This window comes from Schistocerca serialis, chromosome 6 (genome assembly GCF_023864345.2).
Source record: "Schistocerca serialis cubense isolate TAMUIC-IGC-003099 chromosome 6, iqSchSeri2.2, whole genome shotgun sequence".
NCBI classification, from domain to species: domain Eukaryota; kingdom Metazoa; phylum Arthropoda; class Insecta; order Orthoptera; family Acrididae; genus Schistocerca; species Schistocerca serialis.
The window spans coordinates 293,736,069-294,018,096 of record NC_064643.1 but is presented as its reverse complement, the minus strand read 5'-3'; the positions used below and the strand labels follow the sequence as shown (position 1 = coordinate 294,018,096).

General features: G+C 41.1%; 1 protein-coding gene across 3 annotated transcripts; it reads right to left on the bottom strand.

Annotated features, from left to right (window-relative positions):
* Nucleotides 1–57,843: 57,843 nt before the first annotated feature.
* LOC126483889 (uncharacterized) lies at nucleotides 57,844–190,825 on the bottom strand. 3 transcript variants are annotated; one of them, XM_050107147.1, is made up of 7 exons: nucleotides 190,664–190,824; nucleotides 181,505–181,671; nucleotides 145,874–146,077; nucleotides 102,055–102,931; nucleotides 101,763–101,981; nucleotides 89,486–89,600; nucleotides 57,844–58,361 (listed from the first exon to the last, which is right to left on the bottom strand). In XM_050107147.1, the coding sequence occupies exons 2-7, from the start codon at nucleotides 181,614–181,616 to the stop codon at nucleotides 58,239–58,241; spliced, it is 1,650 nt and encodes a 549-aa protein (XP_049963104.1). In that variant the 5' UTR covers nucleotides 181,617–181,671; nucleotides 190,664–190,824; the 3' UTR covers nucleotides 57,844–58,238. The 3 variants fall into 3 exon arrangements, with proteins under 3 accessions (XP_049963104.1, XP_049963105.1, XP_049963106.1); XM_050107148.1 differs by lacking the exon at nucleotides 190,664–190,824 and adding an exon at nucleotides 189,753–190,579; XM_050107149.1 differs by lacking the exon at nucleotides 145,874–146,077 and having other exon boundaries at nucleotides 190,664–190,825.
* Between the last annotated feature and the right edge of the window lie 91,203 nt (nucleotides 190,826–282,028).

Genomic DNA, 282,028 nt, shown 5'->3' with positions numbered 1-282,028 from the left:
CATCATTCTGTTAGAGAAATGTTAGACTGAACGCAATTCATAGTGGAACAAATCCTAACTGAGCAAATACTCGCTGATGTGTTAACTAAGTCACTTGCAAGAACAAGACATCATCAAATGATTAAGATGTGGACTGATAGTATGATTTTTTGGACATTGATTCTAGTGGGAGTGTTGGTAATGAGAATCCATGCCTCTGCTCTTATATGTGCTCTTTGCTGTTAATTTTCCATGTCTACTATTTATTCTTAATAATATGTTTGGTCTGTATGTTGTGTGCGCTTTTTTGTACAATAAATCACTTCTTGTGTGATTCTTGAAAATGTGGTCAATTTAATTACCTGCTTTAGTTAATGTCAAAGGAGACACAAGAGTTAGAAATGCTTTACCTGCACTTGTAGCCATTCCCACTAGTGTTAACATATAGTGTATACAAAAAGCATCTGCTCCAAAAGTATGGTTAAACTGACAAACTTTGTTGGTATGTGCACAGGATTGTTTGACACATCTGTGGCTAGAGAAGAGCAGATTTGGCAAACATGTGTGCTGTTTAACAAGGGCTTTAACCAATTATTAAACGTTTGATTGTTAATCTGAAGAAAGTTGTTGCAGTCATCAGGTTCCGAGAATGTTTATTGATTATATGGAATCATAGTGACTAGCAGTACAGTGTTCTAAATAACTTTCATTTTATTCTTTTAGCAACACAATGACATGGTCACTAGTTTGTGAACAGTTTTGATATACATTGAGAGTATAAAGCACAATAAATTTGAACCAGGCGAGCAGAGAAGGTAGAACCAAATGGGATGGCTAGGAGCAAAGACTGGCGACCTAGGTGGTGGATTATTAGATCTGAGACCACCCTGGTCACCCTATTTGGTGGGCAAGCTTTTGTCCACATATATGGCTGCATGGCCAAATGTCCAGTTGGAGGGCAATGTGGAGCCAAGTGAATCAGTTGGGGGCAGTTTAAAGGCACATTTGCAGGATGGACGTGAATATATCGCAAAAATGTAGATATATGTTCACAATATAAATAAAAAATTACTTAAGATATTAATTAGTATAAGCAGTTGTATCGATTGTGGCGTGCAACCGCTGAAACATTAGAATAATTACGCAGTTCAGTTGGCTTGCTGAGAAGATGGGACCTTTTCTGTTCTGGAAGCCATCCTGATCGGACCCATTTCTGCGATCCCTACAGACAATTATTTGTGACCGCCATTATTCTATGAGATGCAACCTACTAGGTGTACCCATAGTTTCACACAGTAACAGAATTGATGGAAGTGTCTATGTAATTTAATTTAGTATAATATTTTGTGAATGCAGTGATATTATTTAATCTCGTCTTTCATTTTTATGTTGCAAGCTATTGCGTTGCATGCGGCTGCTTTTAAATAAAATGATCATCTAAGTGCGCACTTCAGCAATTATTTTTACAGATTTCATAGCTGATTATACGAGCATATATAAATCAGAATGCCTCACGCGATAGTGCCTTAAAATTTATTTTAGAAAAAATGCTTCTTGGTATGGAAGGTAAACTAATAATTTTTGTACAATTTTGCCTTGTTCTTCCAAGCAACCGCCACCTCAGTGCCGAGATTATTATTACATCTGGCAGTGAAGTGAATTATTGTTGACATTGTTAACTTAAAACAGGAACAAAATAATGAGAACTGTAACTGTCTTTAAAAAAAAATTTTACAGCTATCTGATGTGGGTGTTCATAAATGAAAATATACCATTCCGAAGAAAATACTTGGAACTGTCAATTCAAATCCTTCTTCGTCTGGAATCTGTAGCAATAATTCTCATACTATACCGCCTTGTTCCTTGTGAAAACCGTTACCTCAGTGTCAAAAATCTTAATATAAATTTTATGTCTGGAAATGAGGAGATTAGAAAGGTCCTATTCTGAGTGTACTCAAGAGTTCCTACGGCTGACACTTCGATCTCACTTGAAACAGGACTGTTTGGCACAATGTACATCAGGCTTGGCGTTAAATAAATTAGCTTTTAGCTGTCTGATTATGAGTAGTCATTCACAGAAAGTGGACTGTTTCAAAGCATATACCGAGAACTGACAGTCAACTCAACGCATTAACGATATGAGGGTAAGTACAGGTCTTTAATCGATAAACAGACGTATAAGACTCCCCAAACGGCGGACTGCTACCCCCACTGGCTTCAACTGACACCTGTATTTTAATCAGGGATGTAAAAGCAGAAGGGAAGTGGAATAACATCACAAACTTAAAACCGATGTACACCATCTAAACTAGCACAAAACATTAAGGCCCCCATAAATGATCAAACATGTCTGACAAAATCGCTACAATCCAGTCACAGATTTGCCAAGCAAGCCCGTACACGTTCAAACAATATTTGTCAGTTTATCCTCACTTTGATGCAGGCTCTATTCATGTTCGTGTGTATTTTGAGCATATTGAGTACGGCCAGAAATGCATACAAAGCAGACCTGGGATTGACTTTGGCACTGTGTTTATGGAAGAAGAAGAAAATGAGACTGCAGTCATTGGGATGGCTTAAAATGACAGATTCACCCACGAAAATACGCTAAAGGACCTACTACTTCATGAACCAGATGATTATATCAACTTTCTTTCAATTGACAATGAAACTTTTTAAAACTTATAAAGTCCCTCCTAAAAGAGCCAACTTTCCTGGCAATTTCGCTCTTGTCTAGGCATGATAGGTCAAACAAGCCCATACACGTTCTAAGAAAGCTTGTAATTTTAACCTTACTTTTAAAGTAGATACTTTTCATGTATGCTATGTTTTGGCACTAGTGGGAATGGCTACAAATGCAGATAAAGCATTCCTAACATTGCCTTTGGCACTGTGTTTAAAGAAGAAAAAAACCAAGATGGTGGACTAGGAAATGATTTAAAATGAGAAATATGCGACTGCACACTGTTAATGGAAACGTTTCACTCAGGTGAAACATTTAATAATTTGTTTAGCATTACCTCAGCCTCACACTGAAAAAGAAGACACAAGTATGCGAAAATTTATTCTCTTCTACTTGGACCTCTAATGACAGGTCATTAAACTATCACAGCATGGGAATGTATAGCGAATATCGTCTGTGGAAGAAACGGAGAACATCGATTTCTTTTATCTCATTCCACTCCACCTGTTAGTCACTGTATGCCTAAAATACTGAAATTGTTCATAACCTCTTCATGCGTAATAGGTGTTGTTGTTGTGGTCTTTAGTCCAGAGACTGGTTTGATGCAGCTCTCCATGCTACTCTATCCTGTACAAGCTTCTTCATCTCCCAGTACCTACAGCTACCTACATCCATCTGAATCTGTTTAGTGTATTCATCTCTTGGTCGCCCTCTACCATTTTTACCCTCCACACTGCCATCCAATACTAAATTGGCGATCCCTTGATGCCTCAGAACATGTCCTACAAACCGATCCCTTCTTCTGGTCAAGTTGTGCCACAAACTTCTCTACTCCACAGTTCTATTCAATACTTCCTAATTAGTTATGTGATCTACCCATCTAATCTTCGGCATTCTTCTGTAGCACCACATTTCAAAAGCTTCTATTCTCTTCTTGTCCAAACCATTTATCGTCCACGTTTCACTTTCATACATGGCTACACTCCATACAAATACTTTCAGAAATGACTTGACTTCCTCACACGGATTTCTACGGAATCCAAACTAACCTTCCACAACGTCACCTTCTACCAGTTCTTCCATTTGTCTGTAAAGAATTCGCGTTAGTTGCAGCAGTGACTTATTAAACTGATAGTTCAGTAATTTTCACATCTGTCAACACCTGCTTTCTTTGGGATTGGAATTATTATATTCTTCTTGAAGTCTAAGAGTATTTCGCCTGACTCATACATCTTGCTCACCAGATGGTAGAGTTTTATGAGGGCTGGCTCTTCCAAGGCTATCAGTAGTACTAATGGAATGTTGTCTACTCCTGGGGCCGTGTTTCGACTCAGGTCCTTCAGTGCTCTGTCAAACTCTTCACGCAGTATCGTATCTCCCATTTCATCTTCATCTACATCCTCTTCCATTTCCATAATATTGTCCTCAAGTGCATCGCCCTTGTATAGACCCTCTATATACTCCTTCCACCTTTCTGCTTTCCCTTCTTTGCTTAGAACTGGGTTTCCATCTGAGCTCTTGATATTCATGCAAGTGGTTCTCTTTCTCCAAAGGTCACTTTAATTTTCCTTTAGGCAGTATCTATCTTACCCCTAGTGATATGCGCCTCTACATCCTTACATTTGCCGTCTAGCCATCCCTGCTTAGCTATTTTGCACTTCCTGTCAATCTCATTTTTGAGACATTTGTATTCCTTTTTGCCTGCTTCCTTTACTGCGTTTTTGTATTTTCTCCTTTCATCAATTAATTTAAGTATCTCGTCTGTTACCCAAGGATTTCTATTAGTCCTCGTCTTTTTACCTACTTGATCCTCTGCTGCCTTCACTATTTCATCTCTAAAAGCTACCGATTCTTCTTCTACTGTATTTCTTCCCCCCACTCTTGTCAATCGTTCCCTAATGCTCTCCCTGAAACTCTCTCCAACCTCTGGTTCTGTCAGTTTATTCAGGTCCCATCTTTTCAAATTCCCACCTTTTTGGAGTTTATTTAGTTTTAATCTACAGTTCATAACCAATAGATTGCGGTCAAAGTCCACATCTGCCCCTGGAAATGCCTTACAATTTAAAACCTGGTTCATAAATCTCTGTCTGACCCTTGTATAACCTGTTTGAAACCTGTCAGTATCTCCATGCTTCTTCCATGTATACAACCTTCTTTTATGATTCTTGAACCAAGTGTTAGCTATGATTAAGTTATGCTCTGTGCAAAATTCTACCAGGCGGCTTCCTCTTTCATTTCTTAGCCCCAATCCATATTCACCTACTACGTTTCCTTGTCTTACTTTTCCTACTAGCGGATTCCAGTCACCCATGACTATTAAATTTTCGTCTCCCTTCACTATCTCAATAATTTCTTTTATCTCATCATACATTTTATCGATATCATCGTCATCTGCAGAGCTAGTTGGCATATAAACTTGTACTACAGTGGTAGGCGTGGGCTTCCTATATATCTTGGCTACAATAATGCGTTCACTGTGCTATTTGCAGTAGCTTACCCACATTCCTATTTCTTTTATTCATTATTAAACCTACTCCTACATTACCCCTATTTGATTTTGTACTTATAGCCCGGTATTCACCTGACCAGAAATCTTGATCCTCTTGCCACCGAACTTAACTAATTCCAACTATTTCTAACTTTAACCTACCCATTTCCCTTTTTAAATTTTCTAACATACCTGCCCGATTAAAGGATCTGACATTCCACACTCCGACCTGTAGAATGCCAGTTTTGTTTCTCCTGATAACAACGTCCTCCTGAGTAGTCCCCGCCTGGAGATCCGAATGGGGGACTATTTTACCTCCAGAATATTTTACCCAAATGGACGCCATCATCATTTAACCATACAGTAAAGCTGCATGCCCTCGGGAAAAATTATGGCCGTAGTTTCCCCTTGCTTTCAGCCGTTCGCAGTACCAGCACAGCAAGGCCGTTTTGGTTAGTGTTACAAGGCCAGATCAGTCAATCATCCAGACTGTTGCCCTAGCAACTACTGAAAAGGCTGCTGCACCTCTTCAGGAACTACACGTTTGTCTGGCTTCTCAACACATACCCCTCTGTTGTGGTTGCACCTACGGTATGGCTATCTGTATCGCTGAGGCATGCAAGCTTCCCCACCAACTGTAAGCTCCATGATTCATGGGGGAAGATGCGTAATATATAGCAGGGAAAGATGTGGTACGTCCAACATTTTGGTAACTGCCAGTGCTATTTCGTCTCTATACTTGCTCGTAGTTATCATAGTAGCGGAAACTCACGATATATTGACAGAAATCGTAATAAAACAATTTTTCACCAGACATATACGGCGGAGCGTCAACATAAACAACGTCCGCCATCTTGGCAAACTTTCTGGCAATCAAAATTTCTCTCAAATACATATACACGACTTGCGTTTGACAAACACGTCAAATTGGACCGTACACGATCAAATATTTGGCAAGCACAGTTAAGTTTGACAAAATGTTTGATCGTGTTACGGGAACCTTTAGGTCCACCGCATTCATATCCTCATAGTTTACTGCTGTGACACTTCCCTGTGACGTCACTTAACTGTGTCGTATTACTAGAGTAAATACCCATTCACGAACAGAAAGTGTCTGGAATTGCCTTCATGTAAGCTCTACAATTTTTAGTATTTAAAACAATTGTTGCGCGCACAAGACAGAAATAATGAACAAGAATCAGTCGTAAACAGTAGTCTCCTAATGTTTCGGGCTACTTAAAATGTTGGAAGGCCCCACCCACTCTGGCTTCAAAAACAGCATGTAGCGTTAAGTCTGTAGTGCACCTCTTTTCTTTTTTTTACCTCCATGATTCTAACCTCCTTTTTTTCACAGTGACGTTGATTAAAGAACTGTATCGTCGCCTGCTAACATCGGAAATCAATCGATTTTCGCAGTGCTCACTAATGATATAAATGTGGATTTTCTACCTTTGTGTCTTACTAACCTTTATTGTTTTGCTCAGTTTTTGTACACATCGCAAATGTTCCATGAGGACATGGATATTTTTTCCATTGAGTATTCTGCCATAAGCGAAGTCAGGTACCTGAAAGCGAAAAACGATTTGGTTTGGAGATGAAAAAAGTAACAGTCTTACACCAAAACACAAGCTTGCAAACGATTATAAATTTTCTTAAGCGTAAATAATTTAGTCAAATTTGTCTATTCACAAAGGACTGCGTTTTCACTCAAGTAGACAGAGAAAAAGATCATAAGTAAAAATACTATTGAGCAGTTTGTCACCTACCAAAACAGAAACTACCTGAAGTCAGATTTCCAATTTTGTGAATTAGATAGTATGACTGCAGCAAATTTGCACTTCTTTGTGTGTGTGTGTGTGTGTCTACAAACATCAGAAAATAAAACTAATGTTGGTACAGAGCCCATTACAGGAGATTATAAGGTGTCAGTGCTTGCCATGAGATACGATGGAAACAAGGGAAGGTGTGTTAGCTATTTGTGTTACAGACAATAAGAGAGCAGTAAGCAGACGACGTATTTTGAAGTACAGTTGCCAATCGTAGTGACATGTCCCTATATGTAAGGGGTTTTGGCTCTTTTTTTGCAAAACATAGGGGCGTAGGAACGGATTTCCGATCCCTCTGTAAAACTTAGGGACTTTTTGTCGAAGAAAGAAAAATTATAAAATAAAAAATTAGAAAGAAAAAGTTGCCAAACTGTACGAATTTCAAACATTTGAAACATCTGTCACCACTGCGTTTGGATTGGCCTGTGAATCTATGGATGAAACGAGGTGCAGAAAGAAAGTACACTCCTGGAAATTGAAATAAGAACACCGTGAATTCATTGTCCCAGGAAGGGGAAACTTTATTAACACATTCCTGGGGTCAGATACATCACATGATCACACTGACAGAACCACAGGCACATAGACACAGGCAACAGAGCATGCACAATGTCGGCACTAGTACAGTGTATATCCACCTTTCGCAGCAATGCAGGCTGCTATTCTCCCATGGAGACGATCGTAGAGATACTGGATGTAGTCCTGTGGAACGGCTTGCCATGCCATTTCCACCTGGCGCCTCAGTTGGACCAGCGTTCGTGCTGGACGTGCAGACCGCGTGAGACGACGCTTCATCCAGTCCCAAACATGCTCAATGGGGGACAGATCCGGAGATCTTGCTGGCCAGGGTAGTTGACTTACACCTTCTAGAGCACGTTGGGTGGCACGGGATACATGCGGACGTGCATTGTCCTGTTGGAACAGCAAGTTCCCTTGCCGGTCTAGGAATGGTAGAACGATGGGTTCGATGACGGTTTGGATGTACCGTGCACTATTCAGTGTCCCCTCGACGATCACCAGTAGTGTACGGCCAGTGTAGGAGATCGCTCCCCACACCATGATGCCGGGTGTTGGCCCTGTGTGCCTCGGTCGTATGCAGTCCTGATTGTGGCGCTCACCTGCACGGCGCCAAACACGCATACGACAATCATTGGCACCAAGGCAGAAGCGACTCTCATCGCTGAAGACGACACGTCTCCATTCGTCCCTCCATTCACGCCTGTCGCGACACCACTGGAGGCGGGCTGCACGATGTTGGGGCGTGAGCGGAAGACGGCCTAACGGTGTGCGGGACCGTAGCCCAGCTTCATGGAGACGGTTGCGAATGGTCCTCGCCGATACCCCAGGAGCAACAGTGTCCCTAATTTGCTGGGAAGTGGCGGTGCGGTCCCCTACGGCACTGCGTAGGATCCTACAGTCTTGGCGTGCATCCGTGCGTCGCTGCGGTCCGGTCCCAGGTCAACGGGCACGTGCACCTTCCGCCGACCACTGGCGACAACATCGATGTACTGTGGAGACCTCACGCCCCACGTGTTGAGCAATTCGGCGGTACGTCCACCTGGCCTCCCGCATACCCACTATACGCCCTCGCTCAAAGTCCGTCAACTGCACATACGGTTCACGTCCACGCTGTCGCGGCATGCTACCAGTGTTAAAGATTGCGATGGAGCTCCGTATGCCACGGCAAACTGGCTGACACTGACGGCGGCGGTGCACAAATGCTGCGCAGCTAGCGCCATTCGACGGCCAACACCGCGATTCCTGGTGTGTCCGCTGTGCTGTGCGTGTGATCATTGCTTGTACAGCCCTCTCGCAGTGTCCGGAGCAAGTATGGTGGGTCTGACACATCGGTGTCAATGTGTTCTTTTTTCCATTTCCAGGAGTGTATTTTATTTGGGAATGCACAGAACAAGACGATCATTTTCAAATGCAGTACTTACTTGTAACAAACATTGTAAATTAAACTAAAATAGTAGCAATACAACGCAATGATTAGAACAAAAATTGCCACTATTGAGTCAACCCTAATACCAGGAAGCATCTTGAATAAAAGAAAATCAACACACAGTGTTCCAAATGGGGCTGACATGCAACGACAGAAACTAGGGGCCAATCAGGCAACTGTTAGCGCTTCTACTGTAATCTCTGCACCTTTGTTACTTCCTCAGTTATATTCTTAACTTCCGTTGCAGCTATTGTGTTTCTGTCTTTGTTGTGTGTTCACATGTAGAAAATAAAGGATAAACAGCTTGAGGAGATCAGTTCAGGCACTAGAGTCCCAACAAAAGCTTCTAAAGTCTTTTTTATGTGTAGCAGTAGTATTAGTATTTTTCTATTATGGTTTCAGCACAGCAAAAGAAAAATGAGTTAAAAAACAGTGACAGGCAAAGTCGAAAACACAAATTTAGGGAACTATGGCAAGAAAAAGAAAGTTTAAAGGGTATTTAACTGCAAATCCCAAACACAGTTATCATTCTCGTTGCAAAGCGTGTGATATTAGTTTGTGTGCTGGAAGAAGCAAACTTCTGAAACAAGCAAACCACAATTCCCACAAAAGTTAAGTGTCACAATTTAATAAACAGTGTTTTCACTGCAGATGGATGAACCTACTGCAAGCACTTGGATGTTAGTAGGGTCACTGGAGCAGTTTGTTATTCTGAGATTTATTCCACCTGACTACCATTATGACTACACCAATCTAGGAGCGTCAGTCTGGAACCGTGTGATCGCTACGGTCGCAAGTTCGAATCCTGCCTCGGACATGGATGTGTGTGGTGTCCTTAGGTTAGTTAGGTTTAAGTAGTTCTAAGTTCTAGGGGACTGATGACCACAGATTTTTAGTCCCATAGTTTTCAGAGCCATTTGAACCATTTGACTATACCGAATGCTGTAACATGATGTAACATGAGTTGCATACTATTATTAAAGTATTGGTGCCAGTAGATAGTCACATGAGAGCCTTGGTGCCACATGGATTGTATTAAGTAGGGCATGCAGAGGGCCAACGTCCACCTAACGTTTGTTACGTGCCATAAGCACCGCAGACCACGACCTTTACATTTATCAAAGATGTTTGGTTTCCAAAAATACTCCTCCTCTCGATGCTACTCACTGTAACCAATCTTGGAAAGCAACAAATGAAAATGTAAAAACACGGACCTGCCATGATAATTAAAATATAATTGAGAAGAACAGTGCCCTCCGATAAAGCACATGTTATAACTGCAAGGGATTGCTATTACAGTATTGTAATTAATCTGGGAGTACCCAAATGTCAGAGTATCAGGCTAACATCTACCCTTATATGCCTTATGACGACACATCTCTCATTTATGTTTGTAAATTATGTTCACAATTAATCAAGCTCTATCCATCGGAATAATGCAATATACATTAGCTCCTTCTAGAACGATCTGTTTTCTCCTTATGTACATAGAATTTAGATACCAGTTTCACTCAGAGTTAAACAATTAATTTTGCACTGCCACATCGGACTTCTAATGATGCAACTACAACAAACAACGTCTGAACATTATCACATTACACAATGAATTTAGATTCATTTAACTGCCCTTGACTCTATGAGAATCTTGCGTACAATAAAATCTTGAAGGCTTTCGGAAATTCACACCAGCGCCGAGCCATGACGATGAGATCGCATTTTGATCGCGATATGCGGTTCTACCGTTGTTCTAAAGTTCATCACTATCCCAATTAGACTTCATATCACACAAATAAAATCACTGCCTCGTGTACACTTTTACTGGCATATTAAATTGTGAAACAAACTGTTCCAGCTCAACTGCAATTCTAGACTCTTGGAGCAGTTTCTGGAAAGCCATTTGTACTGTAAAAGTACTTACTCACCGAATAAAGTTAGCATTTCAAGGAGTGGTCAGATATGGGTCTGTCCATCATGAATGACCCAGAGCGACTCTCCAGAGCGAAAGCGCCAACGTCAAAACTAGTGCTCCCTTCTACTTTATTCGTAACTCCACGTTGGTACTCGTATTATAAACTAATGAAAGAAACTGGCATGTAAGAGAGGAGATTGTTTCCTTAAGTGCTGTCCTCAATTACTTGCTTTAGATTACATTTAAAATATATTTTTTCTTAATCTGAAGGGTTAAGAACAAGGAGGACTATTTTCTCTCGACAAAAATATCTCACAATACCGCCATCAAAGTTCCACAGGCGGTTCCCCTCACCATTCACAATCCTGCGCGCTTTCTGATACCGGAACGGTATTACTATGCTGAAATTGTTCTAGGAGGTACTAGAAACCTATCACTTTCTCTCGTAACTGGCACTCCCATCTACAGCTGGCCTTATCAGCCAGTGCGGCTTTCCGCTCGAGATGACTCAGAGCTTCTATACTGATCGTTCGACCTATGCTTGCCCTGTACCTTCTGCGTACTCTCATTTAAATTTACTTTGATTAATAACGAAATTTATATTAAATCACGTCGTCTTATGGGTGGCATGAATTACTTTGGTTTACATTTGGGTGAAGCTCTTATGTTATTATTATTATTATTAAAAATGCTATTTAAGCCTTTAAATAAAATTGCAAAATGGAATGGGTATATTTATACAGTACTACGTAGTGTACTTACTACGTTACACACGTCTTAAGCTCAAAGAGGACACTAAATCTGCTGAAAGAAGATTGGCGACAGTATTTTCTGGGCGTTCATTATCCATGTCAACAATGGGTCATAAATGTGAGCCAATAAAATACATTTCAATCGATTCTAAAATTACCCAAAATAGGAAAATCCATAGAAGAAAATACACAATTAGTTATTTTACAATATGTTGTGGCTAAAGTAGAGTCTGATAAATTGAATGATATTCTGCGAACTCATAAGTTTTCATTATTTTCAGACGATGATACTAACATTTACAGTAAAAAATTATTGTGTATAGTTGTTAGATACACTGACGGAAACAAAAATCGTAACATCAAGTAGGAGTTCGCGACATAAACGAAAGTTGACAGGTGTGGTTCTAAATCTGAACGATGATGTCCAATCAAATTTCGCGCCAGTCGCATAAGATTGGCGCTTGTAGCGCCAGTTTGAGGATGCAAACTAGGTTTGCTTTGCTTTAAACACAAGCTGTAACGGCCATGAGCGTTAGTTGGCTTTGAGATTGGACTTGGAGAGTTGATGTTAGTCAAAAATGTCTTTAAGGCGACGAAGACGCCATTATTAACAACTCACTGAGTTTGAATGAGGTCGTGTAATAGGACTACGAGAAGCTGGATATTCCTTTTGCGATATTGCGGAAATACTTGGCAGGAATGTAGCCGCTGTAAATGATTTCTGGCAGCGATTGTCACGAGAATGTACAGTCGCAGGAGGACTGGGCTTGAGACAGCCCAATGGAACTACCAAGAGGGAGAAACATCTGTTCAGCATGGGTCTCTGATGTGTCGAACTACATCTGCTGCAGCAATCTGAGCAGTAGTTGGCACCATAGTGGCACAATGAACTGTTATAAGTCGACTACTTCGAAGACAGCTCTGAGCCAGATGCCATTTAGTGTGCATTTCACTGACCCCAAAACATCACCATTTGCTACTTCAGTGGTGTCAAGTGGGAGCTCATTGGACATACAGTGGATGTCTGCTGTGTTTTCTGATGAAATCTGGTCCTGCCTCAGTGCTAGTGACGGCCATGTGTTGGTTACGAGGAGACTGATTGTGGGCCTGCAACCCACCTGTCTGAGTGCTAGATACACTGGACCAACACCTGGAGTTATGGACTGGGATGCGATTCCATAAGAAAACAGCAGCACTCCCATGTTTATCTAATGCATCCTGACTACAAATTTGTAAGTCAATCTCGTGATTCGACTTATTTCTGCTATTCATGAACAGTATTCCAAGGGTGTTTTCCGTCTGTATAACACTCACTCACATATCGCTGTTGTACCCAATATGCTCTACAGAGTGTCGACACGTTGTCCTGGTCTCCTTGATCACCAGATCTCTCACCAATGAGCATACATGAGATGTCATAAATAACAACTCCAGTGCCATCCACATACAGCATTAACTGTCTCTGTTTTTACCGATCAAGTGCAACAGGCATTGAACTTCATTCCCCAAACTGACATTGGGCACCTTCTGACGGTTACACTGCTTATTTATGTACCAACATTCTACATTTGCAGTGGTTTATCTCACGCTTGCATTAATCTGTGATCTTACAATGTTAATCACGTAAATATGTTACCTAGACAAGTGTATTCCCGAAATTTCATTACCTTACATTAATTATTTTTTGATACTGCGATTTTTTCTGTCAGTGTATTTATCTAGACAGAAAGTGTACCCTGTACTACTACACAGTTGTTGGAAATCATGAGTTTAGATGTCTTACATTGCACCACACGAACTCTCTGTGATGCAGCCACCACATGCTTCAGTGAGAAAAATATTCCAGTTAAAAATATTATTCCCATAGTGGCAGATGACACATGGGTGATGGTAGGGAAAAATTGCTCATTGATGACAAAATTGAAACCTGAGACAGATAACTCGTTTTCTGTTATTAAATGTACAAGTCATTCTTTGCACGTAGCTACCAGTAAAGCTGCAACAAAGCTGTCAAGAAATGTAGAAGATTTAATAACATATATAGCATACTACATTAGCCACAGCAGAAAAAAGATAACCAATGCTCTCCTGATTCAAGAACTTATTAACTAAGAGAAACATAAAATTTTAAGAACTTCTGAAACAAGGTGGCTAGCATCACAGCAGTGTATAGCGAGGACCAGAGCAGTAACACTTCTGCAACACCTATTTCCTGCTGCCAGGTTAAATGACAGAGTGATGATGGCAGAAATGACAAATCGTGAGATGAACAACGTTTACACAAAAGCTTATCTCGAATTTATGAAATATGTTCTTGGTTTTTTAACATTGCAAATGCTCTTTTTAAAGTAAGCAGAATTTAAAAGGGCAGCTACACCCACAAAGCCAGAGATTAGTCAGAACACTTAGTCAAAAATTTATGAAGTCTGTCTCCTTTAAACGAAAGGGTAAATGAAATTGTTTTAATGCTCAAACTTTACTTCCTTTAGACCAAATCTACCTTTGAATGTGATTGTGAATGATTGCTAAATACATCCAACGAATCGAAAACAACATTCATAATTTCAGTCTATGGTGCCTCCAATTTTACCAGACTGATGTAATCGAAGTGTTATATAGACTACCAGCAGCAGAGCCACTATCCCTCGAGATTCAGTTTGCTGTGCCAGGTGTTGCTCTTAGCTATGAAAAGAGAATAGATATACCAAATCTGCAAATCCATTCAGAAAAGTATCGGCATTTGTTACCAAATACTGTCTCATTACAGAATGGATGGAGATTATTACCTTGCTATTTTGATGAAAAAGGAAAGGAGATCTTACAAAACCAATTGATTTAAGTCTTTCAGAGTAAACTGTCGTCAATCAAAATTTTTGGAAGACAAACTGTTTTTGCAAATATTTCTACACTTGCAAAGATTGTGTTAACACTTCCGAATTCAAACACAGAGACAGCTTTTTCTATGTTGTGTGACACTAAAAAAAAAAAAAAAACCGAATAAATTGGGATGGGGGCTTCACTTCTTAAGTCACTGCTAACAATTAAATTTGCTATAAAATCTCATAACAAGGATTGCAGAATCTACCAAATAACGATAAGCATCTCACTCTGCATGACCAACAAATGTATGATTTTCGGTAATCTTCAGCAAATGCTGACATCAACAGACGTTTTCAGTAAAAATGAGATGATTATACATACAAGGGTCGCTCCAAAAGAAATGCACACTATTTTTGAAAAAACACAGTTTTCACTCTGCATGTGTGAAACTTTTACAGTGTGTAGATACATCCCTCCCATTTGTTTTCAAATTTAGTTCAACCTGTTCCTGTGAGCGGCGCAGTCACAGCACGTCTTCAAGATGGCTGCTACACTTGACTTTCGTCAGAAGCAACGTGCTGTCGTAGAATTCCTGTGCTGTGAAAACGAGACAGTGGGAAACATCCACAAGACGTTGAAAAAGGTGTATGGAGTTGCTGCTGTCGATCGCAGTACAGTCAGTTGGTGAGCAAGCGGGTTATGTGATGAAAGCGGGCACGGCAATATTGAGGATTGTCCTCGCAGCGGCAGGCCTCATACTGCACACTCCTCCAGACAATCTGCAGAGAGTTAACGAATTGGTGACTGCTGACAGACGCATCACAGTGAACTAATTGTCATGCTATTTTGGGATAGGGGAAGGAAGTGTTTGCAGAATACTGAAAGTGTTGGCATTAAAAAAGGTTTGTGCCAGGTGGGTTCCCAGGATGTTGAGAGTGGCTCACAAAGAAACAAGAAAAACGATATGCAGCGAAATTTTGGAACAGTACAAGAATGGTGGAGATGAATTTCTTGGAAGAATTGTGACAGGTGATGAAACATGGCTCCATCATTTTTCACCAGAGACGAAGAGGCAATCAGTGGAGTGGCATCATGCAAATTCACCCAAGAAAAAAATTCAAAGCCACACCTTATGCTGGAAAAGTTATGGCTACGGTGTTTTTCGATTCCGAAGGACTCTTGCTGTGTGGACATCATGCCAAGTGGAACCACCATAAATTCTGATGCATATCTGACGACACTAAAGAAACTCCAAGCTTGACTGAGTCGTGTTCGGCCACCTCGGCAAAAGCAGGAAATTTTTCTGTTGCATGACAATGCACAGCCACATGCCAGTCAAAAAACCACAGATACGATCACAAAACTCGGATGGACAACACTGAAACACTTGCCTTACAGTCCTGACCTGGCTCCATGTGACTATCATCTCTCTGGGAAACTGAAAGACACTCTTCGTGGAACAAGGTTTGAAGATGATGACTCCCTTGTGCATGCTACTAAACTGTGGCTCCAACAGGTTGGTCCAGAATTTTACCATGTGGATATACAGGCGCTGGTTCCAAGATGGCGTAAGGCAGTTGAGAGGGATGGAAATTACGTTGCTAAAGGATGTATCTACACACTGTAAAACTTTCAAACATGTAGAATAAAAGATGGATTTAAAAAAAAAAAATAGCATGCATTTCTTTTGGAGTGACCCTCGTATTTCCCTCTACAGTAATTTTGTTAAGTTACTGTACTGCATGACTGTGTTTATTGAGCATTCATCATGTTCATGAAAACTTTACTCGCTCATCAGTCAGGTAGATGTAACTATTCTTTTCTGTTATAAATCAGATAAGCATAAAAATGAAATTATACACTCAATGATGTCCTATGAAGTAGTTATTAGTTTGTGTTGTAAATTCCCTTTATTAACAGCCGTTGCTTCCTGGTACTGATCACAACTCGCTGACAATATTCAGAAAGGTTTAGTGTTACTAACAACTGCTGCTAACCAATGGTATCTAAAACGGCATGGTGCAGTACACAATGTCTTCTTTCCATTCAACTTCACGCATGTGTCAACATTTCAGAAGCGCAACAACGCATGTGCAGGTGAGCATGCGTAATTCCCTGGAAATGTGGAAATGGAGGCCATGCATGAGGTGCATTGCTGCCTGTCTTTGCTGGGAATCTTTGCGCTTTTTAGCAGACGACAGGCAGCTGGGGCCCATATGTATTTGATTGTGTAGTACGTTGAGTTTAGATACTGTAAAGCGATATGTGTGTAGTAATGTCTGTTGACTCTAAAGTAAGCACACTTAAGTTTAGTGATGATTACAGACAAAGAAAAAAGTTGTGTAGAATGCCTGCTTCTGAAGACTGTTAGAATAAAAATTCGAGATGTGTTGCCCTGAGCATCATCTATTAGATAAAAAGTCTCTGATCATATCTCTGTAAAGAATAAGATACGATAACTTTCGAAACAGGAAAAAGGAATAAGCAAAAAGTTTATGAGAAGGGTATATGGAAACTGGCCTTGCGTCTGCAATTGCACATGAGGAAAGGCACATCTTGTGGACATACCTTTAAGTTGTTAAGTGCTTAGTGTTTCACCACGAGCTATACATGAGTGAAGTGCTTAAGAGGTACAAAACGACTCTAAACCAGGACTGCGAAAAAATAAAATAGTGCTATGGCGACATGAAAGCCCAACTAAGGAGCCTGACATCTGAAGAAAAGAAGTGATGGGGTGTGTGTAGCTCTTGAAGAAGTACACTGATGATGCAAGGAAACATGAAACTGAATAATATAACTTTCGTTCTAGTGCATTCTGCCGTCTATGAACTTCCCAAATTTGTCGAGTCCAAGTACATTACTCTTCATATCACAGTGATGACTGGGTGTTGTGTGCTGCCCTTAGGTTAGTTAGGTTTAAGTAGTTCTAAGTTCTAGGGGACTGATGACCATAGATGTTAAGTCCCATAGTGCTCAGAGCCATTTGAACCATTTTTCTTCATATCACATTTCATAATTAAATACAATTGACACACTGAAAGTAAATTAACCTTCACACAACGACTAAGAATCTCCCATAAGAATTTCTCAGTTTTAAGAAGAATCATTTTATTTCTTATTTATTCACGTTCTGTTGACTCAGTATAAACGAGAATTGCATGGATATGGAACGAGTCATAATGATTCGAAAGAAAAGTACTTATAGATGATAATACATACAAATTTTAATATTGTATAGGAGCAACATACGCTGATGATTGCAAGCTTAGGCATCTCCTGCAGTGAAAAGAGATATAAAACAATCAAATAATAAATTACCATTCTTCGACATTACAAGCCTCAAATGTGTTAGAATTGAAAGTAGGAATAAATAATTCAAACGAGAATGTAAGTTGCGAGTTCCTACCTAACAAAATTTTATTGCCAACCTTATCGCTGCAGTTTCGCAAGAAGAAAATCTAAAATCTCATTGTGACCTCCTTTTGAAATATGCAGATAAAACGTTGTCATTACTTTATATTGCTCGTGTGTCTGTTGGTTACACAGTAGACCTCTTCCACAATTAGGCAGTTACACAGTAGACCTCTTCCACAATTAGGCAATGTCTGGACACGAGAACAGGCATGCCTACATGTGTTCTTTCTACTAATTCTTGTGTAAGCCCTTATGTTCGCGTGCGTCGGCGACTGCGTACGAGGAAGGCGCATCATGAGGACATTTTACGTTTTAAAGTGTGTACTGTTTCACCACGAGCTGTACGTTAGTAAAATGAGTAAGATGTGCAATGGGACTCGAAACCAGTAGTGTGAAAAAATAAAATAATCTACAAAAAGCAGCTGTTGCGTTCTTTTTACCTCACGTAATGAGACTAATAGGATACCAAAATGTGCACAAGCGTCCCTGTAACGTGCATTTATGAAACATTGATACTTCTGTGCATGATTTCAGTCACAGCAAGTATTGGCAAGACTCACGATCTGCGTAAGTTATTAGAACTGTGGAACATCTTCATAATCTTGGCAGTGGTACTGGTTTCAGTGTTTATCGTGCACCAGTTTTGTTTTACGATTATATAAAAAATAAAGTCAATATTCAGACGCAAATTTTTATTTCTTCGAATACGCGTTTCGGCGTTTCACAATGTAATACTCTGAAGATTGGGACTTTGTGAAATACTGACAGCAGCCGTTTGAAGCACAGAAATTTTCGTCTGGCAGCTAACTTTCGTTACTTCTATGGTGCACAACATCTATTCCTCGCCACACCCCTATCCGCATCCCTGCACTTGCATAGTATCCAGTGGCAGACAGCCTTAGATAAAGGAAACAGACAATAAAATTTAAAAATATAAAAATAAAAACCAAAAATGACTCTTTTCTTTTCAGACACTCAAGTGGAGTATAACTGGAAACAGTACGTCATTTCCAAAACAAAGACTCCATATCATCGTGAATATTTTGTTTCAAAACAGTGAGCGTTCACCCTACAAAATTGTAAATAAAGGGCAATGTTACTACTCAACAAGCGATTAGCCTTTTTTTCGTCACTCGGTGACTTTTTGCGTCCTTAGGGACTTCCTAGATGAATGTAGAAACTTTCCACAAGTTGTGTAGGGACATGATTAAAAATGAGTTGACAACACTGTTTTGAAAGAAAGGGTGAAACATTTCTGTATATGATGATTATGAATTTAACTGCCCTTGTTAGAGTCGCAGCCATTTAAATTGCGTCAGTGTCTGCAAACCAAGGCGAGCGTCGCAACCCATGGTACATTCGAAAAAGCAGTGAAATATTGCTCTGCTGGTTTGCTATACAATTTACTTGCGCGAGCACACTAAACAAGTGGATCAGTGTTTTTTGATAAAATGATGGGTGGAGGTAGGCGGATCAATATATTTTAATTACACCATGGGACCGAGTGACGTGCCGCAGTGGTCAGCACACTGGACTTGCATTCGGGAGGACGACGGTTCAAACCCGTGTCCGGCCATCCTGATTTTGGTTTCCTGTGATTGCCCTAAATCGCTTCAGGTAATTGCTGGGATGGTTCCAGCGAAAGGGAATGGCCACATTTCTTCCCCATAGTTCACTAATCCGATGGGACTGATGACCTCACTGTTTGGTCCCCTCCCCCAAACCAACCAACCATCATCATAGGATAAGGTAAGGGGATCAATGTTTATTAATACAAGCGTCATTCAATAAGCAATGCCCCACATTTTTTTCTCACATCATATTTATCATTAAGAGTCAGTATTTGGTGACAATATACATCAACATGTAATGTCCATATCCTGTTTTTCTACATAGTCTCCATCATGATCTATGCCTGTATGCCAGCATTGTGGAAGAGAATGTATTCCCTGCTGGCAAAAGCTCTTGTCCTGTAGGCGCAGCCATGATTTCACTGCCTGACTGACACTCTCGTCATCTCCAAAGTGTGTTCCCCATATAGAATCTTTAAGCGGCCAAAAGAGATAGAAGTCCGAGGGTACCAGGTATCGACTGTAGGGTGGATGAGGCAATGATGTCCAACCCAATTTGGCGATTTGTTCTCAGATTCACAGACATGTGTGGGCGTGCATTAGCGCATGGAGACAGATTTCTGCTGAATTCTTGTCTGACCAAACACTTCGTAAACGGTTCTTGAGTTTATTCAGAGTCTTCAAGTATACCTCTGAATTGATTGTTAACCCTCTTGGCATCACATCTACGAGAATAGCGCCGTTACGATCCCAGAAGACTGTCACCATGACTCCAGCAGAGGGGGTTGTCTTGAATTTCTTCTTTTGTGATGAATGAGGATGATGCAAATCCATGGACTGTCTTTTTGTTTCTGGCGCAAAGTGGGGCACCCAGCTTTTGTCCCCCACAACGACCTGTGAGGGAAAGGCCTCTCCATCAGTCTCAAAACGCTCCAACAATTCAGATGAAATGGCCTTTCTTTGAATCTTGTGGTCTGCCGTGAGCATTCGTGGAACCCATGGTTGGCACCTCTTTGAATACCCGAGAGTCTCGAGCATTGCAGCCGCACTCCCAATGCTGACTGACAACTGCAGAGCCAATTGTCGAGTTGAAATGCGCCGGTCGGCAGGAATAATGTCATTTGCACGATTCAGCATGATCGTAATGTTTAGGCTTTCATGGCCGGCGTCTTCAATAATGGGATTCAGGACGTCTGGAGGAGTGGCTGTGGCAGGACGTTCCGAGTGTGGCTGATCATGGAACTCTGTTTCTGCATTTCCTCAGGCTGTAACTTTCTTTAACCATCCGATAACTGTACTCCTTTCAACTGCAGCATCGCCATGCACTACACACAAACGTTTATGGATGTTCACCAAGGTTTATTTTTCTGCACACAAGAATTCAATAACAGCACGTTGTTTGTAACGTAAGTCGTATGTAGACGCTATTTTGACGCTGTAGTACGACTCTGCCATCTGTACTACGACTCTGCCATCTGCCAGAACGGTTCGAAACATCACTGGCGCACAGAAAAACATCAAATGTGAAGCACTAACAATGACGTTTGTCCATGTATATTAATGGCATTAAAAAAATTTGTGGGGCATTACTTATTGAACGACCCTCGCATATCGAACGTGAGACTCTATCAGTAACAAACATTTATCACCTACCTCCTTCCTCTGTATACTCAAAGTGGCGGCTTTTGTTGCAGTTCCAGAAGATTCCATCCACTCAAACCTTGGACACTCTATGAGCCATTTCATCAGCACATTTGATACATTTTCGTGTCTTTGCAAATAATCCATGAGACAGTACTGGACTTAAATGAAGAATTTTTACACCATCCAAAGATATAACATACTAAGCAGAGTGGAGTGTGTCTTTTTAATAACCTTGGAAGTGTGTGGCCACCTGTGGGCACGCACCACCGGGTGTCAACGCCTTCTGTGTCCACCTGCAGCCTCTTAGCATTCAATGTGTTAATGAAACTTCCTGGAAGATCAAAACTGTGTGCCAGACTGAGATTCGAACTTTGCTTTTCATGAGCAAGTACTCTACCGACTGAGCTACCTAAGCATAGCTGAGTCAGTGGACCACTAGCCCACATAAGTCAGAAATCCCGAGTTCGAGCCTCGGTCCATCACACAGCTTTCATCTACCAAAAAGTTTCACATCAGTGCACATTCAGCTACAGAATGAAATTTCCATTCTGGAAACATGATAAAAACTAATAATGAAAGATTAAAAAGTACCAGCTACTGTATAATCAATGAATGTCTACAACAAAATACAGTTGCAGTGCATGTCTTTTTGGTTGGTCTGTCATGCATCTTAAATGCATCTTTATAGAAACGAAGCATATTCATTGTTCCAATTTCCAGTACAAAAATTTTAAGAACTTTCTCAATGTTTTCGATCTTATAAGCGATTTTATCATCAGTGCAAGATTAACTTTTTTTAGACGAAACTATGGTTCAAAAGAAATATATATATGGTGTTTAATTGATTTTCATCAAAAAAGAAGTAACTGAAAGAGTCGATGTTCATCGCAAAAAGTGCTTTGAAAGTGGATGTAAAGTCTGGAACAAGAGATCGTAACCACTGTTTTGTTCCAACCGAAAAAATAAAGACTTCAGATTAACAATCCTTTGTGACCATTGTTGACCAATTTCATCAAGCAATATAAAAATATGTTGATATAACTGAAATGCGGTCTAGTCATTGTGTTGTTTGTTTACGTGGATTGTCGATTGGAAAAATCAATGCAGTCGAAAATGAAGCCAAAGATACACTAACCAGTTTCTATTTCATGCATCCTCAAGGGACTGGTAGATCCTCCTCCTAATTTGCTCAGAGATATGTTTGCTGGATTAGGGGATAGCAGATAATTACAATAGTTTCAGCTCCAAGTTCAACAATAATAATATAATTTTATAGGATATCAACAACAAATTTTGGCTGTTGAAATGAATAAGTAAGAATCATGGCTTGGGAAGCAAAAGGAAACTAACTTTTGCCTTGTAAATTAATCAAATATTCACATTCTTGCATGAGAACCTGCAGTAAAGAGACTCATCCATGGCTGATCTTGCTTGGCTATTAGATCTGGCCCCCTTATGATGGCGTTATCATTCATTTGGCTGCGCCACAATGGACTAACTCAAGTTTTAATATGATTAATTTCTTTATAAATGTAAGCCAAATTTTTCCAGCTTAATTGAAATGACATCAAAATGAAAATATGTGTTTATGATAAACTCAGATGCATTTTCTTCAGTGTTGCTAACATTTATGAAACCAGATGAGCCAATTTTAAGATAAATGGCCTCAAAAATATACAAAATTTGCTTACTCTTGAATGTTTGGTAAGTTCAGATAACATAGTGAATGCAGTTGTAGGAGAATTCATAATACACTAATTTTCTGACAGGCAGGCAGGTGCATGGAGATATATGATCATGTTCTCAGTGTCCTTTATCCACTACCTATCCCTTTTTTTAAATTACTGAGAAAATTTGGCGTGATAAAATTTTTCATCTTTTTTGTAAAGATATCTGCATAAAACGTTGCTTGAGAATTGGTCAGTCATCAGACTACTACGTTGCAGTAAAGTATAGCGTAACAAATACTGTTTAAATACATAAAGCTTTCTAATTATAAATATCCCACTTCGAATCAAAAAAGAAAGCAGGAAAAAGAAAAGATCTAGAAGACAGAAAACGGCAGTATGAGAACGTGAGGATATGCCTTTGTCAAATAGTGAGTATTGTAAGAAAAACTTATTTTAAGTAACGCATTCATGCACTCAACAAATATTTTGGTGCAAAAATGTCATATCATAAAAGGGATGCAATATTCTAGATATATAATGTGGCCAAGCTGAAAAGTGGGCAGCTATGAGGCAGATTGAAGCTTAGATTTAAGCAAAGTGAATGCTCAGTTACAAGCTGGGGAACAGAAAAAAAGGGCACATTTTTACACAAAAGCCCAGGCAATGGCTGAGCAACAGTGGATGCGCCCAGTAAAAACATATGCTAGTATGCAACTTTACCTAGAAACACTTGCAGTTCATTAACAGAGGTCAGCTGTGGCAAAGCCGCAATTATATCAACCTGATGCCACAATGGTTTAAATCTTGTGTGAGAAACCTCAAACCCTGGCTGAAAAAATTGAGATTTGACACGATTGCATTTGAGACCTGCAGACTGCAAAACAGAAAACATCGATGAGAGATTCACTAGGTGGTCTTCAGTGAAAGAACCCAAGACAATGATATTGTCGAGGTAATTGATGCAGCCAGACGCAGAGGCTGTCAGCTGCTCTAAAAAATGATGAAAAATTGCGGGCGTACTAGGATGCCAAAACGCAAATACAGACTGAAAGGAGTATTGACAATGAGAAGACGCCTAGTGGCCTCACCCAAGGGAAGTTGGAGATAAGCTTCCGACAAATTAATCTTGGAAAAGCAGTCTCTGAATGATAATCTTGCGAGCAACTCGTCAGGGTTGGGCAAAGGTATGTTTCTATCATGGACTGTGAATTAATCATAACACTGAAGTCGCCGCAGAGTAGAAGCTTACCCATCGGTTTGTTAATGATGACCAGTGGTACACTAGGGTAAACTAGAAGAAATAGGCCGAATGACATCGAGCGACGTCACATGGCCTATGACAGAGTCGTGCAACACAACAGGCATCTACCCCATAAAAAAAAAGAGTGCAGGCGGGCTCTTCCATAGTAATGTGGATCTGAAAACCGGTAGCACCTACAGTTGCTGATACAGAACTTGATCTCACACTAAATTCACCTTATCGGCATGGGAGAAACCGAAAGCTTTTAACGCATCTAACCCGAACTGGTCTGCAGTATGAGAATGATCCCAAACAAGGAAGGGGAGAGGGTGAACAACAGAAGTGGAGAACTGACCTAGGATCGGGATCTGACGTTTACTGTAGCTAACCAACATCCATGAAACCTGTGTGAGGGAAGGGGAGCCAAAGTCCACGTACATTTGTGTGTTTACTAAAGTTACAACAGCTCCTGCGACCACTCAGATTTTTAGCGGTTTATTAAACACGCGCAAGTCATTAAACAAATTGTTTGGGGAGACAGTTTATGTCTATCAGTACTACTGCGCTACTGTGCCCGACACATCTGCCGAGGAATTACTGAGGCAATATGGCCGTTTTTTCGACACTTGTAAACATCCCATTGCTTAAGGCATGGAGGGAAACACTTGTGTTGGATGGAGCAGTACGGGCAAGATGGAAGGGGATACGTGGCCGCTGTTGTGATGCAGCCTGTTGCTGCTTTGGCTGTAACAGACGCTGTCCCATGCAACACTGAGTCAAAGGCTTTACTGCTGTAACAGCTTCCCTGTCAGGCTGGACACCTGTAGCATGCCTAACAGGGGCTGACTGAGCAACTTCCGATACCGCAGCAGTCTGATGGCTTTTGGCTCGTGACACTTCAAAGGACTGTGCTATATTGCACACATCCGTAAGTGTTGGATTCTCTCACTGAACTGCTTTTTCGCAGACTTTCTTATCTGGGGTCAGACGAATAAAAACATCACACACTATGTGATCAGCATAGGATTAATGATGGGTGTTAGTGACAAATTTACAACAGCTCAACCCATGTAATTCAGCAGCCCAGGCTTTGTAAGATTGCTTTAAGTGTTTTTGACAATGATAAAATTCTACATGCATTGCAACTACATGCGTTCTGCCCCAGTAGTAGGTTGAGAGAAGCTTGGACATTTCATGACACAATAAGCTGGCCGATTCTTGTAATGGCGCAAGCTAGCACAACAACTGATACATGTGCAGCGGAAGGCAGGAAAGAAAGAAAGTCCTACACAGGTTTGCATCACCTACGCGAAAAACCTGTAAATCTTGGCATAGCCATGTCTTGTTGGAGTCCCAGTCTCCACCCATTTCATCATATGCCAGAAAGAGTGATGGTCGCACAGACAGAAGAGTAGCCTGTCACAAACATTCAAATGTCACTTGATTGAGAGAATGGTGAGAGCCTGCTGTTGTTTCATGAGAGCTTCCTGGTGGGCAACGATTCATTGGAGTATTTCTTCCATTGAAATGTTTGTCAGGTGACTTGGCACTGACACTAACACTCGGAAAAAACGTTACCCTTACTCATCGCCCAGTTTGTTATAGCAAGAACAATTATGATTTATGGAACATAGCACTTTATAGACCTGATTGAAGATACAATGAAGTACAGGTTGTACATAGCACTGAACATATTTATGTATTTATTTGTCCATGTAAATCTCTTTTTAAGTACATATATTGTACACAGGATATTGGACAGACAATCTTTGTAGCTACTGGATTTTCAAATGTCAAACATACATTTTATAAATTTTTATGACAAATTGGATCTATACAGTTAATAATTACAAAATTTTGAAATACTGTATATTTATAACTTATTTCTACAATTAAAGATACAAATAACATTTTTTCTTACATAACATACTGTGAGACTGAATAGTAGCAGTTTTTCAGAAGATAGGATGTCACGGACTTTTTAAAGATTTGTAGTTCAGTAAGAGATTTTATATGTCTTGGTAATCTGTTGTAAAGTTTTGTTCCTGCATGATAAACATCTTTTTGGCATAATGTGGTGTTACAAAGATTAACATGTATGTCACTGTCTGACCTGGTACTGTAATTATGGACACTTTTGTTTTGAGGAAAAGGGTTTTCTTTTCTCAGTATGCTTTTTTTGACGTGTGTGACTACTTCCAGTATATAAATGCAGGGAAGGGGTAGGATCTTTTTAGATCTTTAAAGAAAGGTTTGCATGATTTTCTGCTGCTCACTTGTTTCATTATTCTTATAATTGCCTTTTGTTTCCTGAAAACTGTTATGGCCTGATGTACATTTCCCCAGAAAATGATACCGCACTTCAGTATTGAATGTACATGAGCAAAGTATACAGCCCTAACTGTTTCTGCAATAGTACTGTTGCAGAGAATTCTTACCACATACATCATTTTCGCTAATTTTGAATTTAGGGCTGTGATATGAGTGTTCAATTTAAGTTATTGAGTGGACAACAGTAAGACACGTTACAGAGTAGGCCGAGCTTTCGTTTGCATCACTTACATAATACTGTTTCTTTGGTGACTCACCACAGTGCGCCAGAAGGCTGACTGTGATGCACCACCCTGAAATAACTGATATTAAAATTGGCCCTGTGGCTCCAGATTTCAGGATAGGGGCATACTCGTTTAATAGCTGAATAGTTTTATTGCTTTTGTTTAGCTATCACATGGTACAAATTGGAAAATAGTTAATAATTTGATGGACAATAGTGTAGTTTATAACAGTACTAGCTAATGACTAATCATTTTGAGATGACTGGACAATGGGAGAAACCGCAGCATTTTTAACACTGAAATAGATCTAGTAATTCAGTTCTCAAAATAGCGCTCAAAACATGATGTTTCATAATGCATACAATAATATTGCAGGAAATACAATTAAATGTAGTAAGGTTCATAAGATTAGATATACTTTAATGTGTTGAAGCCATGAATTCCATGCTGTTTAATCCACTTTTCAAAACAAATTATGACAAGGGATTCTGTATGAGTTGAAGGCTCTTAATGCAATTAAAAAATTCATTAAGAATGTAGTGCTTAACCTGCATTGTGTTATAGACACGATGTGCACTGTGGTTGCTGCAAATTGTCTGATTGGCAAACAACATTTAGCTTGCTTGTAAAGCCGATTTTCATTGTTGCAGTTACTATCACTAAATACTCATTGCACTATCATCACACATTGTTTTACTTTTGAAATTAATTGCAAAGTCACAATGTCAATTCTAAACAGTATAAGCTGTGGCATCATACCTGTGGTCTTCAATCTACTGCATTAATCTCTGCTCAAAGATGGTCTCAGAAATAAAGGTAAATAAGAAACTCAGAATTTGTGTAGACATTGTATGTCGCTACTTGCCGTAGCATCCAGTGATATAGGAACCACTGCAAATTTGGTATGGTTTAGCACACCATAGAATATGAACATTGTATTGAATTACTTCATCTGTATGAGAACACACACCATGAATTAAACTTTTGGAACAACATTATTATTCAGTAATATGTACAACATGCAAACCAAAGAAAACATTTGTGTACAATTTTAAGAAATACTAGCACAAATAATACCGCATCTAATGCCGGTTTATTAGCGTCCGTTACTGGCACAATCACACATGAAAAGAATACTTTACTATTATAGTGAGCTTTGCCATGCACCTTACTGGAGACTGCTACACTCTTTCCAAGCTGTGATGCTATTTGGGTCCACATATATTACTTGCTGTAATAGCAAGTAGTTGATCCTCCTGCATCAGAAGCTTACAAAAGTGCCATGTGTTATGCAAGATGTGCAACAGCACAGAAATCATACCATTGGTTGAATATGACCCAACATTAGTTATAATCTAGACACAGCTTTCCTGGGTTGTAAACCATTGCCAGTAGCAATGATAAACACGTTGCCTAAGGCATAGCACTTTTAGCTCACAAAAGTTCACTTGTTAGCAACATGGACTTGGAGAGCCTTGTCACTACTGTTTCTCTGATAAAAGTCGCATTACTGTCTGATACTATACACCAGAATTCTGCATGCCAAGTCTTGATTTCTCTCATTGACGGGTGTTCCCTGTACAATACAACATCTTTACTTGAAGCCAACTGATGCTATTTTCACATATTCAAATATTATTGCAAGTAGCTGTTTATACACAATTAACATAAGAAATAATTTATTAGTTTCAATATTTAGCCACTACTGGGCATCGCCCAGTAAGCATTTTGCCGCCAGATGGTGGTAGCTTACTATAGTGTGACGCATGTTTGACACAGGTGGATGTCAGGAGCATACACTTCTCTCCTCCTTGTGTCCACAGCTCGGAACAAGTTTCCATTACTCAGAATTTTGCTTTCTCTTTCTTGTGATAATTACTCTAACATGACATTGTCATATTACATGACAGAGATGGCCTCTATAAGCGAGCCTGTGAACTGTATGGACGCGCACTCTCTGAAATTGCGCATGTGATGCGTGAAGGTACATCACATATGCTATGTGATCTAAAGTATCCGGACACCTGGCTGAAAATGACTTACAAGTTCATGGCGCCCTCCACAGGTAATGGGTAATTTAATATGGTGTTAACCACCCTTAGCCTTGATGACAGCATCCACTCCCGCAGGCATACGTTCAATCACGTGCTGGAAGGTTTCTTGGGGAATGGCACCCCATTCTTCACAGGGTGCTGCACTGAGGAGAGGTATCAATGTCAGTCGGTGAAGCCAGGCAAGAAGTAGCATTCCAAAACATCCCAAAGGTGTTCTGTAGGATTCCAGTCAGGACTCTGTGCAGGCCAGTCCATCACAGGAATGTTATTATCATGTAACCATTCTACCATAGGCCGTGTATTATGAACAGGTGCTCGATTGTGATGAAAGATGAAATTGCCATCCCCGAATTGCTCTTCAACAGTGAGAAGAAAAAGGTGCTTCAAACATCAACGTAGGCCAGTGCTGTGATAGCGCCACACAAAACAACAAGGGGTACAAACCCCCGTCCATGAAAAACACGACCACACCATAACACGACCGCCTCCGAATTTTACTGTTGGCACTCCACACGCTGGAAGATGACGTTCACTGGGCATTCACCACACCCAAAACCTGCCATCGAGTCGCCACATTGTGTACCGTGATTCGTCAATCTATACAACGTTTTTCCACTGTACAATCGTCCAATGTTTACGCTCCTTACACAAACGACGCGTCGTTTGGCGTTTACTGGCTTGATGTGTGGCTTGCCGGCCGCAGTGACCGAGCGGTTCTAGGCGCTTCAGTCCGAAACCGCGCGACTGTTACAGCCTCGGGCATGATTGTGTGTGATATCCTTAGATTAGTTAGGTTTAAGTAGTTCTAAGTTCTAGGGGACTGATGACTTCAGATGTTAAGTCCCATAGTGCTCAGAGCCATTTTTGAACCACAAGTGACACCCAGCACACGACCATGTTCGAAATCCATAAGCTCCACAGAGCGCTCCATTCTGCTCTCTCACAATGTCTAATGACTACTGAGGTCGCTGATATGGAATACCTGGCAATAGGTGGCAGCACAATGCACCTTATATGAAAAACGTGTTTTTGGAGGTGTCCGGATACTTTTTATCACATAGTGTACATTCTCCCAGCACTCATTCCGGATTTAAGCATGTGGGATGCAGACAAAAAAGAAAAATTAAACAGGAAGAAGAGCACCACTAGCTGCAAAAGCTCCGTTCTCACTGTTTTCAACATACTGATCATCAAACTACTTCTGCTCATAGAGTGGTCAATAGACAAGCATCCTACAAGCAATTAATGTAGCAGCCATAGTTATAAGTAGACCACGGGTTTTTAGGTCGTAAAAAAGTGCGTTTTAGGCACCTAAAATAGGCTCCTTCAGTAATTCATTTAGGCTATATAAAACCTAAAATAGGCTCTAATATAAATGATGCAGAGAAAATAAAAATAAATTAAAATACACAGTGTTGACAGTATGAACATCTTATTAGTCATTAAAACAAGGAGAATGAATATTTACACAGTTACAGAGCACAGCAATCTACAACATTAATGTTGAACATAACTCCAAATATTTTTGAGTTCTTGCAAGATAAAGATCTCTGTAAAAAAATGTGGCAATGGTTTAATTAATTCATTCGTAGTTTCACATATTCTGACCTTAGTTGGCTTCACAATAAATAACCAAAATCTTTTCTAGGTTTTCTGGTGAAAAGCTGTGGCGCTTGTCAGTCAGAATCAATTTATGCACTGAAAAAGAACGTTCTTCATCAACAGACGTGACAGGCGCGTACTTCATTTTCGACACATGTTGGACAGGAATGCTGCAGTCAGGAGTGCTGGATTTTCCATTAAGTATGTCGGCAGCTGCACACATCTCGTTCAGGCCAGTGTTCTTCTGCAAAACCGTTTGCATTTTTGCCCGTACTTTTTCCCCTACTTCACCTGGCGCTTCATTAATTTTCATTTTGACTTCTTCAAGCAAAGAAATATTATCGTAGATAGGTCTCCCTGAGCCTTCTAATTGTGAAATTATTCCTGCCGTAAAAGTGTAGTGGGCCCTAATGTAAGATAAGTCCCGTTTTAAAGAAGAATCTTTCAGTAACTCCAGTGCTGCAGTTACGGATGCAGTATCCTCCGATATATTTTCAACCACCTTCTGGACAGCTGAGAGATGCGTTCTATAGTATTATGCTGCTATCAGCCACGTGCCCCAGCAGGTGACAACAAGCTCTGGCGGCTTCCAGTTGCTGACCTTCTATTTTGTAGCTAAATGATAAAGGTTCTTTCTTTCTATGTATTCGCAGCACATTAAACTTGTCTACATTGAGATTCAATTGCCATTCCCTGCACCAAGCGCCAATTTGTTGCAGATCCTCCTGTATTTCAGTACAATTTTCCATTGTTACAACCTCTCGATATACTACAGTATCATCCGCAAAAAGCCTCAGTGAACTTCCAATGTTATCCACAAGATCATTTATATATATATTGTGAATAGCAACGGTCTTACGACACTTCCCTGCGGCACACCTGAAATCACTCTTACTTCGGAAGACTTCTCTCCATTGAGAATGACATGCTGCATTCTGTTATCTAGGAACTCTTCAGTCCAATGACACAATTGGTCTGATAGTCCATCTGCTCTTACTATGTTCTTTAAATGACTGTGGAGAACTGTATCAAATACCTCGCAGAAGTCAAGAACCACGGCATCTATCTGGGAACCCGTGTCTATGGCCCTCTGAGTCTCGTGGACGAATAGCGCGAGCTGGGTTTCACATGATCGTCTTTTTTGAAAATCCTGCAGATTCCTACAGAGTAGATTTCTAGTCTCCAGGAAAGTCATATCACATGTCCTAATATTGCACTGGACCTTCTTTTGCCCGGCGTAGTGCAGTAACTCGATGTGGCATGGACTCGACAAGTCTTAGGAAGGCCCTGCAGAAATATTGTACCACGTTGCCTCTTATCTGTCCATAATTGTGAAAGTGCTGCTGGTGCAGCATATTGTGCATGAAATGACATTTCAATTGTGTCCCATAACTATGCACCGGGATTCATGTCGGGTTACCTGGATGACCAAATCATTCACTTGAATATTCTTCAAACCAATTGCAGACAATTGTGGCCCAGTGACACGATGCATTGGCATCTGTAAAAATTCCATCATTGTTTGGGAATATGAAGTCCACAAATGGCTGCAAATATTCTCCAAGTAGATGAACATAACCATTTCCAGCCAATGATCAGTACAGTTAGACTAGAGGTATGCAGTCCTACAGCATCAACTGCACACCGACCAGCACTGTGCAGTGAAAAGGCGTACGAGCAGAGCAAGCACCAAGCACGGGCTGCCTACGTCATCGTAACTGCGCATGCGCAGTACAGCCTGTTGTCTGGCGTTTTCTGGTAACGAACCTTCAATCGCATCGCATTCGCTCGTTGCTGATAACAATAGAGTAGAAGGAACAAATTGTGTAATATGTGGTGTGTCCCCATTTTGCAAATTTTTAGAAAATAATCCCAGAAATGCTCCCTTCCCAACCTCTACCAGAAAGTATTCAGAAGATGATATCAGCGTTCTAAATGTACCGATCTTTCGCCTGGCCTTTGAGATATGGTCGCAATAACTACTGGTCTTTTTATATTTGATCTAGCATATATCGACACTTTTCATGCATATTTTAAGGTTTTTATGATGCATCTAATGCGGTCTCTTGTTACAACGGATAAACTTTATAGCCTCTCATGTCAAGAATTTTTGAAATTTATCCACATGAATAACAGAGAATACTTCGCTGTTTCATGTGATTTGTTTTGTTTTTATTTTGGTTTATTATTCACCATAATGTGAAAAATAGTCTCTTACCATACCAAGTCGCATTTCATTCTTCACTGTATGTCAAGTGTCAAAACAATTCTGCCGGAAGTATTGCAGTGCTATTTCTCTATTGGATCCACAACTGATGTTTAAGCACTAAGTTTTGCAACTGAAATAAATCACTAAAAGATAAGATTATTCCAAAATATCTTTCCTCTCATTTTGGGAATAAATATAAGTTAGAAGAGGAGGGTGGTGACGAGGCAATTAATGAGATTTTAGGCTTGTTGTTGCTGTTGTGGGCTTCAGCCCGTAAAGCAGTTTGATGCTGTTCTCCATGCTGCTCTATCTGGTACAAGCCTCTTCATCTCCTAGTAACGATTGCAACCCTGATTTGAACCTGCTTACTGTACTCCTTCTTGTTCGCCCACTGCAATTTCTACACCCCACACTTCCCCCCGATGATGAATTGATGATAACTTATGGCCTCAGAATGTGCCCTATCAACTGATCCCTTCTTTAATTCAATTCAGCACCACCTTATAATTTGTGTGATCTACCCATCAAATCTTAAGCATTTTTCTGTAAAACTACATTTCAAGAGCATTTATTCTGTTCTTGCCTGAACTGCACATAGTCCATGTTTTACTTCTGTACAAGTCTACACTCCAGACAAGTGCCTTCAGAAAAGACTTCCTGACACTTAAATCTATATCTGATGTTAACAAATTTCTCTCCAGAAATGCTTGTCTTGCCATTGCCACTTTATATCATCTCTACCTCAACCATCATACGTTATTTTACTGCTCGAATAGCATAACTCATCTATTATTTTTAATGTCTCATTTCCTAATCAAATTCCTTAACATCACCTGGCTTTCGGATGAAACAACAAGTTTAGTGTTACCAGTAACTGTTTATTTATCTCTACAATTCATTTCAAAGGTTTAAGCCTCCATCATCATGTGAACCTAACATTTGTTAGTATGACATATGTGTGTGTTGTGTTATGATTTTGGGGGAATATGTGGCACGTCTGCCTCCAGCGGTCACAGGTCCGTTTCACTGTAGTAACACATCACATGCAAACTGTCTTATTTTGTAAACAGGGATGGCGTCTGGAAACTGTTATGTGGAAAGAACATATAGCAAAAGAGTATCATTATAATTGTGTTGCCAACAGTGGTAAAATTATAAAGAACAATTTCGGTTGGGATTCAGAGACAGGGATGAAAGGCTAAAGATGGGGTGAGAGGAAGAGAGAGAGCTGGGCTGTTTTTGTATGCGAAAATAGGCTTGGTTACATGAGTGGGCAGATTAACTTTAAATGCCAGCATTTTAGGTTAGGCTTTACCACGACTGTTATTGATATCAAATGAAAAAACAAGTTTACTGTTACCAGTCACTGTTCATTTATCTTCATGACACATTTCAAAGTTTAAACCTCCATTTTAGCTACATTTGATAGTACAGCACGTGTGTGTTGATTTATGATTTCGATTTATGGGAAACATGTGGCACTGTCTTCTTGGTTTAATTTGACTACATCCCATTACACTTGCTTTACTTTTGCTACTGTTTATCTTAAATCGTCCTCCCAAGGAACTCTATGTTACATCCATGTTAGTTTTACAGGTGCCAAACATTGCATCCTATGAGGCTGAGATCCACTGGAAGAAAGTATTCGCAATTCAAGCAAAGAAGCTAAACAGTTTGCTTAACCTCAACAACATGAAAAGTTATTCTGAGTGATTGGAGGCATGTTGTCACTTACTTTGAGCATGATAATCACAAGAAGGAAGGTGTTTCACTGAGTACCAACTTTGGGGGGGGGGGGGGGGCAGGATAAGAGGGCACTTTACAACATTGTGTCAAAAAGTGTGTAAATGAAGTATGAAAGTCTATCAGATACCACTGAAATTTGCAGTTCATTATCGATGATTGAAAATACATATTTTTGATCACATAACACAAATTTTCAGAATAATGCCTCTGCATAATAGCCCAGTTCAGTGGGATATATGTTGTCTTGTTTTTCGAATACGTGTCTTCCACAACAAACTCTTACATTCTTAACTATATTTAGATGTGCATATTGTAATGGACTTTATTTAGATGTGCGTATTGTAATGATACATCAATGGCTCATTTTCGTTATGTTTTGTGTTGTTCGATACACTGAAATAAATGTTATTACTTGATGTACGGACATTCTTCAGAGATCATAAAAATTTTGGTTGTTCTTATACCAAAGTAGGCAGCAGTTGCAAAATATGAACAGTACCAAACTTTAAGCCTAACATCACATGCATAAAAAATTCTCTGAGTGAAGATCAGTTTGGTTTCAGAAGGGGATTGGGAACAAGAGAATGGATTCTGGCACTCAGATTCCTTATCGTACAGCAATTACACAAAAATAAACCAACTTATATTGCCTGTGTAGGCCTGGAAAAGGCATTTAATAATGTTATCTGGAAAGAGACGTTCAGAGTGCTGTGGAAAAGTGGAATGAACTACAAAGACATCCTTGTGATACTCAGTTTCTATAAGAATGAGGTGGCAGTGATTAGGAACTGTCACTAGGAAAAAGAAGCAAATATTAGAAAAGGGGTGAGACAAGGGTGTGCTCTCACCCCTCTTATATTCAACACTTACATCCAGGAAGCTATAGACCAAGTTCGAGAAACTACTGAGGTGGGGATCAAAATTAGTGGGCAGAAGATAGACACACTACATTATGCAGATGATATTGCTGTAGTCATGGTGACAAAAGAAGATCCAGAGGAAGTCCTCAGAACAATGGAAAGGGTGCTATGTATCAGTATGGAATGAGAATAAACACGAAAAAGACTAAAGTGACGGTATGCAATACAGAAGCAGAATATGATCCCCTGAGAATGAGAATTGGAACAGAGGTACTGGAGGTGATAGAGGAATTTACCTACATGAGAAGCAAAATCATAAGGGATGGTAGAAACTGGAAAGAAATTGTGAGCAGAATACAACAGGCCAAAATTGCATTTAATATGAGGAGGAACTTATTCACCAGCAAGAACATCAGACTGAAAATAAGGAAACATATCATGAAAGCTATTGTTTGGAGTGTGGCCCTATACGGATGTGAAACTTGGACAATGGGAAGAAGAGAGAGAAGGTTAGAGGCCATGGATATGTGGTACTATAGAAGGATGATGGAGATCAACTGGAGAGACAAAGTAACAAATGAAGAGGTGCTTAGAAAAGTACAGGAAACCAGATCTCTGTGGAGGAACATCCAAACAAGAAGAGACAAACTTGTAGGGCACATCCTAAGACACATCATTGAAGCAATAGCAGAAGGAGCTATTGAGGGAAGGAAGCAGTGGGGGTGACCAAGGATATCATACATGCAACAGATCATGAATGATGTTGGATGTAATACATATGTGGAAATCAAGAGGACAGCAGACAGAAACGAGGAATGGCGCTCTGCTGAAACCTCAGGGTTGAACACTAAAAGAGAGAGAGAACAGTAACATTTTATTTTGCTACAAATATAAGACATGTAATAAGAAATTGTTTCAAAATAAGAATCAAACCACTAAAAGTTGTGTTAAAGATATTTTGCTTTAATTTTGGGGAATATTTTTGAAATTATCAAAATTATGTTTATGTATGTAATTTTTGTATTATAAATGAAGTAGAATTTGTAATGAAACTTATACAAAATATTAATGAAATTTAACTTTTACCTATGGATCTAAAGATAAATTTGGTCTAACTTTGTAGTGGGTTGAGAGTTACTTGTTGTAGTCAAGAAGCAACTGCCTCTGTGTTGTTGGACCTGCACATGCTGATGCCCAGGCCAGTCTTCAAGAAGCTACTACAGCCCAACAAACACTAATACTGCCTGACAAACACTGAGGTGACAAAAGTCATGGGATATGTCTACATCTATACTCCACAAGCCACCTGACGGTGTGTGGCGGTGGATACCTTGAGTACCTCTATCGGTTCTCCCTTCTATTCCAGTCTCGTACTGTTCGTGGAAAGAAAGATTGTTGGTATGCCTCTGTATGGGCTCTAATCTCTCTATCCTCTGTATGGGCTCTTCGCGAGATATACGTAGGAGGGAGCAATGTACTGCTTGACTCCTCGGTGAAGGTATGTTATCGAAACTTAAAGAAAAGCCCGTACCGAGCTACTGAGTGTCTCCCTTGCAGAGTCTTCCACTGGAGTTTATCTATCATCTCCATAACGCTTTTGCGATTACTAAATGATCCTGTAACGAAACGCGCTGCTCTCCGTTGGATCTTCTCTCTCTCTTCTACCAACCCTATCTGGTACGGATCCCACACCGGTGAGCAGTATTCAAGCAGTGGGCGAACAAGTGTACTGTACCCTATTTCCTTTGTTTTTGGACTGCACTTCCTTAGGATTCTTCCAATGAATCGCAGTCTGGCATCTGCTTTACCAACGATTAACTTTATATGATCATTCCATTTTAAATCACTCCTAATGCGTACTCCCAGATAATTTATGGAATTAACTGCTTCCAGTTGCTGACCTGCTATTTTGTAGCTAAATGATAAAGGCTCTTTCTTTCTGTGTATTCGCAGCACATTAAACTTGTCTACATTGAGATTCAATTGCCATTCCCTGCACCATGCGCCAATTTGTTGCAGATCCTCCTGTATTTCAGTACAATTTTCCATTGTTACAACCTCTCGATATACTACAGTATCATCCGCAAAAAGCCTCAGTGAACTTCCAATGTTATCCACAAGATCATTTATATATATATTGTGAATAGCAACAGTCTTACGACACTTCCCTGCGGCACACCTGAAATCACTCTTACTTCGGAAGACTTCTCTCCATTGAGAATGACATGCTGCGTTCTGTTATCTAGGAACTCTTCAGTCCAATGACACAATTGGTCTGATAGTCCATCTGCTCTTACTATGTTCTTTAAATGACTGTGGGGAACTGTATCAAATACCTTGCAGAAGTCAAGAACCACGGCATCTATCTGGGAACCTGTGTCTATGGCCCTCTGAGTCTCGTGGACGAATAGCGCGAGCTGGGTTTCACATGATCGTCTTTTTTGAAAATCCTGCAGATTCCTACAGAGTAGATTTCTAGTCTCCAGGAAAGTCATATCACATGTCCTAATATTGCACTGGACCTTCTTTTGCCCGGCGTAGTGCAGTAACTCGATGTGGCATGGACTCGACAAGTCTTAGGAAGGCCCTGCAGAAATATTGTACCACGTTGCCTCTTATCTGTCCATAATTGTGAAAGTGCTGCTGGTGCAGCATATTGTGCATGAAATGACATTTCAATTGTGTCCCATAACTATGCACCGGGATTCATGTCGGGTTACCTGGATGACCAAATCATTCACTTGCATATTCTTCAAACCAATTGCAGACAATTGTGGCCCAGTGACACGATGCATTGGCATCTGTAAAAATTCCATCATTGTTTGGGAATATGAAGTCCACAAATGGCTGCAAATATTCTCCAAGTAGATGAACATAACCATTTCCAGCCAATGATCAGTACAGTTAGACTAGAGGTATGCAGTCCTACAGCATCAACTGCACACCGACCAGCACTGTGCAGTGAAATGGCATCAAGAAGGCACTGACCCATGCGCCAGTGGAAAGAACGGGCAGTGCCACACCTTCAGGGAGACAGAGTTCAGTGCCCCCTGTCAATGCTGACTTATCCACTGCTGGTTGGCTCCAGTTTGGTCACAGACATCAAGAGCATTAGTACCGAGTAATAGGAAGACAATACTTAGCCTGCATTCTGCGAGTGGTCATAGAGAGTAATGCAGTTGCATGTAGGAGGCACAGGAATCCACTTTATAACAAGAAGTTAAGTTATGTTTCTTTCCTTTTTAAAAATAGTTCTTTTAAGTGTATTGTACAAATGTTTTTGGATTCCTGCCACCGGCCATCACAACTTCTCGCCTCCTTTGTGTCGATGCTGACTCCCATAGCAGCCGACGCAAGAGGACACAGTCCATTCCAAGTAAACACAGCCCACAGTGTAGTACTGTTGCAAAACAGACATTGCTCAGGGGACAGTCATCGTTGGAGACTCAAATGTTTGCAGCCAAGTGCAGCAGCTGTCTACCAGCAGTCAGTCACTACTGTAACAGGTGCCGTCCAACCCTGAGTGGCGTCAGACCCATGCCCTCTGTGTGACTGCACCATTAGGTGTGAGACTCGACTGCATGTAGAGGCACAGTCTGCAGTACAGTGACGTACATTACTATTGAGTGTTTACCTCACCTCAGAGACATCAACTCACGGCTAGGACATTTAGCTTTGTGGAACTTTATCTTCAGTCAGGTGTAACAGAACTGTTGTACAGAGACTTACAATTGTGCATGTTCGCACACCGTCAGTTGCAAAAGGACTTTGTATTGCACCACAGGCACATCTTCATTGTATAAGTTGAGTATTCACACTGCAACCAGTTTACAGTGATGTTTGTTTATTCATTCAATGCTTGATTTATGCTTAAGTTCATGTGTATTTTCCTCAACAGAACTGTATTTTGTATGCATGTCTACCGCTTGGTCACATATCATTTGGCATGCTAAGCAGCATAACACACACCATTATGGAGTCACCAGCAGCTTGCAGAGTGCCTAGATGGCAACTTAGGTCCACGGTTTTGTGGGGTCTGCGTCACACTCAGCTCTTATCCATTGAAATCAGGACTCATTCCAACCGATACGGCCATGAGCCCAGTAGAGGTACTGCAGGTGTTGTCTTGCTGTTAGCAAAGGCACTCGTATCAGTCATCTTCTTTCATAGCCCACTAATGCCACATTTCACAGCACTGTCCTAATCTATACATTCTTCTTATGTCCCATATTGATTTCTGCTGTTATGTCAGGCAGTGTTGCTTGTCATTTAGGACTGACAATTCTATGCAGACCCCACTGCTCTCACTCACTAAGTGAAGGCCATTGGCCACTGTCAGTGGTGAGTGGTAATCCCTGAAATTTGATATTATCAGCACACTCTTGAAATTAAATCTTGGAATAGTGAACTTCCTAATGATTTCTGAAATGGAATGTCCCTTGTGTCTAGCTCCAACTGCCGTTCCAACTTCAAAATCTGTTAATTCCTGTTGTGTGGCCATTATCACATCCAACACTTTTTCACATCGATCATGCAAGTGCAAATGACAGCTCTGCCAATGCCAATGCAATGCCCCTTTGTACCTTGTGGACATGATACTACTGCCATCTTGTATGTACATATTGCTATTCAATGACTTTTGTCACTTCATTGTACAGCGTGATAACAGTAATGTGACAGATTTCAGAAGAGGACAGTGGGGAGCAGAGGGAGCAAGCCCGGCCTCACATAGCAAATGCAGGGTTAGGAGCTGTGTGAGAGGGGGGAGGGGACAAGGCATACCGAGCCCCTGCAGTGCCAGCACCATAAGCTGTGCTTCATACCTCTGCAAAAGCAGAAATCATGCAATGAAGAAAAGAATCTCTTAAATGCTTTTTGTAAATAAAACTGAAATTTTCATACGTATTGTAATGTTTAATAAAGATCCTAACTGCAGTAATTATGTGCACTTGTTGCAAGGAAAGGGAACAGTACTAAAAACAGTGAAGTGCAACAAAATGACAGCAGACAGCAATGGCTACCTCGCACGGTACCGTGGACAGCTATGTTGGTTGCAGCCAAAAATGAATGGTTACCCGGAAAAGCCACGTTGAGTTTTACCGACTTCTGCCAATTCAATACTACGGAATGATCTGCCAACTAAAATTTGACACATTGTACTGCCAGTTTTGAGAGCAGCCCTGGATATTGCATCTGTTAATTATAATGGTGCAGTGGGCAGTTGGCTTCTGCAGTGCCATTTACAGTGTGTTTCCTAGGATGGTTGGTTGTGGATTGTGGTTCTCTGCTGAAAAATACAACAATTTTGTCATGTATTTAAGTAGCTTGCTGAAAAATATGTATATTCTTTGAACTCAATATGTTAGAGTCAATGGGATTATTACATTGTTCTTTGTCCTCTCTATTCACTACTACTTCTTCTGTCTCTATAAATGGAGGATCGCCATTTTGTACCTCTAATAAATAATAGCAGTACTAGTAATAGTAGTATAAGTGTTAACATTGGGTTAAATGAGTTCTCTTATTGAACATGTGTCTTAACCATCACTAATTATCTGTATAGATTTATTTTATGTTTGGGCAGCTTAAGTCCACTGAGAAGCAAAAATTTGGTGATGCGACAATTATGTGCACTCAACATGCTCTCACATGCATATCTGCACCCTCTCCTTCAGAACCTACAGCCATTATTTTATACATGAGGTCCACTTATTCTTGCAGTACTCTGCGGTATATTTTGTCACATTGTACTGCATATTAACATGGTTCACCATCGCTGAACTTCTTGCTCTCCTTCAGTGATATCTGCACAATTTCAATTGTGATTTATCCCACTTACAAACAGTTAGCATTCTATAGGCACCTGATGTATATTTCTGAGGATTACCCTCAGACATGTCACACAGAATTCATGTGGAATTTGAAAAGGCGCTGAATGAGGCAGTAGAAGCTGCAGCAGCATTGGCTGAGATAGACGTTCTCAACAAGTCATGGGAGAATAAGATGGTATTTAATACAGATATTAAATGTTTCAGATGTGGCCATTGGGATCATATGAAGAGAAATTGGAGAAAATAGCGGTATTGGGCTTGTAAACATTTTAGACATTATGGATGATCTGAAACAACAGATATCTGCAGAAGTGTGGACAATGGTCACCTGGTGGTCCTTGTACTCTACCATTAAAGGTGGAGGGGTGTGTGTGGATACTGTACACTGTTTCCACTAAGGGTTAGCACAGGTCATCTGTTTGAAATCAGTGACAGATTTTTTTCTGACTGCTTAATTGAAAGGAAAGTTGTGCAATTCCTTGTTAGATACTGCATATCAGGTATCTGTGGCAAGTAAGGGTATACTTGATAAAGTAAAATTAAATCTACCATGCTGGCCATTAAGTGGTGTTGCTGGGGGTCATGTAGATTCACTTAGTTCAATGGTAACAAGTTTCTGTGTGTGTGTGTGTGTGTGTGTGTGTGTGTGTGTGTGTGGAGGGGGGTGGGGGAGCGATGGGGGAGGGGGTGACTTTTGGGTTAAAGTAGAAGTTCTCCCCATGGTCTGCAGTGGTTATGATGTCATACTCCGTTTATATTTCCTAGTTGCACATCATATCAAAACCAACTTGGAACAGCATATAATTGAACTGGATAGAGCACCATATCATCTTGGTTTTACAGTTGAAAATCCATTACTGTAACAACGAACACCCACAACGTCAGGAACGCCCCCCTAAACTGTGTACAAGGTCTCTTACAGTCAACACACAGGATATCATGCTGGAAGGTATTGGAAAGTTAAACTGGATTGATGTAGAACTGATCTGCTATCTGCTACTGACCGCTGTATGTGTTGACCCTTTGTCGTGAATGAAGAATAACAAAGTACAATGTTCTGCATGGCTTGGTTTATCCTATGGAAGGAAAATGAAAGAGAGTTGTGCTGGTCAGTATTGATAATTTTAGAATTGAAGATCACAAGGTACTATGACAGCTCAGAAGTAGTAGGTGAGGACAAATTGCACAAGGAATTCGCATCACATTATGAGGTGTGGCAAATAAAGAGACCTGACTCATGCTTTAACTCTTTATTGAAAAAACTTACACAACTGAAATGTTGTTCACTTCAACATAAGCAGTGCTGCAAGTCTTTTTCCGTTATGTCGCTGAGGAGACTCCTCGCTTTTTCCTTCACTGCATCCATGGACTTGAACCTGCTTCCTTTGACCACAGACTTTAGTTTTGGGAAGAGAAAGAAGCTACATGGTGCTAGGCCAGGTGAATACGGTGGATGTTCCATCACTGGAATGTTGTTTTTCATCAAAAACCTCTTCACAGACATCGTGTTACGGGCCGGCATGTTGTCCTGACGAAGAATCAATGAGCGATTCTTCCACAGATATGCTCTTTGTCACACACATACACGGAGGGTCTTCCAAACAGTTACATAGCAAGCTTGATTGACAGTCTGACCTTCAGGCACCCAATCAATGTAGATAACCCCTCGGATATCAAAGGAAACGTCATCAGTGCCTTGAATTGTGATTTACTTACACAAACTTTCTTCTTCCTAGGGGATTGAGGGCTCTTCCAATGCATAGGTTGTCGCTTAGTCTCTGGATCATATCAGAGTATCCATGTTTCATTACACGTAATTACTTTTCTGAGGTAATTAGGGTCATTTTCAATGTTTCAACAGTGTCAGCACAGCAGTCCACTTGATGTTGCTTTTGCTCATTTGTGAGGATTCTTGGCACTACTTTAGCACAAAACTGTCATGCCCAGATCATCATGCAAAACTTGCCTAATGGTCCCCTTATTTATGCAGACAAGTCCTGAAATTGCTTGAATGCTTAGGCAGCAGCCTTCTCAAACAATTCTTCTGAATACCCCCACATTCTCTTCAGTTTTAAAAGTGGATTTTGAATTGTCTTCAAAGTCTTCCTTACTGGCCTTGAACCTCTTAACTCACTCGAAAACTTTCGTATGAGATAGACGCTGATTACCATAAACTTATTTCAAGAAATCATAAGTTTCTGTGGCAGATTTTCAAAGTTTTGTGAGTAATTTGATTTTAACATATTGTTCCACTTTAATGTGCAGCATAATTCTGATGGAGCTCAGACAAACAACCTGTTTCTAAGCAGGCTCACTGCCTGACTGACCACCACAGCAGCGTGAAATTTTGTATGTTTGTCAGGGAGAGTGCCAAGGTTATCCCCTACTCTTCTCCGTTATCAACGAAGGTGGAAATGCACACAACAACGAGTCCAGTTTCTTTATTGTCACACCACGTACACAACACTGGGACAGTCTGTCAGTTTGAACGCAATGACGAAGAAAGTTACACATCCAGATCGTTGAGACAACGAAGACATGGAGAGACTTTTAGATGAGTACATAAGGTTATTGGACCCTCCTGGACCATTCCCTGCCATGCCATTAATTCAACATTGTATTCAAATTGAGAAGGAAGTGACTGCCTGTAAGAAACTGTGCAGAGTCCTGACAGCATTTTCAGCTTGTCATGGAAGAATTTATAACCAGCAGTTTTAAGATGGTGAAATGTGCCTAGGCTGAATGGAGCAGTTAACCTTGGTATCTGTCATTGAAATAAACTGTGGTTTAACTGATTTGATTTTGTTGCTCCTCCATTAAAGATGTTGTCTCTGGTCCATTTCCTTGAGTGTCATGCAATTTTTAATGTGCTGACTGTGAAATTATCTACATGAAACAAAGAATTTAACTTCAATGCATGTATTACAATATTTAAGCATCATTTAATACAGTCTTGACACCAAAAAATCTTTAACAACACCGACTGGCAGACTGATCTGTGGATGCCATCACTGATGCCTGTAGGAAGTTACAATAATGGAAATCAGATGCATGCATTTTTATTTCAGTAATTTTACAAATTACAATTAGGGTTTTACATTTTTAGAATAGCTCACTAGTGAATCCAGATATATTATTGTATGAACTTTCATGTGTGATAATAATGTAACAAAAATTCATTTGCTAACTAGTGCAAATATGAGATTTGATTTATCCAAACAGTGCTTTACATAAAAATGTTAAGGGGAGGTTTACTATCTTTTGGTTCAAAAAATCGATTTTTTTAAATTGCATTTTTGGATCCATAAAAGTGTTCTGAATCCACCCCTGAAACAGTTTTTCCGAATACGGAACGGAAATGTTTGTTATTTGCGGTTGAACCAAAAAAATGCACCGGCCTGAAACCAGCCCTTTTCACGCACCAGTTTTTTTCTTTCAGAGGTCGAGTTATTGTACCTGTGCTTGGGAGGAAACATACAAAATTCAAATGAAAGATTGAACGTGTGTATTTGGAAGTTAGCCCCCAAGCATTTGCATTCTGGTGAGAAGACTGTGGAGACTGAGACTTTCCTGGCAGTGAGTAGCTTCAACGAAGGGTATTCAGCAATTCTGAAGACCATGACAACAATGTACTTCACCCTGGGACTATATTCGACGCAGTTCGCCAAGCATTTGGACGACCACAAGATTCAAGTGGCCGAAAACAGCTTGTCACCGGCCGTACGAGAGGCTCTGGAGCAGCGCAGGATGGCCCAGATCAAGCAGAACGCCCTCTGTGAGGAAGAGGAAGGACTAGTTTATGGACCCGGAATAGCATATGAACGTAAGTTGCATAATATTGCATTTATATGTAGTCAAAACTTCAAAACGCCTTTTTCTTGAAATGACTTTTTTTTATCGCGCGGTATGGTAACTTCAAATCTACTGAACCGATGGGCATGATTCTTTGTTTCCGACGAAGCTAATTAAATTGTCTAGGAGTTGTACCACTTTTATTCCCATCCATCAACTATAAATATTTTTACTTGGCCGACGAAATTGAAAAATCAATGAAAAAAACCTAGTTTTTCTTCAAATGGCCGCCATTTTGTTTCCTATGGTCCAAATAACATAAGCGAGGTACAACTCCTAAAGAATCTTATATACTTTGCTAACGTCAACTCAATTTTGATTTCAGACGAGCCAGCTGACTTATGACGTACCGCGCATGGAGGTCTACATCGAAATTTTGTTTCGTTCTGATGGCACTTCTGCCTTTGCTATTCGACATTTCCGGTCGAAAAAATTCCAGTTTGTAGAGGAAATATCAATAAACATTTTGACCAAATTTGACATTGATATCTAGAACACATATCAAGAAAAAAATTCTCAAAGAACATGCTTTTTTCGGGCAAAGATGGTAAACTGGAGTCCCCTTAATTACATCAATATTATGTACAAGTAATTGTGCCTAGCATGGCTTTGCTGTGATTTGATCATGCACTGACAAAAAAAGGATTGCAACACCAAGGAGGAGTTAAGCGACACAAACAGAAGTTGGTAGATGTGTTTCTACATCCGAAAGATGATGTTTATTCAGATTTCATACCAGTTGCATGAGTGCTGTTAGTAGTGCCACTATGAGGATGCAAATCAGGTTTTCTTCAACATGCTATAACGGCCATGGACGTTAGTTACCTTCGATATCGGACGTGGTGAGTTGATGTTAGTCAAGAATGTCTTTAACGTGACAAAGGCATCATTATCAACACCTCATTGGGTTTGAACAAGGTCACGTAACAGGGCTATGAGAAGCTGGGTGTTCCTTCTGTGATACTGCTAAAGACTTGGCAGAAGTGTAGCAACTGCACATGATTGCTGGCACAAGAATGTATTGTTGTGAGAAGACTGGGCTCCATGTGACTACATGGCACTACCGAGAGGGAAGACCTCTGTGTTCAGCGTATGGCTCTGCCACATTGTGTTGCATTGCAGGAGCGATTTGAGCAGAGGTTAATACCACAGTGGCATAACAAACCATTACAAATTGATACTTCAAGGACAGTTCTGAGCTGGATGCCCTGTTGCTTGCATTCCACTGACCCGAAACCACCACCATTTCTAACTTCAGTCGTGTCAAGTGAGAACTGATTGAAGAGCATTGTGGAGGTCTATTGTGTTTTCTGATGGAAGTTGGTTCTGCCTCAGTGCCAGTGATGGCCATATGTTGGTTAGAAGGAGGCCACTTGAAGGCCTGCAACTAAGCTGTCTGTGTGCTAGATATACTTGTCCTGCACCTGGAGTTATGGTCTGGTGTGTGACTTTGTATGACAGCAGGAGCACTCTTATGGTTATCCCAGGCACCCTGACTGCAAATTTGTATGTAAGTATGGTAATTGTGCTGCCATTTATGAACAGCACTCCAGGGGGTGTTTTCCAAAAGGATAACACTTGCCCACGTACCGCTGTTGTACCCATCATGATCTACACACTGTTGACACGTTGCTTTGGCCTGCCCAATCACCAAATCTGTCCCCAGTCAAGTACATATGGGACATCTGCAGACAACAACTCCAGCATCATCCACAAACAATATAAACCTTTCTGTTTTTGCCGACCAAGTGCAACATGCATAGAATTCCATTACACAAACTGACATCTGGAACACTTACAACACAATGTAAGCTTTGCATGCTTGTATTCAATATTCTGGCAGTTACAATGGTTATTGTGTACCAGCATTTCTCATTTTCAATCGCTTATCTCATGCTTACATTACATGTGTCACTTAAATATGTAATCTAACTAATGTATTCCCGAAACTTCATTACTATACATTGATTATTTTTTGGTGCTGCAATTTTCTGCCAGCAATGCATATATTATTTGATATACAGCAGAACCGTCTAACAAAAGAATCATCTTCAAAGAAGGTTAGGTATCCAGGTAGTAAAAGAATTAGCATATTTCATCAAAATATAAGAGGTATTAGAAATAAAGTTAGTGCACTACTTATAGATGTTGACTCTGACATTATTGGTGTATTGCAGCACCACTTAAATAATTCAGAGAATTCCTTTACCAGGATAAATATTAGCCGGCTGTTTTTTCAACGAGTTCTTTGTACTGAGTACAGGAGTGGCCTTATATGTAAAAAACAGTATTCCATTTGAGTCTGTAGACGTATCACGGCACTGCACTGAACTGGTATTGAGTGCTGTGCAGGGGCAGCTGAATTTAGTGAAACTAAACTTCTAATTGTTGATATTTACAGGTCCCCTAACCCTGACTTTAGACCATTTCTGCTCAAGCTAGAGATGGTTCTTGGTTCACTTTATAGGATGTAACAAAAATTAGTTACACATGGTGACTTCAGTATTAATTTTGTAAGTGATTGTGCAAGAAAAAGGATGTTGGAAGATCTCCTAAATTCACATGATCTGATGCAGACTGCATTTTATACGACCAGGTTGCATGGGAACAGCAGCATAGCCATAGACAATATTTTTATTCACTCTTAATTACTAGATTGGCATTCTGTTAGTAAAAGGGTGAATGGCCTTTCAGACCATGATGCACAAATTTTAACACTAAAAGGTTTTTGTACTCAAACAAATGTTATATATAATTACAAACTATGTAGAAAAGCCAATCCAACAGCAATAGAGAGTTTTTTAAACTTAGTTAAGGAACAAGAGTGGCAGGATGTTTATAGATCCGATAACATAGAAGACAAATATAATGTTTTTCTTAAAACATTTCTCATCCTCTTTGAAAGTTGCTTTCCATTAGAATGTTCTAAACAGGGTACTAGCAATAAAAGGCAGCCTGGGTGGCTGACTAATGGGATAAGGATATCATGTAGAACAAAGAGGGAATTATATCAAAATGTCAGAAGTAGTCACAACCAAGCTACAGTAACCCATTACAAACAGTATTGTAATGTACTTAAAATGTTATTACGAAGGCAAAAATAGAATAGCTAATTCACAGGATAAAATTAAAACCTTTATCATCAGTCGTGAAGGAAGTATCTGGTCAGCGGCATAAGATCAACAATATAAAGTAAGTTCGTAGTAAAAATGTTTATGATGCTGACAAGTCAGATATATGTACAGTATTTAACAATTGTTGTCTGAGCATTGCTGGTGAGTTAAATAAAACCTTAGTTTTTGCAGAGAATCGTATAACTCTTGGAAAATGCCTTTCCAAGACTGATGTCTGAAATACTCCTCTGTTGTGATATTGACAACGGGGAGATTGGGTCAGTGCTTAGATCACTGAATACTAAGGACTCTCATGGATATGCTGAAGTACCCAGTAGAATATTAAAGTACTGTGCTGCATGTTAGCCCTGTACTTAGCCACATTCGTAATGTTTTCCTTTAGGAATGGTCAGCTTCCTGATACCCCTGTTCATTAGTCTGGGTATTCTGACACTGGCCTCTCAATATGTATATTGTTTAATGTCGTTACTTGTTAACAATATCAGCTTATTCCCATGAATTACCAGCTTGCACTCAGTTAATACTAAGCAGAAATCCAGTCTGCATTTAGATTGCATTTCCTTGACTATTGTGCAGAAAGGTGTGCAGTATACTGCTGCATCCATTTTCGATAATCTACCACAAGAATTCAAAAACCTTAGCAGTAATCCACACACTTTCAAGTCTATACTGAAGAGTTTCCTCATTCTGCCGAAGACTTTCATGAAAAATTAAGCTGATTCTAGTGTTATATTGTTGATTGGGCTTACATAAAATTATGACTTGTCTTTTTTGGGTTCATAAACATTTTATTTTATCTGTTATTAATTTTATGTTGTAATTTCTTATAGTGACATGTTCCTAACCTTGGAGATTTGCTCCTCAATTTGGACTTACGAAACTAGATATGTAAAAAAATGAAAAATAAAATAAAAATAAATAAAATAAAAAAAACTCCAACTATCTGGATGACTTGGGACCAGGCCCAAATCTGGATTATAAAATATTTGGATATTAGGACAAATCAGGAAAATAGGTCATTTCCTTTTTTCTACCAAAAAAAGGCAAAATTTGGGTATACTTACCACTGCAATATTATTTCAGTGACTAGAAATTGTTTAGATTTGGTACAGTACTGTACTTATGTACAATGCCAGTTGTTGAACAGAACGGTCAGTCAGTTGTTTTTGTGCAGCCAAGTCTCTCATACACTTGACAGTGATTCACTGCATATGGTCACACTCAGTTTGCTGCTCCATCCATGTTAGTACAGTGTTAAGACACGTAAATGCCTCACTAGCTGATGGTCCCATATCTCGTTCAATGACAGTGTCATCCTCCTGGCCATCTGTTTCTTCTCCCATACTTTTAATGATTTCAGCATCACAGAGAATTTGGAATCAAGGGTTCACAGAATCACAAGCAAGTCACTCAGCTATATCCTCTGCACTGCAGTCAGAATGTCCAAGAATTTTCAAAAGGATCTTTCTCATGCTCTCAAAGGATATTTTGTCTCTACCACATTTCTTTCTTCCTCTTCCTTTCCACACTACTACTTTTCATCATAATCTTGTTGTACCTCATCTTTGGTTGAAATGCTTTTCAATTTATTTCAAGCTCTTTTTAATGTGATTGTCTTGTCCAGATTCCATGCTTCCGCCATCATGTAAGAGCAGTCTTTTAAATTCAATTTTTGGTGATAAGCTGCAATGGCATCTTCATTTTCATCTTCTATCAAAAACTTCCTCAACTATTGTCTTCTATAAAGTCACTTCATAGTTTCAATAACTGATTGGTCCATTGGATGCAGTGAACTCATTATGTTTGGCAGCAGTATTAGTATTTAGAAACATCAAGAAGGCTTTCTGTGGGCTGGGCAAGTGCGTTGTCCAGAATTAACATTACCTTACTGCCTTCTTTTCCTTTGACCTTTTGGTGTTTTTTTTTTTCTTTTTCTCTCTTCAGGTATGAAAATCAATTCATACCATTCACAAAATAAAGTAGCAGTCATCCATGCCATTGGTTGATTCTTGTACAAGATGGGAGGTTTCTTAAATTTTTTTTAAGGCCAGGAATTTGTGCAAAGGTTTTGGAAAAGAGGACCAGGTTATTTTAATTGGTGGTGAAGGGAACAGCCAGGCTAAGAACAGTAATTACAGTATTAGGATGACCTGGATGAAATAGGAGTTGCAGCTACATGCGCAGGTGTGAGTTTTGTGGGGTGCAGTGCCAACTGCTACAATTGCGAGAGGGGACTTTACCAGACATGGCCTTCACCTGAATATGAGAGGGAAACATAGGTTTGCTGAGCTTCTTGCAGATAATATACGCGGGGAGGGGGACCATCAAACACTAAGATACCTGTGGCTAAAGAGAAACAGAGGTCCTGAAGTAAAGATTAAATGTCCTTCGCAAATTGCTATGATGGATAAAAAGAAAAACGCAGTCGACAGCCTGCACATCGTTCACTAAAACAGCCAATATTTCAGATGGCAAACATAAATGAGAACATAAGTGGTTAAAAAAAAGGGCATTCCATCAGGAAATAGCAAACTGTCAGAGATTGAGGGCAATGAGCACATTGGGGTGGGGGAACACCACTTAACAAATGGCGATGGTTAAAAAGACAGTGTCCAATATGCAACCTAGCTAAAATGAAGTCCTTGTGGCGAGAGGACCAAGAGGAGGTCGTCTAAGCCAATGGGAGACGCTTAATTCCCTGGAGCTTGTTTCCATTAAGGGAGGATCAGTTGTGATGGCAAACTGAGACCATCTGCTGACAGACAGCAACACAGAGATCATCGGAGGGAGTGGAAGAACCGAGGGCGAGGACTGCTGCCTTGGCAGCAGCGTCAGCAGCCCAGTTTCCTGTTAGACTGACATGACCAGGAATCCGCATAAACATCACAGTGGTTCCATCAAGAGTGAGCAAGTGACAGCTTTCCTGTAGCCACTGCACTAAGGGATGGACAGTATACAATCCACTGAGGTTTTGAAGGGCACTGAGCAAGTCGGAGTAGATGACGCAATTGAAAATCCTGTGTCGCCAGACGTACTGCGCATCCTGATACAGGGCAAAGAGCTCGACTGTAAATATTGAGCAGCATTCAGGAAGCTGATACAGAAAAACTTTGGTGCTAATGATGAAGGCACACCCGACACCATGGTCAGTCCAAGAACCATCAGTGTGCACAAAGGTGCTATTGTGAAAGTTCCATGCAAAGGTCGTGAAACTTACAGCGATAGAAGAAGGCTGGAGTGGTGTCTTTAGGAAATAAATGAAGACCAAGGTGAACTTAGGCCCCTGCATAAAGCCAAGGTGTGAAGGTTTCACACCCATCAGGAAATTGGCAGATAGAGTGAAGTTGAGCTGCTGGAGCAAGAGCTGAAAGCAAAAGCCAGGAGGTAACAGAGAAAAGGGACGTGCCCTATTCCACGCATGGCAGACAAACGGCATGCTTATCTGCTGAGGAGAAAGTCACAGTGGTATGACAGCAGTAGTTCAGCTGCTTCGGCATACAGACTTTCAACTGGGCTAGTGTAAAAGGCGCCAGTGGCCAAATGGATGCCATGATGGTGGATTGTATTGAGACAGTGTATTGGATGTGCAGATGCATAAATGAAACATCCATAGCCTAGTTTCGAATGGAGAAGGGACCCGTAAAAACGGAGGAAGGTGATCCAGTCTGCTCCGCAGGAAGTACTGCTGAGGACACGTAGGACATTGAAGGACCGCGTACAGCAGGTGGCCAGATAGTATGTCCAAGAAAGTTCCCTACTGAGCATGAGCTACAGGAATTTCATGACATTGTCAACGAATGGAATAGCAACAGGTCCAAGATGTAAAGATGGTGGAAGAATTTGTTGCGCTGCCAGAAATTCATACAAACAGTTTGGTCAGTGGAAGAATGACAGCCATTATCGATGCTACATGACTAAAGACAATCGAGACATCGCTGAAGATGCCACTTAAGGAGACAAGTCTATGGAGAACTGCAATAGATGGCAAAATTGTCAATGAAGATGGAGCTGGAGATGCCTGGCAGGAGACAGGCTTAATAGGGTTAATGGTGATAGGAAAGAGGATGATGCTCAGGTTAGTACCCTGAGGCACACCATTTTCCTGTATAAAGGTGAAACAAGGTAGAACCCACACATACCTTAAAGACTCGGTCCTGAAGAAAATGGGGCATGCGACCATGGAAGCCCCACGTGTAGAGAGTACGGAGGATACCAGTTGTCCAGCAGGAGTCACAGGCTTTCTCCAAGTCAGAAAAAATGGCCACAGTCTGGTATTTCCGCAGAAAACCATTCATGACATGGGTTGACAAAGGGATGAGATGGTGAATCACAGAACGGCACACTCAAAATTCACACTGAGCAGTGGTTGATAAACTGGGAGACTGGAACCACCATACCAGCCGAGCATGAATCATATGTTTTATCACCTTGCAACCACAGCTGGTGAGAGAAATGGGGCGACAATTTGAAGGAAGCTGATTGTCCTTCCCAGGCTTAGTTATGGGTATGACAGTGGGTTCACACCAGCATCTGGAAAATGTGCCTTCTGCCCAGATGTGATTTGCGTATGGAGGACCAAAAGCTGCAACATCTGAACGTGAACATTGTCTGACCCTGGGGTGGTGGATCAGGATGAAGTGAGAGCATCACTTACCTCACTGATAGTAAAGGCAGCATTGTAGCACTCATGATTCTGAGAAGAGAAGGGTATCACCTGAGTCTCAGTCACTCATTTCCCATGGAGGAAGGCAGGGTGATAGAGGGTGGAGTTCGAAATGTCTGCAAAATAGCGGCCCAAGGAGTTGGAGATGCAGCAGTGTCCACTATGAAATTATCTGTTACTGTTGGGCCGGAAACTGGGGAATGGACCTCGGCACCAGAGAGCAATTGGAGGTTGGCCTACACGACAGAAGATGGTGTGGAACTGTTAAAAGAACTAGTAAAGGAAATCCAGTTAGCTTTTCTGCTATCCTGAAGAATGTGACAACACTGTGCATGCAACTGTCTGTACGAATGCAGTTGGGCATTGTATAATGATGGTTAAAAATGCGGAGAGCACATCTCTGTGCACAAATTGTGTTGCGGCACGCCTCAGTCCATCACAGCACCGGGACATGCCGCGGCTAAGAGGAAGTGCGAGGAACGGAATGTTCTGCGGTGGATAACATTTGTAAGATATTCTACACGGTCATCACAAACAGGGAACTCTCATTCTTCAAAGGTCGCCAGGGAGGAGTAAAGCTGCCAGTTGGCCTTAGAAAGCCACTATTTGGGTGTGCACGTAGGTGGGGTGGGAGTCAGCGATTGGATAGTACGCGTAAAGGTCACTCGAGTACATGTCAGAGGGAACAGACCACTTAAGACGATGGGCAAGCTGGGCGGTGCAGAAGGAAATGTTCAAATGGGTATAAGTGTTTGAGAGTCTGAAAGAAATGTGGGTGCTTCCGTGTTAAGGCAGATGAGGTTAAGGTGATTGGGAAGGTCAGCCAAGAGGGCACGAAGCTGGGTAGTCATGGAGATCGGTTGACTATGATCATCATCCTGCATGACTCCCATGATAGATGGGATGCCGTCCTCAGGGGAAAGGTCAAAACGAAACGGGAAGAAACACGAGAGCTCAAAGTGGTCGTGAGGATGCAATTTTGTTTGCTGGAGACAGAGAACAAGCAGCCGAAGTCCACTTTGTGGGATCGAAGGCTGCGAACGTTCCATTAGAGGAGAGTCATAATGAGGAAAGGGGAAGATGGAAAAAATGAGGTGGTGTCACCATGGCGGCAGCCAAGTGCCAGCCTTCGAAGACTCACTGCTATACGGCACAGAGGTTGGAGGATCCTACTCCACTAGATGTACAGAGGTGTCGGTATTCTGCCTTTGTCCACATGTGGAGCCCAGGGCAGAAAAACGGTTGGTGGTGCACACCGGCAACAAGGAGGTTGGCCGAGCGAGAGTATTAAGTGGCGACACCATCGAAGAGGATCTCCAAGTCGCTAAAGGAGAAGACCGTTTAACTCTGACTTCTTGGAGCCTGTCTGGTTGGCACAGGAAGACCTAGATGTTTGTTGGCTGGAGGGTCGTAGCAAGTCTTTATGGGAGTATTCTTTCTGCCCTTCAAGCCCACCAGTTGTGTAGCAGGTGACTTCACCCTGTGAGGCAAAAGTTTGGTGGCTTGTGGCACAGCTGGAGGAGGAGATGGGATACTACCATGACACTGGGCAATTTCACAACCGCAGTGCTGAATTTGAGGTTTCATGTCTGCATGGAAATGTCCTTCATGGAGCGAGATGTAGCAAGAACAGTACTGAAAGTGCCAGATGGTAGAACACAGGGTTTGCAACTAGCCAAAAAAATGGCTCTGAGCACTATGGGACTTAACTTCTGAGGTCATCAGTCCCCTGACTAGCCAAAAGCTTGCAAGTAACCAGGTAAGGCAGTTTTTCCTTTACCTGGATCTCCTGGACAGCCTGCACATTGAGATATTTGGGACAGTCTCAGGAGGACGCGAGTGGTGTCACCACTGTAGTTGATACAGCGGGAAGGAGGCGGCAGGCACTTGTCCTTACGAGCATCCCTACCACAGGTTACACAGTTGACCGGGTGTCGACAGGACATTCGAGTGTGGTTGAAACGATGACACTGGTAGCATCGCATCAGATTCAGAATGAATGGTCAGACTGTGATAACTTCATAGCCTGCTTTGATCTTTGACTCAAGTGCCACTCTATCAAAAGTGAGAAAAAGAGTGCATGTGGGCACTAACGATGCAACTACCTTTTTCATCACTTTATGGACTGCAAAAACACCCTGATCAGAGAGATACCTTTGGATTTATGCCTCGGTCAGACCATCGAGTAGCCGAGTGTAAATAAAACCATGGGAATAACTCAGCATTCAATGGGCCTTCATATGAACACAGGATAGCCATGGAGGAGTGAAGTGGCAAGCAGTTGTTGTGCTTGGGAATTTGAAGTAGTCTCCAAAAGCAAAGTGCCATTTCATAAAAGAGGGCAGGGTTTCACATGGCCAGCAACTGCATTAACACCTTTCTGAATGATAAAAGAATTTACCGTAGCAAAGGACTGGCTTATTAAACTGATTATTTGGTAATTTTCACATCTGTCAACACCTGCTTTCTTTGGGATTGGAATTATTATATTCTTCTTGAAGTCTGAGGGTATTTCGCCTGTCTCATACATCTTGCTCACCAGATGGTAGAGTTTTGTCAGGACTGGCTCTCCCAATGCCATCAGTAGTTCTAATGGAATGTTGTCTACTCCCGGGGCCTTGTTTCGACTTAGGTCTTACAGTGCTCTGTCTAACTCTTCACGCAGTATCATATCTCCCATTTCATCTTCATCTACATTCTCTCCTATTTCCATGATATTGTCCCCAAGTACATCGCCCTTGTATAGACCCTCCATATACTCCTTCCACCTTTCTGCTTTCCCTTCTTTGCTTAGAACTGGGTTTCCATCTGAGCTCTTGATATTCATACAAGTGGTTCTCTTTTCTCCAAAGGTCTCTCTAATTTTCCTTAATTTTTTCTATCTTACCCCTAGTGAGATAAGCCTCTACATCCTTACATTTGTCTTCTAGCCATCCCTGCTTAGTCATTATGCACTTCCTGTCGATCTCATTTTTGAGATGTTTGTATTCCGTTTTGCCTGCTTCATTTACTGCATTTTTATATTTTCTCCTTTCATCAATTAAATTCAATATTTCTTCTGTTACCCAAGGATTTCTAGTAGCCCTCTTCTTTTTACCCACTTGATCCTCTGCTGCCTTCACTACTTCATCCCTCAAAGCCACCCATTCTTCTTCTACTGTATTTCTTTCCCCCATTCTTGTCAATTGTTCCCTTATGCTCTCTCTGAAACTCTGTACAACCTCCGGTTTAGTCAGTTCATCCAGGTCCACCTCCTTAAATTCCTACTTTTTTGCAGTTTCTTCAGTTTTAGTCTACAGTTCATAACCAATATATTGTGGTCAGAGTCCACATCTGCCCCTGGAAATGTCCTACAATTTAAAACCTGGTTCCTAAATCTCTGTCTTACCATTATATAATCTGTCTGAAACCTGTCAGTATCTCCAGGCTTCTTCCATGTATACAGCCTTCTTTTATGATTCTTGAACCAAGTGTTAGCTATGATTAAGTTGTGGTCTGTGCAAAATTCTACCAGGCGGCTTCCTCTTTCATATCTTAGCCTCAGTCCATATTCACCTACTATTTTCCCTTCTCTCCCTTTTCCTACTACCGAATTCCAGTCACCCATGATTATTAAATTTTCGTCTCCCTTCACTATCTCAATAATTTCTTTGATTTCATCATACATTTCTTCAATTTCTTCATCATCTGCAGAGCTAGTTGGCATATAAACTTGTGCTACTGTAGTAGGCATGGGCTTCTTGTCTATCTTGGCCACAATAATGCATTGACTATGCTGTTCATAGTAGTTTACCCACACTCCTATTTTTTTATTCATTATTGAACCTGCTCCTGCATTACCCCTATTTGATTTTGTATTCATAATCCTGTATTCGACTGACCAAAAGTCTTGTTCCTCCTGCCACTGAAATTCACTAATTCCCACTATATCTAACTTTAACCCATCCATTTCCCTTTTTAAATTTTCTAACCTACCTGCCCGGTTAAGGGATCTGACATTCCACGCTCCGATCCGCAGAACGCCAGTTTTCTTTCTCCTGATGACTATATATTCAACACTAATATTGGCTGCTATCAGTTACCTTACATGCTACATTCTTCTCTCCTTCACTCCATTTGTAGCAGTGTTAGGGCTGTTTTACCACAAGAGTATTTACTGATAGATATACTATCTCACATTAATACTGTTTGGCTGAAAATTCTTCTGGCTTTCCAGACTTATGTTTGCAGGATACAACATTACAGCCTCACAAATATGAGCGTTTGGGAGGAAGGGGGAATGTACCTCCCAGCTTAACTGTACTACTGTACTACACACTGAATCACAGTAAAGTTTTGTCTCAACAGCTATCCATGCAATTGGTACATGTTCACTCTGAAACTGAAAGGAAGGAGGATTAAAATTTATTGTGAATTTATGACGAAGTTATTGTAGAAAAAGGACAGTATCAGCTGGGACATGGGAAGAAAATCAGCTGCATGCTTTGAGCAGAACTATATTGTCATTTACCTCCAGTAATTTATGGAAATCTTAGAAAACCTACACGTCAATGGCTGGACAGACAGTTGAACCCCACTCCTCCAAAATGTCTTACCCAGTGAAGTGCTTGTGGCTGATTGTTTTTGTAGAGTTGTGTACTGTACTCACAATCCAAGCGGTTAGTATAACAGTCCATTCTCTTTGACATCATCTCACAGTTGTGCCAAATGATGGTCACAGAAATATGTCCAGAGAAAACTGTAACAGAGAGCTGTCAATGCTAATCAGCACCAAGCTTGGAAACTAAGGGTTTATCAAACTTGCACTCACCTCCAACTGACTGGATTTCATTAAGCACTCCTAATTTAACATGACCTGTAGGACCTGTATGTGGAAGTCACAAGCATTACCTCATTCTCCCCTCACAGTTTTTGACAGTATTAGTACCAATTTTATGTATTATACACATGTGTGAATGTCAGAGGCTGAGAAAGTGTGCCTTCAATTTTAATGAGGACTTACACCCAGTTTCTCAACCTTTTCCATTGCATGCAAATGTCGCATAAATGTGGAGTGATCACAGTTCGTCACTTTTGCCAGTTGTCAAGTACACTGACATGGATCATTGCTGATTCTTCATCAAACCCCGAAGGTCTTCAAAAGTATGGATAGTCATTAATGTCAAAACAGTCCTCTTTTTTTTTTTTTTTTTTTTTTAAAAAAAAAAGTAAACCATTTTCTTGCTGTGTTCTATCTAGTGCATGGTAAAAATGTTTCTGGCTGCCTCCGTTGCTGTCACCTCTCCACTGAACTCAAACAGAAGAATATGTCTGAACTGTTCCAATTTCTTCACTTGGCACTCCATTTTCTAGCATCCTCAGGTTTTAAATAATTAATTTTAGGTATTTTCAGCAAATTTCTTCAAAATACTTTAATAAAACCACTGATAATGGTTCTAGTAGACACCACAAATGGACAATCAGTTCCTATTTCTGTTAGGGTTCACATTACAAAAATACTGGATGCAACAAAGTGGGAGAAATTTATCCACAATTTACTGAGTTTTTAATTAGTAGTTTTAAATTATATATTTTTGCTACTGTCCATTTTTTTATTACATTATAGTCAATCGCCATCTACAAATTAAATCAAATACACAACATAACAAGTAAAACAAACAAACAAACAAACAAACAAACAAACAATGACACACACACACACACACACACACACACACACACACACACACAAAGGACTATGCCTTGTCCAGAGTTATGCAATAAATATTTTACACAAATCTATTCACAGAAGTCAAGTACAGTAATGGCTTTGGGAAGCAATAACGTTCAGAATCTTCCTGCGGTCCTCTCTGCTGGTTATTCCAATTTCTCTAAGGTCCATGTCACATAGTTCAAAGAATGTCTCCAAATCAAGCTGGAAAATAGATCAAATGAAAATTTTTGTATTGCTGGAAAATTCATGACTGAGTATGTTTCTCACCAAACACAGAAGACACAGAGCAGTGAACAGACACATAAGTATCCTTCATCTGGGCTTGTAACCCGCACAAATCTCTCCCCACCCCCACAAGTCTGAGCTTAGGAAGAATAATGCACTGAAGAAAATATATGGAAAGAGAAACAAAGTTAAAATACCAACATCATTATCACAACTATAACTCCTGAATGTAAAGATCTCACAGAAAAAAAGACAAACTGACATCCTTAGACTATTAAACAAGCTGGAAAGTGGAAAGGAATTGTATTATGATAAACTACACTCCTGGAAATGGAAAAAAGAACACATTGACACCGGTGTGTCAGACCCACCATACTTGCTCCGGACACTGCGAGAGGGCTGTACAAGCAATGATCACACGCACGGCACAGCGGACACACCAGGAACCACGGTGTTGGCCGTCGAATGGCGCTAGCTGCGCAGCATTTGTGCACCGCCGCCGTCAGTGTCAGCCAGTTTGCCGTGGCATACGGAGCTCCATCGCAGTCTTTAACACTGGTAGCATGCCGCGACAGCGTGGACGTGAACCGTATGTGCAGTTGACGGACTTTGAGCGAGGGCGTATAGTGGGCATGCGGGAGGCCGGGTGGACGTACCGCCGAATTGCTCAACACGTGGGGCGTGAGGTCTCCACAGTACATCGATGTTGTCGCCAGTGGTCGGCGGAAGGTGCACGTGCCCGTCGACCTGGGACCGGACCGCAGCGACGCACGGATGCACGCCAAGACCGTAGGATCCTACGCAGTGCCGTAGGGGACCGCACCGCCACTTCCCAGCAAATTAGGGACACTGTTGCTCCTGGGGTATCGGCGAGGACCATTCGCAACCGTCTCCATGAAGCTGGGCTACGGTCCCGCACACCATTAGGCCGTCTTCCGCTCACGCCCCAACTCGTGCAGCCCGCCTCCATTGGTGTCGCGACAGGCGTGAATGGAGGGACGAATGGAGACGTGTCGTCTTCAGCGATGAGAGTCGCTTCTGCCTTGGTGCCAATGATGGTCGTATGCGTGTTTGGCGCCGTGCAGGTGAGCGCCACAATCAGGACTGCATACGACCGAGGCACACAGGGCCAACACCCGGCATCATGGTGTGGGGAGCGAGCTCCTACACCGGCCGTACACCACTGGTGATCGTCGAGGGGACACTGAATAGTGCACGGTACATCCAAACCGTCATCGAACCCATCGTTCTACCATTCCTAGACCGGCAAGGGAACTTGCTGTTCCAACAGGACAATGCACGTCCGCATGTATCCCGTGCCACCCAACGTGCTCTAGAAGGTGTAAGTCAACTACCCTGGCCAGCAAGATCTCCGGATCTGTCCCCCATTGAGCATGTTTGGGACTGGATGAAGCGTCGTCTCACACGGTCTGCACGTCCAGCACGAACGCTGGTCCAACTGAGGCGCCAGGTGGAAATGGCATGGCAAGCCGTTCCACAGGACTACATCCAGCATCTCTACGATCGTCTCCATGGGAGAATAGCAGCCTGCATTGCTGCGAAAGGTGGATATACACTGTACTAGTGCCGACATTGTGCATGCTCTGTTGCCTGTGTCTATGTGCCTGTGGTTCTGTCAGTGTGATCATGTGATGTATCTGACCCCAGGAATGTGTCAATAAAGTTTCCCCTTCCTGGGACAATGAATTCACGGTGTTCTTATTTCAATTTCCAGGAGTGTATAAACCTCATCATTATGATAGTATAAAGCAAGCTGACCTGTGTAACTTTTCTGTTGGGATGTTATGAAATGATGGGGTAGTGAGAAGCCACTTAACAACCTTATTCATCATTTACAGCAAGCTAGACTAACCAGAACTGCAGGCAAACATTATTATCACATGTAATAAAATAACATATGGCAGCAATAATTAAAATCTTGCCATGCTCTTCCAATTTTTAAAGACAAGTGCGAATAAGACTAAATCATACATTCTGGATTCTAGACTCAAAGATCAAGTTTTTGACACCCTGTCATGTTATGAATTCAGTTAGAAGGACAGAATGAGATGTAGAAATGGACCGTGAAGAAGAGAAATGAGAATCACAATTAAGAACTAGGTGAAAAGAAGAAAAGAAGATGGATGAAAAACAAAAAAGAGTTATTAGTGGTCACCTTTCCATACTAATTAATATCTTATTTGAAGGATTACTTCCCTCATCACTTCAAAAATCAACATCAGGGATAAATTCCTACCTCTCACAGGTTGAAGGTATGTACACTCTCCTTTGCCTGTTTCCACTAATTCTAGCATCTCACATCCCCATCTTTTAGTACTGCCTCATTCAGTGTGGGTAGAACATCATCAACCTCAAACCTAAGCAATATTTCATCAATGTATGTTGGTTCTTATTTGGAGTTAGGTTGAGAATTGTCATCTCCTTCTACAAAATTTGTGTTGTTGTCTTAATAGTGTTCATGTGATTTATCTAAATAAAAATCCACAAATACCTGCTGAGGCTAATGTATGGTATGATGGAGCAGCTTTATTTTTTTTTCAAATGAGGATCCTACAATCTTTTGGCAGCCATATTTTGCAAGCACTTTGAATAATCTACCAATATCCCTTGCTTTGTCTTCAAGGTCAAACGTCACTTAGTTTGAGGGCCTTTTTCAGAATCTCTTTTGGAAACACTTGTGTGATGACATATGTCAGGTTTCCTTTCTACTATGGCAGTCCATTGGATGTAGTTTACCATGTTGATAACTTAAGCTGAAGATAATGGCAGTCCTGACTTAAGAAACTTGCAGCAAGCCACATCGAACAAAGTATGTTTATTTCCATACCTTAATACTCGGAGGTGGCTACATGCTTGTCGTCCTGAGAGTGAAGTCAATTCTCTGAATGCTCTACTCTTTCCATTTCCTGAATGAAAGCATTCAATGTTATGTGCAGTTTGATTTTAGGATGGTGGTCCATAGAAATAAGAGATGATTAATTCCAAAAGCTGTTTGAGATTAACTCTCATTTGATGAAAAGAGTACACAATATTTCCTTTAATTACATACCTTTTGAGGTCAACTACTCCACTGGATTTCAAACCTGTTGTGGATTCATCTTTAGCCCTTCTGCTGGAATAAGAAGCCACTGGCTCCGAAAACTTGCCTAATTACAACCATCTTATGTGTGTACTCTGCCGCTTCTTGGATTTAAGAGGCCAAATGAACATACCAAATTTTAATACTGCTTTCTGTAATTTTCAGTTAGATAATGATGCACAGGTATTCAACCTTTTTAAAATAAAACATGTTATTAACTCTTTCTTACACTTACTTCCACATTCACACAAACATGTGTATATAAAAGAACAATATTTCTTTGATATCGCTTGTCAGTATTACTCCAGATTAAAAATTAAAATTAATCTCATTTCAGTAATTTAAATTATTAAAATGTGTGATATGCAACTACTGTTCATGCAGCAAAGGATTTTAATGCATATTTTGGAAGTGGCCAATTGATAAATAAGTAAAAATAAGCTTTGTGACTGCATGTGGTTCACTCAGTGTCTCCTAAAAAGTACCTCACTTTTTCATGCCCTAGTTTACCACAAAAATTGTATTTGCATGATGGCCTTTTGATTTTAGATGTGATTTGTCACAGTCACTTCAAATATCCCTTTTTGATTTGTTGATTAACTATTTACCATGTTTAATCTACATTATGGTACTCATTTTTGTCACCTGTTTGGATCCTTGTGTTGGAAATTTGTGGCAAGTTCTTATGGGACCAAACTACTTAATCTAACTTAAACTAACTTACGCTAAGGATGCCACACACACATCCATGCCTGAGGGAGGACTCAAACCTCTGACGGGGGGAGCCGCGTGGACTGTGACAAGACGCCTCAGACTGCGCAACTGATACACAAACAAATGGGCGGGGAGAGGGGGGGTGATGGCTGCGAGGGGACATGCAGGTGCACAGTATAGGACACGCATAGGTGCGTTCTGGCTGGATCGAGGAGTTATGACTTGGAGGAAGAGTGAGTGGGGAGGGAGAAATAGAATAGACTAAGGGACAGACGTGGAGAAGAACGTTTGGACACAGGATGACTGAAGTCAGTTTCATAGGGCAGGGCTGCAGGTGGGTGTGGGGCTTGGGGATAGGTAGATTTGGGCCAGGAGGATTACGGGAACAAAGGCTATGTTGCAAGGATGACTCACATCTACATACTTAAGGCAATTTATTGTTTAGAAGGATCCAGAAAGCACAGGTTATGAAGTAGCCACTGAAATCAAGCATATTGTGCTCAACAGTGTTGCGCCACTGCACTGTCAAATCTGATCTTGGCTGCAGTTTGACAATGGCTATTTAGTAGGGTGGACAGCTAGTGTGTAATCATGCCCACAAAACATACTGTGACCTGATATAAGACATGGCTGTTTTCACAGATGGCCCTGCCTGGGATAAGATAGGTAAGCCTGTGACTGGACTGGAGCAGTATCTGCTCAGTGATTGCATTGTCTTGCACTTGGGTCTTCCACAGGGATATTTTCCATGTAGCAAGGAGTAGAAGTAGGTGTTGTGTAAGAAAGGAGTAGCACAGAGTGCCTTTTGGGTGGGTGGCATATTAGTACTTTGGGAAGGGTGGGAAAGATTTTGAGTAGGATGCTCCTCATTTCTGGGAATGATGACAAATTGTCAAAGTCCTGGCAAAAGATACAGTTTAGGTTTTCCACTCCAGGATGATACAGGTAAAGGAGGGGTGCTGTTTTGAAGTTGGTTCCTGAGGGCAGTCAGAGGTTAAGGGCATATGTGAATATGACACAGGAAATGTCTGCAGCTAGGTTTGGGGTAGGGGTGGGGATAGGAACGGGGAAAGGGGGGGGGGGGTAATGCAAGTTTAAGGCTTTCAGAATTTTGAGCAATGTTGGTTTTTGGACAGTTTTGGATGGAGGCTTTGGTCATCTTCTAGGAATTCCCTAATTCCAACTTGGCCTCATTTTGCTTTAATATCTCTGTTCACAAGTACACAAATCTCTAGACAGTGAAAAGAACAGTCACCCACAATTTCACATTAGACTCTGATTTAATAATAGGCCCTGCAGAAGAAGTTTCATAACTATTATGGTGAACTACAATGCTTACATGGAGGAAGGTGTCTGCCAACTGTCTGACTCTACACCTACAAGCCTTGCTATAGTGATCCCATCCCATAAGTCCAACATAACCTTAAATCCCTATGCTTTCCAAAATCCATAAATAAATCTAACAAACCAGGGCCCCAATGTAGCTGCTTACTGTCTTATCATTCAAAGAAAACTTACTCTTTTTTATCAAAATCTTAAACCCATTGCCTGTTGCAAGGCTCCTATTATCAAAGATATGGACCACTTCTTTCACCAACTGTCAGCCACACCCACTCCATTACCACTTGTCTCCCTAATCGTCACTGCTGACGCTACCTCTGTACACACCAACCACCAATGTACCCTCATGCTCATTGCCTTGCCTTCTCCTACACCTCATTCCTTATAAACTTACCTAACTACATCTTTACATTATACAACTTCTATGTTAAAAGGAGAATTTGCAAACAAATACATAGCAAGCCCATAGCACTCACATGGAAAGTTCCCATACGAATCTGTTTATGAGCTATCAAGAGGAAACCTTCCTAGTTACCCAAATTCCATGCCTCATGCCTCTTTCCATTTCACTGATGACACATTCATGATTTGCACCCAGGGCCAGGACACTATCCACATGCTGTCACAACCTTTCATTTCACCTGGTCTTGCACATCACAATGTGCCACCTACCTAGATGTTGACCTCCACTTCTCTAATCTACACCTCTCTCCATAAGAAGATCACTGTCAAGAGCACTTGCATTTTGATAGCTGCCATCCCCTCCACACACACACACACACACACACACACACACACACACACACAAAATAAGTTCCCATATATTCTGGCCATTTATGGATCGTGCATATTTAGTGGTAAACAACCCCTTACCCATTATGCTGAAGATCTTAGTATGTCCTTCACCAGGCATTACACCCCTTCCCCCTCCACCAAACCTAGTCTCCAAACATTTTCCATGCTGTATTCACACATGCCACTAATCCTCCAACCATCCTTGGAACCACCTGCAAAAGAACACACCTGTACCCCCCCTCCCCATCACTGCCACTTCACATCGTCTGGGACTGAAACAACTGATCATTGAGCACAGAAATAAGGAACACCCTAACCACAATCTTTCCCATCCCCTCCTGAAGAGCTATTCTGCAACTACCTGATCTCTACAATGTGGTAGTCCATTGTTCCACCATACCTACCTTCAAGCCCTTGTGAATGGATAATATCACTATGAAATACCAATGAGTAAGACCCATCACATACATCAACCCAGCAGATTCTACTCCAGTCCTGTCACAGGCTTATCTTATCCTGTCAGAGGCAGAGTCACCTGTGAAATCAGTCATGTCATGTCAGCTCTGCTGTAATTTATGCAAAGTATTTTATGTGGGCATGACTACCAACCACCTGTCCCCTCATGTGAATAGCTGCTGCCAAAAATGGCCAAGATCAGAACTGACAACTCCATGACAAAGCACAATAGACTCTATTTCAATGACTGTTTCATAACAAGTGGTATCTGGGTCCTTCTCCATATACCTCCTCTAAATTTTATGGAGGAGAGTTGTCCTTGCAACACATTCCTTGTTCCTGTTATCCAACTGGCTTTAATCTCTGCAAGCCCCTTCCCCAAACCCAGCTACACCTTGCTCCAGGAACCTAAATTCAGTCATCCAGCACACACTTCGTCTTCTCCACAGACTACTACTCGTCCTGGTCGTGGTCATCTCCCCTACCAATCCAATCCTCTATGTCATTATGTGCTGTGCACAACTCCCCATCTGTCACCACAAAAAATTTCAATGGTGCCACATTCCTATCCTATGCACCTGCTGCCTTTCCCCAAAGCTAGCAAAGTGTTCAGTCTTGTTTATTGCCAACTGATGCCGCAGTACCTCAACTATTTGGTGAGTGTTTCCTTTACTCCACTAGTTACTAAATGTGAAAAACTTAGATTTGTGACAGGAAAATTTTGTCAAAAGTTAAATACTGTTAGTTATAAATAGATAAGCTGAATGATTTTTTTAAGTTAGATGGAAAGGGAAAGTTAAACACTGTACATCTAAAACCCACCATAATTTTCTGTAAGACTGAAGAGTAGCATTATTGAGAATAAAATACAGTTCATGTAGACATCCACTGCAACTTGCTCACAATAATAAAGAAAACAAAGGTTTAGTGGCACATCACCACTGACCAACTTGCATCATGTGAACCTTGAGATGTTTAAGCAATGCTGATTTATGAGCATGTCCTTTGGATGCATATAATGATGCACTGCATGTCTCAATTCATTTCAACTGATGCTCAATGGCTTTTCCACCGTATGTTAGCCATTCTTTCACTAGGCTTTCATGGTAGCAAGCATGCTAATGATGGCCCAACAACACATGCTACGTGTACTCATCACAGTTTCAACATGCTTCTATATTGCTAATCATTGCTAAAAATTTGATTTGCTTCTTTTGCTAAATTTATGGAATCAGGTGTGTTATTTGTTAAATGCTTCTCAGGTCATGTGATCACAGTGTTGTAACTTATCTAATGCTTTTATTTATAAATATTAACATCCGTTCTTTTTTAGATAACTTGATGATGATTGCAGTAATCAAAACCAGTTATTAAACTGAATGCATTTGTGTTCAATAGAGCTTGGATTTTATTGAGAAGTCATATTTTTTTCCTGAACATCAGGGTGAAATCTACAACAATTTACACATGTATCTAGGCTTTGTAGTGCAGAAAAATGAATTTCTACTGTGCGTATGAAGCCCATATATACACTGTTTTTAGTAATAGATACTTTCAGCTAACTTTTGCCATAATAGGTCGTATTTCAGTCAACCTTTTTCCAAAATGCATATTTGTCTTTCTTTTCAGGCCACAAGAATAAAAACACAAAAATGTTGCTCACACGAAAATGTTTCAGGTGATATTGTCACAAATAAGCACAACAATTACTACAGTACTTTATTTATCAGGATTATAGTAGACAAGTAGTGTAACACACTAGTCGGTTCGCTGACGTGTGACAGTTTGGCACAGGATCGACAAAATTCTCTCTGACCCAACAAAGATGGACATTTTCACACAGTTCAGTTTGAATACAATCTCTGTCTGCTTCAACATGTCAAAAGTATGATGCTCCAAAAGCAGAAGTTGCGATGTTTTGTTTGTGATTCTGAAGATAAGTTTTTCAGCACTGATGGGGAAAATATTATTTTGCAAAATATGCGAAGTTAAAGTTAGTGCAGAAAAGGACTTGAATGTGCAACAACACTGTAATACCATCAAACTGTGTGAAGAAAAGTGCTGAAAACGACAATAGACAAACACTGTTATCTGAGGAGAGAGGTCCATCTTTAAGACTGAAATCATTCTTCAAGCACGTGTGAGAGATGATGGTGTCTTGCAACATCCAATTAGAGAAACTGAAGAATCACTACTTCAGATAGTTCTCGGAGATTTACATGAAATGTCCAGTTCCAGATGAGTCTACATAGAGAAGAACTATTTCTCAATGTGCTACGAGGAAGTAAGCAACAAAATAATAATTAGTGTAGCTGATCAAATGGTCTGTGTGTTCACAGATGACATCCCCGATGTGTGTACGCATTAAGTTGCAAATGGTTTTGTTGGTGTTCTGAAAGTCGACAGGGCTGGAGAAATGTTCCTCCCGTCATGTGAAGCTTTCAAGAGAGTAAACAACTTGACAATTGCCATTTGGTTTGATGACTCTATGAAGCTTATGTGGCCACATGGTATGAACACTGAATGTGCTACTGCTAGTAACAGAGGATGCTTCATACATGACTTAAGTGGCCAAGGAGCTTCAGATTCTCTACTCCAGTACATTGTACCTCCCTCGCCTTACTCTGCACATGTGTTACACAGAGCAGCAGAAGAGGTGTGATCAAATTACTATGATGTTGACAAATTAATTTCCTGTGGCAAGAAAATGTATGTGGAAGCTCCGCTACAGTTTCAGAAATTCAAGGAACAAGCATCTCCACTGCCGATTCCGACTCGGCCCATTCATACATGTGTGGTTCTTGGCTTAATGCTGCTGAGTATTATTGTAGCAACTGTACCAAAATAAAGACAATATTTTGTGAGCTTGATAGTGACGAATCAGATGCTGTAAAAATTGTGAAAGGTGTGCATACATCAGTATCAACTTTTCTGTGGTATCAAAAGACATCACATGAGTGGAAGCTGCTGGTACTCAGCTGTGTGATGGCCTGGATATTGTGCATCATGTGCAAAGTGAATTGGGTCAAACTCACGGTCATGTGGCTGACAAAGTGAACAATCAATTGCAAAGTGTTCTCCAGAAGAGTCCTGTATAATCCACAATGTACAAAATTTGTGGCGGTCTTTCTGGGAATGTCACAAGATTTGAAGATAACAAACTAAAGCTGGCCTGTAGAGACCCCACCTTCAAATGTGTTCCTGTGACATCCTGTTATGTGGAAGAGAAGCTTTTCCGGGCACAAAACAATCCTCAACAATAATCATAGCTGTTTGAAAATGGAAAACCTGAAAATGCACCTCGTGATTCAGGGCAACCACTTGGAAACGGAAGATTGGCACAATATGTTAACTAATTTGAAATACCTTAAACAAGTGGTGTGCAGTAATAAAAACATGGTTTTATTGTTTGGACAGGTGGTGGAGTTTTCATACATGGTCACATACCAAGTTTTTCCTTAATATCTTTTTTGTTACATATACTGGAGCTTGAAGGTCCAAGGTATACACAGTTGAAAAATGGATAGAGTGCAAGCATGCGGTCATCTAGTCCTTGCTGAAAAAGGCCATGAGTGCACAGGAGATCCACAATGACCTGACAAGGACATTAGAAACGGATTCCCCTCCTACTTGAATGTGAAAAAGTGGGTGGCAGAATTCAAGTGGGGCAACACTTCCGGCCAAGATGCACCTCACTAGTGGAAATCCATTAATGACCAACATGGAGGAAAACATTACTGCATTGCAGGATATCATCATGGCAGACTGGCATGTGACAGAACACTACTTTGCAAAGAGAGTGGGCATAACACAGGAATGTGCCGGACACATCATAAGAGTTGTGCTAATGCCAAAGGTCTCATGTCGATGGACCCCAAGAATGTTCACACCAGAAGACAAATGCCAGACACATGTCATATCTACTGAAAATTTGACCACTTTTGAGGCAGTTCCTGTGACATTTCTCAAATGTTTTGTGACAATGGATGAAGCATAGGCTCACCACTAAGTCTGAATCCAGTGTCCAATTGAAACAGTGGAAACACCACTCCTCACCCACCCGATGAAGTTCAAGTCAGTCACATCAGCTGGCAAGGTGATAGCCTCTGTTTTTTCGGGTTGGGGGGGGTGGGGGGTTACCCTGACTGCATACCTCAAAAAAGGTGAAACAGTAAATGGAGAATATTATGCTGTTCATCTAATGTGTTTAAGGGAGGCCATCAAAGTGAAATGTGTTGAGATGTTGATAAAACATTCAACAGGACAATGCGCCTGCACACATGCCCGTCATTGAAAAGTCTTCCATCGAGTCCTGCGGCTTCCAACTGCTTAAACATTCACCCAATTTGTCCCCCTACGGCTTTCATCTCGTCCTTAAGCTCAAGAAACATCTAGCTGGAACCCATATTTGATCAGATGATGATGCCGTGGCTGTGGTAGAGGACTTTTTTTTGTCATTCAGAAAGAAACATTCCACAAGAAGGGTATAATGGGCCTGCAGCACTGGTGGCAAAGGGTGTGTCCCTAAAAGGGGACTGTATCGAAGAATAGACATAACCATTTTGGCTACTGACAACCTTTATTGGGTGGATCGAGAATTTTTCAGTCACCCTGTGTAAATCAGTTAATGAGGCATACAGAAACAACTTTCAACTGACAAGTGTCTTTGTGGCTATGGAAATGCATAAACATAACTGTGAGCATGAAGAGATCAATAATGATTGAGATGGAATGAGATGATACACTGAAATATGATGAACTGTGAAAATATCTGGACTGAATGCCAGGATACCAAAGCAGACTCAGTCTCCTCTGACTTGGACAGAAGTGGAAAATATACTGCTTGACAAAAAAGAAGCACCCATAAGACATGGTCAGATATCAGTCTAACTTGGTATGCTCCATTGTGGGTATGTAAATGATCAGAATTACAATTCTATCTTACAGGTAGAAAAGCCACCATAGTGTATTAGTTTTGTTTGTGCTTAGTGTTGTGCCTGTTAGAATATGTAAGAAGCATGAAGAGCATCAAACGTACAATGATCAGTGTGAAGGATACTAATTTGCTGAGTGTAAGACAGTGTTTATCAGCACTTAACACGGTTTGAATGGGACCTCATTGTGGCTCTCCATTTGGTTGGCTGGCTGAGTTGTGCAATATTCAGATTTGTGGGGGTCATTCCAACATGACAGTGGCCTGATGTTGGACTGCATGGGAATGTGAGGGCAGGCATACTTGTTGTCAAGATCTGGCCAACCACATTCAGTCACCAAAGAAGAGGATCACTACATTGTGCACCAAGCGTATTGTATCCCCTTCTCATCTGTGCCTGCCACAAGAGAACAAGTAATGGTTGTCTGCCATAAGAGAACAAGTAATGGACTTCCTGCAACATTTGTGCCATCCTAATCATTGGTGAGCCATCAGCAACCAGGCTAGGAAATTGCCATCTCATGCATAGGCTGCCATCAACACAACACAAATGGCCATGTTTGAGTGGTGTCATGACGGATGGTGTTACATTGTCTTCAGCACATAATAACGGTTCTGCAATCTATGGAGGGGTCCCATTCTTCGTATATTCTGGAGTAACATAGTAGTGTGGGTCCAGGCATCATACAGTGGGGAGCCATTGGGTATGGCTTCAGGTCTCAGCTGGTAGTGTCCGAGGGAAGTCTGACAGTACAACAGCATATTGTCGGCATCCTCATGTTGAGGTACTCCAGTGCCCTGCAAGCTCTCCAGATTTGTCCTGATAGATTTTGTTTGGGACTAACTTGGATGTCAACTCTGTCCCAGAGTCAGTATTCGGGATATCAAGGTCCAGTTACAAGAGTTGTGAGCCAGCTTCCCCGTGGAGAGAGGATATGACGACTTTAATAAAGACTTCCCAACTGGATCAGTGGATGCACCCAGGAGTGAGGGGCAACATCATGATGATAAGTGGGTTCTTACATCATGATGATAAGTGGGTTCTTACATCATAATGATAAGTGGGTTCTTACAGCCAAGTTCTACGTAAATTTGAATTGATTGTAATTATTGAAGTAACATCACATACCCTCTCAACCTGTGAATTTTCATTTAGTATCATCTTCCCCTTATGAGTACTTCACAGTTTTTATGAGGTAGTGCACAAGGTGGATTGAGGGTCCAAGGCCTCCTGGTTTTTTTATCAGAAAATAGTTGCAAACAAAATCTGGAAATTCTGCCATTTTTGAATTTAATGTCCCGGCAGCCACACACACTTTTCACAGCATCAATGCCATGATTTCATGGTACCTGTAAGCACTTCATTTCAAAATTGCAAATTGGCATCCAAGTTTCATCCACCATCACAATAGTTAATGGAAAGTCCCTTTTATGTCATCATCATGTGTGAACATTATTGAGCAAATTGCCAAACGCACAGCTCCTGTATGTCCACATTCTTGGCGCCCACATGGAGCACAGTTTTTTCAAGTCTGCACACATCGCAGGGTAATGCTAATTTCAGAGGCAACAGCTTTCACACTCAATTGGCAATTCTCCAAAACAACTGTCTGCACTTGCATGACTACGTTATCAAACGGAACGATTCGAAGCCAAAATAGTTTTAGTTCACTGTCATATGAAGTTTGGTCTTCTTTGAACTTATCCATCCATGAACACACATTCTTCACATTTATGGCATCATCACCGCAAGTCTCACTCAACAGGCGATGAATTTCAAAGGGTATCACAAAACACAGTGGAGAAAACAAATGATTACCTGCTGCTCTTGTAATGAAAATCTTGCTAATAAAACGTTCTCGTGTTTCGAGCTGTGTCAAGTGGTTTACTGCCCACAAGCTTTCGGCGGAGATCTCCTCTGCCATTGTCAAGTGGATGACTGTCGTGTGGTTGTCATTGCTGTGCTTATATAGCTGCACCGTCACTCGTGACGTCACTGGTGCTCGGTCCTGCACCATATATGGTAATGTTTTGGCTGCGCAACTGCCGGGCCTGTTTCAACTCGCTCAACACCTGATCCCACACTGTACTCAGCTGCAATCCACCATTCTCTATTGACGGTGTAGTCAGAAATTCTAATATCTATGGCTTCATTTATCACACTATCCCAGAAGCCATTAGTCCATTTAATAATAGATGTCTCATCGAATGCAATTCGCTGTCTGTTTTCCAGAGCATGTTCTACTACAGCTGACTTTTCGGGATGGCACAGATGGTAACACCTTTCATGTTCTATTCGGCGCTGTTCAATAGTGCGAACATTCTGGCTGACATAAAACTGCCCACATCCACATGGGATCTTGTAAATTCCTGGTGTTCTGAGGCCTACATTGTCTTTCACAGATTTCATTAGTTGCCGGATCTTTGCTGGAGGCCTGAAGATTGTGTCTATTTTATGGCTCTTCAGGAGCCGACTAATCTTCCCTGTTGTCGAACCACAAAACGGTAAGAATGCAAGTTGCTTGGTGTCTTCTTAAGAGGTCTTCTTCCTTTGAAGCTTGGATGACATTGCTTGTGAGATCTGTTTGTTGTTGTAACCATTTTCTTCAAAAACTTTGCGTAAGTGGCTCAATTCTCTCGGCAAGTTTTCAGCATCTGAGATGCTTTCAGCTTGATGTACTAAGGTCCTCAGAACTGACTCTTTCTGTGCTGGGTGATGGAAGCTGGTGGCATGCAGATACCGATCCGTGTGGGTGAGCTTGCGGTAAATGCTATGACCTAGAGACCAATTGGGTTTACGACAGACAAGCATGTCCAAGAACGGCAGGGAACCCTCCTTCTCTACTTACATTGTGACGTTGATGTGGTTGTGGATGCTGTTGAGGTGCTCCAGGAACTCTTCTAATTTTTCTTGTCCATGTGGCCAAATGACGAAGGTATAGTTGACGTAGCGATAAAAATAGCTCGGCTTTGCAGGAGCTGTGTCCAAGGCGATGTCTTCGAAATGCTCCATAAAGAGGTTGGCTACTACTGGAGCTAATGGACTTCCCATCACCACGCCGTCAGTTTGGCTAAAATGTTCTCTATCATGTAAGAAATATAACGACGACAGAGTGTGCTTAAATAAATCCATGATGGTGTCGTCAAAGAGTTGGGACAGCAAGTCAATAGAGTCTGCGATGGGGTCACACGTGAATAAAGAAATCACTTCGAAGCTAACCAGAATATCCCCTTCAACAAGTCGCAGACCTTTAATCCAATTGATGAAGTCCACCGTATTCTTTATATGGTGTCCACAGTGTCCAACATGCGTAGAGAGGAGGCTGGCCAGATGTTTATCAAGTTTATAGGCTGGCGACCCGATGGTACTCACTATCGGTGTCAACGGTGTGTCCTTCTTATGCACCTTCGGCAGACCATAGAACGTGGTCCAGTGATGATCGTTTGAGAAACTCTGAAGTCTCACTATTCTGCGTGTTGGGTCCCGAGGTAATTTTTGGTATGTGTCTTCCTCCAACATCTGTCTGATTTTTGTGCCATAGTCGGCTCGTTCCATTAAGACAGCAGCATTGCCCTTGTCAGCTGGTAGGACGACGGTGAGAGGATCATTCTGGAGAGCACGGAGGTCTCTGTGTTCAGCTCTAGTCATATTTGAAACTGGTGGTTTGGATTTTAAAAGGATACGGTCTGTTTCTCTACGAATTTCCCCAGCCACATCACTTGGAAACTTATGAACCACTTACACCACTCAATATGTCAGTGAAGGGGATGCTTCGTGGTGAAGGAGCAAAGTCAAGTCCCTTCTTAAGTGCTGAGATGGCACCTGCGTCAATGTTTCTTGCTGTCATGTTGATCACAGCATGTTCCATAACTTTATGTTCTGCTCCATGTTGTTGCAGCAAAAGTCTATTGAATTTCCCTTTCTGCTTCTCCACTTCTTTCTGTCTTGATGATGTTTGCTGTGCAACTGTTGCTGTGTCGATCTAGTCCCAATCCAAAGCTGAAAGTGACCTTGTCAGTTGCAGGTGAATGGCCAAACGCTCACGGCCGTTTGTATCCAGGTGCTTTCTGGTGAAATCACTGTGAAAGCATGCATTCATACAAAATCTCGCTGTTTCTTGTACACAGATCAGTCCTCACTCTCCCTACAGACACTGTTGTGTGTGCCATACAGTACTATTATCTGTGTCCTACATACAAAAAGAGTACTCACATATTTTAAGCCAAATCAATTTTTTCTATTTGCTCCAAGCCTTGTGAAAGAAAACTGAAGACCTTATAACTTGAACCAACCTCCCCTAAGGTGAAGCCAACAGGAATAGATTATGTATATTGTCATCGTGATTCAGACAAATGGAAAACAACATCTGCAATGATTGTTCTATAAACTGTCTAGAAAAAGCTACAGTATCTAGAACACTCAACTAAAGTTGTATATCCCCATTATTTAAAAGAATGTGCAAACAGAAATCTCAGTCAAGCAATAGCTCCTGAAGTGTGTGTGTGTGTGTGTGTGTGTGTGTGTGTGTGTGTGTGTGTGTGTGTGTGTGTGTGTGTGTGTGTGTGAGAGAGAGAGAGAGAGAGAGAGAGAGAGAGAGAGAGAGAGAGAGGGAGAGAGAGAGAGAGAGAGGAGGGGGGAGGGTGCTCCCACATTATGCAGAACACCAGTCTTAAAAATTAGTTACAATGTTCAGCTTCTTTATTTTAAGCCAGTCAACTGCTCAGGGCCTGAACTATACAATTAGAGGGTATATTTAATAATTTTGTTTTAGCATTCAACATTGAATTTTCTACAAACCCTCACAAATGTCTATGAGCATTAGACTGTTAGTGATATGAAATCTCAGAAACTTCATTTTTTATTACTAAAACATAAGATTTATTTTTAAAATTCTATTATGCTAGACTGGTACATGGGCTGCACTCAATATCAGCTGCACAAGACTTATTTTTAAAATTATATTATGCCTGATTGATATAGGAGCTGCATGCCCATCTTCAGTGACACACTGTAAGTACTGTTATGACACACAAATGGTCGTAAGATGCCTACAACAGATAAACATGTATAAAAGTATGCTGGTATATGTCTCATCTTGTGAAGAACAAATTGCAGCCAACCACACAACTGTCAAAATAATAACAAGTTGAGGCATGTACTGCCACACATGTACATACAATTGCAGTACATCTTGAAGACCCTATACTGCCTGCCCCACATTGGCTGCTGCTGCCTCGTGTGTCACAAAGCAACACTACTCACAAGGAGGAGACCACAGACATGGCCAACCAAATCCGCACACTTTGCAAGTCACTTTTTTAACCTAAAAAAAAATGAAAGATTCTAAGATAATTTAACTCCATTCCCACATTTTTGAGACTCCTACTAAAGCTCATGTGGCAAAATCAACTGAGAATTAACAGAATCGATATATAATTTAAAAATGAGTGTTTTTCACGAACATATATGGGGTCAGCTGATCCATATTTTCACAAAACTTTCTGACTGCCAGTTGTGTATCTATGAGGTATGCACAGTTAAACAAAAGTGTTGTTGGCATATGACCAAAGCATCTTGCTGGGAAACAGAGAATCTCTGCTCAATTCCCAACTGTATTCCACAATCTGAGGAGAAGAAGAAGAAGATAAAGAAGAAAGCAAATGGGAATCGAACACAAGTTCTCCACTCCGCAGCCAGATGCCTTAGTCGCTACATCAGTAGCACTTTCACTGAACAGCTCTTACCATATCAATACATAAGCGGTACTCAAAAACGTTTCTTTTCTTGATTTCTGGGAAAATTTGCATTTGTGGACACCATATATGCTGATGAAAAATGCTCAGCTTTCAATCATCTATTGATCTTGTCAATTCTGAGTGGATTGCGTGTCATGAATGTCAGGGGTAGTTTTCTCAAAAATTGGGGGAGGGGGGGGGGGGGGTGTTGAAGCAAAATATCTTAAAATCTTTCAGTTTAGGTTGTGCACAAGTGATCTGTCAAATACAAGGCGAATCGGTTGGTCTTGCCTGAGGTCTTCCCCTTGCCTTGCCAGTCGCTGCTAGAATACTAGGTATTCTTCATGTTTTACAGTTCCTGTTAATATACATTACTGAAACATATGTAACACTTGACTAATTTGGAAACACACTGTTGAATGGGCACATCACATTTTGCTTAAAAAATAATTTCGTTTGTAACAGGGAACAAATTGACATTTTACAGTGTCACTGGACATCACATGAAAGACGTTACGAGCAATATGTTTGGGCCACCTCAGTCTACACATTGCAAAAACAAATTTCCAAATATCTGTCAAAACATCGGAGAAATATACATGATGACTCTGAAGAAAGACACCTGGTGTGTGTGTGTTTTCAGGAGACTTTTGCACATTTGTGTGTTGAAACAGCTTTGGTAAAAATCAATATTCCTGCAACAACTAATATGCATGGACAGAAATTAGGTAACAATACCATGAAATAGTTAAGCAACATACTATACATCCATCAAAGAAACATATCATTTGAGTTAATGTTGGCAGTGAAAATAGTCTTAATGTGAAGCATAACACAATTTTCCTTGGAAATAGTGGTTTCAATCTTTTTCACGAAAATTACATTTTTGGTGAACCTCAAATTGCTTAGAAAGTAATGGAAAATGGAGAAAACATATGCAACTTCAGAATTCCAAATGGGAAAATGGGAAGAATTGGTTAAATTTGAAAATGGCTCTCAAAACAGAGCATTTTTCTTTTCTTTTCTTTTTTTTGTAATTTTCACCCTTCCTATATCTTCAAAATTATAACTAAGGAAAGAATAAGAAAGGTTGTACGATAATGAATTTGCTTTTTTACATGGCAGTGTGAGGAGAACTTTGTATTACTCTTGTACAAAAACGGTGCAGCCAGTTAATGAAGTGGAGTATTGTGAGGCAATTCATTCTTGATATTTAAAGGATACCATGCTGAAATTGTGGAAATATATGGTACCAATGCACCATTTTATGGTCATGTGGTGCAGATCGATTCAGTATGGTCAAAAAAGTCTGAATGATGTGAAGAACAAAGCAGCAGACTGTCTCTCTATGAAAAATCAGAAATATCAAGAGAAGTGGAAGCCATAGCATGTCACAATCAAGACAATATTATACAGATACTGAAAATCAGTCATAGATCAGTTTCCAAAATCTTGCATATTTTGAACTTGAGAAGGTTGCCACCTGCTGGATTCTGCGACTGCTCGACACCCATCAAAAATCCTACCAAACTGAGGCAGCAGAGGCAATTTTGCAGCAGTGTCAGGTCAGTTCAAATGACCTATTTAGCAACCCAACTGCCATGGATGAGTGTTATGATTGATTGATTGATTAATTGAGACGGTTTATGGGACCAAACAGCGAGGTCATCAGTCCCACGATTCCGAAGTTACTCTCAGAAAAAAGAGGGTCACTCAAAGTGGAAAGATCAAGCCAGGGGAGTCAAATTATGTTCATGGGATCCCAGACCAAGAAGATACGAAGAGAGGTTCCGGACCACAACCACCCTGCCGCTGCTCCAGTTGTAAAGCACACCATTATATCTGAAAGTCAAAACCACTTTGCAGAGGAAACTGAGGGCCAGGTCAATATTAAAATTAAGCAATCTGGAAGACTATACTTAGCACAAAGAGCCAAAAGAAGGGGACATTCCACCAATATGAAGGATATTGTCAGTCTGGGTCCACAACCATGTTGTGGGGGTGGTTCATTATACAGAAGGAAACAATGGGTGAGCCTGATATGACCAATGTATAGACGGTATAAAACAGTGGTCTTCTTCTGAAAGGAGCAGAAGGGAATGCGTCAAACTGTAGTAGACTCCTTGAGTGTGCGGAGTTTATTACTATGAGCAGTAGTGCACCAGATCTCATTCCACTTTTGGGCAGAGAGAGATCTGATGTAGCTCTGCATACCTGCAGCTGTACTGGAATCATGAAAGGGAATGGGGGGGGGGGGGGGGGTAGGTAAATAAATATCTGCTTCTCCAGCCAAATGGTCAGCCTGTTCATTCCCTGGGATGCCCACACGACTTGGGACCCAGAGAAAGACAACTAGGCAGGCAGCATGGCCAAGGGCACAGAAGTCATGGATAGCAGAGACCAAAGGGTTATGGCATGTAACAGACACCGGAAAACCATAGGGGTGACAGATCATAGGACCCTGGAATAGATCTATCCTACCGTCAAGTAATCGCAGAGAGGAAGGGGAAACTGAGCCATAAACCTGACTATCATAATCTAGTCTGGACAAGACCAGAGCACAGTAAAAATGGAGAAGAGTGGTACCATCTGCACCCCAAGATGTGTGGGCCAGGAGGCGGAGAGCATTAAGCTTCCGCATGAATGTAGTCATGGGGCAGCCATATCAGATTTTTATCAAAAATAAGGCCCAAGAAATGAGACTGTGCTAAAACATCGAGGAGCTGGTTGCCTAAATAAAGTTTTGGATCGGGTGTACTGTGGGTCGACAACAAAAATGCATAACCTGCATTTTGGAGGGAGAAAATTAGAAGCCATGGGAGATGTCCTACACAGAGGCCCATCGGATGGCACCTTGGAGCTGGCGTTCAGTAGATGCTACCAAGTGGGAGCTGTACCACATGCAAAAATTGTTGACATACAATGTCGGGGTCGCCACAGGCCCAACAGAGTTACAAGCCCATTGATGGCTACGAGGAATAGTGTGACACTTAGTACAGAACCCTGTGGGATACCGTTCAGCTGAATCCGAGAGGCACTGAGTGAAGTGCCAACTTGAACCCAGAAGAGCCGCTGAGAGAAAAATTTGCGGGTAATAATTGGAAGAGAGTCACTGAAGCCCCAGCCATGGAGGATAACCAAAATGTGATGGCGCCAAGCAATGTTGTATGCTGTATGTAGGTCAAAGAAGACCACGACAAGGTGCCAGTGGTTAGTAAAAGCCTATTGGATTGGTTTCCAATCTGAGTAAATGGTCAATTGGAGATTGTCCTGCCCAGAAGCCACACTGATACGGGGACAAAAGGCCCCAAGATGAGTACCCAACACAATCTGATGCTAACCATCCTCTTGAGCAGTTTACAAAGTACATTTGTCAGGCTAATCGGGAAGTAGATGTTGAGAGACGTTGGGTTCTTTCCAGGCTTAAGGATGGCGATAACTATACCCATTGTGATGGGAAAGCACCCATGAGCCAAATGTGGTTGAAGACCCTGAGGAGATGTTGTCTCTGCGGAACATCCAAGTGCTGGATCATCTAGTTGTGGACAGAATCTGGACCTGGGGCCGTGTCTTGTTGTGCAGGTAGAAACAGAGAGGGGTCTGTCCAACTCAGTGTTTCTGCCAGAAAAAGGTAGCAGAAAATAACAAGGACGCTGATGCCATCGCAAGGTGTTCTGTATGGACAAATGAACTAGTGCACAGAGCACGTTGGAGGTTAAGACCCTGGACAGTTGACTGTCGCTGCAGCCCAGAAGGCTACAGAGCTCGTACCACACCTGCGATAAAGAGGAATATGTCCCCATGGAGGAAACATAGCATTCCCAGCATTCCTTTTTACTCTGCTTAATAAGGTAACATGCCTTATCACAGAGATGCTAAAAAGTGAGGAAGTTGGTCTGTGTAGGGTATCATTTAAATCGCTGCAGTGCCCGTCAGCATTCCTGGACAGAATGCCTGATGACCACAAAATGTTGGAGAATGGTTATCACAGAAGCGCATTTCTTGAAGATCACAACTGAGCGCAGAAAAGGAGAAGACAAGATAATATATTTCTGGTAGGTGATGATAGTATCCATTGCAATTCTACTGGTGCTCGTGTGGCATGAGTCAGACATAAAGAAGCTGAGAGGATGTCATGTCACTCCATCAATGGTCGTCACCAACAAGGACGGTGTGACATTCATAAATAAGACACCAGAATGAGGCAGCGATGGAGGAGATGGCACCTCCAGGTGGGGGGTGGGGAGGGGGGGGGGGGGGGGGTGGGCGCCTTGTCTTGGGAATTATGTTTCTTCTTCTCCTCTTTCAGAGGTGGAGCAGGGCAGGGTGTAGAGGGTGTACGGAGTCTGCAAAATCTGGATCCGAAAGAGAGTGGGGTGACCTAGGGGCATGCAGATGGTGCGTCTCATGGCCAAATTGTGGTGGAGGCTTCCCAGCCGGAGAGACACTGGGGGGTTTTATCACCGACAGGTGCCAAAGAAGGAGGGGGGGGGGGGGGGGAGGCACTTCTTCAGCCGGGCAGGGGGACTGGCTCCTGGATGGGGTTGTGGGAACTGCAGGGAAAGGGGAGAGGAGAAGGGGATGGGGGAAGAAAGTAGGAGAGGGAAAGGATGTAACAGAGGCAAACGTTGAAGATAGTTACACTGGATGGAGTCTCCCATACTTCTGATGAGCCTCAGCATAAGACAGGCGATCCAGGCACTTGTACTCTCTTTGATCTTCTTTTCTCTCTTGTAAGCTGGGGAATTAGGAGAGAGAGGGGAGTGGCACTCATGACAATTCACACACACAGGTGGCAGAATACAGGGGACCCCCTCAAGGAGTGGGTCTCCACACCACCACACAAATGGCCAGCTGTACAATGGCAGCACAAAATCACAAGCACCAAAATCACTTCATGGTTGGTGGGACATACGGCTTTAGTGTGTGTTGGGGCTTATGGGCACTCAACACCGAGGTTATCAGCGCCCTGACACTCAGTAAAAGAAACGAATGTGGACAACATTTGTAAAATAGGAGCATACATGCAATGAAAGTGGGAAAAGACGAAAAAGAGAATAAAATGTAAGTGAAACGAGAAAGGAGCTTCAAGGACACTACAGGAAATTGTCACTGGCTGGACACTTACATAAAATATGGGCGACCCAGTCACCCTGTGAACAAATTAAAACCCTCTCCCTAAAATCTTAGTAAAAACATCGGACAAGGCACAGAACTTTAAAATTCTAACCACATTCGTTTGATTATTACCTAAAAGAGTTGGCAGATCTGTCGGAAAGTCAGCTGTGGCCCACTGGTCACAAAAGTGGCGCACGGTGACCTGGATGCCACAAGCACCACACATTGGAGGGTCCTCTCACCAGATCAAGAAGCCATGCGTCATAGGACTGTGGCCTATCTGAAGATGAGAGAGGAGAACGTCATCCCATCTACGTGGCTGGAAGGAAGAAGACGACACATGTGTTGTGGGCTTGACTAAACGGAGCTTATTGTCAGTCACTTCCAGCCACTCATCCTCCCACCGATGCACGATTCTTTTTAGCTCAACAGCGAGATGAGAGTGTGCAGGGGTATGGCACACGCCTCCTTGGCTTCGAGATCTGCACTTTCATTCCCAGCAATGCTGATGTGCCCTGGAATCCAGCAGAAAGCCACCTCCTTCCCCTATCATCGTGGTTGGAGGAGGGCATCCTGGATGGTCTGGACCATTTTAACTGCTGAATAAAATTGTTGCAACAAGTGAAGGGCACTGAGTGAATTGGAACAGACAAGAAATTTAGGATGGAAGAACGTCTCATCTGCTCTAGAGCCCGCAAAATCACACATAATTCTGCATCAAAGACAGTAAATGATGGAAGCAGTCGAATCTTGAGGATACGATCCGGAAAAACAACAGAGCAACCAACAGAATCCCCATTTCGACCCACCTGTAAAAACTGCTACATAGTTGTGGTGCTCAGATAAAACGTCAGAAAATGTTGCATTAAAAACAGAAGCAGGAGTGCAATCTCTCTTGTACCTCATCAAATCTAAAATCACTCTGGGCCTCTCCAATAACCATGGTAGCAGGCAGTTAAAACCCTAGAACTGGGGCTGTACGGGCTCTACACCAAGGGACTCCGGCACATGTTGCACGTGAACCTCCCAAACAGCATTGTGGCTCAGATATGGCAAAAAACGGTCCAGAGACGAAGGAGCAACAAGATGGTGAGCGGGTGAAGTTGGAGCTGCAAGAAACTTACATGCTTGGTGCACCAGGAGGAGCTGCTGCTAGATGGTAAGTGGCAGTTCCCCTGCCTCAGCACAAAGGCTGGGTATGGAACTGGTCCGATAAGTACCCATGGCCAGCGGAAGCCCCTCATGGTGGACAGCATCAATGATCCTCAAAAAGGAAGACCTCGCCAATCTATACACTATGCACCCATAGTCCAGCCATGAATGCATGAAAGCCCTATAAAACTGGAGGAGACACGCTCTGCCCTTTCCCCAAGACCTGTGACTAAGGCACTTTAAGATATTCAGTGCCCGCAGGGTTCTGGCTTTCAGGCCTCGCAGGTGCGGTAACCATGACAATTGGGAGTCAAAAATGAGGCCCAGAAATTGCACTGAATTTCTGAAACTTAGAATGGTGTTCCTCATAAGCAAGGCAGGTAAATGAAAAATACTATGAGAACAATTAAAATGACCATGCACACACTTATCCACAGAAAACTGGAAACCTGTCTTTGCAGCCCACTCCTCTAACTGCCGCACAGAAAGTTGCAACTGATGGCTTGCTGATGCAAAACTGGAGGAGGAAAGAAAACAGCAAAATCATCTACAAATAGGGAGCACTGCACTAGACTCTATACTGTAGACATGATACTATTGATGGCTATGGCAAAGAAGGTAGCACTTGAAACACTGCCCTGAGGGACACTATTCTCCTGCTTGAAATGATCTGACAGTGAGTCACCAACTTGGGTCCTAAAATAGCGCTGAGACAGGAAGGTCCGAATGACAGTGGGGAGATGGCCACAAAAGCCCCATTAATGCAGTTGAGCGAGAATACTGTGTTGCCATGTAGTATTGTATGCCTTACTGATATCGAAGAGTATTCTAATGCAGTGATGTCTATGTAGGAAAAACTGTTGAATAGCCACCTCGAGCAGAGTCAGGTTGTCAACAGTGGACTGAAATCTTCAGAATCCACACAGGAGCAGCTAAGGAGTTGCCTGGTCTCTAACAGCCAGACCAGACACCAGTTAACCATTCACTCCAGGGTCTTTCCTACATAGCTCGTTAAGGCGATACTCCCATAACTACTGGAAGACTTGCAGTCCTTTCCTGGTTTGAGAAGAGGTATCAAAACTGCCTCTCTCCACGGGTCTGCCATAAAAGTTTAAAACATTCAAGGAGGATTTTTTCGATGCTGCTGGCAAATGTCTAAGCATACAGTACCGGATGTGGTCATGACCAGGTGCCATGTCACAAGTGTCAGACAGAGTTGATTCCAGCTCCCACATGGAGAAGGGAGAGTTGTAACTATCGGAATAATTGGAACCTAAGTCCAATTTACTCCTCTCTGCAGTCGCACGGTAGTGACGAAACATCAGAACAGTTCGGAAACAATACATTTTTTAACATGGAATCGCCAATAACAAAGATATAACTTTTGTCAATCTGTTTCCTGGATTGCTTTCACATTTATCTTTTTTCTTACACATCACAGTTTTGCTTATAGATTTACCGCACGATTCGTTTTCCGCACACTGTTTTCACTGGGATTTGCACATACGCGTTTACACAGGTTGTTTACTTCTCAGTAACGGAGTTTGCACGCGGGAGTTTACAGAATTACTATGTTTCGCTTCCTGCCACTGTTTTTGCTGGAATATGCACAAATAAGTTTCCACGGTTTTGTTTTTTGCTCGGTAACGGAGTTTGCACACAAGAGTCCTCACATTTGTTTGCTTTGTTCTGCAATGGGTTACCACATGTGCAGCTTGTCGATTTGCTGTTTAGTTTTGCATTTTCTTCTTTCAGAGACTGAATCTCTTTTTTGAGAGTTCCGATATCACTTTGTAGCACTTTAATTATTTCTTCTTTTGACTTTGTGGTACTTACAAGTTCTGATGTTTCCCACTGCAAACAGTCGGTGCATGTCCACGGAACTTCGTCACTAATGAATTTCAGGTTCAGTTTTGCGCCCTCTCATGAAGCCAAAAATTGTAGATGTGAAACTAATGTGTACACAAGTCATCCTCTTACGGTTATTGGGGAGATGTGATTCCAATGGCAACCATAATATCATTAATTGTGATAGCGAAGAATGCAACACTCAGGACAAATCATGATGGACTGTTTTCATGTACAAAGTGTCCCAAAAATGTTGCAATGAACTTCTAGGGGAGATGATGCACATCATAAGGATTGATAACTGCATAGCAACCCATGGCCGCAAATGTCATCATATGCTGCTAGGTAGTGCTGTACATGAGAGCAATGGAGGAGAACTCCATTAGGTGGTGCTAAACACTAATGTACTGGAGAGGAACATGAGGATTTCCTCATTCAAGTGCTATCCAGCATATGAGGAGCATGGAATGATGAGCTCGCAGGCATGAACATAATTTTGGAGTAACTGAGTGCAGTGTATGAGCTGCTGGACACTTTTATTGAGAACAGTTCCCAGAAAGACACCAACCGCACCACGGTTTGTTTGCACTTCTGCATTGAAATTTGTGTGAGAATGAGTCATTAAAACATGTCAGAGCTAGTGACAGAAGGCACCGATCAGCATGTTTGGTCATTAGGGAAGAAAGTGTGTTGGATGGCATCAGGACTAATCCAAGTACAGCATACATGCTGTTGCCTACAGCATACATGCTGTTGCCTTGGACTTAAAGAATGTCCTGTAGTAGTATCCAGTTTTGAATACAGAGTCCTTACACAGCTTTGACCTCCATGGGGTGCAGTTAGTGCAACCCAATGGCCATCCTACACATGTGCATTTCGCAGAGTCGTTTCTAAAACAAACTGGCTGAGACGTGCATTTCCTAGCTTATGTTTTGTTCACTGTTGAGGCCACATTCACTATGGACGGTGGATTCAATCACCACAGTGAGGATTTGTGGGCACCAGAAAACCCCCACAGTGTGAGGCGTCATGCAGCACAACATCGCTTCGCAGTTAACGTGTGGGCAGGTTTGGTCAGTGACTGCTAAGTCACTTAGTACGTTTTACCATCCCACTTGGGTGCTGCAAATTATAAGACCTTTCTGCAACAGGTTCTTCCTGGCTTACTTGAAGATCTTCCAACAAGTGTGCGGTGCAACATGTAGTTCCAGCATGATGGGATGCCTGCTCATTGTGAAGTGGCTGTTTGTACACATCTGAACAGGTCATTCCTGCACTCATGGAATGGGATTGGTGGACCAGTTTCCTGGTCTCCAAGTTCATCGGATTTATTGAGTCTTGATTTCTTTCTGTGGAGAGCCATGAAATCTCTCATGTATCACAATCCTTTGAAGTCCAAAACAGATCTCATCAAAAGAACTGCCTGCACAACTGCTACAATCAAAGAAATTCCTGATGTGTTTGAGAGTGTCCAGCAGTGAATGCTCTGTTTGTGTCAGGCATGTGTGGCATCTGACAGAGCAAACTTCGAGCATCTGTTGTAACACTAGAGTTGTACTCATGTCATACACCATATGTACGCATTATGTTCAATAAATGTTTTGAATGAATCACTCTCATTTCCTTTCCAATCTTAATCTCTGCTGCTGCTCATTGGTTACTGCATAATTCTCAATCCTTATGATATGCTTCACCTTCCCTGTTTCTGCAACATTTCTGGGACACCCTGAGGTGTATGAACATCAGTAAGCAACTCTATAAAACTAACTCATCAAGTGTAGACAGGATATGATGATGCCAAGTGGTACCATACAACTGTCACACATTGAAGAACACAGTGACTAGGTGTCAGCAGCACATAAAAGCATTATGAACTGCTAACTCCAGTCATATAAAATCATCAATGGTGGACTGGAATTATCAAAACCCACTTTGAAACTGGGTGGGATGGCATCTGTCTCCAGGCAGCAACACTGTCCTAGACTGACCAGTCTTTTAAACAGCTTATAGCAGGCTGGGTTGTAGGTGTCCAAGGTATAAGTTCCATTTCCTGGTTTCAGGATAGGACTGACAATACTCTCCTGTTTCACTGTGAACAATGTTCTCTTCTTTACCAACTATGATCAAAAATCTCTAGGATGTCAACAGTGTATTATTCCTGCCTGGAATCTCAAGGACATGTTTAGTGTCATTGCCAAGGTGTTTAAGCATTTTATTTTGAATTTTTAGGAGATCTGGGAGGTGTGTCTTGGCATGTTGCTAAAGTACTGTGGAGTTATTACTCACTAAATGTGATGCTCAATGGTTCCAGACATTGCTCATGGAAGGTTAAGTTGTTTTGCTCTGCTAAGCATTTAAGAGCCAGGAGAGTAGAATAATAATTCCAGAAAATAGACAGTGCAGCAAAACATTGTTATGAACTATTGCAGACATCTTGCCTGCGTACTTGGTACAACAGGGTAAGCATTATGTTTGGAGTCTGTGTTTGTGTGATTAGAGCATTTGTTGATGCACTCTGATAGATGACATGTTTTTTTCTTCCAAATGATATGTCAGGTTCCGGTGGCGAGGGTCTGAAGAACAAGGGATCATTACTTCTGCAGTATGTACAATTACAATGGAATTCCATTAGACTAAGTGCTATAGATTGAAGGACCTTTAGTGGAATATGTATCATGATGTGTGTTAAAGTGTTGAAGCTCCAGTGTTATGTAGGTAGAGTAATAAAATTAAAAATTATTTGCTTTATTAACTTGCCTCTATGGAATGTGTGTATGTTACCCCACAGTGTATTGAGAGCACTGACGTCCTCCAGCAATAGAGAAGGTGGACTCAATGTTTCAATTAGACCACTGTCTCATGATTTATGTTGGGGGGGGGGACATAAATGTTACATACCATTGCTTTCTCAAACAAAAACTGTAAGATTTATGTGCAGAATGTATTACAATTAGTAGCAATCACTTGGTGCGTCAAGCTGAGACAGGTGGCCCGGGCATCTAAGTACGGAATTTTTATGCGGGGAGTATCACAATTAGTTGCGAAAGCTGACACCAGTGATAGTGTATGAGGGAAAAGAGAGGAAGGCTGAAAGGGGGGGAGGGGCAGCAAATGGTGTCACTTGTGTGGAAAAATGTTGTCTAACAGGTCAAGCCAAAACATATTACCATTCAGACTCCTACTTCCAGATACACTCTTAGTATTAGTCCAGCTATTATAGTAGAAACAGCAATTTCTGGTAGTTTTAATTTTCTAAAAACTTCATATCTTATAAAATCACGCACGTAGTGGAGTAGACAGCCATTAACTGGCAACGCTCAACCATGTGTCAATGGTAACCATTACAATTCCAGTAAAATAATGTTAGGTTTGGGTTAAAGAAAGCGCTGGTGGTAAAGAGTGGTTGCAGTTACCTCACTAAGAATCTATGTTCCATCTGTGAGTGTGATACTACATCACCATTCAAAGGGTCAATTTCAGCTAGGACAATGTCCAAGTTGGTCAGAGGCACTGGACTAGGTTTCAGGTTTTTTTTTCTTTTATCCTATGATTTTTCAGTTTCTGTAAGTTTGATTATGAAAGATGGTTACACTGATCTTCAGCCTGTGGCTCTTTCATCAATTGGATAGCATGAGGCTGCTGGTCTGTTTCACTGCTGGAGAGCACTTCAACAGCAGTTGTCCATTCTGTTGAGTCTAGAAGAAATCAATGAATCTAGGCTGATGAGTTTGAGGCTGATGACATTCCCTGTGTTGCACAACTGGTTTGACATGTGGCTAGAATTGGGAATTGGAAGAGTTGCACCCTTGTTGTCATTGCACAGTGTGTAAGTATTTTTCTACTGCATTAGACAAGTTTGATATCATGACAGGTGTAGTCATTTATATTTATTTATAATATTATAAAATGTTCTTGAATGCTGGGCGTGTTGGCAAACAAGGGGAAGGGGGGCAGTTTGTGAATACAGGGGTGAGTTTGCAAAGTCTGTTCAAGTGCTCTCCTTCCACAGCCCCCACAGATAGGTTTATCAGTTCAGTTAGATGACATATTTCCAAACGTTAGATGACATATTTCCAAACCTCAGATACCAACAAGGTTTGATGTTGCATATTTGCATCAATCTTGAGTAAAAAGTTTTCTTTAGTGACAAGGATAAAAACATCAGTGTCCATCTAGTTATCTTTTGGTTCACTCTGAACATATTGATCAAAATGGATTCTGTGTTATTCCAAGCTGGTGTCACTTTGTAATGTGAAGTCCCAATGAAATATGAGAAGCCAAGTCATGTTAGTTTTTTATATGGAGAGATGGCAACTGATACATCCCCGAGATTGTCACATTTATAAAGTACCTATGATTGACTAGTATTCCATGTTTTCCTCATTTTTTTGAATTGCAACTTGTTCAAATTTATCCTCAATATTTTCTAAGAACAATGGCTTCAACATATCCAAAAATTCATCAGTTCTGGAGTGCACCGAGTACTAAATGCATTGTCTGACTCCATATTCTCCTGTCTTATCCTCATCTTACGACCTGGACAAAGAGAGGAATGCCAGAGGGTTTTAATTATCGGCATTGAAATTTTATTTTCTATCTAAAGAGATGGCTGTATCAGCATTTTCATCAGTCTGGGTGAGCTTGACCTATTTCATTATTGTTCATTCACCCTAACACCATTCACTCTCACCAGCTGCTCTCCTTAGCAGACACTGACTGGAGTCCCAGGACCTCTGACTGGACAGCACCTACTCCTCAGAGTGCACAGGGAAGTTATAACTAAGGCATCAGTAGTTGGTAGTGAGGAGATTATGAGTGTGAGGGCACATGACAACCTTCATGACTAACAGGTGGCCATAATGGATTTTGAATGTATGCAATGAGATTGACCCACTCTTCTGTATGCGGACCGGAGAGGAGCAGCCTAGCGCTTATTGTAAAGTGCATAGTATGAAACATTATTTTTGCAATATTTGGTTGATTTAATATAAAATGAAACTGTCTCACTCTTTTGTGAATGGACCAGAGAGGAGGAGGCTAGTCTTATTGTAACGCGAATTGTATCAAGCATTATTTTTACAATATATGGTTGAAACAGACAAATTCTGGAAATGAATGATTTACGTAGTCAAGGACGCAAAATGAGATCTTTCTCCAACTGATGCACGAAATCTTCAAAGAAGATGATCTGAGCAAAGTGACGAAGGTCATTAGCCATGACTGACTATAGTCTGCGCCATGAACGGTGGCAGTTTGCGCATGTCTATTCATGGACAGAAATGGCATTCTTGATGATTCCAAGCGACAGTTGCAGTAAGCACAAATGGGTACTTTCCACTTGAAGAAGGCATATATCCTGCAAATTATGTCTCTCACTTGTTTATGAAGAATTCATCATTTACCACAACCATCAGCAATGACAACTCACAACAAATGAAATGTAAATTCACTAAACAACTAGCAACAATCACGTTTAATGCTCACATTAGCTATGGCATTCAGAGCAGAGTGCTCAGAACACTACTGAACATTCATTGACCATCAGAGTATGCATGACACAAGTGCGCAGAACAAGCCTAAACTCAACTGCCATCGTTCGTGACTCCAACTATAGCAGGACCATCTCTGCAAGATAAATTTATAGATGATCGTAGTATCCAGAAGATATTAATAAGCAAACTGAGTTTACAAAAGTCATGTACTACTCCATGAGGACATAAGTAACTGGTAGGTTCAATATCTCCCTGTGAGTGCTAGGAATACGTCACATCTGCAATCTACTCTTGCTTACTACAAACATCAATTTTTAATGAGATGCAGAATGATTTAGTATTTCACAATTTAATAGGACTGTAATGATGAGAACTAACCATTTATTCAGTATACTATTTACTGTACACCACTTACCTCATGTTCAAAAAGTATGTCAATAAAATGATGAAGCCCATTTGCACAAAGGAACTCCTTAAACTCGCTTTTAACCGGCCTTTCTTTCTGAACAGATATGGGTGTATTTTTATAGCTGAAAAATGATTGCAAACATTAACAGTAAACAACATTCCTACAAAAGCTTTCATATGAATGATAATTTTAAAATCTGGTTCCAAAACTGTATGCCAGTAATTATACTGTTAGTATTCACATTTCCTATACACAATGATTGTCACAGTTCTAAATTTTATAGAATATCAATGCAAAAGCATGTAGGAAAAAATTAACGTGATCATAATATAAAATTTTCAGTCTCATTTGTACGTGAGTCAGTGAGTCAAAAACTCTACTACCCAATAAGTTGTTACCTTTCCTTCTAAATTACTTACAGGGTGATTAGCACTCAGAAGACTGAATGCCAATGTAATCTTACACACATACAGGGTGTAACTAAATTCCCTTTATAGATTTTGAGGTTCCTAACACCAAAAGAAGAAAAAATATCTAGCAAACATGGGCTCTAAGATGTATACTGTAACCCCTGAGCAGGCACACGTATGTATAAAATGTCCCAATCACAAATAACATTGTCTTGTAGCATTCCATTGTTGTTTTACAACTGCATACCCATATCTACTCCTTCATTATTGTTTTAGCTGAGACAGTAATAATTTCTGTTGTCATATGTCCAAGTGAGCAGCAGTAATACAAAATAAACAGCAAACTAGTTCAGAAAAAATGTACAATCCATGCAAGGAAATGACCCAGATTCTGAGCCAACAGCACAATCCCACAACAGGTCAGTTATCTACAAGATAATTAGTGATCAAATAAGCGACTGCAAGGCATCTGATACAACTGCACTGCTTAATGCTTCAAGCTGGTCATTATTGTGGAGTAACAATTCTGTGTGTCAGCGGAGTGATACAATGAAAAGTTTATTTTATTATTGTATAATGGCAGAATTGTATGGCCGTAGCAGACAGCACCAGAGTTGCCATGCAGTGCACTTATCACACGGAATGCGGACGGGAAATGCAATCTGAGTTGCGCGCCTTGTCGTGTACACAGCCACCGGCTACAATGAGCAGTCTGAGACCGGCCAGTTGCGAACATGTATCGCTCTCGATACAGTGATGATGGGTTACCAGATGCGCATAATGCATTGTCGCAACATCTTTATTAATTAATGGTAAAACTAAGTTTTCCATGTTCCACATACTGCACTACCCACAACTACTGCCCACGCATCCCATCCTAACAGCAAATGGACGCAATAATATTTTACTCGGCCATCCAAAAGTCCTGTTAGAAAAGTGGTGACAGGTGTGGGATTATTTTCGGAAAACCTACAGTCCTGAAAAGTGCAGCGATGTGTAAACTTAACATCGGAGCATCTTCATGACAACACAGCAAGCTGCAGCAGCAGTCAAGGACATCGTTTGACAACACGAGGACATCCAGCGCTGGAATTCAGGTTAGTCTACTCAGATTGGCTTAAAACAAAAGGCAGTGATGGATTTTAAATTTCCCTGTATTGAGTGACCGCTATAAACTGCATTCAAAATGGTAGACGCAAACGCGAGTAACACGGTCGATCTCCAAACCGTTATAGAAGAACCACGAAGAGAGATTCAACAATTAAAAGCAGATAAAAGCGAGCGTAGCCTCCCGGTTGATTTGTCACATGATGGCACTTCTGTTCCAGTAAAGAATTTTTATTTTTCACTGTTGCCATCTGTACAAGTGTTCAGTGGAAAACCTGAGGAAAATGTGAAAGTATTTTTTCGGAATCTCGAAGGCGCAACTCTGTTGCGTTCGTGGACTGATTCAGATAAGCTAGCAGTTGCTAAATTGAGAATCCAAGGAGCCACACAAGATTTCATTAGCGCGGAGCTGATTTGCATGAAAACAGAAGTTTACAATGATTTTAAAATGGTAGTGGTTAGAGGTTCAAATGCAAAAATGCAATCAGATTCTACCATGAGTAACTTCATAGTTTGCCCATGCGGCGCAACGAATCTATCGAGCAATTCGCTGATAGAATCTGAAACATAAATGCTCAGACTTACGAGCTTGTAGAGGATGAAAATGAAAACCGGATCCAGCTTTTCGAAGCCAATCAGAGAGAACTTGACACACTCATCCATGGGTTGTATCGGGAAGAAGTAAACAAAGCTGTCAGACTCTCACACTGTAAAACATTTCAAGAAGCAGCAGAGGCAGCTGTTGGTTTTGTCGAAGCATTGAGACGCCCAAATGACATGCGAAAAGAAGAACGTAGTGTGTTCGTGTGTTCAACTCAAATGTGGAATGTTACCGATGCAATAGGCCCGGTCACAAGCGCACGGATTGTAAGGAGAACAGGACTTGCCACAACTGTGGGATACAGGGTCACTTAGTGAGGAACTGTCGCAACAAAAATAAACCAAATGTGAGCAGCGGACAACTCGGCAGATCTTTAAACGAGTACAGAGACGTACGGGCCACCACAGCGTCCGCCCCTTGCCCGAGGCAGTGATTCCTGTTAGTGTAGCTGAAAATCAATTTAATAATGACTTCGTGATAGGTGCTCTTTATTGTGGAAAAAATATTAAATTATTGATTGCCACAGGAGCACAGACCTCATTGATGTGGTGTTCTATAGACCGCCAATGTTTAATGTGTGGGGGCTGAACGGTGGGAAACTACATAACTATGGAGAAGTTGATGTAGAATTGTGCCTAGGCCAGGACAAATACACAGCAACGGTGCAAGTGGTTTCTAATAATGAAACGTGCTATGATGGTGTACTTGGATCTGATTTCTTATCCGCTAATGGGGCAGAGATATTTGTTGCAGAAGGAAGGATCAGACTAGGTCATAACAATTACAATCTGGAAAATCATTCTTCTTGTCACACTCACTCAAAGGAGCCGAAATTCTGACGTCGAGGGACCGATCACCCCGACAGACGCGTCAGTTGGAACCCTCCGAGTTGAAGTACAAATTACTCAGCCACAGCAAATTCCTCAGGGAACAGGAAAGACAATCCACGTTGAAGTAAAGTCACCACTGATTAGAAAAGGAGCTCTGTTGTTGACCGAACGGTCGGAACTTTGTGAATTATTGGACACAATGCATTTTTATGTTGCCTGAAGTATAGGTGTAGCTACAATGGTGAGGCCAAACATGGTAAGAATCCTAATAACAATAACGAATATGAGCAATACAGATGTCGTTTGCCACGAAGAACGAAGGTTGCTGAAGTGTCAAGCATAAGTAACGATGATGTAATACCGATTCCAAACGAAGCAGCAGTGTCACAAAAACAGATTCTTGTAATACAGAAACATTGAAACAAGGAGCTGAAAATGAAATCAAATTAAAGAACAAAATTTGGAAGAAGATTGAACATTTGTCAGCTGATGATCAGAAGAGTTTAGCACCTGTTTTGTTAGAGTATTCAGATCTTTTCAGAGAACGTTCAAATTTACCTGTTACTCACTTAGTTCAGCATCGCATACACACTGGAAATGCAGCACCAATCATGCAGAAGCCTTACCGAATTCCATTCAGTCAAAGAGAATTGGTCGAAGATATGGTCAAGGAACAACTAGAGGCCAGAATTATTAAACCAAGAGATCCTCCTGATCCACCATGGTCATCACCAGTGGTCCTAGTAAAGAAGAAATCTGCTCATATTTTGCGTTGATTACCGATCTTTAAATGCCATCACCACACCAGACATTTACCCGTTACCAAACTTGGTGGAAACCCTAGACTATTTGGGCAGATGTCGCATATTCTCATTCTGTGATCTAACTAGCAGATATCAACAATTAACAGTTAATCCAGTTGATCAAGCATAAACCTCATTTGTAACTGCAACAGGAGTGTACAAATACCTCCGTATGCCCTTTGGACTACGTAAAACGCCCTAGCTAACTTCCAACGCCTAATGTATTCTGTTTTACATGGGCTCACCCCAACACAAGCTCTTGTATACCTGGACGATGTGATAATTTTTGGTGAAAACATGAGGCAACACACTGAGAGACTTCAAGCAGTATTTGAGCGTATCAGAAGTGCGAACTTGTCTTTATCAATAGATAAATGTCACTTCGCACAAAGTGAAGTGAAGTACCTTGGACATGTTATAACCAGTGAAGGTGTCCACCCTGATCCAAAATTAATTGAAGCTGTCAAAACTTTTCCTGAACCACAAACAGTCAAAGAACTACAATCATTTTTGGGTTTATCGAATTTCTATTGTTGCTTCATAACCCATTATGCAGATATCGCAAGGACAATGACGCAGTTACTTAAAAAAGGAGCCACATTCAATTGGTCAACAGAATGCAAAAATGCAATGGAGAAACTGAAAACTGCTCTAACCACAGCTCCATTTTTGGCCTATCCGGATTTCAGTAAGCCCTTCATCCTCTCCACAGATGCTTCAAATTTTGCAATTGGTGCTATTTTGTACCAAAAATTTGATGGTCAAGAACATCCAGTATCGTTTGCTTCCCGGCAATTAAATAAGGTGGAATGTAACTACACTACCACTGAAAAGGAACTTTGTGCTCTGGTCTTTGGTATCAAACAAAACAGATGTTTCTTTACAGGAAGAGAATTTACTGTAATCACAGACCATGCCGTACTTAAATGGCTGTTGAGCTTAAAGGATCCTAGTTCGAGACTAACAAGATGGGCATTAGAACTGAGCGCTTACCAATTCACAGTTATCCATCGTCCTGGGAAACAACATGTGAATGCTGATGCGATGAGTCATAAGGTTCGTATTTGTGTCACCATAAGCCGTGAGGAGGAATTAAAAGCAGCCCAAGGAGAAGATCCACAATGTGAAATATGGAAAAATGAACAACAGTTCCTTGAAATAGATGGATTTCTGTACAAAGTTACTAATAAAGGGAATCACCTAGTTATTCCAGGAAGCATGAGAGAGCAAATCCTAACTGAACAACATGATTCCTTACTATAATGACACTGCAGTAAAAAGGCAACGAATATCAAAGTAGCTGAAAAGTATTGGTGGCCAAGTCATAAGGCTGATGTATTTGAGTTTGTTTCACAATGTGATTCCTGCAACAGACGGAATAATTCTGGAAGAACTAAGGCACCAATTCAAGAACTGCCGGAGACGAGTGAACCTTTTGAAAGAATTGGGTTAGACGTCGTCAGTCCCCTGCCGAAGACTAAGGATGGAAACAAGTACATATTGATGATATTAGATCATTTCTCCAGATATCTTATGATGGTACCAATACCTGATCAAAGTGCTGAAACCATAGCTAAAGTTTTTGTGAAGGAATGGATTCCAAAGTTTAGATCTCCATTAAGCATTATCAGTGACCAAGGGAGGAATTTTATGAGTGATTTACTCAACCAAACATGTAAGCTGATGCAAATAACGCAGTTGAGAACCACACCAGCACACCTTGAAGGCAATGGTCGCATCGAGAGAGTACACAGAACCATCATTAAAATGCTTAGCCACTATGTAAGCAGCAAACACGATAATTGGGATGTCTGTCTTCCTTATGTTGTAAATGCCTACAATGCTAAAATGCACTCATCAACGGGCCTCAGTCCCTATGAAATTGTATATGGATGGAAGATGCATTTACCCTTGGACTTTACACGATCGACAGCCGGGATCAGCAATGAACACGTAAGGGAGTTAGCTCACAAACTGAAGAACGCATGGAGGGGAGTGAAAGAGCGGACTCATCAGTCCTTCCTTTCGCAAGCCAAGCAACATGTTTACCAAGCAGTTGCGCCGCAGTATCGAGTGGGAGACTTTGTCTACCTGAGCAACATAGTACTAATGAAGTCACAGGTCAAAAAGTTTAAGAAGTTTTGGAAGGGACCATACCCGATATTGGAGGTGGTGTCACCTGTCACTCTAAAGCTCCAACTGCCTTTTTGTTCAGTTGTCGTCTATGTCAACTGTGTAAAGCCCTACCTGGGTAGATTTCCTGTATCAACGCAGGTCGATGACGACGAGGACCGACCAAGGGGCAGACCAGCTGCTCCAAAATCCAGGAGCCGAGCACCGTGAGTTCACAGTCCAGACTTCGAGCCCAAGGCGTCGCCGCCGCCAACCCAGCGATCCAGCCCAAGGCACACTTACAACCTCCGTAAGCGTGTGTAGTGTGAGTGAATGCAAGGTGTGTTGCGTTTAGCTGAGTGCATATGTGAATGTGCTGTGCAACATAAAATCGCAGCTATTGTGCAAGGTGCTCAAGTGTAAATAACATCTGTTCCACAGGTCGCCGAAGACACATATTTCTTCATATTCATTGTTTAATTCTAGTGTGTAGTACTTATTAACCACGTTTACTGTAATTCCATTCTTTGTTATGTTAGTGTGTTCCATTAATGCTGTAGACATAGTATCACAGAATGCAGGTGTGTTGTTTGAACCACAATGAGACATTGTAGTCTCAACGCACAGTGCTACAATTGCGCTTAAATATAATTTTTCTGAGATTCACCAACAATTTGATTCTGTTAAAAAACAAATTGATTTGATCCGTTCAATTAAGAATAATGATACAGTCTTGGAAACTGGAACCTCTTTGTATAACAACTGGATTACTGCAAAAATGCAAGCAGAATCCACTATCGCTAGCTATGAGCAAGATATTAACTGTTTCTTAAAACTCTTGGCACATAAAAGCTTGATTAGGCGCAAACATGCCTGGTTTGATTTTGGAGGTAGAGTCCTTAGTACGGTATTTGGTGCCTTAACTAGCCAAGATCTATTGGACATAAAGGATAAAATACTAGCTATAGAGCAGCAGTCTAAAGCAAATTCAATTAACCTTTCTAATGAAATAATTGTGTTAAGAAATATGCAAAAGACTGTTACTAACCACACATTGTTTATTGAACAAATTGTGGAAGAGTTCATTACACATTTTAACACAATTCATGGTGAAATGAATGCAACCATCCGTGAATTATATGCAATTCTTCAAGCTGTGAGTGCACATTTAGATTTAAACACCCTACTGTTAAGAATTACAGACAGTTTATCAAACGTTAAATTTGATGCTCTCAATTTAAGAATAGCCTTAGAAAGTAGTTCAAATGATTTCTTGAATAGTGTTTTATTGCATCCAAACCGATTTTTACAACTGTTGCTGTTGATTGAACATAAGCTAGATGCATAATCTACCATGATTTACCCTGTCAATTCCTACAATTTATATGCTTATTACAGATTAACTACCACATATTCTTTATGATTGAAGATCAATTAACTGTAATTGTTTCTATACCGACTGCCAGACCCAAGCATAATTTTGAAATGTATAAAATTCATACTTACCCTGTGAAATGGAGCCAATAGGTATTCACACAATTTATCAGCTAAAGGATTATTTATTAATCAGTAAAGATAGAAGATATTTTGTTGCCCTAGGATTTTAATGCATCTTCATCAATCATTCCTTAAAAGATATTCTGAAGGTATAATATATTTGTTTAACTCAACTCTCGAAATCACATTTACCTGTAAAACGTTTGACACACCTGAACTACCTTTCACATTCAAATTAACTGGTAGTGGATTAATTCTGAATGTTACGCACTGTGATTTATCATGTGATCTGTCTGAAATGCCTTCTGTATTACCAACCACCTTTTATGCAGATGCAATATTCCCTTTAACAAGGATGTTACCTGTTTATTACAATGAATCATACTTACTGATCTATGCAAATCATTCTCTGTCCAGCTTACCCGAGGATGACAATTTAACTGCGGATATCCATGGAAGTGTAATATATACTAATAATGAGTTAAATTTCTTAGAAGTAGCAACTAAAATTAAGTCTATTGAATCTTCCAATAATGCTAATCCATATTTGATTGTCAGTGTTGTGTTCTTTGTGCTTTTATAGATGTCTCTTGTAAGTACAGCCTATGTAATGTACGAAATTGTTGTCCTGAAAACCCGCTCGCCAGTGCCCATCATAACTGTGTCTGCAAACAGAATAAATGTTGAAGTGCCCCCCCCCCCCCCCCCCCCCCCCCAACGCCGCCATTGGCAAGACAAACGCATGACGCCCAGGAGGTCATCTCGAGCAACCTTCGGTAGCTCGTTTTCATGAGGGAGGGTGATTGTAACGGCAGAATTGTACGGCCGTAGCGGACAGCACCAGTTGCACGCCGTGGCATGTACACAGCCACTGGCTACGAAGAGCAGTCTGAGACCGGCCAGTTGCGAACATGTATCGCTCTCGACACAGTGATGATGGGTTACCAGATGCACGTAACGCATTGTCGCACGGTCTTTATTAATAAATGGTAAAACTAAGTTTTCCGTGTTCCACATTCTGCACTACCCAGAACTACCATCCACGCATCCCATCCTAACAGCAAATGGACGCAATACATTTTACTCGGCCGTACAAAAGACCCCGTTAGAATTGTGTATTTAAATAGTGATTTAGCTCTGTAATGTACATTTACTTTATTGTTGTTTAATTAAATTGTGATTAAACTATGATTTTACTCATATCGATTACCTTGCCAACAAAAAAGACAATGATTCTTTACATGTGTACATGTGTGCCACACACCTGCATATGTTATGAAGAACGGTGTGCCCACTCGAGGGTTAAGAACTACAAAGATTAGTTCATTTTCGATACTATGAAACATACATCTTCCGCTTCAAGCTCTTTGCTTTCCACATTTTGGGAGGAGGCAGTATGGATAACAACAAGCAAAAATGTCCAGTAAACATGGGCTCTAAAACTTTTTTATATTTGCCACTGCAAAATATCCCTTCCATTGAACAAGTGCTCATAGCTCTTAAGGTACATGTATTTTGGAACCCAAGTTTATTGAACTTTTTTTTTCTTATTTTGTTATAAGAAACCAGTTTTCAAAGTCTGTAAAAGGTAATTTAGTTACACCCTGTACATACAATCATTGGATAGCCCCTTTGTAAATGGTTAGAATTGCAATTCTCTGCAACATGTAGAATGAGCACCAAGGTGCATTAGTCTTGTCGCCAGGCCTGATAGGGTATAGTGTAAGGAGCATGAATAGTGTCAGATGTTGAGCAAGAACTGTAATGGATACAGAGACGCTATGTACTTATGTGAGTAAGTCTTATCAGCACCTGAAGGTTTGAAAGGGGCCTCAGCGCAAGTCTCCATTTTGCCGGCTGTTCAAATTGTGAAATATCTAGATTTTTGGTGGATTTGGATGTGATTGGGGAACACAGGAGCAGGCATGCCCATCATCAAGATTCCCGTCAACCATCTCTGACCACTACAAGGAAGGATTTCTGTATTTCACACCAAGCACATTTGCACTGCCTGCTGTCCGAGAACTAGAAATAGATTCTCTGCAACATTTGTGGCACCCTGCACTATAGATCAGAGCTTATCAGCAGCCAGACTAGAGACTTACTGTCCCATACATAGCCTGCCATTACCACAACACAAACAGTGTGGAATGGTGTCATGACTGGGAGCATGGACCACTACTGAATGGTGTCACACTGCACTCAGCAATGAATCACAGTTCTGCATTATCCCACACGACCGTTGTCAGTGAGTATGGTAGCAACCTGGAAGTAGTTCCATTCTTCCAATGATTTGAAGAGGTACATTGCTCCTGGAGTTATGGTCTGGGCAGCCATCTAATATGACTTCAGGTTGGAGCTAGTAATGACTGAGGGAATGGCACAACATTACACCACAGATATCCTGCGTTCTCATGTTACCTCTCATGCAAAAAAGAAAGAAAGAAAAAAGTGTGAATTCTTCAACAGGACAATGCTTGTCCATACACAGCATGTCTCTCTCTTCACTGTTTTCTTTTCTTTTGGGGGGGGGGGGGGGGAGGGGGGAGGTGTTTTGGTCACAAAACATCTAAGGTCATAAGTGACCAGTATAGAACCATTGAATGCTGGGACGGCGAGGGTAAAAAACCATTTCAAGGTCCAATACAGAAAGGAAGAAAAAACAAATCTAAAACATCAAGACATTACAGAAGAGTATCTAAAAGACATCGACAAGACACCGGAGTCACCAGGTAGAAATCAGATCTCTTTTGTCATATTACTGCTTTTTTTAAAAAAACTTAAAACATGAGCCACAGCTCACACGTCATCCACTAAAATGTCCGGCAAAGCGGGTGGCAGCCCGACCCTGAGACGTAAGTGACTAAAATAGGGGCAAGAGGATCAGGAAATGTCTGACTGTTAATGGCTGGCTACAGAAAGGGCAGCTGGGTGCAGGATCGCCACTCAACAAGTGGCGGTGATTAAAGCAGCAGTGCCCTATTTGCAACAGAGCTAACATTATTTCCTCACAGTGAGACGGCCAGGAGGAAGTCGACCAGGCGGTTAGGAGAGGTTTAACTTCTCTGAGTTTGTTTCCATGAAGGGAGCACCAATGGTCATACTGAAGTGACGTGATACGCCAATAGAGAAAAGTACGAATATCTTGTGGGGGAACAAAGTAAGAGACGGGCCAACCGAGATGGACTGCGGCCTTGGCTGCAGCATCAGCAGCGTCATTCCCAGGCATACCAACATGGCCAGGAAGCCACATGATCACTTTGGTTCCCCCATCCGGGAACAATTGGAGGCAGTCTAGGATCCATAGAACGATGGGGTGTACTGGATCTGGATCACCCAGACTCTGAAGGGCACTGAGGGAGTCAGAGCAGATCACACAGCGAGTAAGCTGGTGCCTCCGGAAGTAGTGAACAGCCTGATAGATGGCAAAAAGCTCTGAGGTAAAAACTGTGTGCACTAGTTGAGAAGCTGGTATTGAAACTTATCATTCCCGCCGACAAAAGCACAGCCAACACCATGGGCCGACTTGGAACCATCAGTGTACAAAAATATGCTAACGGCAAGTTGTGAGCGAAGTTTGAGAAATTTGCAGCAATAGGTCAGCTCGGGAGATGAATCTTTCGAGAACAAGCTGAAGTCAAAATGAATACAAACCTGTGCCTGAAGCAAAGGTGGTGAAGGGCTCTCACCCATTCGGAAAGTGACAGGAAGTGTGAACTACAGCTGCTGAAGCAGGTGACAAAAGCGGACACTGGAAGGCTGCAGGGAAGAAACGTACATCTCGTATTCGCAGTCAAGAATGTCATAAAAAAAAAAGGGTCAAAGATTGGGTGGCCCGGCATGGAAGAAAGCTGACACGCATACCTACTGCATAGGATGTCACGCTGGTATGACAGTGGTAGTTCACCGGCTTCTGCTTAGAGACTCTCAACTGGGCTACTACGGAAGGCACCAGTGGCGAGACGAATCCCCAAATGGTGTATTGTATTTAGACAGCATAAGATAGACGGCTGTGCAGAGGAGTAGACAATGCATCCATAATCCAACTTGGAGCAGACAAGAGATTGATAGAGGCCAATCTGGTCAGCTCACCAAGAGGTACTACTCAATACACGAAGAACATTGAGGGACAAGGTGCAGCATGCAGCCAGATAACACATGTGGGGAGACCAACTGAGTTTCCTATCGAACATAAGCCCTAAGAACTTCGTTGCATCCACAAACGGGAGAGCATTTTGGCCCAGTCGCAAGGATGGTGGAAGAAACGCCTTGTACCGCCAGAAGTTGACACAAATGGATTTGGCAGTAGAAAAGCAGAAACCATTTGTGACACTCCACGAATAGAGACAGTCCAGACAATGCTGAAGACAATGTTGCAGGAGACATGTCTGCTGGGAGCTGCAATAAATAGCAAAGTCATCAACGAAATGAGAGCTGGAAATGCCAGCTGGAAGGCATTTCATAATTGGATTGTGGCTATGGCAAAGAGGATGACACTCAGTACGGAGCTCTGAGGCACCCCATTCTCCTGCGAAAAGGTGTGGGATAAGGAGGAAACCACACGTACCCAGAAAACTCTGTATGTTAAAAATTCCCGGATGAAAGTGGGAAGATGACCGCGAAGGCCCCATGTGTGCATAGTACATAGAACGCCTGTCTGCCAACAGTTATCATAGGCCACATTCTGAACTACCCGGAACTACCGCCCACAAATCCCATCCTAACAGCAAATGGACGCAATAACATTTTACTCGGCCGTCCAAAAGACCCAGTTAGATCTGTGATAATGAGGAAATGTCTTTCTGCATTCATTTATAACAACACTTTTTATCTAAATAAAACTAAGCTAATATTATTTACAAATTGCCACTGTATTACGTATGTACTATGTCTCAAATATATATTAAGGTTGTTAATTGGTACCTTTTTTCAGATTCCACATTGGAAGAAAGTGGAGATACTACCATTTTACAAGTAGACTCCTCCTTTTCTCCCTCTGGATTTGCCTCAGTAGACTTGAATTTCAGATTATCGTCTATCCAAATGCGAGGAGATGATATTGTGTTTTTTTTAGAAACAGCAGAATCGCAGTAAGGATGGTAAAAATGATACCCATTTTTATCATGTGCAAGACTGCGCACCCTGCAAGTAATGCTGAGTATGAAGACCTTGTCTCTGAGGGTTGCAAAGTGAAAGAAAATTACTTTCAACTAACCTTCTCCTTATAACATGCCAAAAGGCTTTCTTTTTACGTTTCTGTCTCTCAGTTCCACCATTCAGTTCATGAATTACAGAAGGGTCACTATGTGAGAATACATTTCTTGATGTTGGTGAAAGAGAATTTGGAGAAGGAGAATATGGGGAACTGGGCTGACTGCACGTGTCATATTGAAACATTTTGTTATAAGAAAGTTCAAAATTATCTTGAAAAAACTTTTCTTCCTGAATGCTTCTCTCAATGTTTCTTGAAAATTCTTGCTTTTTTGGAATCTCAAACTTTTTTGGGAAATGATAATTGTGTGGACTGAGATAATAACGCACATCATTTGATGAACGCTCCATTTCCACTGTCTTACCAGGCTGAGAAACAATTTGTTTCGTTTTGTCATCTGTTTTCTTGCAGGCTTGATTTTCAGAAAGAAAGATGGAGTCACCAGGACTATAAGTTTCACAGCCACACATTTGCAGCGAAGTTATAGGTGACAAATAACTGGTGTCTGGTACTTCTGGCATATATGTAGTCTGAGGAGACAACAATTCCTCTGTTGCAAAATTGAACCTGTTAGCTGTAGGAGAAGCAGCTGTCTTTGAAAGGATATCTGTGGCACCTGAAACTGTATCTAATTCTTTGACTCTATAATCCATTTTTGGCATTTCTAAAGGCATCAAGAAGTTGGGGCGAAACTTTTTGCTATCATGTGCTACTTTCGTTTTCAAGAGTTCTACAAGATCATTATACTGCTTTGATTCAGCTATATCAATAGCTGACTGGCAGAACACATTTGTACTGTCAACGAGTGCACCATATGCCAGAATCAGTCTCACAACAGAATAGTGTCCACATGATGTTGCTAGCATCAGTGCTGTGGCTCCTGCAATAAATAGAGAGCTGTGAATCACTTGGATTTTATAAGCATTATTTAAATGAATATTAACTTTTACATTAATTGTCTCTAATAACTGTCAGTATATTTTCACTTGTTCCAAGATTAAAATTTACAAATATCATCGTAAGCAAGGAAATAATATTGCATGGTGCACCTTATTTATGGTATAGGAACAGCTGAAATCAGAAAGTATCATTGAAACTAAGAATAAACTTATGTGACAGCAACATAGCAACAAAACTCCAAACGAAGTAGTAACTAATGTATAATTACTATTACACTATACTGCCTCTAGTAACAGTTTACACATCTAAAAACAAACAACAAAACAATTTCTTCTAAATGTTAATCCACTGAGGAAACTGTGCAAAAAAAGTGTGATTAGAAATGCTTTGTGTAATGTCTGAATAGGTACTTAGACATTAGTTACATAGTATTTTTCTCATAACTTTAGAACTAAATTGACATTTCAACAAAAATAAATTATTATTGGAGGAATATCCTGGCAAATTCATATAATAAATTCTCAGATCCACAGTGAGGTAAATTCATCAGCTATTAATAACTATTTGTAAAAAAGTCTAATAAATATATAAAATAAATCAATCTACCTTCAGAGATCACTTTCAAAGATTATCTACAGTATTTTGTAGGCAAAATAATTGCCAGGATGGTTTGAGATACTCTGATCTGTGAGGTGTTGCTCTATGTGAGCTTTTTCCATGCACTATAATGTTAACTAATATGAGTCAATTTATTACAATGGCTAAGGCTTCGAAATCAGAGGTCCATGAAAAGTTCTTTGGAATTCTGTTTCTTGAGTCACTAGTATCTGTAATGAATGTTTCATACCAGTTAATAACACTGAATATATAACTGTTGTAATTTAAAGGCCCCCAAAGTTGTTTTTTTTTTTTTTTAAGGTTAACCTCTCAGGAACTGCTGTAACAGTTTTGATACAGTTTTCACTAATAGCTAAACTGATTCACAAAGAAGGTTTGTGTATATACATTATTGCCACTACATCAGACAAATTCTCTGGCCATAGCTATGTGAAGCTGGGGAGTGCAATACCAAAATGAGTATATGCGTAAATCGCTGCAAGTCATAGGTTCAGCAGGTAAAATTGGACTGGTGATAGAAGGCAGTACATTGCCAAAATGTCTTGCTATTACTTTGAGTTCATCTGCCAGAATTATTAAGTGATTCGGATATTTTCCACTCAGAAAACCAACAAAAGAAACCAAAATAAGGCCATGCACTTTCCACTGTGTGCCAGAAACAAAGCCATTAATGTGAATTTCATTAGGTCAAAAAATTACAGTAGGATTCACCATATAAGACTGAATTTGGAAGAAACAATAATACTTTTGGGAGATGATTTTGCAGGGAAAAAAAACTGTATGACAAAAGACTAATACTTACAGCTGAGCCTGCTGATGCTGGAAATGTATCTGAAGTGCTTATTTCCCAAGACAGTTGAAGGGTCATAACTTTATTAACATGCAATGCATCAATATTTTACTTTGAATAACACTGACGGTGAGATCTACCTGCCTCTGCCCTGTCATGTTTCCCATTACCTCCCCACCCACTCTTTGCTCCTGACATCTTACCCCTCTACCCCTCTCAACCCTCATATCTTCCACCTTCGCTCACTCCTGTCAATGTGAGCAAGCCTTTAATCTGTCTGCATTATCATGGTGTAGTTCTTTTTGGTATCTATATGGTTTGTGTGTGTGTGTGTGTGTGTGGGGGGGGGGGGGGGGGGAGGGGGGGGGGGCAGCAAGGTTGGCATGCATGCACAAGTTTCATATTAAAAAAAAAAAAGGAATGATAACTAAGAAGCTAATTAAGTCTGTGTTGTGACTCGCCGATCTTTCAAAGTGCCGCCGCATAGTTATGCGCGTCCTCTACATGCGGCGCTGTCTGCCAGCCAAGCAGCAGTAGCACCACCTAAGCGGCCAGCCAGCCAGCAGCTGCTAGACTCGGACTCAGTTATGATTTGACCGTTAAAATGTACACATGTCTTACTCTGTTTACTTGATCTGTGACTTACGTGTATTGAAATACATTTGTTCAACTTGAAGTTATAACAATTGGCGACGAGGATGGGATTGTTCTGTTCCATCGTTGACTCACATGTTTCCATGGCTACTTTAGAGCAACTACTGCAAGGTCTCATAGATCAGCAAATGCTTCTCACAAATGTGATTCATGATTTCGTTGCGGCATCAAATTCGGGGCGTCTCGCGTCATTGTCTCTACCTCCTTTTCCTCCTTACAATGAGACGGCAGAAGACTGGTCTGATTACGAAAAACGTCTTCGACAGCACTTCTTGGCATTACATGTTGCGGACGAACAAACATGTAAGTCTCTGTTCCTTTCATGGATTTCACCTCAAATGTATCGGTTGTTGTCACAATTGGCTCCTTCGAAAGATCCTGCATCTTTGTCCTTTGCTGAAATGTGCTCACTTCTGTCCATCTATTTTCAAAAGTAAACGCATGTGGTAGCCTCTCGTGTTGTCTTTTATCGTTGTCAAAAACAACCGAATCAATCATATCGTGCTTGGGCTGCTGAACTTAATGGCCTCAGTAGAAAGTGTCAATTTGTTAATGAAGTTCACAAAGAATCCCATGCCAATTCCATGGTATGGGATGCTATTATCCCCGATTGGCGCCTGACAAAGAAGTTAGGCAACGTGCCCTTCAGTTGGCAAATCCGACTCTAGATGAAGTTCTATCCATCGCTCCGTCTTTTGAAATTTCTCGTGCCGCCGGAGCGCAAACAGAGGCATGGGGCGACGTCGGGGAACTACAACCTCTGTGTGATGTTGACGAAGCATGTGGCGTGTCCCCGCCAACCAACGTGGCAGCAGTATGCTCCCAAGCACAGCCTCGGCCTAACTGTAAACAAACCTCTATGAAACTGCAGCAAAACCCACAGCAACTTCCTTCATGTCCGCGGTGTTTTACGAAACATTCACGATAAGATTGTCCACAATGTTGGGCCGTGTGCCACAAAAAAAAGGGTCATATGTCATCCGTTTGCAAATCCGACCGCATACATGATGTTCATGAACATGACGCTGATTCTGATTCAGTGTTGTCCATCAATTGTACTTCTTCCCTTTCAGGGAAGTTATTCCTCACTGTCCAAATACTTGGTTGAGATGTTCGCATGCAGGTGGATACTGGTTCTGCTGCCACTATCATCAATTCTCAGACGTATCTTCAGTTAGGTTCTTCAATTCTGTCACCTGTCACTAGGCAATTACGGACTTACAATAAACAGAAGATTTCTCTCTTGGGACAGTTTGATGCTGAGGTATCTTACAAATCTGTCGTTCGCACTGTTCCCATATTTGTGGTAGACCATAGTAACGCGGTGAATCTTTTTGGTTTCAATGCCTTTCGCGTTTTTGGGTTCTCCATAGATGACTCTGTCAATATCATCTCTGATGCTATTCCTTATGCTCAATTGTATTCCTTGTCAACGACATTTTTGTCCCTTTTTCTCCTGGGTTAGGTCGTGCAAACGACTTTGAAGCTCATATCATGCTCAAACCCCCTGCTCGGCCTAAGTTGTTTCAGGCTCGGCCCATTCCTGTGGCCCTTCATGATCAGGTCAAACGGGAGCTGGATCGTCTCACTGCTTCAGGGGTCTTGCTTCCTGTCACTTCCAGTGAGTGGTCCTCTCCTGTCATTGTCGTGGCAAAGCCAAATGGTGATATTCATCTCTGTGGCGATTTCAAAGCCACTGTAAATGCTCAATGCCTTATCGACACTTACCCTACGCCTCGACCTGAAGAAGTGTTCACTAAACTTGCTGGAGGCCAGTATTTTTCTAAACTTGACCTGTAATAAGCTTATCATCAACTTCCTCTCAACGCTGCTTCCCGGTAGTTTCTGGTCCTTAACACGCCTTTTGGCCTCTATCAATAACAACAATTGCCATTCGGGGTTGCCAGCACCCCTGCTTTCTTTCAGCGATTCTTGGAACAATTATTGCTCACTGTCCCTGGGTGTATAAATTACCAGGATGATATTTTTGTCACTGGCTCTCCCACTGACAAACATCTTCAAAATCTCCGCACACTTTTTCATGTCTTACAGACTGCCGGTCTTAAGTGTATTCTTCAGAAATCTAAATTTTTTCAGACATCTATCATGTACTTGGGGTTTCAACTCTCTCAGGATGGTCTTCATCTGCTTCAGCAAACTGTTGCTGCGATCGATGCCCTTCCTCTCCCTACATCTGTTAAGGAACTGCAGGCCTTCTTGGGGAAAATAGCATACTATCACAAGTTTATACCATCTGCTGCTTCGGTGACTCAGCCGTTGCATCGCCTGTTGCATAAAAACATGCCTTTGCACTGGTCCGCGTCATGCGATGCGGCTTTCCAGAAATTGACGACTATGCTGAAACAGGCCCCGTGCCTGGCTACTTATCGACCTGGCCAACATCTTGTTGTTGCCACGGACACCTCTCAATATGGGTTCAGTGCAGTCCTTGCGCACCGTTTTTCTGACGGTTCTGAACAACCCATTGCTTATGCCTCCAAAACGCTCACGGATGCCCAACAAAAGTATTCTCAAATTGAAAAAGAAGCTTTGGCCATTATTTATGCTCTTCATAAGTTTGGTGTTTTTCTCTATGGATCCAAATTTCATCATGTTATGGATCACAAACCACTTATTTCCTTGTTTCATCCATCAACGTCACTTCCTGACAAGGCTGCACACCGGCTCCAGCGTTGGGCTCTTTACTTGTCTCATTTCAATTATAAGATTCATTTCCGGCCGACGGCTCAACATGCGAATGCTGATGCACTGTCTCACCTTCCCATGGGTCCTGATCTGGCATTCGATAGGGACGAACTTTTGTGTTTTGGTTCCCCATCACCGGGGACCGGCTGGCGGCTGCTACGGGTTCTGACCATACCCTTTCCTGGGTTTTACGCTGTATTCAAAAGGGTTGGCCAGATCGTCCATCCGCTATGACTTCTGATCTGTTGCGGAACTACTGCACTTTGCGTTACTGCCTCACGGCTAGGGATGGTGTTATCCTCCTTTCCACCAACAATGCTTCGCTGCGTGCTTTGGTCTTGTGCCTCCTTCAATAAGGGCATTGGGGTGGTAACGCCGGAAATGCATATCCTCCTATTTCCATCTATTGTACTACAAAATTTTATCCTTATTTTGTTACCTGAAGATATGACTTTCTGTGTCTTTATATATTGTAATTGTTTTGAGATATATATATATATATATATGTGTGTGTGTGTGTGTGTGTGTGTGTGTGTGTGTGTGTGTGTGTGTGTGACTTACCAAACGAAAGTGCTGGAATGTTGATAGACACACAAACAAGAAAGGCAACTCACTCACCCATCACAATCTTTCCAGCTAACCTCAACCTCCTCTCATTGCACACAGACCCAGTCTCTCCCATCTACTCGATCTCCCACTTCCAGCTCCATTCCACCAGAAAGCTCAAAATTCTGATCAATACACTTTGGAACCATAACACCCTAATTCAGCAGTTAACCTTTCCACCAAACCTCTCTCCCAATCCGAAACCTCGGTCCTATCCAAAGGCCTCACCTTCAGCCCTACTCCCAGATTGAACCAAACAGCTCTCGTCAAAGATTTACTGTCCTATGCTCGTACTCTCTGCTGGAAATATCACTTTGCACAAAGAAAAATGATCCTAATCCTACTCCTAATGATCCAACTCCCCAAGACACTTTCCAAATTGAACCCTGCCTGGAACAGTTCCGTCTTCCGTCACAATGGGACCCACCTCCCCTTCCTCAAAATCATCCTCTCAAAACCTTCCAGGAATTTCTCACTTCCACCCTTGCCTCTCAATCCTTCTTAAAAAACCTTAATCCTACTCACAACATCACCACTGCTGAAGCCCAGGCTATCCGTGATCTGAAGGCTGACCAATCCATCGTCATTCTTCCGGCTGACAAGGGTTCCACGACCGTGGTACTTGATCGTTGGGAGTATGTGGCTGAGGGACTGCGTCAGCTTTCAGACAACACTACATACAAAGTTTGCCAAGGTAATCCCATTCCTGGTGTCCAGGCGGAGCTTCGAGGAATCCTCAGAACCTTAGGCCCCCTACAAAACCTTTCACCTGACTCCATCAACCTCCTAACCCCACCGACACCCTGCACCCCTACCTTCTTCCTAAAATTCACAAACCCAATCATTCCGGAGGCCCCATTGTAGCTGGCTACCAAGCCCCCACAGAATGTATTTCTGCCTACGTAGATCAACACCTTCAACCCATTAAATGCAGTCTCCCATCCTTCATCAAAGACACCAACCACTTTCTCGAACGCCTGGAATCCTTACCCAATCAGTTACCCACAGAAACCATCATTGTAACCATTGATGCCACTTCCTTATACACAAATATTCCGCACATCCAGGGCCTCGCTGCGATGGAGCACTTCCTTTCACATCGATCACCTGCCACCCTACCTAAAACCTCTTTCCTCATTACCTTAGCCAGCTTCATCCTGACTCACAACTTCTTCACTTTCGAAAGCCAGACATACCAACAATTAAATGGAACAGCCATGGGTACCAGGATGGCCCCCTCGTACGCCAACCTATTTATGGGGCACTTAGAGGAAGCCTTCTTGGTTACCCAGGCCTGCCAACCCAAAGTTTGGTACAGATTTATTGATGATATCTTCATGATCTGGACTCACAGTGAAGAACAACTCCAGAATTTCCTCTTCAACCTCAACTCCTTTGGTTCCATCAGATTCACCTGGTCCTACTCCAAATCCCATGCCACTTTCCTTGACGTTGACCTCCACCTGTCCAATGGCCAGCTTCACAGGTCCGTCCACATCCAACCCACCAAAAAGCAACAGTACCTCCATTATGACAACTGCCACCCATTCCACATCAAACGGTCCCTTCCCTACACCCTAGGTCTTCGTGGCAAACAAATCTGCTCTAGTCCGGAATCCCTGAACCATTACACAAACAACCTGAAAATAGCTTTCTCATCCCACAACTACCCTCCCGACCTAGTACAGAAGCAAATTACCAGAGCCACTTCCTCATCCCCTCAAACCCAGAACCTCCGACAGAAGAACCACAAAAGTTCCCCACTTGTGACAGGATACTTTCCGGGACTGGATCAGATTCTGAATGTGGCTCTCCAGCAGGGGTATGACTTCCTCAAATCCTACCCTGAAATGAGATCCATCCTTTATGAAATCCTCCCCACTCCACCAACAGTGTCTTTCCGCCGTCCACCTAACCTTCGTAACCTCTTGGTTCATCCCTATTGAATCCCCAAACCACCTTCCCTACCCTCTGGCTCCTACCCTTGTAACCGCCCCCGGTGTAAAACCTGTCCCATGCACCCTTCCACCACCACCTACTCCAGTCCTGTAACCCGGAAGGTGTACACGATCAAAGGCAGAGCCACATGTGAAAGCACCCACGTGCTTTACCAATTGACCTGCCTACACTGTGAAGCTTTCTATGTGGGAATGACCAGCAACAAACTGTCCATTCACATGAAAGGACACAGGCAGACAGTGTTTGTTGGTAATGAGGATCACCCTGTGGCTAAACATGCCTTGGTTCATGGCCAGTACATCTTGGCACAGTGTTACACCGTCTGGGTGATCTGGATACTTCCCACTTACACCAACCTGTCAGAACTCCGGAGATGGGAACTTGCACTTCAGTATATCCTCTCTTCCCGTTTCCCCGCCAGGCCTCAAGCTCCGCTAATTTCAAGTTGCCGCTGCTCATACCTGACCTGTCATTCAACAACATCTTTGCCTCTGTACTTCCGTCTCGACTGACATCTCTGCCCAAACTCTTTGCCTTTACAAATGTCTGCTTGTCTGTGTATGTGCGGATGGATATATGTGTGTGTGTGTGTGTGTGTGTGTGTGTGTGTGTGTGTGTGTGTGTGCGTGCGCGCGCGAATGTATACCTGTCTTTTTTTCCCCCTAAGGTAAGTCTTTCCGCTCCCGGGATTGGAATGACTCCTTACCCTCTTCCTTAAAACCCACATCCATTCGTCTTTCCCTCTCCTTCCCTCTTTCCTGGTGAAGCAACCGTTGGTTGCGAAAGCTTGAATTTTGTGTGTCTATCAACATGCCAGCGCTTTAGCTTGGTAAGTCACATCATCTTTGTTTTTAGATATATTTTTCCCACGTGGAATGTTTCCCTCTATTTTATATATGAAGAAAGGGTTACAAAACTACAAAAAGCATACAGACTTACATGGAACCATTACAATAAAAGAAGTATTTCTGTCAATGCCAAATTAAGACATTACAAAACAGTAGTCTTACCTGAGGCCTTGTATGCCTCAGAAACAACAGTAAGCAGAGGAAGAACTAAAATCAAGGAAATGGAAAAGCAAGAGAGGAAAATTCTGAGAAAGATCTATGGGCCAGTTCAGAGACAGGGGATCTGGATAAAGAGACCAACAAAGGAATTTTACGAACAGGCAGAGACAATTACAGACAATATCAGAAAAAGAAGGGCAAAATTCTATGGGCACATTCATAGGATGAATGAAAATAGGCTGACCAAGAAGATTTTTAACATAGTGGTGACGAATAAGGTGAAAACTAACTGAGTAAAGGAAACCATGGAAGACCTCAAAAATCTAAACATCTCCACAGAAGAAATATCAAACAGAGGAAAATACAGAGAAAATAATCAACAAACAGAAATTTGAAGAAACACCAAAAGAGAAGAAATCAGGAAAGAAATGGACAGAAGAGAGGAAGAAGAAACACAGTGAATTTATGAGAGGTTTTTGGGAAGAGAAAAGAATGAGACAGAAAAAAGTGCCATGAATTTGAAATGTACCAATTTATGTACCATATTGTCACTGTGAATATTGATTGTGTTTTAACGCTCTCCTTGATGGGGAATTAATAATAATGTGTGTGTGTGTGTGTGTGTGTCTATATATATATATATATATATATATATATATATATATATATATATATATATATATATATATATATATAGACACACACACACACACACACACACACACACACACACACACACACACACACACACACACACTTCAGGAGATGGAAAAAATTTGTAGTATATATATATATATATACACTCCTGGAAATGGAAAAAAGAACACATTGACACCGGTGTGTCAGACCCACCATACTTGCTCCGGACACTGCGAGAGGGCTGTACAAGCAATGATCACACGCACGGCACAGCGGACACACCAGGAACCGCGGTGTTGGCCGTCGAATGGCGCTAGCTGCGCAGCATTTGTGCACCGCCGCCGTCAGTGTCAGCCAGTTTGCCGTGGCATACGGAGCTCCATCGCAGTCTTTAACACTGGTAGCATGCCGCGACAGCGTGGACGTGAACCGTATGTGCAGTTGACGGACTTTGAGCGAGGGCGTATAGTGGGCATGCGGGAGGCCGGGTGGACGTACCGCCGAATTGCTCAACACGTGGGTCGTGAGGTCTCCACAGTACATCGATGTTGTCGCCAGTGGTCGGCGGAAGGTGCACGTGCCCGTCGACCTGGGACCGGACCGCAGCGACGCACGGATGCACGCCAAGACCGTAGGATCCTACGCAGTGCCGTAGGGGACCGCACCGCCACTTCCCAGCAAATTAGGGACACTGTTGCTCCTGGGGTATCGGCGAGGACCATTCGCAACCGTCTCCATGAAGCTGGGCTACGGTCTCGCACACCGTTAGGCCGTCTTCCGCTCACGCCCCAACATCGTGCAGCCCGCCTCCAGTGGTGTCGCGACAGGCGTGATTGGAGGGACGAATGGAGACGTGTCGTCTTCAGCGATGAGAGTCGCTTCTGCCTTGGTGCCAATGATGGTCGTATGCGTGTTTGGCGCCGTGCAGGTAAGCGCCACAATCAGGACTGCATACGACCGAGGCACACAGGGCCAACACCCGGCATCATGGTGTGGGGAGCGATCTCCTACACTGGCCGTACACCACTGGTGATCGTCGAGGGGGCACTGAATAGTGCACGGTACATGCAAACCGTCATCGAACCCATCGTTCTACCATTCCTAGACCGGCAAGGGAACTTGCTGTTCCAACAGGACAATGCACGTCCGCATGTATCCCGTGCCACCCAACGTGCTCTAGAAGGTGTAAGTCAACTACCCTGGCCAGCAAGATCTCCGGATCTGTCCCCCATTGAGCATGTTTGGGACTGGATGAAGCGTCGTCTCACGCGGTCTGCACGTCCAGCACGAACGCTGGTCCAACTGAGGCGCCGGGTGGAAATGGCATGGCAAGCCGTTCCACAGGACTACATCCAGCATCTCTACGATCGTCTCCATGGGAGAATAGCAGCCTGCATTGCTGCGAAAGGTGGATATACACTGTACTAGTGCCGACATTGTGCATGCTCTGTTGCCTGTGTCTATGTGCCTGTGGTTCTGTCAGTGTGATCATGTGATGTATCTGACCCCAGGAATGTGTCAATAAAGTTTCCCCTTCCTGGGACAATGAATTCACGGTGTTCTTATTTCAATTTCCAGGAGTGTATATAAAAAAATTGGTTTGTTTTGTAAATATTATTTGCATTTTTACTCTGGGTCTCGCGTAGGGAAAATTATGCTATCGAACGATTACATCGATAGGTCGTGTAAAGAACCAAACTGTGTAGGAACTTTGGTGGGGTTAACTCTGCCACGTGGAGTGTGGGCAGAGGGAGAGTCTGGCTGGAGTAGGGCGGCGGAGCAGATGTGTTGTGTGACGCTCCCGCGAGTTGCCGCGCTTTCGGGGTTTGGCAGCATGTAATTGCGCTTGACTTGCTATGATAGTTTCTGACACGGTGTCGCGGATGGGAAGCATTAGCTGGCGCACATCAAGAGCCCGTTTCGTCTGGTGACCGTGTCGAGTAGAAGGCGCGCCAACATCCGGCTTCTGCAACAGCGACGGCCGACAATGAGTGACTGTCGCCACCTCCTCGATCGATGACTTCAAACCTTCAATCAACCAACAAGGAAGACTGGAAGCACGAGGTTGCCCAAGACTAACCTTATTTTATTGAATTTCGTAGTGCTTCAGAAACAAAGTTCACTATTAATTTCAGTCACTAAATTAACCTTCAATTTTCCGGTTTTATTAATTCTTTTGCTAAATTAAGTCAGAGTGTAGCGAAATTTATTACTTCTGACAAACATTCAGTTTTCACACAACACATGTCAACCTCCAGTTGCCATGCTTTTAGTGCTAAATATATGTGCATTAACCTTTCATTTTCAATTATTATAGTAGTTGTCCATGGGACTGGCAACCGTAATTTTCCCCAAATCTTAAATATCTAATTAACGCCAATTAATTGTTAATGTAATGACCGCACATTTACTTTACTTATTAATTTTACCCTTTTCTCAAAATTAATTTCCACAAATTTCATTTGCATTTTTCCTTTGATTTAGATGTAACCCTTTCCTCCCTCTTTACCGACAAATTAACTTCGGTGACGATTGCTTTTCCCAAATTTCCATTAGGTGCACGCGGTTGAATTTTTCACTGTCATGAAGGTTGACAAGTGAGGGGGAGGTTACACGTGTTCTGGACACGAATTTTGCATTGTGCAAATCTCGTAACAAAGTACTGGTTATGAACAGGTAGTTACGTCAGCAAGAATAAGTAGTGGGAGAAAACCTAATTAGATTGAGATTTGGCATTTATATTGAAAATTATTAAAATGAGTGAAGGCAACAATTACCAAAATTTGGTAGACTTGGATGCGGAACAATCGGTCGAACAGTGGGAAACGCACACCGCGGAATCTATTGTTCAGGCTGAGGTGGCTAGCATGAAAGACGCGACTGCCGAAACGCAACAAAGAGCAGAAATGGAATTCCAAACTTCCGATTCCGTTTCGGAATCGGAAGTGAAAATTAAATCTGAACCCCTTGATGACGAATACAGGGGGACAATTAAAGAGGAAGCCGCTATGGAAGTAAAACCGGTAGTTTCCGGGAATTTAACTGATTTATTGAATGTTTTGATTAACGAAATCAAGGCTCAGTCTGCCAAGCAAGAAGCGCGGTCTGCCAAGCAAGAAGCTCAGTCTGAAAAAATTGACAGGAAGCTAGACAATCAGAACAAAGCTATTAATGTTGTTAACAACAATGTTGGAGTTGTTAACACAAAAGTTGATAAAATCAAAGAAGATATTGTTGTAATTAATACCGAAATCGGTAATCTTAAACAGGAAATGATAGGCGTTCAGGCGGAAATTGCGAGCATAAATACTGGTTTTGATTCCGAAATTAGCAGAATCGAGAAAAGTGTAGGAGAAGTAGTTGCTCCAATCATCGAAAATAAGGTGACAGAACAAATTCAATTAGTGAAAAAAGAGGATCAACAAAGGTGGAAACTTTAAAGGCTTTAGTGTCCGAAGTAGATACTAAAGTGAGGGAGCAGGCTAATACCTGTGAAGAGAAAAAGAGGGAGGTGGAAACGCTTGCGACAACCACTCGCTAAGTAATTATGGGAGTGTCGGAAATAGAAAAGAAACTTGACGAAAAACAGAGCTATGTGGCAATCTGTGCACACAGTTTGGAATTATTGACGACAGAGAAGCGGTTCGACCCCTTGAAAAAAGGCGGTATACACGCGACGGATTTCATTAAAAATTGTGAAAGAGTTTTACCCAGGTCATGGACTAATGACAGAAAAATTAATGTGGTTATTGACGTGTTGGCTGGTGATGCCAAGCGCTGGGGCTTAAACCTCAACATTATGAACCTGACTTTTGACGAGTTTAAAAATTTGTTTCTGGCTGAATACTGGTCAGAGCAAAAACAACAAAGTGTCTGGCGCGAATTTGTCGTATCGAGGCCTTTCGGTGCGAATTCGCGTGGCTCGATGAAGGAGTTTTATGAGGGCTGGATCCGCAAGTTGGAATATTTGCGTGATCACCGCACGGAATCCGAAATAGTCTGGGAACTCTACAAGAAACTTCCAGATGACACAAAACGCTACGTAGGAAGCAATTACAAGACAATCAATGATTTTCTGGAAAGAGTTGAGGACGAGGACAATTGGCGCAATAATCGCGACAGTGGTAGAGGCTGTGGTAACAGCAACAGGTTCCACAACAACCACAACAACGATAATCATGGGAATAATGCATACCGCAACCATGGCAGCAATAACAATAATGGTTCGGACCGTAATAACAATCGGAACAATGCAAATAATAACAGGAATGACGGAAACCAGTATCATACTAACGTGATACAGGCTTCACAGAATAGTAATAACGCCGGAGGGTGTGATAAGCCACCTCAGCAGCATCCGAGGAGCAGATCTGCTGGGACGAGACACGGAGACCATTAGCCGCGCCGGTGAGGGGCCGACCGGGCGTGGAGAAATTTTGGCGGCTCAATAACAGGAAAAAACCCAGGTGTCGTCGTTATGAAAATTCGGTATGGAATAATCAACGGCGGGAGAGTGTGCCAGTGTTAAGAGAAAGGAGTGCGCCCACAAGTAGAAGATCAGCTGTAGACACGGCAGTAGAAAATACATTCACTGTCAGTGAGAACAATTTAAGTAGTGTTCTGGAAATCGATTATAAAGTGGCAGCTGTAACACCCACAGCGGAACTGGAGATTGAGTTTAAGAATGATTCGCAATTGTTGAGAGAAGATCAGATGTCGGATAACACGTCCATCATCGAGCGAGGGGATGCAGAGAGGGATGAGGTCTGGTTAAGGCAGTTCGGTCGCTTATACGACAAACTAAAAGATTATAGGGGCCTGTACGTGAGAAGTATTTATGGGGAGCGCGGGCAGGATTTGCCGTGTCTCGTCCCGCAGGGAGATAGTGTTTGTGAAGTGATAGAAAGTTCTGGCCCTAATCGACAGACTTTACCAGAAGTAGTTGATGTTAATGGGGAGCACGAGCAAGATTCGATGTTGAAGTAGTAACAGAAAGTTCTGGCCCTAACCGGCAGACCTTACCGAAAGTTATAGTGGTAGAAGTAGCCGACACATCCGACGCAAAACTTCAGTTTAAACAATGCGAGAGTATTAAGGAGAAAGATTACGAAAATTTTAGTGATAGCCAGACACGATTGGTAGAAAATCACGTAGACTACAGCGTATATGAGGTTAGAACTGACATTATACGGTCAGACGGTAGCAGTGTGGGTTGTGCAGATCCAGAGGAAGTAATTGCTGATACTACTGGGCACATTCCTCCAGGTAGATTGGCAGATGAGATCAATCTGACCAAAGAGGAATCAACGAAGGTGACAATTAGTGAATTGATAGGAAAGCAACACTCACTAGTTGACGAGTTACAGGAAAAGGTTTCGGTATTGGAGGCGAAGCTACAGACTAAGCCTCAGGACAAATGTGTTGAAATTAAAACTGTATGTGAACAGAGGCTGAAAAAGCCGCCAGATAAGCCGGATTTACGATCAAAGCCGGATGTTTTTTTCTGGAATGACCTGGATATAGACAAGGATTTATTGTGGGGAAATAAAGAAACAGTCGAGGATAAGTGTAGACAGATAGTAGTGTCTGTTAATATGCACGGCCTACAACTAAACGTGTTGATTGACACCGGTGTAGAATTCAGTGCTGTATCTGGAAAAATGTTTCAGTTACTGAAAGACAGCCCTGGTATCGTAGTTAACGCCAGTAACAGGAGTGAAAATTATCGGTGCTACTGGGAAGGCCAGTAACCCGGTAACAAAACAGATTTTTGTCAACTTCGAGATATGTGGGGCACGATTTGAACAAGAGTTGTCGTCATGCCAGACTCAACTACGGACGTAATTATCGGGTTAGATTGGCTATTAAAGTACCGTGCAGTGATTAATTGCGAAAGCAAAACTTTGACATGTACGTCACAAGATAAAACAATAGTAGTTAGTTTTGACGAGGCAGGAGATGGTGTGCATAGGCAATACCAGCCTATACACATTGTTAACTGGCCGGATGCCATTGACATAGTTATGAATTTGAACTACTGTAACTAGAGGAATCTCGGCATTGACAATAGTGTAGAAAGTGAATTGGAAAGTATTGTAGACGGTGTGTCAAACGTAACTCACGAACAAAGACGAGGCCTGTATGAAGTAATAATGAGGAATGAGAGTGTGTTTTCAGAGAGACCGGGACTTGTGGAAGGATATAAATGCAAGTTGCATGTAATTCCGCACGAACCATTCTTCGTAAGACCATATGCTATACCGCTGTCCGAAAAGGAAGCAGTGCAACGGGAGGTAGATGAGATAATCAAATTCCCACCACTGATTGACATTAGTATTGGTGTGGAAAAAGATCGTTTGCGAGAGATAATGAAGCTAAAAGCCGCTACTCGCATACGTCGTCATGACGCTAAAGCGCGTTTTGCTAAGTTTGCAATCAGAGACTTGGTACTTGTAAAAGCTCACGAGAAATCGAGCGAGATAGACAGTGAAATCTCTAAATTTAAGTTTGTTTATAATGGACCATATAAAGTCATTGGTATACCTCACACAAATGCTTATTGCTTAGAGTATCCAAGCTCTGGAAAACTATGAGGTATACGGAACGTTGTAGGCTTGAAATTGTACCATCCTAGGATTGATTAATACCACAGAATGGGTAATTTGTACAGTATGTAAATATAGAGTGTAAGATTTAAGGATGTGCCATGTTGCCATGCTTTTGCCTGACCAAGAGCTCGTTAAAGAGTTGTAATTAATAAGTAATTCATTTTGATTAAATGATTTAAGAGTAACTGATTATTAATCAATTGAAAAATCCAAGCTGCTAGTTTAAGTTTTCAGCTGAGTCACGGTACATCAAGGAATGTACATACGATTTTGTAACTAGCTGTAAGATTTAATGAACGTGTGTTTTACTAGTCATTGCCGATGTACTTAGACGCTGTTTTACGTTTCAGGCTAGTACATGCGTGTGATGATGGACAGTGTTGAGATATCCACTGTGAAAGTCTTAATGGACTCCTTGAGGTTACTCGGGAGTGAGATTTTCCGTAAGAATTCAGTGAAACGGATGTTCTGGAAATGCCGTTACACAGGCCAGTGAGATCAAGCATGCCGCACAGGCTGGCACAACAATACGCTGTCGGCATTCTCTGTACTTGCGGGTACGGAAGGCAGAGTTGTTTTCCTTCCCAGACAGCTGATGTGAAAGAATTCTGCGGTCAATATTTATGTTTTTTTTCCAACTGATGTATATTATTTCCTTGTTTAGCATTAAGTGGACTCTCATGACGAGAATATTAATTATGAAAATGTTATATAAAATGTGTATTCTATGTAATTAATTATTAATTTGCGTATTTTGTTCTACCTGTTTTATGACCATGTACTCAGATTAATTTTGTAAATAGTATTCCATTTCTTGATACTGTTAGGAATTTTGCTGATTTTAGAATAGCTAAACCATATTCTTTCTATGAATTTTAATATATTGTCAACCTGTTTTCTTTTATGTAAGATGACAGAGTGGAATAAGGTTACGAGTGTCTCCACTCAATTATTATGGTCTAAAAATTGGTTTATGGTTAATTAGCCAAACGCTAAATTTTCTTGGATGTTTTGAGCATATGCGTTTCTGCTGTTTTTTTCCTTTTTGGACATTTTCTGAGTCTGTTTAGGTTACACGAACATCCTCAGACAATGTGGGGCACGTTTAACGTTGGAAATGCATATCGTCCTATTTCCATCTATTGTACTTCAAATTTTTCACCTTATTTTGTTACGTGAAGATATGACATTTTTGTGTCTTTATATATTGTAATTCTTTTGCTATTTGTGTGTGTGTGTATATATATATATATATATATATATATATATATATATATATATATATATATATATATATAAAACAAAGATGATGTGACTTACCATACGAAAGTGCTGGCAGGCCGATAGAAACACAAACAAACACATACATACACACAAAATTCTAGCTTTCGCAACAAACGGTTGCCTCGTCAGCAAAGAGGGAAGGAGAGGGAAAGACGAAAGGATTTGGGTTTTAAGGGAGAGGGTAAGGAGTCATTCCAATCCCGGGAGCGGAAAGACTTACCTTAGGGGGAAAAAAGGACAGGTACACACACACACACACACACACACACACACACACATATCCATCCACACATATACAGACACAAGCAGACATATACAGAGGCAAAGAGTTTGGGCAGAGATGTCAGTCGAGGCAGAAGTGCAGAGGCAAAGATGTTGTTGAATGACAGGTGAGGTATGAGTGGCGGCAACTTGAAATTAGCGGAGATTGAGGCCTGGTGGATATCGGGAAGAGAGGATATATTGAAGAGCAAGTTCCCATCTCCGGAGTTCGGATAGGTTGGTGTTAGTGGGAAGTATCCAGATAACCCAGACGGTATAACAATGTGCCAAGACGTGCTGGCCGTGCACTAAGGCATGTTTAGCCACAGGGTGATCCTCATTACCAACAAACACTGTCTGCCTGTGTCCATTCATGCGAATGGACAGTTTGTTGCTGGTCATTCCCACATAGAATGGGTCACAGTGTAGGCAGGTCAGTTGGTAGATCACATGGGTGCTTTCACACGTGGCTCTGCCTTTGATCGTGTACACCTTCCGGGTTACAGGACTGGAGTAGGTGGTGGTGGGAGGGTGCATGGGACAGGTTTTACACCGGGGGTGGTTACAAGGGTGGGAGCCAGAGGGTAGGGAAGGTGGTTTGGGGATTTCATAGGGATGAACTAAGAGGGTACGAAGGTTAGGTGGACGGCGGAAAGACACTCTTGGTGGAGTGGGGAGGATTTCATGAAGGATGGCTCTCATTTCAGGGGAGAATTTGAGGAAGTCGTATCCCTGCTGGAGAGCCACATTCAGAGTCAGATCCAGTCCCGGAAAGTATCCTGTCACAAGTGGGGCACTTTTGTGGTTCTTCTGTGGGAGGTTCTGGGTTTGAGAGGATGAGGAAGTGGCTCTGATTATTTGCTTCTGTACCAGCTTGGGAAGGTAGTTGCGGGATGCGAAAGCTGTTGTCAGATTGTTGGTGTAATGGTTCAGGGATTCCGGACTGGAGCAGATTCGTTTGCCACGAAGACCTAGGCTGTAGGGAAGGGACCGTTTGATGTGGAATGGGTGGCAGCTGTCATAATGGAGCTACTGTTGCTTGTTGGTGGGTTTGATGTGGACGGACGTGTGAAGCTGCCCATTGGACAGGTGGAGCTCAACATCAAGGAAAGTGGCATGGGATTTGGAGTAGGACCAGGTGAATCTGATGGAACCAAAGGAGTTGAGGTTGAAGAGGAAATTCTGGAGTTGTTCTTCACTGTGAGTCCAGATCATGAAGATGTCATCAATAAATCTGTACCAAACTTTGGGTTGGCAGGCCTGGGTAACCAAGAAGGCTTCCTCTAAGCGACCCATGAATAGGTTGGCATACGAAGGGGCCATCCTGGTACCCATGGCTGTTCCCTTTAATTGTTGGTATGTCTGGTCTTCAAAAGTGAAGAAGTTGTGGGTCAGGATGAAGCTGGCTAAGGTAATAAGGAAAGCGGTTTTAGGTAGGGTGGCAGGTGATCGGCGTGAAAGGAAGTGCTCCATCGCAGCGAGGCCCTGGACGTGCGGGATATTTGTGTATAAGGAAGTGGCATCAATGGTTACAAGGATGGTTTCCGGGGTTAACGGATTGGGTAAGGATTCCAGGCGTTCGAGAAAGTGGTTGGTGTCTTTGATGAAGGATGGGAGACTGCATGTAATGGGTTGAAGGTGTTGATGTACGTAGGCAGAGATACGTTCTGTGGGGGCTTGGTAACCAGCTACAATGGGGCGGCAGGGATGATTGGGTTTGTGAATTTTAGGAAGAAGGTAGAAGGTAGGGGTGCGGGGTGTTGGTGGGGTCAGGAGGTTGATGGAGTCGGGTGAAAGGTTTTGTAGGGGGCCTAAGGTTCTGAGGATTCCTTGAAGCTCCTCCTGGACATCAAGAATGGGATTACCTTGGCAAACTTTGTATGTGGTGTTGTCTGAAAGCTGACGCAGTCCCTCAGCCACATACTCCCGACGATCAAGTACCACGGTCGTGGAACCCTTGTCCGCCGGAAGAATGACGATGGGTCGGGCAACCTTCAGATCACGGATAGCCTGGGCTTCAGCAGTGGTGATGTTGGGAGTAGGATTAAGGTTTTTTAAGAAGGATTGAGAGGCAAGGGTGGAAGTGAGAAATTCCTGGAAGGTTTTGAGAGGGTGACTTTGAGGAAGAGGAGGTGGGTCCCGCTGTGACGTAGGACGGAACTGTTCCAGGCTGGGTTCAATTTGGATAGTGTCTTGGGGAGTTGGATCATTACAGGCAGGATTAGGATCATTTTTCTTCGTGGCAAAGTGATACTTCCAGCAGAGAGTACGAGTGTAGGACAGTAAATCTTTGACGAGGGCTGTTTGGTTGAATCTCGGAGTGGGGCTGAAGGTGAGGCCTTTGGATAGGACAGAGGTTTTGGATTGGGAGAGAGGTTTGGAGGAAAGGTTAACTACTGAATTAGGGTGTTGTAGTACCAGATGGTGTTGATTGGAATTTTGAGGTTTTGGAGAGAGTGGAGCTGGAAGTGGGAGATTGAATAGATGGGAGAGACTGGGTTTGTGTGCAATGAGAGGAGGTCGAGGTTTGCTGGAAAGGTTGTGAAGGGTGAGTGAGTTGCCTTTCCGGAGGTGGGAAACTAGGAGATTGGATAGTTTTTTGAGCTGAAGGGTGGCATGCACTTCTAATTTGCGGTTGGCCTGTAGGAGGATGCTCTGAATAGCCGGTGTGGATGTGGGAGAGGAAAGATTGAGGACTTTTATTAAGGATAGGAGTTGAAGGGTGTGTTCATTGGCTGAGTTGATGTGTAGGTGAAGGATTAGGTGGGTGAGGGCAATGGATTGTTCAGTTTGGAACTGGTATAGGGACTGATGGAAAGAAGGGTTACAGCCAAAGATGGGAACTTTAAGTGTGAGGCCTTTGGGGGTAATGCCAAATGTCAGACAAGCCTGAGAAAATAAAGTATGTGAGTGTACCTGGCTAGGGTGAAGGCATGTTTGCGGAGGGGATGTAAATAAAACTTAATGGGGTCGTTGTGGGGGTGTTGTGAGGGTGACATGGTATTAGAAGGTGGAAAGTGTAACATGAGGATGAAATGAAAATGAAAATAACTGGAGAAAGTAACTGGAGATCTGTTGTGAAAAAAGGCGAAAAAGTGTTGGTTAAAGCTGGGCTGTGATGATCCTGTGGTGAACTTGGGTTGGTAGACAACGATGTGCATAAAGGTTAGGTGGTTGTGTTGCCGCCAAAACACGTAAAAGAGTGGAGAAATTCGGGAAAATTTCGAAAAAACTACGTGTAAATGTATTAAAGGGAGTGGTTTTGTAGTGGCAGATTATGAGAATGAGGCTAACAATTGTCTGACGAAGAAATAATGACGTTAAAAGCTGTGGGAAGCGGCTAAAAATGATCAATGATGTGTAAAAAACGGAAATGGAAATAAAGCGAAAGTTATTAGAACTAACCGAAATGGTTGTTTAATAGGTGAAAGGAACTGTTTGTGAACTAGAAACGGTGGATTTTATAGCGGCGGTAGTGTTGAAAGCGGAAATTTTTTTTTTTTTTATGGTTATGGTTTGGAAGTGGTTTACGTATTATTGAGTATATATAGGCAGGATAAAATTGTATAGTAGATTACGGTAAAAAGAAGAAGGCGAATACAAAGTGAACCTACTGGCAAAAGCAGAAAGAGAAAATAAGACAACAGAAAAGATTTCGAAATGCAACAGTGACAATAACAAACGTGATTGTTGGGTTCAAATTAATGATATGAATATAATAGAGGGAAACATTCCACGCGGGAAAAATATATTTAAAAACAAAGATGATGTGACTTACCATACGAAAGCGCTGGCAGGCCGATTGAAACACAAACAAACACATACATACACACAAAATTCTAGCTTTCGCAACCAATGGTTGCCTCGTCAGGAAAGAGGGAAGGAGAGGGAAAGACGAAAGGATTTGGGTTTTAAGGGAGAGGGTAAGGAGTCATTCCAATCCCGGGAGCGGAAAAACTTACCTTAGGGGGAAAAAATGACGGGTATACACACACATATCCATCCACACATATACAGCCGCAAGCAGACATACACAGAGGCAAAGAGTTTGGGCAGAGATGTCAGTCGAGACGGAAGTGCAGAGGCAAAGATGTTGTTGAATGTTTTTTCCACTTTCAAAACTACCGCCGCTATAAAATTCACCGTTTCTAGTTCACAAGCAGTTCCTTTCACCTATTAAACAACCATTTCAGCTAGTTCTAATAACTTTCGCTTTATTTCCATTTCCGTTTTTTTACACATCATTGATCATTTTTAGCCGCTTCCCACAGGTTTTAACGTCATTCTTTCTCCGTCAGACAATTGTTAGCCTCATTCTCATAATCTGCCACTACAAAACCACTCCTTTTAATACATTTACACGTAGTTTTTTCGAAATTTTCCCGAATTTCTCCACCCTTTTATGTGTTTTGGCGGCAACACAACCACCTAACCTTTATGCACATCGTTGTCTACCAACCCAAGTTCACCACAGGATAATCACAGCCCAGCTTTAACCAACACTTTTTCGCCTTTTTTCACAACAGATCTCCAGTTACTTTCGTTTTCATTTCAACCTCATGTTACACTTCCCACCTTCTAATACCATGTCACCCTCACAACACCCCCACAACGACCCCATTAAGTTTTATTTACATCCCCTCCGCAAACATGCCTTCACCCTAGCCAGGTACACTCGCATATTTTATTTTCTCAGGCTTGTCTGACATTTGGCATTACCCCCAAAGGCCTCACACTTAAAGTTCCCATCTTTGGCTGTAACCCTTCTTTCCATCAGTCCCTATACCAGTTCCAAACTGAACAATCCATTGCGCTCACCCACCTAATCCTTCACCTACACATCAACTCAGCCAATGAACACACCCGTCAACTCCTATCCTTAATAAAAGTCCTCAATCTTTCCTCTCCCACATCCACACCGGCTATTCAGAGCATCCTCCTACAGGCCAACCGCAAATTAGAAGTGCATGCCACCCTTCAGCTCAAAAAACTATCCAATCTCCTGGTTTCCCACCTCCGGAAAGGCAACTCACTCACCCTTCACAACCTTTCCAGCAAACCTCGACCTCCTCTCATTGCACACAAACCCAGTCTCTCCCATCTACTCAATCTCCCACTTCCAGCTCCACTCTTTCCAAAACCTCAAAATTCCAATCAACACAATCTGGTACCACAACACCCTAATTCAGTAGTTAACCTTTCCTCCAAACCTCTCTCCCAATCCGAAACCTCTGTCCTATCCAAAGGCCTCACCTTCAGCCCCACTCCGAGATTCAACCAAACAGCCCTCGTCAAAGATTTACTGTCCTACACTCGTACTCTCTGCTGGAAGTATCACTTTGCCACGAAGAACAATGATCCTAATCCTACCCCTAATGATCCAACTCCCCAAGACACTATCCAAATTGAACCCAGCCTGGAACAGTTCCATCCTCCGTCACAGCGGGACCCACCTCCTCTTCCTCAAAATCACCCTCTCAAAACCTTCCAGGAATTTCTCACTTCCACCCTTGCCTCTCAATCCTTCTTAAAAAACCTTAATCCTACTCCCAACATCACCACTGCTGAAGCCCAGGCTATCCGTGTTCTGAAGGTTGCCCGACCCATCGTCATTCTTCCGGCGGACAAGGGTTCCACGACCGTGGTACTTGATCGTCGGGAGTATGTGGCTGAGGGACTGCGTCAGCTTTCAGACAACACCACATACAAAGTTTGCCAAGGTAATCCCATTCTTGATGTCCAGGAGGAGCTTCAAGGAATCCTCAGAACCTTAGGCCCCCTACAAAACCTTTCACCTGATTCCATCAACCTCCTGACCCCACCAACACCCCGCACCCCTACCTTCTACCTTCTTCCTAAAATTCATAAACCCAATCATCCCGGCCGCCCCGTTGTAGCTGGTTACCAAGCCCCCACAGAACGTATCTCTGCCTACGTACATCAACACCTTCAACCCATTACATGCAGTCTCCCATCCTTCATCAAAGACACCAACCACTTTCTCGAACGCCTGGAATCCTTACCCAATCCGTTAACCCCGGAAATCCTTGTAACCATTGATGCCACTTCCTTATACACAAATATCCTGCACGTCCAGCGCCTTGCTGCGATGGAGCACTTCCTTTCACGCCGATCACCTGCCACCCTACCTAAAACCGCTTTCCTTATTACCTTAGCCAGCTTCATCCTGACCCACAACTTCTTCACTTTTGAAGACCAGACATACCAACAATTAAAGGGAACAGCCATGGGTACCAGGATGGCCCATTCGTATGCCAACCTATTCATGGGTCGCTTAGAGGAAGCCTTCTTGGTTACCCAGGCCTGCCAACCCAAAGTTTGGTACAGATTTATTGATGATATCTTCATGATCTGGACTCACAGTGAAGAACAACTCCAGAATTTCCTCTCCAACCTCAACTCCTTTGGTTCCATCAGATTCACCTGGTCCTACTCCAAATCCCATGCCACTTTCCTTGATGTTGAGCTCCACCTGTCCAATGGCCAGCTTCACACGTCCGTCCACATCAAACCCACCAACAAGCAACAGTCAAACCCACCAACAAGCAACAGTACCTCCATTATGACAGCTGCCACCCATTCCACATCAAACGGTCCCTTCCCTACAGCCTAGGTCTTCATGGCAAACGAATCTGCTCCAGTCCGGAATCCCTGAACCATTACACCAACAACCTGACAACAGCTTTCGCATCCCGCAACTACCCTCCCGACCTGGTACAGAAGCAAATAACCAGAGCCACTTCCTCATTCTCTCAAACCCAGAACCTCCCACAGAAGAACCACAAAAGTGCCCCACTTATGACAGGATACTTTCCGGGACTGGATCAGACTCTGAATGTGGCTCTCCAGCAGGGATACGACTTCCTCAAATCCTGCCCTGAAATGAGAGCCAGAGGGTAGGGAAGGTGGTTTGGGGATTTCATAGGGATGAACTAAGAGGTTACGATGGTTAGGTGGACGGCAGAAAGACACTCTTGGTGGAGTGGGGAGGATTTCATGAAGGATGGATCTCATTTCAGAGCAGGATTTGAGGAAGTCGTATCCCTGCTGGATAGCCACACTCAGAGTCTGATCCAGTCCCGGAAAGTATCCTGTCACAAGTGGGGCACTTTTGGGGTTCATCCCCACAACGACCCCATTAAGTTTTATTTACATTCCCTCCGCAAACGTGCCTTCCCCCTAGCCAGATTACGCTCCCGTATTTTATTTATCAGGCTTGTCTGACATTTGGCATTACCCCCAAAGGCCTCACACTTAAAGTTCCCATCTCTGGCTGTAACCTTCTTTCCATCAGTCCTTATACCAGTTCTAAACTGAACAATCCATTGCCCTCACCCACCTCATCCTTCACCTACACATCAACTCAGCCAATGAACACACCTGTCAACTCCTATCCTTAATAAAAGTCCTCAATCTTTCCTGTCCCACATCCACACCGGCTGTTCAGAGCATCCTCCTACAGGCCAACCGCAAATTAGAACAGTATGCCACCCTCCACCTCAAAAAACTATCCAATCTCCTGGTTTCCCACCTATGGAAAGGAAACTCACTCACCCTTCACTACCTTTCCAGCAAACCACAACCTCCTCTCATTGCACACAGACCCAGTCTCTCCCATCTACTCAATCTCCCACCTCCAGCTCCACTCCCCCCCAAAACCTCAAAATTCTAATCAACACAATCGGGAACCACAACACCATAATTCAGTAGTTAACCTTTCCTCCCAACCTCTCTCCCAATCCAAAACCTCTGTCCTATCCAAAGGCCTCACCTTCAGCCCTACTCCAAGATTCAACCAAACAGCCCTCGTCAAAGATTTACTGTCCTACACTCATACTCTCTGCTGGAAATATCACTTTGCCACGAAGAAAAATGATCCTAATCCTACCCCTAATGATCCAACTCTCCAAGACACTATCCAAATTGAACCCAGCCTGGAACAGTTCCGTCCTCCGTCACAGCGGGACCCACCACCCCTTCCTCAAAATCACCCTCTCCAAACCTTCCAGGAATTTCTCACTTCCACCCTTGCCTCTCAATCCTTCTTAAAAAACCTTAATCCTACTCACATCACCACTGCTGAAGCCCAGGCTATCCATGATCTGAAGGCTTACCGACCCATCGTCATTCTTCCGGCGGACAAGGGTTCCACGACCGTGGTACTTGATTATTGGGAGTATGTGGCTGAGGGACTGCGTCAGCATTCAGACAACACTACATACAAAGTTTGCCAAGGTAATCCCATTCCTGATGTCCAGGCGGAGCTTCAAGGAATCCTCAGAACCTTAGGCCCCCTACAAAACCTTTCACCTGACTCCATCAACCTCCTAACCCCACCGACACCCTGCACCCCTATCTTCTTCCTAAAATTCACAAACCCAATCATTCCGGCCGCCCCATTGTAGCTGGCTACCAAGCCCCCACAGAACATATTTCTGCCTACGTAGATCAACACCTTCAACCCATTAAATGCAGTCTCCCATCCTTCATCAAAGACACCAACCACTTTCTCGAACGCCTGGAATCCTTACCCAATCAGTTACCCACAGAAACCATCATTGTAACCATTGATGCCACTTCCTTATACACAAATATTCCGCACATCCAGGGCCTCGCTGCGATGGAGCACTTCCTTTCACATCGATCACCTGCCACCCTACCTAAAACCTCTTTCCTCATTACCTTAGCCAGCTTCATCCTGACTCACAACTTCTTCACTTTCGAAGGCCAGACATACTAACAATTAAATCGAACAGCCACGGGTGCCAGGATGGCCCCCTCGTACGCCAACCTATTTATGGGTCACTTAGAGGAAGCCTTCTTGGTTACCCAGGCCTGCCAACCCAAAGTTTGGTACAGATTTATTGATGACATCTTCATGATCTGGACTCACAGTGAAGAACAACTCCAAAATTTCTTCTCCAACCTCAACTCCTTTGGTTCCATCAGATTCACCTGGACCTACTCCAATACCCATGCCACTTTTCTTGACGTTGACCTCCATCTGTCCAATGGGCAGCTTCACATGTCCGTCCACATCAAACCCACCAACAAGTAACAGTACCTCCATTATGATAGCTGCCACCCATTCCACTTCAAACGGTCCCTTCCCTACAGCCTAGGTCTTCGTGGCAAACGAATCTGCTCCAGTCCGGAATCCCTGAACCATTACACCAACAACCTGAAAACAGCTTTCGCATCCTGCAACTACCCTCCCAACCTGGTACAGAAGCAAATTACCAGAGCCACTTCCTCATCCCCTTAAACCCAGAACCTCCCACAGAAGAACCACAAAAGTGCCCCACTTATGACAGGATACTTTGCGGGACTGGATCAGATTCTGAATGTGGCTCTCCAGCAGGGATACAACTCCCTCAAATCCTGCCCTGAAATGAGATACATCCTTCATGAAATCCTCCCCACTCCACCAAGAGTGTCTTTCTGCCGTTCACCTAACCTTCGTAACCTCTTGGTTTATCCCTATGAAATCCCCAAACCACCTTCCCTACCCTCTGGCTCCTACCCTTGTAACCGCCCCCGGTGTAAAACCTGTCCCATGCACCCTCCCACCACCACCAACTCTAGTCCTGTAACCCAGAAGATGTACACGATCAAAGACAGCGCCACGAGTGTAGGCACCCACGTGATTTACAACTGACCTGCCTACACCGTGAAGCTTTCTATGTGGGAATGACCAGCAACAAACTGTCCATTCGCATGAATGGACACAGGCAGACAGTGTTTGTTGGTAATGAGGATCACCCTGTGGATAAACATGCCTTGGTTCACGGCCAGTACATCTTGGCACAGTGTTACACCGTCCGGGTGATCTGGATACTTCGCACTAACACCAACCTATCAGAACTCCGGAGATGGGAACTTACCCTTCAGTATATCCTCTCTTCCCATTACCCACCAGGCCTCAACCTCCGCTAATTTCAAGTTGCCGCCACTCACACCTCACCTGTCATTCAACAGCATCTTTGCCTCTGTACTTCTGCCTCGATTGACATCTCTGCCCAAACTCTTTGCCTTTACAAATGTTGCTTGTGTCTGTATATGTGCGTGCGTGTGTGTGTGTGTGTGTGTGTGTGTGTGTGTGTGTGTGTGTGTGTGTGTGTGCGCGCGTGGGTGTATACCTGTCCTTTTTCCCCCCTAAGGTAAGTCTTTCCGCTCCCGGGATTGGAATGACTCCTTACCCTCTCCCTTAAAACCCCACATCCTTCCCTCTCTCTTGATGAAGCAACCATGGGTTGCGAAAGCTTGAATTTTGTGTGTGTGTTTGTGTTTATTTCTGTGTCTATCAACATACCAACACTTTCGTTTGGTAAGTTACATCATCTTTGTTTTTAGATATATTTTTCCCACGAGGAATGTTGCATTTATGTCGATGTATAATTGGTTTGTTTTGTAAATATTATTTGTAGTTTTACGCTGGGTCTTGCCTAGGGAAAACTATGCTATTGAACGATTACATCGATAGGTCGTGTGAAGACTCAAACTGTGTAGGACCTTTGGTGGGGTTAACTCAGCCGCGTGGAGCGCGGGCAGAGGGAGAGTCTGGCTGGAGTAGGGCGGTGGAGCAGGTGTGTTGTGTGATGCTCCCGCAAGTTGCCGCGCTTTCAGGGTTTGGCAGAATGTAATTGCGCTTGACTTGCTATTATAGTTTCAGACACGGTGTCGCGGACAGGAAGCAATAGCTGGTGCACATCAAGATCCCATTTCACCTGGTGACCATGTCGAGAAGAAGGCGCGCCAACATCCAGCTTCTGCAACAGCGATGGCCGACAATGAGTGACTGTCGCCACCTCCTCGATCGACGACTTCAAACCTTCAATCAACCAACAAGGAAGACTGGAAGCATGTAAAGTTTTAGAACTGTATGGTAGACCTCAGCTTTTCAAACTGTTTCATAATTACAGCAACATAGCATGAACCTTTGTTGCTCATTGTCCAAATTGCATTACGAACCAGGGTCCCTTCCTTTTCCAGAATGAACCCGAGTGTCGTTGAAATACAAACGCTAGCATTAAAGTAATATCATTCCATTTCACTGCTTTATTTTCAAAATTCAGTTGAAGTATTCATAGCTGGCAACAATATTTAGATTACACAAGCACAAATTAAGAGTGTGAGTTTTGTTACCATATTTTAGCTTACCTGTGACTGCAGCCCAGCTTGGTACGTACTAAATTTTACTATTGTTAATTGTTCAGAATTATTTAATTCAAGTTCAAAGTTAAATCTCTTATTTCTAAATTGCATAGATTCAAGTAGCTTTTGAAATGATTCTTGAGGTAGCCCAAGACTAACCTTATTTTATTGAATTTTGTAGTGCTTCAGAAACAAAGTTCACTATTAATTTCAGTCACTAAATTAACTTTGAATTTTCCGGTTTTATTAATTCTTTTGCTAAATTAAGTCAGAGTGTAGCGAAATTTATTACTTCTGACAAACATTCAGTTTTCACACAACATGTGCCAAACTTCAGTTGCCACGCTTTTAGTGCTAAATATATGTGCATTAATCTTTCATTTTCAGTTATTATAGTAGTTGTCCATGGGACTGGCGACTGTAATTTTCCCCAAATCTCAAATACCTAATTAACGCCAATTAATCGTTAATGTAACGACTGCACATTTACTTTCTTTATTAATTTTACCCTTTTCTCAAAATTAATTTCCACCAATTTCATTTGCATTTTTCCTTTGATTTAGATGTAACCCTTTCCTCCCTCTTTACCGACAAATTAACTTCGGTGACGATTGCTTTTCCTAAATTTCCATTAGGTACACGCGGTTTAATTTTTCACTGTCATGAGGGTCGATAAGTGTGGGGGAGGTTACAGGGTGTCTCTCGCACAAAATCTCTGGTGCGCTGTCATGTGTACTGGCCCGGCATCGACTCTGAAATCGCACACATGGTCGCTGCCTGCGGCCCGTCACAGGCCGCCGCCCCGAAGTCATCTTTGTCACCGTGGCCTTCGCCTGAGAAGCCATGGGAGCGTATTCATGCTGACTTTGTGGGACCTTTTTTAGGTACTTATTGGCTTCTCGTTATTGACGCCTACTCTAACTTTCCTTTCATTGTCCATTGCACGTCGCCTACGACCGCGGCAACCACCAAGGCCTTCCCTCTACTCTTGTTACTGATAATGGTCTGCAATTTGCCTCTTCCGATTTTGCGGATTTTTGTGCCTGTCACGGCGTCATGCATGTTACGGCCCCTCAGTTCCATCCACAGTCAAACTGTGAGGCTGAACGACTGGTCCGCACATTTAAGGCTCAGATGAGGAAACTCCTGACTTCTTCTGCTGCTGATGATGCGCTTCTCCAATTTCTGGCTTCTTACTGTTTCATCCCCATGGGCGACCACAGCCCAGCTGAGCTCGTAATTGGCCGACAGCCCCGCACGCTACTTCATCTTCTGCGGCCTTCCACCTCACGGCCGGGGGTGCCTTCGCTTGGCCGATTCACCGTCGACGACCTTGTATGGGTACGGGGATATGGCAGGCAGCCCCAATGGAGTCCTGGCCGCATCTTACGACACCGTGGAGCCAACGCCTGTATCAAATCCAGATGGACACGGGTGTTGCAGTGTGTCATTCGGACCAGCTTCAGCCTCGTGTGTCAGCAACGCCTATTCCGGATGCCGTTACACCACTTTCGGTTCTACCTGAGGCTCGGGATACTGGAATCTCTCATTACTCACAACGCAGTCCTCTCACCATCATACCGGTGCCAGCACAAGAACTGACACCATCAGGAGAAGTGCCCATGCAGGAACCAGATGACCACCATCTGTCGGAGCAACTCTACTCGCCTCCTTCTCCTACGGACACGGACACATCGCCCTTGCCTCCTGTTATAACAACCGGACTTGCCGCAACGGGCAGATTGATGCATGGGGCCCCAGCAGATTCGACCCCCACGTCTCCTGTCATCTCGACCCGTTATCATCGGGGACACTTCCGTCCGTACGGGATACCTCCTCCTCGAGACTTTATGGCCAGTCAAACAACACCTATGGATGTTAGCAATCTACAGGCCACCTCCATCAAGACCTGTGCAAAAACTTCAAAGGGGGAAAAAGCGTTGTGACTCGCCGATCTTTCAAAGTGCAGTTACGTGCGTCCTCTACATGCGGCGCTGTCTGCCAGCCACGCAGCAGCAGCAGCAGCACCACCTAAGTGGCCAGCCAGCCAGCGGCCGCTAGACTCGGACTCAGTTATGATTTGACCGTTAAAGTGTACACACGTCTTACTCTGTTTACTTGATCTGTAACTTACATGTATTGCGTCTTCCTTGAAATACATTTGTTCAACTTTAAGTTATAACAGTCTGTGCATCTATGCACGACACAGGAATCAGATACAGGTGAGTGGTTGCCTTTCTTCGTTTTTATTTTATGGGTTTCCAATCAAAAACATGTTGGAGAGCCACAACTATGGTATTATTTGTCTCTCTTTATTCACACAATTTATTTCCAAGTAGCAGCTGTGCTCTTGATGACCATATATTCAAACTTGATCAATTTCAGAATCACTAAATTCCATCATCAGACCCCTTAGTAAACAGCATGAAGTCATTCATGTCACAAGATCTTGTTCTGAGGCACAATCACATGTACCATCCAAAATATTGGGTACATTGATAGTCAGCATGATGATTTACGTGTGCCTATTCACAAACACCATTTGTTTGCAGATGAATAACTATACTCATTTTTATATATTGTTCCACATTAGTATTTCGATTGTCATAATGTACAGATCTGTACTGCATTTTAGTTTCAGTAGCATACACTGACAAATACTGCACTTATTAAACATGTGATTTGAGCACACTGTGACATTGTGCAGAAGTTGGATGCACATATTGTACATATTATTGCTATGATTACCCTAGCTGTCTTCATTGGGCACTTCAAGTGAAAGTAACCTTTCATGTTCCCAAGCCTGGACTTCAACCTGAATGTCTAAAGGTGAAGTTGCAAAAACAAATAAGAATCCATCTTTCTTCTAGAAAATTTACTTTTATAAGTTCATTTTTCTCAGTTCCACCTCCTGTTTCTTTTATTTTCGTTTTCACACTATAAATTCTTTTGAGTTGAGCTCTAATCTTAGTCCTATTGATTACTACTACTCAGGAAGTTGAATGTCAGCTGCTATTTCATTGTTCTTCTTGAATCTTCCCTTCCCCCTAGTACAAGTACATTTTACCCAAAAATTTTCCTGCCTCTACATTTCTCATTATTGTGATGAAGGAATTAAAAAAAAAAAAAAATACTAAAATTAAAATCAGTTGCCACTTTTAGTGTATGTCAGCCATGCTTCAGCTTATACATTTTTGCCGTCTGGAAAATTAAAATACTATATACAATTGATTTCCATACATTATGTAATGGAAAACTATTTCTACTGTACGCCTGTCACAACATAGAAAAGTGCATAATGTGACATTTCTAAGTTAACTGTACAGAAAGCGAAAAGGTTTCTATGGGTCCACTTTTTTATATATTTGGCACTGATGGATGACTATGCATTGGTGCTGGAGACCATGCACAATGTATGTTTAGTGGCTGCACCACAAGTGACGGTAGCTATCCTGTGTGATTACTGGTCTCTGTAATTGGTCTCGAATGTGGTAATGTAACCATACACAGAAGTTGCAGACATCACTTCTCTTCAGGCAGCAGATCACCACTAGCTATGACAAGCCTATATTGACCATCACGGCAATTGTACTGAGTATGATATCGCTGTGCTCAGCTGGACTCTGACTAACTTGTCATCTTGCCCTGCTGCATATGTGTTGTTGAAAATTGTGAACACGGTCATGTTAATATCAAGTGTTCGACTCTGAATTTCTGGAACTCCATATGTCAGTTCCTTGCACTTCATTTAGTTTCTTGTGAACTTTTAATTTTTCAAAGGTACAAGAATCCAGTGATTTACGTTGTATTAATGTTTGATGGCCAGTAAATACAGTAGGTGAAAATATGTTTATTTACTGCTGTAGAGACAGCGTTTCTATTGTAGGATTCAATCTCCTCTAGATTTTTTAATTGTACATTTTTTTAATTATATATCGTCACTGGACTCTATATCACTCCTAAATCCACACTTTGCAAACCACAGTGAGGTGCACATGGTAAAGGGAACTTCCCATTGTGTAACATAGTAGTGTTCCTGCCCATTACATTTGCATGTGGAGTGTGGAGAAGAAGACTATTGAAAGCCTCTGTCTTTGCATTTGTTGTGGATGAGGTATATGGAGTTCTACTATGTCCATAGATTCCTCACTTAATGCTGATTCTTGAAACTTTCTAAGTAGGCTTTTATGGCTTGCCTATCTTCAAGCATACACCAGTTTCATTTTTCCAGCATTTCATGACTCTCCCCAATGGTTAAAACAAAACTGTGACAATACATGCTGACCTTGTTTGTATACGTACAATATCCCTTGTTATTACTATTTAGTATGGGTCTCTCACTTTTAAGCAATATTATAGGATGGGTCTTCTTTGAAAACTGATTGCATTTTCGTAGTATCCCAGCTACAAGCCAATGTCTACTACCTGGTTTACTTATGATGGAGCCTAATCAAGCATTCCATTTCATGTCACCACAAACTGTTATATAAAGGTACTTATATGAGTTCATCGATTAAACTGTTACTGTAGTCATAGAATACTATGTTTTAGCATTTTGTGAAGTCCACAATTTTGCATTTCTGAACATTTAACCAAGTTGCCAATCTTTACACCACTTTAAAAATCTTGTGAGTATCTGACTGGATATTTTTGCTGCCTTTGGCCATGATAGATAACTACATCATTTGCAAAAATCTGGTTTCACTATTAATACTGTTTGTCTGGTCATTAACATACAACATTAACAGCAAGAATTTCAACACTTTCTTGGCCTACAGCTGAAGTTACTTCAACATCTGTGCTTGACTCTCCATTCACAACATGTTGTGCTGTTCCCTAACAAGAAACCTCAATCTAGTCACAAATTTTGTTTGATACCCATTATGATCTGCCATGAACCATGGGCCTTACCGAGGCAGTGTGGCTGTGTGCCTCAATGATCCAGATACTCACAATGTAGGTACAATCACAATAGAAGAGTATATGTGGAGAGGCCAGACAAACGTGGTTCCTGAAGAGAGGCAGAAATGTTTTCAGTAGTTGTAGGAGCAACAGTCTTTTTTTTTTTTTTTTTTTTTTTTTTTTTTTTTTTTTTTTTGTGGTTTTAGGGCGCACAACTTCAATGGTCATTAGCGCCCTGACTACTCTAAGAATACACCGCAAGGCACAAGTTGACCACAACAACTAAAAGGGAAAACACGATAAAAGACAGACTGACAGGCATAGGATTAAAAAACAGCATCGTCAAATGTCCTTAGCGAGGTTTGTCAAATTGATAAAACGAAGAACATGAGCAGCTGCTCGTGGGTCATCCGCTAAAATGGCATCGAAAGTATTTGGCAGGTTAAGATCGAGGCGCAGTGTGTTAAGATCTGGACAGGACATTAAAATGTGTCTAACCGTCAGCAAGTGCCCACATGGGCAGAACGGCGCCGGCGCAGCCGTCAGCAGATGGCGATGGCTGAACCGGCAGTGTCCAATTCTTAACCGGGCTAAAACGACCTCCTCCCGCCGAGAAGGGCGTGAGGAGGACGTCCAAGCCACGGGAAGAGGTTTTAAGGCCCGAAGCTTGTTGTCGGTAAGTGCAGCCCAATCGGCATGCCACAGAGATAAGATGCGCCGACAAATCACCCTGCTAAAATCGGACGAAGGGACGCAACAAAAAGCCGTCCGAGGCTGGAGGACCGCAGCCTTGGCCGCGGCATCTGCAGCTTCGTTCCCAGGGATAACGACATGGCCAGGAACCCACATAATGCTAACTGGAGAACCGACGTCCACCAGCTGCTGAAGAGAGCGTTGGATCCGGTGGACGAAAGGGTGAACCGGGTACGGATCACTGAGGCTCTGGATGGCGCTCAGGGAATCTGAGCAGATGACATAAGCAGAATGTCGGTGGCGGCAGATGTAAAGAACAGCCTGGTAGAGGGCAAAGAGCTCAGCTGTGAAGACAGAACAATGGCCATGGAGCCGGTATTTGAAACTTTGTGTCCCGACAATAAAGGAACACCCGACCCCGTCATTGGTCTTAGAGCCATCTGTATAAATGAAAGTCATGTCGATGAACTTCGAACGAAGTTCCAAAAAACGGGAGTGGTAGACCGAACCGGGGGTGACCTCTTTTGGGAGCGAGCTGAGGTCAAGGTGAACGCGGACCTGAGCCTGGAGCCAAGGTGGCGTGCGGCTCTCGCCCACTCGAAAGGTTGCAGGGAGTGAAAAATTAAGGTGTTGAAGGAGGCGACGAAAGCGAACTCCAGGGGGTAGCAGGGCAGAGACATACAACCCGTATTGACGGTCAAGAGAGTCGTCAAAAAAGGAACGATAAGACGGATGGTCGGGCATTGACAGTAGCCGACAGGCATACCGACAAAGCAGTATATCGCGCCGGTAGGTGAGTGGCAATTCGCCAGCGTCAGCATGAAGACTCTCTACGGGACTGGTATAAAATGGTCCGATCGCAAGTCGTAAACCCCGATGTTGTATGGAGTTGAGGCGGCGTAAGATGGATGGCCGTGCAGAGGAGTATACGAAGCTCCCATAATCCAGCTTGGAGCGGACGATCGACCGATATAGACGAAGCAGGACGGTTCGATCCGCTCCCCACGACATACCACTGAGAACACGGAGGACATTTAAAGAACGGGTACAACGGGCAGCCAAATATGACACATGTGGAGACCAACTAAGTTTCCTGTCAAATGTAAGACCTAAAAATTTTGTTGTCTCCACGATTGGGAGAGCAACGGGACCGAGTCGTAAGGACGGTGGGAGAAACTCTTTGTAGCGCCAGAAGTTAATACAGACCGTCTTCTCGGCAGAAAAACGGAAGCCATTGGCGACACTCCAGGAGTAAAGACGGTCAAGAGAACGCTGAAGACAGCGCTCCAGGACACGTGTACACTGTGCGCTGCAATAGATGGTAAAATCGTCCACGAAGAGGGAGCCTGATACATCAGCTGGGAGGCAATCCATTATTGGATTGATCGCGATGGCGAAGAGAGCGACGCTCAAGACTGAGCCCTGTGGCACCCCATTCTCCTGGCGAAAGGTGTCGGACAGGACAGAACCCACACGTACCCTGAACTGTCGATCTATTAAAAAGGAACGAATAAAAAGAGGGAGGCGACCGCGAAGGCCCCATGTATGCATGGTGCGGAGAATGCCCGCCTTCCAACAGGTGTCGTAAGCCTTCTCCAAATCGAAGAACACAGCCGCGGTCGGGCGCTTCCGCAAGAAGTTATTCATAATGAAGGTCGACAAGGTAACCAGATGGTCAACAGCAGAGCGGCGCCTACGAAATCCACATTGTACATTGGTAAGTAGGCGTCGAGACTCGAGCAGCCAAACCAATCGAGAGTTAACCATTCGCTCCATCACTTTACAGACACAGCTGGTAAGCGAGATAGGTCGATAACTGGAAGGCAAGTGCTTGTCCTTCCCCGGCTTAGGAATCGGGACAACAATAGACTCGCGCCAGCATGCGGGAACATGTCCCTCAATCCAGATTCGATTGTATGTACGAAGAAGAAAACCTTTACCCGCAGGAGAAAGGTTCTTCAGCATCTGAATATGAATAGAATCTGGCCCTGGAGCAGAGGACCGTGATCGGCCAAGTGCGTTTTCGAGTTCCCGCATGGTGAATGGGGAATTATAACTTTCACAATTCGAGGAGCGGAAGTTAGGTGGCCTAGCCTCCTCTGCCTGTTTGCGGGGGAGGAAGGCAGGGTGGTAATGAGCGGAGCTCGAAACCTCTGCGAAAAAGCGGCCGAAGGCATTGGAGACAGCCTCAGGGGCTACAAGGACGTCAATCGCGACCTTCAAGCCAGAAACTGGTGAGTGGACCTTAGTGCCAGATAGCCGGCGCAGGCTACCCCAGACAACAGAAGAAGGAGTAAAACTGTTGAAGGTGCTTGTGAAAGCAGCCCAGCTGGCTTTCTTGCTTTCTTTGATAATACGACGACACTGAGCACGTAATCGTTTATAATTGATACAATTTGCCACTGTAGGGTGGCGTTTAAATGTGCGTAAAGCACGTCGACGAGCACGTAAAGCGTCTCTACATGCCGCGGTCCACCAGGGGACCGGTACGCGACGTGGAGAAGAAGGAGGGTGAGGGATGGAATATTCAGCAGCAGCGAGAATGACTTCCGTGAGGTGTGCGACCTGACGATCGCAGCTTGTAAAGGTTTGATCCTGAAAGGTCGCCCTGGAAGAGAAGAGCCCCCAGTCTGCCTTGGAGATGGTCCAATTAGAGAAGCACGGAGAGGGGGTATGCTGCAGGAGATGGATAACACACGGGAAGTGGTCGCTCGAATATGTATCAGAAAGTGCATACCACTCAAACCGGCGTGCAAGTTGGGGAGTACATATAGAGAGGTCTAAATGGGAATAGGTGTGAGATGTGTCCGAAAGAAAAGTAGGGGCCCCAGTATTGAGGCAGACAAGATCGAGCTGGTTGAAAAGGTCTGCTAACAAGGAGCCCCTCGGGCAGGATGCTGGAGAGCCCCAAAGGGGATGGTGGGCATTGAAGTCTCCAGTTAACAAAAATGGTGCAGGTAGCTGAGCAATAAGTTGCATCACGTCTGCCCTGGTAACGGCAGATGACGATGGAGTGTAAACGGTACAAAAGGAAAACGTAAAAGTGGGGAGAGTAATGCGGATGGCAACTGCCTGCAGGCCGGTGTGCAACGTGATGGGATCGTAGTAAATATCATCCCGGACCAGCAACATAACCCCTCCATGAGCTGGGATACCTACCACAGGGGGTAGGTCAAAACGCACAGAGGTGTAGTGTGCCAAGGCAATTTGATCGCATGGGCGTAGCTTCGTTTCCTGGAGGGCTACGACGAGCGGACGGTGCAAGCGGAGCAGCAACTTCAAGTCCTCTCGGTTGGAGCGAATGCTGCGAATATTCCAGTGAATAAGTGCCATCGTAAGAAAAGGAAGATGAGAGAAGTGGTCACCTCGAAGGCCGCTTAGGGCCTGGCTTCGAGCGAGCACTGCCGCCGCTATCAATAGGCGGACAGTCATCGTCCATTGGGTCTATAGGGTCATCGGCCATCTCGGGAGGATGGCCGGGAGGGGGAGCTTCCTCCGCCAGTGAACGGCCAGATGTACGGCTACCAGCGGTGCGGCCAGGCGAAACAGATGACGGCCTGGGGCGGCAACCGCTGGGTGGCGCAGGAGAAGGAATGCGCCGTGGCGGAGAAGGAGAACTGTGCTTCCTATGTGCCTTTTTGGAAGGACGTGTAGTGGAAGTACCGGTCGAAGGCTGGGAGGTCGAGGTACGGAGGAAGTCTGCACGGGATGGTTCCTTCTTGAAGGCCCGTGCATCTGACTTCGATGTCTTCGTCTTAGCAGAAGCTGAGGAAGGTGCTCGTGGCTGTGGGGTGATGGGAGGAAGAGGAGACGTCGACCGCGCGATCTTAGCACTGGCCGAATGGACGACCGTGGTGCTGAAGGTCAGATCGCATGTCTGGGTTGCTACCTCCCGGGTAGTCCGAGGAGAGGCGAGGACAGTACTGTATTTCCCCGCTGGGAGCAGCGTGGGCTTCCTACTAGCCAATAGCTTGCGAGCAGCCGAGGTGGACAATTTCTCTTTGACCCGAATTTCTTGGATACAGCGTTCTTCCTTATAGACAGGACAGTCGCGGGAGGATGCGGCATGGTCACCCTGACAGTTCACACAACGAGGAGACGGAGGTGGACAGTCACCCTCATGGGCATCCCTGCCACAAGTGACACATTTAGCCGCATTGGAACAAGACTGTCTAGTGTGATTGAAACGCTGACACTGGTAGCAGCGCGTAGGTGTCGGGACATAGGGGCGAACAGAGATAACCTCGTAGCCCGCCTTGATGCGCGATGGCAGCTTAACACTATCGAAGGTCAAGAAAATGGTCCGGGTCGGTACAAGGTCATTGTTGACCTTTTTCATGACCCTATGGACAGCCGTCACGCCCTGCTCAGCGAGGAATGATTGAAGCTCCTCATCAGTCAATCCGTCGAGGGAGTTAGTATAAACTACACCACGAGACGAGTTCAAGGTTCGGTGGGCCTCCACCCGGACAGGGAACGTGTACAGGAGGGTGGCCCGAAGCAGTTTTTGTGCCTGAAAAGCGCTCTCAGTTTCTAGTAATAAGGTGCCGTTTCGCAACCTGGTACAAGATTTGACAGATCCGGCTATGGCATCTACGCCCTTCTGAATAACGAAAGGGTTGACAGAGGAAAAATCCTTTCCGTCCTCAGATCGAGAAACTACGAGGAACTGTGGGGCAGGCGGTAGTACTTTTGTCACTGTTGGCTGGTCACGTTTCCGTTTTTGAGTCGAAGTCGAAAGAGATGGAGTAGAATCCATTGCGGAGGAATCCCCCACGATTGCCAGCGTCTCCGATGGCGCGCTCCTTCCTTGTGGGGACCCTCTCAGAGGGCACTCCCGCCTTAGGTGAATGTTTACACCTCAGGTCACACCTCCCGAGAAACAGACGGAGGGACCAATCGGCATGGTCAGAAGGTATCAGCTCAGGCAATCACCCCTCCCCGGGCCTGGCCTTTACCAGGGGGTACGCGCGTGCCTTACATGTCTACCCAGGGCGGGGAATTACGCGTTACCCCATCACCGGCTACGCGTGCGAACGCGTGGGTCGGCCTTCAGGCACGCACAGGGAGGAAGGAAGAAGAGGAAAAAGAAGAGAGAGAGGGAGAAAGAGGACAGACTGTCTCAAACGCCGAGGCGGAGACCGGAGAAGGCAAGGAGAAGAAGGTAATGAGAAGGCAAGGAGAAGAAGGTAATGAGAAGGCAAGGAGAAAAAGGCAAGGAGAAGGCAAGGAAACAAAAAAAAGGCAATGAGAAGGCAAGGAGAAAAAGGCAATGAGAAGGCAAGGAGAAAAAGGCAATGAGAAGGCAAGGAGAAGTCAAGGGAAAGAGTAAGGAAGACAGTGAGGTCGAGAAGAGCAAGGAAAGGAACCAACAAAAGGAAGGAAGAAACGAGAAGTGAAAAACCAAAAAGACCACGATTATAGGTCGTGGAACCGTCCGTCTCCGGACGCAGGCGCTAACTACCCCCGTGAGGGGGATGGACTCCTTTTAGTCGCCTCTTACGACAGGCAGGAATACCGCGGGCCTATTCTAATCCCCGGACCCGCAGGGGGAATGAGCAACAGTCTGGATGATTGATTGATCTGGGCCTACTCAGGGGGATGTCGTCATCAGGAGAAACAAGAGCAGCATTCTATGGATCGGAGCAGGGAACATTAGATCCCTTAATAGCCCAGGCAGGACAGAAAATTTAACAAGGGGAATGGATATGCTGAAGTTAGATACAGTGGAAATTAGTGAAGTTCAGTGGCAGGAGGAACAGGACTTCTGGTCAGTGAATATGGGGTTATAAATACAAAATCAAATGGAGGTAATGAAGGATTAGGTTTAATAATGAATAAGAAAATAGGAATTTGAGTAAGCTACTATGAACAGCATAGTGAACATACTGTAGCGAAGACAGACACAAAGCCAACACCTACCACACTAGTACAAGTTTATGTGCCAACTAGCTCCACAGATGAAGAGACTGAAGAAATGTATGAGAAGATAAAAGAAATTATTGACGGTTAAGGGAGATGAAAATTTAATTGTGATGGTGGACTGGAATTTGATAGTAGCAAAAGGAAGAGAAGGGAATATAGTCTGGAGGAAAGGAATGAAAGAGGAAGCCAACTGGTAGAATTTTGCACAGAGCACAATTTAATCATCACTAATGCTTGGTTTAAGAATCATGAAAGAATGTTGTGTATGTGGAAGAGATGTAGAGACACCAGAAGATTTCAGGCTGATTATATAATAGTAAGACAGATTTTGGAACCAGATTTTAAACTGTAACACATTTCCAGGGGCAGAAGTGGACTCTGATCATAATTTATTAGTTATGAACTGTACATTAAAATGGAAGAAATTGCAAAAAGGTAGGAAATTAAGAGGTTGGAACCTGAATAAATTGAAAGTACCAGAGGACTTTGAGAATTTTAGAGGGCGTGTTACGCAACTGTTGATTAGGACAGTGGAAAACAATATAGTAGAAGACAAATGGGTAGCTTTAAGAGGTGAAACAGTGAAGGCAGCAGATGATCAAATAGGTAAAAAGACAAGGCTAGTATAAATCCTCGAATAACACAAGAGATGTTGAATACAGTTGATGAAGGGAGAAAATATAAAAATGCAGTAAATGAAGCAGATGAAAGGGAATACAAATGTCTAAAAAATGAGATTGACAGAAAGTGCAAAACAGCTAGACAGTATTTGCTGGAGGACAAATGTAAGAATTCAGAAGCGAATTTCATAAGCCAAATATAGATACTGCCTACAGCAAAATTAAAGAACCTCTTGGAGAAGACAGGAGAAGCTGTATGAATATCAAGAGTGCAGATGGAGAACCAGTCCCAAGCAAAGAAGGGAAAGATGGATGGAGTATATAAAGGGTCTATACAAGGGAGATGAACTTGAAAACAATAACACAGAAATGGAAGAGAACATAGATGAAGATGAAATGGGAGATATGATACTGCGAGAAAAGTTTGACAGAGCACTGAAAGGCCTAAGCTAAAACAACGCCCCACGAGAAGATGACATTCCGTAATAACTACTGACAGCCTTTGGAGAGCCAACCATAACAAAACTCTTCCATCTGAGACAGGCAAAATACCCTCGACATCAAGAAGAATGTAACAATTCCAGTTCCAAAGAAATAAGTTGCTGACAATGAGAAAATTACCAAACTATAAGTTTAATAAGCCATGGTGGCAAAGTACTGACACAAATTCTTTATAAGAGAAGGGAAAAACTGGCAGAAGCTGACCTAATGGAAGATCAGTTTCGACTGCAAAGAAATGTAGGAACACGTGAGTCAGAGTACTGACCCTGTGACTTACCTTAGAAGATAGATTAAGGTAAGGCAAACCTACATCTATATCATTTGTGGACTTGGGGAGAGCTTTTGACAATGTTGTCTGGAATACTCTCTTTGAAATTCTGAAGGCAGCAGGGGAAAGTACAGAGAGCGAAAGCTATTTACAACTTGTACAGAAACCAGACGGCAGTTATAAAAGTCAAGGGGCATGAAAGGGAAGAAGTGGTTGAGAAGAGAGTGAGACAGGGTTGTAGCCTATCCCTGATGTTCAATCTGTATACTGAGCAAGCAGTAAAGGAAGCAAAAGAAAAATTTGGAGTAGGAATTAAAGTCCAGGGAGAAGAAATAAAAGACTTGAGGTTTGCTGATTGCATTGTTCTTATGTCGGAGACAGCAAGGGATTTGGAAGAGCAGTTGAACGGAACAGATAGTGTCTTGAAAGGATGATATAAGATGAACATCAGCAAAAGAAAAACAAGGATAATGGAGTGTAGTGGAATTAAATCAGGCGATGGTGAGGAAATTAGATTAGGAAACGAGAACTTAAAGTAATAGATGAGTTTTACTATTAGGGCAGCAAAATAACTGAGAGGATATAAAATGTAAACTGATAATGGCAAGAAAAGCATCTCTGAAGAAGAGAAATTTGTTAATATCAAATAATACTTAAGTTTTAGGAAGCCTTTTCTGAAAGGGAGTATTTGGAGTCTACCCATGTACAGAAGTGAAACACGGATGATAAACAGTTTAGACAAGAAGAGAATATAAGCTTTTGAAATGCAGTGCTACAGACGAATGCTGAAGTTTGGATGGACCGATCATGTTACTAATGAGGAAGTATTGAATAGAATTGAGGAGAAAAGAAATTTGTGGCACAACTTGACTAAAAGAAGGGATCAGTTGATAGAAAACATTTTGAGGCACCAAGGAAACTTCAATTTAGTATTGGAGGGAAGTATGGAGGGTAAAAAATGTATAGGGAGATCAGGAGATGGAGACAGTAAGCAGGTCCAAATGGATACAGACTGCAATATTTATTCAGAGATGATGACAGTTGCACAGGATAAGCATCAAACCATCCTCCGGACTGAAGGCCACTGCCACCACTGTAACTGCCACTGCAACTGCAACAACAACAACAACAACAACAACAACAACCCAATATGATCAAACTTTTGTTAATAAGAATTTATAAGGAAATTACTCAAATGCTTGTCAGAAATCCTGAAATATTTCATCTACCTGACTGTCTTGCTCCACAGCCTTCAGGAAAATATTATGTAAGAAAAGTGAGAGTTGGGTTCTGCATGACTGATGTTTACAGAATCCATGGAGGTTGACTTGGAGGTGGTCGTTCTGTTCAAGGTATCTCATTGTGTATATGCTGAGAATATGTTCTAAGATTCTACAAAAATATATGTCAATGATATTGGACACTTCTGCTACCTTCTTACAGATGAGTGTCACCTGTGCTTTCTTCCAACTACTGAATGCAGTTTTTGTTTGTGGGATACAGGAGGATGGAAGATACAGCAATGTTACTATTTCTACAGTTCTTCTACAGTTCTTTTTCATTGTTGTTTAGATATATTATCAACTCATTTTCTTCAGAAACAGCTATCACTATATTTCATGTTCCATGTGAGAAAGTAAATTAAAATACATCTCTCACAGTTTCAAACAGTAATGCAATGAAAATACGAAGAAACATAGACTTACCAGACACAGGATCTTTTGCATTGGGGTCGCATTTAGCATTCAGTATGAACTGGACAATATCTGTGTGACCAAACAGTGCAGCAACCCGCAAACCACAAGACAGATCCACCGTATTTTCAGCTGACATGTTCTTCATTTCTCCAAGTATCATTTTAAAAACTGACTTATTGCCACTTGCAGCAGATAACGTAAGTAAATTAGCTCCTGTTTTTTAAGAAAGAGGAATGAGAGAAATCACAAGTGTGAACAAGAACAAACCAAACTATTAGACAATAAATCCATAGAAAAATTATACAGATCTTCCTGCAGAATGTTGCAAATAAGGACATAGTTACCTCTATTGAGTGACCGATGGTCTGTAATGATCTCATAACTTTGGTTGTAGGAGATTAGTGCTTACTTGAACACACACACGCACACGCATGCACACGCGCGCGCGCGCGCGCACGCACGCACACGCGCGCACACACACACACACACACACACACACACACACAGAGGGAGGGGGAGGGGGAGGGGGAGAGGGAGGAAGGGGGGATTGGGTTATGTTGGACAGGGAGGGGTGGACTAGACCAAAATAAGCATAAAAGAATACACAAAGAAAAATATAGGCAAATAATAAAATATATTAATAATGAGCAGAAATTACTCAGGTTGGCTACAATCAATGGTACAGTAAAACCTCGTGACTGAAAAGTGGAGCCTGGTATAAAAGAAAAAAAAAATAGACCAGAGAGCAGAAGCAAACAAAACAGAGAGAAGAAACTGGAGAAAAATTGAGATGAACAGACAAGAATACTGAAAATGAGTAAAAACAACGAATCAAAGAAATCAAAACAGAACATAACTCTTGACTGCTTACACCTCTACTTAAGACTATAGCTCTGGATTACTGCCAGGATCCAAGATTTCTCCCTTCTCTCCCCCTGAGTGTCGCCCCTTAAAAAATAATGCACATAATATTGTTCCCCCATAGTTATAGACATTTAGTAAATGCTTGGAACCCAGTTGAATCAATCCAGCACACTATCCATCACAATGAGACATGTCGCTCTAAGCTGTACAGAGGTTCACTTTCTGACATGATTTCCAGATTTCAATTCAAACTTGACTCTTCAACTTTTAGGAAATACTCCAATGGCTGAGATATACGGGTATACCTTGAGCCCAACTGCAGCTTCCTCTCTTATCTTTTTCTTGCTTTTCCTTCATACCCTACAAAACTAGTAGCTCTTGCATAATGAGTGCAACAGAACTGTTTAACAATGGACTAAGAAGTTGAGACAGAACAATAACTCTGATTTAAAGGAAATGTGGAAATAGTACAATGCTTAGACTGGAAAAGCAGGAAAGAACGAATCTATGAGGCATTCCTGAATGGCAAAACTGGCAGTGACTTATTCGTGTAAGTCAAAGTTTTGTTTTATATTCTCTATTAGTCAGGTCACCTCGGGGCATGGAGGATGAGATTAATGGTAGCTGGGAGCTCCAATCTTAGACGTTTTATGGGTCTCCTTAGGGACATGGCTCCCAAGGATGGGAAGGAAGCCAATGTGCACTCTGTGTTCATACTGGATGGAGTCATTTCAGACGTGGATCAGATCCTTCCGGATGCCATGAAGAGCACAGGGTGTAGCCAACTGCAGGTGGTGGCTCATGTTGGTATCAATGATGTGTGTCACTTCAGACTGGAAGAGATTCTCTCTGGTTCAAGTGGCTGTCAGGAGAGGTAAAGGTTGCCAGTCTTCCTTGCAAGATGAAAGCAGAGTTCACCATTTGCAGCATAGTTGATGGGATCGACTGCAGACCTCTAGTACAGAGCCAAGTGGAGGGTCTGAAACAGAGGTTCAGGCGGTTCTGCGACTGTGTAGGCTGCATATTCCTCTACTTGGGCCATAGGGTTTGTTTTGTTTTGTTTCAGGGTGCAAAAACAACTAGGATCATATGCACTCATATCAGAACTGTAAAACATGAAGACAATGAGAAGTTAGAAACAACTACACGTTAATCCCAATCAACAGAAGAGAAGACAGCTAAAAACAGGGACGCAGAGAAATGGAGGTTCTGACATAAAAATTAAATAGCATTCGCCATACTGCTGCGGTGGATTAAAAGTAAAATGTGGTCGACAGCCCACACATCGTTCACTAAAACATCCGATAACTCAGATGGCACACACACATGAGAAAGTAAGTGGTTAAGAAAAGGGCATTCCATCAGGAAATGGCAGACCATCAAAGGTTGAACGTTAAGAGCACAAAGTGGCGGGGCAGCATGACTTAAGAAATTGTGATGGGGAAAAAAGTTTGTGTCTGATACACACCCTAGCTAAAATGATCTCACAGCAAGAGGCCAAGGGGAGATCATCCAAGCCACTGGGAGAAGCTTAATAACTTGGAGCTTACTCCCATGAAGGGAGGAGCAGTTGTGATGCCAAAGTGACACCACCTCCTGGCAGATGGTAACACAGATATCATTGGAGGGAATATAAGAACCAGTGGGCTGAGGTATGAGGACTGCAGCCTTGGAAGCAGCGTCAGCAGCCTTGTTTCCTGGCATAACAACATGACCAAGAACCCACATAAATATCACAGTGGCTCCAATAAGAGTGAGCAAGTGACAGCTTTCTGTAGCCATTGCACTAAGGGATATGGTAGTGTAAAAGGCATCAGTGGCCAAATGGATGCCACGGTGGTGAGGAGTATTGAGACAGCGTAAGAGGGTCAGACATGCAGATGCATAAACGAAACGAGCCATAGACTACTTTCGAATGGACAAGTGACCAGTACTTACAGAGGGTGGTGGTTCGCTCTGCTCCCCAGGAAGTACCACTGAAGCTCTGAAGGGCACTGAGCGAATCAGAGCAGATGACACAATTGCACAACCTGTGTCGCCACATGGACTGCGCATCCTGATACTGGGCAAAGAGCTCGGCTGTAAATACTGAGCAGTGTTACAAAAGCTGATACCAAAAATTGTTAGTGCCGATGATGAAGGCACACCCAACACCACGGTCAGTCTGAGAGCCATCAGTGTACACAAAGGTACTATTGCGAAGTTCCGTGTGAAGGTCATGAAACTTACAGCGACACAGCAATGCTGGAATAGTGTCTTTAGGAAGTAAATGAAGGCCGAGGTGAACACAGGCCGCCGCATGAAGCCAAGGTGGTGAAAGGTTCACACCCATTGGGAAAGTGACAGATAGAGTGAAGTTAAGCTGCTGGAGCAAGAGCCGAAAGCAAACTCCAGGAGGTAACAGAGAAGAGAGATGTGCCCCAATCAAAGGAGGTGGTACAGGATGGATGGCCACATATATCTATTGAGGAGAAAGTCACGGCGAGAGGACAGCAGTTGTTTGGCAGCTTCTGCATACAAACTCTCAACCAGGGTAGTGTAAAAGGCATCAGTGGCCAAATGGATGCCACGGTGGTGAGGAGTATTGAGACAGCGTAAGAGGGTCAGACATGCAGATGCATAAACGAAACGAGCCATAGACTACTTTCGAATGGACCAAGTGACCAGTACTTACAGAGGGTGGTGGTTCGCTCTGCTCCCCAGGAAGTACCACTGAGGACTGTATGAAACTGAGGAACCGCATACTGTGGACTGCAAGGTAAGACACATGGGAGGACCAAGAAAGTTTCCTATTGTGCAAGAGCCCCAGGAATTTCGTAGTTTTAAAGAATAAAAGACCAACAGGTCCAAGATGTAAAGACAGTGGAAGAAACCAACTGCGCTGCCAGAAATTCATACAAATGGTTTCGTCAGTGTAAAAATGAAAGCCATTGTCAATGCTCCATGAGTGAAGAGAATCGAGGCATCATTGAAAACACTGCTCGATGAGGCAAGTCCGTGAAGAACTGCAACAGATGCCAAAATTGTCAATGAAAAGAGAGCCAGAGATGGCCACTGGGAGACAGGCCATCATAAGGTTAATGGAGATGGCAAAGGAGATTATGCTCAAGACAAAACCCTGAGGCGCACTGTTTTCCTGGATAAAGGTGTTCGACAAGAAAGAACCCACACGTACCTTGAAAACTCAGTCTTTTAAAAATTCCTGAAGGAAAGGGGGCATGTGGCCGTGGAAGCCCCATGTGTTCAGCGTATGGATGATACCAGTCCTCCAGCAGGTGTCTTAAGATTTCTTGAAATTAAAAAAACATGGCAAAGTCTGGGATTTTCACAGAAAACCATTCATGACATGGGTGGACAAAGTGACAAGATGGTCAACCGCAGAACAGCGTGCTCGAAATCCACACTGTGCTGTGGTTAGTAAATTGCGAGACTCAAGCCACCATACCAGCCGGGCTCGAATCATACGTTCCATCACGTTGCAAACACAGCTTGTGAGAGAAATGAGGCGGTAGCTACAAGGATAGTGTTTGTCTTACTGGGCTTAGGTATGAGCATGACTTCACGCCAGTGTCTGGGAAACATGGCCTCTGCCCAGATGTGGTTGTACATATGAAGCAGAAAGTACTTGCCTGCAAGAGAAAGGTGCTGCAACATCTGAATGTGAACATGGTCTGGCCCTGGCACAGAGGATCGGGATGATTTGAGAGCACCATCTAGCTCCCTCATAGTAAAGGCGGCTTTGTAGCACTCACAATTCTGACAAGAGAAGGGTATGGCCTGAGCTGCCTCATCTCGTTTCCAATGGAGGAAAGCAAGGTGGTAGGGGAAGGAGCTCAAAATCTCCACAAAATGGCAGTCCAAGTTGTTGGAGATAACAATAGAGTGCACTATGACTTTATCTGCTACTGCCACACTGGAAATTGGGATTGGATCTTGGTCCCAGAGAGCTGTTGAAGGTTGGTCCATACGATGAAAGAAGGAGTGGAATTGTTAAAAGAACTACTGAATGAAATCCAGCTATCTTTATTGCTATCACAAAGGATGCGATGACATTGTGCACGCAACTGTTTATAATGAATGAAGTTCGACATTGTAGGATGATGCTTACAAATGTGGAGAGCGTGTCTCCATGCGTGAATTGCATCATAGCACCTCTCAGTTCACCAAGGGACTGGGACACGGCTTGGTAAAGAGGAAGTTCAAGGAATGGAACATCCTGCGGCAGTACAGACAACATTTGTAAGATATTCTACCTGGTCATCCCAAGTGGGGAAATGTTGTTCGTCAAAGGTGGCCAGGGTGGAGTAAAGCCTCCAGTTGGCCTTAGAAAGCCACCATAGGGTGGTGGGATTTTGGGTTTGACTAAATAGGTCGGGAGTCCATTACACATAGGTGGTGGCTAAACAGTTAGTGGGGGCTGCGTAGCATGGACTGAGTAGTTAGAGGGTCTCAGAAAAACACAGACAGAGTTTCAGTCTCAAAGGGCACACATCGAACACAGGAAAAATGTAGATATAGGAATTGCAGATGTAACAGGTGTAAATTGTCGAAGCTGTGTTGGAAAAAAACCAGACCTCCAAGCGCTAATAGAAAGCACTGATGCTTAAATTGTTATAGGCACTGAAAGCTGGCTAAATCCGGAGATAAAAGTTTAGCCAAAATTTTTGCGAATGATCTAATGGTGTTCAGAGAAGATATGCTAAATACAGTTAGTGATGGCATGTTTGTTGCTGTAAGAAGTAGTTTATCTGGTAGTGAAACTGAACTATATAGTTCCTGCGAGTTAATATGGGTAGAGGTTATTCTTGGCAACGGAAACAAAATAAGAACTGAATCCTTTTATCGACCTCCCAACTCAGGGGATACAATTGCTGGAAGGTTCAAAGAAAACCTGTGTCTAATTTTAAACATGTACCCAACTCATACTATTATAGTTGGTGGGTGCTCAATATGTTGGCAAAAATACATGTTTAAATCTGGAGATGCACATAAAACATCATCCAAAATTGTGCTTAATGCATTCTCTGAAAATTATTCCGAGCAATTAGTTCATAAGCCTACTCAACGGTTGTGAAAACACTTGACCTCTGAGCAGCAAATAATCCTGAGCTATCAAGCATCAAAATGGGTATAGGGAGTAGTGAGCACAAGGTTTTCAAGCTAGACTGAATACCATAACTCCCAAATCCACCAAACATAAATGAAAAATATAGTGATTAAAAAAAAAAAGCGAATAAAAATTTGCTTGATATCTCCCTGAGAGACAATCTCCACTCCTTCCCAATTAACAATGTAAGTGAAGACCAGATGTAGCTTGAATTCAAAGAAATCTTACCAACAGCAATTTAGATTTATACCAAGTAGATTTACAAATGAAGGAGTTGATCTCCGACAGTACACAAAACAGGTCAGAACACTGTTGCAGAAACAATGAAAAAATCATGTCATATTTAAACCAACATAAAAACCCCATGATTGGTGATGTTTTACAAAAGCAGAAATTTAGCACAGACTTCAATATGGGATGCTTATACTAGTTTCCACAGCGAAAGTTTGCCAGAAAATCCAAAGAGATTCTGGTCATATGTAAAGTATGCTAGTGGCAAGAGACAATCAATGCCTCCTCTGCATGACAGCAATGGAAATACTATCAACAACAGTGCTGCTAAAGCAGAGTTACTAAACACAGCCATTCGAAATTCCTTGGGCAGAGAAGGCGAAGTAAATATACCAGAATTTGAAATCGAGAACAGTTGCCAACATGAGTCATTTATAAGAAGATATCCTTGGAGTAGTGAAGCAACTTAAATCACTTAATGAAAGTAAATCTTCCACCAGTTCAGATTGTATACCAATTAGGTTTCATTCAGAGTTCAAGAGTTCACTGATGCAATAGCTCCACAGTTAACAATCATATAATTGCTCAATGAAAGATACGTACCCAAAGACTGGAAAGTTGCACAGGTCACACCAATATTCAAGAAAGGCAATAGGAGCAATCAACTAAATTACAGGCTCACATCATTAACATCAATATGCAGCAGGATTTTCAAACACATATTTGTGTTCGAACATTATGAATTATCTCAAAGAGAATGATCTATCGACACATAGCCAAAACGCATTTAGAAAACCTTGCCCTTGTGAAAAACAACTAGCTCTTTGCACAAAGTGCTGAGAGCTTTCAACAAAGGATTTCAAATTGAGTCTGTATTTCTAGATTTCCAGAAAGCTTTTGACATCGTACCTTGTAAGCGACTTGTAATCAGATTGTGAGCTTATGGAATATTGTCTCAGTTATGTGACTGGATTTGTGGTTTCCTGTCACAGAAACCACAGTTTGTAGTAAGTGATCGAAAGTCACTGAGTAAAACAGAACTGATTTCTGGCATTCCACAAGGTAATGTTATAGACCCTCTGATGTTGCTTATCTATATGAATGATTTAGGAGACAATCTGAGCAGCCACCTTCGGTAATTTGCAGATGATGCGGTCATTTGCAGATGATGCTGTCATTTATTGTCTAGTAAAGTCATCAGGAGGTCAGAACCAACTGTAAAACAATTTAGATATATGTATGGTGAGAAAATTGGCAACTGACCACAATTAATGAAAAGGGCAAGGTCATTCACAAGTGCTAAAAAGATACCGTTAAATTACGATTACACTATAAAGCAATCAAATCTAAAGACCGTAAATTCAACTAAACGCCTAGGAATTACAGTTACAAACAACTTGAACTGGAAAAAACACACAAAAAATGTCGTGGGGAAGGTGACCCAAAAACTGCATTTTATTGGCAGAACACTCGGAAGATACAACAGATCTACTAAAGAGACTGGCTACACTATGCTTGCCCATCCTCTTTTGGAGTACTGTTGCACAGTATGGGATCCTTACCTGATAGGGGTGATGGAGCCTATTGAGAAAGTTCAAAGAGCAGAAGCATGTTTTGTATCATCAATAGGGGAGAGAATGTCATGGACATGACACAAGAGTTGGGGTGAGCATAATTAAAATGAAGGCGTTTCTCGTTATGGCAGAATCTTCTCAACAAATTTCAATCACCAACTTTCTCCTCTGAATGTGAAAATATTTTGTTGACACTGACCAACATATGGGGAAATAATCATTATAAATAAATAGGGGATATCAGAGTTCGTACCGAAAGATATAAGTGTTTGTTTTTTCTGCAAGCTGTTCAAGAGTGGAATAACAAAATATTATTGTGAAGGTGATTCAATGAATCCTCTGCCAGGCGCTTAATTGTTATTTGCAGAGTATCCCTGTGGTTGTAGATGAACAACCAAAGCTCCTACTCCAGCAGCAACACAAAATGTTACTGTAGCAAGTACTTGAACAAAAAGTTGTGGCATCATCTCTTTCCTTGACAACTTCAATGAGTACAAGAAGACATGGGAAACCTATTTACTGTTTCATACTTCACTGCAAGTTTAATCAAGCTGTTGATCCTGGCACTAATCATGCTTTATTATTATCTTCTTGTAGTCAGTTGTATGAAGTGATGCTATTTTACAGCCACAATCTGACCCCAGTAGCTTAGGATTCAGCAGTATTTGTGATTCATTGACCAATATTATAGTACACAAGCTCACATGCAGCAGCTCTACCACACTTTGATTGGCAAAGGACTGCCATGTAGACAACACAACAGTATTTAGTTACCCCACAATGTCAGTAGACGTCCATGGTACAGACCATGTATTCCTCTATCATTCCCATTCGGCATGTGCAACATCACCAGCAAATCACAAGGCTCAAACTTTGCCTGAAGCTTCGCACTAAGGGCTTAGTCAAAGACCAGAATTGTCATAAAATTATGTCCTGAGTGCTACAGCGAGCATAGTCGAAAGCACTGCCTGCATCACAATGCTGTGTGCTACATTTGCAACAAGAAATGAGATCTGGCTCTCGTGTCTCATTCACCCACTGAACCACCACAATATGATGCACCAATGCTCAGGATCACTCCAGTGATCGCAGTGCCCACCAAAACTATTGGCAAGCTTGTGGTTGTACTGAAACCAGTGCATGCAAAGCAGAATTTCAAGATGGCATGAGTGAGGAAGTTACTTATCAATTTGGACACTTACTAGCATCTTGGCTCTGCTGCTCCAAGCCTCAGAAGTGAGTAGTTCCTTATATTAATCAATCAGTACCTATCAAAGATCAAATCAGCATAGCATCTAAATATGAGAATGTATGTAGATCACTTACACCATCAGCAGTAGCATCATCAGGTTTACTAAGATTTTTGGGTTAAATACATTTCATTGACTAGATCCACAAGAAAGTTAATCTAATTTCACAGTACATGGCATTTAATGATCAGGATACATAGGGTCAACCTATGACCAACTATCTGAAACTATGTTGGCAGACGCAAAAGAATTTTTTGCTTATGTGTTAAACACTCCCAGTTGATTTGGATATTATTAATTATCAAGTAGAAGCCTAATAAATGATTTATACTGACTGTGTACTAAGGATAAGGGGCTGACTGGCTAATACCATTGTGGGAGTAGTTTCGTATCAGTGTTTTGGCTGCTGAATAATGCAGTAACACAATCAATAACATTCAATAATAATAATAATAATAATAATAATCACTATGGTGTTCCATTGTAATTAAATGTTATATTCTTACTTTACAAAATTGTGCGGCAGTTACTCCCTTCATCTTACAATTTAATGATGATTATACTCATCACAGATCATTTTTTGATATCTCCACACACTATAGCATTAACTAACACAAACACACCATAGTCCTTACTGCAATCAAATTCTAGGTTGTCGGCACAGTTGATGCGAAATTTGTAATCAAGATACGATGTAGATACTTAATAAAAACACTTCACAATGAACTCTCTTGTGACGTTTGGTAAATTGCTGAGGATCAACTTGTGGCATCAGGGATACGCTCAGTTGACAATATGTATTACAGGCGGCCTTCTACCATTACACCATTTCCTGCTCACTTATAGCTCTCTAAGCGACTTCTGACCCTGCACATTGCCTGCACTCCACTTACTAACAATTGCTGTATCTTTATGGTTCTAGACTACTGATATCTATCCTCAACCTGTGGAGACAAAACTACATTTATCTTTACATATGGGACTGTGGACCCCTTATAGTGTCATTGATACCTTCAGCCCAGTTATGTTTCCGTCTTTCTCACCTGGTAATGGAGGCAGTAGAAAACAAAGTTGACTTACTGCAGGCTTGGGTGTCATCAAGCGAATTGGATAAGGCCATGGTACCTATAATAATAATAATAATAATAATCCCAAATGAGGCTATAAGCACTTATGACGACTTCAAAGCAACAGTTACTGTGCAGTCTAATACAGATTTATGTCTGACTCCGCATCCTGCAGAACTGCGAGCCAAGGTAGATAGAGCTTATAACTTTTGTTTTAATTATTTTTGTAGATGTATATATGTAGTTGCCAGCAGATGTGGAAAAACAACAAATATTTATGTTGAACACACCTTTTGGAACATACAGGGTGTTTCAAAAATGACCGGTATATTTGAAACGGCAATAAAAACTAAACGAGCAGTGATAGAAATACACCGTTGGTTGCAATATGCTTGGGACAACAGTACATTTTCAGGCAGACAAACTTTCGAAATTACAGTAGTTACAATTTTCAACAACAGATGGCGCTGCGGTCTGGGAAACTCTATAGTACGATATTTTCCACATATCCACCATGCGTAGCAATAATATGGCGTAGTCTCTGAATGAAATTACCCGAAACCTTTGACAACGTGTCTGGCGGAATGGCTTCACATGCAGATGAGATGTACTGCTTCAGCTGTTCAATTGTTTCTGGATTCTGGCGGTACACCTGGTCTTTCAAGTGTCCCCACAGAAAGAAGTCACAGGGGTTCATGTCTGGCAAATAGGGAGGCCAATCCACGCCGCCTCCTGTATGTTTCGGATAGCCCAAAGCAATCACACGATCATCGAAATATTCATTCAGGAAATTAAAGACGTCGGCCGTGCGATGTGGCCGGGCACCATCTTGCATAAACCTCGAGGTGTTCGCAGTGTCATCTAAGGCAGTTTGTACCGCCACAAATTCACGAAGAATGTCCAGATAGCGTGATGCAGTAATCGTTTCGGATCTGAAAAATGGGCCAATGATTCCTTTGGAAGAAATGGCAGCCCAGACCAGTACTTTTTGAGGATGCAGGGACGATGGGACTGCAACATGGGGCTTTTCGGTTCCCCATATGCGCCAGTTCTGTTTATTGACGAAGCCGTCCAGGTAAAAATAAGCTTCGTCAGTAAACCAAATGCTGCCCACATGCATATCGCCGTCATCAATCCTGTGCACTATATCGTTAGCGAATGTCTCTCGTGCAGCAATGGCAGCGGCGCTGAGGGGTTGCCGCGTTTGAATTTTGTATGGATAGAGGTGTAAACTCTGGCGCATGAGACGATACGTGGACGTTGGCGTCATTTGGACCGCAGCTGCAACACGGCAAACGGAAACCCGAGGCCGCTGTTGGATCACCTGCTGCACTAGCTGCGCGTTGCCCTCTGTGGTTGCCATACGCGGTCGCCCTACCTTTCCAGCACGTTCATCCGTCACGTTCCCAGTCCGTTGAAATTTTTCAAACAGATCCTTTATTGTATCGCTTTTCGGTCCTTTGGTTACATTAAACCTCTGTTGAAAACTTCGTCTTGTTGCAACAACACTGTGTTCTAGGCGGTGGAATTCCAACACCAGAAAAATCCTCTGTTCTAAGGAATAAACCATGTTGTCTACAGCACACTTGCACGTTGTGAACAGCACACGCTTACAGCAGAAAGACGACGTACAGAATGGCGCACCCACAGACTGCGTTGTCTTCTATATCTTTCACATCACTTGCAGCGCCATCTGTTGTTGAAAATTGTAACTACTGTAATTTCGAAAGTTTGTCTGCCTGAAAATGTACTGTTGTCCCAAGCATATTGCAACAAACGGTGTATTTCTATCGCTGCTCGTTTAGTTTTTATTGCCGTTTCAAATATACCGGTCATTTTTGAAACACCCTGTACAAGTACAATACACTACTATTTGCAGTCACAAGTGCTCCCATTATTTTCCACAAGTATTTGGGGCAGCTCATTTAAGGGATCCACGGGGTGGATAAACTTGTAGACGGCATTATGAAATGGCCCACATGGGAGCAACACTTACAGAATCTATAAGTGCTTTAACAGTGACTCCAATCGAATAGTTTCTGCTATCGGCTTGACAAAAGTCGTTTTTTCTAAATTAAATATCAGTTGGGGGATGGGGCAAGGAAAGCTGATATATTACTCAATTAGTCAGTTCGCAAAAATTTTAAACCGTGTTTGTTTCTTATTAAGATTACATCACAGGTAGTTCTCATTGTTTACCCACTGAATCAACCACAAATCTAGGCTGACAATTTTGTGTGTTCTATGGTTTCCCAGAAGAAACAGTGTTTGACAGAGGGTATGGACATTTGGTCCCGGCACAATTCTCATGCTCACAACAGACATGTGGCAGTATGGTATAGGCATGGCTCTATACCACAAAATGCCAATGGAATAGACCAATTGATTGTGAAGACCTCCAAGATATTAGTGGTGGGGCAACACAATTACACTGAAAGTGAGGTGGTAGCACCAACCATTGTTTATTGAATCAAGGAATTGCACATTTACTTTTAAGGCACAAAATCCCACCTATCACGACCACAAGAGCACCTGATTTCACTGCTTGGCCATCACTCCTAGAAAAGGCTGCAAAAATATTTTCACCAATGGTCACTATTCCATAGTAATTATCATTCTGTCATAAATTATCATCACACTGCTGTATATACCACCATCATTGCCCACTCCCATACACTGATGGACCTAGACACTGTCTTATCAGTAGAAAGCAATATGTTTTCAGGTCAATGTATCCATGAGCCTTGCATCACACGAATTTCCTATCACATCCTGCAAAGCAGCTCATTCTAAATGAAACAATCACTACTTTTCTGGGTACCATTGTTGACACAGTATGGGTAGGTGCAGTCTGGTTAAAACACCCAACCTTGGTTTCCATACACTGTTCCTTGCACCTTCACCTAATATCAGGGAGGGAATATTCCTCTTGACAGTTCAAGATGTGGAATGTAGTACCATCATTCTAATCATATAACCTCTACCTACTCCGCCTATCACACTGGAGGATGTTGTACATGAAGATACAACATTTATTGGTTGCACATAGACGCTAATATAGAACACAAAATCTGACTCTGCAACATCTGTGTCCAGAATATGGCAGTATGGAACAGAGATTTTCTCCGTGGCCCAAACCACAGCACCCTGAGGATTGGGTGCTTATCAACTCCATCAGACAGTCCCTGAGAGAAAACTGGCTGTTATTTGTGGATGCTGTTTCTGATGTCTGGTGTGCAGCCTGGATGACAAAAACCTTAGCAAGAGCTATAATCTGGATTCCCTCCATTCATTTTTGCAATTGCAGGAGCTCCACACACAATTGTGTCAGACTATGGCCTGCAAATTGTATAATTTTGCATTTAAGGTATCCTGCCACCATAATGGTATCTATCATCCAAACACCTTTCCAACTGGCATCCAATTCAGAAGAGGAACAGTTGGTCAAGCCATTCAAAAGTGCAGATGACCAAGAAGATGCAAATGATGACTTGGACAACCTTCCTTACAACATACGAATCCGTCACAGGGTTGCTACATGAGTACAAATACTACACACTGTCAGATCCACACCCATCCCAGAGTGTCCAGAGCTCATGCACCACCAGCAGCATGTGTGCTCATGGTACGGTCTGCAAACCTGCTGTACACTCCAGTAGCTCCAAGATATCATTGTTAGGAACTAGGCAGGTCAAATGTTTCAGATCATGGCCCATTAACCCTGTGGTGCATTAATATCACTGCAGTGGAAAGTTTTTAATGGTCACTTCTCTGGCATATTCCAACAGTCATCACACTGCAAATGCATGCATGGCACAAAACCAGTAGGGAGTGCCCATTGCAATGCACTGTATGTATCTGCAGCCTCCAGGCTGAATGAAAATGCCAAAGGAGCAATCATTAACAGAGCTATCCACTGTAGAAGACAGCACCATATGGTTGTGATCACCTGATCCTCCCTGCATTTTATCCGAGCTATTTTCAGTATTTCAGAATGTATTCTTTTAAACATTGTCAAAAGCTTCCTCCACATTTCAAAAATGTAGTGAACATTTTTTCAGTGTATCTTCTAAGGAGGTCATAAGGTCAGCATTGCCTCACATGTTCATACATTTATACAGAACCCAAACTGACCTTCCCAGAGTAAGCTTCTACCAGTTTTTTCATCTTCCATAAATAGTTTATGTTAGTACTTTGAAACCATGAATTATTAAACTGATGGTTCAGTATTATTCACATCTGTCAGCACCTCCCTTTTTGAAATAGAAATAATTACATTATGCTTGAAGTCGAATGGTATTTCCCACCTCTCAAATCTTGCATACCAGGTGAAGCAGTTTTACTGTGGTATGTTCTCCAAAAGTCCTCAATAATTCTGTGCAACTATCATCTACTCCAGGAGTCTTTCAGTACACTACTAAATTATTCTTGCAGTATCATATCTCTGATTTCAAATTCATCTCATTCCTCTTCCCTTCCAATAATATTGTCTTGAAGTCAATTTCTTTCAAGTCTTTCTATTCCGTCCAATATTTAGCCTGTCCTCCTTTGCTTACTATTGGTTTGCTATCTGAGCTCATGATATATGTACATGTGGTTTCTTTCCTCGAAAAGCCTCTTTACTTTTCTTGTAGGCAGCATCTGTCTTTCCATTTATTCATGGTACTACAGCTTTGTGTTACTCCTCTAGCTGTACCTGTTTTCCATTTTGCACATTCTGTCAATTTCATTTTTAGGGTTCTGTATTCTCTTTTGTCTACAACATTTGCTGCATTTTATATCTTCTCTATTTGTCAATTAAACGCAATATCTCTTATGTTACCCAAGGATTTCTACTAGGGTTTTCTTTCCCCACTTGGATCTTCAACAACTGTTATTTCTGACTGGGGGAGACCTAAAAACATATCCTGTCCTATCCATTGTTTTACACCCGTCAGTGCATGTGGTAGTAATGCGACAATACTCCTGAAGAACTGTGAGGAACAGATGCAATATGATCATGGGCATCACAATCTTTAGGTCTCTGGATTATATTTATTATCTGGGTATTAACCAAGGAGGAGCGCACAGCCATGCACGGGGGCCACATTCTAAATGGTGTAGGCAGAGATCCAGGCAGGGGGTCTTGAGGTACATTCCAACTAGGAACCTCACCTGGTGGTGAACTTCAGGTTGTCACGACCCTCAATATGAAAAAAACAGATGTGTCAAATGACTAGGAAATAGTCACAAATCTATTGCATGAGTATGAGCTGGTACCATTGGCACCAAAGTGATAAGATTACTACTTTGGCAAAGAGACTATTTGCCATCCTAGTTTGGAAGGTGCCAGTGACCAGTCCAACTCCACATGATATAAAGGGTCCAGTAATTTCAGAGGTGGAAATGCCATCACACTATAAATCTGGCAACCATAGTCCAAGTGGAACAAGGCTATGGCCTGATAAATACAGAGTAGAGTAAAACAATCTGCTTTACAAGAGGTTCTGGCAAGAGAGCATTACGCATTCGTATGAAGCTAGTCTTCAGTTGACAAATATGGGATAGTTGTATCACATTTTTATCAAAGGTGAGTCCCTCAAATTGACACTGCACAACAATGTGCAAGCACTATGTATTCGAAGTAGAGTTCTGGAACAGGATGAACCTTGGTATGCCGACAGAAATGCATGACCTGAGTTTTCACAGAAGAAAATTGGAAGCCATGTGAAAAGAGTCTAAGCGAAGGCCCTCCAGATGACTACTCCTTGGAGGTGTCACTCAGCCAACTCTACAGATCTGGAATTATACTATATGCAAAAGTTGTCAACTTACAGTACAGTGGCAACCACTGGTTTGGCAGTCACTAGCCCATTATGATGATAAGGAGAGTGTAAGCATAGAGTCCAGAGGCACCATTCTCTTGGGTCTGTGGATATCTGAGCACAACCTACGAACTCTAACACAAAACAATTGGAGAAATAAAAACTGACAAATAAAAACCATTAGTAAACCACAAATGCTCCAGTCATAGAGGATAAGTAAAATGTGAAGACACTGTGCAGTGTCATATGCCTTATGTAGGTAAAAAAACTGCAATGACATGTTAGCATTTAGAATAAGGCTGCTGGATTGCGATTTCCAAACTAACCAGATAGTCAGATGTGGAAACACACTGACAGGTAGACAAAAGGCACTGTGATCTAATAATCCCACGTAACCGTTGGGCTAATATCCTCTCAAACAGTTTGCAGAGCACACTGGTGAGGCTAGTTGGTCGTTAGATGCCAATGGACATAATTTTTATGTTAGGTTTAAGGATAAAGAGGAAACACCATCCACCCATTGTGAAGGTAAAGCTATCTGTGGCTGAAGATCCCGAATAGACGTAGTCTTTGTGAAGCATTCAGATGCTGGATCATCTGACTATGGATCGAATCAAGGCCTGGGGCTGTATTAAGTGACAAGTTGAGAGCCTGAAGTAATTCTCAGTCAGTGAAAGGTTCACAATATACACCAAAGAAACTGGTATAGGCAAGTGTATTCAAATACAGATATGTAAACAGGCAGAATATGGCACTGCAGTTGGCAATGCCTATATAACATGACAAGTGTCTGGCGCAGTTGTCAGATCAGTTACTGCTGCTACAATGGCAGGTTATCACGATTTAAGCAAGTTTGAATGTGGTGTTATAGTTGGCGCACCAGCGATGGGGCACAGCATCTCCAAGATAGCAGTGAAGTGGGGATTTTCCCATATGACCATTTCACAAGTGTGCCATGAATATCAGGAATCTGTTAAAACATCAAATCTCCAACAGCAGTGCGGATGGAAAAAGATCCTGCAAGAATGGGACCAATGACGACTGAAGAGAATCATTGAACATGACAGAAGTGCAACCCTTCTGCAAATTGCTGCAGACTTAAATGCTGGGCCATCAACATGTGTCAGTGTGTGAACGATTCAACAAAACATCACCAATATGGGCTTTCGGAGCTGAAGGCCCACTCGTGTACCCTTGATGACTGCATGACACAAAGCTTTACGCCTCGTCTGGGCCTGTCAACACTGACATTGGACTGTTGATGAATGGAAACATGTTGCCAGATTGGACAAGTCTCGTTTCAAATTGTATCGAGCGGATAGCCGCATGTGGGTATGGAGACAAGCACGTGAATCCATGGACCCTGCACGTCTGCAGGGGACTGCTCAAGCTGGTGGAGGCTCTGTAGTGGTGTAGGGCATGTGCAGTTCAAGTGATATGGAATCCCTGATACATTTAGATATGGCTGACATGTGACACATATGTAAGCATCCTTTCTGATCACCTGCATCCATTAATGTCCATTGTGCATTCCGACTGACATGGGCAATTCCAGCAGGACAACGCAACACACCACACGTACAGAATTGCAACAGAGTGGCTCCAGGAACACTCTTCTGAGTTTAAACACTTCTGCTGGCCACCAAACTCCCAGACATGAACATTATTGAGCATATATGGGATGCCTTGTAACATGCTGTTCAAAAGAGATCTCCACCCCCTTGTACTCTTACAGATTTATGCACAGCCCTGCAGGACTCATTCCCTCCAGCACTACTTGAGACATTAGTCCAGTCCGTGCCACATTGTGTTGCAGCACTTCTGCATGCTTGTGGGGGCCCTACACAATAGTAAGCAGGTATACCACTTTCTTTGGCTCTTGAGTGTAATTCAGGATTACCAGAGGTGAAGGATGGATGATGGCTTCAACTTGTTTTTTAGGCATTCAGAAAGGTGGTAAGTTAAGAAGACCCTGATACGAAGTGGGTCAGAACACATTTGGCATGAGCCCACACATCGACAGAAATACCACCATGAGGGAGGACACATGGAACAGTTTTAGATCTCTGGCAGCCCAGTCCACACTTGGGATGAAGAAGCAGACGTTTTAAAACAGGTAACGTAGCATTCCCAGGACTATCCCCTCGAAAGTTATTAAGGGAGGCTGTGAAGGATGTCACTCGAGGCACTGCAGGGCCCTTCAGCAGTCCTAAATAGGTACTGCAACATCTCTGGTCCACCATGGTACTGCCCAATAATGGAAGGGGCCCACAGAAAGAGGGATAGCAGTCCAGCAGTCTCTCGCAACTTTATTGGTACAATCTGAAGGAGAAGAGATGAAAGTGATAGCAGAGGTATACAACTACTAGTTGGTCCTCCAGAGATCTGAACTAGACAATCTGTTCATCAAGTGGTGACTGGACTGCACTAAAATCCCCTAATACAAGAAGGATAGAGTTGTCGCATTACAGTGAAAGTATTAAGATACATAAGTGCCATTCCTGAAGGTATCTCAATTGATTGCAGGGACCTACCATACTCACAAAAGTATTGCTTCCTATGTGATATGGAAAGGAATCCATTCTCTGATGAAATATGTGCAAACCAACATATAGACCACTTGGAGCCAGAGTATGTTTCTGTAACCTTGAAGGGTTGGAGAATGGTCATCAGTGACGGGTGTTTCATGGAGTAAACACAGATCGCAGAACAGGAGTTCTGGCAAGCGGCAGTAATGTCCACTGCAGTTCCATCGAATTATATTACAGGCAACTTGGTTAGGCATAAAGGGACCAATGGGTCACAGGTCACACCTCAGGATCGCTGTCTGTCACCAATGGAGACAGAACAACGTCTACAGGCATATATTTTAAGTCAATGGTGGACAGGGGTCTGGCGCCTCTGGGATTGTTGGAGTAGCCTTTTCCAGAGGGTTCTTGGTCTACTGTTTCTTCTGAGGGCTTTTCTGCTTTGGGAGTAGGAACTGAAATGTCGCAGGCAGCACTGAGAACCATGGTCTCTGGCTCCTTCAGTCACTAACTGGTGTTGAGTCAGTGGTCTGCAGACATTTGTCAAAAGGGGTTACTAAAGGGAGCCTTGTCACCAGTAGATGTCAGAGGCAGATGCTGTTTCTCTGGACATAAGTCAAGGTTCCTGAAGACAGTTCTGTAGTAACCACAGGTGGGGAGGGCCTATCTCCCTCATGGGCTAATTTAAATACGATACTACCAGACGTCAACATCTGGGGAATGGAGAGTGTAAGTATTTGTGGCACTGATGTTCTAGCTGCAGTAGTGGCGAAATTTGGTATCACAATGACGTGAAATTTTTGGTAAGTTCCTATGGGACCAAACTGCTGAGGTCATAAGTCCCTAGGTGTACACGCTTCTTAATCTAACTTAACTAACTTACACTAAGGACAACACAAACACCCATGCCTGAGGGAGGATTCGAACCTCCAACAGGGTGAGGAGATGCGAACCGTGGCAAAGTGCTTCAGGCCGCACGCCAAGGATGAAGGTATAGGTGGTCATACTTAAGAAAGGCAATCGGCAGTCTTAAAATCTCCTGGATTTTATGTTTTTTAATTAGAGTAGCACAGTTCAGAGATCAGAGAGGGTGCTCATTTCTGCAGCTGACAAAGAATAATGGTTGTTTGTATGGTGAGTTTTCATAAAGTGGTCGACCAGACCATGATCTGACTTTCTCAGGAAGAGAATACTCCTAAAAAGTGAGTATGATGGCTCCAGTGTTAATCTTGTTATACGGTTCCTCACCCATCTGCATCATTAAGTCTCAGTGAAAATTTAACCCTGAATTGTCTTCAGGAAATTATGGAGTGTTATAGTAATAGGTACCCACAACGTCTTTTGCAGGAGAGAAATGCTCAGGGCTTGCTATTTTAATTAAGACACATCAATTTTGTAATTTACTAAGGGAAGAGATTTCTCCAACCACTTTTTCAGTATTGTCTATACAAACATTGGCTCAGTAGGTAGAAGGACAGGACCCTCCTGAGGGGAGTAAGTTTCTGCAGCTCACTTGATTTTTCTGCCCATCATCTTGTGGCGTAGACCGGAGGAGGGGGGGGGGGGGGGGGGGGAGTGAGGAAGTTCTTTGAGTCATAAAAATCCACAATGAAGCATTCAGGTCTGTCAGGAGAGAGTACCAGAGTTCCATGGCCACCAAGTAGTAAGTTTAATTATTGGTTGACGGGCATCATGTCAGATAAAGTAGTGGAAGCTGTATGATATTTCAACGAGACAGCTGCTCATCAACTTCAGGTGCTTACTGACATGTTGCTGCAATGGCTCACCGATATATATGCTGACTTGCTAGAAAAATGCAGGTGCCAAGGGTTGGGACTATAATGTCATCGCAGACGAATTGTAGAACATGGCGACATCCAGTGCCCCCTGCCAGAGAAATGGGCCATAGTCTTCACATTCACAACGAGGGAAAAGCATGGCAACAAATAGCGGCCCAGTGTGTACGCAGGCAGTGTGTTGGCGTCCAGTTTAAGTGTGCGGACTTTGATTCTTTACCTGTGTTGACTTGGATTTTTTTGTCTGCAGCCAATGATGCCTTAGTACTGTCAATGCTGAGCCTTTGCCGAGTTGAAATCCCATGTGTCTATTGATCCAGTTGTTACTTATATGTATTCTGTCTGTTTCTTTAACGATGGAGTCCCAGTACGTGGAAACGGAAGGAAGGGACCTTTTCTCTCCGTAGTTCATGCTATGTTTGTGTCAAGACCGTGTTCAGCCACAGAAGGCTTTTCTGGCTGACCCAGTCTGGTGTGACTTATATGTTCAACATATCTGGTCAATGTATGATTTCCCACAACGGCATGGGATTTTATACATCCTTGGTCTTATTACACCTAGGTTGTCTTTAACAGAACACAGCACAGTTTTCACTTGTGCAGGAGAGCAGAAGACACATTTTATTTGATGTTTTTTGAACAGCCTCCCAATCTTAAAGGACAAACCACCAATTTATAGTATAAAATCCCTCCTCATGGAGCTCTCCGTTCTTCTGTCCATTCTTGAACTTTAGTGCGTGCAGATTTAACAGCATTACAGATCTGTTTATCAGAGTATCTGCTTTGTACAAACACAGAGTGAAGATGGCTAAGCTCTGCTGATAAGCTCCCTGCATCTAAGATAATTCTAGCTCCAGGAACAAGAGTCCGTTACATGCCACTGCGATGAGATGGTTGATGGCAGCTCATAGATACAGGCTTTTGCTGTGTCAGGAATGCGAAGACGTTGGACTGTTTCTCCAGTAGGGTGCACTGGATGTCACCGTGTTCTGTAATTCGTCTACAGTGACGTTATAACCTCACCCCTTGGCACCTGCGCTTTTCTAGCGAGTCATTGTATATATCGGCGAGCAATTGCAGCAACACATCAGTAAGGACCTGAAGATGGTGAACAGCTGTCTCGAAATATTGTGCAGCTTCCACAACATTACTCAATGTGACACCCGTGAACTGACGAAGCAGTTACTACAGTGGGAAAGTCTCAAACAGCACAACTTTAATTGTTTTTCACAGCTCGATATATCCACCATGAGGCTGCCTGCTCCGAATGATGGCTGTCCTGACAGGTGCCACCCAGCCACAGAATGGCCACCTGGCTTGATGGCTGCTGCCTGAAGTCCCAGTTGCCCCAAAGTGACAGGCATCATCTGCTCAGCACGTGTGGGGAAGTAACAACTTAGGCATTAATAGTGTGTTTCTCAGCATTGTCAGAAGGCTAGCAGCATACAGGTACCTGACAAATGGCCACATGGACTAGTTATGAAGCTGGGCATTGGGTGACTTTCCCCAAATTTATGTAAAAAAAAAAAAAAACTTTGAAAATGTGGGTCACTCTGATGTGAGGACTGAATACAAGTTAACCAAAGTAAGTAGTGTTAAATAAACAAAGTGGAGAAAATTCGTAATCGATGCAATATGAATAGTCAAAGTTGTCGACAGGTAATATCTTTCCCAGAGACCAAGTCTGAGAAAAGATAAAAGATATAACAACAAAGTGAGATTGTAGCACAAAAAAAGAAGTATTGTTATGGCTTGGGGCCCCATTTATGCACTCACAAAAGAGTTGAGGCACCCCTGGTGAGCCTTAATTGTTGAGACACACTAGTCACTCCACCATGGCAAGGTCTCTGGTTTGTGGGCTGAAGATAATACATAACTGAATGAAGATAATCTCACAAAAAACTGTAGAGGGATAATTTTAATACATGCTAAGGATAGCAGGAGAATAACTATTGATATCTATATTGCTGTGTGTGTGTGTAGAATGATGACAATTTAAATTTTACTTGAAATTTTAGAATTATTATTATAGAAAGGTAGTTCCAAAATGTAGTTCAGAAAATGTTAGACTTGAGCAGCACTTAATCTGAGTAAAGATAAATGTAACATGGATCATCAAGATAGCACGGTAAACAGCTGCTTTAATCCATTAACTCATCCATTCGCAAAATAATACAAAATTGACACTGAAATAAATTTACAGTCAAGCAATGGCACATCTTCCAGATTTGAGGTAAACATTTTGTGATTTAATAACTCTAGTAAAAGTGCATTTCTCATCTGTGTAACTAAGTAAATGCAATAGGGAAATTCAAGCTCTCTTATGAAAATGATAAACACAACATTGTAGAAAAATTCAAAAAGTGTTAAATGTCTTGTCTGAGTATCTAAGTGCATAGTACTTAATAAGAAATGCATATGGTCTACAGCAACGACAAGATGAATTTAGCTTCATTCTAACTTTTTAAATTGATATCTTTTCTCAGATTTGGTGTCCAGGATAGATATCACCTATTGACAACCTAGTTTATTCCTAGGGCATCAGTAATGAATTTTCCCTACTTTGTTTATTTATGTAACATTACTTATTTTGGTTAACTCAGGTTCACTCCCCACGTCTGGATTTGACCCACATTTTCAAAATCCCCCTCTTTCAATGCAATAGTGACAATTACTCTATCTATCTATCTATCTATCTATCTATCAATAGTGACAATTACTCTAACTCTATCTGGTTTAATGAAACAATCCAGTATTAGTTTAATGTGGAATGTTTGTAGCTGAACATCGTTCACAAATATCAAGCTTTCCCAACCCATGGTTGCTTCATCAGGAAAGAGATAAGGAGAGGGAAAGACGAAAGGATGTGGGTTTTAAGGGAGAGGGTACGGAGTCATTCCAATCCCGGGAGCGGAAAGACTTACCTTAGGGGGAAAAAGGGACAGGTATACACTCGCACACACACACATATCCATCCGCACATATACATACACAAGCAGACATATGTAAAGGCAAAAAGTTTGGGCAGAGATGTCAGTCAAGGCGGAAGTACAGAGGCAAAGATGTTGTTGAGTGACAAGTGATGTACAAGAGGCGGCAACTTGAAATTAGCGGAGGTTGAGGCCAGGTGCGTAATGGGAAGAGAGGATATATTGAAGGGCAAGTTCCCATCTCCGGAGTTCTGATAGGTTGGTGTCAGTGGGAAGTATTCAGATAACCCGGACGGTGTAACACTGTGCCAAGATGTGCTGGCCGTGCACCAAGGCATGTTTAGCAGGTGGTGTGCCTGCGTGTGATTGTGGTGGCTGACCTAGGTTGTGGCGCCGGAACTTTGTTGTGGTAAGATTTCATTTTTCTTGTTCTTAGTGTATATGTTGTGTGTTGGGGTCAAGGGAAGTGTTCGATTACAATGTGTGGCTGTGGCTGTGGTGTTCCGGTATCAGGAGTTGCTGTTGAGCTATATGGGTCAAAGGAAGTGTTCGATTCCAATTTGTGGTTGCTGTGGGTGTTCTGGTATCAGAAGTTGCTATTGAGTAATATAGGTCATGGGAAGTGTTTGATTCCAATTTGTGTTTGTGGCTGTGGGTGTTCCGGTTTCGGGAGTTGCCGTTGAGCTATATAGGTCAAGGGAAGTGTTCAATTCAAATTTGTGGGATCAGGAGCTGATGTTGAGCTGTATAGATCAAGAGAAGTTTTCGATTCCTATTTGTGGGATCGGGAGCTGATGTGGAGCTATATAGGTCAAGGGAAGTGTCCATCCAGAGGGAGTTTGGTGTTGTCGGTTTTTTTCGTCGTTTTGTGTGGTTTGGTATGGTGGTGTGTGTCTAAATTTGTTTATATTTACTTTGTCCCCACTCAGAAACCCCCAATTTCCCACGCTTGTCCCGTTAGTGTCATTAGGTTTTTTGTGGAACATGTGTGTGTTGGTTTTTCAATGTATTTTCGTGTTTGTTGTCATGTTTACGTAATGACATCATAGGCGCCATATTGGAGTCATAGTGTATGGTTGTTTCCGCCATATTTGTGATGTCATGAGTCACAGCAGACGGGTGGAATTGGACACTTCTCTATTTCTGACTGGAGAGGTTTAGGACAAGTGGTACAGTATGGAAACATCCAGAAGCCAGGGGAGACATACCTGATGGGATGAGAAGGAAAGAAAATTCTTTCCTCCTTTTCCTAAGCCTCTCCAGTCGTTTTCGTTCACCCCTCTTCCTTCCCCTTCAACTCCTCTGCAGGAAGAAGGAGCCACTGGCTCTGCAAAAAGCTTCCACAAGTGAAACTCGTGTGTGTGTGTGTGTGTGTGTGTGTGTGTGTGTGTGTGTGTGTGTGTGTGTGTGTGTGTGTGTTCTCTTGCCACCACTTGGTGAGTAGATATTTTTTATCTATCCAATTACATTATATATTTAAAAACAAAGATGATGTGAATTACCATACGAAAGCGCTGGCAGGTCGACAGAAACACAAACAGACACATACATATACACAAAATTCAAGCTTTCGCAACAAACTGTTGCCTCATCAGGAAAGAGGGAAGGAGAGGGAAAGACGAAAGGAAGTGGGTTTTAAGGGAGAGGGTAAGGAGTCATTCCAATCCCGGGAGCGGAAAGACTTACCTTAGGGGGAAAAAAGGACGGGTATACACTCGCGCACGCGCACACACACACACACAGACACACACATCCATCCACACATATGCAAACACAAGCAGACAATGAGGCAACAGTTTGTTGCTAAAGCTTGAATTTTGTGTGTATGTATGTGTCTGTTTGTGTTTCTATCGACCTGCCAGCACTTTCGTATGGTAAGTCACATCATCTTTGTTTTTAAATATATTTTTCCTGCGTGGAATGTTTCCCTCTATTATATTGATATGAATTACATTATATAATAGATGGAAACATTCCACGTGGGAAAAATATATCTAAAAACAAAGATGATGTGACTTACCAAACAAAAGCGCTGGCAGGTCGATAGACACACAAACAAACACAAACATACACACAAAATTCAAGCTTTCGCAACCAACGGTTGCTTCATCAGGAAAGAAGGAAGGAGAGGGAAAGACGAAAGGATGTGGGTTTTAAGGGAGAGGATAAGGAGTCATTCCAATCCCGGGAGCGGAAAGACTCACCTTAGGGGGAAAAAAGGACAGGTATACACTCGCACACACACCCATATCCAACCGCACATACACAGACATGTGCAAGAACAGCTTTGTCATCCAGGTATTTCCTCTGTCTGCAACGATTCCAAACAGTTTTCTTTTCTGTTTCTTCGCTGTCACTGGTCAGTTCTGGTATCAGAATTCTTTCACGACGCCCATCATTTGATAAGAAGTTTTCTTTGGTGAATTCAGCTCTATTATTGTCTTTGTGATCCTTCTCTGATGATACCTATACAGAATCCAAAACCCAGCCCTCAATCAGTGTACTTTCAAAGTCAAATCTTCCTTCACAGAAAATGTTCCTTCCTGTCACTATGTCTCCTTCCTCTGGTAGGGTGTATAAGCGGACAAAGAAAAAAAATTCCCGGACTTCATGGTTAAAAATACGTCTTCTCCCAGGTGAAAACACATTTTTTCCATCTAATTAAGTGACAGTATATTTTCTCTCGAAACTGTAAAACTTATCAATCCTTTGAATGGTTATGTTCTTATACACAGGTGTAGAATTTCCTGGCCTTTAGAAAACGAAACTCAGGGAAGAAAACCACTTGTGGAAAGATTTTTGATGTGAAGCAACATGTATGCTGCATATTTTCGTATTATGAAAGTATAAATTCAAATTCCACCAAACACTACATGTTATTTTCTGAACCATTGAAATCGAGATTGTGAAGTGCTTTTGTAAGCCAGTTATAGCTCAGGTCACGTCATCCTACCAGACGATGACAGTGGAGATTCAGACCACAGGACACATTATGTAGTCAGCTAATAGTAACATCACTGTTAGGTAGCACAGACACATAAACAAGAAAAGTTAACGTTTTAAATTAATATACATAGTGTTGCTACAAGAAAAGCAAAGCTTTCACATATAATATTGGTATTTAAGGTTAATAAGCTGGAAGTGATGCTAATGTTTCACATATAATGTTGATCTTTTTTGCACATGTTACACTTTAAGATATATCACACAAATGTGCCAATAAAATTTTTAGCAGAGTCCAGTGACTTGTCCTCAAAGTTTTCCACAAATAAATTAGCTACTGCAGAAGAGAGAGAGAGCTCCCCGTAGCACCACATCAATTTGCTCATAATAACGACATGAGTGTCTGATCTTCTGGGCTCAAAATACTTCTAAATGGTTAATCATCAAACGGTCTGTGACTTAAGAAATTCACTGTACATTCTCGCACATAGTTCAACTTGCGTAAAAGTAGGGTGACCAGATGAAATTGTTTAAAAAGGAGGACAAACAGCTTCAAAAAGGAGGACAAAGGAAGAAAAAAGAGGACACATCAAACGGGTCAACTGCAGATGAGGATACCACTGTCAGCTTTGGACAAGTCATGTGACAGCCGGGAATTACCGGTAAAACTAGTAGTTAATTGTTACTGATGGTCAGGTGGTGGTTAACTGAGCAATGTAAAAAAAATTAAAAACATTGATTGTGGTGACAGTGTGGCATCAATTGTTTTGTTATGTCAACAACACAGAATTGTCTACAAAGCAAGAAACGTAAGACCATTCACCTCCCTTCATTCGACACACTGCTACCAACATCTACAATTCAAGCAGCAGCTGATGACATGTAAACCGCACTTTAACCTTCCGAATACAAATAAATTGAAACAATGAAATACAACCGTGACAGTTAATCTGTCGAGTTATTTCTTACCTTTATTGGCCACTGAGACATACGTTCCAGCTCCACATAGCTTACATTCCGCTTCAAATTGATTTATCCCTTTCTTAAAGCCGGATATTTGCAGGAAAGGGCATCAGAAAATGTACAATTTTGTTTAGGCATAACCAAATATTTTATGTAACTCACTCCGTTAAAAATTACATACAAAGCGAAGATACAAAACGAAAATTTTAAATAATCGATATTTGCATTCGCTTATAGGTAGATCAACGATAACATTGACGATTCTGGTGCCACCTATTAACACCACCTTCATGCGCGTTTATCACGAAGGCTGTGCCAATAGTTAAAGTATTTAATAAAAGAGCAATAGAATGGGATGAACTGTAAATTTAACTGTATTATGCTCAACTTTTCGAAAAAGCCGCACACTGTAAAAATCTGACCGGACCCCAGACAAAGAGCTAAAAAGGAGGACATGTCTAGACAGAGGTGCCCTTACTAGTGTAGCAATCTGCCCAAACATTTTCTGACAAAATTTCATTTTCTTGGATACACTGAGAAGATAATACGTAATTTTCTTACCTGTTATTCCTGTTAGTCATTTATTTCCACTCTGGTAGTCTGAATTATGGATTTCGCTAGTAATTATAACAACACTGATCATTCGCAAACAAGATCAACCACATAATCAGACAGCAATTGGCATTCACTTGTTCAGCTTTACTTCGCTCAACTCCCTTTTGCCCACATGAAAGTTTATTTCTAGATGTGACGAGGATTCCCCTAACAGAGACATCACGTACACTATGCACGCATTCAAAAATCAACTTATGATTCATTCAGAAATCAACTTACAGAGTGTGTTCAAAAACCAACATGGGTGCGTTTCAAAATCACATGAGTAATCGATAGACCAACGTGCGCTGGATGCTAGGTGCTTTGTGAAGTAAGGTTTTTTCTCATCAATAATACGAATTTGCTCCCCCCCCCCCCCCCCACACACACACACACAACTGTCACCCAGGACAGATACCTCGGTTTGCCCTCCCCCCCTCATAGATACAGGCATGCTGCACATGTGTGAATCTGGCAGCTTGGGTGCAGCAGTAAATTCTTCCCAGTTGCATCTAGCTGCTTGCTGCGACTGCTTACACTGCCAACAGCCACATTTCTGTAGCCAGAAGCGGGAGAGGTACTACTCCTACACGACTCAACTGCGTATGCGCATGATTCCGCTCTTAACTGCTAAAACGAATCTAATGTAAACAGTTGTGACGTCACACTCATCGGAGGTAATTTGTTGTTATGAAGCATTGCATAGTTTTCCTAAAGCCTTTCATACATTTTGCCATTGGCAGATGCTTGTAGGAGCACTGTGTTTTGTTGTATATGGCACATTTCCTTTGCAGTTTATGTTTTATTTTCGTCCCCGCCCCCCCTCATTCATGTTTTATTGTTTCAGTATTATTTTGCAGTAGCGGGATACAGTAATATCCTTTGTTAGAGTAATGGTAAGACAGAGATTTAGGAACCAGGTTTTAAATTGTAAGACATTTCCAGGGGCAGATGTGGACTCTGACCACAATCTATTGGTTATGACCTGTAGATTAAAACTGAAGAAACTGCAAAAAGGTGGGAATTTAAGGAGATGGGACCTGGATAAACTGAAAGAACCAGAGGTTGTACAGAGTTTCAGGGAGAGCATAAGGGAACAATTGAAAGGAATGGGGGAAAGAAATATAGTAGAAGAAGAATGGGTAGCTCTGAGGGATGAAGTAGTGAAGGCAGCAGACGATCAAGTAGGTAAAAAGAAGAGGGTTAGTAGAAATCCTTGGGTAACAGAAGAAATATTGAATTTAATTGATGAAAGGAGAAAATATAAAAATGCAGTAAATGAAGCAGGCAAAAAGGAATACAAACGTCTCAAAAATGAGATCGACAGGAAGTGCAAAATGGCTAAGCAGGGATGGCTAGAGGACAAATGTAAGGATGTAGAGGCTTGTCTCACTAGTGGTAAGATAGATACTGCCTACAGGAAAATTAAAGAGACCTTTGGAGAGAGGAGAACCACTTGTATGAATATCAAGAGCTCAGATGGCAACCCAGTTCTAAGCAAGGAAGGGAAGGCAGAAAGGTGGAAGGAGTATATAGAGGGTCTATACAAGGGCGATGCACTTGAGGACAATATTATGGAAATGGAAGAGGATGTAGATGAAGACGAAATGGGAGATACGATACTGCGTGAAGAGTTTGACAGAGCACTGAAGGACCTGAGTCGAAACAAGGCCCCCGGAGTAGACAACATTCCATTGGAACTACTGACGGCCTTGGGAGAGCCAGTCCTGACAAAACTCTACCATCTGGTGAGCAAGATGTATGAAACAGGCGAAATACCCTCAGACTTCAAGAAGAATATAATAATTCCAATCCCAAAGAAAGCAGGTGTTGACAGATGTGAAAATTACCGAACTATCAGTTTAATAAGCCACAGTTGCAAAGTACTAACACGAATTCTTTACAGACGAATGGAAAAACTAGTAGAAGCAGACCTCGGGGAAGATCAGTTTGGATTCCGTAGAAATACTGGAACACGTGAGGCAATACTGACCTTACGACTTATCTTAGAAGAAAGATTAAGGAAAGGCAAACCTACGTTTCTAGCATTTGTAGACTTAGAGAAAGCTTTTGACAATGTTGACTGGAATACTCTCTTTCAAATTCTAAAGGTGGCAGGGGTAAAATACAGGGAGCGAAAGGCTATTTACAACTTGTACAGAAACCAGATGGCAGTTATAAAAGTTGAGGGACATGAAAGGGAAGCAGTGGTTGGGAAGGGAGTAAGACAGGGTTGTAGCCTCTCCCCGATGTTATTCAATCTCTATATTGAGCAAGCAGTAAAGGAAACAAAAGAAAAATTTGGAGTAGGTATTAAAATCCATGGAGAAGAAATAAAAACTTTGAGGTTCGCCGATGACATTGTAATTCTGTCAGAGACAGCAAAGGACTTGGAAGAGCAGTTGAACGGAATGGACAGTGTCTTGAAGGGAGGATATAAGATGAACGTCAACAAAAGCAAAACGAGGATAATGGAATGTAGTCGAGTTAAGTCGGGTGATGCTGAGGGTATTAGATTAGGAAATGAGACACTTAAAGTAGTAAAGGAGTTTTGCTATTTGGGGAGCAAAATAACTGATGATGGACGAAGTAGAGAGGATATAAAATGTAGACTGGCAACGGCAAGGAAAGCGTTTCTGAAGAAGAGGAATTTGTTAACATCGAGTATAGATTTAAGTGTCAGGAAGTTATTTCTGAAAGTATTCGTATGGAGTGTAGCCATGTATGGAAGTGAAATATGGAAGGTAAATAGTTTGGACAAGAAGAGAATAGAAGCTTTTGAAATGTGGTGCTACAGAAGAATGCTGAAGATTAGATGGGTAGATCACATAACTAATGAGGAAGTATTGAATAGGATTGGGGAGAAGAGAAGTTTGTGGCACAACTTGACCAGAAGAAGGGATCGGTTGGTAGGACATGTTCTGAGGCATCAAGGGATCACCAATTTAGTATTGGAGGGCAGCGTGGAGGGTAAAAATCATAGGGGGAGACCAAGAGATGAATACACTAAGCAGATTCAGAAGGATGTAGGTTGCAGTAGGTACTGGGAGATGAAGAAGCTTGCACAGGATAGAGTAGCATGGAGAGCTGCATCAAACCAGTCTCAGGACTGAAGACCACCACCACCACAACAACAACAACAACAACAACAACAACAACAACAACAACAACAACAGAGTATCGATTCTTACCAGTCAAAATTACAAAAATTTAACTGAATACTAAAACAATGAAAAATTCCCGGAATTCTAAAAAAATTCAGTTTTCTCCCGGATGAAAAAATCCCCCCCCCCCCCCCCCTGTCCCCCGATCTCCCAGGTTGTATACACCCTGTCTGGACACCGAAGTCTGTAGCTATTAGGACAGTAGCCAGTGAAGTAGCACTTCAAGGACTTGACAGACTTCCCCTTTCTCATTTTCTTTGGTACCAGTAGATAAGCAATACATCCAAACACTCTGAAGTTTACTCAAGTTAGGATTCGTGTTGTACCACAAAACTGCACGAACCCTAAGGAGGCAGTAGGACTTCCATCAAGTAGGTATACAGCAGTACGAACAGCTTCTGACCAGAACATCTTACTTAATTTTCATTGAAGTATCAAAGAACGAGCTTTCTCAATGAGTTCTGTTCATTTGCTCCAAGACACCACTTTGCTGAGGCATATATCTGATTGTAAACTCAAATTGTATTACTTGTTATGCAAAGAATTACTTCAACTTGTTTGACATGTATTCATTACCACTGTCACAGTGCAGCTTCAGTGTGTGTCGCGGACAAAGAAAAAAATTCCTGGACTTCTCCCTGATTTCCTGATTAAAAATACACTTTTTCTGTGTTAAGCAACAGTATACTTTCCCTAGGGACTGCAAAACTTGTCAATCCTTTGAAAGGTTAATGTTTTATATACTGGTGTAGAATTTTCCGGCACTTTAGTAAACGAAACCCAGCAAAAAAAAAAGTTTCGGAAAGACCTTTGATGTGCAGCAACATGTACACTGCATATTTTGGTATTACAAAAATATAAATTTGAATTCCACCAAACACAGCTCATTAGTTTCCGAAGCACCGAAATCGAAATTGCTATGTGGTGTTGAAGGACAATCACAACTCACGTCACGTTATCTCACCAGCCAATGATAGCAGATATTCGGAGCTTACAACATGTGATTTAGTAAGCCAATAGCAACAACACTTAAGTAGCACAAAAACACAAACCGGAAAAGTTAAGGGTTTAAATTAACATACACAGTGTGGCTACAAGAAGAGCTACACTTTTACATATAATATTGGTCATTTTTTGCTTGTGTTGCACTTTAAGCTACATCACACAAATGTGCCAGTAAAGTATTAAATAATGAATAAAAATGTCTGGTCTCCTGGGCTCCAAATTCTTATAAATAGCTGATCCTCTAAGTGTTAAGTTTCAAACGAGAGTTGAATGCTCTGGGATTTTCTTGAAGTACCAGTATTGTATTACCTTATGTTAGGTTCTTTATTATGATATAATGCCATACATACCAGAAGACAAAAACGTGGGCTTTAAATTCAGTGAACAGTTGAAACTAGCCAATAAAGTGGACTGAAACACTTTGTTTCAAATAAATTGACTGCCTCAGCGAAAATATTAATAAAAGCCAATTTTTTTTAGCAAACCGACAAAAACAACTTCACTGTTCTTCAAGGTGTGTAATGCTTGACAGCCAAAACTGTGAAAATAAAATAAAATCAGAAAACTCAAACTAATAACATATTTTAAACTTCCATAATTATATGAATGTATTTTACTTCACTTGATAACTCCCGCCCACAGAAATCCATTTTGTTTTATTTGATGGGAGAACTTGAAACGAAGAGGAAACAGCAAATTCATTAAAACCCACACTTTAAGCAGCTAGGAGGAGGAGAAGGTACTGCTCATATGCGCCTCAACTGCGCATGCGTGTGAGCCCGCTGGAAAGTGCTCAAACAAACCTAATGCACACAATTCTGATGTCATGCTCATCGGAAGTAGTTTGCTGTTTATATTTGTGTGATGGGAGTGGCTGTAAATGGGAAATGACTTTATGGTTGCTCCCATCAGCCACTGAACCGAGTGTCAACTTTGTTTGCACTTGTAGTATGAATTATTGCACAGTCTTCGTCCTAAAGCCTTTGGCAGATGCTTGTGTGTGCACTGTGTTTTTTTGTTATAAATGGAGGATTTCCTTTGCAACTTAACGGTTTTTTTCCTCACTTATGTACTATTGTTGCAGTACTATTCTGCAGTAGCGGGAAACAGTAATACTCTTTGTCACCAGTCAAAATTACAAAAAATTAACTGAAAACTAAAGCACTGTAAAATTCCTGGAATTCTAAAAAAATTTGGGTTTTTCCCAGTTGTCCTGGGGCGTATACACACTTAATTTGCTGATCTTCAAAGTGAAATTAGCTTAGCCATGGCATGAAACATCTTCAGGTAGCGAGTTACCTCAGACTTCAATTCCAATGTGTATGCCACTGTGAAATGTGTAAAGTTGCCAATGAACATAAGCAAATACTTCTTTCCATTGAACAGTTCCAGTGAGACTGGTCCACACAGGTCTCTGACAATCAACTCAGCTGTGATTCTTTTCCTTCTACACAATTTGAGAATTGTTCCGTGGGGATTATTGAAGTGTACAGTTCCATACCATCAACTTGTGATTGGAGGCATTTAATTCCATTGTAACTCAAGTGGCCTAATCTGCTGTGCCACAGATTCACAGTAGTTTCAGTTGAAGCAGCTGACAAGGTTTTACTTCGCAAAAATTTAAAACATATAGCTGACATTCATTTCTATTTGCAATGGCAATTTATGTTGTTCACTGATTGTTCTTCAGTTGACAGTGCAAAATAAAAAGCATCTTCTTCTTTGACATTAGCCATGAGTTGTTGGTTCCTGCAATCTTGTTTGGTAACTCAACCCTTCAGTTAGCCCTTTTGTGACCAGGTGTTCCAGAATGATGACAAGTAAAGTTGAAGGAATTCCCAAAATTTCTTGTTGATTTCTTGTTTTACTGGTGTCTGATAAAAATTTTTTATATTGTTGAGTCTAGAAAGTTGTAGGACAGGGTGTATCATTACTGCTTTTCCCGACGACTCCCCTCTGATTTGACTTCAGCATCAACTCTTTCATTGAGAGCGTTTTGACTGCAGTGACCACTACACTGTATTTCATAGGCATTGTTTAAAGTAGATGGCACAAGATATTGATTTCTTTGGCAGTTGCTCCAGTGAAACATAAATCTTGACTCAATTTATCAAACTTTAGAAAGTGATTAACTAGCACATTATTTGTTGCATTAAATTTTACAGTTAACAATCATTTTCTCAATAAAAGTTGACTAGCAATTCGTTTTCTCTCAAACGTATTGCACAGAGATGTCCATAAATCAAAAGAGGTTATCTTATCTTTTGCATATTCCAAGAGACAACTGACAATGCGTTGAATAAGATGACTTACATTTCTGATCATGTTCAGCTAATTATGTTTCCTTTGTGACACGCTGCATGTCCCCCTCTCCATCCATAATTTCAACTTTTGTGATGAGATAATTCACTTGTACAAATGGTAAAGCTACCAGTTCCTTGAGAAGAGTTTCCATCCTAAATTTCCGGCTGTTGAAATCTGTTCCATCGAATAATTGAACTCAATATTTTTCCACTTCAGTTGCCATCTCGAAAAACTTTTACATAAGAGTTTACTTGTGCCCATGTATTTTATTACAAATTTCATTTTAAAACAAACAGGGCAAATAACGTGACAAATTTTCAGTTTCTCACACTTAAATAACACTCACAAAATGTTAAAACTGTTAGTTGATTTTATTAAATCAGAAAAAATAACAAACAACTGAGCAATGAAAAAGAGCAACAAGTGTGCTTTTAAATCTTTGAAGTTACTGAGGTCATGGATATAATCATTAAACTGCAATCTCAACACATGGCTTGTCATAACATACTGGTTCTGCTGAACATAGAATTCGAACATTGGTCCCTACAGGTGTCCATATGGAGCAGTCCAGTGTCCTCCAGAATGTCCACCAGAATGCTTTCGTATGTGTCAACAGACAGACAATCCAGCTAGAATTGTTCAAGCACTCTGCCAGGGAATGCATACATGAGAAAATACAATTATTTCCAGTCAACAGCATCTCTCAGCAGTACACTTGCCAATGGAGGAGAAAGCAGCACCCTTCTGATTCCATACTGTGTACCCATACACACTTGAAATGAAGAGCAAAGAAGAGAAATCTGTATTACCAAGTGAAAAAGGGCAGTGATGCAGTTTATCACATCATACACTTACAAATTTGCAAAATAAAGCCTTGTCATGAATCAATGGAACAACTTAATATTGCTGGAATATGAAATTTAAAATTATTCTTGCCAAAACATTTCCACTGCAGCCTGGGATGACATGCCACAACAAGGATGAATTTCAATTAACAATGACGCAAACATTTATATCTCTTCTAAAATATCTTCTTTGTGAAAGTGGTCCTAACAGTAGAGGTTAAGACTTACTAATAAACAACTATGCTTCAAGAGCATTGGTCAGAACAATGTGCAAGCAGAGATGTTTTCATAACTACATTCCCTCCAGATAACTCCCAAACCAGATTATTCCTCTTTGGAACCAATTAACATAGCACAACAATCTAAAGATTTTGACTAAAGCTCTTTTTTAATGTAGTTATTGCAATAGAAAGCTTAATTGTTTGTTACAATACAGCATGGACAATTTGCCTGATTGTAAATCTACACAGTGACAGTTAATGGTATATAGCTGTTACAACCACCACCACAACAAAAATGTAACAACACTGATACACAGTGATAATTAGTGAACCACGGAATCATAACAGCAGTATTATTAAAATTTAATACACAAATGTTATGATACAGCGACAATAGTTTTTGAGGAACCATATTTAAACTTGAAAAATAAATAAAATAGGAACTCTTACCCATCATATTTTTTAAATGAATTTTTTCTTTAGATTTCAAGAGTTTCTGAACTGTTTCCACTTCACCATTTCTAGCAGCGTGCATTAATGGTGTCCACTCCATTATGTCCATCCAGTAATAATATGTTTCTTCTTCAACTGCATCTTCCTCTCACTCAGAGAAAATTCTGTGTGAATTATATTACGGTTAACCACAGATCCTTCTTTGAATTATTTAAGTCACACTGGCAAGAATAAAGTGTAACTGGCCACAACTACTAGCTAACAGATCAACAGAATAAATAATTATGGTTCACATCAACATCATACATAGGTTGTTGCAGCTTCAGGTGCAATATAACATATTGTAAATTATATAACTCTCACTTACATGGCTCAAGGAAATAAAGAGACTATCAACATTTCTGTCACTTCTCAAGAGAGCAATCTCTAATGCAGGACTGTCAGATAAAGTGGTAACTTAACTGTCATCTGTTCTCTGGGATACTTAGTAGTGCGTATTCATAGAAGCCAAGTTCAAAAGAGCATGTAAACCATGACATTTGAGTCATACATTCACTCTGTACTGTAGTGTATCTTTCACAAACTGGGTTGTTAGGGCTGAGCACTGTCATCCATAAAACTGAAGGATGTACCTATGGCATTAGTATCCATCATAAGGAATGGTTAGAGAATCTCATTACCATATCTTCAAACTATGAATTAACTGTTTCAGAAGATGCAGATAACTGAATGACGAACACTAGTCTCATCATACGTCTGCCACTCAAATAATGGAATATTCTGTGAACAAATATATGATTCTTTTATTTTGTACATTCTCCTCAAATAAAAATGTGTCAGTTTTCACTGCAAAACATGCAGAGGTAAGGATTGGTTGGCCTCCTGGAACTGTGTTGTCAGACATCAAGAAGCCAGTAGTTCACCAACCTGGGTCACATAGCAGTGGAGCAGCGAGTGAAGGGCTGGTTGTCATCTGACATTTTGTCATGAAAACAGCATTGTTAAAATATCCATTTATTGACAGTAACACTACATCAATCATGTCGATGTTTGGAGGAGCTGATATCCCCAAGACAAAAGCCGTACATGGGTGGCAAGAAGATGGTGCAGTCAGCAAATAACCTGTTGTCAAGGGCAGCTTCTGGCAGACTAGGTGCATAAATTGGGCCTGCAGGTGGCCCACTGGTTGGTGGGCATTAAGTCAGCAGCATCAGACTCAGCAAGAACAGCAGGGCCACAGCTAACAGCAGCAGAGTCCAGAGGTGGTGGTTAGTTGAGCCACATGGATTTCTACAGTGGTGTAGCCCCCTCCCCCTCCAAGCTGGTGGCTGTCAGACGTCATACTAGAAATGAGTAGTATTTATACAGGCTTGGCTCATCCATTTTGCCAAGGCACAGGCATCAGAGAAGTCGTAACAGAGCAACAGCTCAGATGTGAAGCAATCAGGTCACCAGCAGTACAGCAGCCCTGCCTTTCTTCTGCATCAGTGATATTACAACTAGTACCATAGATGGGCCAAGCTATACAATACCTGCTTAATGGCACAGGACAGCACTTGTATCAGCATACTGCTCCTGATGTAACTTCACCTGTTCAGTCTACCTTCCACAAGGCTCTTGCATTAACCATGCCTGCGCCTTTATTTTATTTAGCCATACCACATAAAGAGTTGTCACACAATACTCCTCACTGTTTTACAAAATTTGGCCCACCCTGGATAACAGCTCACGGCAATTCTGTGAAGTCTTAACACACATCTAACAAGCTGATAATTTTGTACAGTACATTCAGTTTTTCCATTACTTTAGTCCAGCTAAAATTATAATGTTGCCAGCTGTTTTCTTAATTTAAATAGTATTTTCTGAGATTAGCTTACTGACATTCTCTCATTTTCACGCATGGACACAATTCCATAGAATCATTAGTGCAATAACATTAACAAATTCTCTTCATTCAATTGTTCCTATGTCTGACATTTCTTCTTGTTTTATGACACGATACATCATCTGGAACTTTGTCTTTGCAATAAAAGTTTCCTTTACATTTTCTCAGAAAACACATTCTTAAAACTATGCTCTTACAACACTACATATGATACTACTGCTCACAATATACTGGTTGAAAAATCCAGTTAGTTTCCTTACTTTAATACCAATTACAGATTGACCACTTCTTGCAGTGCCATGCCTTCTTATGCCTTTGCTCACCAAAACAAACCTCCCTGTGCCCTACAGCACTTTATCATGTGAACTGAATCGTAATGATGTTGTGCACAGTTTAGCCAATTCTACCCCCATGCTAACAGAACCTTGGAAACATGTATCATTTGCAGCAGTCTCCTTCACCTGAAAGACAATCTGTCCGAGTTTCACTCCTCACTGCTGTAGAACAATTACACGAAGCTTTTTCGTACTGTCAGTTCCTACACCATTGCACGTATCATCATCTTTATTCTGATCCTCAGGCACACATTCCTGAAAGGATTCAGTCTTGCCAGCCCAATCATTAGTCTTAGAGGCATTTTCCTCTTTCTTCTCTTTGTCTATCCTCCCTTCTAAGTAGGCACTGCCATCACAGTTGGCAATGAATCTGAGTCCTACAGAAATAAATGTGCCTGCATTACTTCACTTATTCACAACCTTCACAACATAACTAACATTATCAATAACTTCGTGTGCTTCCTTTGCAGTATCTACAGCAAAATTACCATCTTCAATGACACCCTGCACATAAAAATCATTGGCACACATACTTCCCTGTACATTTGGCCCAGGCTCTATGGCTGCTAAACAACAACCATTATCACCCAATGGCATAGATATTACTGCACCTAAATCAATATCACCCGTGTTGCTACTCACACATTTACTTCAGTACAGCACATACATACTTCATCTGACACAAAAGCGAACTCAGACTCCGCATTTTTGACAAGATATTGGGACCGATAATTCTACATTATTTCCTTTAATTCTGCAACTCCTGTACTTTGTGCTCCACTTAAACTTACTTCTTTATCCGTACTTTCTGCTTCCACACAAGTATGACTCTTTTAATCTCTGACACTCCGGCAAAAAGCTAATATGCTTTACTGCTGGAGAAATATCATAGGCATTTTTAAACCACCAACTGTCAGATTCTTGTCATATTTTCTCTGCTTTCTCTGGCATAACCCTTTCACACCAAGATAAGTTCTTTTCCTGCTCAGCCCTTTCACAGTTGTACATAACTAAACTGTGCAAAGCTAACTTCTTTTCTGTCCCAACTTTTACTTTCTCTGCTGTGCTGCACTGTCTGCTTGTAACACATTTACTTCCGTCGCTAAAATTTACATTTTCCCCAGGGTAGCCTCCTGTAGCATTGAAAGTGACATGGTTGAGCCTCTAACAATTACACAAAATGCAACAGACAACAAAACAGAAGAACAAGGGAGACCTTAAAAGTGCTACTAATGTAACACTTATTATAATGTAACCATCTGTCTGAGTGGCTACTCATTACTATAGATTTACATATTTAAACACAGTGAGCCATATCCCCTGCTCAAACCAAAATACACCAACCATTCCAAAGGCACAAACTAACAAACATTCTACATTTCTAAGAAATGTTTGAGTTTACTTTCCCCACAGTGCACACACAGACACCTAGTAAAAACCCATTGGCACTCCATAGCTATTGCAGTCAAAAACCAGTGCACTCAGCATACTGCATTTTGCATTGTTAGTTATGACTGCCAACGTAGAAGTGGCAGCGAACACTTTTGTCACCAAATGACCAAATGTAGAAGCCAGGGTTGGTTGGTCACTATGAGTGTAGTGGAGCTGGGTTGTCGGAAGCCAGCAGTGCACCATCCTGGGTGATGTATCAGTGGATGCCTTGTTGTCATCCAACTTTAGCTTAGAGAAAGCTTTTGACAATGTCGACTAGAATACTCTGTTTCAAATTCTGAAAGTGGCAGGGGTAACATACAGGAAGCGAAAGGCTATTTACAATTTGTACAGAAACCAGATAGCAGTTATAAGAGTGGAGGGGCATGAAAGGGAAGCAGTGCTTGGGAAGGGAGTGAGACAAGGTTGTAGCCTATCCCTGATGTTATTCAATCTGTATATTGAGCAAGCAGTAAAGGAAACAAAAGAAAAATTTGGAGTAGGAATTAAAATCCATGGAGAATAAATTAAAACTTTGAGGTTCGCCGATGACATTGTAATTCTGTCAGAGACAGCAAAGGACCTGTAAGAGCAGCTGAACGGAATGGACAGTGTCTTGAAAGGAGGATATAAGATGAACATCAACAAAAGCAAAACGAGGATAATGTAATGTAGTCAAATTAAGTCGGGTGATGCTGAGGGAATTAGATAAGGAAATGAGACAATTGAAGTAGTAAAGGAGTTTTGCTATTTGGGGAGCAAACAACTGATGACAGTCGAAGTAGAGAGGATATAAAATGTCGACTGGCAATGGCAAGGAAAGCGTTTCTGACAGTATTTCTATGGAGTGTAGCCATGTATGGAAGTGAAACGTGGACAATATATAGTTTAGATAAAAAGAGAATAGAAGCTTTCGAAATGTCGTTCTACAGAAGAATGCTGAATGTTAGATGGGTAGATCACATAACTAATGAGGAGGTATTGAATAGAACTCAAGAGAAAATAAATTTGTGGCACAACTTGACTAGAAGAAGGGATCAATTGGTAGGGCATATTCTGAGGCATCAAGGGATCACCAATTTAGTATTGGAGGCAGTGTGGTGGGTAAAAATCGTAGAGGGAGACCAAGAGATGAATACACTAAACAGATTCAGAAGGATGTAGGCTGCAGTAGGTACTGGGAGATGAAGAAGCTTGCACAGGATAGAGTAGCATGGAGAGCTGCATCAAACCAGTCTCTGGACTGAAGACCACAACAACAACAACTATTTGAAGAGTGTAAATAGCATTCTCGGTCAAGCAAACCATCTGGAATCATAACTGTGATATGCTATGTGAACTGTTTCTACTTAAGTGTGCAATTACTCTTGATAACAAAACTTTTCCAAATATTTTGGAAAAAGATGTCACTAAGGAAATTGGATGATGATTATTTAAGTCCGTCTTGTCACCTTTCTTATGTATGGTTTAACAATTGCATATTTTAACCTGTCTGGTAAAATTCTCTAATACAGTCTCTTGCTTCTTTATCTGAACCATTTAATCCTATTTTTTGTTGCTATATTTAGATTAGATGAGATTCAATTTTCGTTCCATTGACCCAAAAAATGGGATCATCCTCGTGGGTGTGGAACACATTACTATTATTTGATGGACGTTTTCCACCTGGCGCTTCCACTTGTCAGTATATTCACAAAGCACTTGCATAAAAGCTGGGGGAGGGGGGGGGGGGGGGGGGGAGATAAAGCGATTATTAAAGTATTTGCAATCTGTGACTTTATCAGTGGCAACATTCTCATTTAGTTTATTGTTATGGTATCTTGTACGACTATTTATCCTGCCTCCCATTTGACAATGTCCCATATAGTTTTAATCTTATCTGCAATATTTCTTTGTCAGGACATGCATACTTCTGGACATTTTAATGTCTTTCTATAAAATACTAAAGAATTTTTTGCATTATGCAAGTAATGTTGGATCTGGACTTCTTGTGGCCTTTATATAAATTTTCCTCTTTCCTTTACGTGAGATTTTAAGTCTGTTAGTTATCCGTAGTTTACCTGTTTTCTAATGGATCTTCCAGATAATTTTTTAAGGAAACAACTTTCAAATACTGACACAAATTTACTATGGAATAAAGTGAATTTCACATATACCTCATCCCATACTATCCATTTTAGCTTACTCTTAAAAAAATTTTCTTGTTCTCATTAATGAGCCTCACAGTTTTGTATGAACTTGCCTCAGGGGCGTAAGGTGCCATGCTGTTTATTTCCATTAAATGAACAGATGTAAAAATAATTTTGGGAATATCCAAAAAGGAATGTGTCAGAACCATTACTGTTTATAATACATGTAACTGGTCTAATGGATAATCTCATAAGACCTGTGATGTGTTTGTGGATAATGCTGGAGTCTATAGGAAGTTTGCAATGCCAGAAAATTGTAACAAAATGCAAGAAGATCTGCAGGTGATTGACAGTTTGTGCAGGGACTGACAGTTAACCTTAAACATGATTAAATGTAGTGTACGGTGCATAAATAGATAAAAAGATATATCTGTTTTACTAGTCTTACATTGATGGAAGAACTAAAGTACCTAAGAGTAATAATCTGGTATGATGGGAAGGAAAGACGCAGAGAAATTGTAGTGGCGCCAGCAATTCCCTCCGACATACCCTTGAAATACACATGCAGGTGACGGGTAAAGATCTTTAATACTGTGGTGCTTCCTTTGCATCTGTGTAAAGTTCCATTATGGACCCATCCCCATCTGAAAGAAGGAAGAATGGTTACAATGTAACCTTCCATTGACGAGGCCATTACAGACATACTGAAGAATCATGTAGAAGAAAATTGACAAAATCCTGCTCTAAGGAAGTAACTCACAACATTCACCTTAACTGATTCATGGAAATATTGGGAAACACACAACTGCTTAACCAGACAAGGATTTTAATGTAGGCCCTAAGTTCAGAGTTTAAACCTCAGTGGCAATTCAACCAGTATTCTCATCTAAGGTAGAAGTTTTATTTGTTTTCCAAGTGCAGGGTTTTTACTTTACTCCTCTTAGAGAAGAGATGAGAGTTGAGATACATTACTATTATTTGATGGAGGTTTTCCAACTGATGCTTTCACATTTTTATTTTGGTTTCACTGTTGGCATCTTTAATGCTGCTTGCTTTACTACAACACATTCACTTTGTAACAAATGACCTTTCTCTGCAAACAAAGCTAAGTCCTTACTCTACACAAGGGAATTATCAAGACAGATGATAGGATTGTATCATGAGGTCCCTGACTTGTGTGCAGCTGACCCACAATGTGTGTGTGTGTGTGTGTGTGTGTGTGTGTGTGTGTGTGTGTGTGTGTCAGGAACTCATAGGTCAAAAATGCTTATAATTTCTCAGAGGAAATCTTGAGGTCCCTAAAACAAAAATAAATTTCGATTCCATACTTAATGGTACATTATTTATAAGAATTTATAGTTCCTCAAAGAGGCTTCTGCAAGACTGCCCTGTTAACTCCTTGCTTCTGTAGAATCAGTATTTTTCTTACCTTACCTCCAGAATATCAGGCCACAGGATAGTAATGAGCGAAGCTATTTAAAGAAATCCCATCTGCAGGTCAACACAGTGAGACATTTCTACATGCAAAGGCATACAGAATTGAAATTTTGGCATAACTTATCAATGTACTGGTGGTACCTAAGTTTATTAGCTTGCAAATGCCTAAGAACTTCACATGTGGATTCTTGATCAGTGTGTGCTGAATGATCTCTGTTCTGGCACCTATATGTCGTTTTTATTTCTTTGGAATTTTATACTATATGATTCACTTTAAGATTAGAGCCTGGCCTGTTTTGGTGTGCAGTCTGTTTCTTTATTCTTCAGACTGGGTTGACTATTGTTGTGTTTGGAATACATCAGTGAACTAGTGTCATCACAAAACATCGTAGTTTTCTGAAAGCTCCTCCAATATCCCACACAAATAACTGAAGCCATGAACAGAAATGGGACAAGTAATGAACTTAGCTGAGCATCATATTTAATCCTTTCCCCTCACCAAATTTAGTCTTATTCCTGTCATATCATTCGCTAAAATTCTATTGTTAAGATATCACTCCAGTCATATAAGGGGAATGCCTTTACTGCTACATCATTTTTGTATCCCTAGCAGAATTTTGTGTTAACACTATCAAAAGCCTTCACTTAATTGGAGAAAATGCCAAAAGTGTAATTTTTCCTCGTTTAATTACACCATAAGTGAGATTATGAGATCATACACACACCACTACTCTCATTTTCATACACACAATTGATTTGCTCACATTTTAATGTAGCACTAAAATTGATTTATTATTATATCATCATCATTAGTATTGTACATGTACTGTATGGAATTTAAAGAATGGATAATGGACTCTTACACTGTCAACATGGAAACAGTGCTCATGGGAAGAAACTTCAAAATAACCAACTCGAGAACGACTAGCTACCACAATATACAGGAGACACACTGATATACATGCCTAATGTAATGAGGAACAAAGTTTAGAGTTTAACATCTACTAAACACTTAAGTCAATACAAACCTGACTACCACAGCTGGGTCAGGATGGGGGAGGGAGCTGTTAATATCCCTGTTCAAGAAGCAAACAGTCTTTTTGATTCACGTGATTTAGGCAAACCCAATCAAACGTTAATTATGACCAATCTTCTCCTAATTGTATTGGGCCCAAATATCTGTCAGGCAGTCCTTACCTCAGCTATCTGTCATTCTTTTAGATAAAGTTCTATCACGGTTAGACCTACATATAAAATTAATTTATCCAAGTTCGAAATGCATGTTAAAAAATGTGGAACAGTTAAGTTGTAAGGAACTTACGAGCTTGATAATATGCAACTACAACGGAATAAGCTACAAGTTTTTGCCACATTAACCAATAAATGAACATTTTCATACCATGTTGACTAGCTTGAACCAACAGGTATTTCGACATATGAACCCATATTGCCAATACACTATAATTACGGCAAGCAATTAAATTACTGCAAACGATAAGCAATTATATTTGAAATCTTAAACACACGCGAAATTATTTTATATTACAGAATGTGCGTCAATTGAATATCCAAAATGTTTGAGGGGAGTGTTAAGATTTGAAAACCTTATATGAATCAGTTTTCATCATCAAGTGATAGTAACCAATGGGCAACGTGTACTGAGTACAATCACATTAAAAAGCGAATTAGAGAGTATAAAACTTGTTTATTCGATGTTTGCGAAATACTGCAGCTTTCTCGGGGACATCTTTGACCAATATTGCTACCGCGAATATATTTACTGGACTTTCTAAATTTATACGGCTGAAGTTCATAACTGAAATGTCTGTAGCTATCAGCTCGAAACTAAACCAAAAATTATACACGAAACAAAATCTTTCTGAAAAGCCCGCCACTCTGAAGGAACAACAAATAAAACAAAACGATAGTACAGATATACCTCGACCGTAGTGGTGGGGAGCTCGTGAATGAGTCGTTCAAATGAACGCTTCACTCCAGTGAAGTGTGAACTAACCACTCAATTTCAATGAACTGGTACTTCAAATTCTCCACAGATAGCACACTCCACACTTTTTTTCTAGTTCGTTCACTCACTCACTCTCTTCCCCTCTCCCACTACATTGGCGCTACGTCACTCATTCTCCCTTCACTTCAGTCCTCCCTCTACTGCCTGTCGACGAATCGCGCGGTGAAATACACTTATAACAACAGTTGCACTTTGCTTTCCCATCACCTAAATCGGCGAAGAAACCCCAAATTTCACTACTTCTACGCGATCGCGAGTTGCTAGCCATTGTATAAGCGTGAACAGACACAAAAATTGCTTTCCGAATAAAATAAAGAGGGATTTTACCTGGAATCGTACCAATGACTACAGGTGACAGTTTACGTTTTGAATTTAGAGGGTTATTATTCTCAACAAAAATAAAATCTACAGGAAAACTTCTGAATAATTACTTAACGTGGGTATATAAACTTTGTGACAGTGGTAAACATACTCATCCTATTTTTGATTAAATTTTAAAAGGAACATAAAATTGGACTTAATTTCGTTGGTAGCCCTAGTTTTCAGTCCATAAACACAACAAATAAGGTTTCACTTGGCAGATGAAGACTCTTTTTGGCGCTTCATGAAAAAATGTCGAGCAAGGTTTAACTTAATACCTTATTTATATGTGACAGGCTTCTCTATCTTCCTTTGTCCCCTTCGACCATGCTGTATTTTAAGTTACCTCAGATGCTGTAAGACGCAAAACGTTACGTGGACGTTACTTCATAGTTCGGCCATCTGTTGGTAAAATTATGAAGTATTACGAAGCTTTATTGTACGAGCGAGGCGAAGTGAGCGTAGCCGCGGCTGAGCGGCGAACTGGACAACTTCGCCAGGCTTCCGTACTTCATGAATGAACTACTTCATTTGAACGCTTCACGGCAAAGACTGAAATGAATGAAGTACTTCACGGGAATGAACGTGTTCGACCCATCTCTACTCGACCGTCCAATACGGATGCAAAGTTTATTGGCATGCAGAACATAGAAACCGTCCTCGGTTATCATTGCATATTGTGTGATGTTGAATCGAGCTGGAATTTAATTTATTCGGTCTCTTCGATTGTATCCAATGTATTTTATCTTTCTTTGTAAGATGGAAAAATAGCTACCGGAAGTAAACTGTTCCAGTTCTTTAGGTAAAAGATGACAAATTATAATATACCCTCCGTTTTGGTTTCCGATTCTTTTTAATTAAAAAATGGTTACCTCACTTTTCATTGTACGAGCTGCTGAGGGACTTCAACGAATCGATGTTTCTTATTCTGTACTACTAATATTTTCACATTGTCGTGAAACAAGTAAATTACCTGAAGGGTAGGCCAATGATCAAAACAATAAAAATATCTATAATAATAATAATGTGAGTAAACAGTTGATACCCAATTTATAATTGGGAAGGGAATAAGAAAGACATCGAGATTACCGGTTATAAGGAACTATTACAGGATGTCTGTAAAACACACACGAAATGTAAATTCTAAAAATTTTAGATACATTGGAGTAATTAGTCTTATTTATCTGTTTCCTGTTTCCATTGCAACTATTATTAAAAAAGATATGTTTGCATTCATGGTAGTTTGCTTTATATGGTCAAAAATATGTAATTATTTTTACTAGAATCCATAACTGGTGAGCCTGATGTGATAGTGAGTTCATAAGAACCACTCTAGTCGTTATTTCAGTTTTACACCGACAATTTAAATGCATTTTTTATATGCCAGACTCATCGCGGAACGATAATGGTATTGAAATGCTGCGTATGATAGTGAAAATACCACCTTTCTTGGGGAATGTAAACATATGCGTTGTGCAAGTGGAGGCACAATTTACTACAACAAATATTAGCAACGAGATGACAAAGTATTCTTATGTTTTGGTATCGCTTTATAGTGAGGTTACTGAGCTAATTCCAAGTTCCAATTCCAAACCATTATCAGCTTCCTCATATACAGACTTTAAAAAAAGACGCCTTATCGCAGAATTTGAAGAATCATAGCTACAAAAGGTCAAAAAATGTAAACAAAGTAGAACTAGGGGACAAGAAGCCATCTACTTTGCTCCGAGACATATGCGCTCTTGCCAGAACGCAAGTAACAGATGAATGTTTAAGAACTTTGTATCTTCAACGACTATCTATCAAAGTGCATTCTATGACAGCAGCTAGTCAATATGTAAATCTCAAAGCGGCTTCTTTGGCTGACAATATCGTAGAGATTACGAAGCCCAGTTAATTTGCATATGCTATGGATTTCGTCTCCAATTCAAAATGACAGATTTTCCACATGGAAGGACAGTTTTCGGAACCAACGACCCAGATTCAGAAAGTGCGAGCTGGCACACAATCGAGAAACAGCTCGAAATAACCATGACTTACACAGAAACATTATGTGTGCTAGTATCATTATAAGCGACGACAGAACGCGAAGCAGCTAGTCAATATGTAAATCTCGAAGCGGCTTCTTTGGCTCACAAAATCGTAGAGATTACGAAGCCCAGTCAATTCGCATATGCTAGTGATTTCGTCTCCAACTCAAAATGACAGATTTTCCACATGGAAAGACAGTTTTCGGAACCAACGACCCAGATTCAGAAAGTCCGAGCTGGGACACAATCGAGAAACAGCTCGAAATAACCATGACTTACACAGAAACATTATGTGTGCTGGTATCATTATAAACGACGACAGAACGCGAAGAAATGCACACTACCATCTTCATTTATTTTCCAACAGTTTGCTATGCTCAGATTGAAAATAGTACGCTACTTGACGCACGCACAACGAGGGGGCTGAATCATCTTGCCACCTTTTCATAACGGTTCACAACATACATCTTCGTTTTCTTGTCGATTACGGAGTAGACGCTTCCTTATTGCCAGCAACAGTACTGCATCACATAAAACGTTCAGAAACTGAAACTCCACGCTGCAAATTCTTCCGTAATTCACAGGTATGGTGAACGACTACTGAACCTCGAAATAGGTCATCGACAAAGATTTCTGTGCCCATTTCTTCTTGCAGACATTCTCCAGCCAACTGTTGGTGCCGATTTCTTGAGCCATTATGGCCCATTGCTTGATGGTAAGTCGGACAAGTTACTCGAGTAAGAAACTTTAATCGCTAGTATAGGCTCCGTCGATGCATATGTCGACAGTTTTTTGATTGATCATCAGCATAAATAGGTGTCTTAACATACTCACGAAGAAACTTAATTATGATTTTCCTCAGGCTAATGATCAGTACTCAATCACAACAATACGACCTCTAGTGCTTGCACGAGCCAGACGCTTGTCACCAGAAAAATTAGCACAAGCAGAATGTGAATTTCAGGAGACAATCAAACTTGGTACACGTCGTCCATCTGAAAGCTATTGGTCTTGTCCCCTCCATCTCGTTCCAAAGAAAGAAGGAACCTGGTGTCCCTGTGGAGATTATATAGGTTTAATGGCTGTCACAGTGATAGACCATTAACCAATGCTGATTAACAAGATTTCACTGTCAACTCTCCAACAGAAAGATATTCCCCAAAACTGACCTTATTAGAGCTAATCACCACGTTCCGTTGCTCCAGATGTGCCTAAAACAGCTGTTACCGCACCATTTGGACTTTTCGAATTTTTGAAGAGTGTTTGGTCTACAAAATGCAGCACAAACATTCCAGCGATTTATTCATAGCATTCTGAATGACTTATCTTTTGTGTACTCCTATTTAGAAGGTATTCTCGTTGCTTCAGCATCAGATGAAGAACACATAATGCATCAGCATCGGCTCTACAAATCCTTTAACGTGGGAAAGTGCATTCCTGCACAGAAAGAGACATCGTTCTTGGTTTATAGTGTATCTCATCAAGGATTTACACCATTAGAAGAAAAGTGAAAAAAATAAAAAACTTCTGTCATCCTAAAACAGTAGCATAACTACGTTGTTTTTTAGAACTAGCGAATTTCTACAGATGTACGCTACCACATACTGCTAGAATCCAGCAACATCTGTTTAACTTGTGTAAAAACAGCAAGAGGAAGGATAATTGTCCTGGTACATGGACTGGCGAAGTAAACAAACCGCTCGAGAAGTTAAAAGAAGAACTGTCTAAAGCAACTCAGCTTGCATGTCCCTCAAAAAATTTTCCCTTAATTCTGATATTACAACTTTGGACTATCCCACCCAGGGGACACCGCCTTATAATAGGCACCTTCAGTGCCGGGTGGGAGAGTTTGCTTGTTCGTTGAAGTCGAGAGCTATGCCAGTGGTAGTATAGCTACTGGCAGGGTCACCCAGGCCGGATTGGTCTCGACAGAGGAGCCAGACAAAGTGTGTCCCACAACATAGGGCAGGGAGGGCTCAAGAGGCGTAGTGAAGCCAGCTTCCCTAGAGGAGAAAACCTCATACAAATCCTGGTCCTCCAGGTTGGGGGTTGGGCATGGGACTAATAACCCCATACTGTAAACAAAGAATATTACGGAAATTCAACAGAAGCCTTGGAAACTGGATGGAAAGCTTGTTTCACGACCTAGGCAAAGGAAACAGATAAAGGATCTAACAGTAGCATCATGGAATGTGAGGACAATGCTTCAGCCTGGAAAAATAAAAAAATAGCCAATGAAATTTTAAAATTCAAATATGATATCGTAGGGCTACAGGAAATAAGATGGCAAGGGATGGGCAGATAGATAAACCTGAGTGCTCATTGGTATGTAGTGGACCAGAAGAAAGAACAGGCCAACTTGGAACAGGGTTTATAATAACTAGTTAGGAAAAGCCTTCTAGAATTTGAGCCCATAAATGAAAGGATGTGCAGACTCAGACTAAGAGGGAAATTTAGAAATGTATCAATAGTTAATGCACATGCACCAACAGAGGAAAAATAGGATATAATTAAAGAACAGTTCTACAAAGACTTGGAAAAAGTATTCTGCACAGTACCTAAATGTGACCTGATGCTAGTAATAGGAGATTTTAATGCAAAAATAGGGAGGAATGGACATCCATATGGAGTTTCTGGAAAATATTCACTACATGAAGAAAACAATGAGAATGGAGACTTACTATGCCAATTTGCAGCAAGGAATAATATGATTATTAAAAGTACCTGCTTTCGACACAAAAGGATCCATCTGGGTACTTGGAAGTCTGCAGCCAATGGAGTAGTCAATCAGATTGACCATATTTTAGTGATTGCACGCCACTCGACGTCAGTTACGGATGTATAGAGCTGCAGAGGACCAAACTGTGATTCAGACCACTTTGTGACAAAATTAGTCTTGAGAGAGGAACTGTCACTAACAAATGGCAACAGAATAGGAAAGATGACGAAATGGGATACAGATAAACTGAACATCCCTGATGAAATAAAAAAGTACCAAGCAACACTAAGTAGAAAGTTGAGCAATGAAGAGACTGCAGTAGGAGTAGGTGAAAGGTGGAACATGATTGAAAAAGCCATTAAGGATGCCGCAGAGGAAATAATAGGCATAAGGAGGAGTAGAAGAACCCAGGAATGGTTTGATGAAGATTGCAGGTCAGCAATGGAGGAAAAGAAAAGGGCAAGAACAAAAATGCTACAGAGAGAAACCAGAAATAATGTGAGACAATATAGAGGATTAAGGATAAGAGTTAACAGACAGTGCAAGACAAAGAAAAGAGAGTGGAATATGAAGAAATTTCAAGAACTAGAAGAAATAAAGGAACAGAGTGAAATAAGAAAGTTCTATCATGCCTTAGGCAATATGAAGAATAGATTCCAACCAAAAACAATGGCCTGTTCCAGTAAATATGAAAAAAAAATTGAGGGAGGAAGAACAGATAGTAGGAAGATGGACAGAGTATTTCAAAGATACACTAAGCACCAGCCTAGAAGATGAAGAGACAGACGAACAGGAGGAAAGAGTGGAGCTGGAAGTAGACAATGAAACTAATGAGGCAAGAAAGCCAACACTACAAGAGGTCTCTCAGGCTGTGCACAAGTCAAAAAACAATCGAGCCACTGGGGAAGACAGCATAATTGCTGAATTAATAAAAACTGGTAGTGAGGCTGTTATAAAGGAACTGCACACATTGATATCAGATGTATGGGAAACAGAAACTATGCCAGATAATTGGAAAATTGGAGTAATAATACCCATTTATAAGAAATGGGACAGAACAACATGTGAAAACTATAGATGTATAACACTCCTAAGCACAGCTTATAAGATCTTCACAAGTATATTAAACAAAAGAATACAGAAGTGTGCAGAAGGCATACTAGAGGAAATATCAGTGTGGCTTTGACCAGACAGAGGAACAACTGATTAAATATTTGTGATAAGACAAATGATGGAAAAGTTCTATGAATATGATATAGATCTACATTTCCTATTCATTGACTTCAAACAAGCCTTTGACAGCATAAATCAGCAAGAACTATACAGAGTACTGAAAGAAGTTGGTATATATGGTAATCTAATAAGACTAATCACATTGACAATGACAGAGACAAGCAGAACAAGTGGAAGCTTTGACTTTAATAAAGATGTGAAGCAACGTATTAGTCTCTCCATTGTCCTATTCAATATAGCCCTGCATAGTGTAGTAAATAAAATTAACAAAAGAGGCACCATATTTATGAAAACTAGCCAGATATGTGCATACGCTGATGACATTGCTATAGTAGGAAGAAATACTAATACACTCCTAGAAACATACCGGACAATAGAAGAAGAAGTCTTAAAAATTGGCGTCATAGTAAATGAAAACAAAACAAAATATATGGTAATGTCACGATCTGAGGCCAGAAGACCCCTAAAAACCTAAAAATCAATGGGAAATGCTTCAAAGGAGTGTCCTCTTTTAATCACTTGGGAGCCCTGCAATATCCCCTCGCTTCTAAACTGATACTGTTATTACTCAGCTTAGCCGTGAGTCTGTAGAATGGGGTATACGTGACATACAGTATAACTGGTCAACATTTCCACCCAGAATTTGCGAGTGTAAGTCAGACCTTCCTTAATCCACCTTGGTGGGTCGTGTCGCCAGATTTCATCCTACTTGTGTGCGGTGCAGATTCTTCATTGGCGCGTTGGATGTCTCTGCCGGTGGAAGCTATTTATCTGTAATTGCTGTCGATCAACTTTGGGGTATCTACTTACTCGAAATTAACATTCAGAATGCCGTAATATCACTTTTATTCCTATTAGATCAATAATGAAACACTCATGTCACAAACTACTCATAACTGAGAGCACGCCTACCATCGAACAAGATAGGAAGAGCTCTTAACGCCGACTGCCAACTTTGACGCGTAGTCCGTATCTCTTACTAGTCGCGTCACAGTTCGTGGATTACCGATCAAGTTCGTACTTACTAAGGTATGCATTTGTTAATGAACGGGTGTGAATTTTAACGAGGCAGAATTATGATAAATAGTTTTAAACATCCTAATATTCATGTTGTCATAAATGACTGTAATTATCAAATATAAATAAACAAAATCGGTGACTTCGGCGCCAAGATGGTGGTACTTCCCGTCACGTATATTTCCGAGTCTGACGCTTGTTGAGACAGACCAGCGCCGAGTCCCACCCCACTACGCGCGACATATGGTCGCTTCGTCACCTAGCCAGCCAGCATGGAAAATGCTCTCCGGTTCATGGCCGGCTTCGGACTACAACACTTCCTACCTATCGTGAGTACATCAATAAGAGACAATAATTTATTAAATCTGGTAAGAATGTCTTCCTCACATAAGAGGCACCTTACAGCACTAATAACAAATGAGAACAGTATTGGAAAGGCTATAAGGAAAAGAATACAAGCAGGAAACAGAGCTTACTTCGCAAATATGCAACTTTTCAAAAATGGCCTTGTTACAAGGAAAACTAAACTGCTAATGTACAATTCCCTAATCCGCCCAGTTATTACATATGGATCAGAGGTATGGACGTTGACAGAACATGATAAAAATGCACTACGAACCACTGAGCAGAAAATACTACGCAAAATTTATGGGTCAATAAGGGAGGAAGAAGGCTGGAGAATACACTACAATGCTGAATTACAAGAGTTAATACAAGGCAGGGACATTGTAAAATTTGTGAAATCACAGCGTATACGATAGCTAGGACACTTGGAGAGAATGGCAGAGGATAGAATTCCAAAGAAAATGATGAAAGGTGTGGTCCATTCAGTTAGGCGAAAAGGGAGACCTAGAAGAAGATGGATTGACTAGGTAATAATGGATATCACCATCATCGGAGTCCGGGGGTGGAAAAGAACAGCAAATAACCGAGAAGTGTGGAGGAAGATTGTTGAAGAAGCCAAGGCTCACCAAGGGCCATAGTGCTACTGAAAAAGAACTCTGGACTATGCAATAGGTGATTCATTATATCAGCAGCAAGAAAGCACACTTGAACCACTTGCGTTTTTCTCCAGGTCTTTCACCGACACATGACTTAGCTATAGCAGCTATGACCATGAAATGTTGGCAGTATATTCAGGAGTCAAACATTTTCATTATCTGTTCGAAAGCAGAGAATTCACAATACTCACAGATCACAAGCCATTACAATTTCCTTCTAAACAGCGTTCAGAAAAAGCAACAACCAGGCAGCTGTGACATGTGGAATTTCTCGCTCAATTTACCACAGATAAACTATATCTTCCTGGACGAGAGACCATTCCTGCTGATAGATGTTCGAAAATTGCGGGCATCATATTACCAGCCAGGATTTCATATGAAGATATTGCAAAGACACAAAGCAGTGACCCAGAACTGGCCTAAGTGATGAATTCATATCCTTGGTCCTTAGTGTTCCTAACAGTATTGTTACCTTACGGATCAAAGCTACTTTGTGATAATTCTATTGCTAAACTCAGGTCATATGTTTCTCTATCCTATAGACAACAAGTCTCTCTTGTCCTACATGACTTGGTTCATCCTGGCATCAAAGGGACAGTGGATGATCCGACATCACTTCATTTGGCTTCCACTGTAACAAGATGTAAAGCTGTGGGCAAGAATAAATGTGCACTGTCAATGAGCAAAAATTTCGAAACATACAATCAGTGACTGTGGACCTTTCAGTAAAATTGACAGTCAGTTCTTGCATTTACATGTTAATCTAGTGGTACTAATACCTTGCTCTCAGGGGCTCACCTATCTCTTAACAATGATAGATAGGCCTACACGTTGGCCAGAGGCAGTTCCACTGAAGGACACCTCTGCAGAAAGTGTTGACAGCATTCTGCAGGAAGAGTTGCTCTCTTACTATCCCCAAAAAGATGAATGAAATAAGCAATAACGTCAGTGATGTTGGGAAACAACTGAAATCGTTACATCTGAACAAAGCTCCAGGTCCAAGTGGAATCCCTGTCACATTCTATACCGAATTTGCATCTGAATTAGCCCCTCTTCGAGCAAAATACCGTGCACAGTTCTTGGAAAAAGGCACAGGTCACACCCATTTATAATAACGGTAAAATAAGTGATCCATAAAACTACCGTACAATTTCTTTGACACTGACTTGTCGTAGAATCTTAGAACATACTCTGAGCTAAAACATAATGAGGTATCTTGAACAGAATGACCTCCTCAGTGTCAGCCAGCATCAGTTTCGAAATCATCGAAACCCAACACACACTTTTCCCACATGATATCCTGAAAGCTTTGGATTAAGGCAACCAAGTAGATGCAATGTTTCTTGATTTCCGAAAAGCATTTTACGCATTCCCACACCTACACCTATTGTCAAAAGTACGACCATATGAGGTATCAGGTGAAATTTGTGACAGGATTGAGAGCTTTTTCGTAGGGAGGACACAACAAATTATCTTGGATGGAGAGTCATCATCAGATGTAGAAGTAATTTAGGATGTGCCCCAGGGAAGTGTGTTGGGACCCTTGCTGTTCATATTGTATATTAATGACCTTGCAGACAATATTAATAATAAAATCAAGCTTTTTGCAGATGAAGCAGTTATGAAGTCCTATGTGAGAGAAGCTGCATAAATATTCAGTCAGATCGTAATAAGATTTCAGTGTAGTGCGGAGATTAACAACTTGCTTTAAATGATCAGAAATGTAAAATTGTGCATATCCTCCAAAACTAAAACTGTATTATCCTATGATTATAATGATACTGAGTAACTGTTGGAAGCGGCCAACTCATACAAATACCTGGTTGTAATAATTTACAAGGATATGATTACATTGGCAACGTTGTGGGTAAAGCAGATGGTAGATATCGTTTCATTGGTAGGATACTGGGGAAGTGCAATCAGTCTACAAAAGTGATTGCTTACAAATCACTAATGTAACCAGTTCTAGAATACTGCTCAAGTGTGTGGAAACCCATATCAGGAGGGACTAAGGGGGAAGACTGAAGGTCTACAGGGAAGGTCAGCACAAATGGTCATAGGTTTGTTTTATCCATGAGAGAGTGTCACGGAATACGGAAGGAACTGAACTGGCAGACCCTTGAAGACATATCTAAACTATCCTGAGAAAGTCTATTAACAAAGTTTCAAGAACCGGCTTTAAATGATTGCTCTAGGGTTATACTATGGTCTACCATGTATCGCTCACATATGGACCATAAGGATAAGGTTAGAATAATTACTGCACGCACAAGGCATATAAACAATCACTCTTCCGAGGCTCCATACTTGAATGCAACAGGAAGAAACCCTAATAACTGTTACTATGGGAGATACCCTCTGCCATGCACCTCACAGAGGTTTGCAGAGTATAGATGTAAATGTAAATGTAGATGGATCACACCTTTTGGAGTCCCAAATATTGTCACTCCCAACGGCAGAGGACTGCAGTTTGAGTATCAATTATTAATTCTCTTCACAATGACCCTACATATATAGCACATCAAAACCACTGCTTACCATCCAATGTCAAATTGCAAAGTTGGTATCGCAAAATGAAGACAGCATTAAGTGCGCGACTTTCAGATGATTTGGTTGACAACTTACCAAAAATTTTAATGGGTCTCTGTACTTACTTGATTCCAGAATATAATACCATTGCTGCAGAAATGACATACAGCATGACAACTAGAATTCCAGCCGATTTCATTGATACTACACCAGTGGAATATGACATTCCAACTTCCATTTTCAACTCGAAACAGAATGTGGTGTCGCTTAAACCAAATAATGTTAGACATCATGCTACAATATCTGTCTTCATCCATCCTTAACTCATGACCTCTCTGCATGTACTTATAACACTTGATGCACAGAGAAAACCTGTACAATGTATCTATAATGGACCATAACAGGTACATTCAAAAAAAGGCTTGGTTTCTGAAACGTCTCTTGGTCAGAAGACGATCTCTGTCTACAGACTCAAGCCAACCTTTTATAAGAAGACTATGGATCCCAGATTACCTGTTTCAGCTCCACGTAAACAACCAGCTCCAGTAACCAACACTCCAGATTGTATCCATCCTACCCAACAAACTACACATTCTGGAAGTGCTGCGTTATCACTGGGTAGGGAGAAATATGTGGGTGTAAGGGATACTATGTGTATATATATATATATATATATATATATATATATATATATATATATATATATATACGAGGGTTATTCCAAAAGTAAGGTCCGATTCGCCGTAACTATTGAAATTTGGCGCCAATGACAAAACACGCATGCGCGCCGACTCCCGGCAAGCCTTGCGCGTCAAACGCCGCCATTCGCTTTGTTACTGTTGCTGAGTGTAGTTCACAGTGTCACTTTACAATGTTTAAGACAATTGATCAGCCCGCCGATTGTGAAGTAAGGGCAGTGATACGGTTTTTGTCTGCAAGAAACAATTCAGCGGCGGAAATCCATCGGCAGATTACTGAAGTGTACGGTCCTAACATAATAAGCGACAGTAAAGTGCGCAAGTGGGTGCGAGCTTTTAATGAAGGACGGGATAATGTGCACGATGAACCACGGTGTGGCCGACCATCAGTGATTTCAGACGATTTGGTCAATGCGGTTGACAAAAAAATTCGTGAAGATCGCCGATTCACTATTACAGACGTAGACATGCATTTTCCGAATGTGAGTAGAACAACTTTGTACAGAATTGTGTCTGAACATTTGAAGTTTCACAAATTGTGTGCCCGTTGGGTTCCCAGGCTGCTTACTGAGCCCCAACGAATGAAAAGAATGGCTTTTGCTCTTGATTTTTTGGAGCGATATCATAAGGAAGGTGACAGTCTTTTAGACAATGTTGTCACAGGGGATGAGACATGGGTTTCTCACATCACTCCAGAGTCTAAACGTCAGTCAATGCAATGGCGTCACACGTCATCGCCAGTCAAGATCAAGGCAAAGCAGACAATCTCAACACGTAAGGTTATGGCGACTGTGTTCTGGGATAGACGTGGAGTATTGTTAGTCGACTTTATGGAGAGAGGAACAACGATTAATAAAGCCGCCTACTGCGCTACCCTGACTAAACTTCGACGTGCAATCCAGAATAAGCGACGTGGTCTTTTGTCGTCTGGAATCTTGTTGTTGCATGACAATGCCAGACCCCACACTGCAAATGAAACGCAAGCTCTGATCAAGAAATTTGGATGGGAACAGATGGACCATCCTCCTTACAGTCCGGACCTGGCGCCAAGTGATTTCCACCCGTTCCGTTACTTAAAGGAGTTTCTCGGCGGCAAGCGCTTCGACACAGATGATGAAGTGAAAGAAGCAGTTAAGGACTGGTTATCGTCACAGGCGGCCGATTTCTATAACATGGGCATTCAAAAGCTTGTTGAACGATGTGACAAATGTTTAAATAAGTATGGAAGTTATGTAGAAAAATAGATAAAGATGTAAGGAATGCAAATAAAACAATTGTTTTGAAAAAACATTTTAGTTTTGATTTTTTTTTTATAACCGGACCTTACTTTTGGAATAACCCTCGTATATATATATATATATTGGGGAAACTAGTCTTTTGTTTATCTGTTTATTGTCTACATTGCAACTGATATTAAAAATGATATATTATGTGTGCATTTATGGTAGTTTAATTTGTGTGGTGTGAAACAAACAATTTCTGACTAGAATGCAGAATATCATTATTTCAGGCTTTAAAGACCCGAAAACGAGCATTCTGCTGAACAGTTTGTAAGTGCTGTTCATAGAAACATACCAAGAGCAATGTTAACATTCGCAAACATGAACTGCAACCGCTCCTTTCGTACAAATTTACTCATTTCGACTGGTTCGTCAACGACCCCACAAAAGTTCAGAAGTGTTGCAAAATGTACACATTACTTGGGGAGGAAGGTTCTAAACCAGTTTCACATGATGCTTAGAGATTGCTGTGCATTCAGAAATAATGTCTGGTGAACTATTCTTAAGTATACTGAAAACAATGAAGGATTTTAATAGTGTTTTATAATTTTCTTTCCACATAACAAATTTAGTGTACAAGTTGTCGAGTATTGGGAAAAATGTTTCAACTCTAAATTTCTCCCTGCCAGTCAGAAGAACTTGTTCACAGTCCATTAACTCATTAATCTGAAGTTTTCGTTTCCTTGCTGGCCAGAGTGGCCAAGCGGTTCTAGGCACTACGATCTGGAACCGTACAGACCCCTGCAGTCGTAGGTTCGAATCCTGCCTCAGGCATGGATGTGTGTGATGTCCTTAGGTTAGTTAGGTTTAAGTAGTTCTAAGTTCTAGGGGACTGATGACCTCAGAAGTTAAGTCCCATAGTGCTCAGAGCCCTTGGAACCATTTTTTTGGTTTCCTTAATGTCTTATAGGTGCATTCATCATAATTTCCATGGACCTAGTTTCGTAACAGTCAGACATGCCACAAATAGAGCTAATACACACTATAAGTGATTCAGGTAATTCACACACTATTTCAGTGTCAATATTTACACTGTGCAACTTCACATTTACACTATTAAACCTCTGCAATATGTTCTTCATAACTGTAATCATAAGTACTGTCTCTAGTCTACTGAGATGATTCAGTAAATCTGTAGCCTCATTCTTCCCAAGTGGTTTCTCACAGGTATTGTTGGTAACATGTGTGAGGGCATTGGTACCACTCTCTCAATTGTCATTTAGACTTAAACATTCTTCCTCTCTTGTTGACAAACTGTTTTGATTCCTGGCTTCATGAAAGAAAAAAGTTAAACCCAGCATTGTGTAGCACCGGAGAAAAAATTATAAACGTTTTGCACTAAACTGAAATATGAACATACTTACTGACGACAGCTTGCAGCACTAATGTCATAGACATTCAAACAATATGCTGCACAATGGACATAATGCATATTCGGATTTCGTTTTTTAATGTGTGCCTGCAAACCAGTGAAGCCACATGCAAGTTGCTTGTACTGTCATATGACTGGCCTCTACAGTCAGTAATATCAATGGAATTTGTGGACAGTATTTCAGTTTGGCCTCAGCTAGGTTTTCAGATTTGTGTCCCAGGTTTAGTAAAAACATAACAAAACATTCGATAGGCTCACCATTCTCGTTCATATGTCTTAATACGAATGATAATTGATCAGTATGTGAAATGTCTGCAGTAGAATCTAATATTTAGAGAAATATTTGGCTTGTTTGATATCACTTATGATAATCCTTTTTTCTCTCAGAAAGAAGCTTTTTTATTTCATCACAGATTGTTGAAGATAAATAACTTGTATGTCCCTGCCCAGTATGTCCATATCGTTCAATGTGCTTTATGAGGGAAGGATCAAACTGGGCTATAAGGTTAACAGACATCATAAATTGGCTATTATGTAATGAATAAAATTTTTCATTTTGCCCACATAGGGCAAATCAATTACTTGTTAGCTTCTTCATGGTTTCAAACACCCTTTTCAACAAATTGAACCGATACATCCTTTTTAAGTCTCAACATATGATTCAAAATTTTTTTCTACCATTCTATCCATTCTATATGATTTTTTTATTGTTAAAAGTGATAACTCAAAATGTATGTGTTCAAGTGAATTTTCATGATGAGATAAAAATATTAGAAATATTTCTCCAATTTGAAATGCCAACAGTAGCAACTACAGACTCACCTCCAAACAATTTATATGGTTCTCAGAAAATAGTACTTTTGCTGCAGGAGTGTACTAAATATTCACAAAAAGTTGATTCACAATTTAAAATGTTATGATAAAATAAATTTTGGTTCAAATATCTCGCTTTAACACCTTTTGATCTTCGTGAATTAGAAAAATCACCAATGCTAATTTGGTTAATGCCATGGTGTAAAAAAATGTCGATTGTTGATCCATTACCAGACCACTCTGCATGATCATCCCTAATGAGGTTAATTCTCTTTGTAATATCTGATTTGAATCTTAGCTTTTTGTGAGACTTGAATTGAAGGACAATTTTATTTTGCTCGATTTTAACTATTTTTTCGTTCTCATTTACTTCTTTCACTACAGCTGTAGTACTAGACCTTTCATCAGTACTGCTTGAACTCAAAGTCGAGCCAGCAATATTTTTGTGAAAACGATGTCCGCTCTGCCAAGCGTTTTTTAGAACATGACCTTCTCATTCTCGCTTTTCCATCGTTAATATCCGAATTTCGCCCCACTTTTTTTTGCTCATTTGTTTTTGTCACACTTATTTAAGTTAAAGACACAAAATTGTCAACAAACACCAATATAAAAGAAAATAAGTTTGCAAACAATAAGTAATCAGTTCAAAATCGTACCACACCAGTCGTGAGCATAAAGATTTTTCCTTTAAACACCACTGTGACCCATTGACTAGCTTGCAGTACTTGGCCAAACAATGCTACGAAAGAAAATCTTTAAGACAAGGACGACAATGCAAAATAATTTCATTTCATTTCACCTCTTCCTCTATTCTCAATGAACAGAAGATAGAAGCCAACTGCATTATCGGAATAGTGACGTTTGAAGCTCGTATTGGCGATACTCTGACTGTCACCTTACTTTAAAATATTATTGAACAATTTTATAAACATGATACCAGACAGAAATTGAGAATTTGAATTTCTATTCAGTCACCAAGTAAACTAATAATATTTAAAAGCATATAGTGTCGATTATCGTCCTTACTGCTTGTTTAAACTACCTAATTATTCCATAACATTAAGAATTTTTGTCATTTGTAAGCTCAGTTGTTGTAAAACTTAAAATCTTAAATTAAATACTGTGCAAAAATTTCCACTCTCTGAAGCTCCCGCCCCTAGGCTCATGCCTATTGGGCCTACATGTAAATGCACCTCTGATGATAGAAAAGTTAAACAAGTTATTAGATATTTCAACGTCCATCCACAGAAACTTGACGTTATAATCAGGTTTTTGGTGAAACATTTCCATTAACAAGTTTCCAGTTGTATGTTTCTCATTTTATACCATTCGCTAGATCAGCGTCTTATTTCTTCTTCTCTAAACACAGTGTCAGAGGAAAAGTTAAAAAAACCTTATCTGCATTTGTAACAATTCCCACTTTTGCCAAAACACAGCATATAAGAAAATTATCTGCTTCAGAAATATGGTTAAATTGACAAGCTTTCTAAGTATGTATGCAGGCTTGTTTGATACATCTGTGGGTAAGTAAGAGCAAACTTGATACGCAAGTTTGTTCTTGTATGATGGCTTTTATAAGTTTTAAAAAGTTTCATTTTACATTCGAAGATAGTTGATCTAACCATCGGATTGTAAGAGTATATCTGAAGTTATTACCTGGACCAGAGTCTTGTTTTCTTTTCCTTCTGTAAACGCATTGCCAAAGTCAATGCCAGGACTGCTTTGTCTGCGTTTTTGCAGTTACGCTATTCTCAAAATATGCACGAACCCGAATTGCATTTGCTTCGCTGTCAGTTTAAACAGACAAACATTGTTTGAATGCATACAGGTTTGCTTGGCAAATCCATGCTACAGAAGAGCGATTTGATCTTTTATGGGGTTCTTTATGTGTGCTAAATAACCAGCTCGTATTTGAAAACAGAATGTTTTCAATGGCTGATAGTAACCTCAGTCGTCATTGTCTGACTGCGATGTGAAGCAAATATCTTTGAAATGCATTGTATTTTAGGTGGGGGAAACAAACACTCATTTTCTGGTTGTCTCAACACTCCAAAATCGACTCAGGAAATCAATTTCTAGCTGCCAGTTTCCGTTTCCACAATCGTTTTTCGCTCTCACGTAAACAAATAACCGGTTTTGAAACGTATTTACAATTGTCAGGTTACAACTTGTTTTCAAAATACTCGACTAATATGAACAGGGTTACTTATTGTGCAGTAGGTACTGCAAGAAGAATGTTTACAATGTATATTGTTCTAAAGATGAATAACCAATCAATCAAGGAGAAGGAGAAATATTAGATTGAACATGAAAATGCCTATCTCTGAAATTTAAGTGAAGAGACTTAATCAGAAACTACAACTAATGTGGCGCCACAGCTCGTGTTTTTTGGTAGTAGAATTCTGAGTTATCATTCACACAGGATGCTACAAATTCTACAGGTTTCAATACAATGTCAACTGAAATCATATGTGCTAGTTATAGTTCAGGCTGTGTCATTAGAGTTGTGTGAAGAAGTACATACAGGGAAGATGAAACCCAAATGTTGGATCTGAAAATAGATTTCACACAGAGATAAATCAGTGACACAAACACATGTATAAAAGAAATATCACATGAAGACGAAAATTCTGTCTGCTATGGCAAACTAACCAACTGCTGGTATGTAAATATCATATGCAGACTCGCCATTCTTTCAAGATTTTAGTATCTTCTTGTATTGGTTGATATAGGTTTTTCGAATAGCTCATTTTTAGATTAACTGCTACACATCACACTCAGGAACTATTTGCTGCTATATGCAGCTACATACAGTACAATTTGTATATACAATTTATATAATGCTTGATTGCATAAATCGCGATATTTATATGACTCAATTTTTTCGTTACATATATTAATTTTACTTACCTATTCATCCAAACATCTTTTAACATTGTGGGATACATCACTGATTTGCAAATATTGCCCACACACGTATGCACACTGCTGCAGAAAACCAAACAGGTTGCTTTTCTTGTAGTTCCAGAAGCTGCGAAAGTGTGCCTGACGACCACTGTTTTCACTTTTTCCAGTAATGAAAATAAAATACAGTGAAATTGAATGGTGTATAGCAGAATTACTCCACGATAACTGTGACAGAGTGCTTATGTTTCGAAATACTGCCACCAGAGAGCAGTGATGGAAGGGAAGTGGCGCGACAAAGTGCAACCAAGTTGTACTTTTTGTGGCATGATAAAAGTTGCGTCTCTTTAGTTGCACCACCGGAAACTGGCAGTACAAGCATGCAAAGGAATTGCAATTGCAGTTTCCACTTGCTGTGGCGTGACTTTTAGTGCATGTATGAGTCCAGCGAGAAACAGTTTCCGAAATTCGGGTTTCGTCATTTGGAAGATGTGTCGCAAGTAAACGTAGCGGTTAATCCATTTAATTTGCTCATCCAAAAATCTTTAAAGATTGTGATATATCTTCAGTTTTTTCAGTAACAAAGTGAAAATACAATGTTATAGAATGGAGTACAGCAGCTATTACTCCACGATAAGTGTGACAGAGTACCCATGTTTGAAAGTAAAGCCACCAGGGAGGAGTGGTGGAAGGAAAGTGACGTAACGAAGTACAACCAAGGTGAACCGTTTGCGGCATGACAAAGTTGCGTTTCTTAAGTTACACCTCTGAAAACCCAGAGATCACGCATACAATTTCTTTGCAGCTGCAGTATGCTACGAGCTGTGGTGGCACTTCTGTTGCGTGTATGAACCCGGATCTAGGTTGCTGCCTAACCACACAGTCGGAAATCACGATATATTCCAAAATGCACCGCCAAGTATTTGGGCATCCGAAAATCTTTAAAGATTGTGAGATATCTTTAGTTTTTTCAGTAACAAAAAGAAAATACGTTGTAATAGAATGGAGTACAGCAGCTATTATCCCACGATAAGTGTGACAGAGTGCTCATGTTTCGAAGTAAAGCCACCAGGGAGCAGTGGTGAAAGGAAAGTGGCGTAACGAAGTACAACCAAGGTGAACCGTTTGCAGCATGACAAAGTTGCGTTTCTTAAGTTGCACCTCTGAAAACCCAGAGATCATGCATACAGTTTCTTTGCAGCTGCAGTATGCTTTGAGCTGTGGTGACACTTTTGTTGCGTATGTGAACCCAGCTCTAGGTTCCTGCCTAACCACACAGTTGGAAATCACGATATTTTCCAAAATACATCGCCAAGTATTTTTGATGAGCAACAATAATTTCAAGATGGAGGCAAGTGAGAGTTTAGATTGTGTTAGCTTGAGAATTAACTTAAAAATAGCGGAAAAATAAGTGCGAGATTTAATGCTAAGTATGATAGGAAGTATTATCCTTCACTATTTTTTATAATGAAGCAATGGGGGAACCCTATGTAAACAAGACAAATAATGTAAAAGAGGTCATGTGTGTAGCATCTACATCGCCAGATCAGCTATTGATGAAAAAAGAAATCGAAAACTTACCTATATGCCACTGCTGAAGACAAGCTGCAAAAATTGTTTGTGTGTAAAATCCTATACTATCAAAGAACGAGAAGCTGCTGGTAGAAAATCCATAAGTACTGTAAACAATTCGAAGTGTTAAAGAAAAGGATTGGCACAATAAGAGAAACTGAATATAAGATGGTGACGAGAAACAAAGGTGTAGAACATCTCTCTGTAACGTGCGATTACTTTGAGCCAATTGAATGCCATTCTTGTGGTAATGTTGTATCTAAAGGTATTAGGCTATGTTCAGCAACACAGAGATGCCATGCATACTGTTTCGCTCATCTGGAACGAAAACACTTTTCATGTGACTGTGAAAACTATTGCACCAGTTGTGAGGCAGCAGTAGAAAAATGTGGAAACGGTTTGGAAGTCAACATGATATGTCAACTTCCACAGGCGGTTTTTGGTATTACAGCATATGCTGAAACGTTGAATGACATGAGACAATGTTTATCCGAAACTTGTGGAGAAAGATATGAAACGCATATTAATGGAGATAAATTAAAATGAGAAGTAGTGTATAATAAAACGATGGATGTTGTCCTCTAGGCATATAGTAGTGGAAGAGGCTTAGCTGAAACCCTATGATATCAGGAAATACTCAAAGCTACAGGTTTTAAAAGCAGGGGTGCCTGTATGAAAGAAATTTGAAAAGACTGTAATTATAGTAAACAGGCACTACAAAATCAGTGGATAGTAATATTTGGTGGTGCAAATGACTTAAATAAAAACTAGATAATTGAAGTTACTCAAACACTGAAGATACTCTTAAACAGAATTAAAAATCAAAAAGCTATTGGAATAGGCTTAACTCACTTGCGTGATTTAACAGAATGGTCTTGTGTAAACAAGTAAATCCAGAAAGTCAACAGGGTTTACCAAAAAAATCTGCAGATCGATAGATAATGTTTTCTTTCTTGATACAATGAATTTGGAGAGAATCTGCATCACAAAACATGGAATCCACTTAAACAATAAAGGCAAATCTTATTTATGTAAAATCCTTGGAGAGCTAATGAAAACGATTTACACAAAGAGTGAAATAAATAATCGAGTCCGCTGGAGACAACAGTATACTCACACAGAAGAGACTCTACGCAAGAATGAAACCAGCAACTGCCTGTTGAAGATAAGCTGGGCCTCCTGCATGTTGATGGCACAGAAGCAACAGTTGCAAATGAAACCGCTATAATAATACTGTCAGAAGAGGGATCAGTGTCAGTATCAATGCCTACAACAACAAGAGCAACAACAAGAACTGTAAAAACAGTTGCAACAGAAGATCCTGGACATAGTGAAGTGGATAAAAGGAGAAGAACTATGGTGGGGGAAGTAATACATTACAACAAGCAGAGCAGAAATAAACAACTACAGCTGCTGTAGCACTAGCAGTAGCAGCACAACTGTAGAAGAATTAGCATGTAGCAGTGTGAGTGAAAGGAAGATAATGCCTTCTTCCCAGCTAAAGGAGTTTTGAATGGAATGAAGGAATACGAAGCACCCAAGATAAGTAACTTGAACTGGAAGGCATAGATGGCTTGGTTGTCTGCATAACAGAATACTGGCGCAAAGGAACTGAAATTGTGTACATAGTTTTAACTTTTTATGAATTATCTTGTCACTACTGCAGAACATTAATGAGGTGTGAAGGCTCATGTATTTAGGTTAAAAGAAGGCTTCAGTTCATAGTAAGAAGTGACATGATTTCTTTGAGTGAAGAAAAACATTTTGAACTCCAGTAGTGGAATTAAAATAACAATATACACTTAAAAACAGTTTAAATTGTGCTTATGTACATCTCCTAATGATGATGTCAAAACATTTTTCACTAAATAGATACAAGTGCTGGACAAGATATGTAATCACAAAGGAAATATTATTATTTGTTGAGATTTAAACATTGGTATGTTGAAAGTGGATGAAGTCAGCAACAGATTCTTGAATATCCTGTACATTTATGGTATCTCACAATGGGTAACGAATACCACAACAATAACCAAATATGTATCTTCAATCATTGACCATATTCTAACAAATATCAAGATAAACATTGTAAGGTACCAGTTAAAAACCTTGGGATATCAAGCCATTTTGGTCAACTAGTAGAACTTAAAATATTCACAAAGAAACAAAAAGAGTGCTTAGCTACAGAGGTTGTTTCTGAAATCAAGAAGGTGGAAGTCTGCAATGCAGATGATCAGCCAGATATGGTCAGAAGTATATTAAGGAACACATGTAAATGAAAAATTCAACAAATATATATATGAATATATTCATACCAAAATTTGAGGATGCATTTCCTAAGGTAGTGCATTATATTGGAAAATGTGGTAGAAAGAACTAGGTAGTGAACGATATTAGAAAATCCTCTGACACTCTCAAATTTCTCAGTTATATCGAAGGAAATAAGAATGACCCAGTCTTCTTATAATTCTTTCTCAGATACAAAAGGACATACAGAAAACTGCTGTGGGAAACCAAAATGCTGAGACTGCACAGATCTCAAACAATAAAAGAAAAGCAATTTAGAATATAGTAAAACGAGAAACTGGTAACACAAAGCCAAACCAAATGAAAATAAAATTTAGGAACACAGATAGTTCAATAGATAACTGTAAGGCCTTTACAACTTCGTAAAAAACTACTTTACTAATACAGCAACCAAATTGCAAGAAAAGCTTCCAAAAATACAACACACAGCTACAAATAACTATGTGCTTTACACAATGCTGCTTCTATCCACTAATAGGGAGGAAATCAATAGGACTGCACATGCATTTAAGAGTAAACTCCCTATATGTCTATATGAAGTTCCAATGCGTCTATTAAAAGACTGCATTAGCAGCATAAAAACACCCTTAACAAACAATATAAATATATCATTCTAATGAGATTGCTTCCCTGATTATCTGCAGCATGTAAAACATTCCCATGCATAAAAAAGATGATACAGAAAATATAGAGAATTACAGACCAGTTTCATAACTGTCTTCCTTTTCAAAAATAACAGAAAGTATTTCGAAAAATCGACTTATGGATTATCTAAATAAATACCAACTTCTGTGCAATGATCAGTTGATTTCAGGTTTTGAAAGGGAACAGAAGCTGCTGTATCAATATTTACAGAAGTAGTTTTAAAAGCTCTAGATAAAGGAGAATAAGTAACATGATGTGATCAAAAGTATCCTGACACGTGGCTGAAAATGGCTTACAAGTTTGTGGCGCCATTACGCTGGAATTTAGTATGGCGTTGGCCCGCCCTTAGCCTTGATGTCAGCTTCCACTCTCGCAGGCATACGTTCAATCAGGTGGTGGAAGGTTTTTCGGGGAATGGCAGCCCATTCTTCACAGATTGCTGTACTGACGAGAGGTATCGATGTTGGTTGGTGAGGCATGACACGAAGTCGGCGTTCCAAAACATCCCAAAGCTGTTCTATAGGATTGAGATCAGGACTCTGTGTAGGCCAGTCGATTACAGGGATGTTATTGTCATGTAGCCTCTCCGCCATAGGCCGTGCATTATGGACAGATTCTCGATCGTGTTGAAAGGTGCAATCGCCATCCCCAAATTGCTCTTCAACAGTGGGAAGCAAGAAGGTGCTTAAAACATCAGTGAAGGCCTGTGCTGTGATAGTGGCACGCAAAACAACAAGGGGTGCAAGCCCCCTCCATGAAGAACGCGACCAAACCAAAACACCACCGCCTCCGAATTTTATTGTTGGTACTACACACGCTGGCAGATGACGTTCATCTTGCATTCGCTATACCCACACCCTGCCATCGAATAGCCACATTGTGTACCGTGATTCGTCAGTCCACACAACGTTTTTCCACTGTTCAGTCGTCAAATGTTTACACTACTTATACCAAGCAGGGCGTCGTTTGGCATTTACCGATATGATGTATAGCTTATGAGTAGGCGCTCTACCGAGAAATTCAAGTTTCTCGTTTTCTCACCTCCCATCTAACTGTCATGGTACTTGCAGTGGATCCTGATGCAGTTTGGAATTCCTGTATGATTGTCTGGATAGATGCCTGCCTATTACATATTACGACCCTCTTCAACTGTCGACGGCTTCTATCATTCAACAAACGAGGTCAGCTTGTACGTTTTTGTGCTCTACGTGTCCCTTCACGTTTCCACTTCACTATCACATCGGTAACAGTGGACCTAGGGATGTTTAAGAGCGTGGAAATCCCGCATACAGACGTATGACACAAGTGACACCCAATCGCCTGACCACATTCGAAGTCCTTGAGTTCTGTGGAGCGCCCCATTCTGCTCTCTCACGATGTCTTATGACTACTGATATGGAGTACCTGGCAGCAAGTGGCAGCACATTGCACCTAATATGAAAAACGTATGTTTTTGGGGGTGTCCGGATACTTTTGATTACACAGTGTACTTCCAGGTAAACTTGAACCACATGTCTGTCAGCTGTCCTGACGACTCAGCTACTGGTGCAAACTAGATTATGTTGTGTCATTATTAAGTATTCGATTATCCCAATAAAACACTAAAACTTTTATGTTAACAAAACTGCAAGTGTTACACATGACAAAACCGATATTACATAATTTTATAAGGATGCAGAATTGTTTAAACTGTTTTATGAGTTTGATTATATCACAGGAGAACTGGACGTTTTTCTTAATATGCGGAAGATGAATGCACCTAAAGGCGAATTAGGGAATACAAAGTCGTTGACTCATTTCATAAAAAAAATTACCTTTTCCTCACCTTGAAGAAATACTCTCAATTTTGAGCATGGCTTAACAAGGCTATATGAGAAGAAAGGCTGATTGAATTACGTGTCGAAAATTTATGAAAGAAAACCTATATCGTGGAAGAGAAAGTTATACACAAATTTCCAGTTAACTCTATCACAAAGTAATAGTATTCGTGTGTTTGGTGGGTAACAAACATAGTTTATCAATATTTTTTAGTTTACAGAATGAATCTTTCACTCGATAATGGAGTGAGTGCAATTTTAAATTTCGTAGGACATCAAACTGTATGTTGGGTCATGACTTGAACTCAGCCAATTCCTTTTTTGAGGATTGCTCTCTCAGCTCCTGAGATGTTTTGGAACTAGGACAGAGGTATTAGGATAAATGAGCTGAGGGAGCAAGTGTTCAATAGTGCCTGGATATGTCAATTCAGTGTGATCTAGCCATGTAGTATTATTGAGTGGTACTCTGGGCACCAGAAGTGCTACATCTTTCACCAGAGGTGCTTCAGTACCTTGGTAGTCCAAGGCAGCAGCCTTAAGTATATCAGCTGTGGTCAATCCAGCTTCCAACAGTTCTAAGACAGTGACTGATTTCCCTTGCATCACACATAAACGATAAGAGTCTCGGAAATGACGAATAGTTATATAAATTAAGAGCTACAATAAACATAGTGTACATACGAGTTGCTTTTGTAAGAGCTAATTTATATGGATGTGTTTATGACCTAATTGGTATTATTCTAGCCAAAAAAGGTGTACATTCCCTGGCTGTCTACATCTGCTGTCAACAAGAACTATCGTGTAATATATGATGCTATTAGTGTGTAAGTATTCTTAAATTAACTGCAATCCTCAAATTTTTTGATGGATATTTTAAAAATGTTACAGTTCTCTCACTTGTTAATTATTTAATATTATAGCAATGATGTACTAAGATGTAAACAATTTATAATGATTATCTGAAATTATTTTGTTTGTTAGTTAGGTGTTTCATTGAACAATCCAACAGTAACAGTTATGATGTGGAATGTGTCAAGTGCACAAGAAATGCACACCTGAATAAAGGGTTTTTTAAACTTGTCCATGTCATTGAGAAAAAGTTTCATTACTGAGAAAATTTACTGTGAGATGTTGTAAGAATTTCTAACGTTTTAAACAGATACCTACAAGATGTGCGACTATGAGCCCCATACATTATTCTAACCACTTTCTTTGAGCAGTGAATACTTTTCGCCTAAGTGTTGGGTAACCCCAAAATATTATGCCATATGACAACAGAGAATGAATGTTCGAAAAGTATGTTAGCTTTCTAATTTCTATAACCCCAAAATTGGCAATTATACTGATTGCAAAAGTCGCTGAACCTAGCCACTTTAGGAGATCCAAAATATGAATTTTCCAGTTAAGATTCTCATCTATATGTACACCCCAAAACTTGGTATGCTCTATCATGGCTACTGACTTCTGTTGATGTGTTATATTTATTGAAGGAATTGTATTTCTTGCAGTAGAAAATTGAATGTATTGTGTTTTTTCAAAGTTCAGAGCAAGCCCATTTGCAAAAAACCAAGTAATAAGATGTTATTTGTATCATTTTCTGTAGGAGATTCTTTTACTGGATTAATAATGAGGCTTGTATCATCAGCAGACAGTGTCAGTTTAGCTTCTTATTTCAGATAAGAAGGGGGGTCATTCACATACCTGTAAAAAAAAAAAAAAAAAAACAGAAGGGGATCCATGATTGCGCCCTGTGGAACACCTGAAGTAATTTCACCCCAGTTAGATGAAGTGACAAACTTCCTTAAATTACTTAAATCATATAAAGAAACTTTTTGGTCCATGACTTAAACCTCTCATATGCTGTTCCATTTATACCGTAGGACTGTAATTTCTGTAACATAATGTCATGATTCACACACTCAAGTGCCTTGGATAAGTCACAGAAAATTCCGATTGGTGACATTTTACTATGTAAAGGCTCTATTATGCAGGTAGTGAAACTCAGTATTGCCATCTCGGTGGAAAAGCATTTTTGAAATCCATACTGTGATTTACTGAGTATCCCATTACTGTTGAGATGGCTAGCCACTCTTGAATACATTATTTTCTCGACGATTTTTTAAAATGCTGTAAGCAAGAATACTGGTCGATAATTACTGACATCTGTACTGTCCCCTTTTTTGTAGAGAGGATGACAATGCATTTTTTAACCTGTCTGGGAAAATACCCTGAGTTAGTGATGCATTACATATGCAACTCAGAACATCAGCTGTAATTGCTCCATATAGTTTTAATATGTTGAAAAGTGTTTCTGACCACAGATAACATCTGTAGGGCGGTGGGGTGAGATAGTATGAAACTGTTACTTTCGGCCCTAGAACCAAACCCTCGTTTCAGAACTTGTAGTATGGGAGAGCTTCTTTAATTTCTCCAGATATTGTATTCCCAATAATGTCACTACTTATTGCACAATTCACCACAAATTCCATTGCATATGAACCTCTGACAGTTTCCAAATTTTTCATAAGTGATCATTTATTTATTCAAAATTACTATATAAATATAATTTATGGTAATAAGGTACTATAAACGACGCCTGTTTCAAATTTAGGTTCAGGAAATGTATGTATACAAAGGCGAAAGAAAATAAGAATGTCTGAAACTGCTGCTTGTGTTATTTTATATCCATGTTAAAGAAAGAAATAATTTATTGTTGTTAGATTTTAAAAGCATTGGTGCATGTTCACACTAGACTTGCCATTCTGTCCTATCTTATCTCTGTGAATGCTGCTGTTTAATGTCAGTTGTGAAATATTTTGATGTTCTGTGGTGTTCCTGACATTCAAGATCGCTATAGAATGTCGAAACTTCCCATAATGCTTTCAAATATCGGCATTCACACAAACCATCAACAGAATGGATTGGAGCAGTACATCAAAGTCACAGGTGATGTATGCACATGCTCAAAGTCAAAGTTTCTCAGGATAAAATTTTTGGGCCAGCTGGAGGAGTGGGATGACAGGTCATCCTGTGATAATATCAAAAGTTAACATATTCTTTCCAAACTCATTCATGATATAAGATAGAATTCGTACTTTTGACTTCTTGTAGCCATTATTTTATTATTTTGCATTGCTTCTGTATCACTATGAAAATGTTCCATGATGACTTACATACTTTTTCCAATGGGTGTACCAGTGCACTTAGTTTATATTTGTGATATCACTGTCATCACATCATAAGCCCACATTCTTTATCAGTCACATGATCACTCCTATCAGTGATGACATCAGCCTTATCAATGACATCTTCATCATTACACGACAATCTATGCACTCTCCCCTCTCCCATCCCCCTTTCTCCCTCCCCATTTATCACCCCCATCACTCCAGTCAGCCTCAGCATAGTTTAAAATGATGCAGTCAACTATTTAAATGCTTAAAGTTGTGCCAAGTTCGAAGGTATACCGCATTTCCTAAAAAATGACAGGCATCCATTGAATTGGCCTCATGTCCAAAGATATTTCCATACAATGACACAATTTTCAAAGAGATTTGCTTCTGCACTGTGTACACACGTACACACTCACACACACACATGCACACACACACACACACACACACACACACACACACACACACACCTCTGTATTTCATACCTAAAATTCTATGCTCATCACACATGTTGAAAGAAAAATCGCCAACTTTATTTTCATTCTTTACTACAGAAACTGGTTACATTAAATACTGTACTGTCTCATCAGCAAATTTAGCTGACATCTGTAAATGTCATTGGGAACACTATATCATTTGCTGTAGTATATGAGAACAACTATAAAACACACCCTCCATTAATGGTTAAAAACCAATGTTTGCTTATAAAGATAATTAACGAATTAGAAGCTTATAAAGATAATAACGAATTAGAAATACACAGTTGCAGAATATAGGTTTTACTTCAACTACGATTCAACAAAATGTCCAAATGAGAAATAAAGTCAACTGCAGTACTATGCTCCTATTGCTTGTTATTGTCTCTCTCTCTCTCTCTCTCTCTCTCTCTCTCACACACACACACACACACACACACACACACACACACGTGTATATATATATATATATATATATATATATATATATACAATTTATGCTTAAAATATAGAAATATGATCATGAACTCTAAGTTACCAAATTCTACTTCCTTGCCTAAATGTGCTAAATATAGAGTTATCATGTGAAGCTAGGCCTAAAAGAGCGATTTAGTACAACAAACCCAATGAGACCCTTCTGCACTACTTGCTGATACAGCTGGAAAATAGTTTCCAATAATATTATGTACAGTATTTCTATACCTTTCTCGTCATCATAATCAGTAAACTGGATGATTTATGCAATACAGTAAACTTGCTCTCTCTCTCTTTCTTTCTTTCAGTAATGCTTACTTCATTACTTCAATGAGCAACAACATTATAATCTATTAGAGAGGGAATAGTATCCAGGGGTAATGGCAATCACCCAAAGTTTTCCTCTAATATGTCTGTGTGACTTGTTTGAACTATACAGAAGTAGTTGCTAACAACTTTAATGTGGTCATGCCATGATGTGTAGGTGTGCTCACTCAGGATCGTAGTACTCACTCTGCAGATTACTATCTCAGTTCAGGATGCGTATTGTTTCTGTCAACACTTTCATCGCTGTTTATGGTTTGTACTTCAAGGTGCAATTAATACCCTAGCTTTGAGGTGCTATAGTATTTAGGTGACTTTGAAAGCTTAGCCATCCTCATTTATTGCCTATATTAATGTCTGTTCATTATGCTATTTCATCAAAGTGTCACATAGTTTCCACTTTGTAACAGCAGAATATGACAAATGCTTTGAACCACTAGGTCATACCCTAACATTGTGTCGCTATAATTTTTGACTTACTTTGACATTAGACAAATTTTTGACTAATTTACATGTGAGATAACATTCTCTACTTGGCTCATCTTCATGGAACAACACAATTTAAACTGCAAGTTAATGCAGTAATAATGTCCATCTGAGTTTTGAAATGTTACATAACCAATTTTTATGTATTTAGATGAATTGGATGTGTACTACAAAGATAGAACTATTTTCATTTGCTAACTCACAATTTATTGCAGTAGTATCAACAAGTAAGGCTCACATAATTAACAAGTTACACAGGCAAGTGGAGAAATTTAATTTGAAAGTCAACTGTGTTGCAAAGTATGGTGCAAAAATCAAACTTTAGTCCTCAACAACTACTGGTAAACTTGTAAGTTTTTATCAGTAGCCTCACTGTGCAAGCATTGTGTTATTTTTCAAATACTATAGAATGATCAAATTATGAAGTAGTGCTATGTACATGTTGTAATTGAAATGTTACACATTTTGAGAAATAATACAAATTTATTTTGGTGCAATGTTTGAAATTTGATTCACAATCATTTATCTGAAATAATACTTGCATATTACGATTAGCAACTTGTGTGTGTTTCATACTGGATTTATAACTTTTCTTCAGTACCAAAGATTTTATTTTTGAGATATCGGCCTTTTATTGGAGTCTCGTTACATAACTGTCTTGTAGCAGCACCGGCCTTTGGTAAGGGAATCATCTACTCGCTCATATCCTTGGAGGTGACATCAAAATGGGGTACACCCGGAAAGGATGTCAGAATGATGTGTACATGTCCAGCAGTACATTTCGAGTAAACTGTGCATGACACTGACATCTTATTGCCTCATGGATGAATTGCCCCTAGGAAATTTCAGAAACAGCAGCTAAATATTTCACTCATAGTAATATGGTCCAACTTGGGATGTAAGAAATACGGTAAATTTTACTACAGACACTTGCACAAGGCAGAAATGGAGTAGATAAGGACACGATTTTATTAAGAAGGAAAAGCAAAATAAATTTTTGTCAAATTAAAGAAGAACAAATCTATTTCTTTTATGCTGATTAGAATTAAAATTATACAGAAGATCTGATCATTTCTCTTGTGTACATTCATGCTATAATTACTTGGTTGATGTATCACTGTTATGTTAGAGATTTTTGATGATAAATGAAAATTGTTTACCAAGGATTACGCTTCCTGCCCTCTAACAGACTATACAGCAGAGTTTATCAAGTAACCTACATCAATAGTCGTACGTATATTCCCCATTTCACTAACGATTTTTTATTGACATTATCATCCTCGTCTGTACTTTGATAAAATCATTGAAATGCTTGACATGAGTCATTGCAGATATTGGAAACTACCATGTATGCAGCAGCTACTGAATTACTAACAGAATTTTATGGTTGCTAATAACCAGAGTATTAATGGTAGTCTATCATCAGGTTGTTTTGGTCATCACTAATTCATGTTCTGCTTTTAAGTTTCCTCCTCAGCTGATAATAATGAGAAGCCAGAAAAAATATCAACCCACATATGTTCAATGGTAAGCTGCAGCGGCACTGCAGTGTTAAGTGGACTACCTCCCCGCATTTCATTTTTACACACACTTCCTAGCACTTTAGTAGTATAAACTGTGCCAGAAACACAGAGAGCTGTTTATTGTGATGCGATGTATAACAAAAACAGTGTATTTTCGTAATAAGGAAATGTAAATACAGAAACCACCAAATATGGCATGTTAGCTTCACACAAGGTCGAATACAAATGTGCTTGTTGGTCCAGAATTGTTACAAAAGGAGAAGATGAAAAAAAAATATTAGCTCACAGCTACGTACAAACCTGCTTTCTTTGGGTTTGTAACTCGATGCCTCTACCCATGTGATTTTATATCAGATAAATATTTTCTTTTCAAAACTATATTTAACGAAATAACTTTACACAAGTACATCACAGTAACATAAGAACCTGACAATTAGTTTATGAAACGTTTAGCACATTTTAAGACATTCACATTTGAGCTGTAAGTATGGATAGTTGTGGGAAAACACTTTGTTTGTATTATTATGGTATGAAGTTGTAAAAAGTCATCAGCTACTCAAGCATCTCCAAGGTCAACGAACTGTTAGATTTGTGGAAATCTGTTGATACTTTCCAGGTTAACTTTTATTCAGTTTTTTTTCTAATCGATTTCAATGAGCTAATTTTTTGTTATATAATGATAAGTTTTAAGAAATTTGCAACTTTTCCTTGTATGTTTTTGGTTTTCCTTAGGTTGTAATACTGTGTAGTGATATATGGCCAGAAATCATCCTTGGTTTTATTTTCTTCTGTCAGTATATAGTGCATTGTACTTCATTTTATCCAGTTTTCAGCATTGTGCTTTGTGATTGGTACAGAACATCAACTGTGTTTAAAAATTCAGTTGAAGTAATATATTCAGGAATTGTTCTCTTTACACTCACTAGCTTCTGCCTAGCAACTTGCCAAATTTCAATTGCTTTCTTACACACAATTATGTGTTCTTTACTGCCAGTTAAATTAGAAGATGGACCGGATGCTGATCCTGTCAGGTGGTCGATACATTTCTGTTTACTACTTTGTACCAAGTTGCCTTTACATTTGATAGTAGATTCTGACAACTGATACTTTTCCAGATAGCTTTCCAATCATAGGCCGAAATTTTAAATCGCTTGCACTTTTATTTTTTTCATAATTTTAAAATATTTTTCCCATGTCTTCATTACATTCTTCTCTGGAATGTTTATCTGTATGTAACTGAATTTGATTAAAAATTGTTTCAGATGATGGATTCCGGTTGGGACGTATTTCACATTTATAAGCGTATTCATAGTGACTGGTGTAATGTCGTTTAGCAAATGAGACATTAAATTTGTATATTGTACACACTAATAAAACTTTAGTCTTTACCCAACTACCTATGAGGTTTATTCCATATTCCTGCAGGGAGAGTTAGAGAGTCGAATTCAACTTTGAATTTGAATATGTTTCCACAGTTTATAAAGTGACCTGATTTTATATATATATATATATATATATATATATATATATATATATATATATATACACTCCTGGAAATTGAAATAAGAACACCGTGAATTCATTGTCCCAGGAAGGGGAAACTTTATTGACACATTCCTGGGGTCAGATACATCACATGATCACACTGACAGAACCACAGGCACATAGATACAGGCAACAGAGCATGCACAATGTCGGCACTAGTACAGTGTATATCCACCTTTCGCAGCAATGCAGGCTGCTATTCTCCCATGGAGACGATCGTAGAGATGCTGGATGTAGTCCTGTGGAACGGCTTGCCATGCCATTTCCACCTGGCGCCTCAGTTGGACCAGCGTTCGTGCTGGACGTGCAGACCGCGTGAGACGACGCTTCATCCAGTCCCAAACATGCTCAATGGGGGACAGATTCGGAGATCTTGCTGGACAGGGTAGTTGACTTACACCTTCTAGAGCACGTTGGGTGGCACGGGATACATGCGGACGTGCATTGTCCTGTTGGAACAGCAAGTTCCCTTGCCGGTCTAGGAATGGTAGAACGATGGGTTCGATGACGGTTTGGATGTACCGTGCACTATTCAGTGTCCCCTCGACGATCACCAGTGGTGTACGGCCAGTGTAGGAGATCGCTCCCCACACCATGATGCCGGGTGTTGGCCCTGTGTGCCTCGGTCGTATGCAGTCCTGATTGTGGAGCTCACCTGCACGGCGCCAAACACGCATACGACCATCATTGGCACCAAGGCAGAAGCGACTCTCATCGCTGAAGACGACACGTCTCCATTCGTCCCTCCATTCACGCCTGTCGCGACACCACTGGAGGCGGGCTGCACGATGTTGGGGCGTGAGCGGAAGACGGCCTAACGGTGTGCGGGACCGTAGCCCAGCTTCATGGACACGGTTGCGAATGGTCCTCGCCGATACCCCAGGAGCAACAGTGTCCCTAATTTGCTGGGAAGTGGCGGTGCGGTCCCCTACGGCACTGCGTAGGATCCTACGGTCTTGGCGTGCATCCGTGCGTCGCTGCAGTCCAGTCCCAGGTCGACGGGCACGTGCACCTTCCGCCGACCACTGGCGACAACATCGATGTACTGTGGAGACCTCACGCCCCACGTGTTGAGCAATTCGGCGATACGTCCACCCGGCCTCCCGCATGCCCACTATACGCCCTCGCTCAAAGTCCGTCAACTGCACATACGGCTCACGTCCACGCTGTCGCGGCATGCTACCAGTGTTGAAAGACTGCGATGGAGATCCGTATGCCACGGCAAACTGGCTGACACTGACGGCGGCGGTGCACAAATGCTGCGCAGCTAGCGCCATTCGACGGCCAACACCGCGGTTCCTGGTGTGTCCGCTGTGCCGTGCGTGTGATCATTGCTTGTACAGCCCTCTCGCAGTGTCCGGAGCAAGTATGGTGGGTCTGACACACCGGTGTCAATGTGTTCTTTTTTCCATTTCCAGGAGTGTATATATATATATATATATATATATATATATATATATGTGTGTGTGTGTGTGTGTGTGTGTGGGTTTGTGAGTACACAGAAGTACAGCAACACGATGTGGCTTGGACTCCACTAAAGTCTGAAATAGTGCTGGAGGGTACTGACACCATGAATCCTGTAGGGCTGTCCATAAATCTTTAAGAGCACGAGAGGGAGGAGATCTCTTGTGATCAGCAAGTTGCAAGGCTTGCTCAATGATGTTCATGTCTAGGGAGTTTGGTGGCCAGGGGAAGCGTTTAAATTCAAAAGAGTGTTCCTGGAATCACTCTGTAGCAATTCAGGACGTGTCGGGTGTCACATCATCCTGCTGCAATTTCCCAAATCTGTTGGAATGCACAATGGGCATTAATGGATGCAGGTGATCAGAGAAGATGCTTACGTAAATGTCAACTGCCAGAGTCGTATCTAGACGTATCACTCCAACTGCACATGCCTCACAACATTATAGTGCCTCCATCAGCTTGAACAGTCCCCTGCTGACATGCAGGATCCATGGATTCATAAGGTTGTCTCCACACCTGTACACATCCATAGACTCGATACAGTTCGAAACGAGTCTCGTCCGACAGGCAACACGTTTCCAACCATCAACAGCCCAATGTCGATGTTGATAGGCCCATGCGATGCGTAATGCTTTGTGTTATGCAGTCATCAAGGGTGCACAAGTGGGCTTTCGGGATCGAAAGCCTATGTCGATGATGTTTCGTTGAATGGTTTGTACCCTGATGGCCCGTCATTGAAATCTGTAGCAATTTGCGGAAGGGCTGCACTTCTGTCACGTTGAACGATTCTCTTCAGTCGTCATTGGTCCCATTCTTACAGGATCTTTTTCCAGCTACAGCGATGCCGGAGATTTGATGTTTTGCCATATTCCTGATATTCACAGTACGCTCATGAAATGGTCTTAAGGGAAAACTCCACTTCATCGCTACCTCAGAGATGCTGTGTCCCATCACTCGTGCGCCAACTATAACACCACGTTCAAACACAGTTAAATCTTGATAAGCAGTCTTTGTAGCAGCAGTAATCGATCTAATAACTATGCCAGATACCTGTTGTCTTATGTAGGCGTTGCCGACTGCAGCACTTTATTCTGTCTGTGTACATATCTCTGTATTTGAATACACATGCCTGTATCAGTTTTTTTGGCTCTTCAGTGTATTTCATACTGTGTATTTAGTGTGGTCCCATCTTCGCCTTTAATTTCTGTCAATATTTTCATTTATGAACTCTTTCTTTCATACACAAAGTGGTATATTGAGGTTTCTTCATGGTGTACATAACCATGCATTCTCACCCAGATTTTGTATCTTTATAAACGTTTACACTTCAGTGCAAAAATTTTGGATTTTATTTTCTGGAACTTCTCGTAATTCCCAATAACTGGAGTATCTAGTCTGTAAAGGTCTCGAACACATTGGAAGTAAAATTCACTCATTTTCTTGAACCATAATTTTTTATATGGGTAATTCATTAACATTTTATGTATTTTGGGTTTGTTGCATTTGAGCCCCTCGGTTATTGTAGAATTATTCAAAACGTATTTTTGTTCAAATTCTTCGAATGTTCGTCATTCACCATCTTGCAAATGTGCAGCATTCAGTTTCCCTGTATCTTTTACTTGATAGGTTTTCTTTTTACATGTCTGATTTAAGATATATGTTGCATGATCCATGAAACTAATGAGTTACATTTCAGTTTGTAAGATTCGTTTCTTCATGTTGTTAGAGATATAAATTGTATCTAGCCAACTTGCAGATATGTTCATGATAAATGTGAAACCAGGCACATTTCCATTCTTATGTTCCAATGCATCAGATAAATTCATCTACTTGTTTAAATAGGTTAATTCTGGTGATATGCTAACATTGGGGATTTTTGCTTTCGCATTTAAGACACAGTTAAAATCTCTTGATAAAATTAAATTTTTTTAATGCATTCCAAAGATGGTAATGAAATCTTTTTTTTATATAAAACTCACTTTTTTGTGTCTTCTACCGCTTCCTCATGTTGCAGAAATTTTAATAACCTTATTGTTCTGGTCATTGACAGCAATATCCGTGCAGCTTCAGTGTGTTTCCATTTGGGTGATGATAATCCCCTCTTTCGTGAGTATCACAGTCCTAATTCTCTACCTGCCCCTGAGTTTACTGTAGCATTACATCCACAGATGTCATCTAATTTGAAGTTTGTCACCTCCTGCATTAAAATAATGTGAATGTCTGTAATATAAAAAAACCTTTGAACTGTATAACTTTAGGGAACTACCAATACTATTAATATTCAATGTCGCTATTCTTTATTATTGAAAAAGTTTCATGCTACGCCACTTTTATTAGTTTCATGGTTACTTCCATTTACTCTAAATTTCTTGAAGTTAATAAGAGTCCAAATCATATTCACTTCTTATTGAATCATCTGACATGGTTGTGGTTTCATTTATTTCATCAGTCCACGACCTTTGAGCAACAGTATCACGACTGGCTCTTGCTATGTTACCTGATATATCAACTATGTCTGCAGTACCAGGTACAAATGAGCCTGAATTTGGAGCTGTGGAAGCAGCCAATATGTTGCCAGTTTGTGTTTGAACTGATATACACGGATTTTGAACTAAGATTTCCAGTGGTCTCTTATTTAATTTAGTAGAGACTTGTTTTGCCTTCCCACATGTTAAAGGCACAATCTGCTCAAAATCTCAGAGCTGGAGCTTTCCCTTTTTATGTTTCGGGACCAGCTATTAGTTGAACTTACGTTATTTTTAGTGAATAAGTCATATGGTGTAAATGTTATTGGATTGTACCCTGTTTTGACTTATCTGTTTATTCCTTTGACGATCAAATATGTAGCATTATGTGTCATTTATATGTACGAAATTATACGTAGGGGAGACTGGGGCCAGTTGGCGATGTTAACGATTAAAAGTTTTTAATAAATTCATTATTTTGTGAAAAATTTTTTCATTGCAAATATTATTACACTGGTATTTATTGCAATGTTCGTAACTGTATCTCATATTATTGTAAAGTTATCCAAATTTATTTGTTAATTTTAGAAAGTAATGCAAACTGTTATCTTGCCCCAGTACTGGGGCAAGATGACTTTGACCATGGCAAGATGACACTTAATAAAACTGCAATACATTTTTATTGTTATAAATATTAATACATGGTTGTTCATACATTAACAAAACTCATATACAAATTTCCCTCCTTCACAGTTTGAGCAGTCTTCATGCCACCGTCTAAAGCACTTACAGCACTGTATCCAGTCTTCTGATGGAGGGTCTTCACATATCTCGTCACATCCAGGACACTGAACTAAACTTTCTTGGGAAGCATTGGTTGATTTTATCGAAACTCTGGGTTTTTTCTTTACATCAGAATAGGAAAACGATAGTTTCTTAGTAAAACTTCTATTTCTTGCATCCCGAACCTGTCGCCTTTGTTGCTTTTGAAGTTCTTGTTCCATCTTCTGTGCTTCTTCCTGCTATGAACTGTCTTTCATAGGCGTGCTTGTTAAAACATCTGCCCATTGTTTGTGAGTTCTACGTTTCCTCATGTTTGGTTTTTCTTTTGGCACTGGTTTTAAGTAAAAAATACTTCTGCATAATCTTGGTTTGTCTGGATGGGCACTAGTTAAAGGTCGTGCTTCTTCATTCAGCTTTTTCCAGGAATGGACATTAGGTTCTTCACTTTGAACTGCAGGATTTTCAGTAGGACTGTCTGAAGCAAGAGCATGGTTAGTGACGGCTGCTGCAGGATTTTCATGTTCAGTAGGACTGTCTGAAGCAAGAGCATGGTTAGTGACGTCTGCTCCAGGATTTTCATGTTCAGTAGGACTGTCTGAAGCAAGAGCATGGTCTGTGACGTCTGCTGCAGCAAAATCGTCCTCATCAAACACCAGAGGATCATAAGGCTCGATTCCACATTTTCTGAATCCCTTAATGGCATTCCCAGCAGTGACTGCTTTGCAATAGGCAGGGCCTCATAGGCAGTGCCCACCAACATTTTTATCAGTAACCACCTGCCCAGGATGAATGACCATAAAGTTATCACACACATGCTATAATAGCTCTTTAAAGGTCCAAAACATGAAACATCCAGTGGGTAGTGTGAGGTCGAAATCCAACCATAATTATATGATGTTCCCCACAAAATTTGATAGTCTGCAACGTTATTTGAGATTTGTCAACCAACAACAAAACTGGTGATACAGAAGTCGGCTTAACATGAGAATTAAAATGCTCCAAAAACATCACAAATGTATCTCCATTGCTCCATCCATTGTGACTGCAGTGTCCAATTGTTCCTGGTGGTGCTCTTTGCACAAGCTCAGGTGGCATCCGTTTTCTTGCAAAAATCAAAAATTGTGGCAGTAATGCAACAAATTATGGTAACATTCCTTCCTCTCTCCACTGACACATTTTGCAGACTTTCTTAGTTCTGTTGCGGGGCGTCGATAGTCGAACCCGGGACTCCAGATGACCAAGCTGAAGCTGGGACCCACTGGGCAGTATTTTGTCAGGAGGCTGAGAAAGTTCGATAGCGTCAAGGGGCAGTGCAGAGTGACACAGCGGTTTTTGGTAGCATTGCTTTATTCACATTATTTACAGAAGCTTAATGTCGGTGTTCCGCCCGCGCGCTGTTCTCCGAGTCCAACCGGCTCAGCAACTCCTGGTATGCTGACGCTGCTGCTGTTGTCAACAAGGCGGCTCAGCTGGGACTCAGCCGCGCTCGCCCGGTCGCCACTCGCCGAGGCGTGGTGTCTTGAGCCGCGTAGCTGCTCGTGATTACGGAGAATGTTACAGTCCCTGGTCCCTGCCTGCTCTGCCCGACCATGGGACGAATGTGGTTGTACTGGCCACTCAGGGCTGTCAGGCCGCCGCTGCTCCCAGGACAGGACTGGACTCGAACCCACGCCCTCCTGGATGCAGTGCCGCAACTTGCCGCTAGTGGTGCTTGCCAGATGGCAACACCCACCACCGCCTCTGGCGCCGCTGCAGCGCTGCCGCGCTTCCCACTGTGTACACCTCGCCCGGACCACGGTACGTCAGGTGGGAAGTGAACTTGGCCCGTCTTGGAGCTGATGCAGACTGCTGTCACTGCAGACCGTGCAGTCTCCAAGTATCTGGCTCCCTTTCCATCCCAACCCAGTGTTGCGTCCCCAGAGGCGGAATACAGCCCAAACAAGTACAAGGAAATAAAGTACAGGTACACAGAATATTTGCAATATCGCTGCCAGACTGTCCCCTATAAGCGTAGACCAGCACAGGTCCGTCCCGACTCTCAACTGAGCTGGCACACACTTGTCTTTAGCTAAAATTGCCCGTCTATGTATACTGCTTTTCCCCTCGCTTCTGTCATAATGTCAGAGAGAGACATAAACTATGGCAGGGGTAAATTCCTGTACGTCAGCCATTTACACATCGCGCTCCTGGCTCTGGCCTAGTGCCCTGCCTCATGCATCGCAATAACTTCAATCAACACTGCAGTTCCCTGCCTTGCTGTTGCTTCATTCCAAAGCGTACATGCAATACGCCGCTACAGCTCCAGGCCATATTTACTCTGCCTGGCCTACTGGGTGCTGACTATTACTACACACTGCCAGCGGCCCCAGACTTTACCTCCCAACCACGCCTTTACTGAATTTAAGCAAAATTCCCCTTTTCTGCTACTAAGACTAATACTAGCGCAGCAGTTCCTGTGGGTGAAATGACGTTTGGTAACTTATTAGGCGCAGTGGAGAGTCCAGATTCATCTGCATTGTAAATGGCAGAAGCAGTAATTTTATATTTCTCTCCCACTTCTTTCAATATTGAGAAGAACTTATCAACACTTGGCTTGTTAAAACACATTCCTCTAGCAATCGAGGTTGCCTCTGGTTTCTGTACACTGAATTTAAATTTTTTCATGAAATTTGATAACCATCCTGGTAACAGGGTTGAATGGATGGGATATCCCACACTGCTCTGAGTAATCAAAGACAAGCCTTCTACATTGCTGCTTCGTTATTCCAAAACACATTTTATCTATTGTTGTCACATAGTCCTATAGATCTTTTAGTTGCACTTCATTAAAAACTTCTCGAAATCGTCCACCACGAACAGGTCGTTCCTATGAAAATTACAAATAAATAAGCGACCTGACGCCTGGTCCTACATAGTCTCTAAATATTATGTTATGTTGTGGTAGGCCTATTTATTGTAGGATCTAGGCCCTATATAGGCTAAATATCACACACACACAGACAAATGCACGTGCACACGCACAGACATACAGATGCACACACATATGCGCGCGCGAGCGTGCGTTCGCGCGCGCGCACACACACACACACACACACACACACACTCGCGCACAAACACACGCACACAAAGGTATACGAATATTTTTGCGTATGAAACAAACATTCAATTCTCACATCATCTGTTTTCTTCAAATGACGACGTAGTGTTGCTTCATGGATATTGTAAACGTTTGCTGCACCCAGCAGGTCTTTCTCACTTCTTTGACATCTCATATTGCAGCAGCCATAGCATTTCGGTCCCACTCGCCTCTGTAGGACATTTTTTTTTTATAAGTTCTCATTATGTCTGGATCATAACGTGTCATAAATTAGTAAAGTAGCCCGCTTTCAGCATGTTAAGAGATACTTTGCGAGTCATGAAAGTGAAGACTGTTACACAAAACACACAGAAAAACAGGCTAAAACTGAAACAGGCACAGCAAAAATCATATGGGGCAAGATGACGAGGTCGTCAACTTGCCCCAGCCAACTTGCCCCAAACGACAACGTTACAAACTTTCCATTATTAAGGCAGTTTAAAGAATAATGAGTTCCATATACACAGTCTTTATGAAAAGCACATTGCTTAAGTTACTTGTGTATGCAAAGTATAAAGCAACATCTTACCTGTTTGTCTGCGAAGTCTCAATTCAGAGATGTAGAAAATTGCAGTACATCACAGAAAATTCTAGATCAGAGTACAGCAAGGAACGATACAGCACGAGCCGCGTCAGTGTACTATATTTCACTTGCATACTGTGCTGTTACCTAGATATGGGAATTTAAACTAAATCATTTTTCATTTTGCCCCAGGGATCAACTTGACCCAGTCTCTCCTGCTGTCTCCATCCAAACAATAAATGCAGTATTACCTTAACACCGTTATTTTGAACCATAAAAAGGTGTAAATACTGTCATTGCAAACCAAAAATGACAGTTCGTTGTCCAGTACACAGCAGTACTACTGAAAGGGTACAGTACCGCCCGACATTGAAAATAGGTACAACATACTTCATTATTTTTGTCAGAACAACACATTTTTTTTGTAAAATAACTCAATTTCAATTAATACAGCGAAGCCAGATACCAATCTGGAAAAGAATGACAATTTATTTATTTAATTGATCACATGTGCACTCCCACAAAGTAAATCCCTACATCCAGTTTGGTGAGATCTGTGAAATGAATGAATGTATGGTCGTCTGCTAACCACAGATAGTGAATGTGAATGTATGATCATCTTTGAGACGATCCTTTGGCCACCTTTGGTGGGACCAAAGAGATGAAATTTACCTGAGCTTTGAGCGCCTGAAATGTGGCTGACCAATACGGTAGCATGGTCTTCCCCCACCTCGAGATAGGTGCGAGATGACCTAGAGAACGGCCATGTTTCAGCACTCTGCCGCTGGATCCTGTGCTGTTAAGACCTGTTTGAGTTGTGCTCCGTAATGACGAAAGAGTGGAGACATGGTATGCATGTGGAATATTTAAGAGTAGTTTGAAATATTAATTTCTCTATTTCAGGAACTTTTGTGTGGAGAATTAAATGTCAGGCAGGTAATATTAATGGGATTGTAGTAATCTTCGGAAGTGACCAATGGTCACAATGAAGCCACGTGTAGCAATAAGTTGAAATATTTAAGAAATAGCGTGTGTACCATAAGTTGAAATATTTAAGAAATGGCGTGTGCAGGACTTGAAATAAGAGACGAGTACTTCCACGTGGTGAGTACTGTGTGAGTCTCAAACTGTGTATGAGACAAAAGATAAAGAGAAGTACTCGTCCATGGTATCAGTTGAGGACTCGCGTGTGTGATGAATACGTTCCTAATATTACTTTGCGTGATATGATTCCGTGTGACGCTAGATTCAAACTCTGGGAGAGAAGCAAGGTGAGTCGGCCGTCTATCCAGCAACGCCACTTGGCTTGCATTGCACAGGAAGACGTGCATATATCTCCAGAGTTCATAGTAGGAAAGTAGAATTATGAAGTGGGGCAGTGTCGTGTGAAACTGGGATAAATATTAATTGAAGTGGGAAAGCTGAAAGTGATAATGTTGTGACTATTCTCTGTGTAGTATTTCATGTTGTAGTATGGTGTATGTCATTTAATTTGGGTATGTGTGGTTTGCATGGGAGAGTAGCGAGGTAGTTTCAAAAGATTAGTGGGTTATGCTTGTTCCTTCGGTACCGCTCGGTCTAGAGGAAAGTTTAGTGATGATGATTGTGAGAGTCGAAGTGTGAGGTATAATAAAAGATCCACCATCCTATCCAGAAAGTGCACTGTAGCGTTAAAAATGATTACGAGACCATAATATAGAGATTCACCAATGTAAAGCCATGCCCACTGGGCGGAATTTCTCATGTGTTATTGTTGTAGGTTATAGAATTTGTGTGTTTAGGTTAGAGAATTTATCGGAATAAATAAGATAGTGAAAAGAAAAAGATTGGTGGACTTTTCCTTCGAATTGTATGTTGTCATAATGTCCCGAATTTATAATGAGTGTGCCATTCATATTCAGTGCGGTGGCCACGTGTTGACAAAAGCCGTTAAATAAAAGACAAAAAGAAAATGTGGTATTGCCAGTGCGTAGTGTACAGTCAGAGTTCTGTAAATTACTGATAGTCAGATGCGTGTTTCCGTTGTGTATTATTCATACAGGAGGATAATTTGTAACTAAATTGTGAGTACGAGAGTTCATGTTACTCGATAAATTAAGAATGAATCCACTTGCTTGGCAGACCACTCATCTTGCAGGCCTGACTGCTTGATGCCATTGTATGAGCAAGGCATGTGGGTGCCTCTCACTACTACGTTTTAAGAAGAGTGTCCTCTGTTATACACTTAAGTGGTGGTTGTTTGACTACACGAAGGACAATTGCTTTTCCATTTGTATATTAGTGATTTCTGTGTTTGTACAGATGAACTGCGGTAATGCAAAAACGTATTTTAAAGATCATAAACGAAAACTCTAGAGGGAACCACAAAATCCTTTAAAAAAACTCTGTTCTTCCTGTGCTCGTTCTGCAACATTCAAGTTGGTAAGAATACTTGTCTGTTACACCTGAATAATGAAATGCAGTATCACCACACGAGCAACAGATAGATGTAAAAAGAATGGGTAAACAATTTGACAGAACAAGCAACAAGGCAATTTGCTACGGTGCAAACAGTCTCTCTCAGCAGGAAAATAAAGGGTGAATGAAACAAATTGCATTCAACTTGTTCGCAAACACAACAGTGCACACTCTACTAAAGCCCGCATTTGGGAGGACGACGGTTCAATCCCGCGTCCAGCCATCCTGATTTAGGTTTTCTGTGATTTCCCTAAATCGCTCCAGGCAAATTCTGGGATAGTTCCTTTGAAAGGCCACAGCCGGCTTCCTATCCAGTCCTTCCCTAATCTAATGAGACCGATGACCTCGCTGTCTGGTCTCCTCACCCAAACAATCAAAAAAAAAAAAAAAAAATCCACTAAACCCCGTATCACCTAGAACGGCGCTTCCGTGCGTAGGGGTGGAGTGGAAAGGTACAGGGGGGGGGGGGGGGGGGGATGAGAACTGCACATGCGCGGCAGCAGAGAGCGGGCAACAAGTTGCCGAACTGCATTGCTGTGGTTAACAGTCAGTCTCGTTTGCATACGGTACATTCTATTATATGGCTGGTTCAAATGGCTCTGAGCACTATGGGACTTAACATCTGTGGTCACCAGTCCTCTAGAACTTAGAACTACTTAAACCTAACCTAAGGACATCACACACATCCATGCCCGAGGCAGGATTCGAACCTGCGACCGTAGCAGTCGCGCGGTTCCGGACTGAGCGCCTAGAACCGCTAGACCACCGCGGCCGGCACATTCTATTATACATTCAAATCTGTGAGAGGAATAATATACATTAAAACCAATTTCGATCAATCGTCGTGAGAGAAATATTAATTCACGTCATTACTTCATGCCCACAGATTTCCTCTGCATGACGTCGGGAGGCGAGAACAGCTGACACAGCTTTGTGTAGACGCGAAGTACAATTTTTCTCAAAACGACATTAAGCAATAGAGTTTTTAAAAATGTGTAAGGTGTGTGTGTGTTTGACGATAGTTAAGTGTAATCACTGCGTGTAAAAAAGAATTAGTGGTAGGAAAGACTGATGAAAAAGACTATCGTGGAAATGGTCAGTAAGTTGTCATATTTTTCGTTGATAACGGGCATTATGAGTGTAAACTAACACGTTTGATATTACAGTAAGAGACCGCATTTATTATCCATTGAACTAAGAAACAATTAACTGTCATCTGCTAATAACTCCAGGGAATCTGACCGATAACATCTAAACCACCGATATCTCGACAAATAACAGTTAGTCATTTTAGGGTCTTATCCAGTTCGTGCCTTGAAAATGATAGAGGTTTACAACATGGTGGGAGAAGCTTCCCTACTCTTTGCGCAATATGTTGAACATTATAGTCTGCATAACTAAAAGGATACAAAGTCCTAATCAAAAAGGCTAGGAAGTTCTCATTATTATGTATGCAACTGATATGTTGACAAACACACTTTTTAAACCACGAGTCTTTAAAACTAAGAAATATTATTACTTTGTTCCAAAGTCTACACCATAATACCATCGTCACTTCTACTTAAGTCTGTTTCTGAACAATCTGATTTTAAATTTGCAGCGATAGGTTCAAGGCTAATATGCATCATGATTTCCTTGTCACATCCTTCTTTCTGAAGCTTTTCGGCATGCCATGTATTCTGTACCCAAGCTACAAGTGGGACATTGTCTATTGCCTCATGCACAAGCGATTCACTTTATGTTATGTCTAATGTTTTTTTTCTCCCACATAGCCTTAATACTGTTTGCCCAAATTAATTCTATGGGGCTACAATGACAGTGTTGCGTGGGTAAACGCAAAACTGTGTGATTCCATTCATGTGCAAGGAAGTCAAGTTCGTACGTTCCGCCATGTTATTTGCACAGTATAAATTAACGAGCTGCAGAAGATCGGCACGAGTCTGATTTATACAGTGGTTAATATTTTTATTTTTGAGCTGGGGAAAAATTTTCCCTTTTTTTGGTATCTGTTCTTGATTTTTTTCTCTATAAGAGTGGAATTATAACTGGCACTAACCGACTTCGAAGCAAGGTATGACAAGAACTGTGAATCACGAAACTGACAGTGTTCATTGCTGAATGGTAATCACTGCTGTTTTTCTTGCACGTAAATACAAGTTTATACTCAGAAATAAAACCAGAAGAAGAGTCATCATGCAGTATAATAACCGAGGACCTATCCCTATGAGAACTTTAAAACCACCAGTACTGCCACTCATTTTCTTGGAATCATTCTAATTGACCCATGTTTCATCAAAGTAATACACTGTTGAACTACCTCCTTCTCTTGTATCGTGAATCTTTTAAATGGGATATAGTTCATGCTGCACCAAGGTCACTTCTTAGAACTATAAACTCTCTCCTTAACATATCTGTCACCAACATCTTTTAAAATTCTTTACCTCGGCAAAGTGCTTACCCGTGAAGCCTGCATAACTGTAACACATTATGTCGGGCTGTAACAACACCAACGCTATACTATTGTACATATAATAATTTTTTCTTCTGATTTTCGATAAATTAGTGTAATCGATGTTCTGATTTCATTTCCTTTTCTTTTCTTGCCATTGTGTTAAAGAAACTGTAAACAATTTTCGATGTGAATATTAATGTTTATGCCAAATTTCACGCAATATTATAACAAAATTGAAATGTAAGAAATGTTGAAACTGTTGTAAGATGTTAAAGTTGTAATTGTGCGCCTGGTCCATACGTAGGCAATGTATTAGGATATGTAGAATGCAAAACCTCGGGTGAATACCCTGTCTGTAGGGGAGTGGTAAAAGGTGGATGGCAGGCGAGTGCGGGAAAATGCACACGGGCGCTGTACGGCATAACGGGCTCAGCAGTAGTAGTTGGAATTGGGCATCGGTCTGAGAAAACGTTCTGAATCGAGGAGGATCTACTGGAAAACGTAATTTCGTTAAGCCTCGGATGTGCCGTTTCCGACGCCTATACAGCATGGCAATATTCCATAGGCACTAAACGGAAAAGTATTGCGACGCTAAGAAGAAGCAAAGTGCCGATACATCAAGAGCCATTGCTGTGATTGTATGTGTGCTCTGTGCCTCGCCATCTCGCCGCCTGCCGACCGCCGCATCGATACGAACAGGTTGAAACTTTTAGTACTGTATTCGTGTGGACCAGTGTTACTTTTGTTCCATAATGTTCAATAACAACTTAAATTTTACCAGAACTGTCCTATCAGTTAATTATCCTCACAACTAACCTAGACAGGGTCCTTTCCACATGTTGTGCAATCTGAGTGTCCCGAAATGAAGATTTAAAGTTTACATTAATAATAATTACCTGCAGACCTATCTATGTTAGAATGATGTTTAAAGAACTTTGTTGTTAATGAATATATCGGTAAATAACATAAGTCTGACAAAGTTGGAAGATAATGTTGAAATTGGTTTAGTAATGAAATTTAATTAATTTGAGACAAAAATAATGGTAGTTAAATGAGCAGGAAATAAGACAAAAAGAGTAGTAACTCATATATTGGAAATCTTGAGTGCTTAATGATTTCAATAATCAAAATTTTCAGTACAGTGATCATAACAGTTTCAGGGTCCCCCCCCCCCTTTTTGTTTTCTATACATTTGAATTCTGAAGTGTACTGAACTGATTTGACCAGCAAAGTTAAAGTCAATATAAAACCAAAATTTATCAGTGTTTTACCTTTTTCAAAATTGACATTGTATGTGTGTTTCGAAAGTGCTGTTTCTAGGGTAACCTATGCCCGATTTTAATCAGATCAATAGACAGTACAAAGTTCGTAGTAAACATTATAGTGTAATGTTATGTATTTATGGTTTATCCATATTGGTACAGAAAGTGAAATTATCAGTTCAGTAGATTTTCCGGTTCTAAAATTTACCATATAATGCAGTGTTACTACGTGTTGTTATGCTTGAACGTACATCCACTTGTACAGGGAAGAAACTCAGTTAATGCCTAATTAGGCTGGCGACCGTATTATTAACAATTGGTAGCATCTGCTGTGTTGTTTCTTGTCCGTCCAAACGTGTAGTTGCACTTCAGACTTGCTTGACGTATCATTGTTGTTACTGAGTGGGTGTAAGTCTGATTTTGCCTCCATTCAGGTACACGTGGTCAACATATATACCAAAATCCTTTCTTATAAGGTGAAGCCCATCAACTTACCATAGCACAGGTTTTAAAGAGTATCGTGTGCATTAGCGCAGTGTTACAGGACATTCATCATTCACATGGAGCACTTTAAAACATCGTTGACTGATGACCTCAGAAGTTAAGACCCATAGTGCTCAGAGCCATTTAAAACATCATTGTCACAGGTTCCTTACGATTTCGATGCTTTCCAGGCGACACGAAACCAACTGTTTCTATGGTTCCTACAGCTCTGGCACTTTCCTGTACAATTCACTTTACATTTCTCTTAGCCAACACCACATGGTTCTGGAGTCCGTTCTTGTGTTTTCCAATGTCAACAGTAGGATACCTGCTTTTAAATTCACGTTTGAAAAAGTTATAAATGCAGTAAATAATCCGCCTCTCCTGCTTGTGAAGTACTTCAAGTTTATTGCCATCACCGGAGTTTTTTTTTAAATGGGACTTAAACATTTACAAGATACACATTCGCAGCTATACTGTTGCAAGAAAAAGATAGGAAATAAAAAATATATATAGTTGAATGAATAATTCGATTGTCACAAAGCGCAGCAACAGTGCAGCATGTAGGAGCGAGATTATCGTTCTCTAGCTGAACCTCTCTGCCAGCTGCTTTGAAAGAGAATGAATATTATTGGCCTTCAGTGGCTAGTGGGAGGGAGGGGTGGTATGCGCAGAACGGCTGAAAATTTGGCCGCCATCTTACATGACGCGAACAATAGTGATGGGATGGCGAGTTGTGGAGGCTCGTACGCAGTACTATGTGTTAATTGACTGGAACATGGCCCGTGGGTCACATGTGGCCAAAGCAAGTATCTATGTGGCCCAAGAAGTGTGCACCTATCCACACAAACACATTCACAGCTCACTATGCTTGTATATATCAGGTTTCTTTCGAATAAAGTTATGATTCTAATCAATATGGATACCGGTATACAAAAACGAAAGTCATAGAGCTGGCAATAATTTACAGAGGATAGAGATAATGTTCGTTTCATGACTCGTTCTAAAAAGCTCAGCAATGTTTCAAAAAATACAACTAGCATGATTAGGCATCTTAAATCGCACAGTTTATCAAGCAATGAAACACCAACATCCATAGGTCCAGAGGCTCAATCTTTTAAAAATGCGAATCAGACAAAATACCCAGGTCAGAATATTATCCATTAAAATCGAACAGAATGGGAATTCCATGTGAAAGGTTGGACAGTGCCCGAAGCAGTACGCTGAAGTTGAGTTTTTAATCAGACTCTGATAATATGCAACAAACCCAAAAATTAAAACTACCCAAGCTTTTGCATGGTGCAATATGCAATTTTATTGGACTATATCCTGCATCACGTAGTATGGCGCTTCCGGGCATAGAGGCAGAATGGTTGGGGAAGCGTGGAGGGGGTGAGATCTGCGTATGCGTGGCAGCACAGATCGGGCAAACAAGTTCCACATTTTCGAACTGTGTTGCTGCAGACAACAATCGGATTTATTTGCCTACGGTACACTGTATGTTATGTTCAAATGTGTGAGGGGAATAATAAATTTTAAAACCGATAGCGATCAGTCGTCTTGAGAAATCTTACTTCACATATTGACAATGTTGCATCCACTGCTGAACAGTTTTAGTCTTCATGATGTTTGAAGGCGAGAACAGCTGACACAGCTCTGTGGAGACGTCAAGTACAAAATTATAACAGTCTATCGACAAAGCCATTAAAACTGCTTGCAATAATTATCATTTATTGCCATTTGGACTTTATTGTAAGTAATAATGTAATACACAACGAAATAAACTTCAAGCACAAACCCAAATCATTTTTGCTTGGCAAATGCTTCTATTCCATAGAAATTTTAAAAAAGTGCATAAGGTGAGTATGCGGGTGTGTTTGATTTTAGTTAAATGTAACCACTGTGCACAAAAAAAATTACTCTTAGAAATGATTAGTATAAAAAACTATTGTAAAAATGGCCAGTGAATTGTCATATTTTTCGCTGTGAATGGGTGGCATGAGTGTAAACTAACTCGTTCGATATTACAGTGAGAGACGGCGTATTAATCCATTGAACAAGTAAACAATTAATCGTCTTCTGCAAAGAACCCAAGGGAATGCTGATCGATAACATCGAAAACCACCGACATCTCGGCAGGTAACCGCCCCTGTTATTTTATGGCTTTTTTCAATTCGTACCTTGAAAACGACAGGGGTTTCCTTATGGAAGTATTGGAGTTTTTGACAAATTTATCCAGCCACATTCTCGCAAGTTATTACAGCATACGACACGCTGGGAAGAGCTTAATTCCTCCTTGGCAGTATGTTGAATAATATAGACTGCATACTTCATAGGATGCCAATTGCAAGAAATAAAGCCTAGGAAATTCTTGTATGCTATATATGCAACTGATATGTTAACATACACATTTTTAAAACCATGAGCCATTAAAAGTGAGAAACATTATTACTTTTCTTTATTACAAAGTCTCCATAGTAAAACCACAGTCATTGCTCCCTAGCCCCTTCTGATTTTAAATTAAGATGATAGGTAAAGACCTATTTCCATCTTCACATCACTATGAAAGTTTTCTTGTTTTCAGCATGCTGCACAGACTGTGCCCATACTGAAGGGGGGATGTTGTGTCTGTTATCTTAAATGATATGTTTTTTGTCCGACGTAGCCTTCAACCCTCACCTAAATTAATTCCATGAGATTATACTGACTGATGTGTGTGAAAATGGAAAATTGGATGACCATGTTCACGTGTAAGAAAATCAAGTCTGTACATTCTTCACATCATTTATATAAATTAATGAGCTGCAGGAGTTCAACATGAGTCTGGTTTACATTGTGTGAAATATTTTATTTTTTAGCAAAGACATAATATCCGTTTTCCTGGTGTTTGTGCTTAGTGTTTTATTGGTAACAGTTATGCGATAACTAGCATGGTACATTCAAATGACCGATATTCAAGCAAGGTATAGCAAGAATTGTTCAGGGAACCACTTCACGAAGCTGGCAGCGTTCACTTCCAGATGGTAGACACTTCTGTTTTTCTTACACCTAAAATACAAGTTTGCTCTCAGGAACAAAACCCGAAGATCCAGGATACAGAATAAATCTGAGAACCTATTCCTATGTGAACTTTAAAACCGTCAGTACCAGCGCCCATTTTCCAGCAGGTCCTCCTGGAAAGATTCTGATTCACCCATGTTTCATCAAGGTAATACACTGTTGAACTGCCTCCTTTTGTATTGCGCACCTTTATAGTGGATTTAGTTTGTCAGGCACCTGTGTCACTTCTTTCAACTAAAAACTCTCTTCTCAACATAATCGAAACCAACGTCTTTTAAAGTTATTTATATTGAGGAAGTGCTATCTTTGAAACCAATATTTTCAAGCATAATTGTGACAGTTTTTGTGATGTCGGATATTCGCCATTCACACAGTGTGCTTTAAGGAGGGGGATGTAACATGGGAACCTTTAATCAAAAAATCATTATAGTTATACAAATCCGCATGTGTAAAGCAAAAGAGCTGTGTTTTAACGGAAAAAATGTAATAAAATATTCAGGATTAATATTTTGCCAGAAACTTGAATTTTTTACTTTTTGTTATCTTTTTATAAAAACTCATAACTCAAATTCTAATCACGCAATTAATCTGAAAATTTTATTGTAGTGTCCTGAGAAGGTTATAAGACCAGTGTACAACAGTTATTAATTTATGGTACAAATTGTATAATTAACAGTTTTTAATTTTGCACATCCAAAATTAACTTCTTTTCTACATACAATCATTTAAAAATCAGAATGTACCTGAAGGATCTCGTACATTTTAGTTCCAGGGAGACAGCAACACGTTGTGAACAGTTCCTGAAAATTTCATAGCATTAGCAAATATACGTTTTGAGATATGCTTCTAATAACGTAAATAATGTAAAACAGAGAAAATGAGGTTCAAAGATACTCTTCTCATACTTCTAAATCTAATGAGCTTACCTAAATTTTAAAATCCTCCATACTGATACTCCTTATCCTCCAGGATTCTCTTCTCTCGTTTTCGAATCTACTGGTCTGTATTTGCAGGTAAGACACTCATCTGTTAGCTTTCTTGATCCTGCTCTCGTCGATGGTGTAAAATGCTTTTGATGTAAATACACCAGGATCTATACCAACTCTCTTCAGCACTTCAATTCTGCTATTATTTCCGTTATTGCAACAGTTCCAAGATGGCGTCCAGTAAAAGCATCCTTTGTGCTAAGTGCGAGAAAAACGTTAAAAATAAGGAATTCAGTGTTTTGTGTGGACTGTGGTGTGGAAAATAGTTTCACACGGAATTTATCGGGCTCACCAACAGCAAAGATCGCATTCTAAAGTGCTCAAAAGGTCGCTTAAAATACATTTGTGACAACTGTGAAGTGAGGTTAGCTGGCGAAATCTCAGAAGACATTAATACAGCGAAACATGAACAAATATTGTACTCTAAGCAGCAATTCAGTGTTGATCTAGTTGCATCAGTGAATAATCTTACGCAAATTGTGAGAAAACTAGCCAATGATAACAAACAAATAAAAGAAAAACTAGACACTGTGATTGCCACAAACTCTAAGTTACAAATATTGGTACCACAAAGTGAAGAAGCATCTCAATCATCGAGAAACACAGCAAGACAGTGTGCAGAGGATGTAGAAAACAACATGCCATGTATTATAGCCAGAAATAAAGAAGTAAACATCGCTAATCCGAGGCAAAGTTCAAATACTTGTCTGGAGTGTGTCAGAGAAGCAGCACCTACCACCATCACCAATCACAACAGCAGCAAAAAGCCTGCAAATTCATCATGTGGTAATTCTCCAACGAGAAATAACGTTGAAGACCCAAACATTGCTAGAGTGGCATCTAGTACAAATGTAAAGAATGAGTGTGTCAGTGAAACTCAACCCCACGTTAAAAATAAACCAAATACAGGCATAAACAATCTGATGGATGAAAACTCTTCAGAAGGCATCAATACAGACTGGCAAGAAGTGAAAAACAAGCGAGGAGGCAGAAGAAATTCGACTGTAGCGAAACGAGGAAATGAACTGGCCAAAACCACTGAAGACACAGGAAAAGAAAACAAAACATCTTACAAGACTGTGCTACAAAATGGAAAATCGGTTGAATAGTGTTTGAGGCCCACTATAAAAATGTTTGTGAATGCCAGTAGTAAAAACAGAAATAAATCCATAATAGGTATTGGCGATGAAAAAGGAATGCTGTATGGTGACAAAAAAGCCTGGTTCCACCTAAGTAAACTAAGAGGTGGCACCACAGCTGAAACTGTAACTAACTTCTTACAGAACACTTTCCCAAATTACAACAATTTTACAGTTGAAAAACTGGAAACAAAGGGAATAAATAATAGCTTCAAAATTTGTGTTGAATTCGACCTAAAAGATAAAATAATGGACCACAGTATATGGCCGAAGAACATTGTGATAAAACGTTTTTCATTCCGGAGCTACAAATCTTCAGGGAGCCCTGATACTTATGGCATGTCCTGTACTATGTTAAAAACTATAACCAGTGAAATAGCACAGCCATTAGCAGTAGTAATAAATAAAAGAATCCGTGCAGGGGAATTTCCAGACTTTCTGAAAGTAGCACACACAGTGCCTGTTTACAAAAAAGGCAGTCCACATGAAGTGTCAAGCTACAGGCCCATATCTATGGAATCGATAATGAAAGAACAACTATTAAGTTTCTTTGAAGGAAATAGTCTCTTTTATGATGAGCAACTTTCGAAGCGCAGGTCAACAACACAACCAGTACTTGACTTAGTTACAAACATAAGTCAGGGTTTTGAAGACTGTCTATAGCACAAGTACTCTGTGGCCTTAATAAGGCATTTGACTGCACCCCACATAAGGCCCTGCTCAGAAAGCTAAAAACATATGATATAGGGGGATCTGTCCTACATATTCTTGAATCCTACCTGAGAAACAGACGACAGATTGTCTCTGTGCAAGAAACTGATTCAGGTGAGAAGAAGCTACAGCATGGTGTGCCACAGGGATCAGTAACAGGTCCCCTAGTGTTCCTTATCTTCGTAAATGACATAGGTTCCAATGGGCCCACCTTGCAGTTTGCAATTGAAACAACCTTGTTCTCAAAAAGAGAGAATTTGAACAGGCAGTCCAACAAACAGAAGTCTTGTTCAATGAAGCTAAGGCATGGTTTATCATGAACAAAATGAAAATTAATGAAGAAAAAACTCAGAGGATGATATGTAGCCTCAGCAATACTGGAGCACTGGGTAATGCAGCAGATGTTAAACTTCTGTGCTTTCTCATTGATACCAAATGAACCTGGCGACAGCACACCAAACATGTATGTTCCAAACTTTCATGGGTCATGTACCTCTTGAGGAAGCTAAAAAGTATAGTACCAGAACAATACCTTCTAACTGTGTACTATGCAATGTTCCACAGCCACATCAGTTATGGGCTGTTGTTGAGGGGCCATTCTGCAGGCTGCAAGAATGTGCTTTTACTGCAAAATAAAGCAATGAGGATCATTACTTCAAGCAAAAAAAAAAAAAAAAAAAAAAAAGAAGAGACCACTGTAAACCAATTTTCAACAGGTTATGAGTTCTGACTGTTTACAGCCAGTATATATTGAACTGCCTCTTCCACATAGAGAGAAACCATTATATTTACTGAAAGAGAAATGAATTTCACAAATACAGAACTTGCAACAAAGACAGTATCGACATGCCAAGGTGTCTATTAGCAAAGACACAAAACAGCTTCCCAATGGTGGCTCTAAAATTGTTTAATGCTCTACCTGATCACATTCAGTCTTTACCATAGGAGCAGTTTAAAACTACTATTTTGTGTAAGCTAAAAGAGCAATCCTTCTACAATATTGAAGAATTCTTCTCTAGTAATAGCATAGTGTTTACCTGAGCTGCAGCTCAGTTCCATGACTCCAACAGTAACCATTATATTTAATTTCATTATATACTTGTATCTACCTTAGAGTTGTGATATTATTGTAATCTATTAAATTACTATCATAGTAGAGTTGTATTCATGTATTCTGATAATGTTGTATCTTGACGCTGTCTGCCCAGCTGTGGCTGATGAATGACATAGAATTGGTAATAAAGGTAATAAAACTGCATCATAGACACCTATTTTGAGTACTTCAAGTCCACAGAATGTCCTTTTTGAGCATCTAATCCAAATTAAATTATTGAGGCTTTCATTTGCATGTTGTGTCTTTGCATGAAGACACTTCCTCAATAAATCAGGGTTTGCAAGAAACCTGAATGTGTGTTTTTAATTGCATTCATAACAGGTTCCGGTAATAAGTGTTTATGTGAATACATCTCATTTCTGTTGTTGCAGTTACACCAATCGTCTTTCGGACACAGATTATGTATTGGTGTTTGGTCAGTGGATAGTTTGTGGAAAATAATTGCCCACACAGCACGCCTCTTTTTCCTGATAGGTCTCCCATAAAATAACTGAAGAGTATCAATTTCTTTCAGAGTAAGTCTGCCTTTTTCTCCTACTGGTTTACCATCTTCAAGTAATTCACATTGCTTCTCGTTCAGCAAGCGACAAAGTGTACCACTAAGCCTCTTTTGGATGTGGCCAACACATTTCAACTTTTTATTGTTGTACTGTATGGATTTTTATCTGTTACAGTTTGGAATGAAGAGGAGTCCCCATTACCAAGTTATTTAGTATATCTAACACCATACTGGTCCTCAGATCTGGAGAACATCCTCACAACTGCAGCAGCCTCCATGCCCCCACTTGAGCCACTATAGTTTTTAGAGCATGCTACTGCAGGCTTTTTTTTGATACAGTTTGTCACTGTCTTCATTGTTGTACATTTTCCTTGTTGCGCACTGGTGGCAGTATTTATACATAATTTCTACATCTAAGGCTTTACCAGAGTCAATACCGGTAACAGATGAAACTCCATACAGAGATGTGTGACCCCTTTTCATCCAGGTCCCACCTACAGACACACATAGGTCAGTAACATTAGTACTGTCATTTCACTGTCGTGCGTATCTACCCCATGATCTATTTCTTTTTGGTTTATTTCCACCAATTCCTCCACTGTTCCTTCATAGAAACTTTGGCAGTATTGTGTATACCATCAGGCATGTTCGGAAAACCACACAATAAATTACCTCCTTCCCTGCCCTGTCAAAAGCGTCTCAGATCATTTGCTAATCTAAAATTGGTTTCATAAGTAACAGTGTGTTTTTTTGGAGGAGGAAAATGAAAATTCATAGCCACACGAATTACAGAGTAATTTAAAATAACTCGATATTCCCACTCTTCTTTCTTCAGCGACAATCATGCATTCTGTATTTTTACAGCTAACACATGAGCATGAAAACTTTCTAGCCTGGCAGAGAAGCTCTAAATCAGTAAGTCTGAATCCAGTGGAGTCCATGTCAACATCATTCACACACTTGTACAATTCTTCTGTCCAAATTTTCGATGCTGAAACTTAGAGCTTAATATTTCGAGCTGCTTCCTATTTTTTTATTGGTAAAACGATTTCCATAAAACCTCCGTTTCCTAAACACAGTTTTCCCACCACCTGTTACGTATATAAATTTTGACTACCACGTAAACGTTTGCGAATTCAATCAATAGCCTTCACACTGGCAAAAATTCCGCTGAAGCAAGCAGTTTCCCAAATGCTGGAAAAATTTTGAGTGGCAGCCAATGCAGAGTTAATGAGTTTACCAATTGAAAGGCATTTCTAAAGCTGCTATCACAATAAAATTCACACACAACATATATTAAACTGTGTAGACAAAGAAAATAATATTTTTAAAAAAAGTGATTTTTTGGACCAAAATACATTAAATCCCCCCTTAAAGCATCGTTGTCAAAACCATCCATTTATGTTACAGATTTATTGCGATTCTGATGCGTTCCAGGCGACACGAAGTCCATTTTTCCTAAGGTTCCTACAGCACTGACACTTTCGTTTACAGTTCCCTGATAGACTGAAATATGCTATTGTTATACCTTTGCATAAAAAGGGCTGATAGATCTGATGTCAACAATTACCGTCCAATCTCCCTTCTAACAGCTTTATCCAAAATTTTTGAGAAAGTAATGTATTCAAGAGTTTTTGTTGTTGTGGTCTTCAGTCCTGAGACTGGTTTGATGCAGCTCTCCATGCTACTCTATCCTGTGCAAGCTTCTTCATCTCCCAGAACCTACTGCAACCTACATCCTTCTGAATCTGCTTAGTGTATTCATCTCTTGGTCTCCCTCTACGATTTTTACCCTCCACGCTGCCCTCCAATACTAAATTGGTGATCCCTTGATGCCTCAGAACATGTCCTACCAACCGATTCCTTCTTCTGGTCAAGTTGTGCCACAAACTTCTCTTCTCCCCAATCCTATTCAATACTTCCTCATTAGTTACGTGATCTACCCATCTAATCTTCAGCATTCTTCTGTAGCACCACATTTCGAAAGCTTCTATTCTCTTCTTGTCCAAACTATTTATCGTCCATGTTTCACTTCCATACATGGCTACACTCCATACGAATACTTTCAGAAATGACTTCCTGACACTTAAATCAATACTGGATGTTAACAAATTTCTCTTCTTCAGAAACGCTTTCCTTGCCATTGCCAGCCTACATTTTATATCCTCTCTACTTCGACCATCATCAGTTATTTTGCTCCCCAAATAGCAAAACTCCTTTACTACTTTAAGTGCCTCATTTCCTACCTAATTCCCTCAGCATCACCCGACTTAATTAGACTATATTCCATTATCCTTGTTTTGCTTTTGTTCATCTTATATCCTCCTTTCAAGACACTGTCCATTCCATTCAACTGCTCTTCCAAGTCCTTTGCTGTCTCTGACAGAATTACAATGTCATCGGCGAACCTCAAAGTTTTTATTTCTTCTCCATGAATTTTAATACCTACTCCGAATTTTTCTTTTGTTTCCTTTACTGCTTGCTCAATATACAGATTGAATAACATCGGGGAGAGGCTACAACCCTGTCTTACTCCCTTCCCAACCACTGCTTCCCTTTCATGTCCCTCGACACTTATAACTGCCATCTGCTTTCTGTACAAATTGTAAATAGCCTTTCGCTCCCTGTATTTTACCCCTGCCACATTTAGAATTTGAAAGAGAGTATTTCCAGTCAACATTGTCAAAAGCTTTCTCTAAGTCTACAAATGCTAGAAACGTAGGTTTGCCTTTCCTTAATCTTTCTTCTAAGATAAGTCGTAAGGTCAGTATTGCCTCACGTGTTCCAGTGTTTCTACGGAATCCAAACTGATCATCCACGAGGTTGGCTTCTACTAGTTTTTCCATTCATCTGTAAAGAATTCGTGTTAGTATTTTGCAGCTGTGACTTATTAAGCTGATAGTTCGGTAATTTTCACATCTGTCAACACCTGCTTTCTTTGGGATTGGAATTATTATATTCTTCTTGAAGTCTGAGGGTATTTCGCCTGTTTCATACATCTTGCTCACCAGATGGTAGAGTTTTGTCAGGACTGGCTCTCCCACGGCCGTCAGTAGTTCCAATGGAATATTGTCTACTCCGGGGGCCTTGTTTCGACTCAGGTCTTTCAGTGCTCTGTCAAACTCTTCACGCAGTATCGTATCTCCCATTTCATCTTCATCTACATCCTCTTCCATTTCCATAATATTGTCCTCAAGTACATCGCCCTTGTATAGACCCTCTATATACTCCTTCCACCTTTCTGCTTTCCCTTCTTTGCTTAGAACTGGGTTTCCATCTGAGCTCTTGATATTCATACAAGTCGTTCTCTTATCTCCAAAGGTCTCTTTAATTTTCGTGTAGGCGGTATCTATCTTACCCCTAGTGAGATAGGCCTCTACATCCTTACATTTGTCCTCTAGCCATCCCTGCTTAGCCATTTTGCACTTCCTGTCGATCTCATTTTTGAGACGTTTGTATTCCTTTTTGCCTGTTTCACTTACTGCATTTTTATATTTTCTCCTTTCATCAATTAAATTCAATATTTCTTCTGTTAGCCAAGGATTTCTACTAGCCCTCGTCTTTTTACCTACTTGATCCTCTGCTGCCTTCACTACTTCATCCCTCAAAGCTACCCATTCTTCTTCTACTGTATTTATTTCCCCCATTCCTGTCAATTGCTCCCTTATGCTCTCCCTGAATCTCTGTACAACCTCTGGTTCTTTTAGTTTATCCAGGTCCCATCTCCTTAAATTCCCACCTTTTTGCAGTTTCTTCAGTTTTAATCTACAGGTCATAACCAATAGATTGTGGTCAGAGTCCACATCTGCCCCTGGAAATGTCTTACAATTTAAAACCTGGTTCCTAAATCTCTGTCTTACCATTATATAATCTATCTGATACCTTTTAGTATCTCCAGGGTTCTTCCATGTATACAACCTTCTTTCATGATTCTTAAACCAAGTGTTAGTTATGATTATGTTGTGCTCTGTGCAAAATTCTACCAGGCGGCTTCCTCTTTCATTTCTGTCCCCCAATCCATATTCACCTACTATGTTTCCTTCTCTCCCTTTTCCTACACTCGAATTCCAGTCACCCATGACTATTAAATTTTCGTCTCCCTTCACAATCTGAATAATTTCTTTTATTTCATCATACATTTCTTCAATTTCTTCGTCATCTGCAGAGCTAGTTGGCACATAAACTTGTACTACTGTAGTAGGTGTGGGCTTCGTATCTATCTTGGCCACAATAATGCGTTCACTATGCTGTTTGTAGTAGCTTACTCGCATTCCTATTTTCCTATTCATTATTAAACCTACTCCTGCATTCCCCCTATTTGATTTTGTATTTATAACCCTGTAGTCACCTGACCAGAAGTCTTGTTCCTCCTGCCACCGAACTTCACTAATTCCCACTATATCTAACTTCAACCTATCCATTTCCCTTTTTAAATTTTCTAACCTACCTGCCCGATTAAGGGATCTGACATTCCACGCTCCGATCCGTAGAACGCCAGTTTTCTTTCTCCTGATAACGACATCCTCTTGAGTAGTCCCCGCCCAGAGATCCGAATGGGGGACTATTTTACCTCCGGAATATTTTACCCAAGAGGACGCCATCATCATGTAATCATACAGTAAAGCTGCATGCCCTCGGGAAAAATTACGGCTGTAGTTTCCCCTTGCTTTCAGCCGTTCGCAGTACCAGCACAGCAAGGTCGTTTTGGTTATTGTTACAAGGCCAGATCAGTCAATCATCCAGACTGTTGCCCTTGCAACTACTGAAAAGGCTGCTGCCCCTCTTCAGGAACCACACGTTTGTCTGGCCTCTCAACAGATACCCCTCCGTTGTGGTTGCACCTACGGTACGGCGATCTGTATCGCTGAGGCACGCAAGCCTCCCCACCAACGGCAAGGTCCATGGTTCATAGGGGGGGGGGGTATTCAAGAGTAGCTTCACATATCTGTAAAAATGAAGTACTAACAAAATGTCAGTTTGGTTTCCAGAAAGGTTTTTCAACAGAAAATGCCATATATGCTTTCACCAGTCAAATTTTGAATGATCTGAATAACCGAACACCAACCATTGGGATTTTTTGTGACCTCTCAAAGGCTTTTGATTGTGTAAATCATGAAATTCTGCTAGACAAGCTCAAGTATTGTGGCATGAGTGGGACAGTGCACAAATGGTTTAATTTGTACCTAACTGGAAGAGTGCAGAAAGTTGGAATAAGTAGTTCTCCTAACATGCAAAGATCAGCACATTCCCCAAACTGGGGAACTATCAAGAATGGGGTTCCACAAGGGTCAGTCTTGGGTCCTTTGTTGTTCTTATTATATATTAATGACTTGCCATTCTATATTCATGAAGAGGCAAAGTTAGTTCTCTTCGCTGATGATACAAGTATAGTAATGACACCTGAGAAACAAGAATTAACTGATGAAATTGTCAATACTGTCTTTCAGAAAATTACTAAGTGGTTCCTTGTAAACGGACTCTCACTGAATTTTGATAAGACACAGTACATACAGTTCCGTACAGTGAATGGTATGATGCCATTAATAAATATAGACCTTAATAAGAAGCATATAGCTAAGATAGAATATTCCAAATTTTTAGGTATGTCCATTGATGAGAGATTAAATTGGAAGAAACACATTGATGATCTGCTGAAACGTTTGAGTTCAGCTACTTATGCAATAAGGGTCATTGCAAATTTTGGTGATAAACATCTTAGTAAATTAGCTTACTACGCCTATTTTCACTCATTGCTTTCATATGGCATCATATTTTGGGGTAATTCATCACTGAGGAATAAAGTATTTATTGCACAAAAGCGTGTAATCAGAATAATAGCTGGAGTCCACCCAAGATCATCCTGCAGACATTTATTTAAGGATCTAGGGATATTCACAGTAGCTTCTCAGTATATATACTCTCTTATGAAATTTGTTATTAACAACCAAACCCAATTCAAAAGTAATAGCAGTGTGCATAACTACAATACTAGGAGAAAGGACGATCTTCACTATTCAAGATTAAATCTAACTTTGGCACAGAAAGGGGTGAATTATACTGGCACTAAAGTCTTTGGTCACTTACCAAATAGTATCAAAAGTCTGACAGATAACCAACAAGTATTTAAGAAGAAATTAAAAGAATTTCTGAATGACAACTCCTTCTACTCCATAGAGGAATTTTTCGATATAAATTAAGAAGAAAAAAAAACAAAAATATTAAAAAAAATAAAAATAAAAAATAAAGAAAAAAACACAAAAAAATAAAGTTGTTATATTAACTTAAGTATGTTGTTAAATTAACCTAATTATGTCATGTATTGGAAAATTCGACTCGTTCCACATCATTACGAAATATCGTATTCATGATCCATGGAACTAGTGTTAATCTAATCTAAAAGTTCTATTTACGGTTACCTGCCGACACCATATGCTTCTGCAGTCCTTTCTCGTGTCTTCAAATGTCAACAGTACGAGTCCCACTTTCAAATTCACGCTTGAAAAAGCAATAAACGTGGTAAACAAGCCCCTCGCCTGCTTGTGAAGTAATTCATGTTTATTGCCGTGACCTGACAGTTTTTTAATGACACTAAAGACAGTTGAATGAATAATCCAGTTGTCACGAAGTCCAGCAACAGTGCAGCATGCAGGAGACAGATTCTCGCCGTCTATCTGTAATTCGGGACTAGCCGCTTTGAAGGAGAATTAATCTTATTGGCTGCCAGTGGTAGAACAGTTGAACGGCTGAAAACTGGGTCGCCTTCCTACATGATTCGCACTTTAATTTGCGAGCAAAACTTATCTACTTGCAGACACACAGATCTAAGGCTAATGTTTCGCTTCATAGAGTGAAGTAAATGACAACAAGAACTAGGTACAGCACTAGTGGCCGTGATAAGAGACGATTTTCAACCACTCTCAATCGTAGAGGACACTGGTTTTCGACATTTTTTGCACTGTGGACCCAAAATATTCGATACCAATAAAAAAATGCGCCACATAATTGAAGAAAATCACCCTAAAGACAAAGAGACTGTTGACCTTGGAAGTGAAAGACTCTACCTGTGTTTCTCTAACAACTGATATTTGGACCTCGCTAAGTTGTGAGGCATATATGGCTGTGACTGGTAATTTTATTAACATTAATTGGTGCCTGAAGGCGTTAGCTCTTGAGACATTCCATTTCCCAGAAAAGCATACAGCGCTAAATATTATTGAGGCGTCAGGTAACTTAGTTTCGGAACAGAACATCAAAAACAAAGTTGTTAGTATCATAACTGAGAAAGCTTGCTCTCGTTCGTTCTTTCAAAAGGTTGTGTGCGCCTTTATGTCTGATGGCAGTCCACAGACCGACAAAAGGAAAAGAAGCAAACATGTTACAGGAGAAGCTAGCGAAATAGCTGTACTAGTGGCAGTGCACCACAACACATAGATAAGAGTCCAGCAATTAGACAGCGATTCCAGTATGTCTGTGGGATGGTAGTACTGTCACAATACTGTGTCGTCGTAAGTATCATCCATACCATGTGTCACTGCCTCAAGAACTTCATGTCGCCAATTTCCATAACTAGGTTGGGCTTTTTGATTGGGCGTGTCAAAATGCAAAAAAATGGTTCAAATGGCTCTGAGCACTATGGGACTCAACTGCTGAGGTCATTAGTCCCCTAGAACTTAGAACTAGTTAAACCTAACTAACCTAAGGACATCACAAACATCCATGCCCGAGGCAGGATTCGAACCTGCGACCGTAGCGGTCTTGCGGTTCCAGACTGCAGCGCCTTTAAACCACACGGCCACTTCGGCCGGCGTCAAAATGCAAATGCAGATGACCCCCACATGCTTAGCCGAGGTATTTTCCGATGCCCTACATTCACAAACCATGGCATCATTAACTGGCATACCATGCATTACTGAAGTGTAGACAGTCCCCACTGGTTACGGCAAGTTGACCATCAATGTCCTTGGTCGGTTAACATATGGTGTGGGATCATGGGGAACAAACTTATTGGTCCGTATTTTATCAAAAGCATGTTGGATGTATCCAAACAGTGAACATTTTTGAAACAAAAACTATCAGTCCTACTGCAGGACGTCCAACAAGATATGTGTTTCAGCATGACGATTGTCCAGCGCATTAAACAATTGAAGCACGGGAGGTATAAGACCATGTTTACACTTGTCGGTGGATCGGCAGAGGTGGCCCTATTAATTGACCCGCTCGGTCGCTGGATTTGACGACGTCAGATTTGACGTCGCTGGATTTCTTTCTGTGGGGATATTTGAAAGGTAAGATGTACCAGCAAGTGCCAACAGGCTGTGAATACATGGTCGACGGAATCAGAAACGCCAATGCTGAAATCCCATGGATATGCTTCTGTCCTATGTAGGCCGGCCGGTGTGGCCGTGCGGTTTTAGGCACTTCAGTCTGGATCCGCGTGACCGCTACGGTCGCAGGTTCGAATCCTGCCTCGGGCATGGATGTGTGTGATGTCCTTAGGTTAGTTAGGTTTAAGTAGTTCTAAGTTCTAGGGGACTGATGACCACAGATGTTAAGTCCCATAGTGCTCAGAGTCATTTGAGCCATTTGTCCTATGTAAGGTCATTTGAAAAGCGGATCACTAAGTGTACTGAAATAGGTGGTACCATATTGAAACACTTACTCTAACTGGAAAAGTAGAGTAGAATTCGCCTCCAGCAACAGCCACAGTGGCGCTTCGAGTAGACCCCTGTCAGATATGTTAGAGGAAGACAACGTTGCAAATTGCTTTCCCAATTAGTAGTTATGAAATACTGGCTCATCCTACCCTTGCAGCATGGAGCTGGGGTCCCACATTCAAGGGCCATTGAGTAGCATGTCGTAAATTACGACTGTGTGCCCATTTCTGTGCCTTCGATTACCAGGATAATCTGTGTTGAAGTGAAGAAAAAACTTCAGAAAAAACTTATGTACATTTTCCCATAGAATCATTATCTGCAATATAAAACGAAGATTCCCACTAAAGATTTCATTCAGGGGGTGGTATAGTGGGTCGTATGTTATATCATTGGATGTCCCCTCCGAGACAAACAAATTGGAAATATGACTTTTTTTATCCAATGTGTAGTTTTCAACATATTTCAATGTCTTCAGTTAAAATGGGCACCTTGCATATGCAACAGCACACACTATCAATTTAATTGTGGAGAATTTTCCCAGAAACCCATTACAATGTACTTCTTATCTGCAAGCCCATTGTTCAGAATAAAACCCTTTGAGTTGTTAGCTCTGTTTGTTTCAAATCTTATAGACATTGTCTTCTTCCTGTTGATCAATAAATTATTTTCTCTAAAGCACTGTTATGCCATTCGCATGTTCCCATCGGCTCTCTTTTACAAATCCTTTGATGAGTCACTACATACTAGTGAATTGTATCATCAGTTTACATAATCACTTTTTCATTTACTGCAAGGGGCACATCATGTATATACAAGATAAAGACCAGAGTTCCTATTACTGAACCCTGAGCTACTATATATTTTACCTGCAGAAAATCAGAGTAGACATTTTTCTCTGTGTTTCTGGCTTTATGTTTTATTTCGACCCACTTTTGGCTATTTTCAAAAGTTTTTATAATATCCACAGCCTTTCCTCTTATGTCATAACATTCCAGTTCCTCTGGAATAATTTTATGACAGACACTACCAAAATCCTCGGAAAAGTATAAGTACACAATAGATACTTTCCTGTGGTGATCCAGGTCCTAAAGAATGTGGGTTATGAAGTTTGCCATTGCAATCTTAGTGGATCTCCCCTATCTTAATCCATACTGTGCTTCATTTAAGATATTTTGTTTCTTTATGGAGTTTATAACTATCTTTAATCACTTTGTTTACTATTTTGGGCAGAACAGTTGTGATTGTTTTGGGTCTACATCTTCTCTGATCTCCTTTATCTCCTCCTTTAAATACTTGCACTACCTTGCTCCTTTTTAAATATTCTTCCTGAGTTCCGTACGTGAATGTAATGGGAAAAAGCCCTAATAATTAGTACAGTGGGATGTACCCTATGCCATGTATTTACAATGGTTTGCAGAGTATGGTTGTAGATTATCAGCACAGAGCATGGTTGGTTTTTCTAACTGAAAGCCAAGTTCACTGAAAAAAATGCGCAACTGAAAACTTCAGTAGCAGCATTTCACACTTTTTATTTAGCCTTCATTGTTGATCTGCTTACAATTTTCTATTGACGAGAACACCATAACACAGGCCCGGCTGTTAACAAGCTCACATAGCCTTCTGTTAAACAATGAGTATCACAGTTGCCAGCAAAATCAACATCAGAGTAGATGAGCAGTCTGGTAGATTTAGCTTTGTTGTGTCTTTGAGACCCTGTAGATACTTCATAATCCTTGTAACAGCATGCCAATGATCAGGCTCTGGTTTATACAGAAACCTACTCACCATGCTCACAGCATATATGGTGTCTGGCTGTGACATAGTTGCTGCACACATTAAATTGCCAGCTGCCTGTTGACAAGAGTTTGTTATCTATCTCCTTTACTGCATAATAGTTTTCAGGAGACTGTCCACTGTGCAACATGGTTCCAGAATCAAACAGAATGGAATTCAGTTTCAAAAGATCCAATTTCTCAAGTAGACAACTGATGTACCCTTGTTGACTTATGTGGATTTTTTTGCAGAATGGCTTTGTTCAATTTCCAGTCCATGGAAGTATGTTCCATTGCTCACAGCTATTTCTATTGTCAATCCTAGTGTTGTCTAAATGTTTTCCAATATTCTTTGCAGACTTGCAGATAAGCATGCCATCATCCACACAAAGTGCCAGGTCAATGTTATTTGTTAAAGCACAGGAATGCATTTATCTACATTCACTTGCTCAAATTCAAATATTGTCAGAAACTGCACAAATTTTTGTTTCAGTAGCATAGTGATTGTTTGAATCCACATAGACTATTCTTCAATTTCCATACATTAATTGAGTCCTCTACAACAAACACTTTTGAGTGCCAATTGTAAACTTCTGCTTTCAAATCCTCATGGAGGAATGCTGTCTTAACATCAATCAGCCCACTTTCCATATCTTGTGAAGCTGATATGTCTAATAAAACTCTTAGTTGTATTGGACCACAGGGAAGAATGTGTTTTCATAATTGATGACTTCTCATTGTGAATATCCTTTTGTCCATATTCTAGCTTTAAGGCAGTCAGTTTTTCCCCTCAGGTTTCTGCTACACATGACAGGCCCACCTACATCCAACTGCCTTGTCATTGTGTGGCAATGGTACCAGATACCCAGTTTTGTTCTTCTTCAAAGAGCCATTTCGTCTTGCATTGCTTGCTTCCAGTTTGCTGACTCTTGTGACACCATTGCTTTTTCAAAAGTTTGAGATTCAAAGATAATGGCAAAGTAGGCTAGATCTTGGCCCTAAAAACAAGCAGGTGCTCACCGATTAAATTGCTCTCTCAAATTCATCCTTTCATTTTCTTTGATTTGTTCACTATTATCATCCTCTTTGGATTCCTCTTGACTATCATCTGCAGCATGGGAATCCGAGGTAAAATTAAGCCTATCTCTGTTTCATTTTTAAGTGACAGGTTTCTTCTTCATGGAAAGGGACACTGCAGGAGAGAGTAATTTTCTTTGACTCAGGGTTATAGAAGCATGACTCAGGATTATAGAAGCAGCAATGGGCACTATATCCATCATTGACAACCGTGGTCAATTCCTTAAATTTACTATCCCAATTTGGTCTGAACTGATCAGGAACATGTACCTAAGCTTCTGACCCAAACTTACTGATGTGTATTGAAGATGGAGATTTTCCAAAACATTTTTCATAGAGCACAACATTGTTTGCTTTACATGACTATTGATTTAAAATATATGAGCATGGTTTGATAAATCTGGTAAATAACTGTGAAAGATTGGAACTTTTTTGTTGCACCTTCATGCCTGGTAATCCTGATTATTGCAAGGATCATATAAAGACTTTCAACAATGTACATTGTACAGTTCGCATTTGATCACTGTCTGAACTGGTCAGTGCGTTGACTGCAATTGAAAATGGAGAAAACCAAGTTTCATGCTGTTATTAAACATTTTCATTTGAAGTATGAGAGTGTCACACAAACCAAAACAGAATTGGATAAAGTTCACACAAACACTGCACAATCATTGAAGACCATTTACCATTGGATTAATGAATTTAAATGCTCCAGGCATCCAACTGAGTTCACCAAGAGGGAAACCATTCACTAAACCCATGATATGGTAATGTGAGACTGCCAAATAAAAATTCCTGAGATTGCTTAGACTATAGGCACCTCAACTGAATGCGTGCTTAATATCTTGTGTGGAGAATTGGGTATGAAGAAACTGTGGGCGAGATGGCTGGCACGACTGGCCAAAAGTGTATCCAGCACAACGTTTCAATACAATGTCTGGCAATCTTTAATCACAATGATCCATCATTACTCACCAGAGTCAGCACACAGCAGTCAAAACAATGGAAGAAGGCTTATGAAAGTGCACTGAATAAGGCAAAGAGTGCTGAAGATTAGATGGGTAGATCACATAACTAATGAGGAGGTATTGAATAGAATTGGGGAGAAGAGGAACTTGTGGCAGAACTTGACAAGAAGAAGAGACCGGTTGGTAGGACATGTTCTGAGGCATCGAGGGATCACCAAGTTAGTATTGGAGGGCAGCGTGGAGGGTAAAAATCGTAGAGGGAGGCCAAGAGATGAATATACTAAGCAGGTTCAGAAGGATGTAGGCTGCAGTAGGTACTGGGAGACGAAGAAGCTCGCACAGGATAGAGTAGCATTGAGAGCTGCATCAAACCAGTCTCAGGACTGAAGACCACAACAACAACAAGGTGATTGCAACTGTTTTTTGGAATTTCCAAGGAATAATTCTCATAGATTACATGGAAAAAGCCAGAACTGAACTGGACCAAAAAAAAAAAAAGCTCTTTCACCCTGATACTGTATCATCCCAAACATCAGCAACAACAGTGATGAAATTACGTGACTGGGTTTTCACCAGTCTTAGCCCCAAATGAATTCTTCCTGTTCACTAATTTGAAACTTGCAGTCAATGAGTATTTTGCAGAGTTTGACACAATCTATTTTTCCAACGTGACGAAAAAGCTGGAGGATCACAGAGGAGACTATGAGGAGAAGTAAGATGAGTTGTTTATGAAACAAATATTTTTCCTTGCTTCTTTACCAGACTTCTCAATCCACCCTTGTATGTATAAACAAGTTACACTCCTACCTGTTCATCACTTCACTTGCTGCCAAGATCCTGCATCAAGAGGTTCAGTTCTGAGAAGAACAATTAACACCATATCTGGAGAAGCATTCCTAAAAATATTGTGCTTCATGTGTTTAAGGACTTAAAGATGGATTGACAGTTTCAGTGGTTGTGGTGATTATTTGATACTGCACACTACTGGAAGCAGCAGGATGTAATGCAAAATATGTTTATTGACATTGAATATATAAAGTCTGTTGAATTGGTATCAGTTAAATTTTATCCAAGATTGTGCACAGATTCATAAATTACCTTCAAAATTTTCTCAACTATTCTTACCAATCAGTTTCTCCAATTATCCAAGCAATTATTAATCCATTTCCTTCACCATTTACCTATTCAATGGTGACTGTTTAAAGGACGACATCGAGCAAAATATGAACAGACCTTTCAATTGTTGAGATAACAATTTCTGGGATACATGATTCATAATATTGTTACAAACAACTGATGAAACTTTCACTGTATTTGTTGCATGTCAACAAGATTGGGAATGATAAAACTATTAAAGGAGCAAATTAAAATTAAATTCTGCCTACAAATGACATGAGTCGGAAATGCAAATTTCAAGAAGCTGGTACGCCATATGCTCATATGGCCGCGCTTGGCACTGTCTCTCTGGCAGTAGTAATCTCTTTTCCTTCCAATTAATATCCTGTACGGAAAGTGCATTTCCACAGAAAGGGCAAAAATTTATACAAAATCATCATTAAAGTTCAAAATGAGTCTTTTAAATTCTATGAGTGTGCCAGATAATAATCAGGTTCATTAGTGAATACATGGCTAAACCTACATTAGTTGAAAAGTGCTCATACAGACAAAATTTCATTTTTGAAAAATTTTATTCAAAATGTTTTTAAAAACTATTCACAATGGAGTCAATGGAAATGGCCATTGTTGAAAACTCATTACAAAAATCTATATGCCAAGATGTTTGAAATCCGAGTTTGGCAACAGTTGAAAGTAGCATGCCAACTCATGAACTGGCTGATGGAAACCAAAACAATGAGGCTGGTGTCCAACTATCAATAAATGATGACACTGGTTATATAACTAATCATGATGTCACTTTTATCACGCTCTATGAGACAATTTTTCAGTTCTCACTGGGAAACATTTTTTCAAATTGTGAAACAAGGGTGTGACAGCGAAAATTCCTTTGGTTAATTGCTCACAACATCGTGAATGCAGAAACAGGAAACTAGTGAGACAAACAATTTGACACAACTCATGGAACAAATACACAATAGTTTACAAACTGACAGGAATTTCAGGAAAGTGTAGCACAACAACTCAAGGGTATTGACACAGCAGTTCACAAAACAGCAGGAAAATATAGGACAACAGTTTAAACAGCAAAATAAGGCATTTAACGACTTCCAGAATAGTAATAGTCAACAGTTCAGTGAGGTGAGCAAAACTATACGCACTGAATTATCTGACGAACTTTCCAGGAAGTTGACAGAGCTGGGTAAACAACTAAAACAAGAAATAATTACTGACACATCTAGCAATATAAATATGTTATCGGAAAGAGTATCATCCATAGACAATAAAGAGGAACAACTTGCAGGTGAGTTACAAAACATTAGTGGAGCAGATTCTCAAATTCAGGAGACACAATCCCAAGTGGATGTGTCAGTAAAAAATGTGATGGATGCAGTCAGCAAGCTGCAAGATATGTGCAAAAACTTACCTACAGAAGTACAAAATTTAAGTCTAAGAGTAGACCAATTAAGTTTTGAGCCAAAATTTGCCAAAAGACAGAGACATAGGATGCGTGCAGATGTAAAGGAAATAACAGAAAATGCTGAAGCCAGGACGCTGGATAAGGGCAACACCCTTGCTGAAAAGGTAGTGTCAGAGTGCTAGATTTATGTAGATACAGTAGAAGCAGCTCTAAAAGAGAAAGAAAGTCAATTTTTAGCTAAAATAGATTCAGGTATAAAGGAAGCAGAGGGAGGTTATGAGGCAGTATTGCTAAAACTACTGACATTCCAAAACAACATTTGACAGAAAACAAACCCACGCCTTTAGAGAAATTAGATACTTTTACTGGTTACCCACAATACATCGCTAGCCCATCGAAGGAAAATAGCATAGGCAACAACACTTGCCGGCAGCTGTACCTGCCGAGCAAGCACAGTTGCCATGTGCTACGTCACAAACAATCATAAACATGCCTGTCATTGATGGCGTGGTGTGTTTGTCAACATTACTTGTAGGTGAAGGATTACTTAGGCTTTGACAATTTCCGGTATTTACCTCTGAAGGGAAAAAAAACAAACTCTATTGTCTTTATCAGAACATTTCGAAACTTTTTATCTTGTACCTGGACTGAAGCCCAGAAAATTAGATTTGTTGTTGACTACCCACAGGGTGACATTCTGCCATGGGCTAAGGACATGGCAGAATGTTGTCACTACTATGAGCAGTTTCTGGATAAATATTGGTCTAAGGCTATACAAGAGAGGCTCAGACATGAAGCATTCAACCCAGCTCCATTGAACAGCTTAAGGGGCTATTTTGAAAACTATCTGAATAAAGTCAGATACTGGATGAACCTGGTATCTCAAGTAGATGTGCTGAAAATTTTAAAGAGCCGTCTACTTGCCCACATTATTGGAAAAACTTATTATCATTCCGGAACATGACACCGAATACTTTCTATCTGTACTGGACTCAATAGATTTGATAAACGAAGAGAGACCAGTACAACCCAAGCTTGTTAATATGCAGATAGTGCCACAGGGATTTATGGACCAACAAGGGAACAAAGGATTTGTAGTACAACACAGATGGCAACCTTACCCCAAGCAGACCTATGGTAACAGTAACGGTAATCACAACAGTAATGGCAAAAGCCGTAAATTCAAGGGCAGATATAAAAGAAATAGGCAACAATGTAACAAAAACAACTACAATGGGCAAATAGTGTATGACCAATCTGTACAATGTGTACAGACACAAGCTCTGTACTGGACTCAATAGATTTGATAAACGAAGAGAGACCAGTACAACCCAAGCTTGTTAATATGCAGATAGTGCCACAGGGATTTATGGACCAACAAGGGAACAAAGGATTTGTAGTACAACACAGATGGCAACCTTACCCCAAGCAGACCTATGGTAACAGTAACGGTAATCACAACAGTAATGGCAAAAGCCGTAAATTCAAGGGCAGATATAAAAGAAATAGGCAACAATGTAACAAAAACAACTACAATGGGCAAATAGTGTATGACCAATCTGTACAATGTGTACAGACACAAGCTACCAGCAATAATCAGCCATTCACTTGACAAACAAAAAAAAATACCAGACAGCCAAATAATCCACAGACAGCTGAATTCAACCAGCAAAGAATGCACATATGCCAAATAACATGCAAAGGCAAAGAGAATTTGAGTTGAGAGCCTCACAGCATACTAACTGGCGTAATCAAACACCTACAGTCTATATAGTAGAAGTTACACCTCACCCAGAGACTGACACCACTGCGATGCTGGAAAACTTGAATCACTCATAGTAGGCCCCCATTCTGTGACCTGGGAGGAGAGTGGGGGCACGAGCTTGATCAACACTTGCTTCATCAGATAGTGATGTGAAAGATGGTCTGTATCAAAGTAATGAGGATACACAGGAAAACTTGTCAGAGGGCAAGGTACAAGCTACTATTAAAGCCAAAATATTTGACCTTGAAGTACCCATTGTGCTTGACACAGATCTTTGACTAATTTGATGTCACAGGGAGTGTTTCAAGAACAGAAGAAATGTGGATTTATGCCCACACTGCTAGTGCAAAATTGCAAGGTACAAACTACAACTGGTCAGAAATTGAAAGGAGTCAAAATACAAGCTTTGATTCTCATTCAATTATGACAGTTTTCTGTATGATGCAATTTTTTTATAGTAGAGAAATTAATCATTGATCGTTTAATTGGTATGGATACATTTAGGACACACCAAGTACAAATGGATATAGGCGAGTGCCTATGTCACTTCACAGTAAATAACCAAGTATTTGCAATAGACCTAATCTGGAAAAGTACTGATAGACGTAAAACTGAAGTTACTCATGACTTTGAGGTTCAGTTGGTAAATCCCATAGTCATGTTTATCAGCACATACAACAACGAACTGTTGGCACCAGAAGAGGTAAACATTGACACAATAAACATGGAGGTAAGTGAAACAAAGTGCTTTTCTCAAGAACAGCAAGCGGAACATAGAGAACTGGTACTTGCTGATATACATGTATTTGAACAAAGACCAGGTATCATTAAGGATTTTGTGAACAAAATGGAAGTATATTCTCATGAAACTTTTTGTTCTACTTCATACCCTATACCATGGACAAAGAGGGAAGCAGTAAGAAAAAGTTTAGCAGGATGGTTGGATGGGGCATAATACAACCATCATTTTCCACTTATTGCAGTCCTACTTTGGCCATGAGTAAGCCAGATGGCAAGGTGCACTTAGTCCTTAATGCACGTAGCATTAATAAGATCACTGTACCAGTATGAACATGTCCAGACAATTTAAAGGAATAGCTTATGAAATTCCATGATGCTATATTTCTTACTATAATTGGTCTCTGGTCCTCCTATTGGCAAATAAAACTGTATGAAGAATGAGGAAAGTCAGAAGTATACTGCCTTCGCATGTGGGAGCAGGAGCTTTGAATTTCAAATAGTACTGTTTGGATTGAATGTAAGTGCAGATGTATTTATCTCTGCTCTGGACAAAGTGCTAGGACCTGAACTTTTGAGTAAGGTAACATGTATGTGGACGGCCTTTTAGTCACCATTCCTACTATGGTAGAACACTTAAGATTAATTGAACAAGTATTGAACTGCTTTTCCAAACATGGAGTAACAGCAAATCTCAAAAAAATCTAATTTTAGTCAAGAAAAGGTAAGACTTTTAGAAGACATAATCTGTTCGGCATGCATATTGCCAGATCTTAAAAAACTTGATGCCATTAGGAACTGCCCTGTTCCTCAAAACAAGAGGCAATTGAAAGCATACTTATGCCTAGTCTCATTTTTCAGGAAATTCATCCATAACCAACTTAGGAACAGTGATGCTTTACTCAATCTTCTCCAGAAAAACAGACCTTGGTTGTGGGACAAGCAATGTCAAAGCAGTTTTGAGAACATCTAGAAAGCATTATTAAATGCTAATGTTTTATCTCAACCAGACATGAAATAGGATTTTTGCTTATGCACCAACCTGTCTTCTCAAGGTTTGGGTGCATGCCTTTTTCAAATGGTAGAAGAAGAGGAAAAACTCACCCCTAAAGTAATTAGCTTCACCAGCTGCACCTTATCTGAAGCTGAACGTTCATATTCAGTTATGGGGTTGAGGGGTTTGGCTGTAATTTGGCTCTTTAAAAAGTCTGAATATTTCCTTTGGGGTGACCACACAAAAGTATACTGTGATCATCAGTCCTCATCATTTTTGTTAACTTATAAATTGCTACACCAATGGATAGCTAGGTGGTGTATGTATCTTCAAGAATTCGATTTTGAAATAGCGTACATAAAAGGAAACCAGAACATAATATCTGATGCTCTTTCTTGATTACCACAATGCTTAGAGGAATTTAACAATCTTTTAGAGCAGGGAGGTGAAATAAGAGCTATGTTGATGGAAGACAAAACACTCTGACCATACTATGTCCACATATGTAAACACATGGAGCAATTACAGCAGGAAGACACATGCTGGGGTAAGGCAAGAGTGAAACTTATGTGAAATGGTAATGAAAACTTAAAAAGGATTTTTACTATTCGCAAAGGTGTTCTGTTCCATAGGAACCATCCCAAACAAGAACAATGGTGCATGTGTTTGCTGCATAAGTGGCAAACTGAATAAGAGGTCACACCATGCCTCTAATACACTTTATCTTTCAGACTTATAAGGTTAAAGAAGAGATGCACAAATGACATGAATTACGTTTTATCAAAACACAACTGCATGCAACTGCTGCAACTGTCACATTGAGCCACTGTACACTTATCTATGAATATTTAGTATTACAATAGTATTAAGTTTTTTCTTACAGGGAAAGACGCATTGACACACCCCAAAGTGAAGAAAGATAAATGCTTGCAGAGTGTTAGGTAGCATGTAAACATAAGAAAGGACCACACCGCAAGTAAATAAAGTTGTAAGTTTATGATAGGTATGAATATGATACTGTGAAAGTATGTGAAGAAGAAAACAGTTGCAGTACATCGCATATCATGATGCTGCACTAAGGGTGAGTATTACCAAATAATCAAGAGGTCAAAACCTAACTACTGTGAGTGTCGACTACTCATGAATGCATCAACCCCTGAATTACACTGAAATTTTTATGCACACTTGTTACTTATGAAAACATTGTTTTATGCTCATTATTCGTAACATATCATATTGATGATACAACTCTGTATACCTCAACACATGAAATGGTAACCCTTTACATAATAAACATTAAAAGTAAATATTGAGCTTGCCTTTAAGCACTGAATACGTATTTGATTTGATTGGTATCATCAGATTTGAGTTGCGCTTAGAAACAACAAACTATTTTGTTCTCGCGATCACAGTTAAGTCTATTAAAGAGATGTAACTGAGCAAATAAATGTGTTCCCATAAAATTTCCACAACCCAGTAGTGTGTAGATCCTTCCTGGAGAATGCTAGAGAGGCGAGGCCATGCATAGTTATCTGAGCGGCACGTAGTACCTGTTGTAGCGACTATTGTTTACTTCTTTGATTCTTTTTGAATTGATAAATATGCTCTGGCAAGAAGTCACTGTAAACTGAAATGAAATGCATGTCAAATATGCCATTAATGAAAGCAGAATCTAATATTGTATGAATGTTACATGAAGTATGTATAACCAAACAAGAGTAAAATGTGTACTCATAAAATTGGAATTGAATAATGTAAAGAAAATGAAATCTGATAAAATGTACTAAAATTAAATGACAAGTAATGTTCCTATATATAAAAAGGGGAGAGAATATGAGACAAACTTTAATGTATATGAATGACAATGATGGCATGTCAGCAAATGAATAGGATAAGTGTATTTTGTAATTGTATTTGAATTTTATTATTTTATGTGTACAGTATGCGAAAAGGCCACTACAGAAACTTTATGTAATGCAGCTGAATGAAATTTTCTCAGAAACAAAGAGCAAAAACATGTGAAACATGGCTGCAAAGTGTTAAGTGCACATGTGTTAAAACAATATGAGTGTGTGTGCATGATAAACTAAAAATGCCAATACTTCATATAACCTGAATTTTCTGTGCTCGAAAATGTCACAAAAGCAGCAAGGAACTTACCTTGTCGACATATGTTGGATGTACGGCTGGTCTCCCCACTGAATAAGAGAGAGCGACGAGGTAAAATAAATTTCTCAGGCCACTAATATGGAAACCAGTTATCACCACACCGAAGATTTCACAAATGATCACACCGCTGAACACGAGTTTCACGAATTTGAGCACTGAAAGCCGCTGTAAATGCATGATATGGACACTCTGGCCTTGTACTGGACATGTGAGCACGAACTGTGGTGATAATGGATGTTGGGCTGCGTGCACATACTTCGCAAGCTAAACACTGTGCAAATGCTGACTGACAATACTGGGACTATGTGGTTACAGCATGAACTTTATTAGGAGAGAAAACTTATATATGTATGTGTTAGAAGTAGCTGACATGCCTATATAAATTGATAACCATTCAGGATGCCCATACTGGCCAGGGTTATCAAACCTCAAAACAGGAAATAAGCTTAGTCACTGTGCACCTCTGTATAACGTCAGTGCACAGTGGGAGGCAATTGTGTTGAATCATATTTTTCTTTCTTTTCTTATATATAAGCTATATGTAAACTGATTGAGCAATAAACCAAAGACACTGCCAAAAATAAATTAATGAATTTGTTTTGTGGCAAGGATAATGTTTTGATACTTTGTTAAAAATCTGTATGAAACGAAGTAAGAAATATGCTCCTCAGTTTATTAATTCATGTATCTTCAACCATTTATTTCAGGAAGTGGTAGCATGCAGATGCATGCTTGGATCCATCGTACCAGCATTGTTAAAATTGTGTACTTTAACCTTTCATTAGAAGTATTATAAAAAGTTATTAGAAAAGAAATGTTTATTCACATGGGTATAAGTTCAGCTCCTATCTGTTAATCACTTCACTCGCTGCTGAGATCCTGCATCAAGAGGTTCAGTTCAGACAACAGCAATTAACACCATATCTGGAGGAGAATTCCTGCACTGACATTGTCATGCTCACGACTAAACACCATGGAATTAATGTGAAGGTAATGACTCAGACTTGATAGGCACCTATTGAATTTGGTTTACTAATACTAAAAATATTGTGCTTTGTGTGTTTAAGAACTTAAAGACAGATTGACAATTTCAATGGTTGCAGTGATTATTTGGTACTGCACAATGCTGGTAGCAACAGTACGATACGCAAATTATGTTTGTTGATGTTGAATGTAATGATATATAAGGTCTGTTGAATTGGTATCAGTTAAAGTTCACCCAAGATTGTGCACAGATTCATAAATTACCTTCAAAATTTTCTCAACTATTCTTTCCAATCAATTTTTCCAATTATCTAAGCAAATATCAATCCATTTTCATTTACCCATTACTGTCTAACATCAGATACTTCAAATAATAATAGTTTTATTCATGAACACTGGTGTCTGCAGTTATTGTAGAAACCTTTTGCTACTAACAGATTAATTTTGTTTGATGATCTTATATTTTTCAGGTAGATGTATCAGAATGCTGTTCGCACACTGTTTGAAGACAGAATGATTGATAGGTTATCACTTCATGCGGTTTAAGTATTTTATTTTACGCAAGTCAAACCTGCAGATCTATTTTTAACAAAGTCCAAAATAACATTTATTACTACTTTTTACATGAAAGTCAGTATAACATTTTCATCATCAATGACCCTTCAAACAACGATGATGTTCAACAGTCACCAGGGTCAGATACATCAAAAGGTCAAGATGTGTGATGGCTTAAGAACTTAAATGATGGTGATTCAGTATGGTAGAAAGTTTGAATTTATCTCAATGTGTGTAATGCCATCACATTTGGAGGTGTCTTTCCATTAGGCAAATCATTATTCATGCAGTGCATATTTTTACCAAAATTTAAATAATTCTGTCACTTTTATCTGTCAGAAAGGAAAGATACATTACAATGGGTGATGGGGACTGCATGGTTTTTGTGAACATATTGAAGTTTATGTATGTATTATATATTACAAATAATCTCTTTGTTGCACATAATACACCAACACAATGCCTGATAAGAGGAAAAGTATATAAATATATAAGTTCAAGAAGAAGACAGAATTAAGAAAGAGTTACTCACTTGTATTTATTTGCAAATAAGAAAATTATATAACATTACAAAAATATTATTGTCATTGGAACAAACTACAAAAACACCAGGTAAGGAGATCATTGCTTTATCTCTTTCTATCAGATGTCACAAATCTTGGGGTTTGCAGTGGGCATATCATATCCTATCATAAATTTTTCAATTTTCAGAATTTTAAATTTAATAATTGTTGGAATCTCAGGGGTCATGACATTAAGACGGCCGCTATTGCATTCGATGTAATTAAGATGTTGGTGTGATCTTGTCTTGTCTTGTAATATTGTGTGCATGTTCTTCAAATTTCAAGAAGAATTTCACTATTGCTAACTGCATTACTGAAACACATGCAACGACGGCTGAAGTAAATAAGATTATTTTTCAAAATTAATAGCTGTGTTATGATGAAAATTGGCAAGATAAGAAATATGGACCATATAGAAGAAATACAGAGCCAAGAAAATATTGAAAATTATAACTGATGGAGCCAAATGTCGACATTATGGAGGCAGCTGTCATCAAACTGATCATTGAACTAGCAACCGATAACATGTAGTGTCCCCCAAGGCTTCATTTTAGGGTTCTTACTTTCTCTTCTGTATGCCAATGACCTTTATCAGTAACATTACCAGAGGCCAAGTTTGTTTCGTTTGCAGATGCTACAAACATTGCAATAAATAGTAAATCAAGTATAGCCATAGAAAGGTCAGCTAATGGAATTTTTATGGACATTAATAATGGGTTCCTAGCAAATTCTCTGTCACTAAGCCTAAAAAACATACTATACGAAGTTCGGAACTTGTACAAGGTTTCTTGCTAGTAGAAGCCTAAAATATGATGACAAGCAGATAGTTGACTGTGTTAGATTCTTGGGATTACAGCTTTATACCAAATATAATAATTCCAATCCCAAAGAAAGCAGGTGTTGACAGATGTGAAAATTACCGAACAATCAGTTTAATAAGTCACAGCTGCAAAATACTAACACGAATTCTTTACAGACGAATGGAAAAACTAGTAGAAGCCGACCTCGGGGAAGATCAGTTTGGATTCCGTAGAAATACTGGAACACGTGAGGCAATACTGACCATACGACTTATCTTAGAAGCTAGATTAAGGAAAGGCAAACCTACATTTCTAGCATTTGTAGACTTAGAGAAAGCTTTTGACAATGTTGACTGGAATACTCTCTTTCAAATTCTAAAGGTGGCAGGGGTAAAATACAGGGAGCGAAAGGCTATTTACAATTTGTACAGAAAGCAGATGGCAGTTATAAGAGTCGAGGGACATGAAAGGGAAGCAGTGGTTGGGAAGGGAGTAAGACAGGGTTGTAGCCTCTCCCTGATGTTATTCAATCTGTATATTGAGCAAGCAGTAAAGGAAACAAAAGAAAAGTTCGGAGTAGGTATTAAAATCCATGGAGAAGAAATAAAAACTTTGAGGTTTGCCGATGACATTGTAATTCTGTCAGAGACAGCAAAGGACTTGCAAGAGCAGTTGAATGGAATGGATGGTGTCTTGAAAGGAGGATATAAGATGAACATCAACAAAAGCAAAACGAGGATAATGGAATATAGTCGAATTAAGTCGGGTGATGTTGAGGGTATTAGATTAGGAAATGAGACACTTAAAGTAGTAAATGAGTTTTGCTATTTGGGGAGCAAAATAAGTGATGATGGTCGAAGTAGAGAGGATATAAAATGTAGACTGGCAATGGCAAGGAAAGCGTTTCTGAAGAAGAGAAATTTGTTAACATCGAGTATAGATTTAAGTGTCAGGAAGTCATTTCTGGAAGTATTTGTATGGAGTGTAGCCATGTATGGATGTGAAACATGGACGGTAAATAGTTTGGACAAGAAGAGAATAGAAGCTTTCGAAATGTGGTGCTACAGAAGAATGCTGAAGATTAGATGGGTAGATCACATAACTAATGAGGAAGTATTGAATTAGATTGGGGAGAAGAGAAGTTTGTGGCACAACTTGACCAGAAGAAGGGATCAGTTGGTAGGACATGTTCTGAGGCATCAAGGGATCACCAATTTAGTATTGGAGGGCAGTGTGGAGGGTAAAAATCGTAGGGGGAGACCAAGAGATGAATACACTAAGCAGATTCAGAAGGATGTAGGTTGCAGTAGGTACTGGGAGATGAAGAAGCTTGCACAGGATAGAGTAGCATGGAGAGCTGCATCAAACCAGTCTCAGGACTGAAGACCACAACAACAACAACAACCAAATATAACTGGTAGGAGCATACCACAGAACTGCTGAAGCACCTAAAGAAATTTCTATTTGCTGTGCAAATGTTGTCAGATGTAGGTGATATAAAAATAAAAAAGCTAGTGTAGTATGCTTCCTTTCATTCCATAATGTCATATGGGGTAATTTTCTGGGGTAATTCAACAAGCCAAGCTAAAGTTTTCTGAGCCCAATAACGTGCAAGATCAGTTATTTATGGTGTGAACTCGAGAACATCCTGCAGAGGCTTGTGGCATCGATCCACGGATCAATAGGCCAGAACATCATATGTGTATTATGTCTTTGAGTTGCTTTTTGTTTTGTGTACTTCCGGGACCTCAGTTCCCGCCTAGTCTTCGACCTGTATGTTTGTCGTGTAATAAAAGTATTGCCGATTAGAAGAGAGAACTGTGGTCATTTCCTTACCACCTTGATATCTCCTTCAGTTGTGACCCCGGCATGATTTGAACACGCAACCTTTTGATCTGGAGTCAGTTTTCATAATATGCCACAACAGGACACTTTTTTGAATGTGCAAGCTCCACGTGTGTATCACTCTGCGCCGGTTGCACACTATGTGAATGACATTTGCCAGCCTGTTACTCTGAGTGTTCATCAGTGCAGCAATTTGAGCATGTCAAGTTCCACCAAGCTCATCAGTCATTCTGTGATGGACAATTTTGTTGCAGATGTAGAGGACCAATTGCATAATAACCTATCGAGCAACCGCCGTGACCACTGTGACCTTCCGCCGCAACAACCGGTCCCGCTTCGCTCCATGCCGGACTTCCTGCTAACGAATTTCGCTTCCCCTCCAGCTACTATGAACACAGCCAGCATGTCTGCTTCCTCTCTACCGCCCTCACGACGCAGAGTTAACTTTGACTTGCCTACTCTTGCGTCCACGAGCGGCTGCCCGCATTCTTCGACCACCAGTTTGTCGAATCTACCGAAACTTCTGGCATTCAAAGCTGCACACCTGGAATTCTGGTTCAACCTGGTTGAGCAAACTTTAAGTGTCTGTGCACTGGATGACAATGACCGTTTCACATGCCTCATGAACTACCTCCATGACCGTGTTGACTTAATTTATGACCTGGTTAAGTCACCTCCTCCAAATGAGAAGTACGCTACAGCTAAACAAGCAATACTGGAACGTGTCTCCAAGACAAGAAGAGAAAACATTTGACAGCTCGTCTATGAAGAATGCCTCGGCGACAGATCTCCATCCCAGCTGTGGCGATGCCTTCGACTTCTCGTCGGTGAATGTGGCATGCCAGACGCCACGCTCACCAAGATCTGGATGGAAAAGCTGCCTCTGTCTGTCCAAACAGCCATCTCCGCCTACGAAGATAGACCAAATAGCGAATGCTTGCGCGCCGCCGACCGAGCTTACTCCGCTCTACTAGGTGAACGCCGTGCCCAGCAGTCCGGCAGCTACACCAGTTTCCAACCACAACTAGGGCCCCAGCGTGGACGCCCCACTAAATCTAAGTCTGTGAATCTCGCTGCACTACCGGCACCTTCACGTCCGCACAGCACATCTGACTCCACAGAAGATTCTGGGCCGCCGCCGTCTGACCACTCACAGGAGCAGATGTCCACCCATAAATACTGTTTCCTCCATGCAAAATTCGGGGAACAAGCACGCAATTGTAAACCGTCCTGCTCCTACCCAAACTTCAACTGCAGGTAGGCAGCGGCACCACCTCCTGCAACGTAAACAACAGGCACCGTCCCACACTCCATTCTGTGTCCAACACTACTGCTTCGAATGGACAAGTCTACGTCTGCGACTTGAACTCTGGTACAAACTTTCTCATCGACACGGGCGCAGATGTTTCCCTACTTCCATCTCGTCTTGCTACTGAAAAGATCCGACTACACAAAACTGTCCTATGTGCTGTAAACTCATATAATTTGTCGTGCTTAGGTTCTACTTCATATACAGTGTCCCTCTCGCTTGAGTGCAACCTCAAGTGGTCCTTCCTGGTGGCTGATATCGATGATCCCATTTTGGGCATCGACTTTCTACGACACCACAAACTGTGGCTTGACCTCGTCAAGAATACAGTGTTCTACCACCCTACGCAGGAACACATCCTGTGTGCTTTGTCGAGTGTCAATAGTACTGCTAAACAGGTCCACCCGGCTAGGAAGTGTAATAATCCCTCCTCCGAGCTCTTGTCATGGACCAATAAGTGGCTCACAGAGCGTGTCAAGTCTACATGCCTGCGCTTGGAACAACTTGAGCTATGCTGTCGCCTCAACGACTTAAGTAACGGCACGGCACGGCACGGCACGGCAGCAGCTTGCAGCTTATGCGCCTCGTGTACCGCATCACGCATTTCCGTGGTTACAGACAGCACCGCCCACAAACCTCACTTGCAAGACAGACCGCCTATCTCTCCCCGACCACGCTGTCTCAAGCCAGAACTCATGAAAGTGGCTTGCGAATAAATAGACGATCTTTTAACAGCCGGCATCATTGAACCATCTGCCGGATGCTGCTCCTCGCCTATCCACTTCGTCACAAAAAGCGACGGCACCTGGCATATGGTTGGTGACTATACTAAGTTGAACTCTCGTACTATCATAGACAAGTACCCGGTCCCTAACGTCGTGGATTTTAACCATGCTCTTGCAGGTGCCAAATATTTCTCGGTAGTGGACTGTAGGAGGGCCTATCATCAAATTCCGATGGCACCAGAGGATATTGGAAAGAGAGCTGTTACAACACCTTTCGGCCTTTACCAGTACCAGTTCATGCCCTTTGGCCTCCGCAACGCTGCACAAACTTGGCAGATATTCATAAACAAGGTGTTGTTTCATCTGGATTTTTGTTTCGTTTACTTGGACGACATTCTTATTTTCAGTCCTACTTTGCAAAAGAACAAGGAACATTTGCAGATTGTTAAAGACACTCTTAGCACTGCCGGTGTTGAACTGAATAATAAGAAGCTCCAGTTGCACCAGACTTCGGTAAGATTCTTCGGCTACACCGTGTCAGCTAAGGGCCTCACTCCTCCCGAGGATAAAATCAAACCTGTTTTGGATTTGCCACGCCCTCACTCGTTTAAGGAGCTGTGCAGGTTCATCGGAACAGTTAACTATTATAGGAAGCACTTGCCTGTCGCAGCTGAGGTTCAGGCTCCCCTAGCAGACGCCCTTGCTGGCAAAAATTCGACCGGTATCTGCCCGGTCCCCTGGACCCCTGCCATGGAACAAGCTTTTGACAAACTGAAGCACCTACTAGCAAATGCAGTGACTGTTGCCCACCCGCATCCGGATGCTACATTTTTTTATTACCGCAGATGCCAGTGATACCGCAGTAGGTGCTGTTCAGCCAAACTGTCGGAGATACTACCTCTCCTTTGCAGTTCTTTTCTAAGAAGCTCAACAGCGCTCAAAAAAAGTACTCAGCCTTTGATAGGGAGCTCTTGGCAGTTTACGAGGCTGTGAAACACTTTCACGCCGAGGTTGAGGGTAGGGACTCCTACATTTTAACCGACCATAAACCTTTGGTTGCTGCTGTAAAGAACCCCCCGACTGACCCTCCACCTAGATGCTTCCGTCACTTAGACTTTATATTGCAATTTACCTCTGACATACGATACATCAAGGGTGCAGATAATGTGGCTGCAGATTTTTTGTCTTGTGTTGGTGCTCTCACAACTCTGATAGACGTCTCTAACTTGCCTCAGCTGCACTCTGCCGACACGGACACTATGGACCTTATTTCTGATCACAGCTCGTCACTCAAACCTGTGCGATTCACCTTTCCCGGTGTCATAGACAAGGTTTGGTGTGAAGAATCAACTGGTACACTGCGTCCCTTTATACCCAAACCTCTACAGAGACAAGTGTTCGACAAATTACACAACCTAGCTCATCCAGATGTGAGAGCCTCTACCAGACTTATTTCAGAGCGATTCGTCTGGCGTGACATGCATCGCGACTGCCAAGCCTGGGCCCGTGCCTGCATTCTGTGCCAACAAAATAAAGTTTCGTGGCTCACATCGCCCCCACTAGGCAGCTTCACCGCTCCTCCCAGTCGCTTCCAGCACATTCTCATCGACTTGGTGGGCCCCCTCACCCCCTCTGAGGGTTACAGATACATGCTATCTATTATAGACAGAACCTCTCGTTGGGTGGAAGCTGCACCGCTACCCAATATTACATCCAAATCAGTGGCACGACCCTTCATAGACACTGGATTTCACGCTTTGGCTGCCCTGTTTACTTGACGACTGACCAAGGCCGTCAATTTGAGTCTGCCTTGTGTTCTGAACTATGTAGGCTGTGCGGCATCAAGAAAATTCATTCAACAGCATACCACCCCCAAAGCAACGGCCTCGTGGAACGTTGGCATAGGACACTGAAGATGGCCCTAAGTTGCCATGGCCTCCTTTGGATGGAAGCCCTGCTATTTGTCTTACTCAGTTTGTGGACCACTTTCAAGGAAGACCTTAAAGGCTCAGTGGCCGAGTTCATCTATGGCCAGTCCCTTACACTGCCAGGTGAACTTGTTGCTCCTACTCCAGTCGCCAAACCGTCCGAACTGCTGTCCTTGGTAGAACAGGTGAGGTTACACTGTAACAAGCTTCAACCTCCACCCTCTTCCAGCCACACTCCGCCGCACACATATGTTCCCAAGGCGCTCGACACTTGCGAATTTGTGTTCCTTTGCGACGACACTGTAAAAGCCCCGTTACAGCCCCTTACACAGGCCCGTACAGAGTTTCCAAATGAACCAGTAACACAATGCACATCAGAATTAAAGGCTCAGTAACTACTGTCTCCCTCAATAGGGTTAAACCTGCTTGCATCGAGTTTCCCCCTACCTCACCCACCGTTGAAGAGACCACGCTCTCTGGCCACCCTCGGCCTTCTTCCTCTGCCCATGATTCGAGTAAACTCATGCCTACACTGGCTCCGTCAACGAGCCCACATTCATACCAGGGTTTTCCACCTCCCGGCTCCCATAGCAGAGGCCCTAGCTCCCAGGGCTCTAATATAACAGTTCCATCTTCGTGTGATAGCACACCGCGCTGCTCTTCTAACTGGTGCAGCCTGCAGGTTCCTGCCACACCCACTCAGACCTCACCATCTGACACTCACCCCTCTACTCGAAGCACACTGCCCTCACCGTGCTACGGTTTCCCCACCCCACCGGCTCAGCATACCTCTCCGTTAGCAGGCGCCACTTAGCTCTCTACCCACGTTCATCCTAATGACATTTGTGGATTATCTGTCGTCGTTAGTGGTGATACCGCATTAGTGTTGCTTGCGTGTGACGATTCGTGTGACTCGTTAGGTGGTGTGTCACAATGTGTAGTGAAACGTTTCAAAATCTCTCGGAGTGCTACGTGTGGCAACCTACGTGCTTACGTTAGGCCAAGTGGAAAGGTGATCATTAGGTTCCCTGCCAATGACACCCTTCCATACCAGCACTCCCGCACCGGCCGACGACTACGACTGCCGATGTGGCTTCAAGACTTCAGCATCAACATTCCAGGATTTGCTCCGCGCTCTCCTCCCACACAGTCCGTGCCGTTAGATGCAGAGGAACTCACTGTAACCCACTTAAACTCTTGCCAACCCCCCCCCCCCCACCTTCGGGTACGTACTCCATACTGTAGGGGGGGGGGGGGGGGGTTATGTGGCATTGATCCACAGATCGATAGGCCAGAACATCATATGTGTATTATGTCTTCGAGTTGTTCTTTGTTTTGTATACTTCCGGGACCTCAGTTCCCGCCTAGTCTTCGACCTGTACGCTTGTCATGTAATAAAAGTATTGCTGATTAGAAGAGGGAACCGTGGTCATTATCTTACCATCTTGATATCTCCTTCAGGCTGTTTAAGAAACTGGTAATACTAACTACTGTTTCCCAATATATTTATTCCATAATGAAATTTATCATTAAAATATATTTTTTTTCAAACCAACAGCTCAGTTCATGGAATCTGTACTAGAAATAATAATAACTTCCACAGAGATTTAAAGTTACGTACTTTGGTTCAGAAAGGTGTCCACTATTTGGCAACACACATTTTCAATGAGGTGCTGACAGCCATAAAAAATTTAACTAATAATAAATTTCAGTTTGAGAAGATTCTAAAGGACTTATTGGTGGGCAACTCCTTCTACTCCATTGATGAATTTCTTAGCAGACCCAATTGATGTAGGTATGTTGTTAATATCACATAATGTGAATACTGAATACAATCTGACTTCTGTACAAATTTTATACAGTCATTGTGAATAAGTACTGTAAAATGTTTTTTTATTTTATTTTTTATCTGATAATGTGTGGCTACAATAGCCTAAGAATTATCATCTGCATCTAAGTGGTTAAACATATAATATTTGCTGACAAGTTTTATATCGTTTTAAATGTAAACACATTTAAGTTAGTTTTCTTTTTATTGACTGATTCCACATTCACAATGGCAATTTTATTTGGGATCTGTGGAACTTGCATCAGGATCTTTCCATATTTTGTAAATATTTACTGTGTATTCTTATTTTCTGACTTGTTCCACATCCCAAAGGATCTCCTTACCATGGATCAACTACAACAAAGAGTACATCTAATTTGATGTAATCAAAACTGAAGTACATCTGCCTCCCAATCAGAACAGGTCAGCAGCCCCATTTGTGATTTTTAACAAAGATTATAAGCTTGTATGAGTGCTACACTAAGCAATGTTGTGAAAGAGTAATCAAAACAATTATAGAATAATTTTAATAGCCTTTCACAAGATCTTGGCAAGAAATTAAATGTCCATGACAAAAGAGAAGATAGTCAAATGAAAAGTAATTCTGAGTGTTTAGCAAAAAGTTTAGATGAACAGATGGAAGAAAAATTTAATGAAGTTGCATGGGAACAACCAGATGAAAGTAGATCAACATTACATCAAATATATAAAGAACAATCACATCAAATCAAAAAAAAAAACCTGATCAGGTCATGAAGTAACAATCCAATCAGATCAACATTAATTTCACAGGAATACGTTCTGAAATAACAGCATAAAAAGACAAGTATGAAGATATACTGGGCTCAATACAAAAATTAACAAATAATGTGCTCACACTACAGACAGTGCAAGCCACATCTGAAACACTAGTACAAGGGCTCACAACTCAGCTTCAGAATTTAGTTGTGCAGTAAGAGCGTAAGATCAAAGAAAGTTCTGATGGGCAGCAACATAATTTGTGAATGGCATCTCGTTCTGGTTAAGGATGCAAGAGATGCAATCGCACAACACTGAATTATGTGCTGCTGCTACACAAAGTGAGAGCCGTAAGTATTGCACAAGTGCAGTGCCTCTAATGATTTACTAAAAAATTACTTGATATAAATCAAGACTGTGGTTAATGGTGTGGGTTCCTGTGGTCATGTCCTAGTTCATGAACCACGGGCAACGTATGAGTGGCCAAGTAAGTGGTCCTGACAGTCGGGATACCAGTTACTTTGGAATAAGGCTGGGCACCTCGGACATATTCTGAGTCGTGGTCACCTTTGTGCTCATATGGCAAAGACTACCAAATCCACCGGTTAGTCCCTCAACCGTTAGGGGTAAAACTCAATTGGACTCGGGGCAAGTAAGGCTAGCAACCTGCCTCCCTGGTACTTTAAATATGATGCTGGCAACAATCAGAGCAAAATGCCTCGGACCTTTGGAGGTGACGGAGTCCCATCTCTAACTGACAAACCAGGGACTCCTAAGATACGACTTGCCAAACAAATGGTAATGAGATGGGGAGCTATTAATATCAATGGGGGCTACTCTGGGAAGAAGGTAGAGCTGGCAGAGGCTGCAAGTAAGATGGGGCTGGACGTTTTAGCTGTTAGTGACATTCGGGTAAGGGGTGAGAAAGAAGAGGAAGTGTGAGAATACAAGGTCTACCTGTCAGGAGTCAAAGCAGTAGTAGCACAATGGGGTGTAGGGCTTTACATCAGGAAAGAAATGGAACCTGGCGTAGTTGCAATAAGGTATGTAAATGAATGACTAATGTGGATAGATTTGACAGTGTCTAGCAAGAAAATTAGGATTGTGTCAGTATATTCGCATTGTGAAGGGACAGATCAAGATAAGATGGATAGTTTTTATGAGGTACTCAGTGATGTAATTGATAGAGTAAAGGACAAGGACAGTGTTCTGCTCATGGGTGATTTTAATGCCACGATTGGAAATCGAACAGAAGGGTATGAAAAGGTTATGGGTAAATTTGGAGAGGATATGGAGGCCAACAGGAACGGGAAACAACTCTTGGATTTCTGTGCCAGTATGGGCTTAGTAATCACAAACTCCTTTTTTAAACATAAGAACATTCACCGGTATACTTGGGAAGGCAGGGGAACCAGATCTGTGATTGACTGTATAATAAGAGATCAGGAAGTCAGGAAGGCTGTGAGGGACACACATGTATTCAGGGGATTCTTTGATGACACTGATCATTATTTAATCTGCAGTGAAATTGGGATTGTGAGGCCGAAAGTGCAGGAGGTCAGGTCCATATGTAGGAGGATAAGAGTGGAGAAACTTCAGGATAAGGAAATCAGGCACAAGTACATAACAGCAATCCCAGAAAGGTACCAGTTAGTTGAATGTAGTCAATTACAGTCATTGGAAAAGGAATGGACAAGGTACAGGGACACAGTACTAGAAGTGGCTAAAGAATGTCTTGGAACAGTAGTGTGTAAAAGTAGGAGGAAGCAAACAGCTTGGTGGAATGACACAGTTAAGGCAGCCTGTAAAAGGAAAAAGAAGGCGTATCAAAAATGGCTACATACTAGAACTCAGGTAGACAGAGAAAGTTATGTTGAAGAAAGAAACAAAGCCAAACAGATAATTGCAGCATCCAAGAAGAAATCTTGGGAAGACTTTGGAAACAGGTTGGAGACTATGGGTCAAGCCGCTGGAAAACCATTCTGGAGTGTAATTAGCAGTCTTCGAAAGGGAGGTAAGAAGGAAATGACAAGTATGTTGGACAGGTCAGGAAAACTGCTGGTGAATCCTGTGGATGCCTTGGGCAGATGGAGGAAATATTTTGAAGAGTTGCTCAATGTAGGTGAAAATACGATCAGTAATGTTTCAGATTTCGAGGTAGAATGGGATAGGAATGATGATGGAAATAGGATCACATTTGAGGAATTGGAGAAAATGGTCAATAGATTGAAGTGCAATAAAGCAGCTGGGGTGGATGAAATTAAGTCGGAACTCATCAAATACAGTGGAATGTCAGGTCTTAAATGGCTACACAGGATAACTGAAATGGCCTGGGAGTCGGGACAGGTTCCATCAGACTGGACAAAAGCAGTAATCACACCAATCTTTAAACATGGAAACAGAAAAGATTGTAACAACTACAGAGGTATCTCTTTAATCAGCGTTGTGGGTAAAATCTTCTCAGGTATTGTTGAAAGGAAAGTACGAGTATTAGTTGAGGACCAATTGGATGAAAATCAGTGTGGGTTTAGGCCTCTTAGAGGTTGTCAGGACCAGATCTTTAGCTTGCGGCAAATAATGGAGAAGTGTTATGAGTGGAACAGGGAATTGTATCTATGCTTTATAGATCTAGAAAAGGCATATGACTGGGTTCCTAGGAGGAAATTATTGTCTGTTCTACGAGATTATGGAATAGGAGGCAAACTTTTGCAAGCAATTAAAGGTCTTTACATGGATAGTCAGGCAGCAGTTAGAGTTGACGGTAAATTGAGTTCATGGTTCAGAGTAGTTTCAGGGGTAAGACAAGGCTGCAACCTGTCTCCACTGTTGTTCATATTATTTATGGTTCATATGTTGAAAACAATAGACTGGCTGGGTGAGATTAAGATATGTGAACACAAAATAAGCAGTCTTGCATATGCGGATGACTTAGTTGTGATGGCAGATTCGATTGAAAGTTTTCAAAGTAATATTTCAGAGCTAGATCAGAAATGTAAGGACTATGGTACGAAGATTAGCATCTCCAAAACGAAAGTAATGTCAGTGGTAAAGAAATATAAACGGATTGAGTGCCAAATAGGAGGAACAAAGTTAGAACAGGTGGACAGTTTCAAGTACTTAGGATGCATATTCTCACAGGATGGCAACATAGTGAAAGAACTGGAAGCGAGGTGTAGCAAAGCTAATGCAGTGAGCACTCAGCTACACTCTACTCTCTTCTGCAAGAAGGAAGTCAGTACCAAGACTAAGTTATCTGTGCACCGTTCAATCTTTCGACCAGCTTTGTTGTATGGGAGCGAAAGCTGGGTGGATTCAGGTTACCTTATCAACAAGGTTGAGGTTACAGATATGAAAGTAGCTAGGATGATTGCAGGTACTAGTAGATGGGAACAATGGCAAGAGGGTGTCCACAATGAGGAAATCAAAGAAAAACTGGGAATGAACTCTATAGATGTAGCAGTCAGGGCAAACAGGCTTAGATGGTGGGGTCATGTTACATGCAAGGGAGAAGCAAGGTTACCCAAGAGACTCATGGGCTCAGCAGTAGAGGGTAGGAGGAGTCGGGGCAGACCAAGGAAAAGGTACCTGGATTCGGTTAAGAATGATTTTGAAGTAATAGGTTTAACATCAGAAGAGGCACCAATGTTAGCACTGAATAGAGGATCATGGAGGAATTTTATAAGGGGGCTATGCTCCAGACTGAACGCTGAAAGGCATAATCAGTCTTAAATGATGATGATGATGATGATGATAAATCAAGACCGAGTTAAAGCACAATGTACCATAATGTTGTGAACAAGTGAATAATCAGGTCCATGGTCTGTAGCAAGAGATAGCAGCAATAACGAGTGCCACAAATGATCCATCACCAATAAGTACACCTGTGGGTGATATGATTGGTAAAGCACATTTAAATGTCAGACAGTTTATGGGACCAGAAGACACAGGACCAATCAGTCCCTATACAGACACTATTCGGTTGGGTGGAGGCAGAACTGACATTATCTGCTATACTGTTACAGGAAAGCCTTCTAAAACGTAGACACTTTCAGGTATTTTTTCCAGAGAAGTCACCACATTCAGTTGTGTTCATACGAGAGTTTAGAGGTGTGTTACCCCACATGTGGAACGATCAGCATAAGATCAAATTTGTGGCAGGGGATGCCATCCTTTGGACTGTGGAAAACCTGAAAAATGCCAAAGTTCTGAAGAATTTGAAAGAGGTTGCTTAAATAAGTACTGGTCTTGATCCATAAAGGAGTGATTTCTGAAGGAAGGGTATGATCCTGAGCCCTATAAAATGAGGCAGGGCAGTTTATTGAAAGTATTTCGAGTGACATCTAAATAAAATGACATATTGGGAGGAACTCATGTCTCACAAAGGTATTATGAAACTGTTAAAAATGAAGTTAGCACTGCATATAAAGGAGAAATTAATCCATGTGCTGGAAGCAAATTTAGAGCAGTGTACAGTATGTCTGTTCTTGATTTGCTGGAT

Excerpts from the sequence above, each read along its gene's own strand:
- LOC126483889 (XM_050107147.1), bottom strand. The coding sequence starts at position 181,616 with ATGGACATAATGGAGTGGACACCATTAATGCACGCTGCTAGAAATGGT. Across the intron at positions 146,078-181,504 it reads TCATTTAAAAAATATGATGG|GAGCTAATTTACTTACGTTA; the intron begins GTAAGAGTTCCT and ends CTTAAAAAACAG. Across the intron at positions 101,982-102,054 it reads TGGCATGTTATAAGGAGAAG|GGTGCGCAGTCTTGCACATG; the intron begins GTTAGTTGAAAG and ends CATTACTTGCAG.